Source organism: Trichosurus vulpecula, chromosome 7 (genome assembly GCF_011100635.1).
Source record: "Trichosurus vulpecula isolate mTriVul1 chromosome 7, mTriVul1.pri, whole genome shotgun sequence".
Classification (NCBI taxonomy): Eukaryota; Metazoa; Chordata; class Mammalia; order Diprotodontia; family Phalangeridae; genus Trichosurus; species Trichosurus vulpecula.
The window spans coordinates 94,103,413-94,391,770 of NC_050579.1; the positions used below are offsets into that span (position 1 = coordinate 94,103,413).

The following is a 288,358-nucleotide window of genomic DNA, read 5'->3' on the forward strand; positions in this document are numbered from 1 at the left end:
TCAAAGAAAACAACATGGAGAAAGGAGAAGAGGTGTTGATCCAAGGCTAGGGATTGACAAGGCACATTGATATCAAACCCTATCCATGAAACACCTGTTTCACGGCCAGTGGTGTACTTGGTGTTGGAAGTTTACAAATGATTCTTGTCTTAGAGGAGTTTAATGACCTACCTGGGAAGACAAATCTGAAAATCATGAAATAATAAGAAAACAATACAAAATACTTTGTAGAGAAACAGAGGGAACAGATCATTGTGCTGTGGGAGGTCAGTGTGGGCTGGAATTTCTAGGGAGGTGATGTGTCATGGATCATAAAAGAGGGAGCAATTTCCCTGAATCCTAAAAGGACTTGCAGACGTGTCAGAGGGAGGAGAATGTTGGAAGAAGGTATCAGAATGAGCATGACGTGTTTAGAGACTATGAAAAGGCTAGCCTACCTGGATATTGGGGATACAATGAAAATTAAGGTCTGGTGAGAGTTATCATGAGTAAAATGTAGTCAGATTGTATCGAGCCTTGAGTGCCAGGAAAAAAAAAATTGGTTGACTAGATCCCAACAGAGGCAGGTAGGTGGCTGTGTAGATTCCCTGTTGGACTGAGAGTCAGGAAGACTTGACTTCAAGTTCTGTCTTATTCACTTGCCTAGTTGTGATCCTTTTTTGTCACTTAACCTTTTTAGCCTCAGTTTCCTCATCTGTAAAATAGGTTTAATAGTGATCTCCACCTCCCAAAGTTATTGAAAGAATCAAATGAAATAATGTATGTAAAATGCTTTGCAAGCCTTATAGTTCTATACACATGCTAATTCTTATTTTTATTATTAATAATACTATTATTTTTATTATTGTTGAATAGAACTGGGAGAGCAGCAAGGGAGAGAGAAGCAAATGTTCTTAAATCAGAAACCCTGGAATTTGGATCAAGTGCATGATGAGCCCCAAGATAACATTTCTGCCTTTTGATTCTTTACTCCTCATGCCTTTGAGAGCACCCCTGTGTGCTCACCAGGGGACCAAGCTTCTCTGTTATTTGTGCAGCTGATTACCTGCAGTGTCAGCTGCTGTGAGGATGAGCTTGGATGACAACTTTCTATTTACTAAGCCATGCCTAATTATTTAATTTCATGTTTTCATTTCAGGTTTTGTGCTGGACCCAGACAGTGTCTGATGGGCAGCATGTAATTTGATTAATAATCCTCAGATGAAAGGCATGGTAAAAATGCACAGCAATAGCATTCCATTTTTGGTCCCGTTCCCCCCAGCGCCCCCCCCCCCCATTGTGAAGTCCTAAGGGAGAAAGAGATTCTTTTCATGTTTTGTTTAAGGTATGAGAATGTGCTATGGGGAAAATATTGACTGCTTTACAGTCTCTTTATTCTTCATAGTCTCCTGCATGTCTGAGATGAAAGAAGGTTCGATGAACTATTAGCAAATGAAAGGTAGCAAAGGGATGTGATAGAATGGATTCATACTTCAAGTAGGGGTTTAGTTCAGCAAATATTTATTAAATGTAGAGCACTGTCCTTGGTACTGAAGGGAGGAGAAGTTAAAGTTTAGATGAGACAGCCATTTTCCTTAGGAAACTAAGTCTAGAAAACCCAAAGTATCTACTTGACAAGATAAAGAGTACAAGAACCACGCAAGTGCATAGTGTTGTGAGATCAGAGTAGGATGAGTGAAGGTCATTCCTGACAGTGAAATCATGGAAGAGGTGGCTTTTGAGTGAGTTGGAGTAGTATGGGATGTGTATTCCAGACTTAGGGACAAGCATGAAGAAAGGCAGAGGTGGCTAATCTCAAAATGTGTAGAGCTAATAGTGAGCTGAATGGAGTGGATGCAGTGGTGTGGTGCAGTGGATAGAGTGCCTGACCTGGAGTCAGGAAAACCCAGGTTCAATTCTCACCTCAGATACTTACTAGTTGTGTGACCCTGGGCAAGTCACTTAACCCTTTTTGCCCCAGTTTCCTCATCTGTAAAATGAGTTTGAGAAGGAAACGATAAACTGATCCAGTGTCTCTGCCAAGAAAACCCCAGATGGGGTCATGAAGAGTTGGACATGACTGAAAATGACTGAACAATACTGAGCATTCTAGTTTGACTAGAATATATAGTCTGGTAAGAAGGAAGTAACCTGCCCAGGTAGGATGGCATCAGGTTGTGGAGCACCTTGAATCCTAGGTTACGGAGCTTGACCTTGACTTAGTAGGCAGTAGCAACTGCAAATTGTTTTTAACAGGTGAGTAACATCATCAACTTTAAATTGAAAATTAGTTGGGCAATGAGTATTGCATGGGCGAGAAGGAGGAGAGAGAGTAGTGGTGGTGAAAACCTGTTAGGAGAGGCTATTGCAATGATTCACGTTAGTATTACTGAAGATTTGATGGAAGTGAGAACAGATGGAGAGGAGCACAGATGTGAGACTCCATGGAGGAATCTGAATAGACTCGATGGATAGACTGGCTATTGGAGATAAGGAAGAGTCACAGATAACACAGGGTCTCGACAATGGGAGAATGCGTGGATTGGTGGTACTGACAAGTACTGGAGGAGGATCAAGTTTAGGGGAAAGTATAGTTCAGTTTTGGAGCTGTAGAGACTGAGGCATTAGTGGGGCATCCAGGTAGAGAGGTTCCATATGCATGTGAAGATAAATATTAAAGTTGGGAAGAGAGGCTAGACCTGGAGATGCAATATTGGGAATCACTGGTAAAGAAGGGATAGTGGAATTGAGCAGTATAGTTTCAGAAAAATCTGGGAAGACTTCAGTGAACTGATGCAAGATGAAATGAGCAGAACCAGGAGGACACCATACACAGTAACAGCACTATTGTAAAATCATCAACTGTTGTGACTTAGCTATTCTCAACAATACAGTGATCTAAGACAATTCTAAAGAATTCATGATAAAAGATGTTATCTACCTCCAGAGAAAGAACTGATGGAGTCTGAATGCAGATTGAAGCACACTTTTTAAATTTTGTTTCTTATCTTTTTTGTCTGTTTTCTTTTGTAACGTGGCTAATATGGAAGTATGTTTTGCATGACTGCACATGTATAATCTGTATCAAATTTCTTGCCTTCTCAGGGAGAGGGGAGGGAGAGAATTTGGAACTCAAAATTTAAAAAAAAATGTTCAAAAAATGTTTACATGTAATTGAGAAAAAAATTAGAAAAAAAGGAAGGGATAACTGAAGGTTTGAATAATACTGAGGGAATTAGATTGCCAAAGGAGAGAGAATGTAGAAAGAGAAAAGGTCTGAGAAGGGGGAGAAGAGACTATGTGAAAAGAGGGCAGTGGTCAACAGCAGATGTGGCATAGAGGCCAAGAATGATGAAGATTGAAAAATGATCATTAGGGGCATCTAGGTGGTGCAGTGAGTAGAGCACTGGTCCTGGAGTCAGGAGGACCTAAGTTCAAATATGGCCTCAGACACTTGACATACTTATTAACTGTGTGACCTTGGGCAAGTCACTTAACCCCAATTGCCCTGCCTCCCTCCCTCCAAAAAAAAAAAAAGAAAAATGATCATTAGTATGGTAGCACATACTGTAATCCCTCCTATCTGAAAGGCTGAAGGTAGCAAATATCTTTAGTTTAGGAATTTTAAGCTACAGTGGGCTAAACTAATTAGATTTTGCCCTGAGTCTAGCACTAAAATGGTGAATCCCCCAGCAGCAGTGGCCACCAGGCTGCCTGAGGAGAGTCACACTGGTCTAGCTGTCCGTCATTAGTGGGATCAGCCTATGAGTAGCAGCTCTACTTCCAGCCTGAGTGAAATAGGGAGATGCAGTCTTCGCTAAGGAACATAAGCAAACAAACACTGGATTTGGTGATTAGGAGGTCCTTGGTACAGTGAGAAAAGTTAGCAAAGAACTGAGAAACCTCCCTTTCTGTGCCCTAGGATGGGAGGAAAAAAAGGGTGGGATACAAAAAGGTGGCTTCTATAGGGCCTCCAATTTGAAGATTCTAGGGCTTTAAGATTCTGAGTTTTGTAGCCTGCTGTTATTTCATGTCACCCAAGAATTCTGACCATGAGACATTTTGGAGATTCAGACCTACATCTTTAATTGACTCGAGTTATTCAGGAGTTTATAGAGATGGAGAGATAGCAAAAGTCAGACATGCATGGAACAAAATGAGACCTAGGAGGAATAATGACTTCAGAGAGTCTTTTACAAAAGTAATCCACTGTGGTAGGTTTGGTGTATGATGTGTATGACGTGGGATTTTGGGCAGTAGCAGGATCCATAGGCAGATAAGTAGGGGAGAGGGGAGATCAGTATACAAGTCAGTCAGTCTGGGGGAAGAATATACTTTCTCTCCATAAAAGGATTGATTCTGTAGCCCTGTCCTGTAATTTAAATACTGGTTGGAAGAAAGAAACCATGGTGATGCAAGTCTGTTAGCTTATTCATCATTTCAAATCAGCGTGTTTGGGGAGGGGAGAGGGGAAAGTACAGTATAATAATGATGAGAAGCATAGTACGGAGATGAAGCCAGCATGATTATAGAGCATCAAGCTCAGCAGGGCTGAATTTTTTTCTTCCACTGTTGAGGTAATGAATTTCACTGCAGAGAATATGTATGCGTGGGTGGTTGTAGGCAGATTTCCCCATTCTCTCCTGGGTGCTGTGCTCAACTGAAATCCATTTGAGTCCCCCCCACCCCATATTTGAGAAGCTCTTGGCACTTAAGTCTAAACTTGAATAAAATGGCTTTTAAAATAAAACATGCAAGGCTTTTAGATGACAGAGAAAAATTTCCACAAAGCTATCTAGAATGGCAATCTAGTCTAATAATAATTTGGGAATTTTCCATGAAGACTGAAATATGTAAGGCTTGGGAAGCTGAATTAAGATATTCAGGAAATCTTCATGGACAGAATTTTTTTGTTGTTGTTAAAAACAGAATAGTTTTAGAAGCAGCTGGTGGCATAATGGCTAGTTTGGGGCTTGGAGTCAGGAAGACCTGAGTTCAAATCCTGCCTAGCTTTGTAAAACCTAGGAAAACCGTTTGACTTCTTAAGTCAACAAGTGCCTACCATGAACCAGGCAGGCAGCTAGGTTGTGCAGTGCATAGAGGGCCTGGCCTGAAGTCAGGAAAATCTGAGTTCTGATGCAGCCCCAGATACTAGGTGTTTGACCCTGAGCAAGTTGCTTAACCTTGTTTGCCTCAGTTTACTCGTTTGTAAAATGAATTAGAGAAGGAAATGGCAAATCACTTCAGTATCTTTGTCAAGAAGATCCTAAATGGGGGTCATAAAGAGTCAGATGCGACTGTACAACAACAAAATTTGAGGAGGGGAGTGTACTAGTAGCAAGATACATGACAACCCCAAAAGGGGTCCCCAAGAGTAGGACAGGACTGAAATGACTGAACAATGACAACATACCAGGTATTGTGCTGAGAGCTGGGAAAACCAAGAAAAGTAAAAGACAGTCCTTTCTCTCAAGGAGCTAATACTTTAATGGGGAAGACAAATGTAGACAACTATATACAAACAAGATATATACAGGCTAAATTGAAGTTAATCAGCAGAACGAAGATTCTAATTTGTATAATGTTTTGGAATCTGAAAATTCTGAGGGCTGCTTTCTTGTATGTTTTGTTTTTTTGTAACCCATTCACCTGTACTTGTCATTTGTTTTTTGGATGGGGGAAGGTAGGGCAATTGGGGCTAAGTGACTTGCCCAAGGTCTCACAGCTAGTAAGTGTGTCAGGTGTCTGAGGCCAGATTTGAAGTCAGGTCCTCCTGACTCTAGGGCCGGTGCTCCACTCACTGCACCACCTAGCTGCCCCTGTATCTGTCGGTTCAACTCCACTCCCTACCCCATCTAGAGTAGAGAGAGGAGACCCCACATCATTCTTCTCTTTTTGTCTGCTACCCTCACTTTCCTAGTGTAGGAAGCATACCACACTATTTGTGTAGGTGCTCAATAAATACTTGTCACTGGATTGATTTGCAATCAAAAGCTGCTGAAATATGGTGGTTGTGTTGAGTGATAGTAGAGGCCCCTGCTTCTCAGAAGTCTCCAGTTGCCCCTGGCAACTGCCTGTAGCTTCCAATATCACTCCTCAGGGAACCAGTTACTCTGGCTCAGCTGGGTAACTATTGTAAGATGGAGATGAAATGAAGTTTGTAAAAAATGGGTCCCTTGTACTTGTCTCTCTTGCCCCAGCCCCGCTTCCTGGGATTACTGTTTCAGTGGGGCCAGAGGCTCTGAGGGTAAGCACAGGCCAGGAAAATAGCAATGCTCTTCAGAATTCAGCAAGCAGCTCTCCCGGCTGTTCGTCACACATTCTGCAGATTGTGTGAGAGGGTGGAGGAGGTGTTGAAATCGGTATTAATTTTGGTGGAAACATTTATATGCCTCAATTAACTTCCAGGTGTCTCCAGTGCACATTGAGTACCAGCCCTTTGCCTGAGAAAAGGGACAGTTTGCACACTGTGAGCATTTGTTGAGCCATGTAATTAAATGCACAAGACCTAAGCAGTATAGTATGGAATGCTATCTAATCTAAATGACAGGTTTCCCCTCTCTAAACAGTCCTCTTAATAGCCAGATGCTCTAAATACAAAACACAGGGCCTTTTGCCAGAGTTCCTACTTGAAATCACCTGATAAAAGAAAGCTCAAGCTTTGGCACTATAGCATTTCAGAAAAATAGCACAAAAGGGCAATGCCATTGAGTAGTGACTCATTATTATTGTTTGTGAGCAAGTAGATGCAGTTATTTGCAAAGCAATATATCAGTGTCTCTCCAGAAGGACCTCCTCCAATAAAAAATACATCATAGATGAGATCATACATATATTGGAGAGCCCATCAATAAAGTCATCCAATAAGTCAAGAAGATTATTAAATGTTTGTGGAGTATGTGACATTCTACAAGGTGCCTTGGGACATGTGTAGACATAGCCTTGGCCTAAGGAACCTAGCTAGAATCAATCGAGATTGTACTCAAGGCTTGAGAGTAATACACATTGGGCTTAAAAACAAAGATAGGTCAGAAAAAACTAGGGTAGTTTGGGGAGAGAAGTGAGTTGGACATGACAGAGAGATAAAGGGGCTCCGAGAATGGGAAATTAATGCTAAGTTGAGAGTGTCACAGAAAACTCTTAAGTAGTTGTTGAAAGATGAGAATATGTTAGAAATAAAAAAAATATCTTACTCCATCCCTTCTATGGATCTCTTCCCATTACCAACTTTCATTTAGGGCCTTACTTTTCTCAGGGATGACCTGGAGTGGGGTTGCTAGTAAGAGCATAAAATGTTTACCTAAACTAAAGGATATGCACATAGAGGCATATAAATATAGATCTGTGTGCATTGGTTCACTAAGATAAGTGGTAAGGGCAAAAAAGCAAATGTATGTTCTAGTTTTAGTTTATAGATTTTTTTGTGAACAATTACTTGACTTTTAAATCTTGGGCCAATTCCATGTCATCTTGTGGAGATGACAGTAGGTTCTCGAAATCTGTCCTAGGGCTCTCCTTAAGGCTTCACAATCGGTAGAGGCTTTGAGTGTTGGCTCATTGGCTTATTCTGTTTGTGTGTTTTCTTAGGACAAACCTAGTTGAGTTCAGGCAGGGGTGATGAATTTTTTTTATTGCAGCCACTTGTTAAGACTGTCTGCTAAAGCATAGAATGGTTACTACCATCTGTACTAATGGAGAGAAACATACCACAGTAATCATATTTCCATAGAAGTATTTATTATATTTTAATTTTATTAATTTATTTTTTTTATTCTCACCACAAACATCAAAAGAAGCACAAGCATTTCCATATAGAAAGCAGAACATAAAAGAGGAGTGTTTAAGAAACTATGTTCTTCCATGCAGATTGCTTTTTAAAAAAGCATAATAAATTCAACATTTTACTTTCAAAGCTCTCCTGCTTGAGCATTCTTGTTGCCCAAAAACGAAGGGGGAAAGCATGAATGCTATCTCCTATCTCCTTTCAACTCTCTCCCACCAATTAAGAAAAGAAGGAGAAAAGCCCTTATAACAAATAGGTAAAGTCAAGCAAAACAAATCCACACAATGCTAAAAATATATTTCCATTTCTGTACCCTGAGTATATCATCTCTCTGTCAGGAGGTGGGTAACATGTTTCATTGGTCCTCTGCAATCATGGTTGGTTATTGCTTTGATCAGAATTCTTAAGTTTATTTTAAAAAAAAATAGCAACACTATCTTTCCATAAAATTTTTATGTTTTCTTTTGTCCTTACATGCTTTTTATTTCCAAATATGTCCCTCTACCCCTGCTATACTGAAAGAACCATTCATTTTAATAACAAATACAAAAGAAAGAAGAAGGGTAAAAGCAGTTCAGGAAAATTAATCAACATCACAACCAAATCTGATGATATTGAATTCCATACTCATAGCCTCCACCTACTTCAAAGAACAGGGTGGTGGGGGAGGGAGAGAGGTAAATCTTCTTGTTTCTTTTGGGATTAAGCTTGGTTATCCTAATAACATGTCCTTCAGTTCCTTTGTTTTGTTTTGAGTTTTTTGTTCCTTGTTTTTGTTTCGTTCTTGTCAATTACATGTCTGTGGTCAATCTTTTACCTATTTCTGTTGACTTCATTCTATATTTGTTTATCATTCCACCTCAGATCGGATAAATTCTCTGAATTCTTCCTCTTTGTTGCTTCTTTTGACTGAACTTATGTCTTAACTTTTAACATTTCACACGAAACTCTCTGATACTTCAAAAGATCTATTTCATTAACGTAGTTGCTTCTTCTCATTGATGTAGACTTGAAAAATTCCCCCTCCCATCCCACCCCAAGCTTCATTCCTGGTTTAGAACAGCTGTTCTTAAACTCTGGTCTGGGGAGTGACCCCTGAGGATCCTTGAGATACTTTCAGGGCATCTTTGAGGTCAGAACTATTTTCATAATAATACTAAGATGTTTTCATTTCCAGTGCAGCAAATATCAGTAGATATAACCCATAAAACCTAAAGCCCTTTGTGGTCCTTCAATGCTTTTTAAGGGTATAAAGGGGTCCTGACATCAAAAAGTTTGAGAAGATCATCCACATAAGTTTTTGAAGTCAAAAATATTCATCAAATACTCAAGCATTTATCAAGCACCTCCTGTGTGTGCTAGGTGCTATTAATGCAAATAATGTAACTATCCCTACTCACAAAGAAGCTTCCCTTGGTGATGATAGAACTCCCCTAACTTAGCTAGATTGTATACATATCCTGCACAAGGGCAGGCTTAGAATGATACCCACAATCCAGGATTCCTTAGCTCTGTTGCTTGCCAAAATGTTTCTGACATTGGACAGTTCCACTTAGGATGATGCACTCTTCTCTTTGGAGTGAAGTTACATTTCTTCTTAATCCAGGAGCTCTTAACATTTTTGTGTTGGGGGACCTTTCTGGTAGTTTAGGGAAACCTATGGACCCCTTCTCAGAGTCATGTTTTCAGCAATTGAAAAAAAAATGTTCTGTTTCAGTTAGAAGTTATGAAAATAAAGATAATTTTTCTGCCATCCAAATTCATAGACCTTCTTGTTCCTGGACCCCAGATTAAGAACTACTCTACCTTCAGCAAAAATAGAAATCCAAGGAAGTGAATATCTTTAATTACTTTCAGTATACCTATCTTTTTGAAGATTTCTTCACATTAAGGGCCTAAGTTCACAATGTAATGGTAAAATAGTTTTAGTTTAGTTGAGAACAGTTAACATCATTAGTACCCCGGCAGTAGCTTTAGGAAGCTAGAAAAAAATAAGACACTAAGGTGACTTCTTGGATGCTTTTTTCTCTGTCATACAGAACAGTCAAGCCCTTCCTACTGACACCACTTTCAGAATTATCTTTCATTTATTTACATGCTTAAAATTTGCTTGTGGTATCTAAGAACTCACCTGAGAGAAGAGTACTTAAGTTTATAGAAACTGAGAGTAGAGTACAACCTATAAGAAATCATGACAGTACTCCTCATGGGGGAAACAGTGAGGGCTTGTATTGGCAGCTGGGAGTCTACACTCTGTGAGTGTCACAGTCCATGTAGGAAAATTCAAGAGTTTGCTGAGCTAGTCTTTTGGAAACCCATCAAATTTACCAGTTATTTGGTTTCAGGTAGGTGAAACCTTCATATACTTAGAAATCTTGTTCTCTTACTGAATGCATTGACATAGATACATCTATAGTGATGTTTAGAGGCAGATGTATCTATACAAATGTGCATATTAATAGATGCATAGCATAATAATTTGTGGCTGAATGGTGACTTAGAGATTGGCTAATTAACCTATCCTTTTATTTAAAATGAAACTGAGGCCCACAAAGGTTGTACCCATAGAGTTCATTCATTCATTTTTTTTCCTTCCAGTATTTGAAAGTAACAAAAAGCAAGAAAAAAGATCTTTTTTTGCTTCTATTCAAGTCAGTGTCAACACTTTATTTATCTCATTTAATTGTTACAGTTTTTTGGTTTCAAGATAAATGCTTGTTTTTCACTCAACCTTCTTAAATATGCTCAGAAGAATTAACTTATGAAGGTACAACTTGGTATTTGACAACCATCCAATAAAGCCAGGAATTTTTTTGGCAAGATGCATGTGGGAAACTATGGTGTACTTGTGTTAATGATATAATCTGGTGGTTGAACCCATGGGGATTCTGTGTCATGCTGTGTGCTGGAGGAATTTTTAAACGTCATGTTGTTATTAATAAATTACAGTAAACCTGAAACGACTCTCCATATTCTTTGGATTCCCTAGAACTTTGCTATCCTGGGCACTGCTTGCAATTGGAGAGCCAAGAGTTGGGAATTTTGTTTGCATGGAAATTTGTCATGGTATTTCTTGGAAAAGTATTGCAACTTAATGGATATATTGAGGTTAAGATTCTCATAAACTGAGAATTCACCACCATTGACGAAGATTAAATAGTTGGGGTAGGCAAAGGATCCCTGTTTCTGTAGTTTGCCAGTGGATTCCCAAACTTTATAACAAATAGCCTTTTCTTTCTAGGGAGATATTCAGTATTCTATAGAGACTCTTGATGTTCCTTTTTTAAAAAAAAAATAATTTATTTGATATTTTAGTTTTCAACATTCACTTTTATAAGATTTTGAGTTCCAAAATTTTCCCCTTCCCTTTCCACCCCTCCCCCACCCTCCACCCCCCACCGATGGCATGCAGTCTGATATAAGCTATACATGTACAATATTATTAAACATATTTTCACAGTATTCATGTTGTTAAAGAAGAATCAGAACAAAAAGGAAAAACCATAAGAAGGAAAAAAGCACAACTAAAAAAGAGAAAATAGTCTGCTGCAATCTACATTCAGACTCCAAAATTCTTTCTCTGGATGTGGATAGCACTTTCCATCATGAGTCTTTTGTGGAATTGTCTTAGATTGCTGTGTTGCTGAGAAGAGCTAGAGACTCTCAATGTTCAATAGAATTACCTTTCATATGTGTAGCTACAATATTCAGATACTGATTTCATCTGGAGCATATCTTCTTCCTCCTAGTGATAATTGTAAGGAAAACTTTAATCAGGCACCAGATCGAAGTCCCTCTGTTGTTCTGGCAGCTGATTACTAAAGATTGTCCCATGTTTTAGCTCTCATTTGGGTTACTTGGACAGTCTATGGACAGCCACAGTCCAGACCCATACTGTCTCTTCTAGTCACAAAACAAAAACCTTCTAGAAAAACCCTTTTTGATTCTTCTTTGCCACCCGAAGTCTCTGGTTTCTTTCAAGACTCAACTCAAGTGCTACCATCTGCATGAGACCTTTAACAGTGCACCCACTGATAGTGTCTTCCCCCCAGGTTACATTATATCCGTTTTGTATACACTTCTTTATTTAATCCACCCTCCTGCTTGAAGACAGAGAATACTATGGTTTTTACTTTGTATCTCTAGTATCTTTTTCTCTTATGGCTTGGCCCAAAGTAGGTGATTAATAAGTGCTTGTTAATGGGAAGTGTGGTGTGTCTTTTTTCTTTAGGTTGTGGGTGTAATAGGAACTGACTGCTTCCAAATACTATCATTTTTGGCTGTGCTGCCTTTGTTCCTGCTACGTGCCAAACATGTACAATTAACTCATGGTCTTTGGGGTGTGTAGTTCCTTTGGAGATAGTAACAGTAATCACATATTAAATCCAGGAATGTTAGATAGGAATTCAGTGTCTGTAGTCAACTCTTAATCATCTACTTTTCTGACAGTATTTGTTATGGGACCTTTTCAATAGCTATCAATGCTGTATCCTTTGGGTTCAGTAGTATCTGTCTATCTGTCCTTCTGCCTATCCATCTATCATCTGATATCTATCATGTATCTATCCATTATCTGACATCTACCTATTTATTGATCTATATCCATTTTCTTTTGACATCTGTCAATTTATTTACCTGTCTCTCCATCTGTCATCTGACATCTATTGTGAATCCATCAGTCATCTGACATTTATGTATCTACTGTTCTATGTCTGTCTAGCTATATATCATCTGACATCTATCAGTTATCTTTCTCTGTCCCTCTATCATTTGATATTTATCTGTTTCTACATATTCACCTTTTTATTGTTGTTGTTCAGGTGTTTTTTAGTCATGTGTGACACTTTGTGACTCCATTTAGGGTTTTCTTGGTAGAGAGACTAGAGTGGTTTGCCATTTTCTTCTCCAGCTCATTTTTGCAGATATAAAAACTGAGACAAACAAGGTCAAGTCACTTGCCCAAGGTCACACTAGTAAAACATATCTGAGACCAGATTTGAACTTAGGTGCTTCTGACTCCAGGCCTGGTACTCTAGCCACTGTGCCACCTAGCTGCCCAATTATCTAACTCTATCCCAGCTATCATCTGATATTTGTCAGTTATCTCTCATCCATCTATCTACTGATCTATCCATATCTGTCAATCTATCTCTCTCCCTACCTAATATATCATTCTGAAAAAAGCACCAAGAACCTTAGGAAATTCTGTCAAGGAACAGTTTCTTGAGTTATTGAAATGTCAGGAGCAGTCAGAAATGTTAGAAATGTCTTCTACAGATCTCTTCACTCTGTCTCCCTATAAAAGTGTACTTTATAACCTAGTGATCATAAAAACTTCTCTTTGGAGGCAATGGAGTATATGGATTCTATATTCCTTTCTGCTTTTTAATAATGAAATAATCTTCATAGGTGGTGTAGAATTTTCAAAGTTATCATTGCTGAATTATCTACTTATAAATAAGTCTACTATGTAGGTTTCTGGCTCTGAATAGATTTCAGTCAACAAATATTCATCAGGCATTGAGTAGGTGGTCAAAAATGTTTGTGGACTGATAACTATTCACAATCAGAGCCCCCTATGCTAGCTGGATGTAGGGTATATAAAGACAAATGAAACAATCTTTGCCCTCAAGGAACTTACACTGTATCAGGGGACAGAAAAGTAGTTTTGAGTCATCACTTTGTGTGCATGTGGAAAGTTGTTATACCTCTTTGGCTTTTAGTTTCCTTATATAAATGAGGGTGTTGAATAGATGGTCTCTAATGTCCTTCCATCTTGAAATATAGAATCCCACAAGCAATTGTACATGGGGTCAGTCAGGAAAGGCTCCATGTAGAAAGTAGCAATTGACCTGAGTTTTTTTTTTTTTTAAGATGTAGCCAGAAGTTCCATGTTTTGTTTTGTTTTAAACCTCTGTGAGGGCCTCTGGATCATAGTTATCACAATAAAATTCTAATTAATTACTCTTCTACTTAAACAGGTACATTGTGATAAATACATCACTTCCTGTGGTCCTGATGCTTCCTGAAGTTTTGTGATTTCCTTGGTGTGGGTTGCCTTTATACCAATATATGTCATAAGCCTTAATAGAAGGTCTTCATGAGTTTCTAGTGATCCCCAACTACTAAAACTTGCTTGTCAGTTGTGGATTAAGGAACTCCAGATTTAGGGTGGTGTTCATCTAGTGCATCTAGCAGTCTCCTGTCATAGTCTGTGAGAATGCAGTATCTCTTCCCCAGCATAAGGAGACATCTGAGTAATATTTTAGGGAAGAACTCCTATTTTCTGTTTCTAAGTCATCTTGCCAACACCTTTGCTGTCTGTTTATGCTTCTCCTTCAAGTCTCATAAACAATGTGTATACCTTCTGACTCCTCTTCCATTTTGTTATTCCTAGCACTCTCAAGTGTTCTAATTGGCAAAGAAAAATAGAGTACTTAGTAGTTTTTGATGGAGTTTGTAAGCATCCCAATTAGCCATTTTCCAGGATGTAAAAAATGTCATGCATCATCTCGCCGCCTTCTTCTAGAGCACAAGAAACAAGAGACTACATACTATTGATGGAGCCAAGATTTCTGGTTTATTGTCTCTCCCCAGTTGCTTAATCAGAGAATGAGTGCTTATGTCTCAAAGGCTCCCTACCCACCTCCCTGGAGATGATTACACAGGTTCTGTCTTTTCTTTCTGCTTCTATGAAACCATTTTATAGCTAACCCTTGTACTTGAATGTTTCAAAATACAAGTTGGACCTGCCTGAGCCAAAGTGAATAGTTTTCCTTTAAAGTAGAACTGCAAAGCAAGGTGTCCAGTTCTACTCAGCAGTGTAAATGACTTTTAGTCACCAGAGATTCACTAAATGTCTTTATTTGTTGTGGTTTGTTCCAGAGTTGGTGATGCTGCTGGAATGGTGGTCAGGTACTCAGTGCACGCTCTACACCGAACCCAAGGATTATGGCAAGTACGGGAAGGAAAATGCCATCGTAATCCTTAACCACAACTTTGAAATCGACTTTCTCTGTGGTTGGAACTTTTGTGAGCGATTTGGGGTCTTAGGGGTGAGTCATATTTTGTCTTAGAGCAAATGAGATAATTTGCTCTTGTTCATTAATATAACTTGTTTTTTTCTCTCCAATTTGTTGAGAATTTCTGAAACTGACTATAATGGATCTACCTGGATGAAATATTTTTAACAAGCTTATATAGTAACCCCCGCTGGTACTTTGGCACATGGAGAAATGCGTTTTTATGGAAAAAAAGAAGTAGGAGGGAGGTTAGATCACTTGTACTGGGTCCTACAGGAGGGGCAGCTTGAACCTATCAATATCTACATGGTGATATTCTCTTTAAATTCAGAGGAAGTATTAGCTACCTTGCTTGCAATAAAACATAAAAGCCAAGAAAATGCAATGTCCCACCTTTGTCTCGAAGAAAAAAAAGTTTTAATTATTTTTGTCATAGATTGAGTTGCTGTGAAATGATCTCTCTTCCTCCTTTGTTCCCTTTCTTGTTTGGATGGTCAGTCATTGTGTCAAGTAATGTCTCCACAAGACAACCAAATCAAAATGAAACTGAGAGGTGTGATTCATTCCTGCCTCTCCCGTTCAGTCCAGAGTGAATCAAAACTTCCAGCACTCAAGATAGGCATGAAACCTAACCCTGAGTTTATTTCTCTTTTGAGCTTGAGGTGAAACTATTTTCACATTGTGAAAGTTTCCCTTCACATTGAAATGGCCTCATTGACCAGTTCAGTCAAACTTGGAACATTCAACCTGCCTAGGTGTAACTTGGGCTTGCTTGAGCACTGGGTCCTCAGAGTGTGCTTTTTGAGGGCCATCCACTTGGTATGCTCTTTACTCTGAGTGAATGAATGAATAAAAAAAATTTCTTAATGTGTTTCCTATGTACAAAGCCCTATTCTGAGTGCTGGGAGATACGAATAGAAAAGACCATCTCTTTTTTCAAGGAGCTCATGTGGTTTATAATATGATGGTAAGAATTGGAGCATTTTTCCTATCGGTGGTTCACAGGAAAAAAAAGATTAATTGATGACCACATCTGTAAAAATGTTCAGTTGTTTCTCTAAGGCTGTGTGACGTAATGGACAGAAGTCAGAACTTGTAGCTGTGGGTTCAGATCTCACCTTTTATCCCCTGAGTGATCGCTGGCAAGTTGGTTCCCCTTCAAGGCCTCAGGCAACTTGTTAGATTGGTTATAGATAGGTCATGATCTACATTAATCAAGGAAATTTCCACATTAGTACTATAACAGGTTTTGGCTTCATAGGGTATTTTTGTTTTTGCTTGTCTTTTTTAGTGTAGCAAATATAAACATTATTTCCAGTTCCATATTCTAGCCTCTTAAAGGAGAAGGGAAGGAATAGATCTGGGGAGAGTGGTGGGGGAAGTGTACAAGGGAGGGGCAGTCATAAGGAAGTTAACAGAGTCTAAAGAGTTAAATGCAGACATAAAGAGACCCAAAAATATGCAAAAAAGACAGAGGGAGCAACACAGAAAATTATAAGGAATAACAACTCCATTCTGTGATGTATAAAATACTTCTGTTAATGACCTTTAAAGCTATCTTGCCTTTTTTTTCAAGTATAGACACACATGGGAAAATTCTTTCTCAGTAATTGCCATGTAGCTGGATGACATTATGCCCAACAGCAATAGCTGACTTGTGGTGAAGGAGCTGCCCATGAATATCTTAGTGTCTTATTTAAATAACTAGGGGCATTTCATGAATTAAGACTCACTCCAATGTCTCGCTGATGCATGAAGGGACCCCTATCTTTTCAAAGGCTATCCAGGTAGAATGCTATAACAAGAATACTGTCATGGCAAGACAGCAATTTCCGTGAAAAAAGATTTGGGGTTTTGGTGGACTGCGAAGCATTAAAATGAGTCACTAGGGTGAAGGGCAGCCAGGAAAACTGACATAATCCTTGGCTACAGAAATAGAGGCACAGCCTCCAGAACAAGGTTTGTGACAGTCTTGTCCCACTGCACTGTGGCTTGGTCAGGCTCTTTCTAGTGTTGGTTTTTGGCTCAGACTATTATATTTCAGAAAGGATATTGAGAAACTAGAGTATATCTAGACTGCTCTAGTTCTTCAGAATCTTTGTGTCAAGGACCCTTGGTGAAGCCTATGGGCCCCTCTCAGAATAATGGTTTTAAGTACATTAAATAGAATATGTAGGATTGAAAAGGAAGCCAATTATATTGACACATAGTTATCAACAATCTTTTTAAAAAATATGTATCATTTATTTTTAAAATTCTTTTCTTTTTAAATTTTGAGTTTCAAATTCTCCCCCTTTGTCCCATACCTCTCTCCCACCCACTGAGAAAGCAAACAATATGATATCAGCTATACATGTGAAATCAAGTACAACATATCTCCACATTAGCCATATTTCAAAAAATATAAAGAAGACAAGAAAATCATACCTCAGGTTGTACTCAGAGTTCATCAGTTCCCTCTCTGGAGATGGATGACGTTTTTTCATCATGAGTTCCCTGAAATTGTCTTGGATTACCATATTGATCAGAATAGCCAAGTCTTTCCCAATTGATCATCGTACAGCACTATTGTTACTGTGCACAATGATCTCCCGAATCTTCTCACTTTACTTTGCATCAGTTTATACAGATCTTGCCATATTTTTCTGAAACCTCATTCCTTGTCATTTCCCACAGCATAATATTACTCCATCAGAATCACATGCCACAACTTGATCAGCTGTTCCCTGATTGATAAGCATCCCTTGGACTTCCAGTTATTTGCCTCCACAAAAAGAGCTGCTAGGACTATTTTTGTACATGTAGGTTTTCCTTTTTGTTTTGATCTCTTTGGGGTACAGACCTAGTAGTGGTATTGCTGGGTTAAAGGGCATGCACAGCTTTATAGCCCTTTGGGCGTACTTCCAAATTGTTTTCCAGGACAGTTGGACTAGTTCACAACTATACCAGTAGTTCATTAGTATACCAGTTTTTCCCTCATCCCTCCAGCATTTGTCATTTCTGATAGGTGTGAAGTGTTACCTCAGAATTGTTTTAATTTGCCTTTCTCTAATCCATAGTGATTTTAGAGCATTTTTTCAAATGATGATAACTTTGATTTCTTCTTCTAAAAACTAATTGTTCATATCCTTTGATCATTTATTGATTTGGGGATTGCTCCCATTTTTTAAAAATAAATTTCACTGAGTACTATATTCACTATATATTTGAGAAGTGAGGTCCCTATCAGAGAAACTTGCTGTAAAAATTCTTTGCTATTACTGTTCATTTTCTATGGTAACTTTTAGCAAAATTTAGTTTCCTTGATTATCTCTTTTAATTAAGTCTCTTGTTGCTTTTTGCTTTGTCTGAGATCACGGTTGCTGGGGTATAATAGATTCTGTAGCAGCCTTTTCTTTTAACTCTGTGTATGTCTTTGTTTCAAATATGTCTCTTATAAACAACATATTGTCAGATTCTGGTTTCTAATCCATTCTGCTATCTGCTTCCATTTTATGGATGAGTTCATTCTGTTCACATTCACAATTATGATTACTAACAGTGTTTCTCCCTTCATCCCATTTTCTTTGGTTTCTTTCTCTCTTTCTTTTTATCCTGTCCTACCTCAAAAGTTTATTTTATTTCTGACTACTGCCTGTTTTTATCTGCCCTCCTTTTTATCATCTGTCCCTTTCTTTTATCCCCTTATCCTTCTCTTTCCCTATGGATAAGTTATATTTCTATACATAACTGTGTGTATGTGCATGTGCGTGTGTGTGTGTGTGTGTGTGTATCCTTCTTTTGAACCAATTCTGATGAGAATGAGGTTCAAGCATTGCCTGCCACCTCCCATGTCCCCCTCCAATATAAAAGTTTTTCCTTGTGTGCCTCTTCTATGAGAGAAAATTTTCCCTATTCTGCCTCTCCCTTCCTCCTTCTCCCATTGCATACCATTTTCTTCCCCCTTCATTCTTTTTTTGGAGACCATTCTAACATAACTCAAACCCATGCCCTCTGTCTGTGTAAACTCCTTTTAACTGCCCTAAATATGATCAGCTTTAAGTTTCATGTGCCATCTTCCCATATAGGAATGTAAACTGTTTAACTTTATTGAGCCTCTTATGATTACTCTTTCGTGTTTACCTTTTTATGCTTCTTTTGAGTCTTCTGTTTAAATGTCACACTTTCTATTCAGCTCTGGTCTTTTCATCAGGAATGCTTAAAGGTCCTCTGTTTCATTAGAAATCCATTTTGTCCCCAGAAAGATTACACTCAGTTTTGATGGGTAGATGATTCTCGATTGTAATCTCAGCTCCTTTGCCTTCTGGAGTATGACATTCCAAGCCCCCTACTCCTTTAAGGTGGAAGCAGTTAACTTTTGTGTGATCCTGGCTATGAGTCCATGACAGTATTGAATTGTTTCTTTCTGGTTGCTTGAAGTATTTTCTCCTTGACCTGGGGGCTCTCCATTTTGGCTATAGTTGTCCTTGGTAGTTTTTATTTCAGGGTCTCTTTTAGTAGATGATCAGTGGATCCTTTAATTTCCATTTTACCCCCTGGATCTAAGATATTGGGGCAACTTTCCTTGATAATTTCTTGAAATATAATGTCCAGGCTGTTTTTGACCATGGCTTTCAGCTAGTTTAGTAATTCCTAAATTATCTCAACTCGATCTATTTTTCAAGTTAGTTGCTTTTCCAATGGGATATTTCATATTTTCTTCTATTTTTCCATTATTTTCATTTTGTTTTATTGTTGCTTGATGTCTTATGGAATCATTAGTTTCCATTTGCCCAATTCTACTTTTTAAAGGAATTATCTTCTTCAGTGAGTTTTTCTACCTTTTTTTTTTCTGTTTGGCCAGTTCTTGTCTTTGAGGAGTTCCTTTCTTCAGTAAGTTTTTCTATCTCCTTTTCCATTTGGCCAATTTTTATCCTGAAAGAGTTCTTTTCTTTAGTGAATTTTTATACCATTTTGCCATTAGAGCAATTCTGGTTTTTAAAGTATTTTTTTCCTTCAGAATTTTTTGTTCTTTCTTTACCAAGGTGTTAATTTTCATCTCATAATTTCCTTTATTACTCTCATTTCTTTTCCCTTTCTCACTCTCATTTCTTTCTTTAACTCAGGAATTATTGCTGGCTTTGGGTCCACTTAGCATTTTTCTTTGAGGCTTTGCTTGTAGCTATTTTTCACGTTGTTGAATTCTTCTGAGTTTGTGTCTTGGTCTTCTCTGCCACCATAGTAGTCTTTTAGGGTCAAGTTCTTTTTGTTGTTATTCTTGTTGTTGTTGTTGTTCGCTTATTTTCCCCACCTATTTCTTGACTTTGAACTTTATGTTAAAGTTGGACTCTGTTCATTTTGAGGTAGGTTGGAGCTGTGCCAAGCTCTAGGCTTTTTCATGTTGCTGCTTTCAGAGCTACTTTTGGGGGTCCGCAAGTTTTTGGTGCTTCCAACATGGTATGATCCTTGGAGAGGTGTGATCACTGCTCTCCTGATGTGTACGTGTGGTATCCAGAAAGGGCCCCTGGTCTCCTGCAGCTGCATGAAGTAGCACTCATGAGTCTTTGCTTTGGAACTGTGACCATGGCCCTTGTCCCCTTGTGACTGACCCGCAGGACTGCTCTCCACCCTGGAACTATGACCCAGAACTGCACATGCGTAATAGCCAGTCAGTGTCAATTGTACCCAGTGCCAATAAAGGGTCCCCTATGATCTCTTTCTGACCATTTGTCTGACACCCCACCTCCTCTGCCTCTACCTCTGGTCCAAGAGCTCCCTCAAGCTGCTGCTGCTGCTGCTACTGCTGCTTCAGTCACTGTTTCTGTAGCCGTATGTAGGCTCTGAACAAACCTCTACCAGACATCTACCCTAGTGTCATAGACTTCTGCTGACCTCTTAAGTTTTCTTAGCTTAGGAAAATACCGTACTACAACTCTTTGTTGTCTCTGCCGCTCCAAAATTTTATTTGAGCCATTATGTTTTTTGGAGGGAAAGGTTGGGAGAGTTCAGCTGTGTGGCTGCCTCTAGTCTGCCATCTTGGGTCTGCCATCAACAAAGTCATAAAAAATTCACAGGCCCCAGAATAAGAGCCCCTATGGATTCTAGAGGAAAAATGACTGGAATGATGGGCAAAATAGCAGTTATGCCAAATGAGGATTAATTGGATGGACCAGGACTGTTGGGCTTAGAGAAGAGGAGACTTGAGGATATAATAGCAGTCTTCAAGTACTTAAAGGTTTGTCATGTGGAGTAAGGCTTAAACTTGGTCTCCTTGTCTCCTGAGGATCAATGGGTGAAAGTTATAGTGAGGCAGACTTAGGTTGAAATATAAAGAAAAATTTCCCAACAGTTAGAGCTTTCCTAAAATGTTACAGATTGCCTGAGCAGGTAAGTGGGCTACTTGACATTGGAGGCCTTCAAGCAGAGCCTAAGTCAGGGTTGGGGAACCTGCTGCCTCAAGGCCACATGTGGCCTTCTAGGTCCTTGGGTGTGGCTTTTTAATTGAATCCAAGTTTTGCAGAACAAATTCCTTTATTAAGGGGATTTGTTCCATGAAGTTTGGATTCAGTCAAAGGGCTGCGCTTGAGGACCTAGAGGGACACATGTGGCCTTGAGGCAGATTAGATAATCACTGGACTAGATAATCACTTCTGGGTACTATTAACACTATGTATCTTCCAAGGTCTGTCTAACTTGGGTACCACACAGGACAGGCTTAGAGAGCCGGCCAAGTGATAGATTGTAGGCCTGTCATCCAAGTGCAGCCTTATTCTGTTCATTGATACTTATTATCAGAAAGTTAGCCATCAGGTGGTGATTTTTTTTGGTTATAGCAATTCAAAAAAGCTGTCTACTAATCTGTGATAACAGAGTATATAGCCACACTGATTAAATCACAGAAAGACTTTCTTAAAGTCAGGTCCAAGGCAATATAAATTTTGTGTCTCTATTTTGTTCCTAATGCACAATAAGACTTTAATAATATTTATTGAATTATATTGAATTGGTGTTTCATGAAAAGTAGCACTAGTCATATTAATTCTGCTAGGCATTTTTAAATAAGTTGGGTATAGTCTTTTTTGGGGATTTCTTGTCAAAACCAAGTGACTTGAAAGTTTGGGAACTATTAATCAATAGTTTTTTTTTTTTTAATTTGTATTTTATCTTTTTCCCCAATTACCAAGCATTACTATTTCCCTTCTAAACAAGCGTCCTCCCACTGGGAAAAAAAGCAACAAACAAAATCCTTGTAACAAAGACATCAGAACAAATGTGTCATCTGCATCTCTAGCCCATCTCTTCTTTTTGAGGTGGATGATAAAATGCTTTTCTATTGGTGATCCAAAATCGTAGTCGATCATTGCGTTATTCAGGGTTCTTCAGTCTTTGAAAGTGACATGGAAGTGTGGGAACCACTGCTCGATAGTATTCTCACATACTTCGGGATTTCTTGTTGAAGTGCTATTTCCTGATGTAATTTTTTTAAAAAGTTCCCTAAGTCACAGCTGTCTTTTTCAAATAGCCTTCAGCAACAGGGTGAATCATTTTCCTCTTTCTCCAGTAAAGGAAGAATATTCAAATATCTGATACTTTCATTGTTGTTGTTGAGTTACTTTTCAGTCATATACAACCCTCCATGACCCTATTTGGGGTTTCCTTGGCAAAGATACTGGTGCCATTTGCCATTTCCATCTCTAGCTCATTTTACAGATGAGAAATTGAGGCACAGAGGGTTAAGTGACTTGTCCAGGGTCAAACAGCTAGTAAGTGTCTGAGGCCAGATTTGAGTTCAGGAATATGAGTCTTTCTCACTCTAGGCCTGGGCCTCTATCTGCCGTACCACCCAGCTGCCCTGGTTGATACTTTGCCAGTTATAATTAAGTGAAGGGCATGTATAGAGCAAGCCTCAATCTGAAACAGTGTAAAGACCTGAAAAGATTAAAGGGAGAACAGTTGTAGCCTTTATTGGAAAATGGACCAGTTAGGATGGAAACCACTAGGCTTTTTTTCTGTCCCGAGGGAACTTGTAGATGTAGGAGGAAGCATTTTTGCCCAGTAATGGATTGATGCAAGGAAGAGTTGTGTGTCGATTACAGTATCAAATATCAGATATCTGGTAGTATTCCAAAGTGGTGGGTTTATTTTTGTGACCCTTAAAAGTAGTAGAAAACAGCATCATTGAATATTCATCATTTAGTAGATACCTTGTGTAAGCAAGAAAAATCTCATCAAGGACATGTGTGATTGGACAAGGAGGTGACCTGGTCCTACAAAGAGAGGGATAAGACATGGACAGCCTGGACGTGGTATTGGTGTCCAAAAAATATTTTAAAAACTAAAAGAAGACTTCTGCTGCAATTGGGTAGAGCATAGAATTGTAGATTTAGAACCAGAAAGTGCCTTAGGGGCTATCTAGGTCAACCTCCTCATTTTACAGAGGGAGAAACTGAGGCCCAGGAAGGTTAAATTACTAGCACAAAGTCACACAGGTGGTAAGCATCAGAGTGGCAGAATTTGAACACAGGTTCTTTAATTCTAGAGCTAGTATCCTTTCTACTATCCCCCACTGCCTTCTGTGGTAGAATTCTATGCCTGGGACTCCCGTCCTCTATCTCCACCTCCTGACTTTCAAGTTCTAGCTAAAATCTCACCTTCAACAGGAAAGATTTTGGGGGGAAAAATTTAAAACTTACGGAAGTAAGTGTTGAAAACCAAAAATAAATAAATTTTAAAAAACAGGAAGTATTTTTCTGATTTCCCTTAATACTAGTGCCTTCCATCTGCTGATTACCCCTCATTTATCCTGCATGTAGCTTGTTTGCGCATAGATGTTTGTCTTTTGTCTCTCCCATTGGACCATAAGCGTGAGCAAGAGAGATTGTTTTGTTTGTCTTTGTATCCCTGGCACTTTAAACTGTGCCTGGCATAGAATAGGCTCTTAATAAATGCAGAATATGCCTTTGATTACAAATGATTAGAACTGTTCCAAATTACCTTCCCCATTTTTGTGATGCTATAAAATTAATTTTCTTCTTCGATTTCCTCTGACTTCCTCCTAAGATGATAATTCATTGCACAATACATAATATATTGAACTGAATTACAGGTATTATTTATGACATCTACTATATTTATTTGATTTTGGAAAATAGAATACACAGAAATTTGGCACTGCGTGCACATCAACATTTTAGCATGGGAAGAGACCTCACATGTCACCTAATCCTCCCTATTTTATCACTTGGGAAACAAATGCCCGGTATAGTTAGTTGACTTACCTAAAGTCACACTAAAAGCTAGAATTTAAACCAGATTTAAACCATAGCCCGTGCTCTTTTCACTGCTTCTCCCCTTCCCTCATTCTCTCCTTCCTGTCCTCCCTCTCTATCATTCCCTCTCCCCCCCCCCCCCCCCGCCTCCGTCTCTCTCTCTCCCCGACCCACCTCTCTCAAAAATATGTTTTATAGGTACATTTGAGTGTTGGACACTGAGTTCTGACTTCTTGAAATTTTAGGGTTTTTTCCCTTGGTAGTTTTTTTTTCTCCTTGGTAAAATATGTAGGTGCTATCTAGCCCTCTCACTTAAAGAAGGGTTTATAATTTGACTGACAAATATATAGCCTGATTGAGGACCTTTTCTATGTATTTTTAAAGATGCAAGTTGATGGCACTAAGTCATAGGTGGTACTTCTTTTTTTTACTTGATGAAATATTGCATTAATTCAGTGACACATAGTCCATAAATACACCCGTTACTTAAATGAATTTTTTTTGTAACATTCTTACGGCAAGAAAACCTTCTTCTTTTTTCCACTGAGGGAACTATATTTTATGACATTTTCAACAATAAAAAGTTTTGCAGTGTGCATGAAGAAAAACTTCATGTTGTCATGGTCTGAAAACAAAGCTTATTTTTAAGAATTATAATAGAAAGTATATGAAGGGTTATTTAGAGGCACCCATCCATTCATTCATTTGATAGGTAATAATACTTAGACTGTGCAAAGTCCTATGCTACAAAGAAGTTTTTGCTGCCAAAGAACTTACAATCTAGGAGGGGAGATTATATGTATAAATACATTTATATAACAAGGCATTCTATGATACATCTTTATGAAAGTGGCATCTGAGGCATGTCTTGAAGGGCACTATCCCTACTGGCAGAAATGGGGCAGAAGGAAGAGTGGAGGGTTTTTTTGAGGGTATGAAAGATCAAAGAAATGGCCAAATTGTTTTTAAGCTGCAAGTAAAAGTACATTTTTGTTGGAGTAGAAATATATGGGGGGATGTTGTGGCAGACAAATCTGGCAAGGTAGATTATTAGAGCCAGATTGTGAAGAGACTTCAGTACTAGGTTAGGTAAGAGACGTTATGTTGACTGGGATAGTTGAAAAGTGTATGCTTTATTTGACCAACTTATCATGCTGAATGTAATATTTTATTGGCGTTTGAGAAATGCTTAGTCTTTTGTTTTAAAGCTCTTACCTCAGTGATTTTTGGATTATTGTGCTGAATCAAAATAACTGCTCTTAAAGTTTATTTGACTCAAATTCCATTAAAAAGGCCCCAATAGGGTATAAAAACACTAGACCTTGGAAATTTGCTCAAATGTTGAAATAGGAGCTCAGCTCAAATTGTTCATGGTCTGTATTAATTTTTACTAGAAATTTTCATCAGAGAAACATGCAGTATAGCCTTTCAGACAGTTAAAAAATATTTAAATTTTAAAAGTACCGTAAATAATTGTTGTTGCCAAATTACAACCAAAGTGTTTGTAGGGTATGTTACCGCACAGTGACTTAGGAAGACCTGAGTTCAAGATCCTGCCTCAGATGTGGAAAAAATATGGCAGAGTCTAGCCCATGACCCAGCTAAACTCTGTCAACATTCCCCCTCCAGATAGCTTTACAATAAGTGCCTCAAATCAAATTTGGGAGCAGCAGAATCAATCAAAGGTCAAAGAGACATTGTTCTAAACAGTGTTCTAAAACAACTTAGGAAGTAAGTAGGAGAGGTCTGTGATACTGGGGTAGATGAATGGCAGGATCACCAGTGGTGGGCCTTGGAGGTGGCAGTGATAGCATCAACAGAAGCAACATTTTGATAGCTCTCAGCTAAGAGATGTTCTGGATTGCAGTTCCAGGGCAGAAAGGAATACTTGTGGCCAGTCACAAGGGAACAGGGAACCTAGTCACAGTCAGAGCAAGGGCACTGGTCACAGTTCTAGAGGAAAGAGGAGTGCTAGCACTTGTGGCTACAGGGGAGCAAATACCCTTCTTGGGTAAAAACCAGAGCACAAACCAGGAGAGTGGTGACTACACCTATCCCCAGATCACACCATGTTGGAAGCACCAAAAACTTGTAAAACCTCAAAAAATATCTCTGAAAACATCAGCATGAAAAATCCTCAAGCTTCGTAGTGTCTCCCCATCTCTCCAGGTGAATAGAGCCCAACTTTAACTTAAAGTTCAGAGTTAAGAAATAGGCTGGGAAAATGAGCAAACAACAACAAAAAGAACTTGACCATAAAAATCTAGTATGATGGCAGGGAAGATCAAGACAAACTCTGAAGATTTCAATTGTGTGAAAACAGATACAAGCAAAGCCTCAAAGCAAAATGCTAATTGGATCCCAAATCAGCAAGAATTCCTGGAAGAGTTAAAGAAAGAGATAAGAGTGGGAGAGGAAAAATTGGGAAAAGATTTTATGAGGGTGATGTAAGAAAATTATGGGATGAGAATTAATGGCTTGGTAATGAGGCACAATAAAAAATTCTGAAGAAAATGATACCTTAAACAAAGTATTGGCCTAACGGGAAAAGAGGCATAAAAGTTCTCTCAAGAAAAGAACTTCTTAGAAATAAGAATTAACCAAATGGAAAAAGAGGTACAACAGCTCATTGGAGAAAATAATACCTTTAAAAATTAGAATTAGGCAAGTGGGAACTCATGACTCCATGAGACATCAAGAGACAATAAAACAATGTTAAAAGGATGAAAAAAAAAAACCAGAAGAAAATGTGAAGTGTCTCATTGGAAAAACAACGTATTTGAAAAATAGATCAAGGAGAGATAATTTAAGAATTATTGGACTACCTGACTGTTATCAAAAATAGCCTAGATATTATATTTCAAGACATTATCAAGGAAAACTTCCCCAATATCTTCGATCCAGAGGGTAAAATAGAAATTGAAAGAATTTACCTATCACCTCTGGAAAGAGAGCCCCAAAGGAAACCTACCCAGGGTTACTATAGCTAAATTTTAGAACTGGCAGGTCAAAGAGAAAATACCTCAAGCAATCAGAAAGAAACAATTCAAATATCATGGAGCCACAGCCAGGATCACGCAAGAGTTAGCTGCTTCCACCTTAAAGGAGTAGGAGGCTTGGAATATGATATTCCAGAAGGCAAAGGAGCTAAGATTATGACCAAGAATAACCTACCCAGAAAAACTGAGTGTAATCCTGCCAGAGACAAAATGTATATTTAATGAAATAGAGGACTTTCAAGCATTCTTGATAAAAAGACCATAGCCGAATAGAAAATGTGACATTCAAACAGAAGACTTAAAAGAAGCATAAAAAGGTAAACGTGAAAGAGTAATAATAAGAGACTCAATAAAGTTGAAATGTTTTCATCCCTATATGGGGAGATGTTACTCCTGATATCTTTATCCTCATTAGGGCAGTTAGAAGGAGTCGACATAGAGAGAGGGCATGGTGTGAGTCGATTATGTTGATGATCTCTTTAAAAAAAAAATGAAGGGAGGAGAAAGAGGTATGCAATGGGAGAAGGAGAAAAGGAAAGACAGAACAGGGAAATTTTTCTCACGTAAAAGAGGCACACAAAGAAGAGATTTTAAAATGAAGAGGAAAATGAGGGTTAGCATGCAGTGCTTGACCTTCTCTTATTGGAATTGGTTCAAACATGTGCCACGCGCATACACACACACACACACACACACACACAGAGTTGATTATAGGAATCTGTCTTACCAGACAAATGGAAAAGGAAGAGGATATGGGGGGGAGGGAGAGAGAAAAGGGAGGGCAGATTAAGGCACTCAGTGATCAGAAGTTAAAACAAACTTTTGAGGAGGGCCAGGATAAAAGAAAGAAGGATAAACAAAAGAAAACAAGATGGAGGGAAATAGTAATCATAATTGGAGGGCAGCTAGATGGCACAGTGGATAGACAGTGGATACATTCACAGTCCTATTTGGTGGTGGTGGTTCAGTTCTGCCCAATTCTTCATGATTCCGTTTGTGGATTTCTTGGCAAAAATACTGGAGTCGTTTGACATTTCCTTCTCCAGCTCATTTTACAGATATGAAATTGAGGCAAACAGGGTGAAGTGACTTGTCCAGGGTCACACAACTATTAAGTGTCTGAGGCCAGATTTGAACCCAGAAAGATGAGTCTTCCCAACTTCAGGCCTGGCACTCTATCCACTATCTATCCAATGTGCCACATTACTTGAACTTCACTCTTATTGGAATTGGTTCAAAGAGTAGAGGGTACACACACACACACACACACACACACACACACAATCACAAATTAACATTATCTGCATTTTGTTACATTTTTATTTATTTTGTCAAACATTTCCCTTATCTGATTTGGGACCCCCACCTAAGGTTGTTTCAGGGCCAAGTGTTTGATACCTCTTTTTCTGGAACTCCCATGTAGAAAACTCCTTCCCTGGCAGAAATTCAGTGCCTGCTCTGCAATTCTTAGTCCATTAAGTTGCCTGGGGCACTGATAGATAACTGAATGGTCCAAGGTTACACAGCCTGGTATTTTTCAGATGCAGGACTCCCAACCAGGGCTTCCTGACATCAGTGCCAGCTCTTTATTCACCAGGCTGTGCTACCTCTCAAGTGTACTTCTAGACACATATAGACATATATAATATGTAAACATGGGGCAGCAAGGCAGAGTAGGTAGAAAGCTGGTCTTGAAGCTAAGAGGACCTGGGTTTCAGTTCACCTCTGAAACATGCAAGCTGTAGGATCCTAAGCAAGTTACTTAATCATTAGATTGTAAATTACTTGAAGATAGGGACTGTATTTTGCTTCTTTTTGTATTCTTAGTACTTAGCACAGTGCCTGGCACATATTGGGCCCTTAATAAATGTTTATCAATTGTCCATCAATTGATTGATTTAAACTCTTAATGCCCAAGACTACTCTCTGAGACTACATGTTTTACAGCCAGTGCTGACCTGCATTGGTAGGAGACATTTCTGGTATAGATATCTATACTAATTAAATCACAAGTTATCACTCCCCACCTCCCTCAAGGGGATGTGTCTATGTGTGTGTTTGTGTGTGTACACATACACATATATATATGCAAACACACACACATACACACTGCTTTATATGGATGCTTATACCAGAGGTTTTTGCATTAGAAGTCCTTTGCCCAGAAGACTTAAGTAATAAAAGATGGAATTCCTGATAGCTACATCCTAAGTTGGGTAAACTTTAGAGGATTAAAATGGCTTCCTGAATCTTTTTGGGTCTGAAGCTGATGTTGGTTAGATATAAGTGTATCTGAGGATGGTAGAGAGGAAGCTGAGAAGGTCTGTTGCTAAGGTAAGTCACCCAAGAGCCCGGCGCAAAGGGTGAATAGCAGGGTATCAAGCTGAAGATGGTGTCCTCTGCTCTGCTCTAGCGTCGTTGGGTGGTCTCCCTTGTTTAGCACTTTTGGGCATGTCAGCCTCATTTGTTTTCACCCCCTCCTCCTCATCCTGGGTTCGTATACAAGTCAAACAGGCAGAGCCAGGACGGAAGAGAAAGGCACTTGTTATTAAGTGATACTGGAGTATTTCTGAGTGAGGGTCATGAGGAGGAAGTTCTGTGCTTGACTTTGGCACATGGTGTGGTTTGACCTGTGCCTTAGTATGGGAGCCTGGAAGCAGGGAGTTCTTAGAGAGCTATATTTCTTGATGTTTGTTTTCATCATGTCCCTTGTGGAAATGACTAATTGTGGAATGGTGTTCATTTTGCTTGGTAATCCCTTGGGATGTTTCCAGGAGCTTAATGATTTATGGTATTTTCTTTCTGACAACAGAGCTGGGAGAAGATAGAATACAGGGGTTCCGTGATAAAAACAATCGAATTAGGTCAGATGTGTACCGTCCTAGTTAGTACAAATGAAGTGGCCTTCTTTGATTTGTTGCTGTTAATTCACATACCAGCCTCATCTTAGAGAACTGTGGTGGAAGCAACACACTTGGCTTTGTGAGCAGAAGGCCTACTTGAGACGCCTAGAATTATTTGCTACTTACAGGCTTATGTGACTTAGGGTTTATCATTTTACCTTGGTGAGCTTTGGTTTCTTCATCTCTCAAAGAAAAAAATCTTTGTATTACTTATAGGATTTTACCAGGATTATATTTTTACATATTACATATGCATGTGTATGTATATATATGCCTATGTACATAGACATACATGTATCAATCACACACATAATCATATTACATATGTCTGTACATATGTATGCATGTATATATGTAAATGTACATATATATACATAAGAGTAAAGCACTGTATAAATGTGTTATCATCTTCATAATTAAATAATTAATCTTCCTAGTTTGTACAATTATTGAAAAGGGTTTTTGCTTTGGAAGAACTTAAATTTTAGTACTGCTTTATGTTACATTTAAATATAGTTGCAGGAATATGTAGTGGTAAGAAGGGTGGGACTTTTTTTTTTTTTTTTACTGTTTTCTCTTTTGGAATGCTAAGGTAATCAAATACCTTTGAGTCTTGCCTTTCAAATGTAATGGCAAGCAAAGTGCGACTTTTTGCTGTTTTTTGTTTGAGTGCTTCTCAGCAGTAAGGTAATCAAGTACCTTTGATGAGTCTTGCCTTTGTTTCTTTGGTTGAATCAAGAGTCTTTGATGACCTGCTAAAGTCACAAGAAAGCCTAGGTCACATGGGTTTCAGTTGTGAATGGTTGTGACACCCTCTGACCTTGAGAAGGGTATATAAGATCTGAGGTTGGTGTTTTTTGGTGGGGCTCTCACTCACTGGAAGAATGTCATGTGATTTGGCCAGACGACTTTGGGTAGCCGTCATACAGTTCCCTGGCTCTGAAAACCCAGATGTTGATGCTTCTCTCTCTGGTCACTGTATGTATTGCTATAGTTAGACGGTTAGAAGCCTGTCTACTGCTTTATGTTTATTTACTCTGTTTATATAATGTATGCTTCTAATTTCTATTTGTATACTTTCTGGAGTTCAGGGTGCTGGTTTTTTCCCTGAACTAAGTGAATGATATGTGTATTTTTAATTAAATTAAGATTGTAAACCCCTTAAAGTTGCTTTCCTTAGAAAAGCAGATCAAAGAACCTGTGCTAGCAGTCCTCTTGTGTGCTGGTATTGTTGGTCCATTGTTTTTACAGAATACGATAACATACCATCCTCACTATAGACACAGACTTCTAAAAGAACAGGGACATTTGATCGATTCTGTTGTACAGATTTTGTCTTGCAGCAGAATCCTTATAGCTGTGTCTTTCTTTCTGAGCCAAGATTATCTGGGTTTTCTCCCTACACAGGCCTTTCATAGTGAGGTTTCAGTTCGTTATTCAAGCCTTTATTCTACCTGGGTGTTGTGTTGCTCCAGGGCTAGTAGACTGGCTGTATCTCAGGACCTCATTGTTGGTGGTCTAACTTGCTATTTAATGTGAGCCGCTTGTGAATACAGATGTGACATTTTGGGAGGAAGGGGGGGCAGCATCCAAATTGCATAGCCATACTGAAAGTTCTTTCAACCTTTAATTGAGTCTGGAACAAGATAAGATATTGGTGTCACATCCTGTCTGCCAGCTGCCTAGAGGACATCCTGGAATCTCGTTTTCTGTCTTTTTCATTCAGGGTCGATTGCAGCCTCACTTTGTGGCTGCTAGGAACACTCCTTTGCTCTTGAAATCACAGATTTTTATGATGAACAAGTTGTTCTGTGCTATCAATTGCATTTAGACAAACCGGCTCACAGCCTTATGCTGACTTTGTAAAGAACTACATCATTTCTTTTTCATATTGTTTAGCCCTTTTATATAAGTCACAGGATGTGACTTATATAAAACTATTGCATGGAAACATTAGAAACCTGGTGAGATTTATAGGTTGTTGAATATAGTTTTCTGCAGAACAGAAAGCACACATCAGTAGCGGGTTCTAGATCCCTTGTCCTAGCCTTGATTTTATGAGTCTAGGACAGATTAACAGTCCTGCTTTGCTCCTGTGGGGACGTGAATTGGGTCAGGTAAAACTTCAATTCTAAAACAGTAAGGTGCACCAACAGCCTTAGACTATTATGGGATTTCTGTCATAGCAACAAAACATGTTTAATACCTGGTTCTCAGAACTAACAGTGAGAGATTGTTTTGCTTGTTGTTTCTGTGTTTTTGTTTTTTAAGGTTCATTGTAGGTGTGAAAATCCCTAACAATTATTCTCTGTTTTTGAAAGGTGGTGCCTGCAGGACTCTTTTGTGATGTAAAGATAGAGTGCCGGGCCTGGGACTCGGGAAGATTCATCTTCCTGAGTCCAGACCTGACCTCAGATACTTATTAGCTATGTGACCCTGGTCAGGTCACTGGACCTATTTGCCTCAGTTTCCTCATCTGCCAAATGAGCCAGAGAAGGAAATGGCAAACCACTCTAATACCTTTGCCACAAAAAGTCAGACACAACTAAAATGACTGAGCAACAACATGTAACCACACACACACACACACACACACACACAAGACTATGTTCATTATTTTAGCCTTTAGTCATTTAAAATCAACTTGTATGATAAAAGGAAAAAGATATATTATGTAGGCTGCTCTTTTTTATTTGAATTTGGTAATAGTACAACAGACATTGAGATATTGGATGCTATCTGAAAGCAAAGTCTGAAGAGTCAAGTTCCAAGGACTAAGAATATTTGGAAGAAATTTAAATGTGAAAGCCACCATTTTTAAATGATCAGATTTGGTGATAATCAGTAGAGATCCAAGCCTAGTTGCAGCCTAGCCACATGACCATTATCTTTGGGTTTGAATGTTCAGGTTATCCCAGTAAGTTGTTTTCTAGACAAAAATCTGTATTATTTCATAGTTTTGATCAATAAGTCAGGAAAACTAGATATCATTCCAAAAATCAGCGACACTTTAATATCATATTTTCCGAAATTATAATTCAAGAAACTTACAAACATAACACTAACATAAAAGCAACTCATAGACTTGAAACATCCTGCCAGTCTAGGAACATGAATATATTTGAACACATCTCCAAATCAGGTACATGTGAAAAAACATTCCATTTGTCTACTAATTCTGTTATTCTATCCTGGTTGCATATAGAAACTAACATGGAGTAGTTATCACTTTTGCTCTTACAGTTACAAAGGTGTAGCACCAACAGTTACCATTTGGGACATAGCTCAACCATACCACAAATAACAATTGTCTCCAATTACTTTATCAAATGTAATATGAATCCAAATTTTAACTTGATCAGTTTTAAAAGTTGCTCTATGGTTGTAGCTGCTTTTTCTTTTTCAAATTCAGGAATGGCATTACTTGTAAAATTAAGCTTGAGAATTTAACTCTAGGAAAACATTAATATCACATTCAATGTTTTAGGCTTGAGTCTTTGTGAAATAATTTTTATTTACTTTAACATTGATCTAATATCCAAGCCATTTTTAACTTAGAAAGAGATGTCCACATTGCATAATTTAATACTTAAAGACTTTTCCTTTGACACCTGTCAATGAAATAATCTAAGTCACCATTTAAGATTAAGAAAAAAAATATTACTTTAACCATGAAGTATGTGACCATCAAGGTCAAATGAAAGGCAAGGGAAGGTAAAAGTGTACTGAGGTCATAGAAAGGAGGAGCCAGGGGTGAAAGGACAATGTGGAATGCCTTTGGCAGAGTAGTATTTTGAAGTATTCTGAAGCCCTGAAACTGACTCTACCCATGCCCTTCCAGAGAATTTGGAAATAATTTTTCTTATGATACTTTTGTTCTGCCAGCTGAGATTGTATGGGTTCTAAGGGTGACCTGAGTTTATGACAGGCATTTCCTTCTCATTTTATAGCATTCAAAACCAGACTAATTATAGTAGCCATGAAATTTAGCCCATGGTTTATATGGTGACACCAGGACTGAAAAGAAAGAAGGCTGCAATAGATATCTAAGAATCTTAGTAAATAATGAACTTAGCACTGAATGTAAGACTTTCAATGTTTATTGTTATTACAAGGACATTGGCCGTGTCGAAGAAGGTGTGGCCCATTTTGCACCTCTCCTACTCCACTTTATTTCCAAAAAAGTGGGAGATAGGTTTCACTATTGGTCTTTTGAAGCCTTAATTACTTGTTTGGATCAGAGTTTTGTAGTTTCTACAGGTTGTTTGGCTTCACATTTTTATCGTGGTCACTGAATGAATTGTTCTCCTTCTGTTTTAGTTGATACAAATCTTCCAGTGCTTCTCTGAATCTATCATCTTTGTTGTTTGTTGTGGTAAATGAAGAGAAGAATATGAGTGCAAAAGGAAGCAGAAAGGGCAATTTTATTTCTACCTCATTAAATTAAATGTATACATCACTTACTCTTTGATGTAAGACTCCCCCTCAATGACATTGCATCAAAGGCTCTTCTTTCCAATATGACTTGTACATTTTCCCACAACCCTGATATAGTCATGAAGGAAGAGTTGGAGTTCTTCTTGGTCCCCACTACCACTTACAAACTCTTCCTTTATCTCCATGACTCATCAATTTCTCCTCCTTTGAAGTCCACTCAATCAAAATATTTCATCTAAACTCAGTCATTGAATACTATCCCCTACGTCCTTCTCCCTCTTTCCGGAGGAATTTGGCGCATGGATCACTTCCATTCTTCTCCAGCTCCTCCTTGTACTAGGGGACTTTAATATCCAGAATAATGCTTTCTCTAGCTCCCTGACCTCCAAATTCCTCAGCCTCCTTAATCTATGACTTACTCTTTCCTTCCATCTCAGCCACACTCAGGGATGATTACACACTGGATCTCTCTATTACCCACAGATATCCCATATCTTAATAAAAAATGCTGACATTCCTCTATCTAACTGTAATTTCTTCAGTCCAGCTCTCCCTTTGTCTAAACCTGCCTAAACCTATTATTTGCCCTTCTTGACTCCATTTGCCTCAGGCCATTACCCTATGATTTCACTTTCCTCCCTTTCCAGTCTTAACCCTGCAATTAGCCATTTGAACTGTACAGTGTCCTTTGCTCTCCATTTTCTTGCCCCCAATTGGATCCATCATCATTTCTTGCCAATCCTCAGCCCTGAAGTACTTCCACTAGCTATCTCCTCTGGTTTGTACTCACTGTTGCAGAACAGAATTGTTGGAAGTCTCAAAGGTACTGAGTATATTATAAATTCATATTATCCAACCTCAACTGGACTTTTGCTTTCACAAGGTAGCCCTTTTAGCTCTCTCTAATTGATTCCCTATCTCTCTTCCCACAAAAGCTTTTCCAAACCTTTTCTTCCCTCTTCAGGCCTCTCCCTCCTCCCTTTCAGCTAAGAACTTTGTCTCTGTACTGAAAAAATTGAGGCCATTTGATATGAATTCCATCATTTCTCTTCCTCTTCAAACTTCTTGACATCATACCTCATTCTCTTCTAATTATCACCAGTCTCTAACAAAGAAGTGGCCCTTCTCCTTGCCAAGGCCAATCCATCTGCATGGGTGATTGATCCATTCTCCTTCCACCCCCTCTCATCTCCTCTAGCAGATTGTAAACTAAATCATCCCCTCTATTCCTGGAGACTCTCTTCTCTCAGGGGTAGTCTCACTACTCTTTCCTTGTTCTCCTACCAGTCTGACCACTCCTCCTCAGCCTCTTTCGTTGGCTCATAGTCCATATCATGCCCCTTATTGTGGTTGCTCCCCCAAGATTCCGTACACTTCTTCTAAATTTTCACTGTTGGTGATCTCATTAATTCTCATGCATTTAACTCTTATCACTGTGCAGATGATTTAAATCTGTATATCCAGCCTTTCCCTGAGCATTTGTCCCTCTCACTAATTGCTTACCAGACATTTCAGATTGGATATTTACACACACACACACACACACACACACACACACACACACACGTGTGTGTGTGTGTGTGTGTGTGTGTGTATATGTAATCAAACTCAACATGTATAAAACTGAATATCTTTTGCCTCAAACCCTTGTCTCTTCCAAATTTTCTTATCTCTTTTGAAGGCATCACTATTTTTCCAGACTCTCAAGTTCATAATCTTGATGTTATCCTTGAGTCCTCTCTCTCTCCTCCTCCTCACACATCCGGTCATTTGCCAGATCTTGCCATTTTTACCTCCACAACTCTTGCATCTGTTCCCTTTCTCTCTGGTACATAGTAAGTTAATTAAGTTCAGGCCCTTATCACCTTTCACCCGGATTATTGCAATAGCTGCCTGGATGATCTTTCAGTCTCAAGTTTCTGCAGTTCAGCCTAAAAACCCTCAAAGTGATTTTCCTTGCATCAAACTCTGACCATTTGACTTCCCTATTTGGTCAGTTCTATTGGCTCCCTGGTACCTTTTAGGATACAATATAATTTTTTTTAAAAAAAGTTCTTAAAGCTCTTTATATGTTGGTCCTAACCTATCTTTCCAGCCTTATTGGCCATTAATCCCGTTCTTGCTCTCTCTCATCCCTCCCAATTGTCCTCTCTCTTCTGTATTCAAGGTCCTTCAACTAGTCTCTCTGGAATCCCAATGCCTAAAATGCACTCCCTCTGCCTCAGGGAATCTTTCTTCCTTTAAGGCACAGCTCAAGCATAGTCTTCTTCATGAAGGCTTTCCTGATCCCTCCATGCCCCAACTAACATCCTCCCTCCCAGACTACCTTGTTTTCAGCTACTTTATCTTTATATTTATTCCATTTATGTTTATTCTGTGTATAGTCTCATGTGATATATACACATGTATGTGTGTATATATATGTATGTATGTATTTATTGTTGTCTTTCCCATCTGAATATAAAGCCTTTAAAAAATAGGGATTATTTCATTCTTTGTATTCCTAGTGCCTGGCACAATGCTTGGCACATAGTAGGCATTTAATAAATGCTTACTGATTCGCTGATTATTAAACGATTGAAATCATGGAAGCTTTGTAGGGGACCCACAGAATAAAGGTTTAGATATAAGGAGGAAGTTAATGCTAGAGTAACCATTCTAACATGTTGGCTAACCCTTGTTTGTGCCTGGAATGTACTCACCCATACAACTCAAAGTCCAAGGTGTGGATGGCCCAGCATTGGAATCCATAGCTAAAATTCCAAGCCATTGTCCACTAGACTTATTCAGAACCAATGCTTCTCATTGTAGACTTGTCGATGAAATTCGCCCCTGGAGTGGTCTCAAAGTGAACTATTTATCTGCATTTTGTTCTGGCATGATTTACCCACATAAATAGTCTCTGCTCCTGTAAATCAAATGCAAATACACATGACCTTCTATCCCCCATCTTCATATTTGCACTGGCTGCTTCTGAGCTCTTGAATGCCTTCTTTTCTCACTGCTGCATCATAGATTCTCTGGCTTTCTTCCATACCCAGCTCAAAATGCCACCTTCTGAGGATAGCACTTCTTGGTCCTCTCATCCCCTAGTGCTCTTCTATCCAAAGCTATGTCGAGTCTGTTTTGTGTATTTCTTTTATAGTATTACATGTATACCTGTTGATTCCCCCCTGAAAATGTAAGCTATTGAGGGTAGGGACTTTCATTTTTGCCTTTATATGCCCGGTGCTTGGCATATAGTAGGCAAATAAATGGTTGTTGATTGGAAGCTTGGCTAATATTGAGCCTTGGCTAATATTCTCACCTCTCCTGTGGTCTGCCTCTCCCTCCTCTTCTGTGTTTCAGAGTTCCAAAGTTCTGGCTAAGAAGGAGCTTTCCTACGTCCCTGTAATTGGATGGATGTGGTATTTCCTGGAAATAGTATTCTGTTCCCGTAAGTGGGAGGAAGATCGTGAGACAGTCATCAGGGGTTTGCTAAATCTTCGGGACTATCCCGAGAACTTCTGGGTAAGTAACAGCTTTGAAACCGGGGTAACTACGAACCACTTCTATCCTGACAACCCCCAATTCTGCTCACTCACTACAAGTATCCTGAAATGTTGCAAGACTTTAAAAACTGATTAGGCCTCGAGGACTTACAGTTTCTCATGCTTTACTCTTTTTGTATTATTTTTTATTTTCATGATCATGGTTATGGGTTGAGAGTCATTTTTGTTTTTCTCATTCCTACTGTTTCCTAAATATTATTGTTGTTTAGTCATCTCAATAGTGTCCAACTCTTTTTGATCCCATTTGGAGTTTCTTGGCAAAGATACTAGACTGGTTTGCCACTTTCTTCTCCAGCTTATTTGACATATGTGGAAACTGAGGCAAACAGGGTTAAGTGACTTACCCAGGGTCACACAGCTAAGTGTCAGAGGCTGGATTTGATCTCAGGAAAATGAGTCTTTTTGAGTCCAGGCCTGGTACTCTGTCCACTGCACCAACCTGCTGCCCTTTCTAAATATGCCCAGTGCTAATACTTGATACAGCTAAAGATCAAAGAATCTGGAAGCGTTTTGAGAACAGTAAGCCTATCCTCAAACCCACCTCATAATCTGTTTTCTCACCAGTTCCATTTTTCCCCCAGTGGGAAAGCTGAGGTCCAGATAAGCTGGTGATTTCCTTCCTCATAAGAGTGTGTTAGTTGGACTCATGTCTAAGTAATGTAATCAGAGAATGTTATTCAGGAATTTGGATCGCTCAGCCCCATGAGACAGGCTGTACAGCTACTTCCTGAAAGACATGAGAAGTCTAGGAAAATGTGATGCTTTCATTCAGTCTCTTGCTTTTGCATGCAGACTTTTTCCATGGAGTGGTTTCTAATTTCTCTCCTCTGTTGTTTCCAGTTTCTGATTCATTGTGAGGGTACCAGATTCACCCAACAGAAGCACCAAATCAGTATGCAGGTAGCAGAATCTAAAGGCCTGCCGAAACTCAAATATCACCTGCTCCCGCGCACAAAGGGATTTGCTGTCACTGTGAAGTGTTTAAGAAATGTAGGTAAGGAAAGTCACTTGGTGCAAATTTTTTCTCTTCCCTTTCAATAAAGACAAAATAGACCACCAGTCTCCCCCACCCCCAAAGTGTAAAGCTTTCTTTCTCCAGCACTAGAATTTATGTGGGGACTCTTGGCTGACTGCACAAGAGACTGCTGAATTAGGACCTTTGGGCTAATTAGAAATAGAGGGGAGGAGAGTTTTACTTTGTTATAACATATCAACGATGTTAATAGCACAAATTTCTGCAGTAATTTAATGTTAACAAAATACAGCTACCATGTGAGGTAGGTAGTGCTAGCTTGCTGTAGTGTTCATAGGGTTTATTAGCATCCAGCTGGAAGGGACCTCATTTTATCAAGGAAGAAATTAAAGCCCAAAGGGAAGCGATTGGCCAGGATCACCACACAGGAAATGTCACATATCTGATTTGAACCCAGGTGTTCTGACTCAAGAGCCAGTGAGTGGTCTTTAAACCCAGTGCTGGAGTTGGAGTCAGAAAGAACCGGCTTTTTGCTGTGTGACTCTGGTCAAAATACTTGACTTTTCTTTCTTCGTCTATGAAATGGGCCTCATATCTAGAGTGCCTACATCGCAGAGTTGTTAGGAGTTTCAAATGAAATAACATATGTGAAATGCTATGTAAATATTAAAGAACTATAGAAATCATTGGGGTTTTCAATGTGGTTACTGCCACTAAATGGGCAGCTAGGTGGCTCAGTGGATAGAGCACCAGGCCTGGAGTCAAGAAGACCTGAGTTCAGATATGGCCTCAGACATAGATTAGCTGTGTGACCCTGGGCAAGTCACTTAACCCTATTTGCCTCAGTTTCCTCATCTGTCAAATGAGCTAGAGAAGGAAATGACAAGCCACTCCAGTATCTGTGCTAAGTAAACCCTAAATGGGGTCATATAGAATTGGACATGACCGAAAAGACTGAACAAGAACTACCACTAAAGCCACTACCACCATTTCATTTTGTGAAAGAGACATCTGAACCCCGGAGAGCTTAGGAGGTCCCACAGGTAGTAGATACCATTAAACAATGCTCTAAGTGGAAACTAATTGGCTTCCTCCTAGCTCAGGTCATTACATAGAACAGAAACTATGCCCTCTGCTGCTCAGCACAGATACTGTGAAGTTGTGGGTGATAACCAAGACCCTCCATTTTTCTTTCCCCTGCTGCCCCAACAACAATTGTAAGTCACAGTTGTCTGAGCCACCTATAGGTCTAATTCTCGTGGAAGTTTTGACCATGCTTTTCTGCCTCCTGACACCTTTTGGCAGGGTCTGCCTCGAAAGGATTTATTTATCTCAGGAACTGGCTGATATGCCTGTGTTGGTGAGCCAGAACCCTTGGGGTGGGAAAGAAATAACTGAACATATAAAAGCTTTCCTCTACTACTCTCCCTTCCCAAGTTTTACCTCTTTTCATTTCTCCTTTGTCTATTTAGTAGACCGAAGAGCAAATCTCAGCTAAAGTGGACATGGTCTTATAATTAAAGATTTTTAACATTTCCTGTTATCTTCTTTACCATCCACCCCCTTTGAAGCAATTCAAGTACTGTGTGCCAGACATTGTGCCAAGGGCAGAAAATAGAAAATAGAAAGAAAGGCAAAAGCAGTCCTTGTATCACAATCTAATAGGGGAAGAGAACACACAAGCAACTATGAAATAAGATACAGGCAGGATATTGAATATAATCTTAGAAATAAGGCACTTGCATTAAGAAATTTAGGGACAGACTTCTTACAGAAGGTGGGATTTTAGTTGAGATTTGAAGAAAGCAAGGAGGTGAAGATGAGAAGGGAGAGAATTCCAGGCATTGGGGATGGCTAGTCTCAGGACAGCAGGAAGGGGAGAGTCACTGAATCCCAGAGGAGGGAGAGGGGCAATAAGATATAAGAAGACTGGGAAGATAGAGAGGGGTCAGGTTGTGAAAGCCCAAAGGTTGTAAAAGCCAAACAGATGGTACTATATTTGATCCTGGAGACAAAGGGGGAACTACTGGAGTTTGTTGAATGTGCGGTATTGTAAGGATCACTTTGATAGTTTAATGGAGCATAAACAGGAGTGTGGAGAGACTTGAGGCAGGGAAATATAACATTGCATTCCAGGTAAAGTAGATGACAAGTGAATTAGGGCTTAGGGTTGTATATACAAAACAAGTCTTCTGGTTTGGAGTGTAGAGTACATGAAGGGGAAATAGTTTGAGTAAGTTTAGAGGAGCAGGTTAGAACAAGATTGTAGAGATTCTTGAATGCGGGGGGATGGGATATGGGGAAACCAGACAGGAAGCTGTTGCTATTTTTCAAGTGTGAAGTAATGAAGAGGTTAACCAGAGTCTACCTCTTCTCAGAGCCCTCAAGTCTCTATTCTGTGACTAAGCCCATCATGCTGAGCCACCTCCATCGCTACAGAACGTAGACCACGCTATTGATGGTAGTGAGGGATGTAAGAGCTCTTTTGGAGGATGATTTGTGAATATCTGCTACCTGACTGGATTTGTGGAAAGCAAGAGAGGAATTAAATGATCATAGAATCCTAGTGTTGAAAGAGACTTTTAAGTTCATCTGATCTAATTCTTTCTTGAACCACGTGCCTCCTCTATAGCATCTGCAAAAGAGAACTTGAGTGATATGGAGAACTTAGTACCTCTCAAGGCAGCTCACTACCTTTTTAGACAGAATTATTAGGAAGATTTTCCTCTTCTCCAAGTAAAAATCTGCCTCTTCATAACTTTGGAACTCCATCACTTCTGTGGCATTCTGCTCTGTGGGTGTAAACAGAAAAAAAAAATGTCATCCCTCTTCCACATGACAGCCTTTTTCTCATATTTGAAGACAACTGTCACATCCCATTAACTGGGCTACTTATGTGGAGACTCTGGGCAGCTGTAGTTAAGAGCCCTCCAGCTTGTAAACCCGGATGTTCGGACTTTGTTAAACTCTGGTAACCATGCATTGAGATTTGAATCAGACAAGGTCTGTCTGTTGATGTTTGTACTTTGTTTGTATTTGCTGTGAAGCTCAGGGTGCTGGCTTTTCCCCCTGAGCTGAGTGAATGATATTTGTATGGATTAAAGTAAGATCGTTAACCCCTTAATGTTGCTTTCCTTAGTAAAGCAGATCAAAAGAACCTGTGCTTGCAGCATTCTTATTGTTGGGCTCGTGTTGGTTTTTCACCCCCACAGCAGCTGCTAGCCAGATTGTTGCAACAGCGACTCCATTTGTAACTTTGAATTCAGTTTCTCATAGATACGATGTTATTATGAGAGTGATTGTATTAATAAAGTACTCTAGGCAGCTAGGTGGCACAGTGGCTAAGAATGATGGATTTTAGAGCTAGGAAAAACTTAGTTCAAATCCTTCCTCAGGAACTTACTAGCTTTGTGACCCTTGGTAAGTTACTTAATCTCTGTCCACCTCAGTTCCTCATCCATCAAGTGGGAATAATGACGGTACCTACTTCCCAGGGTTGTGATGGGGATGTGAGGATCCAATAAGATTCTATATGTACAGTGCTTTACAAACCTTTAAGTGCTAACTATTGCTAAAAGTCCATTCCTCATTGGGGCTGGAAGGTAGGGTAAGTGACGTTAGGTTTTCAAAGGCTGTGTCCATGCAGCAGAAGCTCTGACAGGCCTTACTTAGATAGAAAGTGTTCAAGAATGGGTCCAGTGTCTATTGCCAAGGAGCCGCATAATTACATTTGAACAGAGGGGTTTATTACCAGATTGGCCACTAGATAATTAGTTTTTTTTTTTGGCCACAATGAATATGAAGACTGAGATATAGAGAGGTTATGATGTATCAGTGGAGGGAGTATCTGTGCCAAAAGAGTTATGGACCCTGGGAATATTAAAATATTTTATGAGTGAAATAGGTTTAGCCTAGGAACTCAGCTATAACAGGGAATGTTGTTTCTGTTAGAAAATATGCTTCTAACTTCCAAACAACCAACTTATAAAATACTTTCAAGAACCCAACTTGTTCACAAATTAGGTTTTATTTCTTTAAATATGTATTTAATAGATGTCATGACAGATTCAGATATGACCTGGGTCAAAGGGAAACCAGTAGTGGATGGAAAGGTAGATTCAGAGTCAAGGAGACCCTAGTTCTTTGGTCCAGAGAAAAGTAGGCTCGAACTTTTCAATCATAAGTGACTAAGGGCTCCTAGAAGTCCTTTTCTCTATTTTGGGGCGCTCTCATCAAGTTCCCCTAGGGTATGCTAGTTACTTTAAGTAGAGTGGGGTGTTTGGTTGACTCAGTTGACACCCCTTCCCCCCCTTTTGGTAGAAGAAGCATTTAACTATTAGTCTAGAGAACTGGGTTCTGTTCCTACTTATGTTGCTGTCCCACTGAGGCAAAAATCAGTTCACTTTCTGACTCTTTTTCTCATCTTTAAAATAGAGCATTGGACTAGATAATTTCTCAGGGTTTGCTGTGTTCTGTGGTTCTAAGTCCTATACTTTGGTCAACCTGTACCCTTATTGAGTTATTGAGAATGACTTTTCCTCCTAATGTCAGAATACCAGACAAGAATGTAAACATCTTAGCCATTCTCCCAGTTCTCTTTGCCTAGGGTAGCTCATACCTTCAGGATTATGGTCAGTCACCCCAGGGCAGCGCTGGAGGGGCAGTGGGGAAGAAATAGAAGTAATTTTATTCTCTCTTCTGATATCTCCTAGGGCTATACAACAAACCAAGCAGTGGGGATCTCAATAGAGTTTAATTAAAAGCACTAGAGTGAATATTGGTCTTTACTACAAATTTCTCCAAGATATAGAATGTATGAGAAAAATGCAATGTGATGATTTCCTCCCTTTCTCTTTAGAAAATAATTCTTTTAAAAATGATTTCTTTTATTCTTATGCAACAATGTGACAAATTAAATTTGCCTTTTTACTAATTATTTCATTATGTCAAGGATCTGTGAAATTGATTTTGTCCACAGAGAGTTGTTTAAGACTCACATACCTAATAAGGGTCAGAGGTGGGGTTTGCACCTTGCTTTTCCTGACTCCAAGTCCGGCATTCTGTCCACTTCTCCATGCTACCTCTCCTTCAGCTGTTAATGTTTAATGAATTTCAGTGCATACAGTGTCACAGCTTTTCAATCACTCCCTCTAGGTTTCCATTAGGACTCTTCGTCCATCTGTTACTGTTCACCTTATCTCTTAAATGGTTGTACGGTTAGAGTATATTGTCTTTTTCTGTTCCCATTTTTCTTTATATGTACAAAACATATCTATCCCTCTCATTATCATCCCCTGTACCATTTTTCTTACTTGACATCCTGTATCATCTAGCAACTGGACAGGTTTTTTCCCCATTGTTTCCCTTCATTCTATTATAGTTTATTCATAATAAAATCATGTTTAAATTTTATTTTCAATTTATTGCAATTCTGTTGCTTTGGGTATTTCTAGCCAGTATTTTGTCTCAATTCTACCTGTGACTTGGAGAAATGTGCTAAAGACGATTTCCATTGCAGTAACTGAGAATGTGTTTTGAATTCATGGTGTGTTTTCTTTCTTTCTTTTTCTTATTATGAGTTTCTATTATATATCTGTTGACCAAGAAAATTGGAAATAACAATTGTTAGTGTAGTATCTGAGGACAATGCACTATTGAAATAAGTGCACTGAAGCTTATTCAAGAGCATGGCATTAATAACTCTGCTTTCTTCCCACAGTTGCTGCTGTGTATGACTCTACACTCAATTTCAGAAACAATGAAAATCCAACACTCCTAGGTGTCTTAAGTGGAAAGAAATATCATGCAGATTTATACGTAAGGCAAGTTATCTTCATTGCTCTAAAAATTCACATACATTGGCTCACAGTAGAATTATAGGTAATTAAGGAGTCTCCTTTTTGCTCCCAGTTACTGAAGTCTTCATTGATTTCCCTCTGGTATTTCCCAGTTTAAGAATAGTTTGTCAATATTTACTGATTTGTGCCATTGAGACACAACGCATTGGGCTTTCAAGTGAAGTTTCATATTGAATTGTAGTCTTCTAAGTGAAATTTCTTGAGTGACAGGGTTTTATTTTGTTTGTGTTACCCTAGTGAACACCTACCTCTGTCACATTAAGACAGTAAAATTCATGGGTTTATTAAATGGGAATTAGAAGATAATGGAAATCAAGGTCATGTAGTTACAAAGTCAGTGTCTCAAAAGTGTAAACAGTGCTTCGATTTGTTACCACTAGTTCACCAGAGTACTTCAGTGAAATGGTTGTAAATGACTGTTGATGAGATTTGTACAAGTATTTGTAGAAATATAATATTACATAGCATTGTGGCTGGAGACTACATGCTGGAATGGTTGGTATCCTCCAATCACACATAATATTGGAAAATGAATAGAAATTAAAAATGTTTGAGTGAGATGACTGAATTGTGTAATGTTTTTGGAACATTGGGAACAGTTAGGTGGCGCAGTGGATAGAGCACCACACCTGGAGTCAAGAAAACTCATCTTCATGAGTTCAAATGTGGCCTCAGATGCTAGCTGTGTGACCTGGGCAAATCACTTAACCCTGTTTGCCTCAGTTTCCTTGACTGCAAAATGAGTAGGAGAAAAGTGACAAACCACTCCAGTATTTTTGACCCAAATGGGGTGACGAAGAGTTGGATACAACTGAACAGCAACAAAAAATGTTTTTGGAAAATGGGAAATGTTAGTGAGGAATAAACATAGTGAAGGCAGTAATTTGAAACTGAACCACTGATCACAGCCATTTAAAGTCTCCATAAAGATTCAAGGTGAAATTATGTGGGTATTCATTTGTCTGAAGGGTAGGGCAGAAAAAGACTATACATGGCCAATCTGTTGTACGTTGATCTTAAAAGTATATAGAACATAAATGGCAAACATCTTGAACAGTCATTCCATCATATATGTTATGGTGCTATAATGCCTGCAAGTTTTGTGATTTCATTGGCCTCTTGACACTCTCTTCATGAATACACGTCACAAACCATCTTTGACTTGGGAGAAAAGTCAGAGGGAGTTGCTAGAAAGCATGTAAGGTCAAGTAACTTGTCCAGAGTGACCCGGCTGATGTCAGAAGTGAAATTGGATCCCACTTCCTGTCTCTCAGCCCAGCACTCTATCCACTCCACCAGGCTGCCTTATATCACAAATCATTACAACATTAATAACAAGCCTACATTGGCTAAAAACGTGTCTACATTTTGTTGACTGCTTCTTTGAGAATTTTTATAGACTATTTCTTTTCATCTATTTGCATATCTGCACATTTGAACACCCACATCCCTGACATGTTATAGTTCTGAGCAAAAGTCTTTGAGAAGCAAACTTGAAAGCTATTGTTAATGAGTCAAATATAAAAGCCAATCCTACATGCAAAAGTATTCTCTCATTCCTTGCTCACTGTGGGAATGAGGAAGGGAATGTTCTCCTGGACTGTTATCTGGTCAAATCCAAAGATCCGAAATGCCCATTGATTTAAAAAGTAGCCAAGACATCTAGCATTTTACTTTTTTCTTTTTAAAAAGTTGCTAAATACTATTTGCTCTCCTTACCTTTTGGAGTTTTTTTGTTTGTTTCTTCTTTCTCATGGTTCCTCCCATTAGTAGTTCTGCTTCTTTATATCATGACTAATGTGAAAATATGTTTATTATGAATGCATGATTAGAGTCTATATCAGATGATGTGACATCTTGGGGAGGGAGAAGAAAATTTGAAACTCAAAATCTTATGGAAGTGTATGTTGAAAATTAAAAATAAATAAATTTTTTTAAAAAGTCACCAGAATACAGCAGAGCACAGTTCAGTTCTTTGTAAATATGAACAAAAGTATATTCAAATAAATTGAGTTTCTTCTAAGTGTGAGCTGTTTGAGAAAGAAATTCAGATGGACAAATCCTGGAGAAATCCTAATGCCCTTCAGCCTGTATTGACCTCAAGGGATTGTGACTGATTCCCAAGTAGATTTATTCCGTAAGTGTGCTTTCCCTTTGCCCATCCCCTAGGATTTTCTTTTAAATCTAATAAAGATATATTTATATCCCCTCAAAGATAGATTATTCATCTTATAGTCTAGTAAAGGGAATATAGTCGTGTGTGTGTGTGTCTATACACACACACACACAAATATATCCCAGCATATAATCCAGTAAAGGAAAAAATACGATTATTTTGAAGTGAGAGTCTCTGTGTATAGTCAAGTGAAACAGATATTTTGATTAATTCTAGCCCTGACAGTGGGTTCCCAAATAGAGTGGGGAGATGAAGCACCATTTTTACTTGGGGGATCCCCCACTATACATGTATAATATGTATATCACTATATACATCCTATTATAGTGGATAGAGGGCTACACTTGGAGGCCTTACGGACCTGAGTTCAATTCGTACCATAGGCTGAGTGTAGTGGTGCACATTTGTAGTCCTTGGTATTGAGCAGACTGAGGTTGGTGGATCATTTGAGCTCTAGAGTTCTGAGCTTCAGTAGGCTAAGCCAATCAGGGATCCACAATAAGTCTAGTACAATATGGAGAGCCCCCAGAAGAGGAGGGCCTCCTTGGTGGCTTAAAGAGGGTCGAACCAGCTCGAGTCAGAAAAGTAGAGCGGGTTTCTCGCTTATAAAATGATTGCAGATTCCTATCTCATAGGGTTGTTTTGAGGATTAAATAAATTTATGTATGTAAAGTGCTTCACAAACCTCAAAGTGCTATGTTAATGTCAGCTGTCATCATTATTATTATTATGCAATTGTATGTCAAGTTCAGAAGGGGGCAGTTAGATGGTGCAGTGGATAGAGCCCTGGGCCTGGAGTCAGGAACACTCATTTTCCTGAGTTCAAATCCAGTTTCAGACACTTAGTAACTGTGGGACCCTGAGAAAGTCACTTAACTACATTTATCTCAGTTTCCTCAACTGTCAAATGAGCTAGAGAAGGAAATGGCAAACTGCTCCAATATCTCTGCCAAGAAAACCCCAAAATGGGGTCATGGAGACTCAGACACAACTGAATAACCACAATAAAAAGTCCAGAAGTCATTTCCATAAACTTCAAATGTCTGTAACATAGCTGAGAATCAAAACTTAAGCCAAAAAAAAAAAAAAAGCCTGTTAGTAGCCCAGAAAGGTATCAGAGTAAATTCACCAAGGCTCATTTGTTTTACACACAGGAGAGTCTCTCAGACTTCAGAGGCTATTTAATCATATTTTAGGAAGATACTATTCTAGAAAGCTTGTTTCTTTGACTTTCCAGCCCAAAGAAAATCGGAAACAACAAATTTGATGTGTGTATGTGTGTGTTTATGTCCATATATGTGTGCAAACTGTTAGTTAGACACAATGACAGCAATAAGATGAGATAGCTCTTAGTAAGAAGACAGACAAATCACAAATATCCTAGCCATAACAAAAAAAAGTGGTTTATGGCAGGGGTGGGGAAACCTGTAACCTCGAGGCCACATGTGGCCCTCTAGGTCCTCAAGTGTGGCCCTTTGACTGAATCTGAACTTCACAGAACAAATCCCTTTAATAAAAAGATTTGTTTGCAGAACTTGGACTCAGTCAAAAGGCCATACCTGAGGACCCAGAGGGCCACACGTGGCCTCAAGGCTACAGGTTCCCCACTCCTGGTTTAGGGTCATTCAGTGTATGACAAAGCCTTGTTACACTGCAGTGGCCCCTTTTATGGCCCAGTATAACAGTTGATGTCGGTAAGGATGTCCCTCAGTGATGACCATCAAAAGCATAACTTACATTGAATATGCTCTAAGAAGGCAGTAAAGTTTATCAAACGCTCATTCTGAAGCTTAGAATATTATCTCTGTGGCCTTTGGCATTTCCTGCCATCTCTCCTTGGGCCTCAGTCTTCCAGTCTGTCAAATGCAGGGCCTGGACCAGCTGACCTCTCTTGGCTCTGGAGCTGTGGGTCTGTGATCCATTCCAAATACGAGGGGAGAGGGAAAATGACCCATGATTTTAGTTCTTTCATTTGGAAAAATCATTTTACCTGGACCACCCTATTCCCAAACAGTGCCAAATAAATAAGACTGTCATTTGTATAAAATTGTTAGATTAGCAAGAAACTTGAAAACTAGGGAGATTGATTGGTCCTGATGACCAGCTTCTTGCCAGAACCATCCCTTTAAAGGGTATGAGGATTGTAGCAAATTGTACTACTGTGTAGTGGACTCGTATCTCTCATGTGTGTTTATGAGTGTGCAGTCAGGTTGAAATGAGCATCAGGGTAGCCTCAAAGAGGAAATAAATCCCAGAAGTCCAGTAATTGGAGGGATATGTGTGGAATCTTGACAGGCAGTCCCAGAGGCATGGCCTTGGTTAGGATAAGGTAGATTTATAAGCTAATTGTATGTATAATTGCTTCAAGTCTTCTATTAAAAATTTAATTTTAAAGTACCAGTAGGCTGAGCCCTACGGGCTGCATCTCTGCATCACAGTTCAGGCCCACATCATTGCTGCAGATTAGCGGTCCTCTAGAGCCCTCTGTCCAGGCCCACTGGGCTGCTTGTACCATAACATAGAAGCTCTTCTGCTTCCTATTCTGTCTGCTCCTTGTAGCCTCTTCCAGGCTGTGTACAAATGTGTCCAGAAACCTGTTCATTCAGCAGACGTTTATTAAGCACCTACTGTGTGTAGTACTATGCCAGTTACTACATGAAATACAAAGTTTGAAATAAGATATAGTCTCCATCGTGTGTGTGTGTATATGTATATATATAAAACATATGTGTGTGTGTGTGTATACATATGTACATACATACTTTAATAAGTGGATAAGATAAGCACATAGCTAGAATATACTATATTATATGATAAAAAAGACATTAAAGGACATTGGGAAGGGTGAAAGGTTGGGGGAGGGAAGAGCTGAGATCGACATTAACCTTGGTCAGTTGTGTCCAACTCTGTGGCCCCATTTGGGGTTTTCTTGGCAAAGATATTAGAATGGTTTGCCATTTCCTTCTCTAGCTCATTTGACAGATGATGAAACTGAGGCAAACAGGGTTAGATAACTTGCCCAGGGTCACAAAGATAGTAAGTGTCTGAGTCTGGATTTCAACTTAGGAAGATGAGTGCTCCTTACTCCTGGTCTTTGTGATTCTAGGCCCGGCACTCTATACACTAGCTGCCCTGGGATAGCTTTAAAAATATGAGTTAGGCTTTCAAAGGAACTTAGATATGAAGAGTATTGCCTCAGAAATGATCCATATTTGGGGAAGTATCAGTTTTAAAAGGAATCGGTCATTTTGGATTCTTGCCACTCGGTCAAGGCAGGGGATAGCAGGCAGAGTTAGAAATGCAGTTTGCCTCACTTTGGGAAAAGATGTGAATCTGTGTCACTGAATCAAGCATTTTAGGCATGCTTTAAAATCCCACACTTGTGTTTTGGTCCCACTCTCCCCAAATACATGTACTGAATTTGCCAATTCCTATTAATTTAATTTCCCATTTTGTTTTCAGAAATGGCTCCATTTGAACAACTTAAAAGCTGCAAGCACTTTTGTCTCTGAACCGTTAAATCTGGTGGGATATTATTTTGAGAGGCAGATCAAGTCTGACTGGAGCACTTAATCCATTGACAAAAGTCCCTGGGCAGACTTAGAGTCAAAACTTCCATGCTCCAACCTGGCTTTCACTTTTATTTAGAAATCTTATAATCCTTTTCATTGCCCAAGAGGGCAGTAGTTTCCCATCAACCATGTTTTCACCAAATGTGCCTACAGGATTTGGCTTTAGCTTTCAGTTTTTCAATTAAAAGAATGAGGTTGGAATTTAGAATTCAGAAGTGAGGCCTCTTTGAAAGACCTCGTAGAAATGGCGGCTGTTATCATAAGGAGCTTGCTCCTTCCGAACACTTGAGTAGCTCGGACCATCCTTATCTTTGCTTCCCTTTCTTTGCTTCTGCAGAAGGATTCCATTAGAAGAAGTCCCAGAAGATGAAGAGCAGTGTTCCAGATGGCTCCATAAGCTCTATCAAGAGAAGGTCAGTTGGCTGTTTTGGAAGCAGCCTGAGCTCTCATAGTGGTTTAGAAATCACTTAAATAATTAATTTCCCCCTGCAGCAGGAGACAGCTCTAGACGGGCTAGGAGTATCAGGTGGCTGAAATGTTGCTTTTCCCCTTGGCACATTCTCTTATACAGTCAACTCTCCATTATTCTAGGGCTAATCAGCCAATTTGTAGCCTGCTTTACCCTTTTGTTTCTGTTTTCCTTGTCTCCTGTGGCCTAATTTTTCCGCTATCTTCCTGTTAAAATTCATTAGCCCTTCCATCAAAGGATGGGGAAGGTAAGTGCAAATCAGTCAGAGTTAATTCTTGATAATATCAGTGGCTAAAGGAAAATTTGGTCCAGACATTGGAAATAATAGATAAACTATAAGCTTTTTTTTGTTCAGTCGACAAACATTTATTTATTTGTTATTTAAACCACATGCAAATTTATTATTTATTTTAAACATTCATTTTAAAAAAATTTTGAGTTCTGAATTCTCTCCCTTCCTCCAACACCTCTCCCACCCATTGAGAAGACCCGCAATGATATCAAACATACATGTGAAATCACTAAGCTGTAAGTTTGAGAAGCATCTATAGAACATACATAGTTATGCTTTCCAAGACTTCAACCACCAGGGAGAAACCAGGACTAACTCATTATTTGGGAGCTAATTTTTCCCATCACATTCCTCTTTTACCATCAACTATATGGACATTAATTTGTACACTGTAGAAATACTTTGTCCTTAAGATTTGGTGGGAAAGAAAAGAAAGCATGGTTGGTGCCTTTGAGAGCATGATGGTCTTTGTTTATTCAGCAAATGTTTATTTACTGGCCATCTAGGTCGTGAAGAGGAGAGAACACTGGACTTGGAGTCAAGAAGCCATGAGTTCACACCTGGCTGCAGTCATTTACTATTTGTGTGACCCTGGGCGAGTCACTGAATCACTGCTTGCCTCAGTTTCCTCATAGGTGAAATGGGAATAGTAATAATATCCACCTCCTAGTCTTGTTGTGAGGCTTAAGTGAGATAAATATTAGTAAAGCCCTTTACAATTACTAAAAGCAATTTATAAGTGCTAGCTGTTATGAGTGGTTATTATGAGCAAGGCACTGATGTAAACACTGAGGGGGATATAAAGATGAATAATGCATAGTCCGTGGCCTCAAGAAGTTTTCAGTCTTGCCAGGTTTTCAGTCTTGGGCAGAGCTGATGCAGAGACAGGAACCATCTATGCTTAGGGAGATGTGAAAAGCTTCATGAGAAAGTCACATATCAGCTGGTTCTTAAAGTGTCGGTAGAAGTTTGACAGGCAGACTGCAAGAACAGCATTCTAGGCAAGGGGAACAGAATAAGCAAAGGCACGAAGGTGAGAAAATACAAACATGTTTGTGTCACATCAGGGAGTCTAGTTCAGGTAGTGCACAGGCTATGTGGAAAGGAACAATTGTAACAACAGCTAACAAGTAGGTCGTACGTTAAGGGACAGTAGAATATAAGAGTATAAGATACATATACATACACCCATATATACGTATACACCCACACACACATATATATGTATATGTACATATATATATACTGTAGAATATAAAGCAAAGTACACTGGGGACAAGTAGTGAAGATACTTGCATGCCTTGTGAAAGAACATGTTGGATTCTGCTGGCACATCCCCTCTAAAATTGCTTTTGCAATAATGTCGTCATTACCTTATGACCAAACTCTTCTAAGAAGTAATGAAGCCTCAATATAATATCGTTGGATGAGTATCCATATATGAATATTATGCCTTAGTAATTACATGGCACACAGTAGGCACTTAATAAATGTTTATTGGTTGATTCATTTCTCCTCAAGCTACCACCGAATATAGCCAGATGATACTTGGCTGGAGAATGCCTGCTCACCATTAAAGGTTTTCAGCAGTCAACCTTAGAAAAGGAAGAGGGACGCTTGTTTCTCTGATACATAAGAAAATTTGGATAAAATGGACGGATGGGGAAAGTGGCAGCAAGGACGGGTAATGAAGGGTGAATGCCAAGGTCTGGCATGCCCCTGTGAGACTTGGGTTAGGATTACTAAAGCTCAGGATAAGCAGAGGTTGACAGACGAAGGGCAACCAAAAAGGCTGAGGATTTGCTGCTGTTGTTCATTAACCCTCCTGGAGAAACAGGAGAATCAAAAATAGATTTTAGATTGAGAGCTAAAAGGGAACTTAAAGGCTATAGAGTTGAGCCCTCTCATTTCACAGATGGGAAAACTGAGACACAGAAAGATTAAGTGGTGTGCCTAAAGTCATAGTGCTAGTGTCTGAGGCTGTTTTCAAACCCCTGTCTTCCTGATTCCATGTCCAGTATTCCACCCACTCTGGGGGAGCTGGATGGCTCTGTAGTGGATAGAGCTCTGTGCTTGGAGGCAGGAAGACTTATCTTCCAGAGTTCAAATCCAGCCTCAGACACTTACTGGCTTTGTGACCCTGGGCAAGTCACTTAACCCTGTTTATCTCAGTTTCCCCATCTGTCAAATGAGCTGGAGAAGGGAATGGCAAACCAATCCAGTATCTTTGCAAAGAAAACCCCAAATGGGGTCACGAAGAGTTGAACATGGCTGAAACGACTGAACAATATTCTACCCACTACGCCACCGAGCTGTAGATGGAATGCTATCCAGGGCTGAGACTACAATAGAAAGGGGTTCTTAACTTGGCGGTTTGTGAAATTATTTTTAAAAATATTTTGACAATTATACTTTATTCTAATTGGTTTCATTTGGAATATTTAATAATATCAATTAGTAATTCCTTTTGATAATAAAATTGCTAACTACTTTTGATAACTAATTTCAGTATCATTGGTTTCTTTTATGTTTTATTTTGTGCATTTAAAACCACATGTATGGGAGGGTACCAGAGGGGCACCAGAGTGCCAGTGGAGTACATTACTCACACACAAAAGTCTAAGAGCTTTGTTTGGGGACTCTGCCACACTCAGACCACCTCTCCAGACCTGGGTTCTTTTCTGGGCAGCACGTCTCAGGAAGGGATATTGATACATCCACAGAAGGGCCATCAGCATGGCGAAGGGGGTTTTGATCACTCCCGTATAGGAGCATAAGTTGGAGGCTTGGTGAGGTAGCTACGCAGTACAGCAGATAGAGTGTTGGACTTGAAGTCTGCAAGATCAGAGTTCAAATTCTGCCTCAGACACTTTATTAGCTGTATGACCCCAAGCAAGTCACTTAGTTTCCCTTAGCCTGAATTTCCTCATCTATAAAATGAGGATAGCATGCACACACCCACACACACACACCATAAAAAATAAAATCATAATATGATTTTGCTATTGTTCTTGAGGATCAGATAATATATGTAAAGTGCTTTGCAAACTTTAAAAAGGTTATTTAAAATGAGCTCCTATTGCCATTATCTGTAAGATGCAAAGGGTAAGTTAGATCTCTAAGTGGTGCAGTAGATAGAACATTGTACTTGGAGTTAAGGGTGCCTGAGTTCATATCTGGCCCAAGACCCTTACTACAGTTATCCCTTCCCCATTGCAACAACAGTTTTGATATATCACAGGTCAGCATAAGAAATTAAATGGGAATTTAGGGGGTTTTGCAGAAGCTACAGACGACATGCAAAGGCCAGCAGCCGATACAGAAAAAGTCTAGAAACTTAGAAATGAATAAGGTGTATGTATCGTATTGTATAATATCAACATATTTTATCTTTGAATACTATAATAATTCAGACTTCTTCTCTGTTGCGAAGGGAGGGCCCAAAATTTTTGCACAGATTTTTCCAGGTTGCCCCACCCCTAACCCCTGCCATGTGGGAGGCATAACTGTTGTTGTGTTGCCCTGCCTCCTTTTTTGTCATCTCTAAACTGGGAGTAACAGTGGCACCCACCTCCCAGGGTTGTTGTGAAGACAAAGTGAGATAATATTTGCCAAGCATTTTGCAAACCTTAAAGTGCCATTTAAATGCTAGCAGTTATAATGTTCCTTCTAGTTCTGGCAGTCAATTATCTTCAATATTTATCCACTTACATAGACCAATGAAGTCCTCCCTAGCCATCCAGTTTTCCTCCTATGGTCTCCATCTATAACCAGACACACTCAAAATATATGCACATGGAGTGAGGGAGGGAGAAAGCTAATATAAGAGAACAGAGAAAGTATATTGCATATCTAATTGATTTTAATCCAGCTCATTTGAATCGATGCCAGGCCAGGAGCCATACTTATTTTTTGGTGGTAAGTTTAAAGCCTATTTTTATATAACAAAAGCTGAGAGTTTATTTTCCTCTGTGTGGTGATTTATTTCTTGTTACCCAAAAAGCACCGACCACTCTGTTCAGCTTAGTTTCCAATCTCTTTGGATAAAGCTTGTGTCAGAGATAACTATCTGATCATGAGTTCTTCACAGCCTTGGTCATAATCTGACCAAAAGTTGCAGAATCACAAAGTTTGAAAGTTGAAAGTGACCTCTACAGTAGCCATCTTTTGTATTACATACATTACACTTTGTAATACATGACTTGAACTCAAAAGAAATTTCCAGTATACCATACCTGATGAAGGAGTCTTAAACGTCTACATGAAGACCTCCAACCAGGGGCCATCCATCACCTCTCAAAGCTCAAAGTGTTAGAGAGCTTTTCCTGAAATTGAGTCTAAAGTTACTTTTCTGCAGCTTCTGCTTGTGGCTCTGGGTACTGATCTCTAGAGCCAAGAGAGAGAAGGCTGGTCTTTCTTCTACATGACAGCCTTTCAAATACCTGAAGACAAAAATGAGAGCTTCCCTTCAGCTTCTCTTTTCAGACTGTGTATCTCCACTTCTTTCAGCTCATTTTCATATGATTCAAAGAGGGGAGGACCAGTAAATATTAATTAAGCACCTACTATGTGCCAGGCACCGTGCTAAGTGCTTCACAAATATTATCTCTCTCCTCCTCCCCCTCCCTTCTCTCCCTCTTCCCCTCTCCCTCTTTCCCTCTCTCCTCTCCCTCTCCTTCCCTCTCTCCTCTCCCTCTCTCCCTTTCCCTCTCTCTCCCTTTTGGAGGGAGGCAATTGAGGTTATGTGACTTGCCCAGGATCACACAGCTAGTAAGTGCCTGAGGCTGGATTCACACTCATGAACAACTCTGGGAAGCATCAAGACAGGATTCAGTAAACCATTTGTATCATGGCTTAATTGTTAATTTACCCCCAAGAAACCAATATGGAGGATTCTTAACATTTCCTATTCAGTCAAGTGGCTTGGAAGCGATTTATTTTTTTTTTTTAGCATAAATGAATCTTTTCATCATCAGAAGTTTTCTCTGCCTGCCCTCCTACCTTACATTTGCTTAGTGTTTTATGTTCACCCAACACTCTCATATACATGCCATAGTGAATGGAATGTTGGATTGGGAATGAGTAAAAACTGGGTTTGAATCCCATTTCTGACATTCGATAGCTTAGTTTTCTCTATGTTTCAATATCACCTGTAAAATGGAGATTGTAATGCCTTTAGTAATAGGGTTGTTGAGACGTTTAAAGGAATAGTGTATCTAAAATGCTTTTCAAATGTTAATTACTATTTTTTTCCATTCTTATCATATGATGGCACTCAGATAGAAATGGTATGATGACAAGTTCTTGTCTTGCTGTTATCCTGTAGCTAGTGGATAGATCTTTGGGCCTGGAGTCAGGAACACCTGATTTTAAATTCTGCCTGAAACATGTGACTCTGGGTAAGTCAATTAACCACTTGTCTGCCTCAGTTTTCTCATCTGTAAAATGGAGGTAGTAAAACCAGCTACATTGCAGGGTTGTTGTGAGGACCAAACAAGATATTTGTGAAGCTCTTAGTGCAGTGCCTGGCACGTATAAATATATGCTTTATAGGCTATATATAAATGTTTATTAATTTCCCTATTATCTTTTCTATTTAGTGTTCTCCTAGCTGTTGTACAGATGGATAAAATAATTGCATTTTGTAATTGAATAAGAATATTGGGATGCTAAGTTCAGTAACATATTCAGTGATGTATTTTTCAGTTCTATTCTCATGTAGCTTTTATTTCTTCCCCAGATCTCTATATTTTCCTAGTTTTTCAGTCCCTGGAAACAATGCATATTCAATATGGCAGCCTTTATTAAACACTGCCTTACGTTTTTATCAAAAAACATTGTGTTTGGGTACTTGCAGGCAACAGTTCTGTCTGTAACGATGCCTTAATCCCAGGAAAGTTTATTTGCTAAATACCGAAGGATATTTTGGTGATTTATATTTGTAATGTGGGGATTTGTCTTCTATTAACAGTTTAAATAGTAGAGAACTCCTGATGTATAATTTCAATAATAATGGCTAGTATTTGCATAATGCCTACTGTGTGCCAGGCACTCTGCTAAGGGCTTTTAAAAATATTATCTCCTTTGATGCTTACCACAATCTTGAAGGTAGGTGCTAATTTTATCCTTATTTGACAGTTGAGGAAACTGAAGCAGACAGGGGTTAAGTGACTTGTCCAAGGTCAGACTTGAGGCCAGATTTGAAAACACCAAGATGAGTCTTCCTGGTTCCAAACCTAGTGCAGTATCCACTGAGCTACTTAGCCGCCCTTGGGAATCAGAAAGACTGGAATTCAAATCCAGTTTCAGGCACTTACTAGCTGTGTGATCTTGGGCAAGTCACTTAACCTGTTTGCCGAGGCAGCAGCTAGGTGGCTCAATGGATAGAGTGCTGGACCTTGAGTCAGGAAGACCTGGGTTCAGATCCAGCCTCAGACACTTACGTAGCCGGTCAAATCGCTTAACCTGTGTTTGCCTTAATCTGCTGGAGAAGGACTAGCAAACCACTCCAGCAACTTTGAAGAAAACTCCACGGACAGCATGGTCTGTGAGGTCACGCAGTCAGACATGGCTGAACAGCAATAACACTGTATTTGGTTCCTTTTGTAATCCTATGTATTGTATGCACTTAAGAACACTGTTCTGAGAGGGAGTCTGTAGGCTTCACCAGTCTCTTCCAGAGGTCCAGAAGTTGAAGTCCCCTCCCCCCCGCACCTGCCCTAGACAGCTTGGTGTTCAGGACTGCCTCCAGTCCAGTGAGCTAAGCTGTTGGCACCCCTCCTCCCCCCGCCATGTGAGTCAACAGTTGTACCCCTTTGTCCTCCCAGGATGCCTTTCAGGAGGGATACTACAGGACAGGAACATATCCTGGTACCCCCATCGTGCCCCCTCGGCGACCCTGGACTCTCCTGAGTTGGCTTTTCTGGGCTCTGCTGCTTCTCTACCCCTTGTTCCAGCTGGTGGTTAACATGATCAGCAGCGGCTCATCACTGACACTGGCCAGCTTCGCCCTTGTCATCTTTGTGGGTAAGTGAGGCGGCTGATGCCTGGGCCAGGTGGGTAGGGGGTTGGAGCAAGCGAGCAGACTCAGCTAAGATGCTCCAGCGCTTTGTCTTAGACTTTAACAACCCGGAACTTCCGAAAAATGGAACCCAGGCTGGGGCTGGGAACGTTAGAATCGCTGGGGCCCTTGGTGGTCACCTAGTCCCAGACTGTGTTCTACCGAAGCCCTGGAGGCTTTCCAAGGAGTTGTAATGGAAGACAAGGCCTCAGAAGTCTGTCTCCATGTTGATCTCTGTGTTGGTCCACTCCAGCCACGTGTTGCTGCGGCTGGAGCCCTGGCCCCTGCGTGGGCAGTCATGACCCCATGTCTGCATGGGTCAGAGCTGCTGCTGAGGGGAGTTGCCAAGGCCTGAGGGAGGGGCTGAGCCCTGCAGGACAGAGTGGGTCCAGGATGGCAGCCGGATCAGCCTGGCCAGCTCCCCCTCAGCGCCTGGTCCTGAGCCCCAGAAATGACTTAAAACTTTGGCTAATGCAGCATTCATGGAGGGGAAGGAAAGGAAAGGAGAGAGAAGTCAGAGGAGAAGCCTCACCTGCCCTTTTGACATTAACCTAAATGCAGCCCTGCTATCAGGACCCTATATATTTGGGAGCGGGTTTCCAGTCATCTCTGGCAACTCCCCGTTTTCTCCTGTTGCCCTGGTTGGATTCCCCCTACTCTACTTTTCCCTGGATATTTTCCAAGTTCACATCTCTTTTCTTTGGTTTCCTTACCAGCCAGTCAATCATAAAACATATATTAAATGTCTACCATGTGCCAGGCACTGTGCTAAGTGCTGCGGCTACAAAGAGTCAAAAGATTTGGTATGGCTAGACCACCTTCCCTAGCATTTCTTTTCATTAATTCCCTTGATATTCTGGACATTTTGTTTTTCCAGATGAATTTTGATATTTTTTTTCAAGCTCTGTAAAATAATTTTTGGTAGTTTGATTGGTATGGCATTGAATAAGTAAATTAATTTAGGTAGAATTGTCGTTTTTATTATATTAGCTCGACTTCCCTACAAACTGATGTTTTTCCAGTTATTTAGATCTGACTTTATTTGTGTGAAAAGTATTTTGTGATTGTGTTCATATAGTCCCTGGGTTTGTTTTGGCAGGTAGATTCCCAGATTGCTCCATTGCTCCGGTGTCTCTGCCAAGAAAAACCCAAATGGGATCATAAAGTGTTGGATGTGATTGAAGTGACTGAACAACTTAGAAATATAGTAGTGGTGGTGGTAATAGCAGCAGTAATGGTAGGGGTGGTGGTTGTCACTCAAACAGCATTTATTACTGTATTAAGTGCAGAGCATACAAAGACAAAGTGTTCCTTACCCTCGTAAAACTTACATTCTTGGGTGGGTGGGTGGGCTGTGCAGATAAATAAAATGTAAAGAAATAACTCTATACTAAATGATACAAAATTGTTTAAGAAAGAGGCGGTACGGAGCAGGGGGATAGTCAGAAAAGGCCTTGTTTAGGTCTTTCTGGAGGTGGATCCATACCCACTGCCTTTGAAGGAAACTACAATTTTAAGAGGTTTCTGGAAGTGAGGCGTGCTTGCATCTTGGACAAGGGCTGCAGAGGAAGAAAAAGGAATGTCATGTGTGGGTAATAGGTGGCTAGCTATTTGGACTGGAAGAGTTGATGGAGTGAGGGGAGTAATATGAAATCGGCATGGCAAGGTAAATGGGGGCCGTGTCATGAGAGATTTCAATTGACAACATGCTGATTTGGAATCCAAAAAGTTGCCAGTAAAAATTTTTCAGTTGTGGATTGTTTTGGTCAGGTCTTTGTTTTAAAGGTAGCATCATGGTGGTTGTGTGTAGGATGAATTAGAGACAGAAGAGAGGAAAGGTTATTGCAATTATCTGGGAAAGAATTGATGAAGGTGGAAACCGAGGTAGAGGCTGCGAGTTGAAAAGAGAAAATAGATGCGAGAGATACAGAAGATGTAGTTGCGGACCCTTTAATGGTCCAAACTCTGCTACACAATGTGTGCCCGAAACTTTCTACATCAGTGCAGTTCTAAACAACCTCCTTCCTCCAGGCCTCCAAATCTTGTTTATTTACCCTAATAGGGAGTCCGCATGCAAACTTGGCTTTTAGCCAAAGAGTAGCTTTCTTTCCTTTGAGTTAGAGTGCTGGGCCTGGAGTCAGGAAGGCTCCTCTTTGTGAGTTCAAATCTGGCCTCAGACACTTACTAGCTATGTGACCCTGGGTAAGTCACTTCACCCTGTTTGCCTCAGTTCCCCATCTGTAAAATGAGCTGGAGAAGGAAATGGCCAACCACTCCAGTATCCTTGGCAAGAAAACCCCAAGTGGGGGTCATGAAGAGTTGGACATGACTGAAAAACAGCTCAACAACAGCAACGAAGGTGAATCATAACATTTTGTACAGGTCTGATGCATAGCATCACCCAGCATTTTTTTGTTTCCTTTTAACAATGATTTTCCTTATAATTAGAAATGAATCGGAAAAAATCAGAGTAGTTTTCTTAATTTTAAAAGTGCAGAGTATAGCGTTCTCAGGGGCTGCTAAAATCCTGATTCATCTCCTTAGAATCGGGATAGATTTTATTTTTGTTATTGTTTCTCCAAGTACCCAGAACAGTGCTTACCACACAGTAGATGGTTCACAAATACTTGGCACATCAATTTGAATTAAATTCATAGCAACTTCATGTCTTCATCCCAGCATCCTTGCCCAAGCGAGTTTTCTTTGGCCTTGTGCTCCTGAGTATTTTATCAGTGACCTAAATGAAGGCAGGGTACAAGGCTTCTCAAGTTCACCGATGATATAAAGCTTGGAGGAATAGCTAATATGAAGGACAGAGAAGGGATCCAAAAATACATTGGTGGACTAGATTATTAAGGCAGGTCTTCTAAGGTGTAATTTTGTAGGGACAAATGCAAAGTGCTATGCATTTGGTTAAAAAAAAAAAACCACCCAACTTTACAAAGGCAACATTGCCAAAAGCAGTGATTCATCTGAGAAAGACCTACAAATTTTGGTGGACTGCAGAGTCCTATGGCAGGAAAAAAAGCTACCTGTGATTTGGGACTTCATTGAGAGGCCGTGTTGAATACAGATTATAGTTGCACACTCATACAATTGCACTGGTTGGACCATAGTTGGAATATTATGTTCTGTCCGTGTGCCACATTTTAGGAAGGGCAAGTTGGAGAGAGTCCAGAAGAGGGGGTGAATAAGATCCTGAAGGGTCTCAGGATGCTGCTGCTGAAGGAATGAGGGCTTTTAATCCCAGAGAAGAGTCCTGGGAGCAGGCTTGCCAGGGAACATGATAGATTTAGTGTAAATATTTGAAAAGCTGTCATGTGTAAGAGGTTATTAAACTTGCTCTCTTTAGACTCAGTAGAACTAGGAGCAGTGAGTACAAATAAGCTATAAAGGTGGATTTAGACAGTGTAAGAAGTGGGGGTGATGTTGCTCTTCGCTCAGAGATCTTCAAGGGCAGGCTTTATGACCACTTGGTGGCAATATTGTAGAAGGGATTCTCAGTCAGTATGGGTTGCACTGGATGGCCTTCCATGTCCCCATGACTATGAGGTTCTGTGATTTTTAAGAATATTAACAGATCTTGTGAATTGGTAGCTTGCCCCCCCCCCCCCCCGCCAAAATTGTGAATTCTCAGCAGAATTAATTGAATCAAAATCCCAGGTAGGCTTGACCTCCCATGGGCTCTAAGCCTTTACACCCTAACTTCCTCCTGACTCTTGGCCTCTCTCTGTCCGCAGCATCTGTGGGTGTTCGGCGTATGATCGGTGTGACAGAAATCAACAAAGGTTCTACCTACGGAAACAATGACAGCAAGCAGAAGCAGAAGTGATTGGTTCAGGGACTGCTTTTCATCCAAAGGGAACTTCAGAAAACTCTTGATTCTCCTCACTTGGACAGAGTGATGAAGGTTGGATGAGAGACTACTGGGGATATATCTAAAGTCACTCTCCCTTTTTTGGGGGGGCTTGGTCTCAAAGCCAGATGGGGAAGAAGATGTATTCTTAAATCCCCTCTCCTAACATTTTTAAGCGGGTTTTCTTTCTTTTCGTGTGTGTGTGTGTGTGTGTGTGTGTGTGAGAGAGAGAGAGAGAGAGAGAGAGAGAGAGAGAGTGTGTGTGTGTGTGTGTGTGTGTGTGTGTATCTGTATGTATGAGCGTGCGCACCCATATATGCAGAAGGCCTATGTTTTATAATAATCCAAGACATACTTTGGGGGTGGGGTAGGGAATCCCTTTCATCCTTTGGTGCTGAGTTTTCTGTAACCCCTCTAAAAGGTTACCAGGGATGGAGCAGAGAGTGCTTTTACAAAGAGGATTAAATTATGCCTCCAAAAAATAATAATTAACCTGTATGTCTGGCACATCTGTGATATATGTTTACACAGGCCTCCTTCACTCTCTCCCCTTTTCCTCTTCCTGGCATGGCATTTTTGTGCTCTTTATTACAAAGTGATTTGGATACTGCTGAGGCAGAGAGCTGTCATGTCTGGAGACCATGAAGCCTTCTAAATGAGGTAGATGGACCACATATGTCAACTTCCTAGATAAAAGTATAATAGTCTAAGAGTCTGGACTAATAGACATCCATACCCAATAAGTAAGAATCTGCATATGTCTGGAAGGAGAATGAAATAGAAGATTTGGAAAAACTTCATGAAAGCTTTCGAATGGCAAAAAAAAAAAAAAAAGCCTTTCTTTTCTCCCGTTTGATTCCTGGGTTACATACCCATGGTGTTTTTGCTGCTGTGATTTCTCTGGCATCCATATTGTTTGTCTCCAAGTCAGCACCAGCATGCCTGTGCCCTTGTCACCCTCAAGACCAAATATAATACAATGACCTGGCAGATGAATACCTTTTGTGGGTGTTTCCTTGTCCATAACATCAGCTAATCGAAAAATGCAAAACTAAATACAAGCATGAGTTCATTGGCACAATCCAGAAATCCTATCTAATCATGGACTTTCACTTCATTAAAATACTGTTTAGTCTTTTCTTAGTTTTTTTTTTTTTTTGTAAACAGCTCATTGAGCTACTAAGGTTCTGTTTTTGTTCAGGGCAGTGGTCTTTCTTACATAACTCTTAATTTATTCTACCAAAAGATTCTGTCCATGAGACTTTGGGGCAGAATTTGGAGAGATGGCCAGTATGAAGGACCCCATGCTAACATCTGCTTGCTAGCCAACATAGCTAGAAAAAGCAATAATTTACCCAAAAGAGAACCATTTTATACAAGATAGGTTCCTTTAGGGACAATTGTACTTCAGGTAATGGCACCGTTGTTATACTGTTTGGTTTTTAAGTAACAGAGATATGGATGACTTTGACCATTTCTGGTTAGTTGTCTGGGAGTTTCTTTTTGTGGACAAAAAAGCCAATATCGAGTATTAATGTAGGTATTGATTCCTAGACAAATATGAGTTTAAAGGCTCATTCTGTTCAGACAGCTCTACTTTCAGACAACCTGTTTCTTATTCAGTTCATTAATATTTATTGAATGGGACTATGCTCTTTGGTGCAGAAGGCAGAGACCTTTCCATTTAAAGAGCTTTTGATCTATGAGGAAGGACAAAATATAAATGCAAGCAAGAAACAGGACCAATTATACTTTGGAATTGTGACTATCAATGAGGCCGATTTTGTATGAGGCTTGGGCAGTCATTTTCATCATTTTATGTCATACCTTTGTGTGTATATACGTGTACACTAAGGGCGAGGTGACTTAGGAAACAAACAAAATGCTTCTTCCTCATCATTTTCGAATGACTGGATTACAGTGTCATGAGACAAATCATGAGCTGTTTTTTAAACCTGCCTTTGAATGTTAACAAGACTAAGTATAAAGGGAGAAGGCGCTGGGATTTATCAGTGGTGGTCATTTCTAATATTGGATGTGATCTAAACCTTCCACCATGTTTTCTCATCCATCCTTTGTTCCTTGCTAACTTTAGAGAACAAAATATTGTCCTCATCTGTAGAAGTTTTTGTTTTCTTTAAAGAGATTCACTGGATTGTAAATTGTCTTTCATCATTCCAATTTGGCAGGGTCCTCTGACTTCTTACTGCTCCCACTTTGTGCTGGGTTTGACCCATTCAACAAAACAGTGTAAAAGACCCCAGGACAGTTGCTTGGCCAAGAATCAAAAACCCAAGAGGCCTGTTTAAATTGTTTCTTTTTAGAGTCAGGGAACTATCGATTAAGCCTCTCTCCCTCACTTCTTAGCATCTGTCTGTTTAACATGTTCATCTTGGGTAAACCCTCTCCAGAGCTTGCTCACAAAGCCAGTGATCATGAGGAGAAAAAAAAAATTAATCGTTTGTTAAAACCCAGTTACTCTCTATTAGCTGTAATATCTGAGTTCTTTTATAGTTGAAATATGGAACCGGGAATTTAAAACTTACATCTATATAATTAAATTGTATAACTAGGCAGATACGGTATCCTAGTGATCTAGCACCTGCCTAGTTAAGAGATGATTACCAATCTCTCCCTATAGCTAATCAGGGAACTTATTTGGAGACTAAACTAGGAAAGAAAGCTTATCCTAAAATTTCAGAAGATGACTTGTTTTGTGAGTGTTCCATATCCTTTAAAGATGAAACTGGGCAAAATACAACTTCACTCGGGCAACTGTTCAGTACAGCTTGCTTTCATTTTCAATATTGGCTTATCTCTTATAGTCACTGGCAAGTCTTCAAATGTTTCCAGTAGCCATGTCCATATCAATAAATGGAAAGCTGTTGCTCTGAAGAAAGACAGTTTGAACAGCAAATAAAAAAGCGTGTCCAAGGTTTAGAATCCTGCCATTATTTAGAAATTGGTGACGAGCCTGAACCCTTGTGATGGAGCTCACAGTAAACACCTGCTCATACTTATTGTAATGACAGGCACCAGGATGATGGAGAGTCCGACAAAGACACATATTTGACTATAGGATGTGCTTTTTTATTTATCATTAAATTCGAACATCCTGATGTTTTGAGGATTCATAACACTTCAGCAAGATAATGAAGCCACACTGTGAAGAATCTGCCTCAGGATCATAGGATCATAAATTTAGAAGCTGGAACAGACCTCGGAAGCCATTGAATCCAGTCCCTTTGTTTTAGAGATGAGGGAATTGAGGCCCAGTAAGAGCTGGAAAATTAATACAGATTGTTCTGCTCAAGTCCTTTTCCTCCCCCATTCTCTGCTAGAGATTTATCTCAGATAAAAGAAGTAGTAACCAGTCTGATTGATATATCACCTGTTCTCCAGGTTGGGATAGAGAATTAAGGACTTGTTGGGCTATCAGCCTACATAGGGAAGAAAAAAAGTCAACATGAGCTAGCAAATAGTATCATTAAAGGACTTTATCTCCTACGTTTTATTCATGTGAAACGGAATTTGAAAGTAAGATCTACCCGTAATCAGAGTTGACTCTATATTGTTACCCAGTCCTCCTTCTCCTAAAGCTTTTGGATGAAGTGTGTGTAATCCTGCCTGGAAAAGGTACTTGCCAAAATGTAATAAAAACTCTTTTGGTTTACTGTATTAAAAACCGTACATATTGTTGTCTTGTTAGGCATCAGTGTTTTTCCTCCATAAGCGACTGTGTTTTACAATTGCCTTAACAAAAGTAGTCTTAATTTTGTTTACACGGGAAAAAAATAAAAACAACTGAAGTACGAGTTTCTTGTTGTTGGCATTGTCTCATTGTTCACTTCCTGGAGTCTCACAGCCTTGATGCATGTAGGTGGGTAACACAGAGGTGGATTATGTGCAAGAATTCTGAAGCTGGAGAGCAGACTGCTCTATTAATGGCCTTTGAGAAAAAAAAAACAAAAAATCAGCTTTTATTTCTGTAAATGCTCTGGTCTGAACAGAATTCAAAAAGCACTTGATTTACTTGAGTGAAAAGTATAATTGCTTCAAATGAATAAATAATTTGACTTTGGGTTCCTAGCAGTACAGCTTTCAAGTAACAATTGAGCTATCTCATTTGCTTATTATTTTAAAAAAACTTCCATTAACACACAAATGTAATATCCAAACTTGGAAGCAAATGGAACACTTGAAATTTGGGATCATGCATGGAAATGTTTTGCATGACTTCACATATATAATTGATATTCCTTGCCATCTTGGTGGTTGAGGGATCAGCAAGATAGAATTTGGAATTCAAAATTTTAAAAAATGAATGTTGGAATTTGGGATTGTAGACCTTAGGATCTTTGCTTCATGCTAGGGAAAATGGTAGCTGCTTGGATTTAAGTTTTAAAATTCTTAAAATGTGACTATATTAGATGGACTGTGAGCTCTTTGAGGGTAGTGACTATTTTCTGAGGCACTTGGCACAGTACCCGGCACATAGTTGGCATAGTTGACATAGTTAAAGAAAAAAAAATGACCTTTAGTTGCCCTGTTCAATTAGTGAGGTGGCCTATGAACCAAAAGACAGGTTCTTTTCATTTAACTAATGGAGTGACTCTAGGCCAAGCCCTTCTCTTTCTACTTATCTTACCTCGACCTCCATTTATATGTGGAGTATTCGTGTGAATCAACAAGAAACTGGCCATGATCTATACAAATCAACAGTTTAATAGATGAAAGTTGACCTTCAAGAAAATGACTTAAAAGAGATTCAGTAGTCTTAGCAAACTTTGAGTAAGGTATGACAACTACTGCTGAGTTAAGGCTTGTTCAGACTTAGCAAAGATGGCATTACATGCTAAAAGCACACACTCAGTTAAAAAAAATACGAATGGTTCAATGCAATTATATATCAGGGAACAATTTGAGCAGGACACAGATCCAGCATTTGTTTTTGTGTAATCTCATCCACAAAGAATGAGAACATCCGAACCCAGTCGTACAAACCATAGAAGAGATGAGAGGGCAGATGAGCCAGTCATCCACTTCTGGTGTTGTAACTTTTCATCTGATTGCAGATAATTCTCCTTTCACCACTTCATAGTAACTCACAAGATGCAACTCTTACAAGGTCTACTTCCACAAGGAAACTTCTGATCTTTTTTCAAGGTAAGGCACCATATTTATTATATATATTTTTGGTGCAGTGGGAGCTGTGGGTGGAGGAGGGCTGGCTAGCACCAATGTACTCCACTCCGTGTTACCCCCACTTCCTTTCATGGCTAGGATCCCAGGGTTTTGGCTCACCAGAGCTTGCCTATAGCCATCAACCTTGCCAGCCTGGCCCTATGGGAACCTGACAGCAGACTGAACAGCAATCCAAAGCTGAGGACTCTGCCATTATTTGTTGTAGTATGTAGTAGTATATATTTCTTAATTAGTTAACATGTATAAAAAATGTACAACTGTTTTTATTAGGTTTCTTTTTTTTAAAATGTGTCACAAATGAGATTTTTGAGTGTTATCCATATCTCTAGCTTCCCCATAAACCCTTTGGCTTTAAGAAATTTTGCACAGCATGGTGATTTTTAGAAATGGATGTCAGTAATAGAACTGCTTCCAAAAGATGAATGAAATGACCCTAGGGAGTAGTGGCAATATCTGGGTGACCAGGAGCTTAATTGGCACAAAGTGACTAGGGGCTCCATTTGTATGAGATTTCTGAAGAAGTGATTGGATGGCTGCAGGCAGCAATGTAGGTTACTGAGTGACTAAGCACGATATTTCCTGCTAGGAATAAGGGAGTGACCTAGAGCTGAATTCAGGGTTTATTTTTTTTTCCAGGTGATTTGGAGGAGGAGGAAGAATGAATCAGGGATCTCATTTGCCTGAGAGTCCTAAAGGTTGATAGGATAGGTCCAGGGAGCGAAGATCACCAAATAACCAAGGATTTAGTTTGCATTAGGTTAAAACAAGACTGTTAGGGGAACGAGGTGGCAGAATGACCAAAGGTTTGTTTCGTCTAAGAGTTGAAAATGACAAAGGGGTCATTTCAGAGAGCAATCATCCCAAAAGGCATCCCTGAGACACCTCTGCATGAGGGTATCACAGTGGAGCGCTTCTGAGACTGATATAATACTTATTTGTATAATCTGAAAGGGGTTTCCAGGTCAATCTGTGCTAAGAGGTCAGGATGATATCATCAGGGGATAAGGGGAAGTAGCTAAATGTTAAAAATAACTGTTTTGAAATAGGCCCCATAAAAAAGTGATGAGATAATTGTGGCAGCAAGCAGGGAACTAGGTGAGTGACCAAGGGTTCCAAAAGCCTGATTTTAGAGTTCTATACAGGAACTCATGTAGAAAGGACCTGACAGAGCTTGGGTGTTCTGCTGGCCTAGTAAGTAAAAACCTAGGTCACCTTCATTAGAGACCTTTTCATTATGCCACACAAACCCCTGGTGGAGAAGAGGTATAGATTGTAAAAATCCGATGCCAATTAATGTATTTAGTGCCTTTTGCAATCCTTACTGTCCTTTATAAATGAGTTATTACCATTTAAATGGCTATGAGTGATAAAACGTTTCCTTCAACAGGTGTATATATGGAACAAAAGTATCATTACTTTTATGTGAACCAAAAGAATGCCATAAATCAAGAAATTTCACAGCAGTGCTGAAGGTATAGTATCTCTATATCTTAAAAAAATATGTTATTTTATGAAAATACCTGGATAATGTGATTAGCTTTAACAGCAAATTCTTAATAGACAAATCTTAGGGCCCTTAGTCACAACAGTACCAGAGTGAGGCCATCATGGTAAAGTGAAATGAGCCCTCAGAGGACATGGGTTTAAATCCCAATCCTGCCACTTAGGACCTCTGAGGTCCCTTCTAGCCCCAGATCGATGAGCCTTTGGTTGTGCTGATCAGTCACTTTCAAAAGCTGTTATATGGGAGGGCCAGTAGCCTCGTTCAGCTTGGCCAAAAAGGTAGAATTAGGACTAATGAGGTAATTGAGACTTGATGGCAGGAAAAACTTTCTAACCATTAAGGCTATCTGTTAAGTGTAATACTGGGCTTCTTGGAGAGATCTTCAAGCAGATGCTGGCATAGAAGAGATTCAGGGATGTGTGGGACTAGAGCCAACGTGAGAGCCTGTGATCGTGCCATTCCTTTCTTGTGATGGCACCAGAAGGGTAAAAGAGGCCTGGAGAGGTTGGTCCAGTGACCCTGGTTAGGTAAGTACCTCTAGCTTTCTGGAAAATTAGTTAAATCATGTAAATCAGCCACCTAGCTTCATTTTTCCTTTTAATTTTTATTCAAATAACTCTAGAGCAATAATAAGTGGCCTCCAAAGCTTACTTTAATGATCCTTTAGCTCCTTCTTTGCTTTTCAAGTATATCCTTTTGCTTGGTGAATACTTGAGTAAAAAGTACTGGCATAAAAAATAGAAAAAAACAGCTCAAGCAAAACTTCCTAAAATAAACCATTTATTGAGAGAAAAAAAAAACAAAAACAAAACTTTTTCCTTAATTTTCATTAATTAGATCTTGCATAACAAATCTGAAGCCGACCCCCCTCCCCCCCCAAAGGATAAAGGTTCACAGTCAGTGCACTCAAACAGGATATTAAAAAACAAGGTCCAGCACGCCTGGTAACACGACTTTTTTCGAGCTTAGAAAGGTCAAAAATACTACGTATTAATATGACAGTTCTCCATCATGTGAGGGATGGAGCAGACAAAGAAGGAAATGGTCCAGGTACAGTAGTAACGGCACTCTGACTTTCACACTCTGCAGACACGGTCGCACATGAGCATTACGTGCCACGTAAAACAGACGGGAGCAGCAGGAGAAGTGACGCTCGTCACCTGTGCAGTCTTCAGTCGCGGTAGATTAAAACGTCCGTAATGTTTCTCAACACAATCTTCATGTAAATATTACATACAGCAGTGATTAAGAGAATCTGTCCGAGTACACACACTACCAGGTCACATACTGAATAGCTTCATTCTTCATCTGTGCAAACCTGAAGAGAGAGGGAGAGAGAAGAACTGAAAGGTGGGAGCTGGGGAACATCACTAGTCCTTGCAGAGAAGTCAGCGTGATACTTTTGTGATAAAGCATTACTGGCAATAGTAATTCTGTTTTTATAATCCCAGGTCACTAGAAACTACTCATATTTTCTAGCAAAGGAAAATAAAATCTTTCAACATAAGCCTTGATTTTTGCATCCTTACTGCCAAATGAAATTCAAACCTGAACAAGATTCACTCAAGTACATGAGACTAATTTGGATTGATAATAAGTTCTGAACTGGCTTTTAAGTGTTTTGGATTAATGGCAGTAAATAATATTATTGCTTATATAATAAAACTGAGGTGTGTTCATTCCTGTCCCTCTCCCAAATCACCACAACAATCAGTCAAACCTTGACAAATGAATGGTCGAGGAGCTGGCTAGCTGTCCATCTCATCTTTGGATCACTTTCCAGGCAATGGGAAAGGAAATCTTTTCCTTCAGGGCTTATCCTTTCAGGGATGGGTGGCTTATGTCCCATTCCAACCTTATACATGATCTGAAAGTTGTGCTCGTATTCATGCCAAGGCCTCTATAAAAAGAGAAAATTCCATTTTTAGGCAACCTTCTCACACCAAATGTTCAGGTGCACTTTCTAGGCTATTTGATCAGTTATGCAAAGTTTCTGTGTTAATCGCGTCAGTGGTTTTTGCTATAGGATTTCCTATTACTCTACCAAAATCACATTTTTAGGCAACAATCTGAAGAAATAAATATCTAGGACTGCAATGTAGACATGGAAAAATTACTGGTAATCCATCAGATCACACCATTCTCTTATCTTGCTACTTGGATTTTTTAAGCAGATCACTCCTAAATATCATTAATGTAAATCTTGTTATTTATGATACTGGCCAACCGAAAGCATATTCTTCATTATAACTGTAAAAGATTACTTGGCAACTAGAGGAAAGGCCAATTAGTACGGTAAGCAGCTATGAAATGCAGACAGTAAGATGAGGGATGGGGTACGTTTGGTTCCTGGAAAACTAAGTTGAGGATTAATTTTAACAGTAAGATGCAGTTCTTCAGTAATAATTATAATAGCTAACGCTCATATGGGGTTCCTCACTACAACTATGGGAGGTAGGTGCAATCATTATCCCCATTTCACAGACAAGGAAGCTGAGGCAAATGGAGTGTAAGTGACCTGCCTCAGGGTGATGACAGCATCACAGGAGAGAAGGGGGAGAGGGAAAGATGTTCTATGTTAAAATTTTTATCAGACGATCAATATATGACTTATTTCCAATAGCATCCCTGGTATCATGATATAATCATATATGTAGCTATGATCTATGTGATACGGTTTGGTGTTTGAGCTAAAACTCAAAAATTAACAAGGTGATAAAGAAATGGGTGCTTGTTGCTGATGGCACAATTATAATCCTCACAACTGCCCTTTCAGGAAGGGAGTGCAGACATTTCTATACTACAGAAAAGGGAAGTGGCTTGCCCATGGAAACAAGAGAACAGAGCTTGGCTTCGAGTCCTTTGACTCTAAGATAAGAATATTCTCTCCATCTTATTGTTTAAAGGGGAGGCCATTCTTAGTATCTGACTGGTCTGGGGGGTTGAGACTTAAACTTGCTATGGTGCTCCATAGGCTTGATGGAATGCACACTGCAGTGAGACACCTCTCCAGGGGCTGCCACCATGATAGATATGGAAGCAGAGGGGAGCCTCATCTACCTGAATGAATGTTGTACCTTCTATATGATTACTGAGTACTTTATAGCCTGTAATTGTCTCAATTTACTCCCAAAGTGAGCCAGGAGCACTCAATCTGCCTGAGTTAGTCCTGCCCCAGAATTTTGGTTGTGTACATTTTGTTATCTAAACTCAACTGGGCCCTCACTGCTACCAGAGTAGCTATTCCAAACTTACTCTTCTCTCTTTAAGCTTCCCAAACTACTTCTCATTCTTTCCACCATAATTCCAGTCACCAAAATCATTATCACTGTCTCTCAACCCACACAAACAATGCACTGTCAGATCCTGTCCCGCCCATAATCCCCCCACAAAGCTGCCACTTCAGCTCGGGCACTTGTTCTCTCGCTGGGAGTATTCTCATAGCCTATTGGGTCTTCCTACCTCAAAGCCAAGATCTCCACACAAAGTAATTTTTCTAAGGTGTGGTCTGACTTATCCTATCCCTCCCATTCCTAGCATCAGAAAAACTCCTCTCTTTGGCATTAAAAACTCTTCACCATTTGATCTCAATTTACCCTTTCAAGCTTTATTACTCATTACTCTATTCCACACAATTATCCTCTGCCCTCTTAACCATTTTTGCTGCTCCTCACACTGCTCTCTCTCCTTCCCTCATGCCCAGAAGGAAGCACCACCTTGTGCATGAAGGCTGTTCTGCCCCTCCCCGCCCCCCAGCTGCTTGTGACTTCATATCCAAGGCTTCCTTCATCTACTTTCTCTATACATACACATTTGAGAGGCAAGGACTAGTTTTGTCTTTGTTCCAGTACAATTCCTGGCACATAGTAGCAATAAGAGCTTGAAAATCACACTATCATAGCGTTTCCTTAGAAGCCACTTAACTTAATTTTGATGCTGTTCACCTTGTGATGCCTGACAAAACTAGAACCCAAAAAAGGAAATGACAACTTCTCTTTATCCAAAGCAAACATGTGGTACTATATATGTAAGCTACCAAAAATGGGCCAGCAAACTTATTTATATCAGCTTTAGGTGTGTGGGAGATTAAATAAGAGCAAACATTTTTCTATTTTAATTATGGACACATTCAATCTTTTCTCTTTTACTTGACACAAGACGATATCTATTAAGGAGGCATAATTGTATTTATATCTAGCAAGAAACGGGGCTTAAAGAATAACCAATATTTGTACTAAATTGGTCACTGACATTTTTTCCTCAATGAGTAAATATATGCACAGTGCTTACCTTGCCAGTAACCATTTCTATCACAACACAACCCAAACTCCAGATGTCTGCTGCACGCCCGTGTCCTTCTCCTTTGGCTCGAGTAATGACTTCAGGCGCCATGTATGCTTTAAAACAATATACACAAGATCTAAATGTATAGAAAACTCAAAGGAGATCACAGTTTAGCCAGGATTGGATAGATAGCATATTCACTTTCCTTGTGCTCAGGATGACAGTCTACAGCATTGGGAGGTCCTGCATGGCTCTCAGGCCAGCCCTCTCCACCAGGCCAAGGTGCTTCTCTTTAAATATATAACTTTATACTTAGATCTAAGTTATTCACAGATTTAAAAAAAAAACCAGTCTTAGATATCTGTATAAAGACCAAAATATGAAAAAGGGAATGGAGGGTTAGGGCTACGACAAAATTTGAAAGTTAAGATATGCACATTAAAATATAAGCTCACTTGTAAGTAGGGATTGTTGTACTTGGCATATAATTGGCTAAATAATTATTTTGTCTACACTTACAGAAGATAGGATGCTGTAAGTGAGCAGACCTGTGCTTTCACCTCTACTGAGGGAGGTGAGCATTTTCTCTTAGAGTCTTAGAGACTTACTGGGTCGCTGAGAAGCTAATAACTTGCCTGAGATTACACATTTCAGTGTATGTCAGACACAGGACCTGAAAGCAAGTCTTCCTGGCCAGTTCTCTATGCACTATGCTATGCTATTTCTGTAAATAATTAAAATATACATTTATAATTATAGTTTTTGTTTTTCAAAAATTAAACCAGAATTTTAAGTGTGAAAAATTTTTTGAATGGAATGTTTAAAAGGAATTGTTGCTATTAAAGTATAAGTATTGTTAAGTAGTTAGGTTTTGTTGCTTTGCTTCTGCTTGCTTGTGCTCAAGTCTCAGCTTAGCATGGGGAAGAGGCAGCAGAACTAGCTGTTATTCTAAGTGTGAGGGGGGACAGAAAGACCTGGGTGGTAAAGTGGAAGGGAGAGGAATCTTGAAATAAAATGATCATAACCGCTTACAATTCTGGACAGATAAAGCAGTGCATGCTTCAGTTGGGTATGCACCCTAAAACTTGAAAGAGAGGACTTTAACAAGCTAAGAGAAAAGGTAGGCCTAATAGTCTAATCTCACGGAAGCTGATCAAAGAGAGACTTGGTGCTTTCAAGAATTCTGACACTACAACTGTAATGATTAAAAAAAAGGAAAGAACATGAAGAAAGCAACAATAAGTTTAGATTTTAAAGGAGCAAGAGTGTGACAGAGATGCAGGAAAACAATTTAAAAATATGTAAAAGCCAGGAGCAACTGAGGACAAATGCAAAAAAGAGTTTCATGTAAAAAGTTTCAGGAAGGCTAAAGCTTGAAATGGAATGAGACTTATAAAAAAATGATGCTAACAAAAATGGCCTCTTAAAGAAAGAATGCTCAGAGGAGATGGTAGTATGCAAAGAGATGCACAGAGAAGCACTTTGTTTTTATTTTGCTTTTGTTTTCTCTATGAAGGAGAACGCTCCTTGCAAGGTGAGGCACAGAAGTGGTTAAGAGTGAACTGAAAACCCAGCTAAGTGAGGGGGCTAAGCTGCCTTTCATGTGTTAAAAAACCACACGGCTTAGATGAATTATTTCCAAGGGCACAGAACTCGGTGGACTGTTATTGATTATTTTTGAAGACTTGTGGAGAACAGAAGAGATGCTACAAGAAAGACAAACACCGTCCCTGTTTCCAAAAAAAGAGGAAAAAATATGTATATTCCCAAGGTGAATTTTAGAAGGAAGAGTTAGTGAGTTAGGTTAGGTAGGAAAGCAGTGATCATTAAGAAGTGGTACAGACTCATTAAGTTCAGCCAACAGGTTCCCTGGAATAGCAAATCAAGGAAATGCTACTGCAGACGCTGTGCTTGGATTTTAACAAGATATTTGGCAAAACTCTCTCTGTGACACCTTTGTAGACTAAGTGGAAAAATGAAGACTCGTTGACATTTAGGTATATTTGGAACTGACTGAATGTCCAGATTCAAAGACTACTGAAAATTGTCATTAACCATCCAGGAGGTTCAGTGGCTTTTCAAAGGACTCTGCCCCGGGGGCCTGTACTTTTGTTTTTTTAATCAAAGACCTGAACACTTAATCTGCTGATGATATGAAACAGAAGAAAATATCACAAAAGAGAACAGAATCAGGATTTCCAAAGCTCTGGACAACTCAAAGATGGGCTGAATCCAGTAAAATGAAACTGAAAAGGGCAAACATAAAATCCTACAAGGTAACAACTTCAGAGTCCCTGAGATGTGGCAGTTTCTGAAAGACCTGGAGACTTTAGTTGGGGACTGAGGCTCTCCAGGAGCAAGCAGTCTGACAGAGTAACCAGGGAAGCTAATGAGGGCATGAGCTGAACTAACTATATGTGGTACTGAGAAGGCAATGGTCCTCACTGAACTCTCCAGGTCAGGCCAAACATGGAGCACTGGGATGAGTTTGGAATACCATATTTTACAAGGGCTGGAGCGCATCTAGTGGCAGATAATAAAAACAGTGTGAAAAGAACAGAAACCATGCCATGGAAGTGTGGATTAAAAGAAATGGCATTTTTAGACTGAGGAAAGAGAACACTGAGGAGGGGAACCACTGATATTTTCAAATAAAAAGGATTATTTTGTGGAAGAGGACTGCTCCTTCTGTTTGGTCCTACATGGTACAACTAGAACCATGAGGCAGGTTTTCGTTCAACATAAGGAAGAATGTCCTAACAATCAGAACTGTTCAGAAATACAATGGGCTACTTTAGAAGACGGAGGGTTTCCTGTCAAGCAGAGGCTAGATGACCACTTGTCAGGGATGTTGTAGAGAGAATGCATGTTTCAAGGACAGACTGGATGACATGACCGCTAAGGTCACCCTAAGAGTATGTGACTTAATGACTGTGTTTAGCATTTCCTTACCTGCAGTCCCTAGGGTACTGTTCACTTCTCCAGGCATGGTTTGTGCATTGTTTTTTAACTTGACTGAGCATCCAAAATCCCCCAGTTTAATTAGTCCAGATGAGGTAAGGAAGATATTGGCTCCTGAAAAAGAACCAACAGTATTTATATTACTACTACTATTACTCCTAATTTAGTCTGCTTACATATACCATGTAGACTTATGGCCAGTTCAAGATTTCACAAGCAACCACCACCTACCATAGCAGCCAAGGAGTTCACTTATGAGACATACCAGCTTTGAATAATATCATTCCAGCATGTTCAGTCCTACTTCCTAAGAACTAAGGCTCTACTACACTGATTAAATTTATGCTTCAATCAGTCAGTCAGTAAACACTTAAGTACTTATGTTCCAGGGACCTTGCTAAATACTAGGGATACAAAGAAAGGCAAAAGACAGTCCCTATCCTCAAGGAGTTTACAGTCAAATAAGGGGTATTTGTGACAGGTGAACTGAAATAACTGAGGAAATAAAGGTGCAAGCTTTTCATCATATCAATTTATTAATCAATGCATGCCACTTGCATAGCAAATTGGGACTAGGCCTCTTCAGATTAGCACTGGACCCTGAACACACGGGGAGAGAGATTTTATGCGTTAAAAGAAAACAATTAACAGGATATAAACCAGGATACAAGATTAAGTAATCTGATTTCTAACTGGAAAAAAAGATTAGGGAATTGCCAAGTTGGGAGGGGGGAGACTGAACAGGCGCAATTCCAAGACTTTTGGGTTGTCTGAGATAAAGAACTGTGTAAAAACTCCTTGCATCAATCTTTGGACCTGAATTTCTGGTCACCGTTACCTAGGTCCTTAATTAAGGGTCTCTGAGCAAAAGGCAGAGGTGGTACAGCTTCTCAGCCATGATGCAATTAATTTTCTCATAAGACAGAAATTGGACTAGGGAGACACTTGATGGATTCAATGTGGTTCACTCAATTCCCACAATTCCCTAAAATAATTATGATACAATCTATAATATAGTAAGTACATAGGAGAGGGGAAAACATAGCTGATATCCAAGCAAAGTATTTGAGATATTAACCTAACACATAATTAGTCAAGGCTTCATAGCAGAGTTGGTGCCAGGACAGAACCTTGAGAAAAAATAATGATCTTAAAAGGCAGAGAGATACAGGGAAATGCAATTCTAGATAATAGGCAGCTAGTGTAGGGTAGTGTAGCAAATAAAGTGCCAGGCCTGGGGTCAGGAAGACTCTATTTCCTAGCTCTGTGACCCTAGGCAAGTCACTTAACACTCTTTGCCTCAGTTCCTCATCAGTAAAATGAGCTGGAGAAGGAAATGGCAAACCACCCCCAGGATCTTTGCCAAGAAAACACCAAATGGGGTCAAGAAATATCGAGTACAACTGAAGTGACTGAACAACAGCAAATTCTTGAGATGTAAGGTACGTGCAAACACGTGGATGCAAAAGGTGAGACAAGATATACAAACAAGTTGTACAGCGTGGTTATAATGAAGCATTATTAGGCTTAAAATGTAGACTAGAAACAGACTGTGGATGTACCCTATAAGGAGTTTGCATGTTTTTGGATCATCAAAGATATCATCACCAAGACTTGGTAAGTGACCAAATGTGGTACGTAAATGAAAAGTAAAAGATTACTCTGATATGTCAAGTCTAAATGACTGGGAGAACTGTGATATCTTCAATAAAGATGATAGATGGAAGAACAGATTTAGGGAATGAGATGGGGTTTGGTTTTACATATTAAATTTGAAGTGCCAACAGGACATCTATGTAAAAAAATTCATTAGCAGGTAAAAAGAGATGTCAAGGGTATTTGATAGGTTTTAACTAGAGCACTGATAAGGAAGAAAAGGATAGGGCAAACTGATCAATCAACCTAGATGTTAAAGGTCTGATTTTCAAAATATAGAAGGATTCAATCAAAAAAAGAATGATAGCTATTCAAAAGATATGAACAGACAGAAACCAAGATATCCAAGCTATCAATAGCCATATATATATGTTAAAAATTGCTCCAAATCACTAATAATTAGGAAAATACAAATTCCACCTCATACCTATCAGATGGCAAACATTTCAAAAAAGGAAAATAATTGGTAGATCATGGAAGGATAAGCACATTAATGTATTGTTGATGGAACTGTTAATCAAATCCGGAAAAATGTGGAATATCACCCCCAAACTTACTAAAAGGTACTTCTCTTTAATCCAGTGATAACGATACTATGGCCTATGCTCTCAAAAAGATCAAAGAAAAAGGACAAGAACCCATACACAAAAAATGTTTACAGTAGTACTTTCTGTTGTAGCAAAAAACTAAAAATTAAGGCCATGCCTATCTATTGAGGAATGGTGAAAGACTTAATAGCAACAACAACATTGTAACAGAAGGAAAAAAAAAACACTTTGCATTGACCAGAGTTCTTATCAAGTCTTTCAATGACTGACCTTGAGGATTCATGATGAAGCATGCTACTCACCTTTTGATAGAAAGGTGAGAGCCTGAAGATCAGAATGATAGATACGTTTTTGGACATGGCAAACAGGTGGATTTGTTTTTGCTTAATTATGAGTATTTGTTACATCAATTGTGGTTTTGTTTTTTCATTTTAAAAGGCCGGATTGGGGTGGGTGGCGGGGAGGGGGAGGCTTTGAGGAAGAGAGATGAACTCTAGTGACAGTGTTGTCCTCCACCAAAAAGAAGAGTTACTGAGGCATTTTAAAAAATGCACAGAAGGTATGAGGAAACACAAATAAACAAGATGCTTTGAAAATAACATGTTAATTATGTTTTTGAAAAGTAAGCTCTGTGTAACAGAGATTTGTGGTTACACATATAATCCTCTTTGTTCCATTTTCTAGATGGAAATGTTCATTTCTGTGCAGCAAGGGGGTGTTTATTAAGGACAGTTAAAAAAAAATTAAAACTGTGTACAGGCGATAAAAGTATATGTAAGTGAAGATGAACACAAGAGTGACACAGTTCTACAATTACTCTATATCTATATACAAAGAAGAGCTATGCCAAGTCAATGCTAATAGATGGAGATGGCAGATTCTTAAGATTATTATTTTTTGCTACAAAGGAGAATAATCTTCATCTGCGGAAGGAAAATCAAGGGAATTAAAACTCTAATATATGAGATAGAAGAAGCCCTGTCCTGAAATGAGATCAAGACAGTAGGGATAAACATCCCAGGGGTAGTGAAAGAGATGATGTCTGAACCCTGCGTCGGGGTCAGTGATCTCTTAACAAAGAAACCAAAGAGAATGGAAGCGGGGTTGCAGGTCTGGAGGAGGGCTCATATGGTCAAGACTTTTAAAACTAAAATGCTATCTATAGTCTTCTAATTTTTGGATGACAAAACGATTCCTTACCAAATGAACATTATTAAAAGGATTTTTTTGAGCATTTTCCAAAAGAAGTGGTGATCACAAAAGGTCAGCATTGGGTTTGTCAAGAACAATTATGATAAGATGATTTTATAATAAATTACTTATAGTAACAGATCAGGGGATTCCAGTAGCAAGGCTTTTCAGAAAGTCTGTTGTGCTACCCTGTGAACAAGAAGTAGAGATGTGAACCACAAAAAAGTTGTGGATTTAGAAATGGCTGAATGATATAACCTAAGATGTAATGACTGATCATAGCCTGAATGGTGCAAATACTATTCAACATTATCACCAATGACTTATGTGAAGATGAAGAAGAATATTTATAAAATGTGCAGATGACTCAAAGACAGGAGGGATAGCTTTAAATGACAGATTAAACAAAAGAACTTTAATAACATGAAATCCACTACATGTCTACTTGCCCAGATGAAAGTTTGTGTGGAAATAGTGGACTAAAAAGTCAAGTCTAACATGGCAGCCAAAAAGACTGGTGTAGCTTTAGGTTGCAATCAAAGAGGCAGCGTACACGATGAAGTCTGTGATAGCATTTCCAGGTTGGGATAACAAATTTTAGGAAGATCACTAACTAGCTGTAGCACACAAAGGCAGCTCACTATTAGGTCACCACAAGATGATTTGAGACTTTGCTCTATAAGGGCCAGCGAAGGTTAACTGAGGAAGTCAATTTAGTCTGGAAAGCTGAAGAATCAGTAGGAACATAAGAACCATTTTGCAAGTGTTTCAAGGGCTGTTGTGTAGAAAAAAGATCAAATTTATTCTTCCTGGCTCCTAAGGGCAAAAGTATAAGCAATGAGTAGAGAGGCAGATTTCAGCTAAATGTAAGGAAAGCTTTCCCAAACAGAACTGTTCTAAAGTGGAACTTTAGGAAAGGGGCTTTGGGAGGTGGATGCTCCCTAGAAGATTCCTGTTCAGATCAAGGTTGGACTAGATCCACCGTGAGGACTCCTTAACTGTGATTCTGTAAATCGCTATTTACCAAGCTAGATAAAGAAGTTTTATATCTGCAAATACACCTACCTGCATATGCTCAGGATAACCAAACTGAATAGTAACAAACTACTTTAGCACCACTGTTCTAACACTGCTCAATGCCTAAAGAGTCACCTGACATACACCACTGGAGGATGACACATAGGTCTGACTGGTTAAGCCAGTCCTGCAACTAGATGTGGTATTTGTGGAAGGCATGGTACTATCATTTATTTGTATAACTGGCAGTTATGGAATTAGACAATGTGATGGCTTTGCAAAAGACATAATTCAACAAGTATCCAGAATGGCATATGACTATAATATGGCCAAGCTAAAATATGGCGATATGCTGGTCAACTCAGGATGACTCAGCCTTGAACTTTTAAAAACCTGGTATCTTCTTGGTGGCCAGTGCTAACCCGAAGGTTCGTAACAGAAAGATTTTGTCTAGTGCAGAACAGCCCCCAGAAGTGTGGTAAGAAGGCTAGATTTTAGCTTGGCTTTCTCTAAAATATTGGAACAAATACTTGATACACCTTATGGCTTCTAGATCCAAATGAAGCAGAAAAACATACAAGTCTTTATTTCCAAGATCTCTGCATTGTGGGATTATGGCAAAGCATACAGCTTGGCCCATGATGGATTTGAATTCTACAAGTTGGCTATCAAGAGAGCTAAAGAACAGGGTCACACCCTTTATGACAAGTATGAATTCCTTCTCTTTCTCCCTCTCCTCTCTAGTTAAAGAGCTTACCTTTGATGTCACGATGAACTATGCCATGCTCATGCAGCACATTAATAGCAATGGTGATCTGCTTCGAGTATAACCGAATAACATGTTCTTGAAGGCCCAGCCTTGACACTTCTTCCAGGGTGCCCTCATCACAGTATTCCATGAAAATATACATTTCTTCCTGGAGTGGAAACCAAGTTCAACACTATTATCTTCTTCAAATGTAAAGTAAATACAAATGTTCAATCTGGGCAACTTATAAACAAGTCCTAGGCAAATCTCCTTTCTAATGGTTTCATACTAATCTTATTTTCTGCATATTTTTAAAATGCTTGTTTCTAACTCTTCTATATGGACTTCTCCTGCCTGTCTCTGTCTGGAATTATATAACAATTTGGGTAACACCACCTCGGACAAAAGACATATAATAAGTTTCTGCCATCTTCCCAAATTCAGACTGCTTTATAATCTCAGACAGGGACCTGCAGGGACTTCCCACAGGATATATTATTAAGTACTGAAACACATCCTTTTCCAATTTGAAAATTATTTAGGAAAATAAAAAAAGGAACTGAATCCAACTTCCCCCAAAGTTCATGCTGAAATGAAGTAACCTAGCAGTTGGCCTCTTTCCCTCAATGTCTTTGCATCTACTGTCAAGGGGAAGAAGTTTCTTTGATGTTTTTAAAAGTGTATTTTACATCATCTCTCACTTCACAAATGTTTAATTTTAAGGAGAAGAAAAGTTTAACCAAGTCAAAGACACTTAACAGTCACTGGTTCAGGGAAAAAAAAGAACCCAAAGTAAATTCTTAGGAAAAAGGATACTTAGATGAATCTTCTGACTGGCAGGATGGGTTTCAGTGCTTTATAATGTCGGGTTAATGACTACAATCTACAACTTACATTTTAGGAAGAATTCCTCTAGTTTCAGAGAGAAGGCAGAAATGATGTAACTCATGGAGATTTCCTTATAATTAGGCAAAGTTACTGTGTTCTGAAATGAGAAGACCTGTGATGTAGAACAGGACTCCATTTGTACCCTTACTGATTCCTCACTCAGAATTGTGTGTGTGATTAATGTTGGCTTACTCTATGAAGCTCCACACCAAAATACCGAACCAGATTGGGATGCTTAATGCCTTCAAATATTTTCAGTTCATCTGCAGTCTCTTTGATAGTTTTGTGGTCATTTGGCTGAAATCGAATCTGCAAAATTGAAAATGTCGATTACTGTTGCTATCACCACAAACTAGAAAGCTGTAATGTGAAATAATAGGGTTGCAAAGCCATCTGTTGGCATATTCTGGTACTGCTGAAAAGAAAAAAAAAAGCAGTATGACTGGTTATTTGCATCAGTGACTGTGGGTTTTTTAAAGCCACAACTTAAGTCCAAATACAGATATTTTTATTAAGCACATTAACATCTACTTTTTAGTATTCAGCACAATACTTCCTGGTAGGCTAATTTTCATAACTGTAAATGTTATTATCAGCCATTAATATTTATTAAGCACACAGGGTACCAGGGGTACATCTTTAGGACATGCTTTTTGCCCTTAAGGTGCTTATAATTAAATTGAGAAGACAGGATGTACTTACAAAAAGATAAACATACTGGCTAGCACATGATGCTAGGTGCCAGATTAGTACCACAAATAAAGGTCCCAGGCACTAGAAAAAGGAAATTATTTACTATGGATTGGTATATGACAGGATTCGTGGGGGAGAGATTAACTGAATCTGAACATAAGCAAGAGTTTCCAAGGCAGATAGGATTGAGGTGAGTAGGAAAGAGAGGGAATGGTATGGAAGCAGAAATGTGGATAGTATATGGGATGCTCCATGAGGTAGCTAGAGTAGAATTTATATAGTGGAAGAGAAGGAAAAAAGCTTAGAGCAATAGGTTAGCTTCAGTCTAAGGAGTCTGGGCTTTATCCTGAAGGCAGCTCAGAATCACTAAAAGTTTCCTAGCAAGGTTATGCCACAAATAAAGGAAAGTGTGGGGAAGATTAGAGCAGTATATAGAATTGGCAGGAGGTGAGGAATAATTAAAAAGGAGACCACTAAGACACTATTGCCAAAATTGATGGGATGATAGCCTATATACTAGAAGAGATAAAAGAAAAAGTCCAAAATCCAAGAAATAGTAATGGGCCAGAAGGTCTTGTTATTCTATTAAACATTGACAGTAACTTGGCAATAAGAAAAAATTTACAGCAAAAGCAGAAATTCAATTCTTCTCTTGAAACATATTTTCCCTGATTTCCTAAATTTTAAAATGTCAATATAAGCAATAGCTCCCCTTTCTAAATTTTAATTGATTTTTCCATCTAAATTTCTTTGGAATAGTTGTTTCTTATATTTGGTTTTTATCCTAAAATTGCATTTCTGTAACTCTTAAGGAGATTAGATCATATTATTTCCACAATAAAGAGTGAAAGGTAATGTGAGAATTGCCTTTAATGTATTTTTTTACATAAACATACATTTATGTTGACAAAGAGCAATGAAGCTGTACATGATTTTTTATTACGTTAACGCAGGATCACTGGAATTCTAAGTATAAAAGACCATAGGGAAGCATCAGTGCCAACCCCTTCATTTTACAGATGAGAAAACTGAAGCCCACAAAGGGGATGTGAATGGGTATCATTATATCAGAGTTGTATTTTTTTTAAATTGGTTAAAGAAGAACAAGTCTACGCAATTTTCTTCAAGTGTCTCGGAAACACTATAAGTGGTTCCTTAGAAAATTTCTAACCAAAAATAGTGAAGGCATTAATCCTACCTCAACGTGTAAACCCTGCCAGGGAAGGTGGAATACTTACTTCCTTCATTGCCATCAATTCACCAGTATCAACGCTGATGCAAGTATAGACCTTTCCATACTGGCCTTCTCCTATAAACGAAAGAAAAAAACAACAACAAAAGAAATTTCTTATATTTTACAGAGTGTGAGCTGGAAGGGACTATATAGTCCAACCCTTTCATTTTAGAGATGGGGATAATAAAGCTCAGAAAAGGTGAAATGACTCCAATGGTACATAGTTTGTCAGTGGCAGAATCAAGAATTAGGAGCCAGACCTCCTGACTCATAAGTATAAGTGCTGTTTTTATTATATAATGCTGTTAGGGACATAGTTGAAGGCAAATGACTTTAGAAAACCATTATAAGGTCACCACAGAATTCACCAGCAAACCAGTATCAATCAACACTGTCAACACCACTCCTATCTGAGATGAAAACATAATGTCACTTTCAAAATGGCCTGGGGACTAGCCAAAAGGCACAAGACAGCATTCTCTAAAGAATTTTCATGCCAATATATTTAAACTCACCATGCTGCTTTAACATTAATAATTGCACAGTTATAGCTCTGCAATTTCAAAGAATCATTTTAACTATCCTTATTTCTGTGTCACTTAAATTTCTTTCATAATGTTACCTCGTTAGAAATATCTTGGATAACCCATGAATCTCCCATGAATGAAAAGGAATGTGTGACAGCCCAATTCTATGACTGAACTTTTGAACTTATATGGTGCAATGAAATGCACTGATCACTGATATATGCTTTAAATTATTCTTTAATATAAGCCAGCTGCTACTTGCAACTGTTATAGAAGAAAAATGCTATATAGGACTTAAAATTAGAAAGATTCCTAAATTTAGGTGAGCTTTATAGTCACATAATTCAATCTCCCATTATTAGATTTCAGAGTCTAGGGACAAATTAGAAAAGAGAGACTAAAAACTACGGATAGATGAAGTCTTCTTGATCAAACAAGGGATACAGAAATTCGGACAATTTTTATTACATAAAACTGAAATGCTTTGGGATAAACAAAATCAATGCAATTAAAATTAGGAGGAATACAATTTAACTTTAAAGAAAAAACTTTGCAACATATTTCGCTAAAAAACAAGGGCCATTCCCTAAGAGGTCAAAGAAGATGAACAAGCAGTTCTCAAAGCAAGCTATCAACAACCATACGAAAAATTCTCCAAATTACAAGCAATAAAAGAAACGTAAATTAAAACTATTAGGTTCTATCTTATAGCCATTCTATTGGAAAGCTGACAAAAAAGGAAAGAGAGAAATTCTGGAGGGCCTCGAGAAAAGCAAGGCAATGCATTGGTGGAGCTGTGAACTGGTCTAATCATTCTGGAAAGTGACTTGGAACTATCCTTCCAAACTCAGTTAACTGTATGATCTCAGACTTAGCAATATCTATACTATAGAGATCTGAGAATCTAAAAGGACTCATCATGTAAAAATATTCATAGCAGCAAAAGGTGCCCGCATTGTAGCAAAGAATGGGAAACTTAAAGAGGTGGCCATCAGTTGAGGAAGGCTGAAAATAGAATATTATGGTTCTATACGTAAGAAATGACATAGTTTCAGGGAAACCTTGGAAGACCTGGGAAGGGAATAATTTAAATATGAGAAACAAACAGCTATATAGGGGATATTATCCTTTCCCCATTGCGGTTTTGATATGTTGCATTTGGCATAAGAAATAAATGGGAATTTTGCGAGAGTTTGCAGAAGCCGGCTGCAGACAACACATGAAGGCCAGCAGATTACACAGAATAACTAAGAAATTCAGAATGCATAAAATATGTATAGTATTTTACTTAACCTTGACCCCATAAAAGAAAAAATTCAAACTTCTCCCCTCTAGTACGAAGGGAAGGCCAAAAAATTTTATGCTGATTTTTCACTAGCGGGGGCACCATGCCACTCCTGTACTTGATGTGGAACTATTCACATTCCTTGTTGTTCTAATACAACAACTACTCTAAGAAGAGACAAAAAAACCACTAGTTGCTTCTTACAACCCACTCCTTACCCATTCTCATTCTCCCTCCATCCCAATGAACATCGAAGAGTTTACTTTCATTTAGATCTAACTAGGAACTTTGAAAAGTTCTGGAAAACACTCTGATTTAATTTTTGTGAAATTAAAAATCTAAAATAAAATAAAGTTTCTATTTCACAAGAAAATAAAAATAAACAAAATGCAATCATGAAATTTCTCCCTACAGAACATCACATTGCTATGGAATAACAAGTTCAAACACCTGTATAAATCACCAGGAAATAATTTAATCATGGCAATCAGGAGGATTTTACTTCATTTGTTCCTCAATTATATCCAGTCTTTTATCCATTCTCATTGAAATACATACATGATATATAGCACTAATGTCTTGGTAAATATAGCATTTACTCTCCTCTAAAATACCATAAAGGAGAATTTTTTAATTAAAACGAGTCAATTCATTATCTATATTAAATATTTGTTTCTAAGCTTTACTGTTCATTATTTATAAAGAAATTCATAAAGAAGGAAACAACATGCACATTATTTTCCAAATACAGATGAATGGGAGGAAGGACCCCAACTATTTGGCTACAGAGGGTGGTGGATTTGCATAGATAAGGGAATCTAACTTTTATTCTAGTAATTAGGGTGGAGAATGGATCTAAAAAAAAATACCCAGCACATCTATGGACACAGTTAAGCCAAGATGGATCAAATATAAACACTAAGTTTTGACATTTAACAAGTAAATATGCAAAACATTATTTGCTTCTCCATCCCCCCATCCCCTTACCAATTTTGTTTCCTCTTTGCCATTTGAAGGTCACCTTCCGTAATCCAACGTGCATGACATTATCATAGGATTTGGGGGTGTCACAAACTTGACCAATGATATTCTTCCTCCTCATTTCTCGATAACGCTTTTCTTCAAATAATCGAACTGACTTCTGAACGGCTTCTATGGGTCCTTGTTTAGAAGCAGTATCTGGGAGAAAACATCTAAATCCATTAGTTCCAAACTCCTAATATATACATAGACATACTGGTATAATACTGCAAGTCAATTTCTTTTTTTTATTTTTATTTTTTTGAGGTGGGAAGGTAGGACAGTTGGGGTTAAGTGACTTGCCCAAGGTCACACAGCTAGTAAGTATGTCAAGTGTCTGAGGCTGGATTTGAACTCAGATCTTCCTGACTCCAGGGCCGGTGTTCTACTCCCTGCACCACCTAGCTGCCCCTGCAAGTCAATTTCTAACAAAAACATTTTAAAGGAGTTTGACATATAGGATTCTATATAAGCTGCTATAACAACACTCGAAATGCAAATTCAGACTAAAGACACAAAGGCATTGTAATTAGCCTAAAAGGATGGTTTAACCAGTTCAACACTATACTGTCTTTACCCACTGCTCCTACTGCTGGTCAGTACTACCGGAAGGCATTTAATCATGCTCACTGAGTCTATTACAAATGAGGCATTCGCTGCAGCAAGGTGGTTCTTTATTCCTCCCTAACTGATTCTAGGATACCCCATGGCGGCTGTCCCAAATTTCCTTGTCTGTCTTCAAGCCTGCCTCTTTCCCCAATTTCTTAGCTAAGATCTTTATCTCATATGTTACTGCAACTGTCAATCAGGCACTTAACAAGAATTTATCGGGGCCAATTGTGTGTCTTGCATTGTGCTTGGCAGTGTGGATACAAGTACACAATATAATAAAACCCCTACTTGTAAGGATAAAGCTTTATATTCTAATGGGGGAGACAAGTACATATTAAAAACACATACAGCATAACAAATACAAAAATTACACAAAGCAGTTCAATACAAGGTGGTTTGGGAGGGAGGCCATTTGAAATGTGCTGGTAAAGAAAAGCTTGAAGCAGAAGATGATACTTGAGCTACACCTTAAAGGAAAGTGCAGACTCTCAGAGCCAAAGGACAGGAGGTACATTATAGGCATGTGAGGCCAACGCTTAGGTATTGAGACAGTGTACTGTGAGAGGGACAGAGAGAAGGAGAGTTTGACTAGATAGCTGAGGATATAGGAAGAGAATGAGGTTAAATAAGGCCATAATATGAAGGGTTTTAAAACTAAGCAGGCAAGTTTACACTTGACCCAAGGCAATGGAAACCAATGAAGTTGGTTCACGAAGGGAGTCATATGGCCAGAGCAGTGCTTAAGGAAAATTTGGCAGCCATGCCAGCCAGTCAACCAGCATTTAGGAAGAGTGTTATGACCTTGGAATAGAACAAAAGGAGCTCACAGTCTAAGGAAGGAAACAATGTGCACATAACTGTGGTCAAACAAGATATATTCACAAATCGCTCTGTTTTTTAAGTAACAAACTCTGTGTAGCAAGTTGTCTTTTTGTGTAGTCTGAGGTTTCTACGCTGCCCAGTGTGGGGCCCTTTTCCACCATGAAGCTGAACAGAGCCATAAGACCAAACTTGATTCCATGTATCTGAGTGGGAATCAGTGACTGAAAGACAAAACCTCATACTACATTTAAATCTTCCAATGGAAATTATCATATACATACTAGGAAGTAAAAGGAAAATCTCTAGGGAAAATTAGTTTTTCATAATAACAGCCACCATCATATGATAACCACCTTCATAAGGAGACATCTTAGGTCATATGTATGTATGTATATATAAACAAACACATAGATATGTGTATATATGGACAGATACGTATGTATGGCATCTGCTTAGAGATGACTGTTAAACCCATGGAAAATGAGGTTACTTTCAGAACTTCTCTTGAGTTTTCCTGACACAATTATCTGCTTGCTTGCCTAGCCAATTTTCCTCCATCTTTTTTTGGTGGCTCATTACCCATATCACACCCCTTAATTGTAGATATGTAGAAGTGTATTTAGGAGGTGACCATGGTTAGGAATATCAAATCCAACAGTCAGATAGAAGAGGCTAAAGATTAAGAGAAGACCAATATACCTGGCAATGGTAACTTTGTAGAAAGTAGTTTCAATTGAATAATGATGCTAGAAGAAGGGTTCAAGTATAAGTGAGGAGAAGTATGGGGAGGAAATTGAGACTTTTTTAAGGAATGTGGCTGGGAAAGGAAGGAACAATAAAGTACATTAATTTGAAGGAACGGTACACTGCAGAATAGAGGATACTTGGGAATGTTTGAAGGCAAAGAGAAGAAACCATGTGATAGGAAGATGTTAAAGACTCCAGAGAGTGGGGTATGACTGAGGATGCAATCTTCTGAAGGAAAGTGGATGAGATCGAGAGTACATATGGAGAAATTGGCCTTAGCAAGAAGAACCACCTTTTTGTCAGTGACCTGGGGAAAGGAGAAAATGGGAAGTGATGTCAAGGAGTTTTGAAATGGTTTCCAGCCTAATACCCACAAGCCATCACTGAGGGAGGAAATCAGGGTGGACAAGAGGCCCACTTTCTTCAGTAGCAGCGGCAACAATTGCTGACTAATTGCAACCAACAGGCATGTGGATGTAGGAGCCCTGAAGTGGCAGTACCCCGCCCCACCCAGATCACCAGTCCTGCCTCCAATTCAACCCTCCTTTGATGAAGTAACTCCTGTGAACAACTGCCAACAGACAAGCCAGCCTAGCTGAAGCAGCAAGGGATCCCTGACAGAAAGATAAGAGGTAGTGTGTACCAAAGCAAGTTAAATCACTACCAACTTGACCACCATCTTCCTTCAGAACCTGATGGAAAGAGCGTAAGACCCTGAAGCCAAGAACCTTAAGAAAGGCAAAGCTTCCAGCCTAAAGCCCTCAGTCACCATCCTGGGAAGCAACCCTTGTGAAGATGCTCCTCCTGCGGTTGCTACAGTCACCACTACCAAAGACCCCCCCCCCCCCCACAAAAAAGTTCCTGCCACCAAAGTTACCTGTTGAAATGTTCAACATCAAAAACAATACGATTTTATCTGCTTTGCCATCATGCCCTAAGGACCATGAGACTGTTCCATTTAACTCTGAGATAAAAACTCCTATAGTGTTGTCTCTTCCATTAGAATGTGAGCTTCTTGAGAGTGGGGACTAACTTACTTTAATATGTGTATGCCCAGGACTTGGCACAGTGTTTTGCACACAGTAAGCATTTAATAAATGATTCATTCATTCAAATGGCATTATTTTTTTTCAATAACAAGATTATTATTAATTAATTATTATTATTAATAAACAAGATTTAAAGTTATTAATTCAGAGGAAGGGAAGAATGGGGATGCTTAAGGAAGGGTTAGAATGCGTCCGGGGGTGGGGGGAGGGAGGTGGCGGACAGGACAGGGGAGAAGTGAGACAGGGAATAAATTAGGGAGATATAAAAAGACTGCCTTGCTACAATGAGGATCCAGGTGATGTTGGATAACATGAATTTGTAATGTACTCAAGTCAGCAGTAGACATCTAGCTCATTTGGCTGCTTGTGAAAGCAGATGAAGTAGAAGGTGAGAGTTATCCGAGGCTGAGATGGAACAAAAGAAAAGTGCTATGAAAAAGGAAATTCAAGAACTGAGGGTAGTACAGAGTTGCAATGGCTAACTACTGGGCTGAGGCTGGATGGAGAACCTCCAAGCTTATGACCCTACATAAATTGACAACTCATCTCAACACATCTAGTTCTTTTTTCCCATACTGCAGGGTATATTCTTGTCTCTGTGCTTTGTTTATGCTATTCCTTTACTTAGAAGGCCAGATGGTCCTTAATCTTCTATTTAGAACCTTTCTGATACTTTGGTAACTATTCTGTAATTACAAAATGCCTGACAGACAGCCCCACTGGGATATTCCATTAGTTTCTCAACATGTCCAAAGTAGAACTCCCTATCTTCCCCATCTCTAAAAGTTATCTTTTATAGGTACCACCATCCTCTTAGTCATTCAGATTCACAACCTCAGAGTCACCCCTGACTCTCCTTTTTCCTCACTTAAATCCCATATCCTGTTAAGTCTATCTCTACAACATCTCTTCTCTCCTTCTCGACCCTCAAACATGACCATCACACCAGCATAGGCCCTAATCTCCTCTAAGTCTACAGTAACCACTTTAATTTATTTCCTGAAACTCTAGCTCATTGATCTCAAATTTTCTTAGAACTAGTCTGTATCTCTTCTTTGCCTCATCACATTATACATATTTCTTATCCCTGTACCCCATCCCCCGATTATAAGTGACATGAGGATAGGGATTATCATTTTTTATCTTTGTTTCCTTAATACCTAGCATAGCAATTTACGCAGAAAGCTGTTAAGTGTTTAGCCAATTTGTTTAATTTTTTAATTGCATTTCCACTTATCTAAGTAAGTCTTATCCTTTTTCAAGGCCCACTGATTCCAATGAAATCATGCCCCAATACCATATCTTTTGACAATCATTCCATTTCTTGAACTCCTTACTGCCTTTTCAAGCATCATCTGGTTCATATAAAAAAAGATAATGAGATAGTCGATAAGTGTTTTGTGTCATCATCTACACTGGATGCCTGAGAGTATGAATGAAAAGCAGTTTATATTTCTCCTTATCCCTTAGATTAGCTAATACAACATACTGAGTCTACCAGGCATTCTAAAACAGTGTTTATATCTTTTTATAATTCATGAAAGAAATAAGCAAAAATCCTTCTTCCTATTCCTTGTATTGAATTCTGTCCTCATTTTACTCATTTAGAACTATGTCCTAAAGTTAGTGTTTTAAAAAGTCGTCTTTTAAAAAATTTTATTATGGCTAAAAATGATGAATTATAGATGTAAAAAAAAGGTTCAGAAGCAAAAGGTACACTTTAGGTCAATCACTTTTTCTCACACTTAAAGATTATGATGAGAGAATTTGAAATGCAGTATTCCTTCTTACCTTTATTTTGGCTTATTAGAGTCCGAAGTTCCCAACTTCTTCGTGTTGGCCCACTTGAATCTCCTTTTGGATATGCAGGTTCTGAAAGAAATATTTTTGACTTAAATTCTAATGTATGAGTAACCATCAAAATCTAGTAGGGCTACCATGACAGTAATTTTGGAACCTTGAATGGCACTGGTTAATGGACATTACTCCTCCAAAATGGTTCTAAGCTTTGAGAAAGTTTGACTTAAAAATGACAAAATTCTCTCTAAAATCAATACTACAAAAAAAATCATCAAACTAATGAAGTCAGTAGGTTATAGAATTTGAAATACAATGAACACAAAACTACAGTTAGCATTATCACACAAACCATAAAGCACAAGAGTTCAAAATTAAATCCACCTTTGGCCCCTGACCAAGAATGGTTTCTTCCATAAGTCCCAGTAATGCTGTACTGCTATTTCACATATAACCTGGCTTTTTTTAACCTTTCCTTGAATAATTTTATAGTAGAGTTTTAATATATTACCAAAGATCTAGATGTCACTTTAACTTTATAAAACTATAACAAAAACTCAGTAATTGAAAAAAACAGACTTCAAAAAGTATGCTTATAAAATATGCATATAATCAGTAAAAACAATCTTATGCACTTTTATTCTTGGAAAAATAGCACTTCATATTGCTTTATCTTCTCAATTTTCCCCTCGCTGACAACTACCTTCCCCAAACACCTTTTATTAGGAGGTAACAAGAAATGGAATGTTGAAATGGACTACTGGAATCATCTGAATCTGAAAATGGCGTAACAAATACTTGAATACTCACCTTCTCGCTCCTCAGTGGGGCTTGAATGTCGACTCAATGATCTGAATTGCAATTCAGCAGCTATGGAGGCCAAACGGTCATTTTCTGGAACACTGGACCCCCTGTTTCAACATTTTAAACATTGAGCTAGATCACTTCAGCGGTACTGATACTTAAATAAGCTCTGAGAAGCTTTCATGAAAAAGTGAAGAGAACCAAATAACCTCCTCTGAAACTGTCCATTTCTTTTGTGTCACCTAACAATTCCTGATGGAGTCCTCTGTACAGTGTGTGTGTAAAATAACTGCCATTGACTAATTTTAGCAACTCTTCAGAGTCTAAACTCCAGGAATGAAAATACATACAACTGCCTTGACCTCAGGTACACTTAAATATGCTACCACACCACCCACATCATTTTTGTTAATTTTTTTAGATTATCAGTCACAGGAAGACTTAACGGATGAACTCAGGACAAGGAAAGCATATGAAAAATACTAAAAATTGTAGCAAAGCAGAAGTGCGAGAGGGCAATCTAATCTATTATTGTTTAGAATAAAATCAACTACTCTTCAAGTGCACAAAGCAACTGCTTCAAGAGAAGTTAAATCAGTATTTATGAAGATAAATGTTAATATAAGAATTTAAATCAAAAATAACAAAACGAGATAGCTTACATCAGAATCTGAGTGTATAGAAGCCATTGAGAGTGTGGTAGCTGTGTTATGCTGACAGAGGAATTTAATGAAGTATGGTAGCATTTGTGCTCTTATTTCATATGGCAGGCAGGTTTAAGGGAATGTCATTTATACTGGTGATTTTCAAAAATTCGGATGCCTCAGAATCCTTCTCATTATTTTTCATTTCTCAGAACCTCAACATACAGTACAAATGTCTGATACAGACTTGTGAGCAGACGTAAATCAAATATTTCCAAATTCCTGAGATTTTTTTCAAGAGATTGCTACAGCTGTTTTGTGGAAAATGGGAGTTAACTCTACTTGTACAACCTACTTTACTGGGCTTTTGGAAAGAACTTTGTAAAATGTAAATGCCACATAATATTACTGTCATTACTCCATGAACCCAGGTTGAAACCACTAGTATAAAGGAAAAAATGCTAAATAGACCGACATGAGGTCTAGTCCTAAGCAATGAAACTAAATAAGAAAATTCCTTAGCCTCTCTGCTTCATATGATTTCTTATATGCCATCTCCATATACAGGGATGCCACAGGGTCAAATAAATGAAAATATATAAAAGTACTACATAAGACGTTATATAAACTGTCAAATAAAAATGTTATCATAAGCTTTTTTTTAATTCAATGCCTACCTAACTCTGTATAAGTTTCCCATATGTTTTCACTATAATAGGAAGTCTCTATGGTCCATGATATATTTAAAAGTTTAATATCATATGAATCATGTTTGAAATAATGGTTAAAAGAATAGGCCTAATGATGTTTTAAAGTGCTAAATCCACAGAGAGAAAATAAATCTCTTTATTACTTGGAATTTCACTGCATGGAGATTTTATCTTAAAACCACTATGTCCAAAACTGGAGAAGGGATTTAGCCACTGTCACCAATGTTATCCACATATAGAAAAAAAATATACATAAAATATTAAATTGTATGCATAACTGTCAAGCTATCTTTTGGGGGAGCTTTTATGTTTACGAAAAATCATAAGCCTTTTCAACATTTAAGGAGTTTACTGATTTTCTACTTCAAAAGAGCTATCATCTGATTTGATAGAAATATTAGACTAGGAAAAAAGTATACACAAGTTTTAGCTTTGCATTTTGGGGGTTTTTCACTATACTTTTATTTGTTCCATCATTTATAAAACAGCTGTTTTATTTTCTCCTATACACTGTATAGAGATATTATGAGAACAAATAAGGAAACAGTTTCTGTGGGATGCCTTGAATATTGAAATAAATGGGAAAAATTTCAGAGCCTCACAAAGTTATCTTTTTTTTAGTACACAATTTATAATCTGTACCAAATTTTTATTATTTAGCTTCAGAAATTTAATGCTGTTGAAATTTCTGTGATATTTAACTTGAATCAAAAGCTACAAATATTTGTGGCAAAATTGGATGTGAATTTCATAAAGCATGTGCTAATTCTTTAGCCCATTTTAAATTCTGAGGTCATCTACTATGCCTTAAAAATATCAAAATATTATGTCTAGAGGTGGAGGAATACACAAAGGGTTTTTACCCCCAAACCAAGTGTTGCTAGGGCACCAATACATCACAGTATTTGTTAGAAGAAAGGGTTGCTTCTGAGACAGTGAGTTCATTTCCCAACAATGAAGATTTTTTAGCCAAAATTAGATGACTGCTTAGGGAGAGGTTGTTATATAAGGGTTGTTCAAAATGGCCTTTCAGATTCCTTCCAGGGCTAAGATCCCCCATCCAAGATGCCTGAGGATGTGGCTAAATCAACTGACTGATCAATTACCCTTTCTACTCTATGTGGATGTGAACATAAGTGGTGAGATCTGCATTAAAATTCTGTGATAAAAAATGTGACAAAATAACTGCTAAAGACATAAACTTGAGGCTTTATTTTTAATTATTTTTAAATTTTTTAAATTTAATTTTTCATTTTGATGTGCTTTATTTTTACTTGTTTATTCAGGTGACCTATATATTTTTCTGAAACTTGCTGATTCTGATAACTAAATAAGAAATGCATCCCAACTCAACACAAGAAAGGGAAAAAATAAACTATATTTTAATTTTATTTGTGATTTGCTAGCTAGTAGATTCTATTCTTTACCAATAATTAAATTCAAAGGGGAACATATTTTACTTTCTGAGATAAGAAGGTTTAAAGGAAACTAATTAACAATATCTTTAGAATGCTTCTAAAAAGAAACACACATTACTCAGCAGGAAACTCTTTGGGTATTCCAAAGCACTTTCCACTGTGAAAAATATTCTTTGTCCTTTGGTGCTATCTCTAATAGCAGATAATTTAGTGTATTTTGGTTCACATCAAACCCTGCCAGAAACAAAAATGGCCATATTACTTAACTATCCTGGCAGAAAAAAAGAACTGTGCTGTCCCCAGGAGCAGGGAGGGCATTAGTGACCCGCATCCAGAAGTTCAGATACCATGTCTGAGGCAAGCCCTACTTTCAAACACCTTATGTCAACTAAAAGCTGACTGCATCTGGGATGGCAACAGACCTGTTATCATTTGTACTGCTGACAGGTTTGGGCGGAGTGGAGTCGCTGCCGGCGGGGGCGGGGCGACTGGCAGCAGCACTGCAGGGGTTCCGCAGGTCAGAAGGCACACTCCGAGTGCTGTGATAAGAAGGAAAACTTCAGGAAATACAATTGGAAAAAGGCCTGGATTGTCACTTGTTTTTTAATTTGAAATTAAATAAGGTGAGTAAATGAAAAAGAATGAAAAATTAAAAAATAGATGATTTCCCTTTGAGATTCAGTTTCACTGGCTGTCTAAAACAAATTTCCTAAATTGTTTTGTAATTCACCAAAAGGGTTTCAAAACAAAACAAAAACAAAAAAGCACTGTGCTTCTAAAAGCAGTCTTTGAAGATCTCATCTCAAAAGATGCAGAAATGCCACCACATTCAAGGATCATATCTTTCATGTGCTGTATTTTCTAACTTCACACTTTGATCTAGAAGTGTGTCATGGAACATACATGGAAATCAGAACCAGAAAAGAGACTTCCATTTTTAAATTAAATTCTACTTTTAAATGTTTACTATGCCAAACAAACTCTACTTTGCTTTCTTAAAGAAAGAAAAAGGAAAGATCGCTGAAAGGCCAGAAAGCACACGCACAGTAGCCATTTCTATACAAGGTGATGGAGCAACACTGCATAGAGGATCAAGAGCCTGGGCTTGGAGCCAGTGAGCCATGGACTCAAATCCCACCTCAAACACTTACTAGCTAATCATTTCATCTCTGGGCACCTCAGGCAGCTTTCTTGGATGAAGTCAAAGAATGTTCCCAATCATTACTTAGAGTTGCCCACACTGACAAAACCACAGATTCTTTGAGTATTTGCATACCGGCAGACTAATGCTACATTATCTTGAAAAACTCTCGCCTATGCTCAAATTTCAACACTTTTTGGTATAGCTACAGAACTGCAAGTATACCATCAAGAAAATGGAAGTAACAGCTTTCTAAAATACATGAAAAAGAACAGTAGGAAAAAATACTTCAGATTTCATAGGCAAGCACCCGACAATCTCATTGGTTTTAACAAACTGTTCTGCAAAGGAGAGTTTATGATGTGAATGACTGGTGAAGCAACAAATACCTGAATCCGTCAGGAGTTGGAATAATAAGATGTGGGTTGGGAGGGTCACTGTGACATCGGGGCACCTTCACAGGACGGGGGCTGTTCCGATGTATAGCTGCTAGAGTGAAAAAAGACAACAAATGGAAACTGAAGGCATTCAACAGTAAAAAGCCTAGTAAATTAAAAATAATTCTTATTAGTGTTAACAAAATTAAACTACACATATAAACATATGCATATAGACTTGGAACAGCTATAGAGCTAGAAGAGACATGGGAAGCCATCCAGTTCAATCCCTTTATTTTAAAGATGAGGAAACTCCAGGCCCAGGGGAGGCTGCAACTTGCCAAAGTCACATAGATGATGAGACGTGAAGCCAGAGCTGAGATCAGAAGGTCAGAAATAAGCTTCGAAATTAGGGCTTCCTAACTCCAAGTATTCCATTCTATGTCCATCACACTGTCTTTCCTAGGTACTCAAAAGGTACTAAAATATTTGCTCATTTAAATTTGCAATGAGTAATAACATTTTGTAAATGGAAAGTCATAATACATTAAAACATTAGATTTCTGTGACATATCAGAGATTTCTGATCTAGAATGAACTTTGGTTTTGTTTTTGCAGGGGGGAAGGCAGGGCAATTGGGGTTAAGTGACTTGCCCAAGGTCACACAGCTAGTAATGTGTCAAGTGTCTGAGGTTGGATTTGAACTCAGGTCCTCCTGACTCCAGGGCCAGTGCTCTACTCACTGCACCACGTAGCTGCCCCCTGAACTTTGTTTTTTAGTTCAACATCTACAGATTTTACAAAGTAGCAGTACCTACCCAGGTTATAAGACCACAGATTTGGGGGCTTAAAGGGTAACTTTAGGGTGTTATCTAATCCAGCCTCCTTATTCTTTAAATGAGGAATCTGAGGCCTATAAAGTCAGGGTAAAATTTTAATTTGTTCAATGTCACAAAACTCTATATGTAGCAGAGTCAAAATTCAAACACAAGAACTCTGATTCCCAACCTAATGTTCACTCCTCTATAACAGGGCAGTATTCACTAAATAAGAAAACACCAGCAACCTATCTCTTTCATTTCCAAAGTGAGGGATAGGGCTTCTTGGGGGGTATGGCTGGACCCCAGAAGGTGTGTGATCAACCAAGCAGTTGGCAGGCAGGAAGGTAACTCAAGCCACCTCATTTGAACTCAGGTCCTCCCCAGTGCTCTATCCACAGCTCCACCAAGCTGCCCCTTTTATTTATTTGTTTGTAGATTAATTTATTTATTTAAATCCTCTTTCAAATCCCATCTGGGCCCCTTAGGGTCATTACCTAACCCCAGGAAAACTGAACTTCACCTTATCACTTAGTATGTTGTGGGGGTAGGCTGAGAACATTTGGAGACTAATGAGCTAGAGTATAGGAAAGGAGCCAGCCAATGGGATAAATGTTTACAATTGTTTGTAAAGCTGCAAAGTGAGAATTACAAATAATTAACATTAGCGTAACACATCCAATTTTGTATAACAATGTTCTTATCAATGAGTAGTGGTAGGTAGAACAGGGGACTAAGTATAGGGAAAGAATTCTGAGAGAAAAGGCAGAGCACTTTTTGAACAGGCAGGAAAGGAAAATAGTCTTGTTGGCTCCTAGGTGGCCACAGCCACAAGAGCAGAGATGCTCCCTCTTTGATAAGGAGAGGGTTCATTCTGTACCTCTCCTCCCACAGGCACGATGTATGCTGAGAAACAGATTAAAAGAAAAGGATTCAAAGGCCTGTGTCCTCCGTAGGAAGCTGGGACAGGGATATTCCTGAAGCTCAGGTCTCACTGTGCTACTCTCCAGCTTGGTAAGCTCCAGTGGCTCCCTACCACTTCTAGGATCAAACACAAACTCATCTGATTAGCATTAACAGCCTTCCCAACCTGGCTCCAACCCCCCTTTCCAAACTTTACAGGCCTGCCTCACTGGCAGACTCAATGCTTCCTTAGGACAACACTCCACCTTGTTCCCATGATTGAAGAAGTACCACAAAGGCACCTTCCCCTCATATATGCCTCTAAAACTCCCACCTTCTTTCAGTTATTACTTCCTATCTACTGCCTTTCCTGATCCCCTTGTTGCTCCTGTCTCTCCTCAGAAATAATCTCCTAGTCACTTTATGCAGATTTGTATGTGCACATGTGGATGCTTCTGAGAGAACTGAAGCTCCTGAGGGGCTGTTTCATGTTTGTACCTGAATCATACCTGGGCCTCTTCTAGATCTGAGTAACTGGCATGTGGACTGAATTGTGGTGTGACTGAAAGAGCCCCAGCTTTGGAATCAGGAGACCTTGGTTCAAGTTCTGGTTCTACCATTTATTAGAACTTTAGGTCTGTCTCATTTTAGGTAATTTTCAGTGTGAAAGGTGAGAATAAGCACTTACATTTCTATACTGCATTAAGGTTTACAAAGCAACTTGCACCCATTATCTTGTGGCTCTTCACAGCAATACTGTTGTAAGAGATGGGGGGGAAGGGTTTTGTGGGCATGATTAAATGAGCCATTTGAGGACAGCATTAGCATGACATAGGCAGTCAGGCAGCTGTATCTGGCCAATGAAGAGCCTGGCAAGAGAAGTCAATAAAAGGACTGGCATCCATGAGTCCTTTGTACTCTCCTGTATTCTGTTCAGGGGACGTGCCCATTTATTCAGACCGAATAAATGTAAAACATAATTATTAAGAACACCCGCTCTGGTAGCGTCCTTTCTCATGAGAAAGCAATAAAATTCCTTTCTACTGTCTACCTTGAGAAGCCTCTGAATTAAATTTGGGGAAGGGCTGCTGTCCCACACACTGTGCTACAAGTGTCTTTATCACCATTTTACAGATGAGGAACCAAAGGCTCTAAGAACTTAGGTGACTGGTCCCAAACACCTAATATGTGAGGGAAGATTCCAACCCAGCTCTTTCTTGACTTGATGTCCAGGGCTCTTTCACTTCCCCAGAGTGATAATCACATCACTCATATCAAAGGGTTGTTGTTAGAAACAAATAAGGTAATGGATATAGAGTGCTTTTTAAAACTTAATATTAAAAAAAGCTCAGCCATTAAAGCACTCTATAAATGTTAGCTGTTGCTGCTATTATTTATTCTATTGAGTATAGGACAGCTAGGTGGCATAGTCCATAGAGCACCTGGCCTGAAGTCTTCCTGAGTTCAAATCTGGCCTCAGACACTTAGCTGTGTGACCCTGGGCAAGTCATTTCAGCCAGTATGCCTCAGTTTACTCATGTGTCAAATGAGCTGGAGAAGGAAACGGCAAACCATTTTAGTATTTCTGCCAAGAAAAGCCCAAATGGGGTCACAGAGTCAAATGTGACTGAAAAAAGTACTAAAGTGAGAACATTACATTGATATTACCCCTGAACTCTCTTTATGTTAATATTTCTAATAAAATAATCCAAAAAATAGAAGGGTCTTTGGAGACCATCAGTCTAAATGTCATACTACATTTAAGGTACCTTTATAACATGTTTCAGAAGTGATTCTTCTAGTCTTGATTTGTATTCCTCCAACTCTCTAATTGCTAGAAAGTGTTTTCTTATACAAGACCAAAATTTACCTCTTTTCAACTTCTACCCACTGGTTCTACTTCTAATTTCATGACTTTAACAAAATATGTATCTTCCTTCTCCCACAGGAGAAAGCCCTTCAGATATCTGAAGACAGGATCATGTAATTCCACGATAATCCCTTATCATGCTAAATATCTCCAGTTCCTTCAATCGATCCTCATATAGAATAGTTTCCAGTCCTAGCACTTGTCTGGATGACCTCTAGATTGTCAATGTCTCTGAACATGGGGCATCCAGAACTGAAAACTATGGCCCAGATAAGGTCCAGACCACCTAAGAACCAAGCATAATAAGATTATTAGTACCTTTATTCTGACCACCATGCTGGTAGTAATAAATGAATGCATGATGCAGTCTAAAATTAGCCTTTTGGGCAACCATGTCATACTTTGGACTTAAGGTTGAGCTTACGGTGTACTAAAATCCTTTAAGTTTGTTCACACTAACTACTGATACAACTATCTTTGCAGTTAAGTCCACGTTTACTGAAATTTTTCATGACCAATTTATTCTTATATATTAAAGATGAAACTGAATATACTCTGTGAATGACAGAACAGAGAAGATAAATTATCTTACCAAATCACTCAAGTTAGACTGTCTCTAAAGAACTGCTGCTAACTGCTATATCTTACCAAGGTACAAACCTGTAACAGGACTGTGAGGTTTTCCTATCACATGACCAATGCATTCATTCATCAAAGCTTGTAAACTCTAAAAACCAAAGCAAAGGAAAAGAGAGAAAATGTGTTATTTTCAATGTAAGTGCCATAAAATAATCTGTTTTTGTCAGTGATGTTCAAAAAATAATCGCATCTAATTCTGAATAAAGTGTATTGTCTATACTTGTATTTTTAATGTCTTTGTTTTAATTTTAAAGGAACGATACAATAACATGTAATATCTAGTGAGAAGTTAAGCATTGATATCAAATGTAGCATACCAAATTTTGTCTTCTTCATTAAAGCAGCCAATAAATACCATGTGTCTCTACAGTTGGAGTATTAAGAGATACTGGCAACCTGATGTTTTAAAAGGGATCTACATATAGCACAACACTAATCCAATCGGTGGTACAAAAATGGCATAAAAGGAGAAAAGACAAATACTGTATACGTATGAAGTTCACTGTTATAAAACAGTGAGCAATTATATTTAATTAGGTAGAAAAATGGTAAGACATCACCAGACACAAAGCTGCTCCCCCCCCCCAAAACTGCGGTATATTCAAAGAACACTTAACTTCTACACTAATTTAAAAATTATGTAAACAGTAATTCCATACCAAGAAGTCATCTTCAGGAAGTGCTGAAATGAAGCCTGGTTCAATGGCTTGCAGAAAATCAAAACCTTGAGTTGCCCACCTGTTAAAAGAATTCAATAACTACAAATAAACAGCTAGGAAATACAAAGTAATTCTAATTTATTTATGGAAATATTAACTTGACAAAAATAATCTTATTAGATTCTGACAATATTTCCAAGGGAAGATATGAAAATCCTTATTCTTAATCCAGTTTAAAATAAATACATTTTAAAATAATTTCAACATGAAATCTTTAAGCAAACAAAAACTATCTTCATTATCTATATATCAGCATTGTATCTACAGCATCTGTAGACAATTTTCATTTAATATTTAAGAACTGGGCAATAAGCTTATTTGATTCACAAACAAAAGAAATCCACTTGGGCATTACCTGGGCCTGGTGCCTCGACCACTCTCACATTTAGTTAGCACATAATTCATCCACTTTCTGGCAAAGCTAATATATTTATCTCCAATCTTCTGTCTAAATGTTCCAGACATCAGACGAACAACTTCTTTATGATACTGAAAGTTAAATTATACTAAAAATCAATAGGATTTCAACAACTATAATAGAATTATAACATTGCTTGTAACCTGAATGTTGTAGACTATTATCAATCTCCTTGAAGATAAATAATTTTTTTCAATACAAGAAAGGTAATAATAGCTGTTATATAGTATCTGAAATATTAGAAGAAACAGTAGGAATTACACACATATACATGAAATTGTATGTGTGTATACACATACCTGGTATACACATTATATTGCTTTCAGGTTTACAAAAAACATTCCTCACAAAAACTGTGTGAAGTCCATAGTACAAAATAAATATCCTTCTTTTACAGATATGGAAACAGGTTCAGAGAGATTCGGTTACTTGTGAAAGGACATCCTTTCACAATAAGTTGCAGAGCTCGGACTTATATATCAGACAACTTCAAGTCCACCTCTCCTTCCTCATACAACACTGGTTTTATTTAAAATGAAGAGTAATCCTATTTCCCAAATCTATTAACTCCATTTTAATACTGTGTATATGAAAATGAATGATGTAAGAAAGTTCCATAATCCCTTCACTGGATGCAGACAAGGCAAGTGATTTGTCCATGTCCACACAGCTATTAAGTGTCACAGGCAGGATTTGAAACCACTTCCTGACTCCAAGTCCAACATGTTCCATCAGGTCCTGGGCTCAAAGGCCACATGTGCTACTTACTGGCTATGTGAACTGGGGGTTTCAACTAACCTCCCTGGGCATCAGTTTCTTCCTCTATTAAATGAGGGAATGATGATAGATAGAATTTGTTCAGTACTTTGAAGTTTACCGAGCACTTTTATATGTTATCTCATTTGACTATATCATTATTAAGGTAGCTTCTAAATCTACAAACCAAAGCTCCTCAATAATTTCTGTATTTTAAAACACAAGACAGTCTTAAGAGTACTATACTTTAGAGAGAGACTAACAAATTACAAATTATTTCTTCATGAAATAATAAACAAAAAAGCATTTTTAAAAATAAGAAATAAAGAGAATTTCTGGGAAAGGGTATCCATAAAGAGGTTAGAAAGAATTATGATGACTATGGATAAGTACTAGACCTCTTATTTAATTGATTTAGGACACTCCCTCTACCTATGGCATCTTATCTGCAAATCAGAGAATTGCTTGAAGCACTAAGTGGTCATGCCTGGGGTCACAGAGACAGTTTATGTCTCAGGTAGGGATTAAATCTAGGTCTTCTTGGCTCCAAGACCAACTTTCTTATCCATTATACCCTGAATCTGCTATAATGAATAATGACCTCAAAAGTTGCATTAATGAATTATCTGTGTCACTTATAGGTAAAAATTATTCAACTAAGATAATATTTTTACCACATCACATAAACATCTGCCAGAGTATTCTATAACCTAAAAATGTAAATAGCATGAATTTTAGTTATATGAATTATGAGTAAGTTATATAAAATGTTCAAACTAAGTGAATGTAATTAAAAGATTATTCTGTACATCTAGGCTAGTTTGTTCAGTGGATCACCTTCATAGAAAATTCAGGTATTTCCTCAAGACATAAAATATTTTTGGCAAAGAAATCTTTCCCCTCTTCCTTCCCAACCCCTGCCCTTATATGAAAAGAAGAGAAAAAGTCAAGGACTCAAAGGTTTCAGTTATTTACTCAAAGCAAGTGAGAACTTAAAACCAAGTTTCAGGTTGACCATGAATTAAATTTCAGCATATTTTCAGCTACAATCAGTTACGGGCTTTTTCAAGCACAAGTCTTATTTTCCTGCGTTTACCTCAAAACCAAAATTGTAGCCCTGAATCATGGCTTCACGATAGTACTGCTGCAAGGTGGCAGACTCTGACTCATCAACTTCAGTATCAAATTCTGATGTGAATATGTGGTCCACTTGGTCAATGGCATCACTTATTTTGTTGCAGAGCTGCAATGCATCATCCTAAAAAAAAACCCAAATGGAGAATGATTCTAAGTTGAGGTGACCCACGCAATACTAATTTAACCTTAAGATACAATTTTCTTCGTTTTCATGGAGACACTCACTCGTGTTATTATTCAAAACAAGGTGGTAACCGGGGAAAATTAAGGTTAGAAAAAATTGATTATTCTCTTCTTATTAAAAATGCAAATCAAGAAACAGGAAATATTTCTTAACTAGAGACAGTTTGTATTCACCTTAGACCTACAAGACCTACTCTAGATAATAACTTAGTTACACTTGCCAGAATTAGCTCATTTTCATTATTCTTAGTTAAAACTTTAGGTTTTCCTAGTCTGTTTTTTAAAAAGTGAACCACATTATAGAGGACTATGATGATTTGTAGGAACCTAGATTTTATTCCTTAGGCAGAAGAGAGTCAATGAAAGGTCTTTAAAAAAAAACAACTGGCTATATGTTTAGGCCTAGTGTGCTGAAAAAGGGATTCAAAATGGAATAGTTGAGATAGGAAAGCTTCTGGGAAAGAAGAAGCCCTTGATATGACTGGAAGAAAGAGAATTATGTGCTATTCTACACTGGAAAAGTCTTTCAAGTAGGAGGTGCTCTACACCAAGTAACATGGATATAGAATGGAAAGCTGAAGTTAATGGGAGATAAATACTGGTAATGGATGGAGAAGGAAGGGACACAAGACCTGGCAGAGGCACTTGGTTAAGACACTGAAGATATTTTCTAAAATAAATCTGAAATAATCACAGCAATGCCTCACATTTAACACCCTTCTTAAAAAGGGCACATTTAATCTCTTTATCTACTATAAAAAGCCAACATCTGATATCCTGTAGTAGATCTTTTACCTGCAATTCTGGACCAAATGACAGGTGGAGTGGAAGAAGCAACATACAGATTGGCTTCTACTCTATAACTTTCAACTCTCAACTGCTGTAATGAGTATGTGTACAGTTTTAACAGTCAGCAAGTATAGTTTCTTTGCTTTATTATTAAACTTTTAGAATGGAAAATGAATGTTTTAGAAACCAAAATGCTATGTTTATCCTTTTGTACACATTATCCCACTGAAAAACATTCCTTGTAATAGAGAAATATATAGGAGAATTTCTATGTATTCATGGTACCTGATGTTAAAGTATGGAAACCATCGGTTGATGAGTTTAAATGAGAAGAGATTCGTGTTTTAATAGTGATGCACTCTCCAGGCTTCCTCGATTAGCAATGTAGGAGGGAGGGAGGCATCAGCACCTGCTAGGTGCCAGGCACTGTGCTAAGCCCTTCTCAAATGTCTTATGTGAGCCTCACAACGATCCTATAAAGTAGGTACTACGAATATTCCCATTTTACAGTTAAGGAAACTGAGGCAGACTGTGGTTAAGGGACTTGCCTAGGAGCACACAGTTAATTTTTCTGAAGTCAAACTGAGGTCTCCCCAACTCCCGGGCTAGCTCTTTATCCAATGAGCCATCTAGCTGCCTCAAGTGTGACGCTGGACAGTCCCCATCAGTCCTCTGAGACTCAGCTTTTTTAATCTATGAGATGAGGGGGCTGGACAAGACTATCTCTAACATCTCTTCCATCTCTAGCCATGAAAATTAATGAATCTAAATTCTGAGGAGGAGCTAATTTCTCCAAAGCTATCTTGATCAGTCAACTGGTCAGTCAATAATTATATATTAATGGTATACTATGTGCTAAGTGCTAGAGATAAAAAGAAAAAAGAAAAACAAAAAACCCAGTCCCTGCCCTTAAAGAGATCGCATTCTACTGGTGGAGATAACGTGCAAACATTCAGGCAGACAGAAGAGAAAGTAGATGGAATGTTGGCTCAGGAGTCAAAAGACTTGAGTTCCAATCTGACTTCAGACGCTTACTAGAGCTGAGTGACCCTGAGTAAGTTTCTAAGAAGCTGTCCTCCTCAGTTTCCTTAACTGTAAAATGGGAGAATAATAGCACCTCCCTCCCAGGTATTGTGAAGATAAAGTGAGAAAATGTTTATAAAGTACTTTACAAACTTGTAAGTACTACATAAGTATTAGCTATCATTGTTATATATAATAAGAGTTTAGAGGAGATGCAAGGAAATCTTAGAAGGAAAGAACTAGCCTGGGGCACAGGTACACAGAGTGTGAGAAAGGCCTCCTGCAACATGTAGGATTCGAGCTGAGTCAGGAAGCAATCCTGGGCAGCCAGGAGGTAGAGGTGAGATGTGAGACCCCACCAGGCATGGGGACAGCCAGTGAAAAGGCCAAGGACTGAGATGGAGTGTCTCGTGTGAAGAGCAGCAAGAAGGCAGGTGCTGCTGGATGATAAAGTGAATAGAGGGGAATAGAGCATACAAGAAGACTGAAATGAGAGCAAGGGACTAGGCTGTGAGAGACTTTCAATGACAGGCCGCATTTCACCTTAGACCCTGGAGTAACAGGGGTAGTGGTGGTAATATGGCCAGACTGGTAAACATACAGGTGCAGGATAGTGGAAGTAATAAAAGGGGGAACAGGGAGGGGCTGACAGAAAGCCACCCCCAGAGTAAAACTGATTTCTAATGGAAAGCAAAATAGGTAACAATAAGCCCTTGGGTTACACCAGAAAAGAAACTAGCAGGCAAGGGGATGCTATTCTGGTCCGCCCAACCCCACAGATTTGGCATCCCCCATTCACCTGTCCTTGGAGTTTGAGGTAGGTAACCGTGGGCAATTAATATGATGTAAGCCAGCCAGAAGATGACCAAAGGCAGACCCACGACTCATGGCTTGAGAAAGAAGAAAACATTGATCTGGTTCTAGCAAAGGATAAATAAAGAATAAGTCTGAAGAGCAGAAGCAGGAAAAGAGATGTCAGATCTCTCTCACTTTTCCCAGGCTCCAAGCAGAGCCAAGAAAAGGTTCCCGCAGAAGGACACTGCCTCCCCTGAAGTATGGAACACCAAGGGAATATTCTGGATTCTACCCGCCTATCCAGAACCCATAACAAGCAGTGACATTTATTTATTACTTTAATGGACGCAGAGCCTCGTCACATCCCTGTGGGGCAGGTACTAGGAAGGAGTTTTATCCTCATTTTGCAGATAAAGAAAGGAAGCTCAGAGTGGGAGTGTGTCCTGCCCATAGTGACACGCTGAACCTGGGACTTTTTAACTTTGGAGTCCAGTACTTTAGGTATATTATTTGACTTCTCACCTCTGAAACCAAGGGATGCCTATATTTAAATACACTGTGTGTAAGCATGTGTATATAAAACACAAAATTGTTAAAGCAATGAATAAATGATTATCAAGGAAATGATTCTGTGGTTCCTCTAGCAAACAATATATTAGTGCACATTGGGGATTTTGGATTGGGACACCTGGCTTCTCGTCTCAGTCCCCCTGTCAAGGCCTGTTCTGCTTGTGGCATCTATGGCAATGCTGGCACCCTCTCTGGCATCCAGAGCTGGCCAGAGTCAGCTTGGCAGTCATCCCAGAATCCTCTAATTCCATGTTAATTCCTGTGTCACTGGCCTCTTCGCACAGGACATGCCATCTCCTGACTCCCCGGACTCCCTTTCCCTCCTCATCTTCACCTCCTGGCTTCCTTCAAGTCTCTCTGCCTTCTACAAGAAGTCTTTCCCGGTCCTACTGAATCTTAGAGCGATCACACTGAGAGAAACCCCAATTTATCTCGTCTCTATCTTGTCTGTTGGCACTTCCATTACATTGTGCACTCTTGGTGGGACCTGGCTTTTTGTTTGTTTGTTGATTTGTTTTTCCTTTTCTTTGTGTCCCCAGTGCTTAGCACAGTGCCAGTACTTAGTAAGTGCTAGCTGACTAACTAGCTGTGTTGTTAATATCGGGCAATCAATTTAGCCTTTTTGGGTGTTGTGCTCCACATCTGTAAATGTGGATGTACTAAATAATTTCTAAGGTTTCTTACACTACTAAAATTTTATAATTCTATGGTAATGTAAGCACCTTGAGAGTAGGAATTTTGTTTCATCTTTTGTATTAGTAAACTATATGCGTACACAGGTTGTAAAAATTTAGTGAGACCCACAGGAAAAAAAATCATGACAGATGGCCATATCCAGGTGGTTCTGAGCACCGTACTTCATCATTTTTCTGCCATGCTTTTTGTTGCACACAGCGCCCCCAACACACACTTGTTTTCGTCAGCCCCAACTTTTCACCTCTTGCTCTGGAACACTATTGCTTCCAAAAAACTTTCTCTAACCACGACTCCTTTATATCTATAGTCTCTTCTGATAAGAGTGCACAGGCAGGGACTGTCTCTCTCATATCTGCCGGTACTTGGCATAAAGTTAATACTTGATAATTTTTTTTAAATTCATGAATTCATTCATTCAATGCTACTACAAACCTCTAAACCAGGGGTGGAGAACCTGCAGCCTTGAGGCCACATGTGGCCCTCTAGGTCCTTGGGTGCAGCCTTTTGACTGAGTCAAGTTCTACAGAACAAATCCTTTTATTAAGGGGATTTGTTCTGTGAAGTTTGGATTCAGTCAAAGGGCTGCACCTGAGAACCACCTAGAGGGCCACATGTAGCCTCATGGCCACAGGTTCCCCATCCCTGTTCTAAACCATATCAACTCTCCCATAACATTTCAAGAATTAGGGATGTCAGATAAGAGAAAGGTAGAAGTACCTTTAGCTGCTGCAAAGCTTTGGCGATGACTGGCTGACTAGAGGTTTGTTCTTGGTGCAAAGTCACAAACCCTTCAATGGACTGCTGGAAAGCTTTTCTCTGGCTCACAAGATGGGCAGACTGCATGACTACTAAGAGAAGATTTTCAACCTAGGAATATAAAATCAAACCTAGTACATGAGAAGACACTGACAAATTGCTCACTTCCAAAATTCTAATGCAAACCATTACTACCAGAGCGAAAAAAAATAACATGTGTACATCTACATAAATTAATGAACTGAATTAGCACGGTGCTTCACAGTTCTACAAAGTATTTTTCTTACAACACTGCAAGGTAAGTAACATGGGAATGGATATACAATCTCATGGATTTTGACATTCTCTCCAGGGAAATAGATTGCAATCTATCTATGCCTGCCCATCCTGTGAGACTCTTGCCCATAAGTTCCCCATCTGACATGGGGGTTCACCCAATCTGCTGGAGGTCTTCCTTATTTTCTCCTGATTTCACAAGGGTACCATCTCATCTTCCTATGATACAATGCCTTGATAACCTTTTATTCGTATTCTTCTTCACAACTCCTTATTAGTTATATGTTGAAACCCATTCATACCTACCATATGAATTTAATTTTATAGAGGAGGAAACTGATATTTAGGTTAAGTGAACTGACCAAAAGACAGTAAATAGCAGAGGTGGGATTCTAACTCAGTCTCTGGATATCAAGTGTTTTTTCACTACATCATGGTACTTCTTCAATAACTACTATTTCAATTTCCATCTTACACACATTTTATCTAGGCATAATTAACAAAATAATTCCCTTTCTCACTAATATTCCCACAATGCAAGTGATAATCACAAACAAAAGCCTTTAGGCTCTTCAACACAACCCAAAGTTCCCATTCCAAGGGGCATTTCCAAGGGAAAGTCAGAGAGATGCATAGATGTTGTCTACGATCTCCAAGTCACTCTCCTTCTTGCTTTAACGTTTGGCGCATGGCTCAAAATTTTCCTCTCCTTCCCAGATCCTGTCCTCATACTAGGGGACTTCAACATACATACTGACTCCCCATCAAACATGTTAACCACTCAGCACCCCAAACAACTCATTTCCCTTGACCTACTCTTCCACCCCACTTCAGCCACACACCAAAGAGGCTATACCTTCCGATGGCATCTTCAGTTTCTATTAGTTCCTTCCTTTTTATCAGTAAACATACTCAGGTCTTCCCTATCCTTAAAAAACAAATTCTTCAACTCCCTCCAAAAAACCCAAAACAAAACAAAAGAACCTGTTTGACTTTGCAATTCTGTCAAGTTATTATCCCTTCTCTCTCTTTTCCTTACTTACCAAATTTCTACAAATAGTTTAAACTCATTACCTCCACTTCCTCACCATCTATTATTTTCCTCAATGTCCTTCCATGGTCAACTATCTATTTAAATCTCTAACCTTTTAATGACCAAATCTACTGCCCTCTTCTTGGTTTTTTATTTCCTTTGACCTCTCTGCTATGTTTGGCATAGCTGGATATACCCCTCTACTACCCTGGCTTTTATGTCACTGTTCATTCCTACTTCCCCTGTCTTCCTTATCCTTCTCAGTCTATTTCCTTATTTATTCTTCTTTCTCCTACTTCCTAAGCCAGATCATCCCCCTAAGACTTTCTCAATCCTCTTCTCTTACCTCTCAGTACTCACCTATGGGCAACTCATGACCATGCCTTATTGTCTCTCTATCTTCTTTCTTTACCTCTAACCTCTGCACAGCATATGACTGAGCTTTCTACGTCTCCAATAGCCTGCTAGACATTTTTGTCTTTGTTAAACCAAATCCTCAAATAAAGCCCAAAATGGAACTTTTGACTTTACTCCAAAACTAGCCTCTTTTCCTAATTTCCCATTTCTTTTGATGGTATAGCTAGACTCCCAGTTACCCGGGGTTGAAACCCAAGTGAGTGTCACCTTTGACTCTTTCTGCTTTTCTACATTGAACAAGCTTGTCGACTCTATGTCAAAAACACCTCTTGCTTCCATCCCTTCTTTTCCATTTCTACTACCACCATCTTAGGTCAAGATTTTATTATATCTTGCTTAAGTTATAGCAACAGCCACCTTACTGTTTTCCCTGCTTCCACTCTTAACCTTCAATAATTGATCTTTCATACTCCTGCCAAAGTATTTATTCCAGTGCATCTGTCTAACCACATAATTCCTTTTCAGAAACTATGAGTGATTTCCCACTATTAAATGAAATATGAACCAATTCGCCTAGTAATCAAGCGCCACCAAATGTGACTCCAACCTACTTCTTTGTGCTTAATTTCTCGCTATTCCCTGTCACATATACTACAATTTTGCACAACAAAAATCAAGATATATTTTCAGAAATTATACCATGAAGATTGTCATACCTGCATACTTTTAAGTGTGTCAACTGTTTCCACCTGAGGCACTATTTTTACAGGTGGCCCTTCCCATGTGCTCCAGTGGTCATCTGAGTCATGATCTCGATCACCATGCTTGGTCATGAGTAAATAAGCGTCAATCAACACATCATCTGAATATTTTGAACAGTCCTTTCCTGCAGCTGCATTTAGTAGTTGCAAAATAACACATTTCTCCCCAGCAAGAGTATGTGGAACAAATACTTGCAAATTTTCCAATCCAGGAATTTGTACCTGGAAAGCAAATAAATTTGAATTTTTAATAAAAAAACATAATGTATGTAATACCCAGTTTGCAGGAGCATATATTGCAAATGAAAACAGGTTAGATTTTATAAAAAAAAAGTCTCCAAAGAGTCCTCCTAAGGATAATTACTAGGGAAATTAGAATAAATTCTAATAGCTTCTGAGTTGCCTTGTTTTCTGAAAAGCAGCTATTTGGAACATAGTTCATATTCCAAGGACAGTAATTCAAATCATTCTTCTTTAAAGCCTTTAAATTTTTTGTCACAAAAAAGTGCAAATTGTACATGTAATAATTATATGTAATAACTGCTTACTACCTGACCAACAATGACAAAAGTCACATTACTCCAATGTTATTAAAAGACAAAATTAAAAATGATGCCATTGTAAAACTAAAGTATGCTTAAATTTAAATCACATTAATAATTGCTATGCACATAAAAGGTTAAAAGGTCAACGTAATTTAAAATCAGTTACTATCTGTTTACCCATATATTTAACCGCATGTATTTTTAGAATTTTTTGTGATAACATCAAGTTTTACTTTTTGCAGCAACAACAGAACTTTTCTGTATTTACATCAAGGCATTGTATTGATGAACTATGTAATGAAGCTAGTCATAATGAAAATGACCACTCCCCAAGTACAGAACACAATGACTCTACCCAGGTTTGAGCTGGAATCAGTTGCTATTGTTAAATTGACAGTGTGAGCGTAATTTACATCTTAGAAATGGGCAAATGCTACAAATCAGGGCTTGACTTACTGTTTTGTTTGACTGTCTACAATTAAGAAAGTGATGGACAAAGTGTTAATAATACAGATTAAATGTAAAGTGTGTCCTGGCTACATTTTTTTTAAAAAAGAGTCAGTTGTTAAACGTTTACCAGCACATGGAAAACTCTACCACTACATTTAAGGTAGTACTAGTAAGGTAATAAGGTACTGAGCAAATTATTAAGTACAAAAAAAAGAAGTACCACAGAAATTTCATCATTTCACATAAGTTATAAGCGTGTGCATTTTTGAACAAACCCCAAAACATTTTTTGCTGACTCAGTTCTTTAAAGAAGTAATTACCATTTAATTAGACACAACCTTAAATTAGTGAATTTTAGAACTGTAATGTCAAGACTTTATATAGCACAGTATTCTCTATCCATACAGATTTTTCCTGGGTAAACACATTTTGATTACATGTAATAAATACATGCTTACACGTATATGTGTACACAGATGTACATTCACACATGTGCTTTTGATCTGCCTTCATTCCCTAACAGTTACACTTTACCTACCTATCTCTTCTTCTTTATGAACAACCTTTTGGTTTTCAAGTTGGATACGCTTATTATCAGACTGGTTCTCTAAGCATTTATATGACTTTAGAGCTCTTCTGTTTTAAGGACAGTAAAACCTCAGCCTTCTAGAATGGACCATTTTTAGAACTTTGACACTTATAGAATGACTCTGGATTTAGAAATCATCAGACCAATAACTCCAGAACCTCTCTGGTGGGGAAGATGCTTCTGAATACCCAGGAAAAAATACATATGCCAAGAAGAGATGCAACCCTGAGCATTATGGCTGCTCTGTTATGTCAGGTCAGCTCCAACATGTGGAAGGAAAAGAAACTTCCTAAGTGAATGGAGTGGTCTACAAAAAGACTGACCTTTTCTCCCCTACAACTAGGAAAAAAGTGCAGGGAGCGGGGAGAGTGAAAGGAGGCATAAGAGACAAAAATGAAGAAAAGGCACCACAATACAGAGGACTAACAGCAGCAAGAGGAAAGAACAGACATGCTGATGCCAGCCAACGATGACGACAGAATCCATAATAGCTCTGGAAAACTTGGCTAACCAGAACTACTCATATGCCCAAGGGTTCTGAATAGCCAAGATTTTACTACATAAACTTAATTCTGTAAATAGCCCATAATTTCTTCTAATTCTGCCTATAAATATAAGTCACAGACAAAGCTTAATTCTATCCTCACTTACCTGCAAGAAATAAAGTGCTAATATATCGGTCCTTTCAGGCTAAGTATAAATGCAGGCTCAGCTCAGTAGTAACTGAGTATCATATGCACAGATGTATGTTTTCTTTTTGAAATGTAAGCCAGCACTAATTTTTATTTTCCTAAATCTCCAATGATGTACTTTGATCAGAGACTGACGAAGTATAGCCAAGTGAAATTTACAGATGATCCCCAAACTTTATTTTAACCAATAATCTCTCCTGAAAAGACATATATTGTTCATCCAGCAAATAGTGTTGGATGTATAATGTGTAAGGTACTCAATGACTGTGTAATAGAGAATTTGACCAATGTACAATTCTCTTCTACAGAATGGAACAGTCAAAAGTTAAAAGTGCAAAGCAGACTAAGAGAAAAATGTGGAATTTGCATAAACCATACAATCATCTTATAGGCTAATCAAGAGCTAACTGGATTTAATTATAATTTTTACAGTTACCATAAAGACAAAAGTACCAAAAAGGGAAAATAAAACTACAGTGTTGGAACTACTTTATTATCATGAATACAACTGTTTCATTTTAAATACTATTATTACATAACTCCCTGAGCTTACATAGTCCTCAAATCAAAGTGTGCTAATAAATTTTACACAACAGACTAAAGAATTAATAATAACAGCCAGCATTTACAGAAAGAAGTTTTAAGGTTTCTAAAGCACTTACATAATAAGAAGTCTTCAGTGTCTAATTAGCAAAATGCTTTATACATAATAGCAATAACTATTCAATGAATTTAAAAGTTATTTTAAAACAGTATTAATACAAATGAAAAGGGGAAATAAATGTTGGTGGCAAAAAGCTTTAAGAAAGATAGGTCTCTCTCATCATAAAAGTTTGCTGTATTTTTAAAAAGACCCGTACAGAAAGGCAGGGAATGGTAGATAAGTATGGTATAGTCTTTGAAGAACATCTGCCAGGGCTGGTAAAGCCCAGAAGCTGAGGCTGACAAGGAAAGACATGGCTCTGTCACACCAACCTTGTGTATACTCCCTCTAGTGATACTGAGATCAGCCTGCAACTACCTGCTCAACAGGTATTTACATCCCCACATAAATCTTCAACAGAAGGAGCAGCCACGTGGTACAAGGGGTAGAGCACTGAGTCTGGAGTCAGAGAACCCTGAGTTCAAATCTGACCTCAGACACTTCCTGTGTGACCCTGGGCTAGTCACTTAACATGTCTGCCTCAGTTTCCCCATCTTTACAATAGTAAAAGTAATATCACCTACCTCCCAGGGTTGTTGCAGGGATCAAATAAAATAACATCTCTAAAGCACTTAGCATAGTGCCTGGCACATAGGAAGTGCTATACGAATGTTAGCTGCTATTATTATTAGTAATATAGAACCATAGAATCACAGATTTAGCGCTGGAAAAGTCCTCATGGGTCACATAATCCAACACTCTTATTATTTTAGAGATGAGGAAAGAGAACCAAAAATCACTGAAGTAATAATGAGTAGTGTTGGGATTTGATCTCTAGACCCCCTGATTTCAAATCCAGTATATTTCCCATTCTGCCATGGACAGGACTGAAACAACTTAACAAGAACAACAAAAATGCTATTTCTACTCTTGTAGGTTCGCTGGGGTGTGGCCACCACACATGCTACAGGTTCTTGGAGCCACAGGTGAGATTGGGTGGCAGGTGGACACCAAAGATGGATAAGTAGCCTTGAAAAGGGCTCAGCAAGCCCTCCCACTAGAGATGCTAATCTTCCCTGATACCCAAACACTCCAGTGTGTGTATGTCTGTGTGTGTCTGTGTCTTTTGAGGGGGAGGGGGAAGGAAGAATACAGGTAATCAGGGCATGGAAGGGTAACTCATGCCTTTGATGCTGTAGGATCAGTGATGTTTTCTAATAATAGCATCACACTGATCTAGTTGAGCCTGGATTACTCATGCTGAAATTCTATTTTATTGCACATAAAATCCATAGCCTCTGGCTCACATAAAATCCTTGAACTCTCTTGTCAAGGGAAGAGCAGGTACTAGTTTGCTTTTTAAGATCTACTGGCTTTTTCCAGATCTTTTAGGAAAGACAGGTAGATACTGTTCCTTGAACACCAGCAAGAAGCCCATCTCAGGTACTCCTATCTTGTTCCTTCACAGTACAATGAGGGCTTGCTTGGAGTGAGCCCAGATCTCCTAACATTGAGCCACACTGTTTCTGAGAGGAGATAGCTTGTGTTCTCCCACCACATGAGTGGGAGTAGCCTCCTTCAATTGGCTGTACACCAGGAACAAGCGTCCAGGAAAGAAAACAAGTCTGTCCCAGAGTGGCAGTTGGATACTGAGGCCTCCTGAGATTCTCAGCCCCAGGTTTCTTTATAAGCAAGATTAAGATCCTCCCAGCTACGTGATACCTTCAAGCTTAGTCTTTTCTTTGGATTCTTCTTCCTGGTCAAGGGCCTTTGGTCCTGTCTTCAGAGACCTTGCCACAATTTATGTGGATTATTCATTTTTCCCCCAGTAATTTTAATCTCTGAAGACTATCAACCGATTAATGGTTATTTGTCCAATGATTACCAAATAGCTTGGAGTTTGGAGTTCTCAAATATTCAAATCCTTTGTCTCTTCCTTTTTCCCATATAAATGACTGGGTGAGGAAAAGGCACTAGAGACAACCACAGGGACAAGCTCTTTGTCCCTTTAAATTGTTCAATCAGCATTCTTGGCCCCTTCCTGGGTAGTTTCAACCAATCTCCAAACCTCAGAGGGGCTTTGAGGTGCACACACTCTTTCTGAATGACCCAATTTGTCTCCCTAACCCCCTCCAAGAATTGAGAAAAATCAATCGCCTTCCCTTTACTGTAGAAGTGGAGGGATGAAAGTTTGGAACAGCCAATAAATATACCGTCATACGTGGTTACTGGTCTAATTAGTTTTGATTGTTTACTTTTTTTCTTCTTCTTAAATCTTTGTTACCAAGAGTGGTTGACTAAACAGGGGAAGGATATATTCAGAAATAAGGTGATACAAAAGACAAAAGGAACAAACATCTCTACAGTGTCCATTAAGTGCTAGGCACTTTACCAAGAGCTTTATAAAAAGATAATTAAAAAACTAAAGCAGAACAGTTCCTTTGAAAAGAATATAACTTATGTTTGTAAACATAAACATCTAAATAAAGAAATATCAAGAGACTACTTAGCGAAAAATAAATTTTTTTTTTGCCTTTTAATTGTTTAGCATTATATTGTAAGTGAGTTAACCTATGTTTTGACAATCAACAGAGATAGAGAAGAAATAAGCATAGATATGCATGCATGTAGGAATAAATAGGAGTACAACCATGATGCTGACCTGATATAGATGGTGCCTTAGAGATATTCAGTAAAACCTTGAATCTTTCTCCCAAGGTGGAAAAAGATTTCACACATAAACATTTGCTGAAAGCTTCTGGCAGGAAAACAAACACCATGTAGAGAACTATGCTAATAATATCTCTATGAATCAGATATGCTCCCTTTCTTTACAAACATTTGAAAAGTGACCACCTTCCCAGAGCAAGTGAGCCAGAATTACACTCTTCTGTGTGTGTGTGTAGGTATATATATGTAGGCATATATATGTATGTATGTATGTATATGATCTATCTATCTATACATTACCTCTGAAAGAAGTGGCTGATATAAAAGATCATAGATCATAGATTTAGATATATAAGGACAACTTAGAGATAGGTCATCCAGTCTAATCTTTTAATTCTACAGATGAAAACAACTGAGACCCAGAGGGCTTAAGTGAATCATCCACAATCACAAAGGTGGTAAAAGGCAGAACTATAATCTGAATACAGGTCTTCCAACCCTAAATTCAACACCTTGCATTTCTTCTACAGCTATTTGGTACTTTAGATTTTATTTTGTTCTGGCATGTCTGGATTTATTTGCTAAAACTTCTCTTGCTCCTGAAGTGAGAATATATTGTAACATATTTAAACCAAGGTCTGTATATAAATGATCATCTGTTAGCTTAGTTGTGTCAAACTCAAATAGGAACAGATTCCTGTGGGCACATATTGACTTAGAAAACCACAAGTTAACATTACATATGTTGTAATGCATTTTTATTTATTTTGTTAAACATTTCTAATTACATTTTAATTTGGTTTGAAGCACTTAGGAGTTTTGCAGGCTCCATTTGCCTGCAGCCTGAGTTTGATACTTCTCAGAATACAATGCGATACGTCTACATTTCACCAATGCTATTTTAAATAATTTTACCTTAACATAATGTTTTGACTTCAGTATATCCAGAAGGTCTTGCACTGGTGCTGATACTATGAATTCTGCTGCTATTTCCAGATCCTAGAGCCGTAGTTGAAAAAAATATTTTTACTGAGTTGAATGTTTCTTTAAAGATACATAAAAATATAAGCAATGAAAACCAAACTTGATTACCATCATCCGCTCACCTTTCTTAACATTTTAGCAAAGCCAAGTGCTTTGGAAGCCCTTTCTCTAGCTTCATGAAAGAGCTCCTTCAGGGCTCTGCTGGTCTCTATAACAGATCTCCTGTAAAGTTGATTGAAATCCTGTTACTATGAATTAATATATGCCCCAGGGACTAAAAAAAGAAATATATATATATATATATAAACAAATGCTACTTCCATCAAAATAAATTTAGGTTGCTCATAAAAAGCAGCAGATTATCAGATATGTTATGAAACTTGCTTATTGTTTTCTTTTTTAAAAAATTGTATTTTCTCACACAAGTTAGTAAACATCAGTGAAAACCATTACCTTCTAAATACTTTTGTTTAAGATCAGACCTCTGAAAGTTTTAGGAACCACATGGGACCTTTATTTAACTCCAGTCAACCTATAAACATTAAGAATCAAAAGACCAAAAGCTTTTTTCATATTTTATACGGCAACAGCTTTTTCTCTTCCCTTAGGAAAATATATGAACAGAATTAGTTCTATCTACCTTTAACTTTTCAGTCCTATTCTTTTCTAATTGTATCTTTAAACTAAAAGATATCTACTTTCAGTTAATACATTCCCAGTTCACCTACATATAAAATATCTTCTAAAACCACAAAGAAGAAAACATGAGAAAGGCAAAATTCAGTAAGTTGTTGTTTTTGGTGGTTTTTTTGGTAAACGTATAACACCTCCTTGAGGGTCCTAGGACCAGGAACCTAGAGTAGGAAGGGACATCAGAGGTCATCTAGCCTAATCCCGTCACTTTTACAGATTAGCAAACTGAGGTCCAGGGAAATTAAGTCACAAAGGTAAGATATGAGTTGATAGTAACTTTTAGCTTCTACATAAATGGAAAACTTTGGAAAACTAGAAAATGCTAGAAAATAAAAAGTTGATTTATAATTGTAATTTATCCCATGTTCTTATTCTCATTGAATTAGTATATGCTTAACAGATTTTATGCTCATGAAGGACAGACAAAACACAAAAGAGGGAACATAATTTGAAAAAAGAAGACAGATAGTAGCTTGACCTGATTTCATCTGAAGCCGTGCTATCATCAGCACTAGTCCAGAACTCAGCACAGCTTTCCTGCAGGCCACAATCTAAAAATCCTCCAGTAGATTTCAACAGCATTCCTGCAATGTCACTGAAAGAACATAACAGAAAAAAAACAAAACTAAGGAGAAAAATTATCTTTACTTATTTGCCAATCCCTATGAAAACATTAACTTCCACATAAAAATTGAGTTCAGTATTGAACTTTAGGGGTAAAAGTTACTAAGAATTATGCTCAATTCTCCCCTTTGCCTGAGTAACAAGTATTTACCCTGTTAGAAAAGGAATAAAGGTCACCTTCAGACGCTCTCCCAATCCTCTCTCCTTATTCAATACTTTTATGGAGCTACAGTGCAAAGAGAAGAATTCATTTCTAAGCAGAAAACCTAAATAGCGTCATTTCCTCAGATAATGGAAACAGAGTACAGCCAGCCCAGGTTATATACTGTCATGAGAAAATCTAGTAATGCACACATTATCTTAAGACTCTACTTCCCATATAACCTTTGTAGCCCAATTTCTCTGGTTTCCATCAGCCTTCCCATTTAGGGAACTGGCCTCAACAATTATGATTTCAACTGAACTAAAATCTGAAACTTTATAGAAAGCAAGCACTTCAAATCAAACTGATAATATAAGATTAAGAAAACTATTAATGTTACATGCAAAACAACAGTAAATCCTACCAAAACAATTTTCCAGCCTGTGCTTCTCCTCCTCTTATGTAATGAGTTATTTCTTTGGTGAAATTCCATTCTTCTTCTAAGAGATTTTTTAAACTATGAGATGCTTGAGGTAACTGCTGTAACATTTTGATCCAACTTCTCATGTAATCAAAATACACCTTTAAATATAAGCATAAAAGAGAAATACATAAGCTTTCAACTGAATAAGTATAAAAACGTCAAATTAAAAGTAGGCAGAGACACTGACAGCAGCAATTATAAGTTAATGAGGGAGAACACCAAGAAGTAAAAATTAAGATAGAAACGGTAATGACAACAATGAAAACTCCAGTCTCAAGCCATTTAGAACTAGGAGGAAAAAAACTTTTTATACCCCTCAACAGGCCCTGAAAGTACCATGGTACTGTTTATTTAGCACAATGCAATAACTGACATTTATGATTACAATAAATCCTCTAAAACAATTAAATTGTATTTAGCATCCTATGGAAGAAGGCATAGATGTGCACAATTCATTTAAGTTAGTTTTGCATGAAACAGGGTTAAAAGAATTTATGAAAAATCTTTATATCTGATGGAAACCTAAAATGTGCTACATACTTCCCTGCCTTCTTAACTGGAATACATTTTTAACCATATTTGAAGGAAAATTTTAACTGCCAAAACCAAAAGGTTAAATCTTTAATCACTGATCAAATTCACTTGTTATGGATAATAACTCTAATGAATCATAAAGACAACAATGAAGAAATAAGAAATTCAAATCAACTAAATTCAAAAAATATTTATTAAACATCTACTATGCGTCAGGCTCTTTGCTAGGTACTGGGGATACAAACACAAAAAATGAAATAAAAGACATCATTTATCACAACCTGCTTACTACCAATCCCTGCCAGAAACCAAAAAAAGTAATTACTAAGATTGAGCAAATCTCAAGAAACCTGAGAATTAGGGAGGAGAAATCCATAGAACTAGTATTGTCATAGCATATAAATCCTTATATAGAAAAGGTCAACTAGAAAATATCAAGAACTATCATATACACACACATACATATATTCCCATCTCTGAAAAATTTCATAACAGCCATATATAGGGCATATTTAATGAAGGTTTGGAAAGTAAAGACTCAGACGTTTTCAAACAATACTCTAAAGGCATCTGCCTTTTTTTGCTTCTAAAATAAACTTTATTGATGCCTTTTATATGTAATTGCACAAAGAGCCTCAGCTTGAACTTTTTGCGGCAAAAAAGGAAATTAAACAAAAATTTACAATCTTTTATATATCTGAAAACATATGGAATATTCTAGTCTATATGCCTTTATTTCTCTGCTATGACCGAGGAGATGGGTTTAATTGTCTGCTCTCTGGGACATTCGTTGGTATTTCAATCGCTTAGAGTTTGACTTCCCAAACCTACTTTCCTTCCTTAGCTATAATCTGGAATAACCTGTATCTATTAGAAATCTCAAATTCAACATGTCCAAAACAGAACTCATTATCTTTCCCCCTAAACCCTCTCCTCTTCTGTTCTTCACTCTTACTATTGAGGGCATTACAATCTCCATCCTCCTAGTCACCTAAGTTTGAAACATCAGTGTTATCCTCAACTCCTCACTTGTCCCACATATCCAACCTGGTAACAAATCTTGCACCTCTACCTTGGTATCTTTTATGAGACCTCCTCATCTCTACTCACACCTGCACTAACTACTTCAGACTCTCATCACCCCAGAACTACTGCAATGGCCTTCTCACTTCAATCAATCTTCCACTTAGCTGCCAGCAATTTTCCTAAAACACAGGTGTAATCATGTTTCCCTCCACTACCCCCATCTCACCCAGACTCCATAAACTCCAACAACTCCCTATTACTTCAAGACTCATATAAAGAATCCTCTGTACAGTATGTAAAGCACTTTCAAATTGGCCCCTTCCTAGTCTTCACACTCTTCACCCCTCTTTGCACTCTAAAATCCAGGCATTCTGGCCTGCTTGCTGGCCAGACATGACACTCCACTTCCCAACTCCATACCAATGTGTTGGCACTCTGCCATGCTTGCAATACTCTCCCTCTTCACCTCTGGCTCTCAAGAATTTATGGCTTCCATCTACATCCAGAGAAAGAAATATGGAGCCTGAATGCAGATCGAAGCAGACTATTTTCTTTTTCAGTTTTGTTTTTTTCTTTCTCATGGCTCCTCCCATTCATTCTAATTCTTCTATACAAAATGACTAATGTGAAAATATGTTTAATAGGAATGTATATGTTGAGCCCACATCAGATTGCTTGCTATCTTGAGGAGGGGAAGAAAATTTAAAACTTGTGGAAGTGAATGCTAAAAACTAAAAATAAACTTTTTTTTTTTATTTTGGAGCGGGGAAGGCAGGGCAATTGAGGTCAAGTGACCTGCCCAAGGTCACACGGCTACTAAGTGTGTCAAGTATCTGAGGTCAAATTTGAACTCAGGTCCTCCTGACTCCAGGGCCGGTGCTCTATTCACTGCGCCACCTAGTTGCCCCCTAAACTTACTATTAAAAAAAAAAATTCATGGCTTCCTCTCAGACTTGACTCAAATGCCACCATCAGCAGGTGGCTAAGGTTGCCTTCAATCTACTTCCTATATTTTTCACATACTATTTCTTTCCATGTTGCTTTCCCATTAGAACGTAAGCTTCTTGAAGTTTTTTTGTCCTTTTTAGTACTCCAAGCACTTGGCACAGTGCCAATTTGTAGACAGCCTGATTTCCATTAGTTCTTTTAAAAATTCATGTTAGTGTAATCATCGTTTTCACCATCCTCTTGGCTCTGCTGACCTTGTATCCCTTCATACGTCACTTCCTATGAGTCTCTGAATTCCTCATATTCATCCTAATTAATAATAATATTAAATTATGTTTACACAGCACACTTTTTTCAGCCATTCTCCCAATTGACAAAGTTTAAGCTAAACTGCCCAGTCATGTAGCTGATAACTGGCAGAGTCAAGATTTTAACCTGTTTTCCTACTCTATGTTCAACTGCCTCTCTTTAAAATCCCTTCTTTGAAGGAGGAAGAAGATAAAAAAGGGGGGATGATAGAAGGGAGGGCAGACGGGGGGAGGAGGTAATCAAAAACAAACATTTTCGAAAAGGGACAGGGTCAAGGGAGAAAATTCAATAAAGGGGGATAGGTTAGGAAGGAGCAAAACATAGTTAATCTTTCACAACATGAGTATTGTGGAAGGGTTTTACACAATGATACGCATGTGGCCTATGTTGAATTGCTTGCCTTCTTAGGGAGGGTGGGTGGGGAGGGAAGAGGGGAGACAATTTGGAACTCAAAGTTTTAAAAACAGACGTTCAAAAACAATAACAACAAAAAAAAGTTTTTTCATGCAACTAGGAAATAAGATACACAGGCAATGGGGCATAGAAATTTATCTTGCCCTACAAGAGAAGAAGGGAAAGGGGGATGGGAGGGGAGTGGGGTGACAGATGGGAGGGCTGACTGGGGAATGGGGCAACCAGAATATACGCCATCTTGGAGTGGGGGGAGGGTAGAAATGGGGAAAAAATTTGTAATTCAAACTTTTGTGAAAATCAATTCTGAAAACTAAATGTATTAAATAAATTAAAAAAAAATAAAATCCCTTCTTTGCCTCACAAATTCTTTTGTTGTAGTCATATTATTCTCCACTGAACAAAAGCTGGAAGAAAATCATATATCTAAAGAATCGGTGGATTCCTTACACTTTTGTGAAATAAAAAACTTTAGACAAAGGAATTAGGTGGCACAGTGGATACTGAGCTGGACCTGGAGACAAAGCACAAGCTCTATGACCCCTGGCAAGTCACTTTACTTCTGCCTTAGTTTCCTTGTGTGTAAAATGGGGAAATTAACACCTGCTTCTCAGGGTTGTTATGAGGATCAAATGAGATGAAAATGACAAAGTGATATATAAATGCTAGCTATTAATATTAAAACTTTTAGTAAGACAATGAGTGTGATGAATAACAATGTTTCTTTTTATATACTAGTTTAATCTTAGCTTCGAAAAAGAAACTTATTGAATAATGTATTCATTTTTATAACTTTGTAAAGTCAAAGATTTTTTACATATTTGGAATTAGCTATATGTTACAAGAACATCCAGAACAGCTTGAATTTTAAAGACTATAAGTGATTTAAATTAAAAAAAGAGAGAGCACTGCGGACCATTAGAGATAGCTTGCTTCCTCTAGATGGAGTAGGATGTGAACTGAGGAATCAAGGTAAGATTTAGCTAGATAAGTAAATGGAGAGAAGAGTATTCTCTAAGTTAGGCAGGAGTAGCATAAGCTATAGCACTAGAAAAGATCAAAGTTAGGATGGAAGAGGTTATATATAGGGGGCAAGGAGACTAACACAATGGCAATGGAAACAAGGTTACAGAGGCAAGGTGGGCCTAATCATCATGGCCCTAGGTTATTTTGCCCCCAAATGCATTATGCAACATTTAGACTGATGTAAGATTTCCTGTTACAAAAAATGAGGGGCAGGCGCGCACAACACGCATACCCAAAAAAGGATCGCCTCTACAACATACCTAACAAATAGCCATCTAGCCTTTGCTTGAAGAGCACAAAGTAAAGTGGAGTCCATGTCCTCCTGGGTATAACTAACTGTTAGGAAGATATTCCTTATATAAAGCCTAAATTGGCTTCACAGCAACCTCCACTCGTTCAGTTATTTCTACCGTCCAGGGGAAAACAACATAAGTCTGATACCTCTTCTATAAGACAAAAAAACCAAACTAATTGTCACAGGTTTATCATATAGAACAAACAAAACAAAATTATAATAATTACTTTTCTCATCATTGATCCTTACCATCAACATTTTATGCAAGTCCTCTTCAAAAGAGTCTATATTGCAGTCAACCTTTTCCAAATCATCTAATACTTCATGAAGCATGAATTGGTAATATTGCTTCATTAATAGACCACCCTTCAGGACCTCTTTACACTCTCTTACCAGCTATAAGAAAAGAAAAACATGTTAGAGTTATAATCTATCATTTAATCTCTTCTTACTGAATCCTTCAGCAGTTCAATTAATTCAACAAGCATTTAACATAACCCTATGTGCCAGGCACTATACCATATACCAGGAATACAAAAACAAAACTCAAAACAGTCTTTGTTCTGAATTTCTTTAAGTTCTTCTGGTGTAAAACAGCATATACATAGAAAGCAAATACAAAATAACTTCTAGGGCAGCAGAAGTGGTCAAAATGGGGAGATCACAAAAGACCTCATGCTGGAGGTGGCACTCAGCTGAGCCTTGAATAGAGTAAGGTATTCTAAGAGTGGGGATGGGGAGAGGGAGTATTAATGGCATGAGTACAGTATGTGCAAAGAAAGACAGAGGTCACAGATAATATACTGTATGTAACCTATTTTTATTGGTATTTAGCCCCCACAAACGACCAGAGAACCTTGACTTCAGAAAGCTTTACATTAATTCAAACTGAGTCAATTTATGATTATGTATAAAATATCTTAGCAGGTTCAAACTCAATGCCTTCCCAATTTACGAAGTTTGTTGCTGCTTTCCAGTTTCAAATGCCCCAGTACTCAGACATTGCAACACAGCAGTTGCCATCACCCTTACTATCACCATCACTCACTCCCAGAGGAAAAAGTCAGGAAATTGTGCTAGATCTGGTCTCATACAAACTCACACTATTTAATCTCTACTGGGCCCTCACTGCTACAAGTCCTTTTAGCTCAAATCTGAAGGACCTACAGGACACTACCCACAACTGTCCCCAGCTGATTTCCACAATCATAAATCCCCAAGGGACACCCCAACACCCTGAATCTAAGCAGGAGAAACTGCTGCCTACCTTACTGAGTAGAGACCAGTCAACTATCAGCAGGGGGGTCAATTATCAAATGTATGGATGGGGTGTGCATGTGCGTACGCGTGTGTGGCAGTAAAACAAGCAAAACAGCTCAAAATGGCTATTTGTATAGCTAGAAGCCAAGGAGAATAAACCACTCTGAAGATCTCTGAATTCAGTAACTTCTTCACTTTGATCCTTCTTCTCTGTCTTTTTGGCTGGATTTCCACTTTCCTACTAGCATTTTGATAGTCAGTAAATCACCTTCTCAACTCAGAAAGCTACTGGTTTAGCCCCTTGAATTTTTAATTTCCTTTTTCTACAACACAGCCCATCACTTCCATTCATCCACTTAACAAATGTTTATAAAAGGTCTGTATTAGGCCTATGAAAGACAGTATGCTACGTTCTGGGGACACGAGAGTGCGCACGCGCGCACACACACACACACACACACACACACAAATGATCCCTGACTCAAAGAGCTTACGTTCTTCCAGAGGACACAAGGAAATAAAATTTGAGGAGGGAGAGAGTAATAAAAACTAGGAGAATCAGGAAAGTAACAATGGAGGCAACTAAAGAAAGAAGTTAATGATTCTGAGTTAGAAGTCGAGCAGGTGTGATTCAAAAAATCACACAATTTCAGCAATGGAAGTGAATCTCAATGGCTTCCTAGCACAGTTGACACCTCAAAAAGAACTGTTATCCAGTCTTTGACTTAAAGCTTCTGATGAGAAAGAGCTCACTGTCTTTTGGAACACTGACTGTTAGCCAAGTCTACCCTCACATCTGACTCTTTGCAACTTCTACATAATACTGCTCGTTCTAACCTCCTAGGGTCAAAGAAAACTATTTAAATAAATCCTCTTCTGCAAGATGGACCTTCAAACATTTGAAATCAGCTCTTATGAACCCCATCTGCCTCCAAGGATTCTCTTCCCCAGCATAACCAACTCCAGTGTCTTTAACCAATCCTTAAAAGGAATAAATGCAAGGCCTTTCATCTGTATAAAGACCTTAATTTTCTGCAGGCAGATCTCTTGCAACGCATCACAATACACGAAACAGTAAACAAAAGTACTGCAGTGAACCAGTTAATGTGTAATGTGCCCACTGTACAAAAAGTATGTTTTAGTGCCTAGAGACCCATTTAGAGTTAAATCAGAAACTCAAGAGATAAACTTTGATAACTTCTTATGTGCTCTCAACCACCAAGGTCATGAAAAGTAGGATCCTCTCTCTCCTAGAAAAGGCTCAAAGCAAGCCATAGGACGAGCTAAATTCTTGAATCCACTCTCCTTTATCCCTTGTTTGCTCCCCTCAAACAACAAAAATGACCAAAAATCCAAAAAACATAGCTCTAGATGCTTCACCACCATTTACCACTCTGGAGCACTCCAAAAGTGAGGTAGCATCCCTCTCATCTTCAGCTGCCTTTAATATTCTTTAATATATCTAATTTGGACACAAGTACTGTGGTGGGCTTTCTCCTTTTTCCCCTCTCCAGCTGGGATGCTCACACCATATACCTGCCTTTGCTTCAACCTTCTGTATATATATATTTTTAAAAAATCTAAGTTGGTTGATGCATTAACATTGGTCTTGTGTTTGGCTATTGGCCAGTAAATGAACTGAAACAAGAATGAGAAGCTTGCTAAGTCCCATCATTTTTAAATATTCAGAACTCAGACAAGTAGTCCTGATTCAAACTGCTACAATGAGCGGCCCCAATTTACCATCCTGCTACCTGCCCCTAAGCAGAGTGATTCTTAACTTTTGGGGGTGTCATGGATGCTTCTAGCAGTCTGATGAAACCAGTGTCTTTAAATGAGTAAGACAAAAGGCATAAGTTTACAAAGGAAAACTATTATTGAAATATATTTCTCAAAATAAAAAATATATATTCTTCAAATTCCAAGTTAAGAATCCCTGCCCTAAATGTTCTCCAGCTTATGAAAGTCCTTCCTAAAATGTGGTATACAGAACTAAACGTAATACTCCAGATGTGATCTCTCTCCAGATGTAGAGTACAAAGGGACTATCACCACATTATGCTTGGGAGATATGTTTCTCTTAACATTGCCCAGTATTCCATTAGATCTTTTGGCTGCCATGTCATCCTGCTGACTTATATTGAGTTTGCAGCCCATAAAAAGCCTCATATCTTTTTCAGAAAAATGCAGTCACACTATGTCTGCTCTATTCAGCACTTCTCAAACTGTGGGGGTCGCAACCCACAGTTTAAGAAGTGCTGAGGGGGTTGCAAGTGGAAAAAGTTTAAGAAGTTCTCCTTTATATTATACTTGTGAAACTAATGGTTTTGAGCCTGTGTTAGACTTCTATTTATCTCTATTAACTGATTTTAAGTAATTATGCTCCAATCCTGTCAAGATCTGGTCATCCCATGTGTTAACTATCCCTCCCAGCTTTGTGTCATCTAAAAATTTGATAAACCTAATATCTAAGTTACTGACTGGTCCTTAACATAGTGTCTAGCACATAGCATGCACCTAATAAATATTTACTGATTGACTGACCACAGTGTTAAACAGTACCCTACAGAGAAAAGATTATTGAAATACCTCATGGTCTCCTTCCAAATGGACATCAAACCATTAATGATTTTTCTCTTGTCTGGCAGATAAACTAATTCATAATCTACTTTTTATATTATGGTTTAGCCCACCCATCTCCTTTTCCATTAGAATAGCATGGAGGCAAACCATTTACAGCATTTCCCTGGTCTGCTAGTGAAGCAACTGCCAAACTATTTCTTGATAAAGCGATGCTGGCTCTCTGTAATTAGTTTCCTCTTCTACGTGTTCATTAACCATCTCTTTAATCTAGAATTTTGCCAGGAATCAAAGTGTATTATCTATAGTTTGCAAATTCCATTATCTTCTCTATTGAAAATTGAGACATTTGCCCTTCTCCTATCTTCCTTCTCTATAGTCTTTTGAAAATTAGTGAGAGAAATCAGGAGTTACATTTCCCAGCTCTTTCAAGGATCTAATGACAGTTCATCTGACTTGAACTCTCCAGGGGCAGCTAGGTGCTTTCTTATTACATAGTCATTTTTCTCAGGTTATTATTTTTATTGTCTCAACTGTCTATACTGTCCAATCATTTTCTTTAGTAGAGAAAACAGAAACAAAATGAGAATTCGACAGTTTCAACTCTTCTTGTGTGCTATCACCATCCTACCCATCCCACTGGAGTCATCTATTTTCTTTGAGATGCTTCATTCCCCAATTTAACAAAAATGCAAAACAAAATCATTTTTATCGTGCTTGATTTTCCTCACCAAACTCAGTTTTACCAGAGCTTCAGCATTCCTGACCCATTTCTCGCACTACCAAGCCATACTTCTGATTCTCTGTCCTACCTAATCTTCCATCCTCTGAATATATTTGTTAAAAATCTAAGTTGATTGGTGAACTCCCTGCACATCATTATCAGTCTTCTTAGATAGCCTCTCCTTTTATTACTGTAATCAACTCTGTGGCCAAAATTTCTTTCTTCAGAGTGTTCTTTTCCTGTTGGGTCAATTTCCTCTATATAATTTTAATTGACTGGATCCTATCCATTCTTTCTCTGAATTCTTTGAAATATCCCCCCCCAATTTAGTGTCCATGATATATTAAGGTTACCTTTTATCTTTCCCCTTTGAATCTACCATAAACACTAAGATATACTGGTAGTTTCCTCCAAATATTTCCTATCATTTCTATTTTAATAACTAGCTTCTCCCTTTGGGTTAGAATCAGTCTGAGAATCAGTTTCCCATCAGTACACTATCTAACTTTTGAAGAAATTATTATTAAGGCAAATAAAACTTTCATTAGATACTTTATTCTTAGCATATAACTGACTATATATAAGATTCATCAACACTAAACATTTCTATATGGTTTGTGATCTGTTTTTCTAAGCTCGTTATTTATGTCTGCCTTCTAACCAAATGTTTTACAGTATACCAAAATCACAAAATCCCTTCTCTTCCTCCCTCCATTGATCATCACACAAACATTTTTCACTCCTCTCACCATCCAGCTCAAGGAATTCCTCACAAATATCTTCATATTTTACAATGTCACTCTATTATGCTTGTTATTTAATCTGTTCCTCTTGAATAAGCTATACCTTTCCATACTCCACTCACGATTTATGTATCATGATATGTCTTTATGATATTTAAGAGGTTGAATTTGCCTCTTTGCATTCAAGTCTCTAGTTTACCTTATTACCCACAGTGTGAGCTTTTTTCAGTCAGTTGAGGTCTATTTCCTCAAAGTGTGTTTTACTATCATCACTCTTCTTGAATTGTGCTTCTCTGTATAACGGATTCTCATCATAATATCTGTCTTTCCATAACACTCATGCTATTTTCTATGGTATCCAGCTTGGTTGACTTAAATGGGGCCAGTTTTTTTCCACTTCCCTTTATTTTCATTTTAATAATGGCTAATATTTACATAGACTTTAAGGTTTGCAAAGTGTTTTGCAAATATTATCTCATTTGATCCTCAAAACAACCCTAGAAGTAGGAGCTACTATTATTCTCCTTTTACAATAGTAGAAACTAAAGCTGAGAACTTTAGCGACTTCACCAGGGTCATACTACAATTAAGTGTATGAGGCAGGATTTAAAATCAAGTCTTCCTGACTGCAGGTCTATTACTCTACCCAACTATTTCACTTAGCTGCCTCTAAAAAACTGCCATCTAGTTTAGATCAGCAAATCCACGGGCAAATGTGTTTTCACTGAACCTTGCTGGTCATCCTTATATCTTAAACTGAGAAATCTGAATTTTGCTCTCTGACACCATCATCTTGATCAGCTTATTCACTTCTTATAGTCACCTTTCTTTTCTGAAACCTACCTTCAAGCAGAGTAGCAATGAAACCTATGTCTCTAGGTTTCACATGAATCATCAAAAGTGGGCAATAAGATTGAACAAGACTGAGGAGACTACCATGATGCAGGGCCATGTCTCAGAAGGACTGCATACACCTCAGTAACTCTAAGCAAGAGAGTCACCAAGCAGCATAACTTAACACTTCTTCCCTCTGATTAGTAGTGAGTGGCCATTCTCAGGTGGTATCTAGGGATTCTTATCATCATTCTGTGGTGTAGGAAATGCTGTCTCTTCTTCAGAGGCTCCAGCTCCCACGCTCTGTGGGAAATGTTTCAAACTTATTACGTAGCTCCAAAGGTTCATAGTCCATCTTTCCTTTCTTTTCTGAGCCCCATTCTCCTTGCCTTCTAGACCACCAGATTGTCTCATAACATTTTTTCCTTTGTTTTCTTTTTCAAGTATTTCTTTATTCTTTCCTTTTACCTTTGAGCCACCAAACTTTCTCTGTCCCCCCGTCACTACCAAATTTCTTCAAATTCCTGTCATTTAAAATTCCATCACTAATCTCTTCAAAGCCCCTTCAAATATCACCTCTACCATAGCATTTTCCAAAATCCCTCCAGTTTGAAGTCATTTAATCATCCTCAGGTCTCTCTAGGAAGGCCTTGGGTTCAAGTCTCATCTCTGACACATCCTGACTATATGACCCTGGGCAACTACCTAACACTGTAAGTTGCAGAGAAGGTCCCAACCTATACTGGGGTGGGGAGGAAGAGTTCCTTGTACCAGTGAAGTCACACATCAAATCCCTATTCTTCATCCAGATCTCTCAGAGCACTTTATTTGTATTTCTTCACACTTACATTCTTCCTTCTGTTAGAGTATTTGTATGCATATTTTATCTCACCTACTACATTGTAACCCCTTAGAGGGAGAACCGTTATATTATTCTAGTACCATCCACATGCTTTAAGCACAGCATGAACTCAAGTAAGATTAAATTGAATCATATAGTTCCACATTTTGTTTTACAGAAGAAGAAACTCAGGTTCAGAGGGGTGTGCTTATCAAAGATCCCTAGCTAAGAAGGAGGTTTTTTTTTCTAATTTTCAAAGCTTCTTCACTTATATGTTATTATACATAACAAAATTTTGTAGGCTTTGCAAATATGTTGTATTGGCTTTGGTGCACTGGTTTTTAATAAAAAGAGCTTTTCCCAAGGTTTAGTAGTCTGACACCCAATTCATATGTTGTATAAACCAGGAAGCAAAAGTGAAGGTAGTAAAAATGAAAAGCAGTAGATGGTAAAGAAAAGCTTTATGAACAGGCTCTGAGTTTTAGCCTAGTGATGAGCAGATAAAAAAGGGGAAGGGAGTATAAAAATACGGGAGATCCAAGCATGGAGTACAGAGTAATGAAAACCTAACACAGATCTACATTTTTACTTCTTGTCCAGTTTTCTTCACCACCTTATCATTCAATCCACAGGTGGAAACTCTTCAGACCCTAAGGAAAGTACTTTATACTAAACAAAGACACAAGATATTTTTCACAAACCTATCAAATTTTATTAAGACTATCTCATGCTATACTAAAATATGATTTATCATAAAGCATAAACATTTATTTATATCAATTACCCTTACAGTTCAACAATTAAAACAATTAAAGATTTGGCTTCACAAAAAGTTCATAACTGTACAAAATGACATGCTAATTGCTTTAAAAATTGTTAGTTTTAAATGCAAACCTGCTTAATACTCAAGAGAGATGGTTCCCCAGCAGGTCTCTGTTCCAATCTTAATTTGAGACACTCATGGATAACGTTAAGAAGCACTCGACAAAGGACCAAAAATGCAGGTTCAAATGAGGGTAAATCCATAGATTTCAGCTCTTCCCACGACACAGCGCTGCACTTTTGTTCTGATGAAGGTGTTGTATTTGACAATTGTATATAATCTGAACACAACATGGGATCTGGGAACTCAGAAAACTGTAACAGAAGTAAAATTAAACAAGATTAAGATTGTCCATAAGAAATTACCAAACTGTGTTAGGAGATGAATAGAAAATATCACCCCTTGGAATATACTGATAAATTTACACTGCCACTCTGATTTCACAGGGGAAATAATACTCGATAGGAAAGAGAGGTTTTGAGCTATTGCATTTTGGTTAAAGATCTATGAAACTAAAATGAAATAGGACTCAGCATTTTTTTTTCCTTCAAGAAAAGGCACTGTACAGAAAAAGAAAGAATCACAAGCTCTGCCCATTAGGAGAAAAGATATAGAGACTTGGTGGCTGGAAGCCCAGTCACTGAGGCCTTGTCCCTACTAGCAGGAAGATCTAGCTCCCAGGCTGCAAAGAGAGAATAACTTAGAAATAACTACCTCAAACTTCTGGGACATTTTTGCAGACGGGTGGTTGTTATGATGATGAAATGGATTGTATTTTAGGCATGAAACTAGAAACAAGTTCAAAACAGACGATATACCTGGGCCAGGAGATGCAGAAATTCACTAACTAAATTCAACAAATTGTCTACTAAGTACAGGGAGCTCTGATAGAAACTAGATATAAAAAAGTTAAAAACAAAAAAGAACAAGTATCTCTGCCCTCAAGGTGCTTACATTCTAACAATGACAAATGACATTTATACAGCACTTTTAAAGATTGAAAAGCACTTTATATTCATTATTGCATTTGGACTTCAGAACAACCCTGCAAAATAGGTGCTCTGAGGATTATCATCCCTATTTTACAGATGAAGAAACATCAAGTTATTTGCCCAAGTTCTCAGTATAAACAGAAGGATTTGAACTCTGGTCCTGACTTAAATTCTCTCTATTAAAAAATGCTACCTGTAAAAGAAATACAATGGTTTTGAATACTTTCTTGGAAAAATAAGCATCTGCAAATATTAATGATGACAAAACCAATCATCAAGTTATAACATGTATAAATCTACTATATATTTCTTCACAATGTAAGGATGATACCGTTAAAGTCATGTACATGTCCCATAAAATGAATATTTTCTGTAACATTACCTTTACTAAAAATTTTGGATACTGTATCCACAGAAAAGCTAAGACATATTTTGAATACATTCATTGACTATTAAAATAATTTCTTACCAATCAAAGAAATCTTAAAACTTCTCCCCAAATTCACCAGTACACTTAAAGTGGCTGAGTCAGAGTGGTGTTTCTTCATACTTTTATGTTGTAGAAAAAGTTAACATTTATATTGTGTTTTATAGTTTATAAAGCTTGTTGAATACATTGGCTCATTTGGCCATAATACTAACTGTGTGAATTAGAGAATGTATGTTATATTACTCCCTTTTTATTCCTGAGCAAACAGCCTTACAGACATGAAGTACTGATGATGAGGAGGATGACAGAATCTCACATTCATAAAGGCTGTACAGTTTACAAAGTTCTTTGCTCACAATAAATTCATAGTACCATCAATACAGACTTGAAAGGAATCTCTAAGAGTCATCTTGTCCAAACCCTTCATTTTACATGGAAGTCCAAAGAAGTTAAATATCTTGCCCAAGGACACAAAGGCAGTAAATGGTCAAAAAAGGATTTGAATACAGGTTTTCTGATTTCAAATCCAGTCCTCTGTCAACTGTCCTCATTCCTTTTCATCCTAGATCTGCTAGTAAAGGTGAAGTCAGGATTTGGAACCAGGGTTGGGGTTTTTTTTGGACACAGTTATGCCACAGTAGTCACTCATTGGGGATAGCAATGTAGTGTAGTTCAGGCCAACAGTCAGGAAAACCTGGGTTCAAAGCCCATCTCTTCCACTTAATAGCCATGTGGCCTTAGATAAGTCAATTCTCTCTTCTGAGCTTCAGTTTCACCTATAAAATACAGTTACTAAAACCTGTTACACCTAATTGTCACAAGGGTCAACTGAGATCAGGAAATGTAAGATGTTTTACCAACTTTTAATGCTTTACCAATGTTCATTATAATTAAAGTACTCTGTACTTTACTATATTACTCAAATTTATCTAATTTAATTATGCTTCAAGTAAAAATTAATATGTAATTCCTCCTTTGTGCATACATAGCACACCAGGGATCTCTGTAATGAATACACTGGATCAAATGTATATAATCTCTCACTTCAACTAAAAGAAGATGAACAAACCCATATACACCCCTTTACTATGGCCTTAGGCACCTATATACATTTAGAAAACTGTACATGCATAATATAAACTCATTTTAAATCAACTTATCTGTTATACAGATTTATCTTAGAGGTTCATCACCAAATTGACATGTACTACAAAAACAATCCTACTTACATAATAATGGAAGTGAAAGGGCCTCAGAGATCTATCTATGTTCCTAAAATATCTATGAACATTAGGACATACAGCTGTCAATACTTTTTAAGATTTCCAGGAGTGTGATTTAACAGTATCTCTTGTCAGTTCATTCCAGTTCTATCATCCTAACTGTAAAGAAGTTCTTAGGTATTAAAACATCAAGCCAAAGTAATTCCTATTTTGACTTAAGATTATTTCATCACTTAATTTTTAATCTGAAAATAGTAATAAAATACAGTAGAAAAGTTTATAGCAGATCTAGTATTTTATACTTCAGACTGGTGATATCTGTAATGTTAGTGAATTAGAAATTTTGGGTTCCTATTCTGACTACACCATTTCTGTGTGCATACACAGGTGGTGGTATTGGTATCACTGGTATCAGTACCGCCACCACCAAAACCACACGAATACACTGTGTTTATGATATGTAGTATACGTGGTTAGAAATGTCAACCCTTGCTCCTGTTCAAAGATAAAGATGTCTGCCTTTCCCCACAGGACCTCCTTTCCAACTCCAATTCCTCCTTCTAGTTTCATGTAGACCATATAGGAGGTATTATTTACAGCATCTTGTATGCTATCCTCATTTTAATTTATCTCAACAGCATGTTAGCCAGCAGTCAAGGGAAGGACAGGAGATCCTGAGTCAGAACACCTGAGTTTCAACCCAAGCTCTCCCTCTTCCTGAATGTGTCACTCTAGACAAGTCACTTAACCGCTTTTGGTCTCACTTTCCTTATTTGCAAAATGGAGGGTAGAGACTTGGTGACCTCTAAGGTACTCTCTACTTTAAATCTATGAGCCCTGCCTCCGCCAGCAGCAGCAATGTAATGTTAGATCAAAGTGAGTTTTCTGTTAACTATGAAACCTCCACTCACGCTCATCTCTTTTCATTTTGTCCTCATTTCATCTGTCCTTCTTTAGGCTACTTCTGAATTGCTGGATTTTTCCCCACTAAGTATACCTTTCACTTTGTTTAGTGTCCTTCTTGTAGATCAATTTGTACCAGACATCTTGAATTGTTTTCTATTATATATCATGTAGACTATTTTTTACCCTACAAAATGTTTTAAGATTTTTATTCCATTAATTTTTACTGAACAAAAATAGGGTATTTAAATTTTATTTAAATTATTCACTTAAAATGTAGAACTTTTAAGCTACAAAGTAAGATAACTAACAATTATTTATGGAAAATGTGAAAAAATATACCACTATGAAGAGATAAATACTAAATTAATAAAACATACATTTTAACCAACAAGAAACATGAAATCATGAAAACTACAACCTTTTTAGTGTCAATCAGAAACCTACCTCCAATGGATGATCACTCTTAACCAGTGCTATACGGGCCCTTTGTAAAGAACCATCCATTAGCTTGTGAAGTCTTAAAATTAATTTCCTCAAACCCATCTGTTTGAGTGCTTTGTCTACAAATGGTCTATATATAGAAGTCAAACAGTATCTACTATAGCCTGCTTCAGCACTGTACTCAGACACTCCCCAGCCAACCGATTCATCTTCAGATTCAATTCTGTCAAACTTCTTTGAAAAATGGTCCTGTGGCTGAAGGTCAAAACTGCTCTCCACAGCCTGCCTGAAGTCCTTTACATTCTCATCCAGGACATGTTCTTCTTCACTTTCATCGGTGGTAGTTTCCAATTCCTTCACTTCTCCTTCTGTGTCACTTCCCTCCTCCTCTGGTTCATTGCCTTTGGATGGTCGAGGAGATGGTATTTCAAACACTGGCCAGCCAATGTCAGATAAATTCTTGATGCCCAAAACAGTTCCCATAATCCTTAGTTTCTGATTTAAGTCTTTCGTAATGTTTAGCCACAGACAGAGTGCCTGCACCCTGTCTTGGAAATCTTTTGCAGCATATTTTTCATAGTCCTTTTGAAGAGCCTGCAAAGAGGGATAAAGTGCTTCTATGTATTCAAGCAGCTCCATTATCCGCTTTACCTGCTCAAATGAGACTCGCTGGCGTTGGAGATGTTCATGATAATTTGAATAACCCATAGCAGTGGCTCCATGGGGTGCTCTGCACTGCCCTTCCACTGAAGTACCATTAAAACTAGCTCCATTTCTCACACAGGCAAAATTCCCATAATCTACTTTGAATGTGAGGATTTCATTGATAATATCTGGGATGGCTTGGCGGGCAGTATACAAAAAAAGGTCCTGATCATTAATGGTCCGTCCTGCATGCCAGGCTTGTAACTCAAGCCAAATGAGTTCATTGGATCGGTTAAACCAGAAAGCAGATGTGTTTTCCTGTCCTCTCTGCTCCCTGTCTTTTTTCTTTGAGACTGAGGTAAGCTTTAGTAGAAGTCGTAAAGTTTCAAAGAATTTTAAGCGTTCCAAAGGACAATCAGTCCTAGAAGTCTGGCGTGCAGTTCTGGCTATAGGTATAGGCATAGAAACCGGAAGCTTAGCATTGCTACAGCCAAGGCTGAGGTAAGGCTTATTGAGATCAACATCCGGAATTGATTTTTTTGGCAAAGATCCACCCACTGAGTCTAACATGAATGAGCACTGTACATTTTTTTTATGATCCCGTTCTGTTGTTCTAAGAGTGGCTCGGATCTTTTTCTCTTGCTTATAGCTGTGTTCTTCCACATTCTCTACTGTTTTGCCAATATCTTTGTGAGGAAGCTGATTTGGTGCATTCATTTTTTCTATTAAAAAAGAAAAACAGAACAAAACAACATTAACTCTAAAAGTATAAATACCAATATAAATGAGGTAGGCAAGTGAAAACGTGGACTTGGAGTCAGGAAGATCTAAATCCAAAGCCTGCCTTAGACATTCAGTAACTATATAGCTCAGGGCAAATAAATTAACCTCACTCAACCTCAGTGTCCCCTCTGTAAAATGGGGATAATAGCCCTTCCTCACAGGATTGTTGTAAGGATCAAAAGAGATTAAACATGTAAAGAGTGCTGCAAACATTAAAGTGCTATACATATATTAGCTATAATTATTATATAAACTATATTATTACACTATATTCAAGATAATAAACCTAAAGTCATAACTGGTCATCAATATTTCTAGACCAACAAATATTTTTAAATAATCCTGATACTTTTACAATTTCCTATCCTTTTATGTATTACTCCAAACTTCTAGATTCTGAAAATTAGGTGGAAATTTATGAGTTGTCAAAAATTTCCAAATTGTCAGCTTTTATAAGACTTTGATTAATCTTTTATAAAGCATGATAAATGCTTTTTATGCTTTCTTTCTATATTAATGGTGATTTCAAGCTAACTTCCCTCTTCTATATCCCAAATTACAGATGTCATACGCTAAAGCAAGAAAATATAGGCATGCAAACCAACAGACACAGATTCACCAACATTTCACTAATTTTTGCAAAACTTAAAAAAAACAAGTGACAAGAAAGATATGTTCAACTTATTTTGATTCATTTAAGTACTTTTTAAAGCACTGACAAGTACACAGGTGCTAGTAACTTGCCTGAATGTAATAGTATAACATTCATAAGCAGCATCTTTCTGCATCCTACTTTTATATTGAGTATTTAAAGGCATAGTTCAATACTGAAAGGATGCAAGATCTTGAATTGATACAATGCTGCTTACCTTGCTGCCCCTGCTGATTGATCTGTTCACAATGAAATAAGAGCTCTGGGGGAAATAAGTGGAAGAAGAATAAATAGCTTAGAAGAGAAAGTGGTAAACCTTACCTAAGTAATGGACTCCCTGAAAACTAGAACAGATGAAACAGAAATCAATTATTCCATGAGACAATAGGAAATATTAGAACAAAAGACTGAAAAAATAAAATTTAAGATATCTGATATGTAAAAAAAAAAAAACCAAATGACCTGGACAGCAGGTCAAAGGGAAAACAATTTAAGAACTGGATTTCTTGAAAAACTATGACTTAAAAAAAAAAGCCTGAACATTGTTTCAAGAAATCTTAAATTAAAACTGACCAGATCTATTGGAATTAAAGAGCAAATGAAGATAAAAAGAAATCTACTTATCACCTCCTGAGAGAAACCACAAAAGGAAAAAAGTCCAAGGAATGTTGTAGTAAAAATTAAGAGTTCCCACAACAAAGAAAAAAAACACTGCAAGCATCCAGAATATCTGAATATCAAGGGACTGCTGCCAGACTCACCTGGCAGCTTCTAAATGAGGGGAGATTCTGGAATATGCTATTTCAAAGGCAAAAGACACTGACTTACAACTAAGAACAATTTACCTGCAAAGCTGAGCATCTTTTTGCATATGTTTGTATTTATCCTGTGTATGTTTTTATATGTATTTATTGTCTCTCCCATTGGAATGTAATTTCCATACCAACAGAGATGGTTTCATTCTTTGCACTTGTTTCCCCAATACTTAACACAATGCTTTGGAATAAAGGAGAGGCTTTATAAACATTTGCTGATTTTAAAAATCAGCAAATTAATAATCCCCTAACATACCCTAAAAGTGGGAATTTTGGAAATCAAAAGACAGAACAAAATAAAATTAATATTTAGATGATAAGATAAACAACGCAGAACTGATTTTTAACAAAGTATTTCTGATGAAAAAATCATAGCTGAATAGGGTTTTTGAACTACAAACAAAAGCATTAAGAGAAATGAAACCTAGAAAGGTAAATTTATTTGAAGAAATAAAAAGGATATAGTGTTAATATTTTAATAAAGGGAAACTAAACAAGTGTCCCTTCAGAATCCTAATGTCCTTTAGGGGTGGGAGAACTGAGGGAGTGCCAGTCTTTGACTGACACTGCTGACCATCCCTCCTCCCCTTGATACTTTCCTCTTTCTAGTATTTAGCACACTACTCTATCCTGATTTTCCTCCTACTTATCTGGCTGCTTCCCTCTGTCTCTTTTGCTGGATCTTCATTTGGGTCAAGCCATGGGTGTTCCACAGGGCTATGTCCTAGGCCCTCTTCTCTACTCCCTCTATATTATTCCACTTGGTGATCTCACTACCTCCCTTGGATTCAATTATCACCTCTATTTTGATGATTCTCAAATCTCCTTATCCAGCCCTAACCTCTCGGATGACCTTGCTCTTGTATCTCCAATTGCCCCTTAGATATATCTCAAATTAGACATCTAACACACATCTTAAACTCAATATGTCCAAAATTGAACTCCTTATCTTTTTTCCCAAAACCTCCCCCAGCTTTCCAAACTTCCCTATTACTATTGAGAGTAGCACCACCAACATCCCAGTCTCTCCTGTTTGAAACCCAGGAATTATTCTCAACTCCCAACTATCTCTCACCTTCCAAATCTGATCTCTTCCCAAGGCTAGTCAATTTCATCTTTGCAACATCTCTCCAAAATGCTCCCTTCTTTCCTCTGACACTGCCACCACTCTAGCACAGGCCCTCATTCCCTCAAAGTGTGGATTATTGCAATAGCCTGTCGGTGGGTGTGCCTGCCTCAACTCTCCCCACTCCATTCGTCCACCAAAGTGATTTTCCTAAATTGCAAGCCCAGCCATGTCACCACCTCCACCTCAAATCAGTAACTCCAGTAACTCCCTATCACCTCCAAAATCAAATACGAAATCTTCTGTTTGGCATTAAAATATAACTGGCATAATTGGCATCCTTATAACTTAGCCCCTCTGCCATTTCCAATCTTCCTTCACCTTTTAGCCCCCCACATATTCTGATGCAGTGAAATTGGCCTTGTGGTTCTTTCAACAAGACAGTTTGTCTCTAGGCTCCAGGCATTTTCACTCACTGTCCCCCCATGCCTAGAATACTTATGCCCCTCACTTCCAACTACTGCCTTCTCTGATTTTATTCAAGTCCCAGATAAAATCTCATCCTCTACAGGAAGGCTTTACAGGAAGCCTTTCCCAATCCCTATGATTCCCAACATCTTCCCTCAGTTGATTATTTTTTATTTATCTTGCATATAGCTTGTCTGCACATATTTGTTTCCATGTTATTTGTCCATCAAATTATAAGCACTCTGAGAGCAGGGATTGTCTTTTGTCTTTCTTTGAATCCCGAGTGCCACTTGGCACAAAGAGTAGTAGGGGCTTAATAAAAATTGAATGACTAAGAAAAACAGAGGTCCTGGGGGTAGACTGCTCATATTGTGAGAGTATGAATTATGAAAAAGAGGAGAGGTAAAAGAAATTCTCTGGTATAGAAAGGATGGAACTGAGTATTTCATAAGAAGAGTTGTACAAATGGAGAGGGGGAGAGAGAGGAAAGGAGGGAGGAAGGGGGGGGGAGAGAGAGAGAGAGAGAGAGAGAGAGAGAGAGAGAGAGAGAGAGAGAGAGAGTGAGTTTAGTCTAAAAATACATAAATTCAGTAGGGAAATAAGCAAGGATGATGGTAGAGGATAAGGGGAGGAAAATACCAGGGAGGATAAAATCCCAAGGAAAACATTCTTCCAGACACTGAAGGACAGAATAAAAGGGGGGAATAGAAGGAAAACAAACCTAAAATGTAAGGGGGTATCCATCAATTGAGGAATGGCTAAACATACTATGTTACTATATGCTAAGAAACTATGAAAAAGATAATGTCAAAGAATCCTGAGTAAAATAAATTGATGGAGAGTGAACAGAACCAGAATAATCCTTAAAGGACAACATTATAAACAACTTAAAAAGACTTAAGAAACTTTGGAAATGATCACTACATCTCCAGAGGATCTGATGAATTTGTGACAGAGCACTCAAAGTATAGAAAAAAGTGACGTACATTTTTGGATATGGCCACACTTGACTATGCTTATATGTTATAAGAGTTTTCAATTTTTTTTCTGTTATTTTCTTGGTTTTTAATTGGGGACAGGCATAGTTTTGAAAGTGATAGATGAGATTACATACTTTAAAAAACAAGCAGTAGGAAATAAGAGATCCAAAGTTTCATACACAATACTCTTAATTGTGTTCCATTACATATATGGAAATGCCCTTTTTTGGAGCTTAAGTTGAGAATTTTAAAAAATGTTAAAGAGAGAGTAGAGATGGATTAGAATGGAGAGACTTAAGTCAGAAGACCAATTTAGAGGCTGTTGAAATAATCTAGAGAGAAGTGGGAGAGCCTGGACTAAGGTGGTACCTCTGTTAGTACAAAGAACTGATCAATGCAAGAAATGTGATCACTGATTCAATATACAAGGTGAGGAAAAGTGAGGAGTTAAGGATAACAACAACTTTAAAACCTGATCAAACTGGAAAAAGTGGTGATAGAAAGAACAAAGTAAAAAAAAGTAATTTATCAAAAAACTAAGTAAATTTTTATTTACTAAATTTAATTGGAATGGTTATCATTGGTAATCTCTTGCTTTTAGGTTATTTTATTTATTTAGATATTTGAGGTATTGTTTTAAGATATCTACGCAGCCCTTGTGGAAAATATATTTCTTCTTTTGAGTCTTTCCTTGGACTTTTTAGAGTTACTATCTCCTCTTTTTTTTCTTATATTAATAATATTTAATAAGGCTTTACTTTCTTAAGCTTCTCTCCAATATGATTTGGTTTTCAGCCTGAAGGCCTTCACAACTTAATTATATCTCCAATGTGAATTCTCAGATGTCCATTAAGTCCTATTCTTTGGCTAAAACCTTTTCTGCATTCATTACATTCATAAGGCTTCTTACCAGTATGAACAGTCTAGTGTTGAGTAAGGTGTGCTTTCTGGCCAAAGGCCTTCCCACATTTCTTTCATTTATAAGGCTTCTCTCCAGTGTCAATTTTATGATGTCTGTTAAGCTGTGTGCACTTGGTGAAGGCCTTCCTATATTCATATAGTTTCTTCCCAGTGTGAATTCTCTGATGTTCAGTAAGTCCTGTGATCAGAGGGAAGGCCTTCCCACATTCATTGCATGCATATGCTTTCTCTCCTGTATGAATTCTCTGATGTCCAATAAGTCCTACGCTTTGCCTAAAAGCTTTTCCACGTTCATTACATTCATACAGCTTCTCTCCGGTATGAACTGTCTGATATTGTATAAGGTGAGCTCTCTGACGAAAGGTCTTCCCACATTCATTGTATCCACATGGTTTCTCTTCATTATGAAGTCTCCGATGTCTATTAAGTCTCTAGCTGAAAGCCTTCCCACATTCCTTACATTCATATAGTTTCTCTCCAGTATGAATTCACTGATGTCCTGCAAGACCAGCGATTAGGCAGAAGGCCTTCCCACATTCATTACATTCAAAAGGTTTTTCACCAGTATGAATTCGCTGATGTTCAGCAAGTCCTGTGATCAGACAAAACGCCTTTCCACATTCATTACAACCAAAAAGTTTCTCCCCAGTATGAATTCTATTATGTTGTTTAAGATCTGCCCTATGACTGAAGGCTTTCCTACATTCATTAAGTTTCTCTCCTGTACAAATTCTCTGATATTCAGGAAGTCCTGTTCTCTGACGGAAAGATATCCCACATTGATTACATTCAAAAAGTTTCTCTCCAGTATGCATTCAGTTAAGTTGTTTTGGATCTGCCCTCTGAGTGAAGGCATTTCTACATTCATTGCATTCATAAGGTTTATCTCCAGTATGAATTTTCTTTTCTCATGTTCAGTAAGTTGTGAGCTCTGGCAGAAAGTCTTCCCACACTGATTACATTTATAAGGTTTTTCTCTACTACGAATTTGCTGATGCTGAGTAAGTCCTGCTCTCTGGCAGAAGGCCTTATCATACTCATAAGCTCTCTCTCCAGTATGAATTCTCTGATGTCAAGTAAGCTGAGAACTTTAGCAAAAGGTCTTTCTACATTCCTTACATTCAAAAGTTTTCTCTCCACTATGAATTCGCTGATGCTAAGTCCTGTTTTTTGGCAAAAGGCCTTCCCATAGTCATTACATTCATAAGCTCTTTCTTCAGTATGAATTCTCTTATGTCGAGTAAGTTGTATGCTCTGACAGTAGGCCTTGCCACATTTATTTGGCTCATAAGGTTTCTCTCTAGTATGAATTCTCTGATGTTGAATAATCTGTGTGCTAAGGCAGAACAGCTTCCCACATTCATTGCATTCATAAGGTTTCTCTCCAGTATGAACTGTGTGATATTGAGTAAGCTGTGAATTTTGGCAGAAGGCCTTCCCACATACATTACATTCATATCTCCCCTCTATGAATTACCTGATGTTCAGCAAGCTGTGAACACCATCAAAAGGCCTTCCTGCACTCATGACATTCATATGGCTTCTTTGCAGCATGAAATGTATGATACTCAGTAAAGTCAAATTTATAACCAAAGGGTTTCCAAAGTTCATCATACTTGCCCTTTTTAAGTATGTCCAATTTATGGAGACCCTTCTCTTCACCATCCTGCTGTTTCTCTAAAATGGAATCAAGTTTCCAGGCTTCTCCCATCTTGGAGACATAGGGATCATGCCCTGTTAGTCCTTCCTGAAATGATTCTTCAATAGCAAAGCCCAGTTTTAGCAGTGGCTCCTTGTTTTTGTGTGTAGTTTCCCAATCTGCATAGCTACTTCCTGGGATTCTCCCCTGCGCATCTAAGGTCCTTTCCCTCTCTCCGGTTGGCAGATGATGTCTGGACTGGAAACGGCAAACCCCAGGCAGACCTGGTTTCCATAGTTCTCCAGCATCACCTCCCAGTACAGCTCCTTCTGGTCAAAGCCCAGGTGGCCCCACTCCTCCCAGGCAAAATCCATGGCCACATCCTTGAAGGGCACTGACCCCTGGTGGGCCCCAGTGGGGAGGCACTCTGAGGCCATCCAGTGCTTCCTGACCTCCCTGGGGAAACAGGCCAGGATAATAACACAAACCCTAGCCCCCAGGACATTAGCCAGAGCAACCCCCGCTGGGCAGGACTGCTCCCAGGGGCCCCCAAGCACCAGCCCCAGACTAAGCTACTATCTCCTTCTTTCAGACAATCTCTAGATCTATAGTAATTTTAATCTAATTTAACAAAGGTGTGGTATTTAAAAATTTCTTCTCTCTCCAACTTTAATTCTGAATTGGGGGTTTGTGCCAGGGGCCAGGTTACACCTTCTCCTATATTTTTGCATTGGCTGGTTGGCCCTACTCAGTTCCCTGAATTCTTGAGCTATACTCAACCTCCTAGGATCTCTGAGGTACAGAGCACTAGATCTTTAGGGTCCTTTATGGTATCACAGGGTAAAGGGCTAGAGACCTGGAAGCTCCTGAACACTTGAACAGTTAAAAACAAGGTAGTTTGGGAAGAAGGCCACTAAGGAATGGAAGAACGGGAATGGGAGTGAGATCAGGAAAGACCTCATATATAAGATAGTGTCTGAGTTGCATCTTAATGGACTTTATGAGTTATAGATAAAGAGGGAGTACATTCCAGACATGTGGACAGCCAATGTAACTAATATGGTAATGTCTGAGTAGAAATAAAAGAGATCAGATGCAAAAGATGTGATCATTGATTTGATAGGAAGAGCAAGAAGCCAATGCAAAGACACAGAGGTGGGAGAGTATCCTATGCCCTCTTTTCCTAAGAGAGGCCAGCTTGGTAAAAAGCAGAGGATTGTCCAATGAGGTTTTAAAAAGCTAAACAGAGGAGTTTATATTTGATACTAGAAGCAATTGGAAGCCACTGGAGTTGACTGACAGCAGACATCTGGTCAGATCAAACCTTAGCAAAAATTACTTTGACAGCAATGTATAGCCTTGATGGACCAATACTTGATGGACAAGTTGCTTAATGGTAAGAAACTTGAGACAGGAAGAGCAATTTGCAAGCTACTGCAATAATCCAGGCAAGAACTAATAAGGTCTGAACGAAGGGGGTAGCTATATTGGGAGAAGGGATTGTATGCATAAAATGTTATAAAAGGGAAAAACAAGAAGATTTAGCAACTGATTGGATCCTGTAGAGTGAGAGAGAAATGAGGATTACATAATAATCCGAAGTTTATGAACCTAGGAGATTGGAAGGATAGTGACACTTTCAAGAGAAATACGGAAGTTTATCTGAGGGAATAGTTTTAGACATAGTGCATGTAAGATATCTCCAAACTTCCCATCTGAAATGTCAAATATGCAATTAATGATGTGAAAGTTCAAGAGAGGATAGGGTTGGACATGTACATATTCATGTATTTATCTATATATAGATATGTCATCTGCATAGAAATAATAGTGAAAACCATGGAAGAGAATGAGGTTTCCAAATGAGAGAATGCAGAGGGAGGTAAGAATGACTGAAAAAAAACCTTGGGGAACAGTCAATTTAAGGGAATGACTTAGATGACAAGCCAGCAAAGAAGACTGAGAAAGAAAAGCGAGACAAGTAGGAGGCATATAGGAGAAAACAGTGTTATGAAAATCCAGAGGAGAGTATCCAGGAGGACAAGGTGTTGTCAACAGTGTCAAATGTAGTAGACAGGTCAAGAAGGTTGAAGAATAAGAAAAGATGACCAGACTTGGCAATTAAGAAATCACTAATTCTGAAGACAGCAGTTTCGGTTGACTAATGAGACTGGAAGCCATATTGCACAGGGTTGAGGAGTGCAGAGAACATATAGGTAGAGAGTGTAGATAGTTTTTTCAAGGAGTTTGGCTAAGAAAGGGAAGAAAGAAAGTAAGAGGAATGTTTGAGTAGATGGTATGGTCTAGTGAAGGTTTTTGCTGTTGTTGAGAGAGAAACAGGCAAGTTTAAAGTTAGTAAAGAAGTAACCAGCTGAAGAGAGATCACTGAAGATTCAAGAACAAAAAGGATGACTGAGAATGCAACCTGGAGAAGGTGGGATCAAGGGCACATGAGGAAGCCAGGCAAGGAGTCTGGGGAAAACAAGGCAAGAGTAGGAGTTTGTTTTTATAAGCTAAATTCATTAGAACTTGCATTACTTTCTTTTGTTAAAATAAATGTCCAGTGACATAAATTTTCCCAAGGACTCTGTTAGCCATAATGAATAAATCCTGTTTCACTACTAATATTTTCTTCAATAAAATTTTTTATTGATTCCATGATTTGGTTTTTAATCCATTAATTAAGATAATATTATTTAATTTTCATTTAGTCTTTCATTTTTATTTCACTTATTTTACAAGTAATTAGAATGTTTTCTATTATGATTTATAAAAGATGTTTATTATTGAACAATTTTCATAAAGCATATGAACGAGGCTGAAAAAATAAGTATATTCCTTAAGATTCCCATTATATCTAGTTTTTAAAACATTCTGTTGTAATTCCTAATTTCTTGTTTATGTGCTAGATTTACCTGAGTCTGACACAGACCCATAGTCAAATGGCCAATGTTAGGGGACGAGATTTAAACCCAGGTTTCTTCTGACTACAATCCCATCATTCTTTGCATTATACTATATTGTTTCAGTGACTATGGAATGTTTTATTTTGGTATTATCAGACTGCCACAATGATATTAGTAGGGAGTTGGTCTCAGAGTCAAAGCCAGTTTAAAGGCCTCAGATAAAAGCCAATTGGCTATAAGCCACTTAAATTTCTCACTGCCTCAGGCAACTCTAAAACTCTAAATTGCTGAGCATGTGCTAAACTGCTTTAGTAGAGGATATTTCCTTAATGAGAATCCCCTAAACCAATGAAATAGAAATATCAGGGGAATAAATCACCAGATTAGTATTTCTGACTTAGTAAATGTTTAATAAATATTTAGTGAATCACTGATTTTTTTATAAAGTCAAGTAACGTCAATAAGCATTTAAGTACTTCCTAGCACTATGCTTAGCTCTGTGAATACAAAGAAAGGCAAAAATATTCCCTTGCCCTCAAAAAGCATGTATTTTAATAAGGGAGAAAAACCTGTAAATAACTGGAGTACATTAGACTGTAAGCTCCTTGAGGTCTGGGACTGTCTTTTGATTCTTTTTGTATCCTCAGTGCTTAGTACCTGGCACATAGCAGGCATGTAATAAATGTTTTTTAATTGACTGAATGGAGATAAACAATATATGGAAGATAATCACAAGCAGTAAGGAGGACTGTGTGGCATTTTACCTGAGTCTTGAAGGAAGCCAGAGAAGCAAAGGTGGAGTTGAGGAAGGAAAACACTTCAAGCCTTAAGAATGGCTAGTACAAAAGAATGGAGACCTCAGAGGGCATGTCACTAAGAACAGTATAAAGGTCAACGTAGCCGAACTGTATGGTTTGTGCAGGGAAGTAAATTTTACCAAAGCTGGAAAGGCAGGAAAGGTAAAAGAGAGATGCTTGAATTGGCCAAATGGGGGCGGGGGAAGTATCAATGTCAAACACACCTTGGAAGTATCACCTTGGCAGCTAAGCGAGAGATAGACTGGAGTGGAGAGACTTTAGGCAAGAACAGCTGGAAGGCTATTGCAGTATTTCAGATACAAGGTAATGAGGACCAGACCTAGTATTCTGACTAAGTAAGGAGATGAATGAGAGATATTATGAAGGTGGAAACCATAAGATCTGGCACTAGACTAGAGATGCAGAGTAAGTGGGAGGGAAGAGCTGAGAACGAAAATGAGCTTGAAAACCTGGGTGACATAGAGGATGGGGATGGTGGTACCCTCGACCATAATAAGAATGAACAAGGAGAGGAACTGGGAGATAATGAGTTCTGTATATGGAAGCTGAATTTCAAATGCCTGATAGGCAGTTGGTGATTCAGGACCAGAGCTAAGGAGAGAAAGTAGGACTGAATATATAGGCCTAGGAAGTCAAACTCTGAGTAACTGGGAAAAAAAAAAAAACAATAAATGTTCTACAAACGATAATTAAATATATTTTCTCCCTCGCTGTAGAGAATAAGTGGAAAGTTAGAAAAATAGGAAGGCAGGTGGGGGGTGGGGAGGTGGGGGGAGGTGAGTTCAGTTTTGGAAATTTTGAGTTTGAGAAGCCTCTGTGACATCCAATTCAAGATGACCAAAAAGCAAAACTATAGCATATGAGAGACTGACGTAGGACACAGAGACACAACAATCATCACCGTAGAGATAAATGAATCCAGCAGAGCTAATGAGCTCTTAAATAATATAGCATAGGTAAAAGATAAGAAGGCCCAGGACAGACTTGGGGGAAACCCAGGATAAATGAGTGTGACATATATGAAGAGCCAGCAAAGGAGAATGAGAAGCCACTAGACATGAAGAGATTGAAGACAAGAGAGTGGGGATGATAGAGGTTATCTACTCAAGAATATGAGAGAGGAGGAGCTCAAAGTTGCTTGGAGAGGAACTGGCCTGGGCTAGAAAAAGGGCCATCTTCTTGTGAAAAAAACAAACAGCAAAGAGATGTTTGGTGTCAGATAGGAAGAAGTTCACTACAAATGGCCCCAACTTTTTTGGTGAATATCAATTAATCAACCAATTAATATTTATTATCTACTATGTGTCAAGCACTATGCTGAGCCCAGGTGATACAAAAAGAGGCAAAAACCAGTCCATTTTAAAAGCAGGAAGGCATTAGAAGTAAGACAGGTTAGCAAAGGCCTAGTAAAAGATGGGATTTTAGCTGGGACCTGCAGGAAGCCACAGAAGCCAGGAGGCAGAGATGAGAAGGGAAAGCATTCCAGGCATGGGCGCAGACAGAGAAAATGTCTGGAGCCTAAGTTGTTCATGAACAGCCAGGAAGCCAGTGTCACTGGATAAAAGAACACATATTGGGGAATAAAGTATAAGAAGACTGGAAAGGTAGGAGGAGGCTATGTTATAAAGGGCTCTGAATGCCAAACAGAGCGTTTTGTATTTGCTCCTGGAGGCAACAGGGAGCCCCTGGAGTTTATTGTGTAGGGGGTGACATGATTGGACCTGCATTTTAGGAAAATCACTTTTGGTGGCTGGAGAATGGATTGGAGTAGGGAGAGATTTAAGGCAGGCCGACCTACCATCAGGCTATTGCAATAGTCCATCTGTGAGGTGATGATGGCCTGAACTGAGGTAGTGGCAGTGGCAGTGTCAGGAGAGAAGGGGGGTGTAACTGAGAGATGTTCTGAAGGTGAAATTGACAAGCCTTGGCAAGAGACTGGATGGGGGGGCGTGGGGGTGGGGGTGGTAAGAAATAGTGACTCCTAGAGGTTTTGAGCCAAAGAAGAATGTTGGAAGGAGGAGGAAGGTTTAGAAAGAAAGACTATGAATTACATTTTAGACATGTTGAGTATAAAGTGTCTACTAGATATCTAGTTCACGATGTCTGGAAGGCAGTTGAGGATGCAAAACTGGAGGATCGGCAGAAAGGCTGGGGCAGGATAGGCAAATTTCAGAATTATCAACATAGACATGATAATTGAATCCATGGGAAGTGATGAGATCTCCAAGTAATGCAGTATAGAAAGAGAAAAGAGGGTCCAGGACAAAACCCTGAGGGACACGTATGGTTAGATAGGGAGAAGGATCCAACAAAGGAGCAGTTCAGATAGAAAACAGGAGAACCAGGAGAGAGGAGAGTTCCTAGTATGAGGCAAAGTTCTGTTTGGAATAGCCAGTGTCGTGAGTGGGGCATAATTAAGGAAGAGAATGACCCTGATCCTCCCAGCTGCTAGTGCCCTTTTCCCAAACCATCTTGTATTTATTTTTTATTTTGTATGTATATATATACACACATACAAAGTACATCCATACATATGTAAATACATCTATCCACACATAAGTACATCCATTCACACAGTATAAGTACATCCGTACATATGTAAGCGCATGTGTGCGCGTGCACACACACATACACACCCTCCTCCTTTCTCACCTGGCTATACAACTTTGTGACTTCTCCAACTCCACCATGCCTCAGGAAGCTTATTATTGGGAGAATCTTATTATGCAGCAAGATCCCTTTGGTCTTGGTACTCTACCTCATCACCAGCCTTTGCTGTTCTGAGAGGAAAACTGGGTGAGGGGAGGTATGAGCAAACCCTCCATTTTAGGAGGGAGCTTAGTTCAGAGCATCTCCCTATTTCTTACCTGGCTGAACTATTTTATGATTTCTCTGACTTCTAGCCACCTTCTTCCCTCTCAACCTCTTTACTACTCACTTTTATATGTTGTCTTCCCTCATTATATATAACCCAAGCTCCTTAAGGGCAAATATAAATTTTGAAAAAGATAAGCTAAATTACCCAAGTCTTAGAACTGAGATGTATAGAATGCCTTGCATGACAAGTCCCAATCACAGCACCACCAAGTTCATAACAACTTAAGTATGACTAAGGAAGAGCTGATCACTCAAATTGTTAATAAACATAAATTACAGTTAAAAAAATAAATGATAGTTACTTTAACAACTTTCCCAAATACCCTTAATAAATGTCAAAAATGAATGTGTAAAAAAACCCTATAAAATGAAACAAAATAACTAGTTACAAGGAATATAGTTGATTATTTTAAGACAAATCTGAAATTAGTCAACTCCTATAGTACCCCACCCCCACACCTTCATGCTCTTCTTTTTCCCATGTGCCATTTTGATGGGTTTCGTCAGTGTGAGTATTCCTCTCCCACCAGATCACAACTCCTCTAGGACTTTTCTTCTTATTTGATTCTTGTCCACAAGAGTTTCTCCACAAATCCTCCTTAAAGGACACAGTCAGCGTGAGACTATTTAATTCTTATAATGTTACAGAGGAAACAAGGGTCCCTTTGTCAGTAAGAATTCTTACTACACAATTAGTCTGCCTACCTCCTCATAGGGTCATAAAGAATTAGGGAATCCTAGAGTTGGAAGGTACCTCAGCGAGGACTAGCCCATTTCAGGACAAGAACAGAACAGCATTGACAAAACACATAACCAGATGTGATCAACCAGATGTTGCTTTACGATCTCCAATAAGAGCACTGAATTCCACTCCTTACACAGCCCATTCTACTCTAGGATACCTCTAATTGTTAAGAAGTTTTTCCATACTTCAAGACTAAATTTGCCTCCCTGCAACTTCTACCTGTTCTTCCTAGTTTTTCCCACTGGGGCCAAATAAGTCTAAGTCCCCTTGCTTTCCCCACCCCCAATCCACCAAAATTCAGAGCTATTTTGTTTTCCCTTTTCCTGCCTCAAAGTGGCTACTGGAACAGAAGAATGACAGGGTACACCCCTTAGTTTAGTAGGGAGACAGTCAGCAAGTACAATTCTTTGTACTTTGATATAGAGTATTATCACATCTTGCCATTTGCCCTACCACTTCATCCTAAGGTCCTCCAGGCCTTACCATCTCTGCCCTGCCCTGCCTCTCTGCTTTTCAGACCCCCACAGCACTACCATCTGCCTTGCTGATGTAACCTAACAGCTCCTGGGCCTTACCTGCTGTTGAACTCTGTAAATAAACATGTTCTTGAGCATGTTAACATCCTTCCTGTTCCACCCAGATCTGAACAACATAATACTTTGGACATGTCTGACCAGGGTAAAGTATCATAGCACTATCACTTATCTATTCTAGGATGTTATATTTCTCTTAATATAGTTTAAGATCACATACAACTTTTCCTAGCTACCAAATCACAATTTGGCCATGTAATGAGCTTAATCACCTTAATCAAAATTATTTGGCCTTAAACTGTCAACCCCAAAATAGGTGGTAAGCCACCTAAAATCTTACAAAGATGAGATTAGGAATTCATTCAAGAATAAAAACAACTAAAATTTTCTCATGTGAGGCATACAGTTCTTCAATTGGGATAATACTTTAGTTCTGATCTTAGTAGCTGGAATCTTCAGAAGTACCCTCCACCAAAAACTAATATACAGAAATTTAATTCTTTCTATTAAGACGGTCTTTACCAGCAAGTTCATCAAAATATTAAACCAGTCTAGTGATACAACAACAACAGTTATTCTGTTAAGTAACTAGGTTCCAAATTTTTAAATCAAATAATGCCAAGTCACTTTCCACTACTTCCAAATCATGACTACCAACTCATTCATATATAAATGTGGAACACTGATGGCGGATACAACTGATTTAAAAAAAAAAAAGGACATTTCCATTAAGTAAAACTTGATTTTGGAATCTTTGGAGGCAAACTTAGGCTGCTCTTTCCCACAAAAAATTTATCTTTAAGAAAACCTGACAGCCATTACTCGGAATTTTCAATATGCTGTATTTATTTTTTCTTTCAAAAATGTTACTTCAAAGGAATTTCATAGGTATAACCTATGTTTAATGTAATCTGATTTTGGAGCAATATGACATTTTGATTTTTTTTTCCTCCTAGAAACTTAATTGCTCCACATGACACAAAGCACTGAGATTTAAAAAAAAATAATGGCTAAATTTCATCAAGAATTACTCAATTTGAAGATATAAAACAAATTCAAATTAACATAACATATAGGTCAATTGATTTGTAGCTACCCTATAGGCCATGATTTTAGTTAGAAATTTATATTTCTTTAGTTTCTCTTGTTACAAAGTTTCTAATCTTTCTAATCATGTATTTTAACTTACTTGTCTCAATCAGGTAGATGCCATTATATGTAAATTCCATTCTATTTTCCAGAAACTCTTAATTTTTTTTTTTTAATTCACAAGGGTTTGAAATGAAAGAATACTTACGGAACAAAGGCACAATTTAAACAACAGAGCTTAGGTCAAGCAATTTTATTGTTAAGACTTTTTCTATTGCATGCTAAGAATTTTTGATAACCGAAATTTCTAAGTTCCCCTAAAAAATAAGTTATGTATGAGCTGTATCATCTTTCAATATAAAGTCGTATGACTCAAAATTCTCCTTTATTCTACAAGTAAATGAAATATTAAGTTCTTCATAGTCAGCCTAAAAACAAGTTAAAAAGCCACAAGCAGGGGCGGAGCCAAGATGGTGGCTGGAAAGCAGGGATTGGCCTAAATATCTCCCCCAGGACCCTCCAAACACCTATAAAAAATGGCTCTGAACAAATTCTAGAAGTGCAGAACCCACGAAATAGTAGAGGGAAGCAGGGCTCCAGCTCAGGACAGCCTGGATGGTCCTGGGGTAAGGTCTCTCACACAGAGCTAGGAGTGCAGTGGAGCAGAGCCCAGCATGGGCTGTGCCTGGACAAACCAGAGCAGGAGCCGGGTGGAACAGGCCCTAGCACCCCGAATCAGTGAGCCGTGGCAGTTACCAGACTTCTCAACCCACAAACACCAAAGACAACAGAGAAGGTTAGTGGGAAAAACTGCGGGGACAGAGTGAAGAGTTCGCGGTTGGGCCACTGCCCCAGCAGGGGAGGTGGTGCAGCGCTGAGGAACTATAGCTGCAGTTGCTTCAGGCCCCAGGTCCACCTGGTGGGAGGAATTAAGTGGAGGATCCCAGCAGGAGTGCAGAGCCTGCTCAGATCTGAATCGCAGTCTGGGCTGGCAGTTCTTGGGAGAGGAGGAGCGCTGGTGTGGCAGAGCTTGCTGCATAGAAAAAGCTCTGAAAACAACAGAGCTGCCCCTACAAGTAGTCATACCCCGACAAAAAACTCAAGGGTAAAGTAGTTGGCTGGGAACATGGTCAGGCAGCGGAAACGGACTCAGATTCAGACTCAGACTTAGGAATCTTTCTTTGGTGACAAAGAAGACCAAAACATACAGCCAGAAGAAGTCAACAAAGTCAAACAGCCTACATCAAAAGTCTCCAAGAAAAACATGAACTGGTCTCAGGCCATGGAAGAGCTCAAAAAGGATTTGGAAAAGCAAGTTAGAGAAGTAGAGGAAAAATTGGGAAGAGAAATGAGTGATGCAAGAAAACCATGAAAAATAAGTCAATAACTTGCTAAAGGAGACCGAAAAAAACACTGAAGAAAATAACACCTTAAAAATAGACTAACTCAAATGCCAAAGAACTCCAAAAAGCCAATGAGGAAAAGAATGCCTTGAAAGGCAGAATTAGCCAAATGGAAAAGGAGGTCCAAAAGACCACTGAAGAAAATACCACCTTAAAAATTAGATTGGAGCAACTGGAAGCTAGTGACTTTATGAGAAATCAAGATATTATAAAACAGAACCAAAGGAATGAAAAAATGGAAGACAATGTGAACTCTCTCACTGGAAAAATCACTGACCTGGAAAACAGATCCAGGAGAGAGAATTTAAAAATTAACGGATTACCTGAAAGCTATGATCAAAAAAAGAGCCTAGATATCATCTTTCAAGAAATTATCAAGGAGAACTGCCCTGATATTCTAGAGCCAGAGGGTAAAATAGAAATTGAAAGAATCCACCGATCGCCTCCTCAAAAAGATCCCAAAAAGAAAACTCCTAGGAATACTGTCGCCAAATTCCAGAGCTCCCACATCAAGGAGAAAATACTGCAAGCAGCCAGAAAGAAACAATTTGAGTATTGTTGAAACACAAACAGGATACAGGATAACACAAGATCTAGCAGCTTCTACATTAAGGAATTGAAGGGCCTGGATATTCCAGAGGTCAATTGGAGCTAGGATTAAAACCAACAATTACCTACCCAGCAAAACTGAGTATAATGCTCCAAGGCAAAACATGGATTTTCAATAAAATAGAGGACTTTCAAGCTTTCTCAGTGAAAAGACCAGAGCTGAATAGAAAATTTGACTTTCAAATACAAGAACCAAGAGAAACATGAAAAGGTAAACAAGAAAGAGAAATCATAAGGGACTTACTAAAGTTGAACTGTTTTGTTTACATTCCTACAAGGAAAGATGATGTGTGTAATTCTTGACACCTCAGTATTAGGGTAGCTGAAGGGAATGTATGTGCGTGTGTGTGTGTGTTTATATATATAGACAGAGGGCACAGGGTGAGTTGAATATGAAGGAATGATATCTAAAAAAATAAAATCAAATTAAGGGATGAAAGAGGAATATATTGAGAGAGGGAGAGAGGGAGAAAGGGAGAGATAGAATGGGGTAAATTATCTTGCAAAAAAGTGACAAGAAAAAGCAGTTCTGTAGGAAGGGAAGAGGGGGCAGGTGATGGGGAATGAGTGAATCTTGCTCTCATCAGATTTGACCTGAGGAGGGAATACCATACACACTCAATTGGGTATCTTACCCTGTAGGAAAGAAGGAGGAAGGAGATAAAAAAGGGGGGACAATAGAAGGGAGGGCAGATAGGAGAAGGAAGTAATCAAAAACAAACACTTTCGAAAAGGGACAGGGTCAACTGAGAAAACTGAACAAAGGGGGATAGGATAGGAAGGAGCAACATATAGTTAGTCTTTCACAACATGAGTATTGTGGAAGGGTTTTACATAATGATACACACATGGCCTATGTTGAATTGCTTGCCTTTTTAGGGAGGGTGGGTGGGGAGGGAAGAGGGGAGAGAATTTGGAACTCAAAGTTTTAAAAGCAGATGTTCAAAAAAAAAGTTTTTGCATGCAACTAGGAAATAAGATATACAGGCAATGGGGCACAGAAATCTATCTTGCCCTACAAGAAAGTAAGGGAAAAGGGGATGGGGAGAGCGGGGTGACAGAAGGGAGGGCTGACTGGGGAACAGGGCAATCAGAATATACGCCGTCTTGGAGTGGTGGGGAGGGTAGAAAGGGGGAGAAAATTTGTAATTCAAACTCTTGTGAAAATCAATGCTGAAAACTAAAAACATTTTCAAAAATAAAGAGAAATATATTACACAAAAAAATAAAATAAAAAGCCACAAGCAACAGATAATACAATTAGAGTGTAAAAGGACTTTGTACGTGAATCACTGAATCAACCTACAATTTGAGAAATGAAGAAACTAAAGATCAGGTGTTATCTGACTTACCCAAAGTCACATGGCTAGTAAATGTTAAGAGCCAGAATTAGAATGCAGGTCTTCTGACTAATAGCCCAATGATCTTTCCAGTAGGCTGTGCTTTTAAAGTCTGACTGGTTTAAAAGGAAGTGGAATCATAACAATCTTGTGACATAATACTCTTGCTAAAGATGATGCAAAATCAAATTCACATATATGGTATGTTAATTGAACTCTGATGAGCACTGTTACACTCAGTGTACAGGTGAGTGAAGATTCATGGAACCTTGTGCTCTGAACATCAACAAAACCAGCCTCAGTCAGGCCAAGATCAAATCAAGTTCGAAATGTGTAAACATATTTGAACATACAAAGAGATAAAGAAATACAAGACAACTTGGGGGAGAATTGGAAAGGCCTAGCTGCCTCCTAGGCACACAGAGAATATGTGAAACTGCTGTGGAAAATAAAAAGCATTACTGAAACATGTTAGTATCATAGTTATCATAACTATAGTTTATGCCGAGAGCTGCTAGCTCTTGGTTTACATAGAATGGCTTCAGTCTTGGAGGATATCTCACAAAGTATTTTCTTTCACTTTGTTGCTATCAGTATTTTTTTCCTGGGATTTCAGAATAAAGTTTTGTGTCTTAGTTTTCTGCTCCAAACAGTGCTTCTATTTCTTACTATTTCTGGACTTCCAGTTCACTTGGTCTAAGAACTATTACTAGTCAGTTGTAAGTCTAGGATAATAAAGATGGAAGAGACCTTTTAGGTCAACTAACCCAACCTTCATAAATAAACAGAGGGCAAGTGAAGTTAAGTAACTAGGTAAAGGTCAAATAGTAATCATTAATATTTATAGTGTTTTAAAAATTATAGATATGTGTTTGTGCATATAAAAATTTTTATATCATGCATATGTATGTATGTTTAACTGAATCTCATAGTAACACTGTCATGTACCAGTGATATATTACTATCATGATTTTACACATGAATAACTTGAACCCAGGTCTTTAGGACTCTATCCATATAGAGTATATAGAGCACATAGTCTGCTAGTAAATGTACTGACAAAATCAAAACTGAAAATAGCAGAAGAATCATGAGGTCCCAATGTCTTGCTGGTATAAGTACGTGTATATGGGGGAATAATACAGGAATTGATACTATGATGTTTAAGAGTGAAGGTGGCAATCTCTATACTGCTGATTTAAAATATTTTTAAAAACTTTTTTCTTTTTTGGGGGGGGGGCGGAGTAATAAGGGTGGCTAGAGGGGGGAAATCTAAGAATTTATTGGCACTGGGAACTCTCAGTGAGGAACTTTTGCTACCAACCCTGATCTTGTGAGCTATACAACTTAGTCTTAAAGAGCTGCATGAAACACTAATGGGTTATGACTTGCCTGGTTTAAAACATCTTCCATAAAAGGATTAGTTGATCATTAATGATTATACAAACAAACACAACAGGGAAGGGGAGAGTGAGATGAAAAGAGGGGAAAGAGGGGAGAAATGAGAAAGAAGAATGGAGAAGAAAGGTGATGGGGAGAGAGGCAGGGGGCAGAAGGGGACAGAAAAGGGCAAAAGAGGAGAGGGGGAAAGGGTGAAGAGAGGGCAAGAGAAAGGAAGGGAAGAGAAGGGAAGAGAGATGACTTCTTTATCAAAAGAAACTGCCATTGAGGAAATTCCTTCAATCAATTCAGAATGGCTATACCTTGCCAAGTTTGGCTCTCCAGCCACTTAACCACAAGATCAAGTGATCTATTGGAGATACTAAAAGAAAATACTAGGATGTTGGGCCTTCTTCTCTTCTTCACTTGGTGATCTCATCAACTCCCATGGATTCAATTATCATCTCTATGCTGATAATTTTCAATCCTACCTAATCTTGCCCTAACTTCTCTGCTGACCTCCAATCTCACATCTCCAGCTGCCTTTCAGACACTTGAAAATGGATGCTCAGTAGACATCTTCGTATTCAACACACCAGAAACAAAACTCATCATCTATCACTCTACTACTCCCCCATGCTCCCTCCCCCACCTTCTCTATTACTGTAGAAAGCAAGACCATCCTCTTACTCTCCTGGGCTCACAACCTTAGGTGATATCCTCAACTCTTCACTAAGCTCTCACCCACCCATATCCAATCTGTTGAAAGGGATAGTTGATTTTATCTTTGTAACACCTCTGAAATACACCTCCTTACTCTCTATCACTACCACTCAGTGTAGGACCCCCTCACCTCATGCCTTGATTACTGCAATAGCTAGTTGGTGTGCCTGTCTCAGTTCTCTCCCCACTCTAGTCCATTCTCCATTCAGCCACCACAGTGATTTTTCTAAAGCTCACATCTGACCACGTTACACCCCTATACTCAATAAACTCCAATTACTCCCTATCACCTATCTCCAGGATCAAACACAAAATCCTGTTTGGCATTCAAAGCCCTTCATAACCTAGACTCCTCCCATCTTTCCAGCCTTCCTACACCTTACTCCCTGTCACATACTCTTTGATCTAGTGACCCTGGTGTCCTTGATATTCCTCAAATAAGACACTCCATCTCTAGGTTCCAGGTATTTTCTGTTTTATATCCGTGGAATGCTCTCTCCTCATTTCTGTTTATTGCCTCCACTGGCTTCCTTCAAGTCCCAAATAAAATCTATCTTCTACAGAAGTCTGTTTTAACCCCTCTTAATTCTAGTGCGTTCTCTCATTTTATCATTTCCTTTTTATCCTATATGTATAGCTCATTTGTGCAAATTTGTTTACTTGTGTCCCCTTAGATTGTGAGCTCCTTGAGAGCAGAGACTGTCTCTGATCATCAATGCTTAGCACAGTGCCTGGCACATAGGAGGTACTTAATAAATGTTTACTGGTTATTGACTGACTTTCATTTATATTTATTTTTTCACTTTTAAAAAATTAAGTTTTACTAAGATTCTTACACACACACACATTTAATATACAGATGAACACTGGAGTCCTCACTTAGTTTATATCACATACAGTACTCAAGGTATGCTAAGGTAAAAGTGGGAATTCTACAACTAGAAGAGACTGAACAGTGGCGTTCACTGTCCACTTTTAGTTTACCTCTGCCCAGTTAAGTGATTTACAGATATTATCTAGTGTTAACTAGACTAATCTTTAAGAAACAGACAACTGTCCTAAAAAGATTCCTGCAAAGAAACCTCAGATTTAAGAGAATATTAATAATGTGAGCAAAAATGGGCAAGAAAATTGAAGAATAATTCTCCTAAATATTATGAGTGCTTTATCAGCTACATTACAGAGTAAAAACAATCTAATCCAGGGGCCTTATACTGGAGTCCACAGACCCCTTGAGGATCTGCTGGGACAGATTTCAAGTGGCCTGTGAATACGAATGTGGAAAAAAATTATGTATTTTCACTAACCTTTGGTTTCCTCTGAAATCCTACATATTTTAAAAAGCATTATTCTAAGAAAGATTCCAGAGGCTTCAACACACTATCAAAAGGATCCATGAAGCAAAAAAGAATATAAGATCTGAGATCTGACAAGAAATCAGACAAAAAGAAACTGAAATTATAAAAATAATCTGAAATACTGATTTATATACACTTGGTTAATGTTAAACCTCAACTAAAATGTATATATACTGTTCCCTGAGATATTAGCTATATTATAAAGCCATCATGATTGGCAAGACATGGCCCTTAAGACCACCCTGCTAGAAGGGCAGAAAATGACACTCCTTAGAGGGAGCTTTAAATATGACTACTAAAATATGAGATTGACAAAAAAGCAATGGACGGCCAGCCTATGGGGTGCTAGTAAAACTGTACCGAGAAATTAATTACCAGAAGTACTAGGGGCTTTTCAGCCCTAACAAAACCTAAAGCATCCCTGAAGTCTCTATCCCACTTGCATCATTCAAGAAAAGTTACAGAAGGAAGAACAAAGAAGGAATGGAGTTCATGAGTTCTTGGGAATTTGTACAGGACCACTGGACGATCTCTATGCAAAGACAAATCAAAATCGTTGGAGTTGCCCAAACCTTATACTATGTAGTTAACACAACAATGGACCCCCAGGAGGATAAAAGGTATTTCTTTTCTAATGGATTTTCTAGACGAAGAGGAAAGGAAGCTATTATCCATTATACCAACTCCCTTAGAACAACCCTGTGTAGCCTATTAAGAAGGTAGATGGCACTTGGTACAGTGAACAGTGAACAAAGAGAACTGAACAGAATTGTTATGCTCATTCCCAAACTTGTCTATGCTGTAGAGACAAAGCAATCCAGGTCCATGGTGAATGGTATGAGATTACTGATGCTTTCTTTTGTGAGACTACTAGATGGTACTGTGGATAGAGCACTGGACCTGGCATCAGAAAGATCTGAGTTCAAATCTGTCCTCAGATGCTAGCTGCTTGAACTAGGACAAGTCACTTGCCCCATCTGCCTCATTTTCTGCGTCTATAAAAATGGGGATAATAATGGCATGTACTCCTCAGGGTTCGTGTGTGGATAAAATAGTATGTATAAAGTTTTCTGTAAACCTTAAAGCACTATATAAAAGCTATGATTGTTGTCACTATTTCTGTTCCTGTAGATGAGATTAGACAAGAGCAGTTTGCTTCCACCTGGGCAGAAGTCCAGTTGGCTTTTATTGTCCTTCCTCAGGATTACCTATAAAAGACCTCCCTTTTGGGGGACACAAATACAACACTACATTAATGATACAATATTGACCAGGCCAGGTCAGGCCATGGTGCCTCAAGTCCTACATTAGATGAGGAACAAAGAGGAGGAAATCAAAACTAAGAAAATGCAAGAATCAGCCTGCTTGGTCAAGTTTTGGGGAATAGGTAGAGAAAACCCAGAAAATTCTAGATACACTCCAAAATAAGGTACTTATATGCCCCCTTTCCTATTACCTAGAAGGAAACCCAGAGACTCATTGAATATTTCAGGCTGCAGTGAGCCCACATTCCCATCAGGATTGACCCAGGTATTTGATGGTCCATGTTTACCAAGTTCAACTATTAAATGGGGCCAAGAGAATGCTACAGCCCTGGGATGTGCAATGTAGGCCGTCTCTCCTTGGGGCTTTATGATCCTCAGGGACTGTATTTTGGGGAGTTTTTATCCAGAAAGAACAGGCTGAGTGGACTTTTTGGAAGTTACAAGTTCCCCAAAGCAGCCAGTGACAACTGTACTTTGGAAAATTTGGAAGTTACAAGTTCCCCAAAGCAGGCAGTCACAACTGCACTTTGGAAAAGCAGCTGCTCACCTGTTACTAAAGTCCTAATAGCTACTGAATAGATAACACAGAGATCACCCTTTGTTTAGAGTTGCCTGTGAGTTGAGTGATGCAAGGTGACTACTCTAAAAATATTACTTAAGGCTCAGGAGATTTGTACTAATAAATGAAAACAGTACATTCAAAATCGTGTTTGCCTGGATCCCTCTAACATTAGTGCTCTCCACAGTCTGTGCCCATGCCAGAACTTAGGTGTCCAGATTAGGTCCTGGAATCCTGCTGCCTCCATTAATCCAATGAGACTCCACTGATAAAATGATTTTTCCTTCCAGTATGAGAGAAGAGTACGCAAAATGTGCTTCAGTAGCCACTAAACCGGTAAGAGGGGATACATCCTCTAAGGAATAGGGGTTCTGGCAAGTGCTCACAGTGGGCTGAACTCCAGGATGCATGGCTGGCATGTGAGAGAAGTTTAAAGGGATAAGGTAGAAGATCTTCTGATTCCTAGGCAGTGGCTTGCCAAGTGGTCTAGGGCCTGCAGTGAAAAGGACTAGACCAATCAGATCCTCCCTTTTGGGATTAGGACCACTGGAAGAATTTTGCAAATGCTTCCCACTGCATAAAGTTGTTTGAGGATCATGTTAGCATCCATCAGAAACATCATATGCTCTCCACTGAATTTAATCAACATACCAAAGCCATCACAAGAATAACAGAGGTTAAAGAGTGGGTCAACTGCCAATCCAGTGGTAATTCTGAGTGCCTGGTGAAGGTATGGGCAATTCCTTATTTAGCTCCTCTGGAAGAAAGGGGCAGATCCTTCTATGGGGGCAAAGATTTGGTGTCATCCCCTTGATGAGGATCTCATGGAGGAAAGGTTTTGGTAGATGAGCCAGGAAAACACTGAGTGGGTGGCAGTATCAGTATCAACTGAGATCCTGGGACAGGTTGCATACAAGAGACTTATGACCTTTTAGCCACTTTACTACAGATGCATGATAAGTTGTTGACTATGCTGAAAGTGTCATCATCTGTGCTGTGGCCCTGATATTTCTGGTACTGTTCCAGCTTTACCACCACCTTGCATCAGATCTATTGTGAAGTACAAAGATTTGGTATGACTTACTAAATGAACTAGACTGAGACCTGAGATTTGGGCTTTCTAAAGTGGGGCAGAAAAGACTAAGTTTCTGGCTTCTGCTCTCTTCTTTTTTTTCTTTCTACTAAAAACTTCCCCCTTTAGTGTTGTATATGTGTAAATGGTGAAAGGTCTTCTAAAATATCTATTGCTACCAATGTAGTGATACTCAGGACACGGTCTGAGCCTATCCATTATTGTTGCTCATGCTACATAATTAGCCATTGTTTTCTACATATACATCTTCTAAATCATAATTTTGTGACATTTCTTACACAGAAATTATTGCTGGCAGAATACCGTGTATACTATTTATGCTCACGTTCTACCCAAACAATGAATGGAAGGAAAAAGGGAATCAACATTCATCACTATCCCAACAGTCCACAGGTTATCCAGATCCCATGGGATGGCTCAATGGAATGTACGCCATGGAAATATCTTCATACCATTTGGATGATCTGGCAGCCACCAACTACAAGCATTCCAATGAGATGGAAGACCATCAGGACTTAGCATCTGTCCTTTCATTGTATCCTAAAGTCCTCAAAGTCTTGCCATCTGTCCTGCTGCTACACTTTCCATACTCCTGTGCACTGTCATCTGACCTGCTGCTGTACTATTAGGAATTCTTGGTCTTTTGACTTATCCTACCTTATAGCTCAAGTCTTATGCACTGTCTCCACCAATTTAATTCTTAGCTTCTTGAGAGCAGAGAATTTTTTTTCTTGTCTGTATCCCCTGCACTAAGCACACTGAAAGCACTTACTAAATGCTTTTTCTATCACTGATCCATCCATTCTATTAGATGTAACTCCAAAGAATCATCTATGCCTACATTATTTTCCTTTTGAAAATTTTCAAATAAAAAAATTACAGGGCTTAAAAAGAAACAGCTGGCTGAATGGCTCAGTTTCTTTCACTGTGGTATACTTGGTGCCAGAGTACAGCTGTCTTCCCCCTTAAACCTTTCTCTTAGTCAGCTGCCCTGCATTACTCTAAAATTTTACATTAGTTATAACAGACAATTTTTATATTAACTATTACAAGGACATTATACAATCTCTCTGGTAATGTGAACCAGGACCTCCCAAGTTGATTTTAAAAATCAAGTCATATAACAAAGGTGAAAACACACCAGATATCTAAAAGCAAGAAGCAATTTTTATTCCTGCTTTACTACGACAATCTCTTTCGACAATACACAATCTATAACTGGTAAGTAAAAAATGAACTATTTCCTTTGTCACTTCAGACAAAAAGCAGGAGAGTCAAATTTGTGTTCTAAAACTTGTAATCCTATGCAGACAACCCAGGTAGTTTAAGGGAGAAAACTAAATTAAGATGATTTGTTAAATGGTGTAATATGTTGGGCTGACTGAGAAAGATGAATCTGTTCAGAAAGCAGACACTACATATGCCTATTTTGAGATGATCAAAAACTATTAGTAATAATTGAATAAATATTAGGCTTAAAAGGAAAAAACACAACTCTCAAATGAATAATGAAGTTAATCTCTAATTATTTGTCTCCCCTTACATCTGTAAAAATTTTTTTTATTTAATATGTATACATTTAAGTTCCCAACTGTTTTTAGTTAATTCCCAAATAATTTATAGTTTTATAGTTATTTTGTAGGAAACTCTCTATCATTTCACCTATGAATATGATGGAACATCATTGTGCTATTACGGACAACAAATATAAGGATTTCAGAGATAGAGAAATGCAAATGCAAAAGTACAAAGTAGAACCAAAAGAGTATACGATGACTATGACAATTTAAGTAAGGTGGTACTAAAGACCACTACCAATCGAACTGCATAATGATCAATACTGGTTCTAGGTCACTAACAATGGACTTAATTTGCCTCTACTTGGTAGAGAGGTGACGAGCTACAGGTGAGAATAGGGCACACCTGCTGGGGGATGCACGGCAAGATTTTACTTAATAGTTTTATTGGTTTTAGCAGAGGAGAGTCCTATAGGAAGACTACTGGAAAGTGACTGGGGCATAAACAACCAAATGCATTACTAAAACACCTTTTAGAAAAGGAAAAAGGATAATGAAACAAATAGTATATACTCATACAATCTTTTAAAATGTTTCAAAATGCTTTCCCATATTATTTTATGTTCTTTTCATAATGACTCAATAAGGTATATGGGGAAAGAATCATCACTTCATTTGACAGAGAAGAAAAATCTCTTGCCTCTTCTTTAAACAAATTTCTGTTTTTCAGGCCAGAAATATATGGAGTTTTAACTCTGGAAGGGGTAAAAATTTAGGAGCCATAAACTCTTTCTAATATGACCTCATAACCACTTACCTTCTAAGTGAAACTATGCTTATATGATCCTAGAGAGATATCTAAAAGAAGCAGAGACAGGCTAGGATCAGTTCACACATTATCTTTCTAGAAACCTGCCACACTCAGCATTACTCAGTAAAGGTGAATATAATTTCCAAAAGAATATTCTGAGAAGAAAAAATAATGTCCTCTATTAATATAATACTTTGTTCCAAAGATGTCAAAGTGTGTGTGTATAAAAAAAATTTAATTTCCTCCCCTAATAGTCCTACAAGTTGGAGAGAGGCAAGTTTATTATTATTCCTATTTGTAAGAAAGAAACTGAGACATGGAATCATTAAATGACTTGCCAAATGTGTCAGTGAGCAAACTAGTACTTACTAGAATCTCAGTCTCCCAACTCCCAATGCTCTCTCCAGTGAGCACAATACTGTCTTTTTCATATTATTTTAAAATTAACCTATTTGCACATTTTATTACTTATAGAGGAATAGCAAGTCATTAAACTGAGACAAGGCAGATTTTATTTAAAATAAACATAAAATATGACTTTCAAAAATCCTACTTGGGCTAAAAACTTTTTAAATTTTAAATTTTTAAAAATGCATTGTTGAAAATTAAGAGCAGCCTTATATAAAACCTCAAGAAAAACTATGTAAAAGCCAAACTACTTGGTAAAATATATCACTTCACTATAACCACTTTTAAAAAAATACTATAAGGCTACTTTGGTGTGAGTCCAATGATATATCTCATAACTAGTACTCACTATACCTCTTATGAAGGGTTGTGATTGAAAAAATTTATCCACTATTGGCCTTGTTCACCTTAGTCAGGCTAGTCCCACGACAACAGAGGGACAATTTGTCAATGCGGCTATCCTCAAAAACTTGAAGTGTGGTAAGACTTGACAGGGCCTGTACTCCTCCTCTGTTAACACAATTGTCAAAAACAACTGTGAAGCAATGACCCTCATTTAATCTCCCCGGGCTTCGGTCCCTCAGCTACAAAAGTAAGAGAATAGGACTTGAGCATGTGAGATCCCTTCCAATCCTGAAATCTATGATGCTAGATGATCCTAGTACTTTCTAAACATTTAACTTATAAGAATAGTTAAAATGAAGTACACAAATATTTTAAAATCTTTTAAGTGACTTCCTATTAAACAATAAATTCAAGAAAACAAATGGCAATACATAGTACAATATGCAATCGGAAAATTGTTGAGAAACTGTTTTGTCATTCAATTTTTAGGCACAAGAAGGATGACTTTAAACAAAGAAGTATCTCAGAACTAATACCTAACACAAAATACCAGCCAAGCCAATCTAAGAGAAATATAACAACATTCACTTTTTCCTTTGAAGTATTTATAAGGCAGAATATAAAGTACCTTATATATGAATTAAAACAGTGAAAGAAGAGAGAATATTTAATGCTTAATGGTACTTACCTATCCATTGAGAGAACTATTGGAGGTCCATTCTGAAGTCCACTTAACCCAACTAAGCACGCAAGATACCCGTTCAGTTTTATACCAGAAACAAGTTGGCCTCATGTAGCCTGATAAATCTGCTACCTTGCCAGATAAGCAAGGAACCTTTGTGGTATTGTATTCTATCATGAAACAATCAAGCTAAATTGGTAAGGAGCTACTTGGCCCTGCCCTACCCTTGGTCTCATTTCTAACTGGTTACTGGAAATAGCCTCGGGCACTATTGCAAAAGGGCAGAGACAGAGAACCTCGGCATTTAGAAAAAGCAAGTAAGGGAGGTGGAAGGGCAGTTCCCAAAGACTGAAAGATAAAGCATCGTGAGAGTGTGTTTTTGTTGGAAAGGAAGAGAGCTCTGGCATTTTGCCTTGGGGTTTTGTTTTTAAAAAAAGAACTGTCATAATCAAATTAGCAGACAGGTAAGTTAGTAGGCTCTCGATTCTTAATTTTTGGGGTCCTACATGGTAGCATAACAAATTCTGCGATGCTATATGGTTGAATAGGGTACTGAAACCAAACAGTCACATTTTATAATTAGTTAACCTCTTCTGAGAAGTCAAATTTCTCAAAAATAAAAATTTCTCTAAGTACATAAAATTCATAAGTATTCTGATTCTCAGAGAAAATGTAACATCTCACTATGGGACTATTTCATTAATAATCACGTCATCATGACAGCAATAATAGTTACACTGTTAAATTTTACCTGCATATTGACCCAAGTCTAGTTTGCCTTCTACCCGCCTATGTTGAAGGAAAAAGCAGAAGTGGGACTCTACCTGAACATTAGGATACCGTGCTAGTAAAGGGACAATAACAGAACTGTTTCCCACAGGAGCCAGCTAACGTCACAAAACCAAAACTGTTAGTCTGTATTTATTAATTCATGTATTAATTCCACAAATGTCTGAATGCTTACACTATGGCAAATACAGATATAAATATTTCAGGCCAATTATATTTCAATCCCCCTTACACATAATACATTCTGGACAAAGTAGTGTCCTAGCATCTTCCAGCTCCATGCCTTTACCCAAGGTATTAGCTGCGCTTAAGTGTTCATCTTCACCACATAGGGCTGTTAAAGGTGTGTGTCCTCCAGGGCTCTGTCTTGGGCCCTCTTCTCTTCTCCCTCCAGACATTTTCACTTAGTGATCTCATGTGCTCCCATAGTTTCACTTATCATCTCTATTCTGATAATTCTGACATCTACTTACTCAGCCCAACCTTCTGCCTGACCTCTAGACTCTCATCAGCTAGACATCTCAAACTAGATATCTTGAACTCAACATATCCAAAACTAAACTCATTATCTTTCCCTCCAAACCCTCCCCACTTCCAAAGATATCTTTTAAGTGTCATTCAGAGAAAGACTGCCACAGAGAGCAGTGTGGGCTCAGTTGATTAAACAGCATAAACATGTTGTGGATCTATTCAGCTCACCTGTCTGACTTCCTGCAACAGGACTAGAAGAGGAGGAAAAGGGCAGCGTTTGAGATCACTCAGGATTAGGGTTTGATCAAATATTAATAGTGAAAGAAGAAAGTAAGCAAGGCAAAGTCAATGAGGACCAGAAAACTGGAAAGGGATGCTGAGTAACTAGAAGTCACAAAGAGAGTTAAGTAGAGTTGTTAAGAGCGATGTAGCAGTACAGAAGGAGATAGGATAGTATGATTTGAGAGATCTGGATCATGGCAGTCAATTAGGAATGGATAATGGTTGATTCAAAGGTATGATCATCCTTACGTGTGGAACAAAGGCAGAAACCATGGGAATTGAAGAGGTATGTATGATAAAGGATGTATTTATTAAGATTTTCCATTTAACTGAGTTTTCCCTACAAAAACTTTCTTTTTTATAGTAATAAATAGCTGGTTCATTTTAAAAGCTGGTTTAGCCCAGGTGGGAAAAGCTCATTCTTCTCATAATTCCCATTTCAAAACTATGAAAACAGTCAGTTCTAAAAGAATTTCCTATAGTCTCAAAACATGCCAGGTCTTCTGACTGTGCACCAAAGGAAGGACAGCTTTTCAGACAGTTCTGACTTGCCAACAGATTATTCGGTTACAAATGATGACTGAGTAATCCTTCACAGATGAGAAGGATTTTTCCATGACTTACAAGTTTTAAATTGTTGAGGTCAAACTGGGATAAGCAGGTTTTGCCACAATTAGGAAAGATGCTTCCAGATACAGAAATTGGATTTGGAGATTCAGTTGGCTCTTTTTCATCATTTCATTTTGGCCATGGAGGTTCTCAAACTATCATACATATTTTCCTCCACTAAAGTTCTACTCATATTTTTAAATGCAGAACATACTGTCCTGACTTCCTAAGTATGGAAAGTCGTCTCCAGGAATTTGAAAAAGAGGTGAAAAATTTTGGGAGGCCACAACAACTCATGAAACGATCTATTAAAGTAAGGAACCTATAGGGTCTTCATTGTTGGAGGGAATATGTACATTTGATGAAATAAAAAATCCTGGAATATTAAAGTTTACAGGATCATAGATTTAGAGTTGGAAGAGTTCTTAGAGCTCACTTTGTCTAGTCAAACCCTTTATTCTACAGATTAGTAACCTGAAATGCAAAGTGATTAGGCCTGAATGTAAACCGGTTTTAAGTAGCAAAGATAGAATATGAACCAGAAATAAATGTCTCCATTTCATCAGTATGACATCCCTGTAAAGAACAGAATCTCAGTTTATTTGGCCTGCCTTCTAGATAGCATTTCCTCTGGGAGTCCCAGGACACAACACCAAAACAGATCCCCCTTGTGCTTGCTTCCAGAGCCCCCAGGATATAGCAACACTTCCTGCTTTAAGGCTGGGCTTCCAAACAGCAAGCTCCAACAACTTAGCTTCCAGATACCAAAGGGGGCCACCAGTAAAACAAAAACCTTTTAATCATTTGCTTCTGCCAGCAGAGCTTCCACCATTTACTGAAACTCCTACTGGAATTCATTCTCAGTGATTAGCATGGTCCCTCTTACTCTCCCAATCCTAGCTATACTCCCAAAGGCCAATAAGCAAAACCCCCTTCCAAACTCCTGTCTCATTTTATGGTCTCATTTTATCTACTTTTACTCTAATTCCCCAATTGTCCATACACTCACAGCTGCCATTGTGCCCTCTAGAACTTCCACTCCATAACTAACAAACTTCCTTTTATTTTAGACTTCCTTCTCTCCTACACTTTTCATCTTCTGACACAGAGAACTGGATGTCTCCCGATAATACTTCATCACTGGCCATCCTTCTCAATACCAATTTTATCTTTTCTCATACCCAAAGATTCTTTGGTCCCAACAGTGGAGACAGAATACTCCTTGCTCTCCACTGATACTTCTATATCCTCCTACTCCTTCATTCATCAACCTCTTCTCCTTCAAGGTTCTTAATACCTAAATGTATCCATTAATCCATATTTGATAGTTAGCCTCCCTAGCTGCTATTGCCTCTTCTTCTAAGGTTTCCTTATACCTACTTTGTATGTATCTTGTATATACTTATATACATACAATATATCGCACCCATTACAATGTAAGATCCTAAAGGACAGAAACTATTTTCACTTTTTTTGTGTCCCCAGAACTTAGCACAGTTCCTAGAACCTAACAAGGTCTTAATAAACAAATTGTTGACTGAGTAACTGAAATGCTGTCCAGAAACTACTAAGTTTCTTGGAATTGTAAAAAGAATTTCATTTGAATCGATTCAACAAACATTTCTCAAGCACCTACAGCATGGTACTATCAGGCCAGAGTTACAAAAAGATCACCTAGAACCGATTCTCTGTGGCTTACAATTTAAGAGAAGAAGAGGAGATGAACAGAAATAACTCTGATATAAAGGAGTTTGAGAAATGTCAAGTAGTGTGAGAAAGAGGAGAAGCAACAATTTCCTTCTGGGTGTTAGAGAGGGTAGCAGGGAAATGCTTTGTAGCAAAGGAAAAACCTTGGTTGGGCCTTAGATAAAGGACTATCCATTTCAACAGACAGAGACTGCGAGACAGGGAGAGAGGAAAGGGAGTCATTTTCAGTTGAAAGCAGTTTATAAATTGTCAATCTCAATTATTTTTTCTCTGCCCACCCCCTACCCACCTACCTCGGCCACCAGCCACGCTATACTTTGTTGGTGATCTGATCATATCCCATAACTCAATGATCATTTCTATGAAGATGACTGCCTCCTGAATCTACATGTCCAGCAATCACCTCTCTCCTGGGCTCCAGCACTGTCTCATCATTTAGCAGCCTATTGGACAAAATACCTGCACATCCCAAGCGGGCATCTCCAACTAAACATGGCTAAAACTGTCCCCTCAAATTCATCCCTCTTCCTAACATCCCTATTTTTGTCATGGGCACCACTATCTTTCATCACTCAAACTTATAATTGCAACTCCAGTCTTTCCCAACACATCTAAATAATTGTTAAATGGTTTTTTTTCACATCTTTCCCCTTCTCTCTACTTACCTGACTAAAGATCTAATCCCCCTCGACAAGACTCCTTTAATGCTTCCTAATTAGTGTCACTGCCTTAAGCCTATCCTTTCTCCAACCATTCCTCCACAAATTACCAAACTATTTCTTTTTTAAAAATTCTCCTTCATGAGGGATGTCAGACTGAGAGGGGAAAGGGTACATTAGAAAATTTAGGTGATGTAAGACAAAAGATAACAATAATTTTTTTAAGTGTCAATCAGAAAAAGATCGCCATAAAGAAGTGTGGGCCTAGTTGATTATGCAACATAAGTTTGTTGTGGCACAGTCCTTGGCACATAGTAAGCACTTAAAAAACACCCATTAATATGGGGGTAAGAGTGAAAAGTGGTAGATGATATCTAGGTTTCTAACTATGGTGATTAGGATGATGAAGGGGGGAAGGGAATAAGCATTTATATAGCACCTACTTGTGCCTAGCACTGTGTTAAACAAATATCTCATTTGATCCTCAACAACAACCCTTCGAGGTCAGAGCTACTGTGATCTCCACTATAAAGTTGAAAAAACCGAAGCAAACAGAAGTTAAGTGACTTGCCCAGGGCCACACAGTAATTATGTAAGGTCACATTTGAACTTGGGTCTGTCTCCCTGACATCAGGCTCATCATTCCATCCAATGCGCCACCAGCTGCCTGTGAAGGTGGTACCCTCCACAGTGATAGGGAAGTTAGGAAGATGTAGAATAGGGAGAAATAATGAGTTCAGTTTTGAACATGCTGAACTTCAGATGTATATGGGAAATGCATCTTGAGAAGTACAATACACTGGAGAGGAGAGAATAAAATTAGGAGAGAGGTTAGGTCTGAATAAGTAGATCAATCAACAAACATTTATAGATCTAAGAATCAAGTGCATAGCAATGATAGTTGAATCCATGGGGGCTAATGAGATCACTAAGTGAAAAAGCATAGAGAGACAAAAGAACATGGCCAGGATAGCGCTTCAAGGGGCACCCAGTTATCAGGCATGGGCAGGCTGCAGATCCAACAAAGGCTACTGAGAAGGAACAGTCATATAGGCAGGAGAAGCAAGAGAGAGCAGTGTCACAAAAACCTAAAGAGAAGAGAGAATGAAGGAGAAAAGGACGATCAACCACGTCAAAGAACGCAGACAGGTAAGGAGGCTGAGGACTAAGAAAAGGCCATTTGGCAACTGAAAACATTAGTAACTGTGGAGAGATTAGTTTCACTTGAATGATGAAGCCAAATTGTAGAGCAAGAAAAGTAAATGAAGGCACTGATCATAGATAGCCTCCCCAAGGAGTTAATCATGAACGGGGAGGAAAGACTAAGGATATTAGCTAAGGAGATGGATAGATCAAGTGAAGGTTTTTAGAGGACAGCAACGACAGGAACATTTTTAGGCAGTAAGAAAGCAGCTAGTACACAGGAAGGGACAGTTGAGTAGAGTGGGGATAACAGAAGGGACAATCAGCTGGAGAAGATGAGATAGAATAAGAACACCTGAGCAAGGGCTCTGCCTTGGAAAGAACAACAGCATCTCTTCATTTGAGATAGGGGTGAAGGAGAAAATAAGTATATTAGCTATCAAAGTTTTCTTTACATTGAGTTTAAATCTGCCTCTCTATTGGCCTTAGACTTTCCCTGAAGAGAACAAATTAATGAAATTAAGCAAAAGGAGACACTTCCCCCAACTACTGAAGCAATAGTCTGTCCCTGGAGTAGTTACTGCAGGCTACACAGAATCAACACACCTCCTTTGCCATGTGGCAGAACCACAGTAAAATATACTCTAGGAATATATATATATATATATATACTGTCCCAGAGCAACATCATGAAAGAGTAGGCCCTTGGAGATCAATTGAGAAAAAAAAAACAAAACAGGAAATAATCACTTAGACTCTGGATGACTCAAGAACCTAGAGGAAACTTCCTAATGGAAATTTTAAATATTATTTCCCACAAACATTTCAGCTTTAACATGTCCAAAATAGAAATTTCTTTTGCCCCAAACCCACCTTTCTTAATTCCACTTTCCCTCATACCACATACCCAATGAGTTGCAAAAGCTTAACCTTTCTATGTCCACAACAACTCTCACATGTGACCCCTTCTCATTTACCACAGACACCACTTCCTTCGTTCAGGTCCTCATTACGTGTACCACTGACTATTACAATGGCCTCCTAATTAGTCACCTTGCCTCAGGTATCTCCCCACTCTAATACATCTTCTATTGCCCAAGTGATTTTTCTAAAGTTCAGATCTGACCATATCATTCCCCTAACTCCATAAAACTCTGGAGCTTCTAGGAAAAGAATATAAACTTCTGTGAATCTTTTACAGCCTTTCATAATGTAGTTAGCCAACAAGCTTTTATAAAGCATCTACTATGTATCAGGCACTACACTAAGCACAGAGGATACAAAGAAAGGCAAAAAGACAATCCACACCCTCAAGGAATTCACAATCTAATGGGGGAGACAACAAGCAAATATATACAAACAAGTCACAAGTTATAGACAAGATGAACAGGAAATAATTAAAAAGCAGGAATGAGGAGAGGTGGGGAAAGGTTTCTTATAGAAGATGAGATTTTATCTGAGACTTGATGAAAGCCAGAGAAGACAGTGGTCAGAGATGAGGAGGGAGAGGCAGTCCAAGGATGGGGGGCAGCCAGAGATGAATGAAGCCAAAAGACCAAGTGTCTTGTTTGAGGAACCGCAAGGAGGCCAGTGTCACTGGATAGAAGAGTGTGTGGGGTGTGGGGGGGGAGGTAGTGTAAAGTGCAAAACTGGAAAGGGGAGGGGTGGCTTGAACCCTGAATGCCATCCAAGGACTTCTGTTTGATACTGGAGACAATAGGGAAGCACTGGTAATGGCAGACATGGCTGAACCTACACTTTAGGAAAATCACTTTGGTGGCTAAATGGAGGATGGACTGGAGTGGGGAGAGACTTGCAGCAAACACACCAACCAGCTAGCTTGTGCAATAGCCTAGGTATGAGGTGATGATGGTCTGCAGCAGAGCAGGAGCTGTGTCAGAAAAAAGGAGGCATGTTCCAGAGATGCTGAAAGTGGAACTGACAGGTCTTGGCAATGGAATGGATGGGGGGGAAGGGAAGGGGTGGTGGTGGTAATGAAGAGTAGAGGATAAAGTCTAGGTTGTGAGCCTGAGGGACTAAGAAGACTGTGATGTTCTAGACAGTAACAGGGAGGTTTTGAAGGAAGAAGGGTTTGGGGGGAAAGGCAATGAGTTCAGTTTTGGATGTGTTGAATTTAAGATATTTATGGAACATCCAGTTTGAGATGTCTGAAGAGCAGTTGAAGATTCAAGGGTGGAGGTCAACAGAAAGGTAAAGGTTGGATAAGTAGACTTGAGAATCATGAGCGTATAGATACTAACTAAATCAATGGGAGCTGACGAGATCACCAAGTGAAGTGGTACAGAGGGAGAAGAGAAGTGGGTCCAGGATGAAAGTCATAGTTAGTGGGCATGACCTGAATGAAGATCCAGAAAAGGAGACAGAGAAGGAATGGTGTATGGGCAATCAAGATGGGCTCTTAGCACTTGTTCAACCAAGTGCCCTTGAAGAGTTTGGCCTTTACATCCCTTGATTAAATTAGGAATCCTTGATGACCTCCTTGCCTCAAGGGAAAGCCTAGTTTACATGGGTTTGAGTGACATGTTTGTGACATCAGAGGCTTTTAGACCACATGGGTTTTAAGTCACATTTTTCTGATGCTTTTAGGTCACGTGGGTGAGTCACATGTGTGACTCACCTTCACCTTTGACCCTAAACAAGATATATAAACCCAGAGGTTGGCTTTCTCCCTTGTAGCTCTGAGCCACAGTAGGAGTGACTCGTGTCTCTGGGCCAGCTGTCGTTGAGCTCCTGGCTGAACTCAGAAGTTGATGGTTCCTTGGTAACTATGAATTGTATTTGGTCTGTTTATAAATGTATGTTTGTAATCTGTATTTGCTGTGAAGTTTAGGATGCTGGCTTTTTCCCCTGAACTAAGAGAATGATATTTATATGTTCGATTAAATTGAGATTGTTAACTCCTTAACATTACTTTACTTAGTAAAGCAGATCAAAAGAACCTGTGTTGGCAGCTTTCTGTGTGCTGGCTGTTGGTGGGTCTCACACCCCTACAGCAGTTGCAGCCAGTCTGTTGCAACAAATGGCCAGATAGGTAGAAGGGGAACCATGAGACAACAGTGTCCCAAAAACCGAAAAAGAAGAAAGTATCAAGGAGAAGAGGTCAAGAAGGATGAGCATTAACAAGAGGTCATTAGATGTGTGGCAATTAAGACATCACTGGTAACTATAAAGAGAGCAGATTTGGTGAAATAATGAAGTCAGAAACCAGACTCTGAAATATTAAATGGACAGTGAGAGGAAAGGAAGTGGAGGTACTCACTGTAGAAAGCCTTCTCAAGTAGTTCAGTCACAAGGAGTTGAAGAGTACAATCATTATCCGAGATGGTGAGATGAAGGGAGACTTTTTTTGAGGATGGGATAGACGTGGGCATGTTTTAAGGGAATATGGGGGAGCAGCCAAAAGACAAGGAGAGATTGAAGATAACTGACAGATTGGAATGACAGTCAGTCTGGGGAAGGAGAGAGGATACAATGAGATCACTTGGATCTGACTTGGAAAGAAGCAAGGCAGCCTATTGAAGTAAGAAGACAGGTGTGAAAGAGGAAAGTGATATGAGATGAGGAGGAGGGAAGAAGACAGAGTTCTTGGCAAATGGCCTCAATTTTCAGTAAAATAGGAGGCAAAGTTCTCAGTTGAGAAGGCAGGGAGCCGGGAAGCCAAGGGTGTTTGAGGAGGCATAAAAAGGTCTGGAAGAGCCACTATGGAGAGTGGGATACTGAATTGATGAGGGAGGTACAGAAGGATTGCCTAATAGCAGTAAGCCCAGTCAAGGTTACATAACACCAATTTGTAGTGGACCCAGTTAGAACTATGTTATGATTTTCTCCACCTACTTCCAGCAGCACATGTGTAGGAGCAAAAGCAGCAGATGGTGGAAGTTATCAAAGGCTGAAGCCTGGCAGGGCACAACTGGTGATATCATAAGGGAGCCAGGGATTCAAGAGAAAAGGACAGTGTAGAGTTGAACTGGTTCACCAAGGGGTCAAGTGGAGAAAGAAGAAAAAGGTAATGCAGGGGTGATGGCCTGGGAGAAAAATGAGGGACCAAGTCATGGTGAGGATGAAGAGTAGGGTTTGGCAAGAGAAAGCAAAGGAAAATGCAAAGCCAATAAACTGATTATTTCACAGAATTTAAGAGTTCTTCAACAGAGAGGTGGATGCATTCCTGTGTGATGGCAAGGTCAAGGGTGTCACCTCTGTAGAGCTGAAGTAGGAGGAGACGAGTAAGTCATGGAAAATGAGCAGGCTGATAAATTAGGAGATTAAGGTGTTTAGGGGAGTAACAATAGGTATGTTAAAGTGCACTAATATGAGGGCAACAGATGTAGAGGAAAGATTACAAGCCAGGTACTCAACCCTTTAGAAGGAAGTATTCTGGAGGTCAACAGCTACCAGGCATTTGACTGGGTGGAAGATATGGACCTCAAAAGAGGAGAGGTTATCGAATGAAGGAGGTAAAAGGAGAAGTTGGGAGTGGCAATGGAGAGCAAGGAGTATTCTCACTGCATCCCCTTAACCAGTAAGCTGAGAAGAATGAATGAAAATGCAGCCAGTGCTAGAAAGGGTGGGCAGAGAGGCTGTATCATCACAGAGGAGCCAAGTCTCAGTGATAGTCAGAAGATGGAAGGAGTGGAAAAAGAAAAGATTTAAGATGAGAACAAGTTTGTTGCCTATGGAACAGGCATTCTAGAAGGCAAAGCTGAAGAAATGGGCAGCATTTTGATGGGGGGGACAACTTTGGCATGAGTGGGTTGAGGAGAAAAAGAATAAGTAATCAAATAATGGGGGACAGGGAACAGGGTTTAGATGATGACTTACAGGGGATATGCTAGCAAATGATCAGGTGTGAATTTCTTAATCATTAAGTGAAAGAAGTCTCTCCTCTTCCCAGCAGAGGCTGGAAATCAGGCCGGCAACATGAGCAGCATGAGACAAAATACATCTCATTCCTCCTCTTCCCTCTAGAGGTGCTTACCCCTACTGGAGACTGGAGATCAGGCAAAAGATGGAAAGCCTCTCCTCGTCTCAGAGACACATCTAGCATGAAACGAAAGGCACACAGACAGAGAAGCTACTGGACTACACCTGGTCAGTGGAAGGCCCCATCTTACCTCTCCTCTTCCCTCAAGATGCTAGAGATCAGGTGGGAAATGATGGTGTAGCAGCAGAGTTCCAACCTATCTTTCTAACCTCATCTCTCTAACCCTTCCCAAGCTCTACTGTCCAGCTAAATCAGCTTTCTCTTTGTTCCCCAAAGATGGCATTCTATAATCTACCTTTGTGCCTTTGCACTCTCCATCCCATATCCCTGCCATACAGTATGTGCTTAAAAAATGTTTATTGATTGAATGTATTCCCTCTTCACCTCTGCCTCAGAGAATCTTTTACTTCTTCCAAGAAGTGAATACATGCTAATAACCAGTGTCCTATTCCCCTTCTCCTATTTGTTTATATAGGGCCATATTCACAGACTTGGCGGGGGGAGCCGGGAAGAGATCTAGATGGTTTTTTGTCCTTCAAAACATAATTTCTTACTAAATGATTTGCTCAGCTGAAGCACTACCTTCCATGTGAAACCTCTTCTGATGTTCTGAATTATTTGTGTCCTTCCCCACTAAATACTCTGTATTTTTAATTATGCTACATTTATTCTGTGTGTACTTATACTATAGGTATACATTTATATACCTTTAAGAGAATCTAAATTTCTTAATAGCAGGGATTGTCTCAGTTTTGGTCTTTGTATTCCCTGTACCTTACACAGTGCCTGACATTTAAAAAGCATTTAATAATGTGCATTGAGCTGCTGGACTCCCCTAATGAGAGGCCAACAAGGAATTTGGATTCCTACTTTAAAACACAATGTTTACTCTGTAGAATTAAAAGAGCTCTTCAATCCTGAGGGTATGCTGAATTACACTACCAGGTCCTGAGCTGGTAGAATTTAGGAAGGAAAATGGTACAAAAGGATGGTTTATAACTCTCCTGTGGGTGCACAGACGGAAATACGATGCCACACTTATCAGAGATCCTACAAGCCTCCTTTCTATCCCAGAAGAAACAAGAATAGATGCCAGGGAAAGAAAGCCATTTAAAGAACCCATCACCCGACAACATGACAATTTGATGCAATGGCCAAGGGAACAGGAATCCTTTTTCCGCCTAGCTGGAAGACAGAAAAAGCCGGGGCAACATCAGAATTATGTGTTCTATATAAAGAATCAACCAATTAATGTTTTGTAGAGATTATGTATTGGTAAGCTCTACATCCTTTGGAATATCTCCTTTCAAGTAAAAGACACACCTTTTAAACTGGAGCGGCTAGAAGGTCTCCCTATATTATTCCTCTGGTGCTTTGTTGACATACGTTTCATCTGTCGAGGTGTGCTGGGAGGAGAGGTGCCATAAAGGTTTTCAGTATTTGTTTCATCTGAAAACTCCTCTGGATCAGATTCAGAGTTTTTGCAAGCAACATCTCCCAACTTGCCATCCTGCCTAAGAAAGAAATGGAAAAAGAGTAATGTAAAATTTTAATCAAAAAATGATGTTAATTTACAATTTTCAAATACTCTTCCATTCCTAGTCTCAACCTTTTTTATGGTTTTTTTTGGGGGGGGGCAGGGCAATTGGGGTTAAGTGACTTGCCCAAGGTCACACAGCCAGTCCATGTGTCAAGTGTCTGAGGGTGCATTTGAACTCAGGTCCTCCTGACTCCAGGGCTGGTACTCTACTCAATGCACCACCTCGCTGCCCTGCTCAACCGTTCTTAAACAGTCTCCTTTCATTTGTCATATTTCTTTCACAACACTTTTCAACACCAAGAAGTAGAGTCAAAAGTTCAACTTCCTGCTGTTCTTAGCAAAGAACAAATAGCAAATATCTGTCAGGCACATAAACAGAGAGGATTCTGCAGAAGGCTCATACACCAAAAGTTTTAAAACACTTTCATCAAATATTTTAAAAACGTTTTTTAAAAGAGTGCTTATGCTACATAATATAAATTAAAACCTAAAATGTACTGTCAGTGAACTAGTGTCAAACTTAAGTAATGAGACAAGTACAGTCCTGTCTGGCATTTCAAAGGTACTTCTTACTTTTCCTGAAAAACAAATCCAGAGCTGAAATTAAAGGACTTTACTAAGCCCAACATACTAGATATTAGCAAAAAAAAAAACACAAAAAAACAAAACACATGCTCATAACCAATGTCCTATTTCCCCTCTTCCATGTGCTCAGATAGGAATGTATTAAAACCCCAGGTTTTTTGTTTTTCAAAATAATTTCATATTAAAGACTTGCTCAAGGTGTCCTTACTAACGCTGTGCTCAAGGTCACATAGTAAGTGACACAGCTAGAGAAAGGATTCAAAACAAAGCCCTCCGATTCCAATTCCAAGGCTCTCTCCATTGCTCCATTAAGTCTTCTCTTTCCTGGAACATGGATTTTTAAACTGTTTTTTTGGAGTCACACATGTACTCTGACCCCCTTTCGAAACAATGTTTTTAGATGCATAAAATTAAGTTCACAAATTCGAGGTTAAGACTCCTGATCTAGAAACAAATTTTGTTAATACATGACTTCTTAGGCACCCCTATTTCTGAGCTACTGTAACAAATTTGGTCATATTTCAAGGTCTTTATATAATTAAGGGGAAAAATTTATAATATAAAACTGATGCCAATATATAGCATAACATATTGGTAACTTTTCTCAAAATCATATGTAAGTAAGCTCAAATTAATTTCAATTTTGATTTTTCAAGTATAATATGAAATCCCAGAAATGCAAAGAATTTGAAAAGCCATCAAATCTAACTTTTACCTAAAACATGAATTCCCTTTACAATATCTCCGGCCATTTAGGTCTAACCCTTTTTTGACAAGAAAGTACACAAGAAGATAAAAAAACAACTTCCCAGAAGATATGGGAGTAGACAGCAGGAAAAGAACTCTTCTGTGCAGCAGTCTATATCATTTTTTTTCCCTATGTAAAGGAAAGAGCAATACTACGAAATTTTATTTTACCAGTGCATTCCCATCAGGAAGTCATGAAGACTCATCCTCATGAGCTCAAATCTTGCCTCAGATACTTCCTAGCTTAGCTGTATGACCCTGGACAAGCACTTAATCCTGTTTGCCTCATTTTCTTCATCTATAAAACGAACTGGAAAGGGAAATGGCAAACCACTCCAATATCTCTGACAAGAAAACCCCAAATAGAGTCAAAAGATTTGAACACGAACGAAACAAAGAACAGTACAGCCCCCATGCGTAGAATGTTCTCCCTCCTCATCTCCGGCTCCTGGCTTCCCAAACTTGCTTTAGGTCTCAGCTAAAATCCCATCATCTACAAAATTTCTAGAACAGAACAGCTTAGATAGACCATTCAGAAATAGGGATAGGGCCTGGACATGTCATTTCACTGGCATAGGAAGCCTCCCAAGGTAAGTCAGCACTTCCTCTACAACTAGTAGCCTTAGCACTGAGAAATTAAGTGGCTTGCTCTGGATCACAGGCAATAAATGTCAAAGGCAGAACTTGAACACAAGTTCCTGGGTTCAAGACCAGCTCTCTATCCCAGAGTATGGCAAGCTTATTCTGTAAAGGACCAGAAAGTAAATACGTGAAGCTTTATGAGTAAAAAGGCAAAAACCAACACTATTATGTTGGTCCTTATATAACTACAGGAAAAACATTTCTAGAAATTTTTGGACATAATAATAATAACTGAGCACAATATTTTTGTAATACAGGTCTACCTGTAAGAAAAATGGAATTTTGGGGTAGGATAACATTTTGCTTTGTTAGAGTTCAAAGTTAGCATTTCTCATCATCAAAACTAAATGTAAATGTTCATTTGTTAAAACCAATTTGAAATGAGATTTTACATGTTTTGAAAATGTCTTCACATATGATTTTAATTCCAACATACTGGTAACTTAAAAGGCATTTGGAGAATTATATTACACTCTTCTCTCGGTATTTGTCTTTCATCATAGCCTTACACTGCGCATTCATCACATTCAATTGAAGGTTAAGTGGCAGTGCCTCAATTGCAGTTAAATGAATTTTAAAATATGGTAATTTCTTTTGCACGTACACTGAGATCCAAAAAACCACAGCTATGTGAGATTAGAAATTCTATTCGCACAACTGTGTGGAAATGGAGATTTCACTTCTTTTCTTAACTTCTAACAGCACAGAAATATATAGAGCTGCATATTTCTTGTTAGTCAAACAACCTGAGTTTTCATCAAAGTGAATTTTTGTGGCACAAGTTTTGCATATCAATATTGTTTTGCCTTGTAATTTTAGTCTGAATTCATTAAGAAACATTATGAAGTCTGAAGCAAAAGATAATTTCCAAAGTACCGTATTTGGAATTAGTAGTACTGTGATTATTCATAAACCACCAAATTATCCAGATTTTATTAACACACTTAAAATATATGTACTGGGGTTTACTAAATGCTGCCTTGTTGACTGAAAACTTATGAGTTGTCCATATAACTAAATAACAGTATAAAAGAGTCGTAGATACATTTACAAAAAGTGTTAATAAAGCCAGAATAATTGGTGGTTTATGAAAAATGCTGGACAAAGACTTTATAAGCTACGTTTGGCACAGGAAATAATCACAGTACTACAGACTGAAGGCTGGAAGGGACCTCAGGTCCAGTAGCCTAATCTCATCATTTCACAAATGAGGAAAGTGGCTTAGAGCCTCTGGCTCCAAAATTGGTGTTATTTCCACCAAATGAGTAAAATGGTAAGAAAGAATGTGAATTTTAAGAACTCATCATCTCTTATGCAATCTATATGTCAAGCTAATTTGGTCAAGAGTCCAATACTATATAAACTGGTGGAGTTTAAGAGTTAAAGTTCTGGACACAAAGATGCATCTTACTGTTGTTCTGTTTGAATGCCTCTCTACTTTGAAGATAAGTTGCCTAGGTATAGAATTTCTGCTAAGCACTTTGTTCCCACATATAAACAAAAAGATAAATCAATCTAATCATTCTGTTAAAACTCAACTTTGGCATCTACTTCAGGAAAAGAACAGTCTTTTTTCTAAAGCTCCACAATGTTTAAGAAATGCAGACTAATAGCCCTATCCAAGATGTTTCCAAATTATTTTGATTCTTTTAATGGCATATAAAATCAACATATCAAAATGGATCAAAACTGTCACAAGTTATATGAAGGAAACTATATAATCATCTTGACTCATCAGGAATCACAGGTTATCAAGGAAGTAAAAATATCATGCAATACTATGATTTGATTCACAATATAAAGGTAATTTTATGATATGCATTGTACGTACATTTATAAAGCTAAAGCTATGTGTTTAATGTCTTTCTTCGGCCAAAAGGTAACATTCACATTGATTTGAAATGTGGTTGGTTCATAATCAATCATTAATAAAGTAACAGCATGTCAAATCAATTTTACTACATGTGAAAACGCTTTAGTGCCCAAACTAAAGGAGGTTCTAACTTATTTTAAAATGTGGATTATCCAATTTTAATTGCTAAATAGTGAATTCTTCCAGAAGTTTGTAAAAACCTCAATGATAACTGAATAAGAAAATAGAAAATAAGGGAAGGGAACAATCATTTATTAGGCACCTACTATGTGTCAAGGCACTGTGCTAAGCATTTTATAAATATTATTTCATTTGTTCTTCACAGCAACCCTGAGGGAGGTGTATTATAATCCCCATTTTACAGCTGAAGAAACTGAGGCAGGCAGAAGTTAAGCAACTTGCCCAAGGCCACAGTTATTAAATGTCTAAGGCTGAATTTGCCCTCAGATCCATGTTAACTCCAGTCACAGTTTAACTGTGTCACCTAACTGCCTCCAGTCGCTCTACTGTTTAATTTATAAAAACAAATATATTTCCTAAATATAAGGATTCCTTTGTAACCTAACAGAAAATTCAATTGTATCTTCTTATTGCGGGGATGGGGGGGTGGGTGGGAGAGAGAAAGTCTATTGGTTTTCTGTGACTTAGACCAAATAGAAACCACGAGACCATAAAGATCCGTACAGGATGCATGTTAACTTAGAAAACCACATATTAACATTATGTTCTAATATATTTTTTTAATTTTAAAAAATATTTCCCAATTACATTTAAATCTAGTTCAGTCACAAGTGTTACCACGCAATCTTGTTTGATACCTCTAACTTAGACTATAAACTACTTTTTAATAACATTTAATAGCACCATTACTTTAGAGATTCATGATCATCTATCAATATATATATTTAAAAACAGCATGAATCTATATAATACTCTTTTGAAGTATTACATTCTCTTCTCTGACCTAAGCTAATACTGACATATCGTATATACACCATGTATACGTATAGATATCTCTTGCCTATAGGTCTGCCAACAGTACTGTAAAACGCTTGAGGACATGAAGCTTATACGATTAGGGATAAAGAGTTATCCTTCAGTTGTTGTTATTGTTTCAGTTGTGTCCAACTCCCGATTTGGGGTTTTCTTGGCAAAGATACTGGAATGGTTTGCCAGTTCCTTCTCAAGCTCATTTTTTACAGATGAGCACCTGAGGCAAACAAGGTTAAATGATTTACCCAGGATCACACTCTATTAAGTGTCTGAGGTCAAATTTGAACTTAGGAAGATGAATGAGTCTTCCTGACTCCTGGCCTGGCATTCTATCCACTATGCCACCTGGCTGCCCTTAGAGATCACCTGGGCCCTTAGAGATCATCTAACTCAATCTACTTATTTCACAGAAAAGGAAACAGAGGCCCAAAGAGGCTGAGTGAATTGGCCAAGGTCATACAAAGTAGAAGAGGAAGGAAATCAATTAAACTACCAAAAATTATTTTATCAAAATAGAAAAATATGACAAAATTCACTTGGAAGAACAAAAGACATGAACTCATTACTTGGTAAAAATTGTAAGGAAAGCTGGAAAGCAATATGGCAGAAATTGGGCATAGACCAAAATCTTACACCACTTATCAAGATAAGGTTAAAATGGATACATGACCTAGGTATAAAAGGAGATATTAAAAGAAAATTTGAATAGCATGGAACATATTACCTATCAGACTTATGGAAAGGTTTATGAACAAGAGATAGCATTGTGAGATGTAAAATGGCTAATTTTGATTACATTAAATTAAAAAGGTTTTGTACAAATAAAACAAATGTAGCCAAGATCAGAATGGAAGTAGAAAAATGGGGAGAGGGAGGGAATTTTGTAGACAGTTCCTCAGATAAAGGTCTCATATCTCAAATATAAAAAATTTCGTCAAATTTATAAGGATATGAGTCATCCCCCCAATTGATAAATGGTCAATGGATGCTAAAATAGTCTTCTGATGAAGAAATTGAAATAATTTACAGTCATATGAAAAAATAATCTAAATCATTATTGATTAGAGAAATGCAAACTAAAACAACCTATCAGATTGGCTAAAATGATAGAAAGGAAAAGTGACAAATGTTGGAAAGGATATGGAAAAATTGAGACCTTAATCCATTGCTGGTGGATCTATGAGCTGATCCAAATAGTTCAGAGAGCAATCTGGAATTGTGCCCATAGAGTTATTAAACTGCCTATACTCTTTGACTGAACAATACAACTATTAGGTCTGCTTCCCAAGATGATTGAGGAAAAAGGAAAAGAGCCTTTATGTTCTAAAATATTTATAGCAGCTCTCTTTGTGGTGGCAAAGTATTGTAAATTGCAGGGATGTCTGTCAATTGGGGTATGGCTAAACAAATTGTGGTATATGTTCATGATAGAATACTACTCTGCTTTAAGAAAGGGTGAGCTCGATGATTTTAGAGAAACATGGAAAGACTTGCACAAAATAATGAAGGGTGAAATGAGCAAAACCAAGAGAACATTGTATACAGTGACAGCAATATTATTTTAAGAAGAAGTTTGAGCATCCAAGTCATTCTATTATAAATACCTAAACTAACTGCAAATCCCATGAAGATACTGTTTGCATCCAGAGAAAGAACTGATACATATGTACATATTTGTGTCTAATGGTAGCCATCGCTACGGTAGGGAGGATGCGGGGGGGGGGGGGGGAACTTACATAATAACTTTGTTGTATATTTAAAAGAAATAGCAAGTTATACATAATAGATATGCAGTTTCAGGCATAATCCTCTTTTTTTCTATTCCACTTTATTATGGAAATGCTTGTTTTAACTCTTAAGTTCAGAATAAAAAAATTTTTTTTAATTTTAAAAAGAGGCAGGAAATAAACGCTAATCTTTATCCAAGCACAGCACCTTGGATACCGATGATAATCAATTAATTTTTACTGATTATGATAATAATCTTCACCAAAAGGAAAACCAACTAAAATCTTAGAGAATTATGGAATATTTCAAGAAATTCCATCTAGCTGCAAATACAAGTCAACAAACATTTATTAAGCACCTACTATGCCAGGATAAGCACTGGGTATACCAAAAAGGTAAAAACTAGTACATGCTCTCAAGGAGCTCACAGTTTAATGGGAAACAACATGCTAACAACTATGTACAAACATGATATATATTTATGTCCATATATGTAGAAAGAGATAAGATATATACACATATATAGGATATACACATATGTATACACACACACATACACACACATATATCAAATATATACATAGGATATGTATGTGTGTATATACACACCCATACACCCGTACCCACGCACTTTTAGGATAAACTGGATATAACCTCAGAGGGAAGGCACTAAGATTAACAAAGACTGAGAAAGCCTTCTTGTAGAATGTGAGACTTTGGCAGACTTGAAGGAAGCCAGCAAAGTTAGGAGGCAGAGATAAGGAGGGAGAGCATTCCAGGCATAGGCAACACTCAATGAAAATGTCTACAACTGGGAGATGGGATGTCTTGTTCAAGGAACTGTTAGGGGGCCGGTGTCAACGGAACACACAGGGAGCAAGGTATAAGAAGACTGGAAATATATGAAGAGGCCAGGTTGTAAAGGGCTTTAAGAGTCAAACTGAAGAGCTTGTATCTAATTCTTTAAGGTAAGGAGCCATTGGAGGAAACATTTTCTGAAACAGGGAAAATGAAATGATCAGAGCTGTGCTTTAGGAAGACCACTGTCAGTGGAGGATGGATTGGGCTGATGTAATAGTTTATGTGTGAGGTGATTAGGGACTGAACCAGTGTGGTGGCAGTGTAAGAGGAAAGCAAAGGGCATTTGGCAACTGATTGGACATGGGCAACTTAGAGTGAGGAGTCAAAGATGACCACTAGGTTATAAGCTTGGGTGATTGGAAAGATGGTGGTACCTTCAACAGTAAAGGCTAGTTAGATGAGAGGTTTAAATGAGTTCAGTTTTGGACACCTTGAGTTTAAGATGTCTCTTTTTTTATAAATTCTGGAAAGACTCCTGTAAAGATATGACTGATTAATAAATAAGGATTTTAAAAAGATCCCATAAGGAAATAGTGAAAAGAGGAATGAAAAACAGTGTAGTTATAGGTATTGGTAAATCTTCAAATGCACCGAAAATATGTAACATCAAGAAGCATTTATCAAATGCCTAGAACATTCTAGGTGCAAAAGTACAAAGACAAAAACGAAAACTCCTTCCCTGAAGGAGTCTGCATCCACTCCATTAAAAGAGATAATATAGTGTTGCAACAATCTGCTAGCAGCTGCTGAAGGGTTGTAAGACCCACCAACAACCAGCACGCAGAAAGCTGCCAACACAGGTTCTTTTGATCAGCTTTACTAAGGAAGTAGCATTAAGGAGTTAACAATCTCAATTTAATCGAACAAACAAATACTCACTTAGTTCAGGGGAAAAATCCAGTACCCTGAACTTCAGAGCAAACACAAACAAATTACAAACATCAACAGACAGATCTTGTCTGATTCAAATCTAGATTCATAGTTACCAGAGTTTAACAAAGTCTGAACATCCAGATTTACACTGGAGGGCTCGTAACTACAGCTGCCCAGAGTCTCCACATCAGCACTGTGCCAAGAGTGAGAGCCCTTGCAAATAGCTCTGTTCTAGCTTTTTATACCCTCTTTAGTCATCATCAAATGTCATCTGAGTGATCAGAACTTAGGCTCCTACTATTGGCTCTGGTCTTACCAACTGCCCTTAGGACCCTGAGGGCTTCATGCCCACACAGGCTTAAGCAAGAAGGCCTGCTTCTCTAGTTTACAGAGAATCATCACCTTTTTATCACAGACTAGAATAAGAGAGAAGAGTATGGGGGATAATGAATAGCAGGGGAGAAGACTGAACTCGTGAATTGCCTCTATTTTCTCAGTAAAATGCAAAGGTTCTTTGCTGAGCATGAAGATTGTCTTGTTTGATTGAATAATATGTTGGTGCAGTTCCAGTGTCTTCTGCAGAAATAAATAAGGATGTTAAAAATAGCTGAAGAGACTCATAAGTTGTATAAAATCAGACAAACTGCATTTGTATGTTTGTCACCACAAATAAAGTATTTCCATATAATTGATATAGACCAAGCACTATATTTTTTAAATTCAAAATATTTGGTATGCATGTAAACATTCTGAAGTAAGCAATTTACCACATTAGCTCTTTTCACAGGAACTCTAGGATGTTTTTGGGCTGATTGGATGAGATGATGTAATTAGTTCTGAACTTTATATTTCTTTTCCTAGATATATTCCCCATAAATGTCTTCACTATATAAAACAGATTTTATAAACTCACCTTTTAGAGCATGCGTAATATTTATACAATAGCTCACTTAAGGTTGTCAAATGTCCTAAAGAAATCTATACTGATTTATTCTGGATAAGGAATAGCAACTTGTATACAGCAACCACCCAATGAAGTTAGAACTTCTACCTCCAGCAACAATGTTTTAATGTTTCTAACTTCCTATACTCCCCTCCAACACTGACTTTACATAGTTTTGGTATTTTATACCAAAGATAAGGAGTTTGGGTAAAGGGTATGAGGTAAACTTCAGGGTTTATTTTAATTTGAATTTCTCTATTGGTGATTTGCAGCATGTTTCAAAATGGTCGTTTATGGCTCTCACTTTTTGAAAATTACTCATATTTTGTAACAGTTTATCTCATCGGGAATGAATTTTGCTGATATGTGTGTGTATTTCTGTCAGTTTCCTACAGACTTTTATCAATGATATTTGATGCAAAAATGTTCCCCATACTGCTATTTCTCTTCTAATTCTATATTGATTTTATTTTGCAATGCTTTTGCAAAACCCTCCAATCGGGATCAACCACTATCACAGGCCACCATCCCCTGCCCAGCCCAGCCCGCCAGCAGGACATCTAACCATGTATCATCAGCAACACCTGTCACCAATGAGGAGAGCAAAAGACTTTTCCTTTTCCACCCCCAATCCTCACTGCCCAGTTCCCCCCAGAAGCAGGATGTCTGTCTACTGTCAGCTGGATGCTGACACCTGAATCTCCAACTCTTTAGGGGTAGATTCCAAGTCTAACATTTTTCTAAGATACCATACTAGTTAAAGGTTAAAATCTATCATACTTCTAATAACTTACTAAAATATGTATAATTTAGTTGGAAAAAAGACAGGCAACAGTATGATGTACTAGAATGAGCTTTCTACATGGAGTCAAAGATCTGGATTCAAATTCTGGGTCTGGCAACTTAATATCTATATGATTTGGGACAAGTTTTATCCCTTTTCTTGGTCTCAGTTTCATCATTTGTAAAATGATGAGTTTAAACTAGATGCTGAGATTCCTTCTAACTTGAGATTCTCTGATCTAAATGTAGAAGAAAATAAAAGAAATGCCAGATCTACAAAGTCCTTGTAAATCAACTGACTTCTACCATTTGGGGCAAGACTCCCCACCCAACAGGTATATCTCAATGCTTTATCCAATTGTAAAGACAAAGTGGTATAACACAACAAAGAACACTCCACAAATATTCAGAAGAGTCTGTATCTGAACCCCATTTATTGCTAACACTATGATATTGAACAAGCCACTTTATTCTCTGGGCCTCAATTTATTCACCTGTAAAATGGAAAGAATCTTTAAAGTTAAAAGAATCTTTTAATCTTCCAAATCTAAGTATCATGAAACTCTAAGCCGACTAGGTCCTTTCAATAGAGTCCATTATTTCTTCACTGTCACTCCATTTAGACTAAAAGTGGTTACTGAAAGCTTAATAATGTATGAAATCACCAAGATTATCTATCACATCAATTTTTAAAATCCAGCCAATGTGTTATATTAAAAAGGACTCGAGGTTCAATGTTTAAAAAATGGTTATGCTTTTCCTTTGACACTGTTGTAACAGAACAATTGTATCTCACATAACAACACTGGATTTCACTTTAAGAATTTTACATATAGGATAAACTGAAGATAATCTCAGAGAGAAGGGACTGGAGTAAGGGGGATCAGGAAAGCCTTGTTGCAGAAAGAAGGGAGGACCTGAGCTGTGAGATCCTAGAAAACAGGAATTGTTGTTGCCTTTCATTCTGTCTTCAGGGCTCCTCAACACAGAGCTCTGAAACACAGAAAGCACTTAATAAATGCTTACTGTTGCTGACTTTAGGGAAGCTAGCAGATGGAGGTGAATCAATGGAAGCTTCTAGACAACTGCTATGTCAAATAAAAGTATTTATCACTTGCAAAGTGGAGATGATAGTAATGATACCTGTAAAACCTATTTCTCTAAGGATTATTTGGAGTCAATCAAAACATTATAAATTGTACTTTCAAACTTTACATATGCATTGTCTTATTTCCAAATCTGTGATACTGTTCCTACTGCCAAAATAGCACCAGGAATATACTAAAACACCACTATATTGCACGTGTAAAGGACAAAAAAAAAATCACTGTTTAAAATGGACTTTCCAAGTTCTATGGCAGACGTACTACACACAACATTAGATACTAGACTTTGAGAACAACCAAAGCCAGAACAAAAAAGTGCTTTATACCATGGATTCTGCTCACAAAGGAACAAGGTGTGGGTAACCATGTTTAAAAGCGAATAATAAGAATGCAATTAGAACTAAAGAATTTTAGAACTTAAAGGGAGTTTAGAAATAACATCCTCGTTGGACAAGCTATAAATGGGACAGGTTAGATGATTTGCTCAAGGAATTAAATTATTCTCTTTTTAAAATGCTTTTATTCTACTTTAGCAATATCCTCAAATACAAACAAGCAGACTATAGAATTAGTTCCCAAATAACCCCCTCTCTTCCAAGCTAACTAACCATTTACAAAATTCTGGGCTGGTAAAATAACAATAAAAATTTAAACAAAATAATAATACTGTATTTGTTCTTTTTCCCTTCTAATTTTCCACACTTAATTTTTTTTTTATTTCCTGTGTTGTTTTTTCCCTTTTCTTTTAAAATGGTCACAAAGTATGCATTGTGTGGAATTCTTCAAGGAAAAATTTCAAAGTTATACAATTTGCAATAAAACAGACAAAACTGCTAAAACTGTAAGGGGACAACAGAGACAACAGATGGTACTAGAAGACCAAATAAATAATATCCTCGAACACTTTTGGCAGTTCTTCATGTTCTCTTTGTAGAACTATTTCTATCTACAGCTGGAAAAATGATCATCAGAAATGTGTTACCTAATATTTTTTATTTGATTAACCATCCAAAAATTCTGGCCTTTACTGGTTCTGCATCATCTTATTAAAGAATTAGGATATATTTAATATCATACACATTATCCATACACTATGAAATTGAATTTGAAGGAATGCTTCTAAATCTTTCGTTGGAACATTCATCACAGATCTACAACTGGAAGGGATCTCAGAGGTCCTCTAGTTCATTTTACACAAGAGGAAACTGAGGCCCAAGGAGGCTAAATGACTTGGTCTTTTAGTGTCACAGAGAGCTAGTGTTTCAGAAATGTGCATCAGTACATATCAGAGAGACTCCACTCCTCCTCTGAACTGGGAAGGCCTAAGAGCTTAAGCACTGCCCCCATACACACTGATGGTGTGAGAAGAGGGAAACTGCTTAACTACTCAGAGCTGTACTAGGCAATGCTCTAAGATAGTAAGTTTCAGAGAAAGGGGCAGACCTATTTTAGTGGAAAGAGTTCCCTTACCTGGACCTCCATGGATTTCCCCTGGCTAATCTTCATGCCTGGAATGCTCTCCCTCCACATGGTCTCCTCTGGGGTTCCCTGACTTCCTTCAGGTCATCACTAAAATCCCACCTTCTGCAAGGGGCCTTTCCTAATTCTTCCTTAATGCTAGGACTTCCCTCTATGATTATCTCCCACTTAACTTGTCTATATCTTGTTTGTACAGAGCTGTTTGCATGCTCTTTCCCTATTAAACTGTGAGCTCCTTCAGAGCAGGGGCTGGTTTTTGCTCTTTTTTTGTATCCCCAGTGCTTAGCACAGTGTCTGGGTGATAGAAGCTCAACAAATGCTTGTTGACTTGGGAGATCGCTATATCAATAATACTACAAGTCTATCTCTAATTCTTTAACCCTAAAATTAAAAAAGCTAGTGTTCTTTCCACTGTACTACGCTGCCTTCCTAACACTATAATCTTTTTCCAGTGGACATTTTTCCTCAACAATTCCCTTAATCTATTATATAAGAATATCCCTACTTTGTACAAATTATGTTTTAGAGGCAGTATTATAGTGGAAGAGCATTTGACTTAGGCTGAAAGTCTCTCTTCTACCATTTTTTAGCTTGTAAGCCTGGACCTCAGTTTCTCAATTTCCTTATCTATAAAAGGGGTATGATATCTGCGCTACCTACCTTACAAGGTTGTTGTACTTTACAAAGATTGAAGCACTGTATAAATGTCAGTTGCTACTATTAACAAAGAAGATAATAATAATCAACCAACAAACATTTAAAAGTCCCTGCTATGAACCAAGCACCATGCTAGGCACTGGAAATACTGATATAAAACTGAGTCAGTCCCTTCCTATAAAGAATTTTCACAAGGGCCTAAACAGAATTTTTGAAAATTTAGATACGGTACATCTCTGGCAATTCTGGAAAGGAAACATAAAGGGTGTGGGGTGTGTGTGTGTGTGACATGTGCATGCATACGCACATGCACACACACACAAACACACACACATATGTATTCTTTAATTGTGCATAGTACTACATAATACCTTTACAAGAACTGACAATATACTTGGACATAAAAACCTCACAAAAAAATGAAGGAAAGCAGTACTATTAAATACAGACTTTACTGACAACAATGCAGTAAAATTTATATTACAGGGCCACTGAACAGGATTAAAAATCATTTTTAGAGACTAACTTAATCCTAAAGAACTGGCAGGTCCAAGAACAAATCACAGAAACAATAAATCATTTCATTTATAATAATGATAAAAATGAGACCACACTCTGAAATATATAGGATATAATGAAAGCAATCCTTAGAAGAAAATTCTTACATCTAAACACTTTCAATAACAAATGTAAGAAAGAACAAGTTAATGAATTCCACTAATTGTGCCTTCTGGGTGTTATTTTGCCTTATTTGGCATCCAACAGACTGTCTTGGAAATAGACATAAGCCAAACACTGATGCTGTATGCCTAACAATTGAAGACAATTGTATTTCCAAATACCAAAGATTTATAATCTATAAGACTTAGGAATAGAGATAGGATCTGAATGTATGATTTCGATGATATAAGAAACTCTCTCTCTCAGAGCAAGCTAGCACCTTCTCTGTAACCCACTTTTGTAGAGCACTAAGAGTTTAAATGATTTGCTCAGTTATAGTTGGTAGGTGTCAAAGGTGGGACTTGAACCCAGTTCCTCTAGCTCTGAAAACAGCTCTCTATTCACTATGTTAAGCTGTCTCTATAGTTGTAATACAAAATTATTCTACTGTTGCTATTGTGTACAACCATTATTACTAAGCTAAATGTTTTCATGCATACTTCTAATCTCAACATAAATTTCTTGAAATCAGGTACTTCTTTGCTTCTAATGGAGTAACACAAAAAATATTCAATAAGAACTGGCTGAATGTAACATAGTTAGATCTTAACTAAGCTACCTGTAGACAAGGACTGTCTTTTGTCTCTTTTTGCATCTCCAAAACTTAGCACAGCATCAGAGTAGGCATTTAAAAAATGTTTATTGACTGACTGACTATGCCACTGCCCAAGAAGTGTGGTCAACTGCTAAGATAACAAGCAAAACATAATTTCTCTAAAAAATGAATCATCTGATTATCACATATATGTTAAGATTATATATATATATATGAATAACCAAGAAAAGTAAGCAGATGTCAGAAAATGAACAGCTTAACTATAAGCATAATGTTTTTTCTCCTGACTATCCATCTCTGATGGCCAAACCAAAGGATTGTGATCAGTAGCCCACAGATATCCAAGACTAGAAAAACAGACATTTTATACAGCTTTCTATAAGGTATTAAGTTTTTTTTAAAAAATCTAATTTTTAACAAAATGAATTCTACAACTGGGGCTCTAGAAGGAAAAAAAAAGAGCTTTTCTTATGTTCTTATTACAGCATTAGCTAAAAATCTCATCTTTCCTATATGCTTTTATCATTCCACCAGTGCTAACAAAATATTAAAAAAAAATTAGTGGAACTACATTCACTTTATGTTTGACAATAGCAAATACAGAGTGAAACTAAAGTATTTAGGAGAAAATCAAGTTAACTCATTTCTCCTGTTAACCAAAAACAATATCACAAGTTCATGAGACATGCATTGTAGCTGCATTTATTACAAGAAAGGCACATGCATGTGAGAACTCATAATAAGGAGCCCAGCACTGCAGGGAAAGCCTTGGTATTTAAGTTATGGGAAAAGGGGAAGTCATGGGGAGGGGAAACGGACTAATCCCCTCCTGAAGGGGAGGAGAAAGGCAATGGCAAATGCAGCATTCTTTTCCCTTGGGAACTGCTAGACATGAAGACCATGAAGATGTTTATCTACAAGGATCCTAGCTACATATCAGGGCCTCCTGAATATTCCAGGTCCAGTGTGTCTGGAAAATATGGCAACTCAAGAAGACAAGTTCAGGGGCCCCTTAACATTCCTAAACACAAGAAAATTGGATCAAAATTCATTAATACATAAGTTCAAGACACTTTCATTTTCCAAAGCAAAATACTATTCCAAATTTATCAATATAAATTTTTATTTTTAAAAAAATGAGCCTAAATAGTATTACCCAGAAAGCACTAATTGTTCCTTGAAGTTTAATTTAATTGCATATACATACATAGGACAACTAGGTGACACAGCGTATAATTAAAGTGCCAGTTCTGGAATTAGGAAGATCCAAGTTCAAATCTGCGCTCAGATACTTACTAAATATGTGACCCTGGGCAAGTCACTTTACCCTGTTTGCCTCAGTTACCTCATCTGTTAAATGAGCTGGAGAAGGAAATAGCAAACCACTAGTATTTTTGCCAAGAAAACCCCAAATGGGGTCACAAAGAGTTGGACATGACTGAACAACAACAAAAATATACATACATGTAGAGAAGCACATAAACTAACGAGATTTTTTTTGTTCCCCATAACTAGCTCAAAAGCAGATCTTAATGTAAAAATAAAAGGGGATAAAGTTTAAATTTCTTTGAAAAAAGGCTTCCACTTTAAAGCAGCCAGTTTCAATTACACCTATAGATTACCTTATCTATTTATAGTCTTCAAGGAGAAACAAGATGCCAAAGCCATCTGAATTCATGTTTGAACTTTGTCAATTTTACAAGAATGTGGATAATCTTTTCTTCTAAATTTAGTAAACTGGCATTACATAAAAACAATCCCATAACAAGAAAACAAACCCTGAAAGAAAAGTAAAGCATATCCAACTGCCCTTCCTTCTCCCTCCCCAAAAGCAATCAATCATTTGCCAAGTCCTGCTGATTCTATCCCCAACAGTATCTCTCATGTCTTCCCTTCACTAACATGAAACCATCCAGGTTTTGGAGCCTCATCATCTCCCACCAAGACTGTCACTGTGCCTCTAGCCTCTCCCCTTTCCAAATCATTTTCCACTTAACTGTTAAACAGACATATTCCCGAAGTACAGGTGCTGCCTCCACCTCTGCTCAAGGAACTACAATGAATCCCAATTACCTCTAAGATAAAATACAATCTCTGTTACTTATTTTTAAATTCCTCCATAATCAGACCCTAAACTAGAGGCTTAACTGCACATTACTCTCTTTCATATCATCTAAGTTTTATCCAAATTGGCTTACTTGTGGTTCCCTGTACATTGATCCTTATCTTCATACATTATACAGGCTGTTTGTCTGTCATGCTTAGAGTGTACCTTTTCCTCACTTCTCCTTCCTAAAATCCCTAACTTCTTTCAAGGTCAAGTCCAGTTAAGTCAACAAGTGTTTATTAAGTGTTCTACTATTTATGTTCCACACACTATTCTAAGTATTGAAGATACAAAGAAAGGCAAAAGAAAAATAAATAAATAAACCTATCCTGGATCAGAATCTAAGGTTGGCAACAACAGAAAAACCGTATGTACAAATAGGATATATACAAGATAACTTGGTAGTTCTTTACTTGAAGCCAGGAGGCAGAGATGAGCAGCAGAGTTCTAACCATGAGAAGGAGCCACTGAGTATGCCCACACTTGGGATGCCTTTGTCTTCTTAAGCAAGGAACAGCAAGAAGGCTAGTGCCACTGCAAAGAATATAGGGAGGAGAGCAAAGTGTACAAAGACTGGAACGGTATGAAGGGGCCAGGTTATGGAGGACTAAAAGCCTAAGAGATGAGTTTATATTCGACTCTGGAGGTAATAAGGAGCCACTACAGTTTACTGAATAGAAGGGATGACACGGTAAGGCTTTAGGAAGATTACTTTGGCAGCTGAGTGGAAGATGGACTGGAGTGGGAAGAGAACTGAGGCAGGGAGACCACCCAGATATTTTAACAGTTCAGATGTGAGGAGATGAAGGCATGTAGTAGGCAAGTGGGAGGTCAGAAGAAAGAGTGTTACAAATATAGGAATGCCAGGACTTGGCAATTGAACTGGATATGGATAGAATAATCAAGAATAATACCTAAGTTGTAAGCCTGGATGCCTGGGGGGGTTGCAGGTACCCTCAAGAATAATAGGGAGGATAGGAAAAGGGAGGAGTTTTGGGGAAAAGATAATGAATTCAGTTTTTGACATGTTGAATTTAAGATGTTTATGGGGACATCTAGTTCGGTATGTCTAAGAGACAGCTGGAGATGGAAGAATGGAGATCTGGTGAGAAGTTTAGGCAGACTCTGCATCTGTATATCAATTATCATCTACACAGAGATGATACTTGAATCCATGGGAACTGCTGAGATTATCCAATGAAACAGAAGAGAGGAAGACGAGAAGAGGGCCTAGACAGTCTTGAGGGACAAATATTGCTATTAGGCATGATCAAGATGATCAGCATGAAGATCCAGCACAGGAGAATTGAGAAGGAATAGTCAGATACGTAGAAGGAAAACCAGGAGAGATCAATGTCACAAAAAACTAGAAAAAGAGAATAGCAAAGAGAAGAGGGTGATGGACAGTCATGTTGCTTCTCTGATCTAAAATCTTCAATGGCTGCCCATTGCCTACCAAGTTAAGTCCTACACTTGACAGTCTACCACTCAAGACTCTGCAAAATCTGGGCCCTAAAGACCGTGGCATTTAAGCTAGAAAGGATAATTACAAGTCATCTAGCACAACATCTTTGTTTTTTAGAAATGAAAAAAAAAATTGAGTCCAGAGAGCAAAATCTTATGTATATGTGTATGAGCATGTCAAGGGCTGTAGACAGGTCAAAAAAAATGAAGACTGAGAAAAGCTCATCAGATTTGGAAATTAAGAGATCATTCAATTTTGGTGAGATTAGCTTCAGTTAGGGCAGCTGGGAGGTACAGTGGATAGAGTGTGGGGCCTGGAGTCAGGAAGACCTGAGTTCAAATCTGCCATCTGACACTTTTCTAGCTGAGCCTGGACAAGTCACTTATCCTATTTGCCTCAGTTTCCTCATCTATAAAATATGCATAATAATAGCACCTACCTTCCAGGGTCGTTGTGAGCATCAAATGAGATAATTATAAAGCACTCAACACAGTGCCTGGCACATAGTACGTGCTAGATAAATGTTTATTATTACTAAATGACAAAATCTGAAGTCAAATTGCAGAGAGTTATGAAGAGAATGAGGAGTAAGTGGAGACACCAATTGCAGATGGTTTTCTCAATGAGTGTAGCTACAAAATGTTAGATGTAGAACCATATCTAGAGGAGATGAAGAGAGTGAGTGTTTTTTTGAGGATGCCAATTTGTAGGCAGTAAGGAAGCAGCCAGTAAACCGAGATTAAGGATTAGTGAGAGAGTAGGGATGACAGAGGAAATACATTTTATTTTTTTTGAGGGGGGTAAAGGCAGGGCAATTGGGGTTAAGTGACTTGCCCAAGGTCACATGGCTAGTAAGCATGTCAAGTTTCTGGGGCCGCATTTGAACTCAGGTCCTCCTGACTCCAGGGCCGATGCTCTTCTCACTGTGCCACCTAGCTGCCCCAGGAAATACATTTTAAAGAATAAGATGGAATATAATCGCTTTTAAGGGCTTCTCCTTCACATGAGGCAGGAATGAAAAGAAGAAGATGGAGGAAGGCACCTAAGTGATGTGAGATTAGAAAATGGGAGAAGAGAGAACTCCTGTGATTGGCCTCACTTTCTGCAGTGAAATATGAGGCAAGGTTCTCAGCTGAGAGGGTGGGGGTAGGGTGAAATACGGAAGATTTGAGGGATGAAAAAGGGTGGAAAAGCCAATGTTGAGAAGTGGGAGGGTGAACCAATTAAGGTGGTGTAAATGGACCACCTTGGTATCGTTAGGGTTCAGCTGGGATCGTGTAACACAAATTTGTAGTGGACCCAGGCAGCACACTTTCATTCTTTTCTCTAACTTCATTAAATAGCATCTGAGTAGGAGGAAAGGCAGCAGATGGTTGGAGTAATGCAAGGGTGACATTTGGCAGGGTAAGATCTGCATCAGAATAAACGTGCCAGTGACTCCAGAGAAGAGGACAGAGCAGGGTGGAAGGGGTCCCCCAAGGAATCAAGAAGAGCAAGGAAAAAAGTACACTTGGTGCAGGATTCCTGGCTCAGGAAAAAACTGAGGAGGAGAGAAACTGAAGGTCATGAAGAATGAAAGGCAAATTTAGGGTTAGAGGATGCAAATCAGAGGGCAAAGTAGAAAGACAAGTGATTGTAATCTGACAAAAGCATTTCAGAGTTCATGAAGTGAAATTCTTGTGGGTGACAGCAAGATCAGTGACACTATCTCTGAATGTAGTTGAAATGGGGTGGAGGAATAGGTTATAGGAAATGAGTAAATTGAGTAATTAGAAGATAATGGTGTTTGAGGGGATATTGATATTTATGTTGAAATAACCTAATATGAGGGAAAGAATTGGAGAGGAAAAAAAGACTGTGAGCCAGGCAGAGACCTCACTGAAGCAAGAAAAAGTTCCTGGAGGTCTGAAGACAATAGCCACCAGAACCTAAATTGGGTAATCAATAAGGAATGAATAAATCTCAAAGGAGGAGAGATTACTGACTAATGGTGGTAAAGGGAAAGCCTAGGTGTGACAATGGGGAGCAAGGTCAGGAAGTGGTAACAAGTAGCAAGCAATATGCCAAGTCCTCCACCATGATAGGGGCATGAGTAAAAGTGCAACCACTGCTAAAAAGGATGGCCAGAAAGCAGTGTTGTCAGAAAAGAGCCAGGTCTCAAGGAGTATAAGAAGGTGGAAATAATGAGAAATGAAACAAGATAAAAGCTAGTTTGTTACTTATAGAGCAGGCATTCCAGAGCGCACAGTGGGAAGAGCAGGACATTGGTAGGGTTGGGTTGAGAAAAAGGGGAATAAGGGAATAGTCAGTGGGAAATGGAAAATGGGCTCTGAACAGGAAGTTCATGATCACCAAGGAGAGAGAATGACAGGGTAGGGGGTATATTAATCATTGAGGAATGAATGAGGGTAGGACATTAATGTCCACAGGGGTGTGGTAAAGCTGTCCCAAAGTATCAAGAAGCTGTGCATGGCTGGAAAGGGGGAGAGTTAGGACAGGTGGAGGTCTGTGGAATGAATACTCAGTTTTCCATTCCTAGGAAGCTCCCCTACTTCCCTGTCAGGTTCAGCTCAACTACAATCTCTTTCAAGAGATAGATCCCCTCAGTTACTAGTGCCACACCCCTTTTGCAAACTACTTTGTGTTTAAGTTTTATATTTCTGTTAAAGTTGTTTATTTACAATAAAAAACAGAGCAGAGACTTTCATTTTTGTCTTTGTATCCCTATCACTGGCACAAAGTAGATACTTTAAAATTTTTTTTAATTAAATTAAATATTTAAATAACTTTACAGGAAAACCTGATCTGAATCTATAGCTGGATTCAACAAATCCAAGACTCTAGGTTGCCACGGCACTTAGAATTTCTTCATTAAGCCTAGTATTTTTAACATAAATTTATTCAAAATTATATAAAAGCACTTCAGCCTTCCAACTTATGTGCTTTTACTTTTTATTGGAGTTAACCTAAAAAGAAGTCAAAAGCAACATTCCACGTAAGTAATGAAGCCCCTCAGGCTCCAGTCCAGATCTTGGTTTCATTCACTGTGCTCACATAAGGGGAGGGCAGCAGGGCTGAAAGTAGGAAAAGGAAAGGAAATACTGATCACCAGGATCCCCTGCCCTAAATGTATATGCCAGTTAGGCTCTGCAATCTCTTTGAGCCTTCAAACCCTCCCCCCTTTTATTTTTCTTTCCAAAAAACCTTAAAAAAAAAAACACTTGGCTCCTAAATCTAAGGTTGGGCTCCTAGATCCTAAGAAATTTGCCACGCTCTTATAGTAAACACTGTTAACTCAGATATATAGATTTTTTTAAGCAGGTACTCATTGTAAATTAAGCCAGCAATTTGGTACAAATTTCTTAAGTATTCTACTTTATTTACCAAGGCTAATTAGGGCAGAGAAATGCTTATCAAGTCTTTGGGAAGGGATTTAATTCCAATTCAATGGATGGTTATTGTATACATAGGTTGCAGTTTTCTATCAATATAACAATCACCACTATATACAAGTAATTAATTAAAATAAGCTCATTGTGACTAGGTAACAATCACAGAATGTTTTTCATTAAAGAAGCATATCTTTCACATATAAAATATCTTGGTCATAAGTGGGAAGTGAGAGAGGCTGCTTTTCTGTTTACAATCCAGTCCAGTATGTATTTATTAAGCACCTATTTTTGTGAGGCAGTTAGGTGTCATGATGGGCAGAGAGCTGGATTTGGAGTCAGGAATACCTTAGCTAGAATCCTGCCTCACATACTTCCTAGCTATGTGATTCCAGGCAAGTCACTTAGCCTCTCTGGGCCTCAGTTTCCTCATCGGTAGAAAAGAGGGGAATGGACTCAAAAGCAACTAAGATCCTTTTTGGTTCTAAATCTATGATCCTATGTACAAGACACAATACTGGATGCTGGGGATTCAAAGACAAAATGAAAAATAGTCTCTGCATTCAAAGAAATTCTTGTTGTACCTGGAGGATATGATATTCAGAGGACAGATAAACATGTATATAATAATTTAAGGAGAAGAAAGAGAACACAAACAGTGGAATCAAGAAAGGATTCCAAATAGACTACTTCAGTAAGGTCACTATGCCAATTTAACATAGTAAGTCATGTGTTTAACATAGTTTTAATTTTCTTTTTTCTTGTTCATTTACTACATAGAAATGAAAAAGCTGACCATCCTGGCACACACAAATCTCTCCTCTGAACTTTTAGATCACTTACTGTATAAACTGTAATTCATTTTACACAACTGTTTACTGCCTTTTATTATCATGTAATAGTTTATGCATGGCCAAGTTCTACTGCTGATCAAATTCCTTAAAGGCAGAAGCTAAACCCTCATACAACCTAATACTGTGCAAAGTAAATGATAAATAAGTATTAGCTGAATGAATGTGGTTTTCCAGACTAGGGAGGAGATAGTGCCATTATCTTTTGGCCTCCTCAGACTACGTTCAGAGTGCTATGTTCATCTCTGGTGATACTTTAGGAAGGCTGTTGATAAACTGAAGATTATCCAGAGGAGAGCAACCAGGATGGTCGAAGAGCCTCAAGTTCAGCTCAAAGAACAAAGAATATTTATTCGGTCACAAATTTAGACAACTTGATGGTGAGGGAGTAGAGGAAAAGAACAAGATAGTTATCTTCAAATATCTGAAAGGCTCTTAAGTAGAAGAATGAAAACTGTTCAGCTTGTTGCCAAAGGGCAGAATTAAGAGCAATGGGGAAAAGTTTCAGAGGCAAATTTAGACTGCAGGTAAAGTAACACTACTGAACAGTTAGAGCTCCCCAAAAATGGTTGTCTCAATCACTCAACAAGCATTACTTAAGCACCAGGATTTGCTGGTGTTGGGGATACAAAGACAAAAAAAGAAAAAACTCCTCTCAAGGAGCATACACTCTATCAGGACAGAAAACATGTTGTATTGTTAATGTGCTGTTTGATACAATTTGAAGATCTTCCCATCCATTAATAGGCCCATGTGACCTGTCTGAGTCACATGAGTTTGAGTCACACAGAAGCCTGAGTAGCATGAGCCTGCAGTGGGAGGAGCGTGTTGAATGGATGGAACAGGAAGGGTAAAGCAGAGCTGAAAGGAAGTGAGACAGAGCAGTCAGACCTGGGAGAGAGGGAGACAGAGAGACAGACAGAGACAGACAGACAGATAGATACACACACACACACACACACACACACACACACACACACACACACACACACACACAGCAGCAGCAGCAGCAGCAGCAGCAGCTAGCATGAGTGAGAGCCAGGGGGTGATTTTGCTTGAGGGTGTTTGTTTGTGGGAAGACCCTAACAGAGGAAAGGCTCAGGGATGTTGGTGCCCCCTGCACTGCTAATGTGTATAGATTTCTTTGTTGCTATGATGGATTTGGCTTTCTGATGCTGGGATCTGGCTTTCTGGTGTTTGGCTAAATGCTTTCGTTCTGCCTTCAATGAAGAGACTCTTTTTTTATGATTCAGAACTACGCCAGCATATTCATAGCTGCCATAGGTGCTGTATCGCATTGGTGCTATATTCATGTACATAAAAACATATACACTAAATAAATATAAATATATGGAATAAATACAAAATAGGCACTAACAGTTGAGGATATCAGGAAAGGCTAAAAGGAGGTACCCGAAATAAGCCTCGAAAGAAACTGGGCATTTTAAGAAGGGGTAGAAATAGTAGGTTCCCATTCACTGTTGGTCTTCAAGCAAAAGCTGGACAAATGCTGAATATGCTGTAGAGGGGATTCTTTTCAAGTACAGCTTGAACTAGTTGTCTCTAAGGTCCCTTGAAACTGACACACTGTGATTCCATAAATGAATGAAACATCTAATCCAGGCTGTTATCACTAAATTCCATACATATACCACACTCGTTTGCAGCCCCACAATTCTGCTTATACTGTTTACCTCCACCATCACTAAGAAAATCCCCTCTGCCCATCATAATGCTCCTTTCTTGAATTTAATTCTTAAACTCAAGATTTATCTCCTCTGTCCAGGCTTCTCAAATTTCCTAAGATTTATCATCCTAGGATTTAAAGTTGGAAGTCTTTGAAATCAACTTCTATGGGAAGCATTTCCTGATCCCCAAAGTTTCCTGATCCTGATTCTGGTCTCCTTCCTTAAATTATATTGTATTTACTTACATGTGTACATTATCATATCCTTCAGTTGAACATAAGCATTCTGAACTTGGGGGCAATTTTGTTTTGCCTTTGTATCCCCAGCACCCTAAACAAATAACAAGCAATCAGCAAACATTTATTAAGCACTCATTATGTGTCAAGCACTAAGGATACCAAGGGGGCGGGGGTGGGGAGGGAAGGCTAGCAGTCCCCCTGCCCTCTTCTGAGAGCGACAACATCTATAAATCAATATATACAACATAAACATAGAGTAGACGGAATGTGGTGTTGTTCAGTCTTATCCAACTCTTCGTGATTCCATGGACATGGGCATGCTAGATGTCCTTCTATCCTTCATTATCTCTTGAAGTCTGTCCAAGTTCATGTTCATTGTTTCCATGACCAACCATCTATCCATCTCATCCTCCATCATCTCCTTTTCCTTCTGCTTTCAATCTTTCCCAACATCAGAGTCTTTTGCAATTGAGTCCTATCTTCACATTATGTGGCCTAAGTATTTAAATTTCCGCTTCAATATTTGGTCATCCAGTGAACAGCCTGAATTAATTTATTTACATATTGACTGAGTTAATCTCCTTGTTGTCCAAGGGATTCTCAAAAGTCTTCTCTGGTGTCACAATTTGAAAGTGTGGCTTCTGCAGTACTTTAGTTTTCCAACTTTCACAGCCATACCTTGCTACTAGAAAAACTACATATTTGACTATAAGGATCTTTATTGACAAGGTAATGTCTCTGCTTTTTAGTATGCTGTCCAGATTTGCTATACCTTTCCTTCCAAGGAACAAGCATCTTTTAACATCATGGCTGAAGTCACAGTCTGCAATGATCTTTGAGCTCAAGAATACAAACTCTAACACTAATTTCATTTCTTCTCCCTTTATTTGCCAAGAAGTGATAAGACCAGTAGCCAAGATCTTAGGTTTTTTATTACGTTAAGTGTCAAGTCACCTTTTACACTTTCTTCTTTGACCCTATCAAGAGGCTTCTTAATTCACCTTCACTCTCTGCCATCAAAGTGGTATCATCTGCATGTCTGAGATTATTGATATTTCTCCCAGCAACCTTAATTCTGGCTTTTGATTAATCCAGCCCAGCATTTTGCAGGATGTACTCTGCATATAAGTTAAATAAATAAGGTGACAATTTTCAGCCTTGTGTCTTAGACCAATCAGTTGTTCCATGTTCTAGTGGTTCTAACTGTTGTTTCTTGGCCCACATACAGGTTCCTCAGAAGACAAGATGATCTGGTACTCCCATATCTTTGAGGATTTGACACATTTTGTTGTGATCCACACAGTCAAAGACTTTCATATTGTAAATGAAACAGACATGTTTTTTTTTCTGGAACTCCCTTGCTTTCTCCATAATCCAGAAAATGTTGGCAATTTGGTCTCTAGTTCCTTTGCCTCTTTGAAAACCAGCCTCTTCTAGGAATTTTCAGTTTCCATATTGCTGAAGACTAGCTTGCAGAATTATGCCAGCATGTGAAATGCGCTCAATTGTTCAGTAATTTGAACATTACTTAACATTGCCCTTTGAGGTAAACTGATCTTTTCCAATCCAGTGGCCACTGCTATGTTTTCCAAATTTGCTGGCATACTGAGTGTAGCACTTGTAACCACATTATCTTTTAGGATTTTAAATAGCTGAACTGAAATTCTATCACCTGCACTAGCCTTACTGTTAGCAATGCTTCATAAGACCCACTTGACCTTATTCTCCAGGCTTTCTGGCTTCTGAGTCATTTTATGCAAGGTCGCAGAAGCACAAAATACTCCAATTTCAGTATTCTTTCTACATATACTTCTTATTCTACCAGTATAGCAATTACAATCTTTACAATGCAATTTAGTGTTACTCACATAAGCATTCTCTTACTTAAAAACATCAGACTTACACACATTAGTTATAATCTGCAACATGTATTAAGTGACCAGTATGTGCAAAGACAAACGTGAAAACAGCCCCTGCCCTAAAAGAGCTGATAATCTAGACCTGAGAAACAGGTATATACAAAATAGATACAAAGTGATTTGAGAATAGGGTACTAACTAGATGTTAGCAGAAAAAGCTGGAATGCTATGTGTGAGAACAAGGTGAGTTTGGCACATTATGTCTGAAGTGGAGCAATATGTAATGAATAAGGCTTAAGATGGGCTGGGACCCAGTTCTAAAGGGTTTTAAAAAGCAAGTAAGAGTAGATTATATTTGCTCCTGGAGTTAACTAGGAGCCACTAGAATTTACTGAAGGGGACTGACAGTTATACATGAACTTTAGGGAGAAAATATCACTATGTCGGCTGTGTGAAAAATAAATTGGAGTGGAGAAACTTGAGGAAAGATCACTTAAGAAGTTATTACTAATTGTGTGTTTCTCCTACATATAAAATATTTTATATACTGCACTTTATAGTTTTTTTGTTTAGAGTTGTTGGTTTGTACTAAGTGACTTGCCCAGGATCACAGTTAGTAAATGTCTGAGACCAACTCTGAACTCAGGTCTTCCTGAGTCCAGGGCCAATACTCTATCCACTGAGCCACCTAGCTGCCCCTTGAACTTTATAGTTTTAAAAATACTTTTTACGAATATCTCTTTTTACATTTAAAACAACCCTCTGGGGTAAACATGACTAGTCACATGTCACACATATCCACCCCCACACTCAATAAATTCCAGAGGCTCCCTATTACCTCCAGGATCAAACACAAAATCCTTTGTTTGGCATTGGAAGCCCTTCCTAACCCAACTCTTCTCACTTCCTGCCTTTCCAACCTTCTTACACTTAACTCCTTAACCATGTACTCTTAGATCAGCAACACTTATCTCCTTCGATCAACAACACTCTATCTCTCTGCTCTGGGCATTTTCTCTCCCCCATGCCTGGAATGCTCTCTCTCTCCTCATTTCTGCCTACTGCCTTCGCTGGCTTCCTTTAAGTCCTAAATGATATCCAATCTTCCACAGGAAGTCTTTCCCAACTCCTCTTAATTCTAGTGCCTTTGCTATTTTAATTATTTCTTATTTCTCCTGTATATAACTTGTTTGTACATACTTGTTTGCCCCAACTAGACTCAGAGCTCTTTGAAGGCAAGAACTGTGTTTTTGCCTCTTTTTGTATCCCCAGTGCTTAGCAGTATCTGGCACATGTTGTTAAAAAACTGACTGAGGCAGCTAGGCGGTACAGCGGACCTGAGTCCAAATCTGGCCTCAGATATCAGCTGTGTGACCTTTAACTGTGTTTTTGCCTCAATTTCCTCATCTGTAAAATGAGATGGAGAAGGAAATGCATCTTTGCCAAGAAAACCCCAAATGGGGTCATGAAAAGTTGAACACAACTGAATGACTGAACAACAAAAATAACTAACTGATTCTCCCTTCAGAAACATCATACACACAAGATATCCTTCACTTCTCTTCCATCTTTCACCCCTTGTTGGTTGTTATTCAGTTGTTCTTAGTCCTGTCCTAGTCTTAGTGACTCCACTAGAGTTTTCTTGGCAAAGATACTGGGGTGGTTTGCTATTTCCCCTTATAACTCAACTAATCTTCTGTTTGGCAAACAAGATTATTTTACAAATATTTTTATGCCCCTTTTTTCTTTCCTTTTCCTTTCCATTTTTTTTCATTTTCCTCTTCTCTTTGTTATAGTTTGTGAATTTAAAAAATGACCTTAACTTGGCTAATGTATACTATAACTTTTGATGTGAGGCTAAATGAAACCCATTATGCTACAGGCCTTCAACCATATCTCTGGATATTAAGTGGGTACCAACAGAACCTCACAAGCAAACCATAGTAGGCTCTCCCTTGCTCTCACTTTAAAATCAGACTCCCTCTCTCCCTTTCTCCTGTTCTGTATCTTAATAATACGCTGTTTATGCCCACCATCATCCAACACCTAGTTTCTCTGAGGAAAAACTGTGATAGTTGTCTTCAAGTAATTGAAAAGCTGGTACAATGAAGAGGGATTAGACTTGTTCTGCTTGGCCCAGTAGGGTTTTCCTGATACTTACTGGTTTCCTTTACTGGATCTTCATAAACATCTTACTCACAATGGTGGTCAGAAAAAGCAACACAAGGATACTCTCGAGGTCTCTCTTAAGAACTTTGGAACTGATTGCATGACATGGGAGACACTGGCACAAGACCACTCAGCACTGTATGCCCATATCAGAGAAGTAAGTTACTGGCTCTATGAGAAAAGCAGAATTGAAGTAGCTTGAAAGAAACATGAAATGAGCAAATTTAGAGAATCCACTCCAAATGTTCACAAGGATTATTTGTGCCTGACCTGTGGCAGAGCATTCCAAGCTTATATTGGCCTGATCAGCCACAACTGGACACATTGTAACTTGACTCTAACATAATGATATCATTTTGGTCAACAAGCAACCCAATCCGTTAATTATTGATGCCTTTGAAAGACTCTGACCTGGCCCTCTTCTCTTTTCCTTCTATATGATATCACCTGGTAATTTCCTTGGTTTAACAGTCTCCATGCTAATGATTCCCAGATCTCTATGAACTCCAGTCCTACATCATCAAGTGCCTTTTGGACATCCTGAATTGAACGTCCCATAGGCATCTCAAACTCATCATGTTCAAAACAGAACTCATTACCTTCCCCCCAAACCCCTTCCTCTTCACAACTTCTCTGTTACTATCCAAGACACTACTATCCTCCTGGTCACCCAAGCTAACAAGTTCAGCCAACTTCAACTACTCATTCTTTGTCACCCCACATATCCAATCAGATGTGAAGAGCTTGTCATTTCCACCTTCATATCTCTTCTCTACGTCCCTTTTTCTCTACTCACACAGCTACCATTAAATAGTGCAACCTAGACTAGTGCAACAGTATTCTAATTGGTCTCCCTACCTCAAGTCTGTCCCCACTCAGATGCCTGTGATTTTCTTATAACTCATGTCACAGCCCCCCATTCCCACTCAAAAAACTCCAGCAGTTCCCTACTATCTTGAAAATCAAATATAAAGTCCTCCTCTTCGCATTTAGAGATCTGAGCTAACCCATTCCTATGTTTCCAATATTCTTAAAGCTTCATTCTCCTTCACGCATTATCCCATCCAGCTACACTGGCCCACTTGTTATTCCTTGCACAGCGAGATCCACTTTTCTCATCTCTACACTCACTATTTCCCCCATACCTGAATTCCTTCCCTCCTCACCTCCACCTCTGATTTCCATTGGCTTTTCCTTCAAGAATCAGTACAACATGTTCTGCAAGAAGTCTTTTACACTTCCACTCAATTTCTGTTGCCTTCTCCTTAGAGGCTGCGTTTTATCTACTGTGTGTATGTGTATGTATTATGCATATATTTACTTATTTACATGTTAATTATTTATACTCTCACCGGAATGTGAGTTCCTTGAGGGCAGGAACCATTTTTTGTCTTTCTTTGTATCCTCAGCACTTCACATTGTGTCTGCCACTTAATAAACATTTAATAAATGTTTATTGACTAAAGTTCTCTATGCAAACAATTCCCAGATCTAGAGATCCAGCCCTAGTCATTCTCTTGAGAACACACAGGTGTCTCAAACTCCACATGCCCAAACCAGACCTATTCTTTCATCTCCAAACCCATCCCTCTTCTGAATTTTTCTTATTTCTGTTAAAAATACAACCATCCTTCTAGGCAGCTACATTCTCAGCCTCAGCACTATCTGCCACCCCAATTGTCATTCACCTTATTTATCCAGGCAGTTCCAAAGTACGTCATTCTTACTGTTACAACATCTCTCAAATTCTGGCCCGTTATCTCCACTCACACAGCCACTATCCTATTTCAGGCCTTCATCACCTTTCTCCTAGACTACTGAAACAGTTTCCTTTTCTTATAATGTATTTTTATTTATTTCATTAAATATTTCCCAATTATATGCAAAAAAACTAACATTCATTTTTTAAATTCTGAGTTCCAAAATTATCTCCCTCTCCTACTGTTCCTCTGCCCATAGAGAAGACAATCAATAGGATATCAATTTCCATATTAGCCACACAAAAGCTTCACAATTAGTCCTCTTGCCTCAAGTTTCTCCCTACTCCAATCCATCTTCCACACAGCAGCCAAAGTGATTTTCCAAAAGAGTATGCCTGACCATGTTCTCCCCTTCTTGAATAAACTCAAACCGTTTTCTTTTACCTCTAGGATCAAACATAAATTCCTCCGGCATTTTAAATCCTTCACAGTACATGTCCCCAATGAATTTTTCTGGTGTTATTATATATTATTCCCCTTTACACATTCTATGTTAGCAGAACTGTCCTTCTTACTATTCTTCCCATATGTCACTCCATCTCTCTACCCTTTCCATGACTTTAAGTTGGCTAGGAGCCATGCCTGGAATCCACTCACTCTTTTGACCAGTGCCTTTTAGAATCCTAGTTTCCTTCAAAATGCATCTCAAATGCCATCCTCTGAAGCCTTTCCCGATCTACAAACAACCTGTGCCCAACTGTATCTTGTATATACCAATATGTACACAATAGGGCATACCATATTTTTTGCTTATTTGTTCTTTGCAATGCAGAACAGGGGTACGATAAACATTTAAGTTAAATTAAAGTTCATAGCAATCAACCCTCTAAATCCATTACCTGGGCCTAGTGATTCTTTTTCCTTTATGTCCTTCTCAGCAATTCCTTTCTTTACCCAAGTTGTGCATGAGAGAAGGCATGAGAAGACGTGGTTTCATGCCTCCTTGAAGATTTGCTACTGTGAACAAAGGGTAAATTGAAGCTAGAAGCAGGAGCTGGAGAATTGTAGGCATGGGAGGAATTTCAAGGCATATGTGCCATGGTATACCAGTGGTTACTAGTGTACAGACAATCTTCCTAAACAGAGCAGAAGCTCCTCCAGAGCAGAGATTTTCACTTGTATCACCAAACCTAAGTGTCTAGAAGATAGTTGGCACTTAAATTCTTCTTGACTGACAGCTGATTAAATTGCTGAGGCGAATTCAAACCAGAGATAAGGAAAAACGTCCTAACAATTAGAGCTATCTAAAAAGTGGAATAGGTTGTCTCAGGAGACAGTGGATGATCATTTACCAGGTATGTTCACCTAAGACTTTCCACATTTCATTAAATTCTTCACATTCATTGTTTCTTATTGCATAGTAATACGCCATCAATTTATTTGGCAACTCCCTAATCACTGGACATGTACTTTGTTTACAACCACCAAAAAGGAACAGGAAAGAAAGAAAGGTATGGCATTTGCTCATCATTCAATTTCAGGTCTTTTTCAATCAACTATGGAGAAATATACCCAGCACTGTGTTGGTTGATACAAAAAAAAAATGGGTACAGCTTTGCAAGTTTCATTCCAAGAAGAGAGAAGGGAATGAGATTACAATCTTTGTCTTTATAATTAAAGGAAAAAAGCAGTAGCTAGTTTTTTCTCCCCCAGTAAGCTCAATGAGAACTTTCCTCTAAGCATAAAGACTTCCTGTAATTCTTTTTTAAAGCCTTGAAGAACATATTAGTAATCCACACACTAGCATATCCTCCTTTAAAATTAGGGTTTGAAGAAAAGGTAACAAAAAACCCATTGAGAGAAGCTCCTTTGAGGGCAGTGGCTTTTCATTTTATTCTTGTACCCCAGACACCTGGCACAGAGACTGAATGATTGGAGAGATTCTGGTTCAAATATTCATTAGACTAAAGTTCAGTCTAACCTAAGGGCAGCAGAAGCATGACTTAGGGCTCTTTCTACTATGTCATGCTCCCACCACCCTTATATGTGGCACATCTAAGAAATAAAAACATATTTTGAGTCTGGCCATGACATGAAATAGCCAAGTGACCTTTTCCAAGTCATGTTAACTTTTCTAAGTCTCAGTTTTCTCACTGGTAAAAGTGAATATGATAATTGTACAACTTACTTCATAGAACTGTGATACTGGAAGCAATTTTGTAAACTGGGAAATACTATATAAATGATTATTTCATCCATAAAATGAAATATTAGCTGACACTTATAAAGTACTTTTACATATATATTCTCTCTTACAACAAACCTAAGATTATCAATGCGTTGTTTCATCATTTTCAGTCTTGTCTGACTCTTTGTGACCCCTTTTGGGGTTTTCTTGGCAAAGATACCAGAGTGGTTTGTCATATCCTTCTCCAGCTCATTTTACAGATGCAGAAAGTGAGGCAAACAGAGTTAAGGGCAAGCTAGCATTTATTAAGGGTTGTGCTAGGCATAAGGCTTATATGACAGATCAAAAATAAAACAGTTCCTGCCCTGGAGGCGCTTATATCCTTTCCCCATTTTACAGATGAGGTAACAGAGAGAGAGTCACTTTCCCACAGTAATACAACTACTAAGGGTCAGAGGTCAAATAGTCCAAGCTCCATTGACTCCAAGGCCAGCAGGCTCTCTCATTATACCATATGTGGCAATAGATTATTTTGGAATAATAAAGCCAACTGACAGAAATATTACTTCAAAATTAAACATCTTCTAAAGAAATTAATAAAATAAAATAATAAATAAGTGATAGTCTTCTGTTTCCTAATCTGTATTTTATACTGTATTCTACAAAATCCTGTGGTTCTAGCAAAAAAGTCCAAGAAGTTTCATGAAGAAAAAAGTTGCATTTATGGCCAAGCATATATAGCAAACCCATTTGTTTTGCTGTCTTAGTTCCATACAATCAATGCATGTATTCATCTGATAAAGAACAAAAAATGTTAGATAACAATCGCAAGAACAAAAATTTGGCTTTCCACTCTAGAAACAATCACCAAACACATCTAATGAGGAATAACAAAGAACTCCTCAAATGCATTTTAAGTAAGTGTTCATTTAGATCCTTTGTTTAAGGAGGTTTAAAAAAACCAAAACTTTATTTTATCCAGCCCATTGTTTAGCCATAAAATCACAAAGTTTAAGCGTCAAAAGTGTTAATAACCCAGGTCCTGGCAACATAACAAACACCCGCAAACGCCCCTTCCACCCATTCTACAGTCTTGACATAACTGCCTGCTTCCTCCCATAGGAAACTCCACCTGCCATTCCCATGTGTCTGCCCTGGCTGCCCCACCCCCACTTGAAACCCTCTCCCTCTTCGCATCCATCTCTTAGAATCTCTTTCTTCCTTCAAAATTTGACTGAAACGTCACCTTCTATAACATGCCTTTCCAGTCACTCCCCCTCTCCCCAGAGGCTAGTGCCTTCCTCTCTACAATTCCCTTCCATCTACTCTGTATGTATTTTGTATGTTCAGCCTGTCCCTCTATTTAGAATAGAAACTCCTTTAGGTCAGGGAACTTTCTTATTTATTCTCTGTATTTCCAGTGCTGGAGCAGTGGCTGAGCACATAGTAAGTGGTTTTATTTCCGGTGATCCGAAGGTATAGTATGTTAGCTTGTAAATTAAAAAAAAAAAAGTTCTACAATTGTAACAAAATTTAAACTGCATCTAAAAAGCAGCATATGTAAAAACAAAAATTCTTAAGAGGTTTCAATGCAAAATGGTGCTGAACTAAAGTCATAACCCAAAAAATTCGTTTTAAATAAATCGATAATGAAAACTGTTACAAAGCAAACTTCAGCATGCACTCTCACATACAATCCTGTTTCCAATTACAAAATTACTGATAGCAAACAACCACATCCTCCTTATCACGATATAATGACAATCTAGCTTGTAATGCTAGTTATTCAGAAGAAAACACGTGAAAATTTTTTGGTTTAGACCTGGAACTTCAATGGTGATGTAAACTCTCACTGAGGAAATTTCCTTTACCAAAGCAAACTAGCACCACCTTTACAATCAACAGTCTTAAAAGAGTTGCCAAAAAACACTATTTTTAAAAATCAGTCTACATTATTTGGTGGCAACAGTAATAGTCACTTATAACATTATTACTACAGCTACATCACAAGTATGGAATTAAAAACAACCTATATTTCACATTTAAATACTTAAAAATAGGTACTACGTGAAAGTTATTACCAAAGACTATTAACAAAAAACCTAATACCAACACATACAAATTTCCTCTCTCCCTCACCCATTTATCTTGCAAAAAAAATTTTTTTGGTGTTTTCATGTGGGACCATCAAGGAAGGGGAGTGGTATGGAGTTCCTAGGAGAATTAGTGGTTGATTAACAGGTGTGAGTTTCCAGAGACTTGAGTCAACAAAACCAGACAAGATAGGGAAGGTGTGGGCTGAAAATGAAAAAAGCCCAATCCACAATTCAAAAAACACAACCAATAACACAGTCCAAAGATCAAAGCCCCAAATCTGTCAGAAGACAAAGACTACCTATAGTGGTTAGAACTAAGCAAGTAAATACGGTTTGAGTATAAGGACAAGAGGTCCAAAGACAAGAGTCAGGGGAATATTATGGAAGAAGTGCAGTACTTCCGATAATGACCACTTGCTTCACTAAAGTGAGTCATTTTATGACAAGGCAGGGCCACTACCATAAACAAGCACTTATGAAGCACCTACCACAGACAAATTCAGCTGAATGAAATGCAGCTGTAGGTTCAGCCAAGACTTTTCACACTATTAGCTAACTACTCACTACATCTTACAAATAATAATGATGACAGCTAACATTTATATAGAGCTTACTATGTGCCAGACACTGTGCTAAGCAGTTTACATCTGTTATCTCAGTCAATCCTCACTGCAACCCTATTTTACAGATAAGGAAACTGAGGCAGAGGTTATGTGACTTGACCAGCGTCACACAGCTAGTAAGTATCTGAGGCCAAATTTAAACTCAGGTCTTCCTGACTCCAGGGCCAGGGGCTCTATCTACCTGCCCAAGATAAATGCTGAACAATGATATTTTATTAATTTTCTTATCATATAGAACAGAAAGAAAAGTAAAGAATTTATAGTTATTCTCAAATGTGACTATAAGGGGAAAAGGAATCTATCAACAAATATTCATTAAGTTCCTATTATGTTCTAGGCCCAAAGACAGAGTCTGTGAATGAAAAGACAAAATGTTTACAAAGTAAATACAAGACGATTTGAGAGGTGCAATAGTAGCAGCTAGAGAGATTAGAAAAGATTTCATGTAGAGGGTATACTACAGATTCTAAGAACTAAAGGTAACAAATGATTACAATTCCACTGCAGAGGGGAGATGTATAAGACACACCCTTTTGCGAAAAATTTGGGGTCTAAAAATTGGGTGCGTCTTATACAGTGGTTGCAGATTTTTTTCCTTGCATTTCCAGATTTTTCATCGCTTGTTCTCTTTGTGCTTCATTGTTTCACATCTGTTACGGGTACGTTAGGTTACGTTTTGCCACATTCTGCCCAGAAATGGCTCAGAAAAGATTTTCCCACAGTGCTGAATTCAGGTTAAAAGTGATCCAGTTTGCAAAAGTGAATGGAAATCGTGCTGCTGAACCTAAGTTTGGTCCTCCTCCAATTGAGGAAATAATCGGAGACTGGCTACGGGAAGAAGAAACCCTACTGAAAACGCCATGGCAGAAGAAGGCCATGAGAGGCAAGTCAGCAAAATGACCTGATTTAGGGAGGGAACTGAAGATATGGATTGAAGAGCAAAGGGCAATTGGAATTCCTGTGTCCACAAAGATGGTTCAGCATGAGGCAAGAAGAATTGCTGATGAAAAAGAAGTTACTGATTTCAAGGGAGGACACAATTGGTACTTCAGGTTCATGAAACGGAATGGACTAAGCATGCGTACATACACCAGACTTGCCCAAAAGATGCCTGAAAACTATGAGCAGAAGAATAAAACTTGAGTTCAATATCTTTATGTAATACATTTTTTTCAAATTTTGGGCCCCAAAATTAAGGTGTGTCTTATACATTGGAGCATCTTATACATGGGGAAATACAGTACATCCTTTATGAGCCACAAGGAGGTACTGGAAGAAATCCAGTTTGGTTGGACTAAACAGTGGTGAGTTGGGGCAAGATTCTATGAAAGACTTTAAATAACAAACAGGAATTCATATTTTACCCTAGAGGTAATACTTGAGTTTGCGTAAGGGAATAATATGGTCCCCTCAGTACTTTAGGAAAATCACCTTGGCAGCTTGTTGAAGGATGGACTGGAAATAGGGGAGAATTGAGGCAATTTTAATCAGATACTTAAAAAATTAAATGTTTCAAATATTAAGCATTCATTTTTCCCCCTTCCCATCTCCCTCCACTTATGGGGGGTGGGGAGGAGGAGGAGAGAAAAGGAGAAATACAGACAGAAACCTTGTAGCACATAAACACCATCAAGCAAAATGAACAAAAATGCATTTCGTATTCTGCATATTATTCCATTATCTCTCGTCCTGAGATGGGCAATATTTTTTTAATCAGTCCTCTGGAATTATGATTGATAATTTAGCTGATCAAAGCTCTTAAGTCTTTAAAAACTTCATTTTTAAAATATTGATGCTAATAGTATAAACTGCCCTTCTGGTTCTGCTCATTTCACTCTGGTCAGTTCCTACATGTCATTCAATGACTCTTTGAAGCTGTCTTTTTTCTCATTTCTTACAGCACAACAGTATTCCATAACATGCATAGCCATTCCCTGATTGATAAGGCATCCCCCTCATTTCTAGTTTTTTGTTTTTGTTTTTTTGTGGTTGTGTACCACCACCTCCTGGCTTCCTACAAGTCTCAACTTTCAATATCCTCTGCAGTAAGACTTTCCAATCCCCCTTAACACTAGTACCTTCCTTCTGTGATTATCTGCAATTCACCCTGTATATACTGTTTGCACACAGTTGTTTGTATGTGGTCTGCCCCAATCTACTGAGAGGTTTTTTAGAGTTTCTGCCTTTCCACGTATCTACTAGGTGCTGGGCAGTGTTTAATAAATGTCAGATGACCAACGGAAACACTGTCTTCTCCAGGAAACTGTCCCTGATCCACCCCTCTCTCTCAGTAGTCAATTAGTCAACAAACATTTATTAAGAGCTTACTATGGTGCTAGGTACTATATTAAGTGCTGGAAATACAAAGAAAGGCAAGAGACACTGCTCTCATGTGGCTCACAGTCTAATGGGAGAGACAATTTGCCAAAAAAAAAAAAAAACTACGTACAAACTACACACAGGAAAAATAGGACACAGAAGGAAGACACTAGGATTAAGAGGGATTGGGAAAGGCTTATTGTAGAAAGGTGGGATTTTAGCGGAACTTGAAGGAAGCCAGAGAAGCCAATAGGCAGAGATGAGGAAGGAGAGCATTCCACATGTGGGAGATAGCCAGTGAAAATGCCTGGAGCTGGGAGATGTGATGTCTTGTTCAAGGAACAGCAAGGAGACCAGTGTCACTGATCTTCCCCCTCATACCTCAAATAGTATATTTTCATAACTCTAAAGCCCTTATCATTCAATATTATGTATTAAAGCTGTATTTCTGTGTATAACAGATTATAAATGCCTTGACAGTAGAGACTGTATCTCATCTAAGCACTGTGTCTTCACCCAATGACCAGCATAGACAGCAAAAGACAGATTCATGGCCTTCTTTACTTTAGGGCTGCTTGTTAACTTTTGCTTTATAAGTTGATCACAACATTCTCATCCTCTAGACTCTGTCTTGAAGGGTTAGGAGTGAATGAATAGATAATGACAGTTGTAGCCATTCATTCTTGTCAATATTGGGAAAAAAGATCACAGTGGAAAAGAGCGTTAAGTTTAGAGTCAAAGGCCTTGGGTTCAAATTTTAGATCAAAACTAGCTGAATGCCTCTGGGCAATTTACTCACAACTTCTTAGGGCCTCAGCTGCCTCACAAAATGACATGACTGAATAAATCTAATCTCTAAAGTCCCCTCCCAGTTATCAACCCTACAACATACTGACTGACTTACTCAAAAAGCTAAGGGCAGAGATGCAAGAGAAATGGTCTAAGAGTGGGAAAAAAGCACCTGGCTTCTAGAGCTATGACATTAAAACATAGTTCATGGCAAAAATCTGTAGCTTTAGGTTGCTTTCTTCCTATTTTTTCTTCTGCTCCCTTTCTGACTGCTTTGTGTCTCTTTGATAAAGTCTAGAATGTTAACAACTTTCTTTGTCTCACTACAGCACCAATTATTTGTTTTTTTCAACTTTTCCCCTCTTTTTCAAACTAGGAAAAACCTTTCAAATTCAGGAGCTATCCCCATTTATAATAAACATTTTAAACATGTTAAAGTAAACTCAATTAACATAATTTTATATTCAATAAATTCTGATATAATAGTCAATAAGACACCTGCTTGTTCCTTAACCAGGATTACAAAGGTGTTCCACTGTATTTAGATTTGAATAATTTGGGATGCAGTTAAGTGTGGGTAATGGCTGAAAAGTTATAGTGATGAAATGGAATGATCACTGGACCTGGAGTCTGGAGACATGGGCTCTAGTTATGTTCCTACTACTGATTAGCTCATTTAGGATGTCTCAACCCCTCCATATTTCCCTTTCTTTCATCTGAAAAATTGGGAGTTTGGACTAGTCAAACATTAAGATCCCTTCCAACTCTGAAATTCTATGATTCTATAAATTAAATTAGTGAATTTGTAATTATTTTATTAACATAAAATAAACTCATAAATTTTAATATACTCAACATTAAAATTTTATTAGCAAACCAAGTAATAGATTTTCATTCCTAAACTAACAAAATGTCTATAAGACATGCAAATGTCTTCCAAAATTTCCTTCTTAAAAGTTTTTCTTCCCCCTTAGTCCCAAAATTTTTGTCATAACATAATTTTCAATACACTTTATGTTTCCAGGTTAGTGATCTTTTAATATGCCCAATTCATAAACCTATAAAGGTCAAGGGTGTCATATGTCAAAGTGTAATTAAAAATTTAAAATCTGACAAACTGGAAAGCTTAAAACATTAACTTTTCACATTCATCTCAAATATTTGATTCTAAAATAGCAAACCCACTGGTGGTATAGTTTAATCATCTTTGCTAGTGTTTTATAAACACTTGACATTCAAATAATATGCCAAACTTGATGCTACTCGTGCAAAAGCATGACAAATGGATAGGTTTTTATAAAGTAACAAAAATGAATTACTTTTCATCTTTTTTATCTAAAAGTAATTCCTTAAGAGTAACTGAATAAATACAAGCTACATTCTGTCCTAGACGTGAATGAGAGATCTTACAGAAGTAGATACCTATGCCCATCAAATTTTGTGTCAAACATATATCATTCACATTGAAGTTCCTATTAAAATTATAGCAGATTCACACATGCCTATTTAATAAAAAGAGCATTTTTAACACAAAGGTATCAATGTAGGTTATAAGGAATATATTTGTAGCAAATATAAGCAAATACCACATATTAAGCCCTTTAAAATAATTAAATCCATAAAGTTTTGGATATACCAGATTAAACTAGTTTCAGACTAAATGAGATCAACTTAGCTTATACATAAGTTTCCACATGATCAATAAGATCTTTGTGTAAACTGTGAAATTATAGCTGCAATTTTAATAGCAATTAGATCTAAATCAAATTTCACCTAAATTTGGCTTAAATCTAGAAGAACAATGTACATAAACTGACTTATCCTTTCCCCTTGTCACCTTCTCAAAACAAAGTTAACTTGAAACAGAAAAACAATTTGTGAAAATATCTATACTTGACTTACTCCCCATACCTTTTTTTAAAGCACATGCATAGATTCTGTTGTCCTAATGGCAAATGTGAAAAATGTTTGTGTTTTTTAAGTAAGCCATGTCTTCTGGTCAGATGAGAAGACCATATAAAAATAATACTATTTGTAATAATAATCACTGAGAAATAACTGACGTTCTTATAGTTCATCAAGGTTTATAAAGCATTTCAACCCTATCTCATTTAAGCTTCACAACAACTCTATGAGGTAGTTGTGATAACTCATCCCCATTCACAGCTGAAGAAACTAAACTTAGAATATCAAACTGCCCATGGTCATACACTAGAACCAGATTCAAATTCAAGTCTGCTGATTCCAAGTACAGAGCACTCATCCCACTACATACCACTTTTCCTCAACAGAAAAGGAGAGAAATTGGAAACATTCCAGTCTAAAGTTACTAAATCTCTGTCCTTCAAAGAGTCCAGAAAGAACTTTACATGTAAGAAGCAAGAAACAAGGTATCTTTCCAGGTCTGACCCTGTGCATTGTCAGCTAAAGAAATGACTGGCAATACGAAATTCAAGGAGTACCTCAAAACTCTTCAATCAAGTCCTCCTTATAAAGGGGTGGAATGTCTAGTCACTAGACAAAGATCTCTTTTGTTCTCACTGTGGTCACCAGCCTAGGCAGCCTACTGCCAACAATGCCTAAACCATATCCCAAACAGAACTTCACAGCTCACATAATATTCCATGTTCCACCTCCGTGACTTTCCACTGGCTCTTCCCCATTCTCAACCTCCTCAACTCTAACTTCCATCTTCTTTCAAAACTCATTTCAAATCCCACCTCCTGCCTCATTGTGGCAGCTAAATGGCTCAATGAAGAGTTAGAGACCGGGAATCAGAAAGACCAGTGGTGTTTGGAGCCTCAGACACTGCCTAGCAGACTGACCCTGGAAAAGTCATTTAACCTTTCTTTGCCTCAGTTTACTCAAATTTAAAAAGGGATAATAGCAGGACCTAACTCAAAGGTAGTAAGGCTCAAATGAGATAATATCTGTAAAGAGTTTAGCACATAGCAGTCACTATGTGCCTAATAAAGGTTTGTACGCTCTCCCTCTTCCCTCCGCACCATTACTAGTGTTTTCCCTCAGTCTTTACCTCCAATTTACATTGTATATATCTGACATGTACATTAATTGTTTGCAAGCTGTTCTCCATTAACACTTGAGCTCCTTGAGGGCAGGGATCCTGTCTTTGCCTTTCTTAGCGTCTCCAGTGCTTAGTACAGTGCCTGATACAAAGGAAACATTTGTTTCCGGACTAAAACCACAATCCACCTAATTCAGAACCTGATTCCTGAAGCTTCAACCAACAATTTGAATTGTACAGGGAGGGGAGCATGTGACCTCAAGCACTGGATGCGATTAATTATCCCTGCTGATTACCAATAGTAATATTTTGCCCAAATCAGCCTTAAGAGTTGTTAACAGTGAGTAGAGCACTGGCCCCGGAGTCAGGAGAACCTGAGTTCAAATCCGGCCTCAGACACTTGACTGTGTGACCTTGGGCAAATCACTTAACTCCAACTGCCCTGCCTTCCCCCCTCAAAAAAAAAAAAAGTTGTTAAGAGCGGTGTAAAACATCTAAGGGGACTAACTCCAAATTTGTGGAATAACATTTTACAAAGTTATTTTCTTCTATAAAATCAAATAGAAGGTTGCTTTGAATAATTTTACTAAGAACCCTCTGACTAAATAAGACACAAATATGTAAAGCACTCAGAAAACTTTTTTAAAAGCACTACTTTCCTATTATTATCTATATTTTAGTCTTGTAAGGAAAATTGACATCTCCCTGAAAATAAAATCAACATTTTTTTTCTTTTGCCATCAGAGAATTAAATCACCTCAAAGGCATTGCCATGTACAGAGCTCCTTGCCCTTTCTCCCTTGAAAATATTTTAACGTTCACTCTTTTCAGAGTGTAACTTGATTATTATTCATGAAATCAATAATTTTTTTTAGCCATCAGGTACTGCATTAGCTATTTCCTAGTTTTGCAATGATCATGTTTTTCAAAAGCCCCATTAAAACAGATAAAAATTACTCAAAAACTAGAGCCACGAACTTATCTTGAAACTTTTAAAAGTTAACCAGATTCAAAAGGAATAAAATCTGGTTTTTTTTCTACCCATCTTCATTCCCACACTGCCCTATTATTTCTCAGAGAAATTTTTCCTTAGTTTACTAAAGTGTATTGAAGAGATGAAATGGAATAGCGACCCACTCAAACTCATCTTTGTCCACTGAGTCACAGTATCAATGACATACAAATGTCATAGTTGAGGCAGCCGGGTTGTGCAACAGAAAAAGTGTTGGACCTGGAGTCAGGAAGTCAAATCAAGCCCCAACACACTGTGACGCCTGACAAGCCACTAATCTTTTATAAAATGGAAAGAACAACCGTACCAACCTACTTGGGGTTTTTGTGGAGATCCATTGAGATACTTGTAAAGCGTTTTGCAAACTTTACAATACCATAGGAATGCTAGCAATGATCAGTTCTTTAAGGTATGCAGAATAGTAAGTTTCACAAGAGGCGGGATTATAAATGCAGACCCTGATTTCAAGTACAGCATTAACTTTATTTCTAACTGAAGTTGGTTTTCCCCCCTTTATTTTTATTTTTTGAGTCAGAAATAAAAAAAAAAAGGGATATTGTTATCTAACTGCTCCTGCTCCGCTATGTTAATTAATCATTCTAAAGCTCAGATCAGACAAAGTCATCCCTTCCCTCAATAGAATAAACTCCTGGGGCTCCCTATCACCTCTAGACTCTTTTAGGCATTCAAAGCCCTACAAAACTTTTCCTTACCCCCAGCATAATCTGCAATCCACACTCCCTGCTGTTCCTCCCACAGAGCACTACATCTCAAGGCTCTGGGCATTTTTAATGGCTGTTCCCCATGCCCAGAATACCTTCCTGTTCATCTCCTCCTCCTACCTTCCCTGGCTTCTTTCAAGAAGCAGCTAAAATATTATATTTTACAAGAGGTCTTTCCTGATCCTCTGTTATCTTAGTGCCTTTCCTCTATTAATTACCTCCAAATCGTTTTTTATCTCGTTTGTTCCTAGTCGTTTTCATACCGTCTCTCCATTAAATCAAGATCTCCCTGAGGGGCAGAGAGGTAGCTTTTGCCATTTCTTTGTATCCCCAGCACTTAGCATAGCGCCTAAAACATAGAAAGCCCTAAAAAATATGTTTCCTGACTTGAAATAACAACCACGACAAAAAGATGCACAGAATAGGTGGCGGAAGACAGGGGGCAGTACTTGGAAAATTCAATCAGCAGCAGAGCAAAAGGAGGATACTCTAATATGCGAGCTTAGGTACAAAAGGAAAAGAAAACAGTTTTTTCTTATTACGGAATTCCGAGTTTAAGTTCCTCTACTAGTCCTATTCCAAGGCTTCATCGTGGCCTGGAGATGACCCTGAGCTCCAGCTCAGAGCAAGCTCCGGCAAGTCCCACTTCAGCACAGCCTCCCAAAGGGCCGGCCTAGCGAAGTTCGAGACAATCATCCCATAAAGCTGGCCACCAGGTGATGAACTTCTCTGGAAATGCATGCATTGAGGGGTTAAGCGCCTAGTCGCGTTGAGAGGGCACCCAAAATATTTTTTTTAAAGAACCTTTTGAGGCACCAAACAGTTCAATCGTCACCGTCACTACTGAATGCAAGGGAGTAGTAGATTGCACATTCACTCGTTGGGTACCCAAGTTTGGCTTAGGTGTTCATGCCCAGACATAAAACTTGCGTGACATTACTCAAACGTGCCCACCAGTTCGTTTGCACAGTCGGCCTATGATGGCACAAAAGGCTAAATGCTGACTGCAGGATACCCAAGAGGGTAAGAAAAGAAGGTGGACGACTGGTTGCTCCGCGGACTGCAGGCTGCAGGGGGGGAGGCAAGCAGGGTGCGCCCAAAGTAATTCAAAAAGTGAAGCGAGGAAGAATAGGCTCCATATTCCCTTCCAGACACATCTGCTCCCTCTAAAAGAGGGGGAGGGGGCGAGGAGGGGCGCCGCGGGGGCGAGGTCTTTATGCCTTTTGTAAAAGAGAGGAGAAATCCACTTTTCAGAAGTGCCTGAGGAAAGAGAAAGCGTTTTTCCCCTCCCCACCTCTCCAGTCCCAGTCTCCTGGCCCAGGACCAGTAGCCAGCACGCCCGCTCCCCCAATGAATGCGAGACGAATGGGCTGCACTTTCGGAAGGGAGCCCCGTTAAGGTGCAGCACCTGAGCGGGGCGACCCCCCCCAGAAACCCCGCTGGGAGGCCGGGGGGAGCCCCCACCCCCCCCCCCCCCCGGTTACCTGGCGGGAAGCACCAGCTGCAGCTGCCCCCGCCCCCGTATCCTCCAGCCAGAAACCAGGCTGGGGCTGGAGGCGCCGCAGCAGTCCTCCAGCCGCAGTCCTTACCTCGCCGCCTGGCAGCCCTCCAGCTCCAGCTGCAGCGGCAGCTCCGGCGGCGGCGGCGGCTCCTCCATGGCGGTGACGGCAGCGGCGGCGGCTCCGGTGGGAGGGGGGACCAGCTCGGCGGCGGCCACTGCCTCTCTCATCCGTGCACCGAGCCCGGCATGGCGGCGGCGAAAGTGAGGCTGCAGCTGGGCTGAGACTGGAGGAAGCACGGCGGCCAAGAGGCTCGCTGGACGCCGTCTCCTCCTTTATCCGGCGGCGGGAGCCCTTCGGCCCGGGAGCGTCCGCGCCGCGGCCATCTTGGAAACGGCGACCAGCGGAGAGAGAGCCCGGCTACGGCGGGCGTCGAGGGACAAGCCTCCCGAGGGCGGCGACGCGGGCGGCTGCTGCGGGCTCTGGAATTCCACGGGGCGGAGAAGACGACCGGGGAAGGGAGGGGTAAAGGGGAGGAGGCACGCGGCGGGGGGCGAAGGGGGGGGAGTTGGGAGACAATTCAGGGCGGGAGGAGGGCCTGGGCTTGCCCAGTCTCCAGCCCCGGGGCCAACACCCGCTGCGAAGGATGCTAGGAGAGCGTGCCAGGTGTCACTGGGAGCTCGGATCCGGGTGGCCAGGCTTTCCCGGGCCCCTGCTGTGCAATCCTGGTCCCTTTTCTGTAATCTACAAGAGTGTAGGAGGTGATGCAAGCCTGGATGCAGCGGTGTATTTATTTAGACTTCTGATTGCCCAGATCAGGTCATTCTGTCTCAGGAATGGTGGAATGCCATCAAAGGGGAGTTCGTCCGCAATATTATTACCACATTTGCTAAATAAGATATTATTGTTGAGGCAAACACTTGAAGGAAAGTAAGGGTCGACCTTGCCGCGGTAGTTAAGTAATGCCTGTGCCTTGAGAAGTTTCAAGGCTTTGCAGATTTTAGCAATTTAATCCTCATCACACCTACAGATGGCAGATTCCCCCCAATTTACAGGCAGGGAAAGTGAAGTCTACATCACCCAGGCGCCCCCAGCTGGGTGTGAGGCCAGCAAGGGTGGAGCTGGTTCGGCTGAAGTCATCGGTACACATCTGCTCAAAAGTGGGGTTTTTGAGAAACAATTTTAAACTGATACCCGGGGGAATTAAAAATGCGTGCCACCACCCGACACCATTAAGTGAATCAATCAAGTAAAGGGCCCAATTAAAGAACACTGTTACGGGATCAGTTAATGAGCTATACAAACAGTGCGATCCAGAGCAGAAAAATAAGATTGCCCAGAATGGTTTCATAGCATTTTGCAGAAACTTTGCATTTAAGGCATTTTTTTAATCGCCCCGCTAATCGTTTTTTAAAACAAATTCTTAACTATGACATTTTCTCAGTTTCTGGTTTGTGAAAATTAACTGCACTTTTGAAAAATTTTTTTTATTTCTTTTGTTTTAACATACGCTAAATTCCTCCGCCACTCAGGTTTTTTTTAAGAAAAGAGGAAAAATTCAGCAAAATCCATCAACATTTTTTTAAAAATCTAATTCTATGTATAGTTACATGGAACAGTGTATGTGTGTATATATACATACATATACATACATGTGTGCATATACATGCATTAGTCAACTGAATACACACACTCACATATACACGCAATGTTCTACACCTTGGATCTCTGCAAAAGTGTGTGGGGAAGATATCTTCTTTTTTTTTAACCTTTTTTTTTTAATTAACAAATATATTTTCTCTCCCTCCCACACCCCACCCTACTGGAAAAAAAAAAAATCCTTTGTAACAAATATGCATAGTCAAGCAAAACTCCTTGGCAGTGTTCAAAAAAGCATGTCTCGGTCTGTACACTGAATCCATCACCTCTCTGTTAAGGAGGTAGATAACTTACTGCATTAAGACTCAAGTGTATTTATTCCTACAAAATTCTTACAGAAGCTTCAGGACACACATTTTGAGCAAGTCTCATTAAGAAAATTCTTGTGATTGAATATAATGAGATTAGATTTGAACCATCAGCATTTTCCTGGATGTGCAATTAACTGTTCAACATTCAAAGTCTAAGATACTTTTCCCTGTAGTTAGAGAATATGCTTTTCTATTTCCTGCCTTGATTTATTAGTCAAACTATTTTCCTGAAATGTCATTTACAAAATTTAGACACATGAATTCATTTTTATTAAGAATCATTGTTAATCTATGATTCCGTATGGAAAAGAAAAAGATCTTGTAAAAAGCATGAAGATTAAAAAATTAACTAAAAGTGTAATTTATTTCCATTCCAGAATAATGCAAAAATGTATTTTGTAATAATGATTTTTCTGGTCTGTGCAAGGGCCACTAAATTATTTTTAAAATTCCATTATAATAATAATAACTCATTTATACTTCCTTTTAAGGTTTCCAGTTTCAACAACTTTGTGAGGTAGGTAGAACCCAAAGTACTCTACTGTTCTCATTTTATAGATGAGAAATTAAATGACTTGCTTATGACTGATAAAATAAAAAGTACCAGAGCTAGGACTGAAACCTGAGGGACCTTTACTCTTTCTACCTTACCACCCTGCTGTAGCAATGGGTTGTTTTCCCTTATGGTTTTTTTTTTTTTACCAAGATCAAATGTCACAATATTCCATAAAGTTTTCCTAAATAATTTTAGTAAATAAAGCCATGTGTGCCTTTACTTTTTTGTTTATCGCACCAAAGCTAGGAAAAATAAAACTTTTTCTTCTTTGAATGGATGGATTGTCAAGACTGTTCTATAATGTACAATAATTCAAGTGTTTGTTGTATTGCTTTTTTTCAAATTAATAATTCCTGAAGTCATTCAGTTTTCTCTTCCCTGGCTCTATAATAAAAAAAAGATATGTATGATGCTCAATATGATACTTTTAAAATAATTATTATAATTAACATCAATTCATCAAACATTTATTAGGGGACCACTCTTTGCAAGGAGTTTATACAGAATTATGATCATTTAACCCTTTGAATCCTAAATTGAATTAATCGAATATTTTAATGTTTGAGGGATGAGATAAAGACCAATAAAGGATTAAACATAGGATTTAGAGCCTTAGAGTGAGCAGACAGGCCCAGAAGGTTATGTAACTGCCTGTAGTCAAAAAGACAATAACAATATTCTGCTTCCTTGACATATCCCATATACTGTGTTCCCATGACCAGTAATTACAGCTCCCTTTTATCTAGCGCTTGAAGGATTTTCCTCACAACCCTCTGAGGTAAGTTTTATCTATGTTATTATTCACATTTTATAGGTGAATGGTTAAATGACTTGGCCACTGTCATTCAGCTGGAATCAATGTCGTTAAACCCACTATCTGACCTTAGATACTGTTTTGTCACCACTGTATTGTACTTCCTATCTAAATTCTTTTCTGACACTCAAATAAGGAGGCATTTAGGTGGCTCAGTGAACAGAGCATTAGGCCTACAATCAGGAAGACCTGAGTTGAAATTCAGTCTCAGATACTCACTTGTTATGTAATTCCGGACAAGTCACTTAACCTCTGCCTTAATCCACTGGAGAAGAAAATAGCAAACCATTCACTGCAGTATCTTTTCCAAGAAAACCCCACAGACAGTCTGGTCCAACTGTCTATGGGTCCCAGAGTCAGATACACAACTGAACATCTACCTTTATTAACTTTATTAAGTCCATACATCTACTCAAGGGGGTAAAATCTATAAAATGAGCTGGAGAAGGAAATGGCAAACCACTCCAGTATCTTTGCCAAGAAAACCCCTGATGGGGTCTCAAAGAGTCCATCACAATTAAAAAAGTACTGAACAACAATGAAAATATACCCAAGGGAACCTAGTAATGGACAATCTTTATTTTATCCTCAATTAAATATGATTACTGAATACATGGCACTATTAAAAGATCAATCTACCATTTTCAGTTCAATCTCTTCCCATCACTCTGTCCCCAAAATAGGGAGTGATGTGGCTTTAATTCATGTGATTCCTGATGCATGTAGTACAATGGGAAGGCCATTGGTCTAACATCAGTACACCTAAGGTGTAGTCCTGGCTCTCCCATTTGCTGGCTATGTGACACTGAGCAAGTTAATCTTTTTTAGGGTTTTGGGGTTTTTTTTGGCAGGGCAATTGGGGTTAAGTGACTTGCCCAAGGTCACACAGCTAGTAAGTGTGTCAAGTGTCTGAGGCCGGATTTGAACTCAGGTCCTCCTGACTCCAGGGCTGGTGCTCTACTCACTTTGCCACCTATTTATTATTTAATCTTTCTGAACCTTAGTGTCTTCACCTATAAAATGGGGGTGGGGAAATATTAACTAATCTCATAAATTCTGTCATTCTAATAAAGATGCTTCACACTGAAATGAGTTATAAAGACTGGATTAAGATGCTACAATATTAAGAATCCATTTCAGGTTTCTTAGTATTCTTTTCTCAATGATTCCAGGCTATGAAAGTCTCATTTTTGTGTTCATGTATTCAGTTAGTCATGTTTACCACACTAAACTCTTCCTGTTTTCCTAGAAAGCCGCAGAAATCTTGAACAGATAGCCTCCCATTGTTATGAGGTCATCCAGCAACAGTCTATTTTTATGTAAAGCAGGGGCTTTTAATCTAGAAGCCTATAGACCAGGAAATCTGTGAACTTGGATAGGAAAAAAAAAATTACATCTTTATTTTCACAAACCTATACTTGAAATTTCACATTTCAATCAATCATTAAGTTATTAATTAAAATTAACTATAAAGGACACATGAAGAAAGATGCTATCAGCATCCAGAGAAAGAACTGATAAATAGAAGTATATATAGAATAATTTTACATATATATGCCTATTTGTGTCTAATGGTAGCTATCTCTAGGGTGGGGCAGGGAGGAAGAAAAAAGAAAAAAAAAAGAAATTTACATGATAACTTTTTTATATATTTTAAAGGAATAACAAGTTGTACATAACTGATTTATGGTCTCATGTTCAATCATCTTTTTTATTATGCAACATTATGGAATTGCTTGTTTTATTCCATATATTAAAAATAAATTTTTAAAAATTTTAAAGAAAAAATTATTAATTAGAATTAATCAATTAATTTAAAATATTGCCCCAAGAAGGGGTCCATGGACTTCAGTCTGCCAAAAGGGTACTTGACACAAAAGTTTTTAAGGACCCCTGATAAAGCATAAGATAAATATGCTGGATTGGACAGGGTACTGGATTTAGAGTCTGAAAGCTGCAGGATCAAATCCTACCCATTCACTTACTAAGTAAATTACTTATCACCTCAGTAAAATGGGGGTGACAGTTATGCTTTACGAACTTCCCAGAGTTGTGAGGAAAATGCTTTGTAAACATTAAAGCATTACATAAAAGGGAATTATTAATGTCTACCACCATAGCACTTGAACAAGGCTGGCATTTTGACAGAATGTAAAAAATATGCCCCCAAAACTCAGCCTAACCCCGAAATAAAATGACCCACTGCCCGTAACATGATAAATTGTGATGGACCTTGTTTTCTTTTTCTTAGAGGCTTCCCCAGCCACAGATGCTGAGGAGTTTGGGGACCTGTTTTCCCATCCTTTCACTTAATGAACATGGTGGAGTATTTGACTTAAATTTGTTTTCTCGCCTTTCTCTGTGTTTTTCATGGCCTTTGCCATCCATCTCCAGATCTGTGCATGTTTGCTAAGGGACAAAGACTTCACAAGACAGGGCCGTTCTTCTCTCCAGCTGGCTGCTTTGCTGCTCCGCCCAGCTCTGCAAAAAGTAGAAAGAGTGAGTCCAAACATCCCAATCTGCTCACGGCCAGAGGGTGTTTGATTCATTTTCACTCCAGCACACACAAAGAAGGACAGAGCAAACACAATAGAAAAGAATAGTTAAAACAACAACAACAACAACCCTCCAGGACTGGGGAGACAGACCCAGATTGAGTACCTCTTTTTAAAAAAAAAATTCACGTTGCATACAGGAAAGCTCTTTCTTGTGAAATAAAATGAAATCCTGGAACAGCAAATGAGTTACCACACCTAATTAATCCACACTAGAACATTTAGGTTCAATTCTTGTTATGTAGTCAGAATTTTTATCTGAGCCAGTTTCTCTAACTAGTCTTTCCTGTATTGTCTCTGTCCCATCTATTCTCACTCCACATCAGGAAACAGATTGCCCCTTTCAGGCATCCTACCATATTGCACAGTGAAGGGTACAAATAAAAGCTTCAGCGAACAGCAGGAGACCTTGAGACATTACAAAGAAGAAAAGCTTTTTTTTTTAATGTTAAAAATAGTGTGCCCGAACAAAAAGGGGTGAAACTAAATTTAAGAGGAAAGGAAGTGGTCTATTTTCAAATCAAAAACTCTCAAGGGAGATGGGGGCGGGGAGATGGCTTAGCGACGGCCCCTAAGATGGTAGAGGGGCACGCTTGCCCCTTTGCTTCTAAACATACAGAGTACAAAGCAGATAGGCTGAAATTTCTCATCTTCTTCCCTGACTCCTTACAGGGCATTGGCTCACAGTTATCCGGGGCAACATGTGGCTACAAAAAATGGAATCCTTGTACAGGGCAATATTTTACCTTAACCTATACTTTGAAGATCCTTTCCCAATGAAAATTATATCATAATGTCAACGAGACTATCTTTTCTTTCCCCTTCAAATTCTCTAACAGAATGTTCAATAACAATACATTTCTTTAAATCCTCCATCAGAAGTTTGTTTTATTTAAATAGGAGAATGTCCAAAAGGCCAGTGCATAGACTACCTGGGTAGCTGTAAACTATAGTGCTTATACTGTGGTTGATAGAACTAAGAAGGAAGGGAGGAAGCAAGCATTTATTAATTGCCTGTTCTGTGTCAAGCACTGTGCCGGGCACTTTACAAATATTGTCTCCTTTGATCCTCACAACAACTCTGTGAGGCAGGTGCTGTTATACACATTTTACAGCTGAGCAAGCTGAGACAGATGCAGTGACTTGCCCAGGGTCACATGGCTAATAAGTATCTGAGGCTTCCTATCTCCCCGACTCCAGACCCAGTGCTCTATCTACAAGTGATGAAAGAAATACAGACATTTTGTCTCAAAAATAGAGTCATACCTTGCCGGGCTTCTCCTTATATGTGGAGTTTGATCAGGAGGAAAAGAGAAGGAACAGGAGCCAGGGGAAAGAAAAAAAAAACAACTTTCCTCATTTAAGTGTAGGTGGTATGTCTAAACAATCTTTCTAATCCTATTTGGACATGATCTGTTTGTGCCCATAGGTGCTAAAATATGAAGAATAGAAATCTACAAAAATCATTCTGTCAGGAGGAAGAACCAAGGAGAAATGTATATGTTATTGAAATAATTAAGAAGTCTTATTGAAGTCCTGTTCTAATGCCTTATCCCAACAAAGAGATGATTTTAGTCGTTTGAAAGTTATGCCAGTAGATGCACTGATTTTAACATAGAATCATAGAATCTTAGGAGCTGGCACCTAATCCAACCTGTACCTGAACCAAATGCTTTTTCTTTTTTTTTTTTTTTTTGGAGGGGGGACAGCAGGGCAATTGGGGTTAAGTGACTTGCCCAAGGTCACACAGCTAGTGTGTCAGGTCTCTGAGGCTGCATTTGAACTCAGGTCCTGCTGACTCCAGGGCTGGTGCTCTACTTACTGCACCACCTAGCTGCCCCTGAACCAAATCCTTTCTATATCATACCCAATAAATGGCAATCCAGCCTTTGCTGGAGGGCCTCTAGTGAGAGAGAACCCATCACCTCCCAAGCTAACTCATTCTGCTTTTGGTCAGTCCTAATTGTTCAGAAGTTTTTCTGTTGTGTTGTTCTATTCTACTTTGTGTGTGCTAGAGAGAAGATGTATCTAATTCCCTCTGGTCACTAGCAGATTGGGATCTATGTACTCTAGGTCTTTCTGTCTCTGCAGAATTGGGTGGAGCAGTGAAGAAACCAGATGTAGAGAATATTGGCCCTGTCTCATGGCCATCAAGTTTAAATTTGCCTCTCTGAACTTCCTGCCTTTGCTCCTACTTCGCCTTTTGGAGACAAGCAGAATGTCTACGCTCCCTTTTGCATGACAATCCCTTCAAAAATTTGAAGATGAGTCTGTCCTAACCCTCCCTCCCCCCAACTCTTCTCTTCTCCCCGGCTAAACGTCCTCAGATGCTTCAACCAGTCCTCACATGACATAATCCTGGTTGCCTTCCTCAGAATATTCTAAAGCTAATTGTTGTCCTACCTAAAATGTGGTATCAGAACTGAACACAATATCCCAGATATGCTCTGACAAAGGCAGATTACAGTGGAACCATCTCCTCTCTAATCCTGGACACTCAGCCTCTCTTAGTGTCGCTCCAGATTAGGTTAGCATTCCTGACTACCATGTCCTTCTACAGACTCATGATGAGCACTAAAATCCTCAGTTCTCTTTCAGATAGACTTCTGTATAACCATGCCTACCACATCTTGCACTTGGGAAGTTGATTTTTTGAACCCAAGTGGAAATCTTTATATAAATCCCTATTAAATGATATCTTTTTAGATTCAGCCTAATGGTCTAGCTTGGGTGTATGGGATATTCAAGGAGGACTAGCACTCCTGGTGTGAGGGTTTTCTGAGCCCTTTTCAGGGCTGCTCATCCACCTTTGGTCTCCACCTGGCACTCAGCTCTCATTTGTGGCTCCAAGAAGCTGTAGCATTTGAAGTGGTCACACCCCCACAAACTGTCTCAGCAGACAGGCTAAACCAGGTTGAGGGTAACTGATGGGCTCAAACCAGTCAGTGAGTTGGGGGGTATCCAGCCCAAGCACGTGAAGACTTCCTCCAGTGGAATTGACAGATAAGAACAATTTGTTCCAACTGTCATGAAGGTTGTTGAAGCAGGCACCGTGGAGTGCTTAGAGCTTGGTCAGGCATTAAAGACACCAACATCATCCACTGCATCCCAGGGTCACTGCTAGTCATCTTGACTTTTATCTTTCCATTGAACTTTGATAACTCTGGAAGAGAGAGTGAGCCTGATTACCTTGTGCAACTTTGCCTCACTTTAATCCAATTCACTAGCAAGTTAAGACATTACCCCATGATGTCATTTGTCCTCTTTGAAAAGAAGGACAAGCAACAAACAAATAACAATATTCTAGCCTGTCAAAATCTTTGGGGAGCATCACTTTTTCTTCTCGTATGTTAACTATCCCTTTCAGGTTTATGTCATCTGTAAATTTAATAGACATTCCATTTATGCCCTTATATGAGTTATTGATAAAAATCTTAAACGACAGGGTACAGTTCAGATCACTGGGGAATTCCACCGGAGCTCTCCTTCCAAGTTTATATCAGATTATTAGTGACTTATTCTTTTGTTCCAGCTGTTCTACTGATTTCAAATCCACCTAAGTATACTATTGTCTAGCTTGAATCTATCATTTCCACAAGAATAGTATTACTCTGTTAGATGCTTTGCTAAAACATAACTGTAAATATGAGCAAGTAGATGGTATAGTGCATATAGCACTAGGCTTGTAATCAGGAACACTTATCTTCATAAGTTCAAATCTGGCACTTACTAGTTGTGTGACCCTGGGCAAGTCACTTAACCCTGTTTGCCTCAGTTTACTCTCCCAATACCCTTGTCGAGAAAATCCCAAATAGGGTTCATGACTGAACAACAACAACAATGTATATATGTATATGGATGTCTGTGTACATACGTATCTCTTATAAGATCTCTTATATAACATCTCTTTTGTTGCAAAAGGGGGGAATGACTATTAAAAATGAACAAACCATGATATACATGCACATATGTGAATGTGCACATGTATATATATTCATGCATACATACATATACATATATGTGTGTATAAATATACATATATACACATATATATACATATATATGATTCCTTTTACTCTTTCTTTGATCTTTTTGCTTTATAGGCAAGAGTTTGCTGGTAAATATTTAACAATCAGCTCTCGGGGGGGAATGTACATGACTCACTATTAGTCTGCACCATGAGCATTTTCTTTATCACATTCTTATGTCTAGACAATCAACAAAATAATAAATTAAGTCCTCATCTGTAGTTTATTGATTTCTGAGGTGTAAATGCTCATACTGAAAATTTAGCAATCTGCTTCACATTGACTGCATCCCGGTTTTAAGCCTAGGAGTGGCACCATTTTCAATGGGTATTTACAGGTTAGTGACTTTTGGAGTACAGTTCCAAATTGTTCTCCAGAATAACTAGACCAATTCATAGATCCACCAATAGTACATGAATGCGCTGTCTTCCTATAGCCCTTCTACCATCACCTTACTTTTTTGGGGGGAAGGGCCATCTTTTTCATTCTGATGGGTATAAGGTCTGGAATTCACCCAAGTCCTTACTACTACAGGCAGAATTCTGTACTGGTTATTGATGGAAAGATTGCTCTGTATTATTGTTGAGTAATTTCTCTGTGACCCCATTTGGAGTTTTCTTGGCAAAGATCCTGGAGTGGTTTGCCATTTTCTTCTTCAGTTCATTTTACAGATGAAGAAATGAGGCAAACAGGGTTAAGTGACTTACCCAGGGTCCTACAGCTAAGTGTCAGAGGCCAGCTTTGAACTGAGGTCTTCCCGACTCCAGGCCCAGGACTCTATCCATTTTGCCACTTACCTGCCCCAAATAATCTAAATAGACTAATTAAGTAATAATGTGACATAAGATATGACTCAGGGCCAAAATGAATGGCAAAACTAAGTGTTCTGCTTCTCTAAAACCTACCTGCAAAATTCAGTTCACTTTCTAACTCCTACATGGATTTCCCCTCACTATTCTAGCTTCCCTACATCTGTCTTATTTCTGAATGTCTACTGTTTTTACCACTCACTTGGTCACTTCGTTATATACTACTTCACACCCTTATTGTTCCACGGGTGTTAGTTTTGTTTTCCTAAGTAAATTAGAAGTTCTTAGAGTTTAGGGATCCAGTCTTCTGTTTCTTTTCTATTCTAGCGCCTTGCACAGTGCTCTGGGTATAAACTTGAGAGTGCTATTTTTGGGTCGAATGGGAAACACAGTTTAGTGATTTCTGGAGTACAGCTCCAAATGTTCTCCAGAATAACTAGATCAATTCAGCTACTCTTATTCATAGTAAGTAGGTACTCAATAAATACTGGAGGATGAACGAACCACTGACCTTTAGACCGCAAGATTTCCTATTCCTGCAGAACAAAGTGGGGTTGTGCTGGCTGAAGGACTTAGCGGATCATTAGCTGCTCCTGAGTATCAGAGGAATGGACTTAAGAATGAGAGATGCCAGGCTGCACAGGAAGATACACATTGGAACAAAGATGGTCGTTCACAAGCAAAAGATCCCAAAGGCAACAGCATGCTGGATGCCCATTTCTGCTTTGGTAATCCTTGACAGAAGTCAGCTGATTCCATTCTTAATTTCGGTTGCACAGTCACTAAATGACCAGCTGTAACTTTTTTGGTGGGGCTGACTTGTGCAATAGTAAATTCCCCATTGCTAGAAGTATTTAAGCAAGAATCAGATTACATATGTCTGGGAATTACAATGATGACTTAAGATCTCTTCACTTTAAGACCTTATTAATTTAGAAATAAGTCAGCTAGATGGCTCAGTGGATAGAGTGCCAGGCCTGGAGTCAGGAAGACCTGAGTTCAAATCCAGCCTCAGATACTTATTAGCTATATGACCCTGGGCAAGTCACTTAACCCTGTTCACCTCAGTTTCCTCATCAGTAAAATGAAGTAGAGAAGGAAATGGCAAACTTTTGCCAAGAAAATCCCAAATGGAGTCACAAGTCAGACATAACTGAACAACAAAAAAATTTTTAGCAGACTCCCCTTACCTCTAGGTTAAGTGGACCAAGATTAGACAAAGTCTAAGAAATTATTTGTAACTTGGTATTTTCCATCATAAGGGGCATCTAGATGGCCCAGTGGAGAGAGTGCCAGACCTCGAGTCAGGAAAACTCATTTTCCTAAGTTCAAATCTGACCTCAGATATTTACTAGCTATGTGACCCTGGGTAAGTCACCTAACCCTGTTTACCTTAGTTTCCTCATCTATAAAATGACCTGGAAAAGGAAACGGCAAGCCACTCCAGTATCTCTGCCAAGAAAACCCCAAATGGGGTCACAAAAGATTCAGACATGACTGAGAAAACAACTGAACAACATTTTCTCTCATTCTTCTTGGTATTCAATTGTGTGGTTTGTCCTTCGTTCTCCAAGAAGACCATGACATCAGGGAGAAAATGACATGATTTGCAACTGTATTTGATTTGAATGAGGGAGGGCTGTGCAAAGTCACCAGCCTCACTTTCTCCTCCAGAGACATCTGGGTCTAGTGGCCAGATGTCAATATGTTCAAGTAAAATTCTGAGTAGTTTCATGCTCTGATGTTGACAATACACAACTGTTAAAAATCAACTTCCCCAACCACGAATCAAATGATGTCACATTTGTCATAGTAATATCACAAAGGTTCCATATAGGTAAGCTAAATTTCTAGAAAATCTATACTCATAGATTTGACCAAGCTCCTACACACCCAAGAGTTTAGAGTTGATATTAGTGTCAGTAGCAGCTCTTTATGATTTTAGATACAGTAGTTTTTCAAGATCGCTCCATTCTGCATCTGTTGCTCTGCCTGGATTCAACTCCTTGGAACCAGATATCCCTCCCAGGTTAAGCTCATCACTTCTAATCTCATCACTATGCAGCTAATTCGAGCCTTGACTGACATACCTACCCCTCCCTCACTTAGGCCACTAGCTAGCGCCTGGAATGTATCATCTCTTTGACAGAAGGTAGGTAATGTGTTTCTTCACAGGCCCTTTGGCGACATGGTTGGCACTACATTGATCAGAGATCTTAAGTCTTTCAAAGTTGCTTTTTCTTTACATCGTTGTCATTGCATCAGTTTTTCTCCTAGTTCTGCTCACTTCACTCCTTATTAGTTCTTACTTCCCAGGATTCTCTGAAATCATCTCTTTTTGTGATTCCTTAGCACACAATAATATTCCATTACATTCATATACCGCAATTTATTCTGCCATTCCTTAATTGATGGACACTCCCTTAGTTTATAGGATTTTTCTTCTCTTTTTTTCATCCTTTCAATCCCCCTTAGGGTTTAGGAAGTTTATCTTACTTGGATTCTAAGAGCAGACTATTTGATTAGAATAGAGAGTATGAAGGAATATGGAGTAAAAACGGATAGCAAAGTACATTGGAGCCATGCTGGATTGAAAGGCTTCAAATGCCAGGGCAAGGAGTTTATATTTTATCTTATTAGCACTGGGTAGCCATGGAATATTTTGAACTAGAATGATATGATCAAACCTATGCATCAGTGAGGTTATTTAGTTTCCAGCTTTTGGCTTCAATGGAATCTTCCTGTGAGGTGTTATCTCTTCTGCATGAGAAGAAGAGTGGGCTCTCTACCATCTCTAAATATAGAGCTCAAAGTTTGAAGTTTCCGTTATTCCAAAGTGGCAAGCCCTTCACGGGGGCAGCTAGGTGATGCAATGGATAGTGTCAGGCCTTGGAGTCAGGAAGACTCATCTTCCTGAGTTCAATCCGGCCTTAGACACTTACTAGCAGTGTGACCCTGGGCAAACCTTAACTCTGTTTCTTCATTTGTAAAATGGCCTGGAGAAGGAAATGGCAAACCAGTATTTTTGCCAAGAAAACCAAAATGTAGTCATGGAGTGTCAGACATGACCAAACAACAAAGGGCCCTTCTCAAAAACTTTCAGTGACATTTTCTCCTCATAATGAGAAGAGCTCTCTCGGTACCTAAGGCCTATTTCCCTCCCAAAGGGAAGAGTATTCAAGCTTCTTTGAAATACAAAACAGTCAACCAGGTAAGTAAAACCCCTAGACATTTAGTTTGTCTTTGAACCTTGCTCTCCTGTTGGAAGTCTCTATCTGACTTAGTGTTCAAAATTATTTTTAATTCCTGCTTAATTCCCTAATGGATATTCTGAGCCCCAAATCCGTCTCTGGGAGAGTGCTTGGCCCACCAAAATCTAAAGTTATGTGAGTCTCAGGTGCTGAAGTTTCTCAACTCCAATGTCTTCTGTTTTCTCATGCAAATGAAAGAGGAGAGGCAAGAGAGAAAGCCTGCTAGTGGAAACTTCCACCTCTATACTTTATTCTTAATTCCTGCCTTCACTAGTTATTCATAACTTGTAACAGGCCTCCCTCCACTCCAGTGTTTTGAAAAGCTCCCATAAGCATGAGTTTTCCATGCTTATCTTTTAAATAATAGATTTAAAGGCTTTGAAAGTATGCCCACAGTTCATTTATTCTCTCCATCTACCTTTTGGCAGGGCCTTATCTGAGCCATCCAAAAGAGATCAAAGTCTATTTTATTCTAAGGAATTCCAGAGGGATATTCTTCAGTTTCCTTTGGTAATCGATTCCAAAGCTTTACAATCATGTCAGAAAATTTTTCCTAGCATTAAAACTTAAATCTTTCATATTACAGTTTAAGATCAGTCATGTTGCACGATGTCCTCAGTGGAGGTGGAGAACGGCTATACACCATTTGCAATTTTTTTTCAAGTACTCAAAGCCTTTATTAACTCCCCCTTCTTTTTTCCAAGTAACATCAGTTCCTTATATCTGTTCCTCATTGGACTCACATTTCATGCCTTTAATCTTTATATCTCTTCTTTGAATCCTCTCCAAGTTCTCCACATTCTCTCAAAAATTGTGGATCCAAAAATATGATGATTTCTTGGCTTTTCTTAGTAAAACTCCTGTCTAAAAAGACTCTTCTCTTCATTGTATACAATGAAATCTCGAACTTTATCTGCCTAAATTTCCCAATTTCTTTCCTCTGGTCCACTTGGCCACTGGGAAATAAGGGTTCCAACTAATTTCTTCTCTCTCTCCCCAACACTTCTTGTAGATGTGTCATTGCTGATATTGTTATAAAACACTATGCCATGTTTGACCACATCATATGAATCTGTCCAAAAAATTACTAGTTGTCACCAAATGGTAATAATTCTTCCTTCACTTGGTAACACTCAATATCCCTTGTCAGTAATAAGACTGGACAATGATGGGGTGTTATGGAGAATACCATTTGGCCTTAAAGAATTTGTCATTTAGCTCTCTTGAACCCTCATATTATTTCACGTATAACTTTTCCCTTCAGGTTCAAAAGCATTCCCAGAGATATCAGACATCAATTACTCAAATTTCTAAATCACCCATTCTGAGTATTACATTAATTGTATTACAAAGAAATAAACTATAAGCAATCTGAGAGAAGCAGGATGCTCTCATGACACACCTATTTTATGCTTAGAATTGTGTTTAGATGTTGTAAGGAATACAAAAGAAGTAATAGGCATGGCATTATAAACTATATTGGATTGCTTACCATCTCAGGCAGGGGGGAGGGGAGAGAGGGAGGAATAGTATTTGGAATTCAAAACTGTTTAAAATGTTAAAAATGTTTTAACATATAATAGGGGGGAAAATAAAATATTATAAAAAATTTTTAAAAAGTAATAAGCATGGTATTTTCCTTGGGATGGGAGTAGAGATGCTAGAATGGAAGTGGTAATACCAGAACTTAATGAGCTAAAATTTCTTTTGGGGCATAGGTGCCCAGACAGTCCCAGCATGAAATATGTATGTGCCAGGAGTGGGTGCCTTGTTTTCTAGAGAAACCTGAAGAAGCATATTCAACCTAGGGCTGGCAGAAGATCCTGATTCCAAGCTTAAGAATGACAAGCTTGAAAGCCTGCCTCCCCCCATGTCTGCACCCTGGGGCAAAACCCCCTTTATTCTGTAATAATCATAGCTCTAGGAGAGACCTAGGTTGAATTCTTTGTCTTGACATGATTCCATATTTCATGCTACCAATTATTTAATGGCTTTCTCCAAATGTAGCATGAGAATAGTTATGACTGGCTTGGCAGATCCCTGCCAGGGAAGTCAGTTTTCTGTGTTCCCTTCCCTAGTCTTCAAAGTCTGAATATGATGTTTATAGGCTACCACATTGGCTTTTAGAGTCCAGCGATCTATCCCATACCCTCTGGCTGCTCCATTGCCATCAATACCTCCTTCCTTCATTTTCTTCTTCTTTCTCTCTTTCCCTTGAGTTCATGCTTCCTAATGCAACCCTTGCACTTAGATTCTGATCTCATGGAATTCTGATATCCTTCAGCTTCCTGCAATGGGTGGCAGTTCCCTCATCTCAGCTATAATGACAATGAAGCTGGATAGGAGTCAGCCATTCCTATTATACTTCAGTAGAGGGGGAAGGAAGGGACAGGATGAAAGGAAAATACCCCAGCAGTTGCCTTAAGGGTAATTACTATTCCTTAATGGGAACACATTTTGTTTAAATTGAAGACTAACTCTCTAACTCTCTAACTCTACAAAAGTTATAAGAAAAGACGTACAATGTCTACTTTGCCATATCCCTGCTTTCACCAATGTGGATGTTTTTCTTTATTGATACTGGTTGCATCCACACCTTTCTATCCTATAATGTGCTTGTCTACATTTTCCCATTAATTACCCACAGAGGAATGACCTAACATTCCTTATATTGTTATATCCCAAAGGTAACAACTCAGGCTGGCCATAACAGTCTCACTATATTATCAGCCACATTTCTCTCTCTCTCAACATATGTATACATACATATAAATATATATATATATATATACACATATACATACATATATCCTCAAAATTGCCTTTTGTTCAAAAATATTTGCTAATATTATCAAAGATATTTTGTGTAAAATACAAACAAAAAAATTAACAATGAGTCAAATACTCTGATTTGTAGATGACATCATACTAATTATGTTGAACAATAGAACACTGTAAGTCCTCCTCAGTTGAAACCCAGAATTATATGAAAGAAATCAGTCTAACCATCTACCTTTGAAAAACCAAAGTGGCTGAAGAAGAGATGTTACCTAGTTTATGATACAACCAAATAGGCATCCCACTGAATTAGTCTCTTCTGTCTCTCTCTCTCTCTCTCTCTCTCTCACACACACACACACACACACATGTATGTATTATATATGCATATATAATATATACATACATATACAAGCATATATTTATATATAATTACACACATTTATGTAAATACGTATTGTATAGTTATTGTGTATATACACACACATATACTCTAGCTGAAGATTGCCTCTTGAAGACAGTATTTTGTTCAGTTGAGTCAAATGTTTCCCTAAAATTAATAAATAATAAACAAATTTGAATATTATATTCTCAGCACCTTCTAGTAAGTTATGTGATTATAAAAGCACAAAATAGCCTGTGAAAGCCTTCCTATTCCCTTCTCTAATTTTGTAAAGGTGAACTACAAGTCCCTTTCGGGTTTTGTTGGCCATGTATACCTAAGACAGATGGGGCTGGACCTGTGATCTAGTATATTTACTGGTATGGGGACCTCCTGGATGAGGAAACTCTCTCTACCAGCACAGGTCAGCCCTTATCCTGCAACTTAAGAGTCTTAGGGAGTTGCCTAGAACACTGAGAGGTTAAGGGAACAGAACACATCAAAGACAAGACTTGAACCCAGGCCTTTCTAGCATTGAGGCTAGCTCTCTATCCACTGTACTTCACTGCCTCTCTACATATGATAGACCAAGAATATGGCAAGGTAGGTAAGAGAGACAATGACCTTTCTCCTTCACTTTCTCTTTGTCACTTTAGCTATGTCCTGGAAAATGTTTAACAACTGGCTCTTTGAGGGGGGGGGGGAATGTACTTAGGATATATCTTTAAATTTAATCTTCTTTATTAGCATTTTCTCCATCATTTACTTAAGTCTAGACCATCAGCAAAACAATCAATCAAGTCCTGATTCATAGCATTTTCAAGATGTAAATGCTCACACTGAAAATTTAACAATCAGCTCCTTTTGAACTGGCTCCAGCTCACTCTTGCTCTCTCTGTCTTTCCCCTGCCCACTCATCTACATAGAAAAGTAGAAGTGGCTTGGAGTTGAGAGAAGGGGCTCAGAACCACAGTGCCCTAGCATTTACTGGGTGAGTACTCCTTGTGGGAATGAAGACCAGGAGTAGTCTTGCCCTTGAAACAGATTAAAATTGGGAGGTATCTGGAAACCTTGAATGAGCTTGCCCATAGAAATCCGCCTCTCTACCCAAACCCAATGACTGAGAAATTCAATTTAAAAAGATAGATGTGAGCCTGAATAAATTAGCTACTTAAAAGTATTTCTGCTCTCTCTCTCTCCCTCTCTCTCTCTCTATCTCTTTCTCCCTCTCTTTTTTCCTAAAAGAACTTAGAACCTGGGGTCTAGGGCCAAGATTTTCCTACTGGAGATAAGAAGCCACATAGTCAATTCTTTCAAGGTGGCAAGACAAGTAATTCCATAAAGAAAAAAAAAAGCCAAGGAAGTGTTCCCACTCCATCCCCCACCCCCAATAGGAAAAGTTTCTGACCCATGGCTAGACTGGCTCCTTTTCTGAAAAAGCTACACAAAAAGCTTTTGGCTTTGAACTAAAAGAGCATGGCCAGTTGATCAGAGTCTGTTCTTCTCATAGACTGATAACCAATGATTTCAGCTGAAGTCAGAAGCTAAAAAAGCTCCATAGCCACATGCCCAGTGTTGCTGTGTCTGCCAGTATTAGAAGTATGAATTGCCACTCCGTATGTGTGACTTGGCGACACACATTCCCCACATGTGTGCCTCTCCGTATGTGATCCCTGCATGTGTTCACACTTCCCACTGCTGTTACATATATCTGTGGGAGAGTGTGTATCAAGTCTATAGATTACATGTTTTATTGATTCTTTTCCTACTATCTTATGTTATTAAATTCCTTTGCTTTAAGTTATTAGTGTCCTCTGGCTGACTAGTAAAGGTGAACACCTCAGTGGAGGCTCATGAGCTATGTTTTTAGTGGCTACAGAACCTAGGGTAGCCTTCTTTGGAGGTTCATCCCTGTGAGTTGTTGGTCCTCTACCCATCCATTTCCTCTGCCCTCACCTGAGTTTGTACTGGCCCAAGATTTTCCAGTTACTGTTATGTGTAGACTGATGCAAACTTTTTGAGGAGTAGTAAGTCACACTCAAAATTGATCATGTCCTTTGACTCAAGTGATTCTATTACTAAGACTTCATCCTGAAAGGATAAAGAGGGGGAAGAAAATGGGATCCATCTGTATCAAAGTATATATAACTACATTAGCAAAAATATGGAAACAGTGGATATATCCAGTGATTACAGAGTGGTTAAATTGTGCATGAAGGGAATATGTATATATATATTTATATGGAAAGTTTAATATTAAGCCATGCAAAGTTAGATTGACAAAACCAGAACAGCATAACTGTTACCAACAATGAAATAAAAAGGAAAAGAAAGCCTAAACCAATAGATCTGTAGGCAGATCCAAGAGGGGTCATGGGGAAAATAGTTTTTGGGTTGTTGGGTTTTTTGTTTATTTGTTAATTTCCTTGATTCCATTTTGTTGAACTGTACAGTACAATATGTATGTTTTTATTCTTTATGTTATAAATGCATTTGATTACTTTTTTGTGTTGATCATTATTGGCTTTACAATTATTACATTTTCAAAAGAGTCAGAGTTTTGGGGCATTTTCTGGTTCCTCCCACTGCTATTGCCTTTCTGCTGAGATTACACAGGCTTGTGCATGAGCGCACGCGCACACACACATGCACACACATCTTGTGTGTACTTAGGCATACACACACAAAACATATCTTGTGTATACTTAGTTATTTGCATGTTGTCTCTCCTATTAGAAGAGATCTTCTTGAGGGCAGGGTTCATGTTTTTGCCTTTCAATGTTCAACTATGAATGTTCAATGAGTTGTCGCATTACTGGAGGAATTGAACCATTAAAATATATGGAATTGAACCATATCCATATTGACATTCTGACTATAAATAAAACAAGATTTTTTAAAGTTATAGCTAAGAGAAAGCACAGCTCACTAGCTGGCAGGGTTGATTTTATTGTGCACCCAAAGGCAGCACATGCACAAGTCATATTAAAATGCCCTTTACACCCTCTATGCAATTGAAGCTGCTTCCCATTAATTATCCAAAGGGCAAAATGCCCAGCAGAAAAGACTCCTCACATAGTCTGTCTCAGCATAAATTGATACTCTGCACCATCAGCTAAATTGCTGTGAATTCTTAGGGGGTTCACAGGATAGGACTCCACTTTCTTTGGTGTCTGGCAGAGCCTACTGAATACATTCCAACAGGCTTGACACACTCAAGCTAATTGTAAACGCATGAACAAAACAGGGGCTCTGATGTAGAGTGGTTCTATAATTTTAGCTTACTCTCTAATGCAGCTGACTTTGACATGAATTTTGATGCCATCCTTGTATTTGAAAATCAATGTGACACAAAATTACCATGCTTTTTATTCATCAGACATCTTTTAGCTCTGGCTTTCAAAACGTGTAAAACTCAACTTAGGATGTAATATTGTTTCCATTTTCTTGACTTAACAAATAGAGAGTAGAAAAATAGTTTTGGTAAAGATCACAGTACGGTGCATTGTTGCCTGCAATCTGATTCACGAATCTCCCTACTGAAATGAGAAACCTTTCTACAAACATCCCAGTTTTAAGCCTAACATCCACATATCACCTGATAAGTTACTCTATATATTCTTTAATTATCCCTCCAAAGGTAAATTAATTTGAAAGCATTCCTGTGTAGAAAAACTTAGGGACTTATGAGTCATGAGATGCTTAGAAAAGTAGAAACATGGGACACGTAAGCCAAGTAGGCAAAAATAAGTCAGGGACCAGTAGGGACTAGAAAGACAGGCTTGGAGTCAAGATGACTAGCATTAAAGTCTCTCCACTGACACATCTGAGCTCTGTGATTCTGGGCAAGTCATTTAATCTCATGAAGTCCCAAGCAACTCTCTAAGCCTATAAATTGCTGGTCTGAATTGATTGAGGGAGCTTCCTCACCAGGAATGTCCTAAACCAATGAAATTATAGGTCCAAACAAACAAAAAAAGGCAACTATAAGATCATACATGTGTCGTTTTATTACTACATACCCAGGAATTTGGCAGGAGGGTATAAAGTTATTCTGTGACTGAACCACGGAAGAGAGGAGAACACAGCAAATATGTCTATGAAACCCAGGGAAGGATTATTTAAGACCGGGTGAGGGGACACAATAAGGAAAAAGAAGAGTATATGTTTTATTAAGGATGTAGGCAATATGTTTTTTGCTGTATCTCCATAAGAATTTGGTCAATTCAGGCACTGAGTCATAAAGATTCCCAATTCATGTAGCATTGAAGCAGGAGGGTGCTGGAGCCTAGAGCTCTCCAGGGAGAGCTGGTTGTTAAATTTTCAGTGAATACTTATACCTCAAATATTGCAAGCATTACAAATTTGGTCTTGATTTATTGTTTTGCTGACTGTTTGGACTTAAGAGAGTGATAGAGAAAATGTTAATAATGCAGATCAAACTTACTTAAAAGTGGGTTTTTTGGGGGGAGATCTGGTTGTTAAACATATACCAGCACACCTTTGGATCTATGCTGTCTATTAACTAGTAGATTCTCAGTCTACATTAGGATTATGCACTCCTTCTTCCCTTTTATCTTCTCACTTTCCTGGCTTCCTCCAAGACTCATCTCAAAGCCTATGTCCTACTAGGGGCTTTTCCTGGTCCCATCTCTCTCTCTTCTCTCTCTCTCTCTCCCCCCTCTCCATATATACATATATACAAGCATACATATACATACATATATGTACATATGTGTGTAAACATATACATATCTTAAATGTGATTAGTTATTTGCATGTTATCTCTCCTATTAGAAGTAAGCTTCTTAAGGGCAGGGACCATGTTTTTGCCTTTCAATTTGTATAGTAATATTTAGCACAGTGGGGCAGCTAGGTGATACAGTGGATAGAGTGCCAGGCCTGAAGTCATGTAGACTCATCTTCGTGAGTTCAAATCTGGCCTCAGACACTTACTAGCTGTGTGACCCTGGGTAAGTCACTTAACCCTGTTTGCCTCAGTTTCCTCATCTATAAAATGAGCTGGAGAAGGAAATGACAAAGCACTCCAGTATCTTTGCCAAGAAAACCCCAATAGGGTCATGAAGAATTGGACGTGACTGAAAAATGACTGAGTGACAACTTAGTACAATCCCTGGCACATAGTAAGCTATTATTCAAAATTCGTTAACTGACTGACTTGCCCAGAGATTGAATTTAGCACTTTTGGACCTGAAAGGCATTGCATCTTAGCACAATTGTGAAATGTTGCAAGACTGTGAATTCTTTCAACTCTGACTCTTAAGTATTGAAACTGCAGCTGTGAGGATGCCTGCAGCTGCTGCTTCTCTGCAAAGAAGAGGGAAGGCATCTTGTCAGTAATGGCAGGATTTAGACACAGCTCAGAGGCAGCTCTTTGGATCTGCGTGCATTTTATTCTTCTCTCTCTTGCAGCAACTCTTTCAAATCTTCCTTTGTCCAATCTTTCTTGTGACTTGTAACTTCCTACCAGGCACACAGCAAATGCTTTTTTTCCAACTAGACTCTATGGCATATATATTGGGTAAGCATCGCCACCTGTTGCATGCCGCATAGTCTTATGGAGGATAAAGTTCCCAAAGGGAACATTTTCAATATACCAATTCATCTAAAGACACATACATGCATGCAAAATAACTTCCTAATTATACTGACTGGTACCTGGCAATATTATTTGTAACCCAGACTGATCTGGGCATGCTCAATTTGGGTAACATGGAGGCCTATCCCCCAAATCGTGGTAGGGGACACAAATCTTCACATTACCCAAACTGGGAGTGCCCAGACCAGTCTGAGGAACATATGTAATCATTTATAGGACAAATCTGGTTCATATAAATATGGTTATTTATTATTCAGAAAAAACCACAACCTGAAGGCTCTAGTTCATTGCAATTATTCAGGCAAAAACAAAGTTTTATCATTTCCAACATGAGTCCCAATTTCATCTGATGACTTTTTCTGTCAGCTTTCTAAAATAAACTTTTTGTGCCCTAAGTTACCATTAAGGCTCAGAAAAAAAGCACTCATTCAATTAAGTAACTATGAGTCTATATAAAATGCTTTACCTGTAGGATCATAGAATTTAAAGATAGGAGGGACCTTAAAGATCATCTAATCCAACCTCTCCATTTTACAGATGGAAGAAACATTTCCTGGATGACAGGATGATTCTGTAAAATGAAGTTGCTCTAAGTGATCTCTAAGGTCCTTTCTAGCTCAAAATTCTAAATCGACAATGAAAACCACCTTTGTTTTCAGTTGCCTCAATCTCTCTGCTGATTAGCATAACTTTTTAAAAATAACTTTTTATTGCTATCACTTTTTTTTAAGAGGTTGGTAGTATAACATTTATTAAAATAGTGCTACGGGTTAATAGAAACAGCAAAGAACCAAGAAATTAAAATGCAAGCTATGTAAAATCCTAACTAGAACCTGAATGTGTCTAATATTTATTCAGTAGCTAACTAAAAGCCCAAGAAAGACAACACTCTCAATATAATAAAGTACTGCAAAACAATTGGCAATTTTCAGTTATAAAAATTGTGGGTTTTGCAATTTGTATCTTTTTCTCAATCAGGAAAAAAGTTTTGAATGTTATATAATATACGTATTAAAAAGATAGGAAAACACATTATAAGCTGGTAACAATGGCTGTAAAAACATTATCTTACATGTTTCTCAATGGCAATAGGTTGGTTATGTTACATACATAGCATGAAACTACTAAGATACTAAAGAATAGACAAAATACATGTCAGCTGTACAGTGGCATACAAGCGACACTCCCATCTACTCACTCTAAAAAAATTACATAATACTGTCAGAAAAAAGTCTTTAAAGCTACATATTTTAATAAGAAATAAATTCAAAAAAGAATGATAATATTGAGAACCAAGGTATTCAGAGTTTTCAAAGTCGTGCTTTTTTTGTTGTTGTTGATCCAAAATTTTGTCAACTAAGTTTTCAAAAGTTAGTTTAGAGCAAAACACATGCATTTTATGCACTTGCTTTCTTCCCAATAAAACACCTTTGATAAACATCTAAAATGTCCAGGTTTATCATAATTGAGATGAAACTGGAACAAATACTGGTATCATTTTAGCAAATCTCTCCCCAAATGTTTTGAGTGTTGCGAGTTTATTCAACCAACCAAAATAAAAATAAAACACTGCATATATTGTAAGGAAATCAAAATATTGCATATGTAACAGGAAGACAAAATGGTGGCATATTAAACAAAAGCTAGCTGAATATAAAGGAATCAGTGTCTATTGCACAGTAAATAAACTGAAAATCATTTCCAAGTGAGACAAGGTAATAGATGAGGTCACCATGCAGGTGCTTACTGAGCTTTACTGCTGACCTTTGACTTCAAAGCTGTGAAGGTATGTAAGAGGGAATGAGTTGATAAGTTGGGGAACACAATGTCACTTGATAATTTGCTATGTCTGGTACTGAGTTGTTAAAAAATGAATAATCATGCAAGTATTTAGAAATCAGCTTTGTTTATTGCTATTTCTTATTTTTTTATATCACTAAAATTTTTCCTCATGTCCTTTCCCCTTTCCCCTTTTCCTCATAGAACTCCATCCCATATAACAAATAATGTTTGAAAGAAAAGAAAAAAAAGAAGAAAAAAAATCAGCAAAACTGTTCAATACATTGAAAAAGTCTGAAAAGATGTGTGATGTACTGCACCCCTGGGCCTCCTACCTCTTCAAAGGAATTTGGGTGGGAGAGTCTTCTAATATCTTTTCTTTGGAGCCATGCTTGTTCTTTATAATTTTGCAACATTCACTTTTGATTGTTTTGTGATTGTTAGTTTGCATAACTTTTCATGGAAATACAAGTTAAATCAAATCATATCAACTAATATTTACTTTGTGCTTACCATGTCCTGTTTAAGACATGTTACCAAACTGTTTAAGACAGATCATGGCCTTAAGGAGTTTAAGATTAAATTAAACTGTGTTTAAAGAAAAATACCCATGACTACTCCTCTGAAAGGCTTTTTCACAAAAAAAAAACATTCTTTAGGGAATGGTGAATAAGAGACTATTGCTGACAGGGGCTTATCTTCCCTATAAAGGTAACTTAGTGTGGCCAAAGACATCTAAGATCATGTCAAGGTTCTATTGCTTTTGCCCAAAGGCTAATTCAAAACTTAACAGAGCAAGAAGTAGGTATAAAGTAATCTTGAAAATGGATGATAAAGGTCAAAGCAGAACAAAGTTGAAAAGAATTTAAATGAAGAATGGAGAACATTTGAGAGCTATTTTCATAAAAGGCATAATCAGATCTACATATCAGCATTTTGTTCTAACTTTGGCTTTTAAGATAGTGCTAACTCTAATTTTGAAAGCAGCTAGTACAAAAAAGAGGGCCTACTATTTAACTACTGGACAGGTACCCTGTGGTAAATGACATACTATTGGGGGAGGGGTATTGTTTTGGAGAAGATAGGTCAATTCAACAAACATTTATTAAACATGTATACTAAGTAATAAGGTGCTGAGCTAGCTAAAATTAGCTCATTGTTGAGTCTTTTTTTCAGTTCTGTCCAATTTTGTGACCCTCTTTGGGGTTTTCTTGGCAGATACCAGAGTGGTTTGCTGTTTCCTTCTCCAGCTCATTTTACAGATGAGGAAACTGAGGCAAACAGGGTGAAGTGACTTGCCTAGGGTCATACAGATAGTAAGTGTCTGAGACCAGATTTTAATTCAGGAAGGGGAGTCTTCCTGACTCCAGGCCTGGTGCTCTGTCCACTGTGCCACCTAGATCTGTGAATTCACTGACATAGGGAAGTACTGTCAAACTGAAAAAGAAGTGGATCCCCTGTAGTTACATATTGACTTAGAAAACCACAAATTAACATATCTATGTTGTGTTATATATGTATATCATATATATGATATGATTATATATGATATACACACACACATATATATATAATATATATATATACATATTTGATTTTGTTAAACATTTCCCAATTACGTTTTAATCTCCTGCATGAGAGTTTCAGAGCCCACACCACTCCTAATCTGGAGTTTGATACCTCTGGTAGAGGGAACTCCCTGTGTGAGAAAACTCCCTCTATTAATGAAGGCTGGCACCCTCTCTGCAACTTTCGAGTCTTAGGGAATTTCCTGGGGAACACCTAGAGGTTAAATACCTTGCCAATGGTTACACAACTATTATATATCATTGGCCAGCTCTCTCCACTGTTCTAGGCTGCCTTTCAATTTAAACTAGTAAGGTAGTGTTGTGGGTTTTTTTTCCTGTATTAGTTTGAGGTTTTTATACTTCGAATTCTATTTGTATTATTTCCAAAAGTATTAGTTTATTCTAGATCAATTCATTATAATATGGCTGACTTTTCTTTGTAATGCGTTTGAGTTTCTCACCTATAGTCATCCTAGGACGGATGCTCCAGTCAAGTTTTTTTTTTTAAAGACTACCTGTGATTTCATTAATAGTGGGATTTTCCAAAGAGGAAATTCCCTTTACCAAGGCAGGTCAACACTTGCCCAGTAGTGTATAGTCTTACAGGGGGCCATCTCTAGTCATCCTGATCTATATCTTGCCCCTGGACCCAGAGGGCTCTGGAGGAGAGAGTAAGGCTAGTGACTTTGCACAGCTCTGCCTCACTTATATCCAATTTGATTGCAAGTCATGACATCACTTTCCTGATGCCATGGTCCTCCTCAAGAAGAAAGGACAAACAATAATAGTCTTACAGAATTGCCTAGGGTTCCTGAGAATTAAGTGACTTACTAAGTGTTACAAAACCAATAATATAACCTGGACTTGAATCCAGGTTATTCTAACTCTAAAGCTGGCTCTCTGTCTACCATCACTTTGTTTCTCCAATTGGGTATATATATACTCAGAAATAAATTCTTGTTCTAGATTAACCAGAATCCCCTTGCTCTATAGCTCAGTGTTCAATTGAACAGATCCTGGGTATCCCAATATGCTTCTAAAAATTATTACTATAGATTCACATTTACTGGGCTCTAACAAATGTACAAGTATGTATTCAGCATAATGAAAATACATAGACTTTTGGACCAACAGTTGGCATCCTGGAAATGACAGGTTTCTTAGGAGAGAAAGAAGAGATTAGTTAAGGTTCTTTGGCCATTTTGTGGTTTCGAGATAGTTTTTTTTTTAAAAAAAGACCTCTGAATTTAAAAACAAGAACTACTTTTCTTTTGTTATTGGGATCCCTGGGGACTGAACTTTTATATTTCCAACTTGGCTTGTTAAGTCACTTGAGCATATGCTCTTTATTATGAAAAAAAAAAGGGTTTGGGAAATACCTTTTGGGCAATACACAGATTTAAGAGAGGTTTGAAGAAGTGTTCAGCAAGGTTTATTTAAAAAAAATATTTACATAGGTGTCCTCTGTGTGGCTCAACAGACGTTTAATGTTACTTTTCAGAAAGGAGCGCCAAAATGCATTTGTTAACTATGAGGCATGACTAGCCTCACTCTGAAGTTCACTGTGCCTGGGAGGCAAAGCCAAGATGGCATAGTAATAGGAAACAGTGCAGCCAGTTCCTCCAATCCTAGACTCCTTCAAGGAGACCCAGAAAATACCCCAGATGGAATCCTGATGGAGAAATCCAAGAAAAAGTCACAGTGACTCATTTTTCCAGCCACGGTTGGCGTGGGGAGACAGACAGAGAAGTCTGTGGACACAGGGGGTGGGATCTGGCAAGGAGCATGCTTTGTGTAGAATACTCTAATGCCCAGGGAAAAGCTGTATGACAAGACAAGACCCATATTGGGGCTCTCTCAGAACTATACAGGGTATTGTGATGGGGTCAGGTGTTAACTGGCAAGTTTGTCTCTCACCACCCAGCTCTAGATCACAGATCAAGGATGGACTGAAAAGGGATTCTCTGAGTGTCTCTGAGTCTCCCTTCCCCCACTGTTCTCAGGCCCTAGGCAATGTACTAAGAGAAGAGCAAGTTCAGAAACAAGCAGCAACCATGAGGCTGAGAGCACAGTTCTGCCTTCTAGCCCAGTTTGAAGTCTGAAGAAGAATAACCAGGCCAGAAATCACAGACTTCAAGGGAACCTGCAATTCTGTCACTGAACCAGTCCAGCTTCCCTTCTGTCTGGTGGTGGCTGAGTCCAGGAACCTGTTCCTGTTGCTTAGATACAAACCCAGAATTTGCAGAGCTCAGACCACAAGAACAGCATTAAGACTTGTGCCAGATCAGACCACTTTGGTAGCATGAAAAATGTGCATGAGATATCCCTGAAACCCTGGAACAGCAAAATACTTGATTCTCCAAGAAAGCAGTAACAGGGCTAGCCTAGATTTTCTTGCCAGAACTACAAAGAGTCCAACTCTAATATCAAGTCTCAAGTCAGGAAACAGGCTGGGAAAATGAGCAAAAAAAAAGGAAAAAAGAACTCCATTATGAAAAGCCTTTCTGGTGACAGGAATACTCAAGATATAACAACTAAAGAAAAAAAATATGTATATATATGTAAAACCTCAAAGGAAAATACAACTTGGATACAAATTCAACTTAATTTTTTTAAGAGATGAAGCAAGAGTTAAACTCAAAGGAAAACACAACTTGGACACAAATTCAACTTAATTTTTTTAAGAGATGACGCAAGAGTTAAAAAAAATTAGAATGCACCAAGTGGAAGTCAAAATGAGACAACAAAAATATTCAAAGTCAAAAGACTGAAAAAAATAGAAGAAAATCTAAGGCATCTCATAGCATAAACAACTGACCTGGCAAATAGATCTAGGAGAAGAAAATTCGAGTCATCAAGAACTACCAGAATGATGGTTTTAGGTAGATGCTACTTATAATTTTAAGGAAGACTCACATTTATTCCTATGCTCTCTAGTGTTTTTAATAGGAATGAGTGCTGTATTTTGTCAAAAGCTTTTTCTGCATCTATTGAGATAATCATATGATTTCTGTTAGTTTTGTTGTTGATACGATTATATTCCAGAAGACTTAAACAAAAACTGCCCAGATCTCTTAGAATCAGAAGGCACAGTGGAAATAAAAAGAATTTACCAGTCAAAAAACCCCAAATAGAGGGAGTCTAATTAGACAGAGGAGCTGGAAGTGGTTCTGGTTTATCTTGATGATCTTAATAGAAGAACAGAAAGAGAGCTGAAGAATATTCTGGTGGGGGTGGGAGGGGAGAAAGAGAAAGGAAAGTTAGGGGAAATTATCTCACATAATCTATACCTCAGAGGAAGGGGAGGAAAACATAGCTGACTCTTGAAACTGATTCTCATCTGAACTGGTCCAAGGAGGGAAGAATACACATGCACAGAGTTGGGTACAAAAATACGCTTCACTCAACAGGGAAATAGGAGGGTTAGGGAGAAAGGAGAAGGGGGAATTAGAGGAAGGGTAGATTAAAGGAGAGATTAGTGCTCAGCAAAAGCAGCTCCAACCAAGGACATACAAAAGTATTTATAGCTCTTTTAGAGGTGGTAAAGAATGAGAACCTGAAAGGGTGCCCATTTCACAGATCATCGTCATCACAATGATCATAACTAACATTTATATATAGCACCTACTATATGCCAGGCACTGTGCTAGGTGCAATACAAATATTATCTCATTTGAGCCTCATTACAACCCTGGGAGATAAGTGCTATTACTGTTCCCAGTTTACACATACTACTACCACTGCTGCTGCTGCTCCTGCTGCTGCTAAACTAACATTTATTTAGTGCTTATGATGAGCCGGGCATTGTGCTAAGTGGTTTGTGATTTACAAATATTCTCTCATTTGATCCTCACAACCCCGGGAGGTAGAGGTTATCATTATCTCTGTTTGACAGATGAGGAAACTGAGGCTTAAGTGACTTGACCAGCGTTGCATAGCTAGTGAGAGTCTGAGCCTAGATTTGAACCCAGGTCTTTCTGACTAGTACTCTATCCAGAACCACTTAACTGCATGTATTGTCTATTACGTTACAGGTACTATGCTAGGCGCCAGAAGTCTGACCATGTGTTGCCGTGTAGGACAAAGTGCAAGCTCTGGCCCATCATTTAAATCCCTCTGCATGTGGGCCCAAACCTTCATTTCCAAAATTACTTCATATCACTCCCTGTTACCCACTCTCTACCTCAGTCAAACTGTAGTATAATATTCTCTCCATTCCCTTATTAATGTCTCTCACCTCTAAGCAGTCCCTGCTCATCTCTGCCTGTAAAGGCTCAACTTAATTGCCTCTTTCTCCATTATATTTTCTCCGATTGGCCAGCTTGAAAGTGTCTTCTCTCTCTATCAATTTTCCAAAACCATTTTATTGCGGATCTCTCCCTTGTCCCATCCCTCTGCCTTCCTATTCCACTTGTTCATTTCTCATGCCCCTCTAACAAATGGCAAAGTCCTTGAGAAGAGAGACTATCACATTAAACATTTTTGTATACCCAGCAATTAGCCTAGCATCATATAATAGGCAGTTAATAAATTCTAATTAATAAATTCTAAATAAATGTTAAATTCAATTGAATTAAATTACCCTTCAGCCATTTATGTGTGCTGTGAGGCTATGTAATTCCTATTATGGCAGGAACCTGTCAGACGAAAATATAGATTTAGATCTGAAAGGGGCCTAGAGGCAGCTAGATGGTCCAGTGTAGTCAGGAAGACCTGAGTTCAAATCCAACTATAGGCACTTACTAGCTATGTGACACTGGGCAAGTCACTTAAGCACTATCTGCCTCAGTTTCCTCCACTGTAAAATGGGGATAATAATAGCACCTGCCTCACAGGGTCGTTGGGAGGATCCGATGAGACGGTATTTGTTGTTGTTGTTTGCTCTTTTTTGAGGAGGACCAACGACATCACAGGGCGATGTCTTGTTTCCAGAGTGGATTAGATTTCAGTGAGGCAGAGTTGCATAGCACTCACTGTCTCTGCCAGCGTTATCAAAGTTTAGTGCTGAGACAAAGGTCAAGATGACTGGAAAGGGCCTGGGATGCAGTGGATAACCTCAGTGTCTTTGAGTCTAACCAAGCTTCAGCCACTTTCACGGCATGGGAAGACTTTCCTTGGCTGAATAGGCAGATGAGAACAATTTGTTCCAACAGCCACGACAATATTTGTAAAGTGTACCTAGAACAAAATAGGTGCTTAATAAATGCTGGCTTCCTTCCCCCCTTCCCCAAAGGTGGTCAAACCCAACCCCCCCTCATTTTATAAAGAAACTGAGGCGTTGAAAAATTAAGTGACTTGCCCACAATCACACAGCACCTAACTGTCTGAGGCAGGATCTGAACTCAGATCTTCCTAACTCCAAGTTCAGTACTCTCTCTCCGCTGTACTATACTGCTTCTCACTTTGGCCTGATCATAACTATTTAGAATTGTAAAAGAACTAATCCCGCGCCTCATTTTACAGTTGAGGAAACAGAAGTTGGGAGAGAGGTTTCTTTGTCCAAGATTTTTTACGTCCATTTTGCGCAAGATCACACAAGTAACAAGCAGTAGTAAGGTTAAGTGACTTACTCAGGATCACATAACTAATAAATGTCTCAGATCTTCAGGTCGAATGTCACCTAGCTGCCCCTGCCAGTTTTCAAATAATCTTATATTGACTCACTTGTCTACAGATTCGATCTCCCGGTAGAATGTAAGCTCCTTGAGGATACAACATGAAGGCAGAATTCATGATTTCAAAGAAAATCATAAATATGCCTGAATGGTTTAGAATTGCAGGATATAAGAAATTCTCTAAGTAGAAGGCAGAGGAATTGAAGCATTTATTCAGGCTCCAAAGTAGCAGACCCACAGACCAGTGTCCCCAGTTCCATATCCTGGCCCAAACCTTCCAGGCCCAATAAGTCCGCCTCACAATAGTAACCAGGAGGTTACAGAAAAACATTATAACAGTAAGCCAAATCATATTCATGCTCTTCCCCTGCCCCCTCCCTCCCCCCCCTCCAATGCTAGGGCTCTCCAGTAAGAAGATTACCCACTGGCCTCAAGCCTTTGCTCAGCATTCTCTGGTCTGCACACAGGTCAGTCCTGCTCTCAGTAGCGCCTGCTACTTCAACTTCTTCTGCTTCGGCTTCCACTGCTGCTGCTTCCGCCACTCCTCCTTCTCCTGCCTCCATCATGTCTCAATCTCCAAGCTGTGTTCTCTCTTTTTATACAGTTGTTAGATGTCATCCAATCGACTAGAACGTCATCTGAGAGATCAGAATTTAGGCACCTACTATTGGCTCTGGTCTTAGCAACTCCCCTTAGGACCCTAGGGGCTTCACACCCACATTGGCTTAGCACCAATAGATAGGGGTTTTGGGCCTACTTGAGAGTGAAGATATAATCAGACCTCCCTTCACTGGCCCCACCTGAGGCCTTATCTGAAGCCTGTTGAAATGGGAATTCAAATGGGGGGGGGAGGTGAAGATCTTCTTATTTACTGATTGCCTTAACAGAAGACAGTCACTGTTTTTCATAGATTATAGGTTCAGAATGGGCCAAACCCTCAGAGTCCGACCTCCTTATTCTATGGATGAGGGAACTGAGGCCTCCTCATGGGAGGCCAAATCAATGTCACTCAGGCAGGAAGCAGCAGAGGTGGCTTCTGGGTTCTGACCCTACAGTCTCCAACTCCAATGCTCTTTTCTACTACATTTTATTTAATTTTTTTTTTTTTAAGCTGACAAGCATTGGGACAGAATTAGGATCCAAAAACTACTCCCAGCAGAAAATCTCTATGTACTTTGTTCTCATGGTAGTTTTCTAGCTAGGAGAATGACTGAAACATCAGCTAAAATATTGTCTAAAGGGATTTTTTTCCTTTGTTAGGAACAATATCATACAGCCCATCATCATTATTCTTATTGTTGGCTATAGCGCCTAGTGCTGTTAATGAGTGTGCCTGTATTGGCTATTTGCAAAAATTTGCACTTGTAGGGAATACATTTCACTGTACATTCCAAGGCAGCCAGCAGAGGGGAAAAATGCAGGATTTGGAATGCAAAGAACTTGTCCATAAAATGAAGGCGTTGGTTTAGACAATCTCCAAATTCCCTTCCAGTTCAAAATCCTATGATCCTATAGTAAAAACCAACTAGTTTCTTACAGCCAGCATTGGCACTTGGCCAGAGGAATACATGCTTTCTTCACCAGTCAATTTTTTTTTTTTTAACAATGTGCTGTTCAGAAGTCCCAATGAACTGGACCATGGAAAAAAAAAATGTGCAAAAAGTTCCCATTTGAGGCAAACGCACGCATCCATTAGAAAAGAGGTCACAGTAATTTTAATGCTATAAAAGTTCAAGGAATTTGCCTTCAAAGTTTTCTTCTTACAAAGGCTCCTCTGAGCTCAGATTCTTTCCTATGCAACAGAATGCTGCTTTGCAAAGAGGAGGAAATCATTTAACAGCAGAATCAATGTAGGGTTTCTTGGAGACTGAAAGGCATTTGCAGCAAAGGAGAGTTTGCATTATGCATTGAGTTGCTTTTGGTGAAATACACGCACATGCTGACATGCAATGTATGTTCAGTTCTGAATGCTCATTTATTTCTTGTTCATTTATTGCAATTGTAAAACTTTATGGCAATGGAAATACAGAGTACAAATACTGCAGATACAATGCTTGGGTCAAATTTCTTTGCTTGGCCAAGCCCAATAAAAAACCGAGAAGGCTGAAGGGATGGCAAAAGGTTAAAATGCAAACGTGTTCCTTAGCTATTTGGGACAATGTTCTTGTATTTATTTGTGGAAACAATTTTAATCCAAAGCCATCTTTTTCTCTTCTGAACAATCTTCTTAAATCTGTTCTGCTTCTGTTTGCTACTGGGATCTGGAAAGAATATTGAATTAGGGCTTTCATAAACAAAAAAAAAAACCCAATTCTCTGATAAAGATATAATGAGAATAAGAAGTATTTATTAAGCACCTAGTGTGTGCAAGGCATTTTGCTAGATGCTAGGGATTAAAAAACAAAAACAAAAATAGTGTCTAATTCAAGGACCTGGCATTCTAGGTGAGGGGGTGGAGGTGGGGTTGGGTGGTATACAACATTTAGACACATCAGTACAAGATAATTTAAGGAGGGAGAGAGTGAAATAGATTGTGTATTTTGTAAGGTCATTTTATGATCACTATAGATGATGCATGAAATTGATAATCTCTCTCTAGATGGATAGGGAACTGGCCTTGGAATCGGGAAGAAATGATTTTGACTCTTGCTTTGAACATTTTATTTTGAGGCAGCTAGATGGTGCAGTGGATAGAGTATCAGGCCTGGAGTCAGGAAGACTACCCTTGCTGAGTTCAAATCTGGCCTTAGACACTTACTAGCTGTGTGACCCTGGGCAAGTCACTTCACCCTGTTTGCCTCAGTTTCCTCATCTGTGAAATGAGCTGCAGAAGGAAATAGCAAACCACTCCAGCTGTCTGACTTTTGTTGGATGCTGAGGAGGAATGTTCCTTCCATAGGTGACATATGGCAGGAAATCACCAGTAGCTACATTTTAGGTGAGTTAAAAACTTTGTTTCATTAAAAAAATACATTTTTAATTGTTTGTTATTTTTATGAAAATAGTTGGTGATAGAATCTGAAGCCATTTTTTAAATCAGCATGAAAGTGATAAACAGTTTGCCTCTTCTTGTGATTATGACAGAGACAAAGTTGTTGTTGTTGTTTTAACGTTGTCATCCAGCACAATCAATTGTTAAGGAAGAGCTCTTGGAAGTTGCTGATTGTGGCTAGTTGTAGTTCGGTCATATCTGACTCTTCATGACCCCCTATGGAATTTTCTTGGCAAAGATACTGGAGTGGTTTGCCATTTCTTTCTCCAGGGGATTAAGGCAAACAAAGGTTAAGTGACTTGCCCAGGGTCACACAGCAAACAAGCATTGTTCTTGTTCATTTATTTCAATTGTGTTCAACTCTTTGTGACCCTATTTGAAGTTTTCTTGGCAAAGATACTGGAGTGATTTGCTATTAATGTCTCTAGAAAGGGGTGATTGATTTGAACTCAGGTCTTCCCACTTCCGGGCTCAGCACTCTATCCACTGAACCACATACCTATTTCTGACTATTTTTAAAACATGAAGTTTACCATTATTAAAAAAATAAAATTAATACATGCTTTGGTAAAGTTTATATTTTTTGTTTGTTTTTCAGTTATTGCTTAGCAAACTATTTAAAGAATTGCCTTTGGTAGATTGTTCCTCTGAAAATCCAAGCTAACCAGTTCTACTATTTACTCTTCTCCTTCCATGAGTCCTTTAGAATCTCATGTTGTTGCCCTTCATGAAGTCTGGATTCAGTCAAAGGGCCACACTTGAGGACCTAGAGGGCCACATGTGTCCTCGAGGCTGCAGGTTCCTCACTCCTGTCTGGGTTATCACAACCATATTCCTTTCCTGCTTGCAGGCTTCTCAATACCTCCAGAGGAAGTCACACATTGGTTCTGAGTCAACTACAAATTTATTTTAACCAATCTCAACTGGGCCTCATTGCTACACAGCAATTCTTTTATTCTTTCCTGATTGACTCCCAAGCGCTAATTTGCTGATCCAAACCTGTACTAATCTCTTTAAGCCACCCCTTTCCAACTCCCTCTCAAAAGCAGAACTTGCTTCCTCATACTTTACTGGAAAAAAAAAATAAAGAGCATGAGTCACAAACTCCCTTTTCTATACTTCAGAATCCTTCTACATTGTCTCATATTTTCTCCCCCTTTTCTCTAGTCACTTAGGAAGAGGTGGCCCTTCTCCTCACTAATGGCAATCCCTCCACTTATATCATCTCTACCATCTTCTCCAGTACAGTGTCCCCTTGGTAATCACCCCTCTCTTCATTCAGGCATTTATTTTTTTTTAATTTATTTTTACTAATTTATTTTGAACTTAAATACTAAAACTTAAATATACAATAAGAAAAGAAAAAGAAACATTATAAACTTAAATACAAAATAAGAAAAGAAAAAAATATCACCATATACACAGCAGAACCTAAGAGAGGAGTAAAAATATACAGTAATACATTTCCTTTTCTAGAAAGTTTTTATGATAAATACTACACCTTGTGTTCAGAGCTGTCCCTCTTTTCTTTGCTTCTTTGTAAGTTTACTCTTGTTCTTTGCTGTGTACTTTTTTACTTTTTACTTTGGTCTCCTAAGGAGGCTACAATTAAACACAGATACACACATACACATACATGCACATATACACTCACGCATGCACACATGCACATACATTTGCATACACATACACACCTATATATACATATATACAAATACACACAAACATATATAAAAATACGTACACACATATACTTAGATATCTATAATTGTAATCATATATAGACATATACATTCATATGAATCTATGTAAGATTGTCCCATACTTGTTTGTCCTCTGTTTCTCTGAGGGTGGATAATATCTTCCTTCATAAGTTCAAATCTTTCCATTTTCTTTCCAAGTCCACCAACACATCATTTTGTATACCACAGAAGAAAGATTCCCACCTTATACTGTCTAATTATTTTAAATAGTCTAAAACAATATTGATTAATATGGCTGACATATAGTATAGGTTCCCTATTTTTCTTTTTTGGCTAAATCTATTTTAGCTTTGTCTGAAATCATGATTACTACTCTCCCTTTTTTTTTTCTTAATAAATTCTACTTCTGATCATTCAGGGATTTATTAAGCACTTACTATGTTCTAGGCACTGCGCTAGTGCCTGGGAGTCAAAAACCCCAGTCCCTGCCCTCACGGAGCTTATATTCTACTGGGGGAAAACAGGATGTACACAGATAAATAAATTTAAAATATATGATGAGAATAATTTTGGCGGGGCAGGGGGGAGAAGAGGAGAGCACTGACTAGGGAAGGGAGAAGCAGAGATCAGTTTAGGACTCATGTGGGAGGGAGCACCTGAACTGATCCTTTAAGGAAGCCGAGACCATGATGAGGGAAGGAGACAGCATTCCAGGTATGTGGGACAGCTTTTGTAAAGGCCCAGAAATGGGAGCTGGAATGTTGTGTCCAGGAAATAGGAAGCAGGCCAGCATGACTGCATCAAAGAGCCTGTGAAGGGGAGCAATGTATAATAAGTCTGGAAAAGTAGCTTAGAGCCAGACTGGGAAGGGCTTTAAATGCCAAACAGAGGAGTCTGTATTGGATCCTACAAGTAAGAAAGAGTCATTGCAGTTTTCTGAATGAGGGAATAACATGGTTAAAACTGTGCTTTATCAATGTAGCAGTTATGTGGAGGGTGGATTGGAAATGGAAGAGACCTTTTTTGCCAATGTATTTTTATTTATTTAGTTAAATGTTTCCCATTATAAAATATAAGATTGTTGTTTATTATATTACAAATACATAAACAAAATAACAAATAATTAATTTTATAAAATATAAAAATATTTTTAACATTCATTTAAAAAAATTTAGTTCCAAATTCTCTCCCTCCCTTTCACCTCTCCCCCCTTGAGAAGGCAAGCAATTTGATATCATTATATATGTGAAGTCACGCAAAAACATTTCCATATTAGCCATGTTGCAGAAGAAAACATAGACTAAAAAACAGACAAAAACTCAAACAAAACCAAAAAACATAGACAAAGAAAACATAGGCAAAAAAAACCCCAAGAAAAATAAAGTTTGAAAAGTATTCTTCAATCTGCATTGAGTTCATCAGTTCTCTCTCTGGAGGCAGATATCATTTTTCATCATGGGTTCTTTGGAATTGTCTTGGATCATTGTCTTGATCAGAGTAGCTAAGTCTTTCATAGTTCATTTCAATATTGCTATTACTGTATACAATGTTCTGCTCACTCCAGTCCGGATCAGTTCACATAAGTCTTCTCAGGTTTTTCTGAAAGCAATCTGCTCATTATTTCTTGTAGTACAATAGTACAAGGTGGAAGATGGGCAGCTACGTGGCACAGGGGAGAGAATGCCAGGCCTGGAGTCAGGAAGATTCCTCTTCAAATCCATTCTCAGACACTTATGAGCTATGTGACCCTAAGCAAATCATTTACCCCTTTTACCTCAGTTTCCTCATCTTTAAAATGAGCTGGAGAAAGAAAAGGCAAACCACTCCAGTATCTTGGCCAAGAAGACCTCAAATGGGGTCGCAAAGAGTTGGACATGACTGAAATGACTCAACAGCAACAAAATGAGATGGAAGAGACTTAAGGCAGGGAGATTCATTAGGAGGCTATTGCAGGAGTCCCAGTGAGAGGTAATGAGGACCTGAACTAGAGTAGTGGGTATGTGGGGATGGATGGGAAAGACGGAGTGGAGATAGAATGAATAAGGGGGAGAGAAAAGTCAAGGATAACTTCAAGATTGTGAATCTAGCTGATTAGGAAGGTGGTAGTGTCCTCAGCAGAATAAAGATCTTCAATCTCTGTTCATTTCTTGGCTCATTCATTGCTGCCTATAAACATAATTAGTTCTCCCCTTTTCTTAAAACAAAACAAAACCCTTTTACTTGACTCTTCTTTTCCCCTTTAGTGGTATATTGGAAAAAGCATCCACTCTGGATTGGGAAGACCTACATTCACATCTTGTCTCTGACACTTGAGTATTCAAGTCACTTAATCTTCTTGTAATTCAGTTTCCTCTGTAAAATGAAAGAATTGAAATTGACAGCCTCTGAGGTCCTTTCCAGCAACAGATTTCTGAGTCTATATCTTCCCTCGCTGTCACAGACAAATTCGAAAAGATGCCATTGGTAATTAATTTCCTCTATCTTCTTTTTGTCACATTTCAATAATCTGGCTTTTGTTTCTATTGCTCTTTCCAATCAGCGATCTCACCATTTCTAGATCTGATGTCCTTTTTCAATCTCTATCTTCCGTAATTTCTCTGAAGCTTTTGGCACAGATGAACATCTCCTTCTGTGGTTCCTGACTTCTGGTTCTCCTCATATCTCTCTGACTGACCATCTTTTTTGCTGGATCTTCATCCAGGTCCCAGTTTCTAATTGTGGGTACCCCCAAGACTCAATCCTGATCTCTCTTTTCTTCTCTCAAAATCCCCTTTCTCAATAATCTCAGAAGCTCACGTGGATTCAATAATTCAGCCCTAATTTCTCCATTGACCTCTAATCCTTCATCACTAGTTGCCTCATGGACATCTGGGTCTGGATGCTCCATAGGTATTTCAAAATCTACCTGTACAGGAAAGAATTCCTTCTTTTCTATGCTGAATCTGCCCCTCCTAAATGTCTCTTTCCATTGAAGGTATCACCATCCTTCCTGTCACCCACATGCACAATCTCAGAGTTACAGTTGACTCTTCATTCTTTTTTGCTCCCATCCATATCCAACCAGTTGCCAAATCTTGTCACTTCTGACTCTATCCTTCTCCCAAATGATCCCTGTGTGTGTGTGTGTGTGTGTGTGTGTGTGTGTATGTGTGGTCTTTGTATCCCCAATGCTTAGCACAGTGCTTGTGAGCAATTTTTTGGACCAGTCCTGTGAGGCAGCTCCTATTAAGGAATTGCTAGAAATGCAGGCCGGCATCTTCTCTACAACTTATCATCTTAGAGAATTTCCTGTGTGTACTGAGAGGTTAAATAACTTGGCAAGCATCATATAACTAATATCAATCAACCAATAAGCATTTATTAAGCACCTACAACACTCCAGATACTATGCTAAGCGCTGGGGATACAGAAAGAGACAAAAGACAGTCCTTGCCTTAATATGTGTCAGAGGTGAGGCTTGAACCCTTCCTGACTTAGAAGCCAGCTTTCCACCCACAACCTTGATTTTTGCTTTTGGACAGAGTAGGCATTTGCTAAACTAGCTGAGTTGAATCAGACCACTTAAATTTCTTAATTCGGTCACCATGTTTCTCTTCCATTAGAACAGTGGATTCTTGAGGATCCTTATACTTGCTTTTGGTTATGTTTATTTAAAATATGGGTGGGAAGTAAAATGTCACATCACCACACTCTGGTAGTTATTATACTAAAATGTGGACCTTTCCTTTCTACTGAGCTCTATTTCTAGCTCTACATTTAACACCAAATAAAAAGTGTATCTTGTCAAATTATGACAAATAGTTATTTGAATTGCAAAGGACATGCTAGCTATAAGTAATTCCAGCCTTCCAGTTTAACCTTTGTGCAGCAGAATGAATTTGCTTCTTGTACTTCTGCAGCCTTAAAAGAAGTCTCAGCAAAAACAGCTGGATTAGTCCCAAGGAGGCCCTAATACATTTTTTATTTTAAAATGAACTATTACTCTTTCCTTAAAAAAGTATAACTTCATGCAGTTGGGTACAGAAGTCATCTAAAAATAATATGGTTTGGGTGAATAAAATCTTTCTACTAACAACATTAAAACAGTAAAGTCAGTGTTTGGGTATATATTCATGTGTATGCATGTGATCACGTGTATGTTTTACTTTATGGTCAGAAAATTATAACTTTAACTTTAAAGAAAGAAAAGAATTTTAAAAGATGCCTGTGGTAAAATGCATTCCCTATTTGTATAATTCAACTGAAATTCCTACTAAAATGCATATGGGCTTAAAATGCAGGTATCATAAGATTTAGAGCTCTAAAAGATCCATGAAGTCCAGTCCTCTCAAGTTACAGAAGAGGAAATTTGGGTAGGAAAGAGGTTTAATGACTTGCCCAAGTTTATACAGGTAGTAAGGCGATTAGAATCTCTGACTTCTGATCTTGCATCCACTGCTGATTCTACTACGCCATCCTGCCTTTGTCAGAAACTCTACAATGAGTAGGCCATGATTTAGGTTTTTTTTAGAAATTGTCTCATATTGTATGCCCTGCACAAAGTAAAAATAGCTTTAAACTGCACAAAGATTTTTGGGACACTCTGAATTTCTATTTTGCCATTTAATGGTTTAGGAATTTAAGATTACAGTTTCCATTTACATGCTTTCTCTCCAATGCCATTTAGATCCTTTCTATGCCTTGTAAGGACTGTCTTTGACCTGTTTTTGCTTAGCTACAGTTTTAACTTCTGTGGTTTGTTCAAAGAGCCCTCTGTATGTAAGGCACTCTGCTGGGCACTGGGTGGTGGTATGGATTGCTGAAAGGGAAAATAAAGAACGAGTACCTAAGTATAGTATTGATGTGTAGAGGAGGAGGAGGGATTTTCTCTTTGCCAGTTTTATCTGCAACTCAGTTTTCCACCTGTCACTTTTTCTAAGATTACTAAAACATGAAATTAAATGTTGGAGAAATGTTCTAGAGTCCTTTTAAAAATGCTAACCAGTGAAAGTGCCCAAGAATCCAGTCTTTAATTATATTTTCTATTAAGGAACAGAAGATTTTTAAAAGCTTGACACTTTAAAATCCTGAGCTTGTGGACATGTTGTGGGATTAATCAAAACGAGCTTGAAGCTTCAGTTGTAAGTTTATCTCAAGGAAGGTACCACAAACCACATATATACTTCTGTCCTTTATAAAAAAACATGTGCTTAATGGCACAAATGGAGGTCTGTATTATTTGCATTGGTAGACAAATAAATCTGGCTTATTTAGTTTCCTCACCTTGCAAATATTTTCTGCCCAATGTTAAGATGACACTGCACAATCGTGTAACTGACTTGAAGAATATAGGATGATTTTCAAATCAATCAGCTACGGGTTTCAACTAGCCATTTCCCCGCTACATCAGGTATGAAAATTGCTTTTTCCTCTTTGAACCATTGACTGTTAGTGCTGGAAGGAAGCTTAGATCATCTACCTAGTTCAGGGGTGGAGAACCTTCGGCCTCAAGGCCACATGTGGCCCTCTAGGTCCTCAAGTGTGGCCCTTTGACTGAATGCAAACTTCACAGATTAAAGGATCTGTTCTGTAAAGCTTAGACTCAGTTAAAAGGATGTACCTATTCTGCTAATTTTCTCTTTGCCAGTTTTATCCACAACTCACTTTTCTACATAAGATTACTAAAACACGAAATTAAATGTTATAGAGATATGCTAGAATCTTTTTTAGAAGGCTTTCATACCGTATGATCAATCTTAGAATGATTCTGCATATTAAGACAGTTACGATGATAATGTGAAAGGTTGCAGAGAAGCCCAGATCTCCTGCATAAACTAACAAATATCTGAAAAAGACCCAGGAGAACTAGTGATAAGAAAAACTAAAAAATGGAAATAAGCTTTTCCATCCCATCCAAAATCACACAGAAATATAGAAGCAGGTAAAGGTATTACAGAATGCAGTATTAGTGAAGGTGAATGTGAAGGTCTGAAGAAGTAGGGAGTGTACACCAGGGAACTCAGCATGAACTCAGTCTAATGGCTAGAAACCAGTGGAACAGGGGAGAGAAGTAGTGTCAGGGCAGCTGGAACTAGCTCACCCAAATGGAGCTAGTTATGTCCCCAAAGTCATGCAATGGTGTAAATTACCCAGTGATACCCTATTAGGTTTAGTCCCCAAAGAGATCAAAGAAAGAAAAGGACTGATACACATGAAAATAGTCCTATAAAAATGACAATGTTTCCAAAATTAATTTACTTTACTCCTGAACCAACCTACCAAAGGAGTATTGAATAGAGCTAGAAAAAATAATAATGAAATTTTAATGAAAGAACAAAAGGCTAAGAATTTCAATAGTGAAAATTTTAAATATTAGGAAGGGTGGAGAATGTCTATCAGTACCAGATCTCAAGCTGTATTACAAAGCAGTAATCATTAAGACAACTTAATATTAGTTTAAAAATAGAGATCAATTAGTAGAACAGATTAGTTATACAACATACAGTAGCACAATGTTTGATAAGCTCAAAGACTGCTCTTACTGTGGGAAGGATTCATTATTTAACAAAAACTTCCGGAAAAACAATGGAGTAGTCTGGAAGAAACTGGGCTTAAATCAACACTTCACATCATATACTAAAATATGCTCAAAATGGATACATAGCCTAGCTGGTGACCCATGTTACAACATAAACAAATTAGAGGGGCAAGGAAGAAATTCCCTTTTAGATCTATGGATAGAGGAAGAGTTCTTGAGTAAAGAAGTGATAGAGAGGATCTCACAAGGTAAAATGAGCAATTTTGGTTATATAAAATTAAAAAGTTTTTGCACAATTCTACAAACGTACATTAGATTATCCCAAATCTAATGTAGTTAAAATTAGAAGGGAGATAGCTAAATGTAAAAAAAAAAACAAAACAATCTTTGTAGCAATTTCTCAGATAATGGTCTCATATCCAAGACAGATAAGGTACTGATTCAAATGTATAAAACTAAGAGCTATTCCCTAGTAGATAAATGATTATGGAATATGGACAAGCAGTTTTCAAAGGAAGAAATCTAAACTATTAGCAATTATACATAAAAATGTTTTAAATCAATGAGAGAACTAGAGAGCACAACTCAAGCAATGTAATTTAAAGCAAGTGTAAGGTTCTGCCTCTCACCCACCAGACTGGCAAAGATGGCAAAAGAGGAAAATAACAAATGTTGGTAAGGACTAGGAAAACAGGCACACTAGTGTATTGTTGGAAGAGCTGTGAAATGGCCCAGCCACTCTGGAAAGCAGTTTGGAACTGTACCCAAAATATTACTAAACTGCACATACTCTTTGATCTAGCCACTAGGCCTTATACCCCAAAGAGATCAAACAAAGTAAGAGGAAAGGACCTATGATGTAAAAAAATATTTACAGCAGCTCTTTTTATAAAAGCCAAAAATTGGAAACTAGGAGACCTATTTTCTTATTGGGGGATAGCTAAATAAACTTTGCTTTATGAATGTAAGAGAGTATCATTTTGCCACAAGAAATTAGGTTCAGAGGAAATGGGAAGACTTCTGTGAGCTCATGTAGAACGAAGTGAGCAGAACAAAGAGAAGAATTTATACAATATTATAGAGAAAAGCAATTTTGAAAGACTTTACAGCTCTGATAAACAATGATAAAGTATGAGTCTAGAAGATCAAAGATGAAATTCATCATTTACCTCCTGACACAGAAGTGATTAACTTAAAATGAAGAGAAAGAGACATACATTTTGGATCATGGTCAATGTAGGAATTTGTTTTGCTGGATTATACATGTTTATGTGGGGTTTTAGTTTTAGATTTTTTTTTTGGCAGGGAGAATGTTATTTGTGGATGGGGCAGTAGGAAGGAACCATTACAAAAATGTAAAATAAATAAATATTTATTTGAAAACATTTCCATTTGTACATATTAAATAATTTTCAAGTGTGCAAAAATATATTTTCAAGTTCTCAAACCCAGATATATTCAGGAGGTTTGGCCACCAGATGATGCTATTAGTAGGTATGTGAAATCCCTAGAAGTCAATATAATTAGAAGATTCTATATCCTAAGTGGCTTCTTATATGAGATAAGGTCCTAGAAGGGGAAATAACTTTGAAACTATGAACGTGTATCTGATTTCATAATATGAAATATCTGAATGGAAAATCAAAATAATCTGCCTATTTGATCTACAAAATCTAAATATTTGGAAATGTGGTTAAGGAAACATTTTACTTATCAGAAATCACAGCTCCTGTTAATCTTTGAAGGTTTTTGGTTCAAATAAACTAAGACACAAGTTGAGTTTAGATTGAGACAAGAAAAACCAATTTCTTTTTTGAAAAAATGTTTTTGAGAAATCTGGTAGTCTTAATTAATTTCTAGTAGCTAGATGGCATAGTGGATACAGTACTCAACCTGCAGACATAAAGACCTGAGTTTAAATTTGACTACATATAATTCCTAGGCAAGTCACTTAACCTCTGCCTGCCTCAGTTTCTTCAACTGTAAAACAAGGCAAAAATAGCATCCACTTCCTCAGGTTATTTTCAGGATCAAATGAGATTATATTTGTAAAGTGCTTCAAAAAACTTTGAGTCCTATAAATGCTAGCTACAGTAGCTGTTCATACAGAAAACTTCATTTTCAAAACAGGTAACAGGTTGCCATAAGTTTTTCTTTTGGTTTTCTTTTTGTATTATGAACTTAACAGACTTCAACAAATATGAACAATTCAGTACACAAAGATGAAGGGAAAAAAGACGATTATAGATGAACCGTCATGTAGAATTATTCAAAACAATTAAATTTAACATGATTCTAACACAAATGCCCTGCTTGTCTCCTTGCCATTCTGAATTTCCTTTTGCTTTATTCTGTGAATTTTTTGAATGCTTTCAATAATGCTTCTTTTTTTTCTTCTTTCTTTCATTCCTCCTTTCTTTCTTTCCCCTCCTTCCTTTCTTCCTTCCTTTCTTTCTTTTTCTTTTTCTCTTTTCTTTTCCTTCTTCCTTTCTTCCTTCCTTCCTTCCTTCCTTCCTTCTCCTTCCTCTTCCTTCTTTCTTTCTTTCTTTCTTTCTTTCTTCTTCTTTCTTTCTTTCTTTCTTTCTTTCTTTTCTTCTCTTTCTCTCTTCTCTTTCTTTGTTCTCTTTCTCTCTTCCTCTTTCTTTCTTTCTTTCTTTCTTTCTTTCTTTCCTTCTTTCTTAGCATCTCTGGGACTAATAATCAACTAGCCCACAAAGAGAAGCTCTCTTTGGTAATAAACAAGCAGAATCAAGCAAAACATTTTGCCACAATCATTCAAAGTGGTTTATTAATACGTTAGTAATGTCTTTGAATCCAAACTATGAATTCTCTTAAATTCAAAATATATGTTCAGATACAAACATCTACAAAATTCAAATATCTACTACTTAGAAGCCACTACAACATTTGTTAGGGATACAATTTGGAAAAAAAAAAATAACACAATCCCTGCCCTCAAGAAGTTTAAATCTTAATAGAAGGGGATAAGACATGTATATAAATATCTAGCTTGTTCTATGATATTTCCTTTTATCTCAATTTGAGGTACTTGTGGGTCAAGTCGTATCAGAATTTATTTAGCATCTACTACATGCTTGGCTGTCTCAGTACTGGGAATAAGAAAAGAAGAAAAGGAAAAGAAACAGCTCCTGTTCTGAAGAACCTTATAGGCATGGAGGAGAGAGCATGCAAACAGCTATGTATAAATATGATAAATGCAGGATAAATGAGGGTAGTCTCAAGGGAATGATGCTCTGCTTGAGGAGGACAAGGAAAGCCATCTTACAGAAAGTGGCTCTTTAGCTGATATCTGAAGTAAATCAAGGAATCTCAGAGTCAGAGATGAAGAGGGTAAGTGTTCTAGGCATAGGGAACAGCCAGTGAAAATGTTTTGAGTTAGGAAATGGAGTATCATGTGTATGAAAAAATTAGGAGGCCAGTGTCACTGGAAGAGAATAAGGCATAGGAAAAATGGAAAGGTAGGAAGGGGCCAAGCTATGAAGTGCTTTAAAAGTCAAACAGAGTACCATCTTAGGGAGGGGGGAGGGAGAAGAGAGAAAGTTTAGAACTCAACATTTATATAAAAAATGAATGTTAAAAAGTCTTTACATGTAATTGGAAAAAATCAAATATTATTTAAAAGGGAAAAAAAGCCAAATAGAGGAATTTATATTTGATTCCCTTTGCCTGAAGGTAACAGGGAGCCATGGGAGTTTATTGAAAAAGGGGAAGATACTGTCACAATCATGCGTTAGACACATCAATCAATTTGATAGCTCAATGGAAGATGGATTGGAGTGGAGAAAGACTTGAGGCAAGGAAACCAACCAAAAGGCTACTTCATTAGTCCAGGTGTGAGGTGACGAGAGCCTGCACCATGGTGGTGGCAATGTCAGGGGAGAGCATAGGGTAAATATGAGAGTTGCAAAGGCAGAAACTATAGCACTTGACAACAGATTGGAAATGGGGGTGGGAGTGGAGAGAGAGCAAAGAACTGAAGATGACACCTGGGTTGCAAATCTGGGTAATTGGGAAGATGGAAGACGGTGGTCACCTCAACAGTAACAGGAAATTTTGGAAAAGAGGAAGGTTACGTGGAAAAGATAATGAGCTCTGTTTTGAACATGTGGAGTTTACGATGTTTATGGAACATCCATGTCTAATAAACAGAATGTAATAATGTCTACTTGAGGATACAGGATCAGAAATGTTGAGCTGGAAAGGACCTTCAAAACCATCTAATGTGAGCTCTTTTTTTAACAGAGGAGGAAAATGAGACCCAAAGAAGAACTTTACCCAAAGTTGCACAGGTTGTGAGTCGCAGTGTTGAGATTTGAACAGGCCTTCTGACTACAGACCTAGAGCTTTGTCCACTTCCAGGAAAACCTGAAGACTGAGATGTAGAGATCTCATCTTACAATGCCTAGAACTGCCTGAGACTCTCCAGAAAACAAGGAACAAGTTGTTGTGTAGTCAGTGATTCTCAGTAAAAGTGACAAAAGGGAATACCCTCAGCAAAGTGTCCGGGGCTGGACCTGGAATTAGTAAGATCGGAGTGCTAATCCTGCTCCAGATACGATCTCTGTGACCTTGGTCAATTCACCTAACTCCTCTCAGTCTTGGTTTCTTTATCTGTAAAACAGGGATAATAATATCACCTACCTCACAGGGTGGTCGTAAGGACCAAATGAGCTAATGTGCCCAAATCTTTGCAAACTATAAGGCAGTAGATAAATGTAAGCCATTATCTTCGTGTTGTTATTATTTGTTACTATTATTATTTTGATGATGAAATGTATTATGCATGGGGCAGCTAGGTAGGGAAGTAAATAGAGCATTGGCCCTGCAGTCAGGAAGACTTGAGTTCAAACTCACCTCAGACACTTGACACTTACTAGCAGTGTGACCCTAGGCAGGTCACTTAACCCCAACTGCCTCACCAAAAAAAAAAAAAAAAGAAAAGAAAAAGAAAAAAGAAAGAAATAGATGATGCATTATAGAGAGAACTGTATACTGCACTTAGACACTCCTAAGAACTATGGGTTTCTTCTCGTGGTGAGGAAGATCACACCCAACAACAGATAAAAGATTTGCCTTGGTATAGGGGTTTTTTATTGTTTGTCTGCTTGTTTTGCCTTGCTTGGCCAAAAGATGGCTATGAATGTAAGTGGAAGAGATTCACCGCTGAGAAAAGCAGGGAATTTCTTAAGGAGCCCTACTACTGGAACTATCAAAGAGAACAGCAGGTCAACAGCCTAGAGAAAAAAGCCAAATGCATCTGCAGTGATCTTTCAGTCAGTCAACAGGTATTGAGTGCCTACTATGTCCAAGGCTTTCTGCATAGATGCCCAGCTGAAAGCCTAGCCTGGGGACAGGCACAGGATTGAGGTTTGGCCAGTCTGTAGTTGGCTAGCTATCATTACTAGGAGCTAGAGGACTCCTGTGTCTAGAGAAGCTTTATCTAGGTCACTGCTATCCAGTTGTCTGGGCTCCTGGCCTTGCTCATGCACTACCCCTGGGGATTTGGAAAATGTCTTCCTGGTAGATTCCATTCTCTATGGAACTCAACAGCTGATTGCCAAGCAATAGAGACAACTCAATTCCATAACCATATTTTAAGCATCTATATATCTACTATACTAAGCACAGTGAGTCAGGGTCAGGAAAGGAAAAGACAAAATTTAGATAATACGCAATTACTGTCCTAATGGAACTTACAGTCTGGTAGGAGAAGAAGGCAATGGGTAGTTATAATATATGGTAATCCGTGATTAGTTATGTGTGTATTATAAAACCCTCACCTCTGACTCAGAGCACTATTTAAATTAGACCTTGATCTTTGTCAAAGCAAAAAGAAATAAAGTTCAGTCTCCATATCCAAAGATTTTCCTGCATTGGACTTTCTTACTGGACTGGCTAAACTTCTGTCCATTGTATTTTTTTTTCCTCACGTGCCTAGTCACTTATTGCCTCCTGACAAACACCGCCATCCAAGGGAAGGAGAAAATCTTAACTGAAGTGGTGGCATAAGGGATATAGAAATAGAGGCATATGTTGAATACACATTGAAAGATAGATCTTGGCAGAATGACTGAACCAGCACAACAACAAAAGATGTGGAAAAGTGGTCCAGTGGATATCAAACAGACAAAATGGCATCCTAATTAAGGGATAAAAGAAAAACTCCAAGGAAAAATGGTATGATAATAGAGACAAAACAAAGGCCTGAAGAGCAAAAGGGCTTGGGGAGGTTTAGGTGCCAGAAGAACAATTGCTTATAAGGGATTTGCAAGAAAAATAATAAATAGTTGTAAAGGCAATCAGTGAATGGGAAGATCTTTCCCGCCCCTTTGAGTGGGCTTCAGGGGCAGGGCTCTCAGGGTCCTGGGGGGAGTGGCTAGGACTGGAGCAAATGGTAGGCGCATGAGTTCTGGTCCACGTGATGATATGAAGCCTGTGGTGGGAGGAGCTTGCTGAATGGGACGGTTGGAGCAGAGCTAAGAGGCAGTTAGTGAGAGCAGTTAAGAGCTGAAGGAGAGAAGAAGCAGTCAGCTAGCTGGAACACAGCTTGGAAATTGCGGTGGAAGTGGTGGAAGCAGTGTCGACAGTGGCAGGTGCTACAAAAAAGCAGGACTGACCCTCATGGAGACCGGAGAGTGCTCAGCAGGGGTTTGAGGCCAGTGGGTGGTCTTCTTGCTCTAGGGCCTTGGCATTGGGGTTGGAGGAAGCACCAGTATGTCTTGGCTTGCTGCCATAACATTTTTCTGTGGCCTCCTGGTCACTATTATGAGATGGGCATACTGGTTTTGGAAGGTTCTTGCCAGGATGTCGAATTGGGGACACTGGTCCGTGGGTCTGCTACTTCTGAGTTTCCATAAATGCTTTAACTCCTCTGCCTTCTACTTAGAGAATTCCTCATATCCTGTGATTCTGGACCGTTCAGGCATATTCATGGTTATCTTTGAAGTCATGAATTCTGCCTTAATGATATAATAGCAAAAGGATCATCTGAGGAAGAAATATGAGAAGAAAAAACAAATACTTATAAGTTGCTAAGCACTGCTTTCTGAAAAGAAGTTTCTTTAAATTATATTTTTAGGAGAAAATGTTCATTAGATGGAAATATAGAAGATGATAGGGGTAGGAATGGGGAGGAAAGGATCGGTCACATGTAGAAAAATACTGTTTTTAGAGATAAGGATTTTGCTTATAAGTTCTTCCTAAAGGCTTTGAGATTCTAACACATTTATTTATAGGTGTTTGGCTATTGAGAAGTAAGGTGGTATTAGAATGGTTCCTATATATTAGGGAACAAACAATGAATGACAGTATTCTGAATCTCAGTTTATATGGCATGATTTTTTGGATCGATCATTCTTGGTTGATCCAATCCTTGGTGAAGGGTTGGCCCAGGTTGGCCCTTAAATCAATGGCACAGAAGGCAAGAAGTACCCAAACTTTAAGTTGGCTTTGTTTCAAAACTTCATTTATATAGATTTTTAAAAATATATGTAATTCAGTGCACTTCTCCATAGAAATAGTATGATAAGGTTGACTTCCCACCTATCTGACTGTTCCTTCTCAGTTTCCCTTGCTGGATCTTTACCCAGGTCATGCCCACTAAAGGTGGATGGCTTGATCTTGGCCCTTTTCTCCTCTATTAGTGGTCTCAACTGCTCCCATGATTTCAATTTTCTTTTCTGCTAATGATTTTCAAATCTGCTTACTGAACTCCTCTGCTGACCTCCAGTCTCATATCGTCAATTGCCTATTGGATATCTGTAACTGGATGTCCTTTAGACATCTTAAAATCAACATGTCCAAGATTGAAATCGTATTTCCCCCAAAACTATCCCCTCTTTCTAACTTTCCTATTACTGTTAAGGGTACTATCATCCTCCATCCCTCAGGCTCACAACCTAGCTAGTTATCCTCGACTCCTCATTCTCACCTCCCATGTCTAATCTGATGGAAAATTCTGGTTTTTACTTTCATAACATCTCTTCCATATGCCCCCATTTCTCCTCTGACACTTACACTACCCTGGTGCAGGATCTTATCACTTCATACCTGAACTATTTCAATAGCCTGATGGTTGATCTCTTTGCCTTAGGTCTCTCCCATTCCAATAGATCCTTCACTCAGCTGTCATTGATCTTTCTAAAGTGTGTATCTAATAATTTCACTTCTTTAGTCAATAAACTCCAATGACTCCCCATCAATTCCAGGATCACAAATAAACTCCTTTGTTGGCATTCAAAGCCCTTTATAATCTACTCCTCCCACCATCCCCCCAACCACTGCCTCTCCAGTCTTCTTAACCTTATACCCTCCCTTCCCCTGTATATTCTGTTCCTCAAACAAGACATTCCATCTCTGTTCTCCAGGCATTTTCACTGGTTTCCCCCACTGCTGGATCGTTCTCCTTCCTCATGTATACCCCTTGACTCCTCTGGCTTCTTTTAAGATACAAAGTCTTACCTTCTACAGGAAGCCTCTTCCATTTTTTCTTAATCTTAGTGCCTTTCCTTTGCTGATTATTTCAAACTTATCTCATATATAAGCTTATTGTATAGAGTTGCTTGCATGCTATCTCTCCATTATACTGTGAGCTCCATGAGAACAGGGACCTTCTTTGTACCCTCAATGTTTAACATAGGCACCTGGCATATAGTAGATGCTTAATACGTGTTTATTGACTGACTGACAAATTAAAGGTGGTTACTTTCCCAGGCTGCTTAGTGGAAAGGTTATTGGCTCAATTAAGCATTTATGAAGTGCTTACATGTGCTAGGTATGAGTTAAGTACTGGGATATTAAAACAAAATTGAGACAATGCCTTCTTTCAAGGACTTCACATTCTACAGGGGAGCATAAAATGTTCATAGATAAATAAATACAGGATATATACAAAATAAATACAATGTGACTTCTTTCTGAAGAGCACTAACACCTGGGGAAATGGGGGAAGACCTTTAAAAGGTACTTCAGCTGAACCATGAAGGGAGCCAGCGGTTCCAAGAGACCCAGGTGAGGAGAGAGAGTGTTCTGGGCATAGCCTCAGAGGCAGGACTTGGAACGTCATGCATGGGGAACAGGACATGGAATATCCTATAGGGGAGATAGCAAGAAGGCCAGTTTTATTGGAGTAAAGAATGCATGAGGGGGAGTAATACCATGAGGAATTGACCTTTTTTAAAAAATTCTTTTTCAATATGACTATAACAATCATGAGTAAACAAACATTTTAATATACAAAGAGGAACAAGGAAGAGGATTGAATTGGAATTGAATAGGAATTGAGCCTTACAGTGCTTAGAGAAAAGAAATGGATAAAATGCTAGATTTGGAATTAGGAATACTGGAGTTTGAATCCCACCTCAGACACGTACTAGCCGTGTGACCCGGAGCAAATTGCTTAACCTCTTTCCATCTCAGTTTCTGTATCTGTAAAATGGGGACAATAATAAGACCTACTTCATAGGGTTGTCATGAGTTGTAAAGTGCTCAGCAAGCCTTAAAGCACTCTATAAATATTAGCTATTATTATTACTATGATGATGGTGATTATTTTCCAACAGGAAGCTCTTCTTTTCCATTATACCATATGCCCAAGTTGATCCATTAGGAAAGGTCAAGGCTGTGTCTTAAATACTAGCTTGTACTGAGCCAAGAAAAGCTAGTGTTTGCTCAAAGATTGGTAGAAATAGGGTTGGAGGCTCATGAAAGAGTGTGATTGAAGCCATGTGTGGGACTGGAAGGGTATTTCATACTTCTATAAATGGGACTATCATACCACCATGCTACCCTGACACTCACAGCTTACAATTCATGCAGCTGTTCCCTGAGCCTGTCAGCAACTTGAAATTAGACAGGAGGAGCGGTGTCCGTGCTTTCTTGTTGCATTATGGTACTGCTACATCTGGAGCTCTCAAATACTCCCTGAGATTGATGGACAAAGTCCATACACTCAATGCTGTCTCAGAAAGCTATCATCATAGACTTACTTAAACCGGAAGACTGGCTCTAAGCTTCTGGGGAGGTTGCCAAGCATAGATACAGCGTATAAAAAACCCAAGAAGAAGGTAAAATGCAGATCTCACTGTTTCTAGCTGTAAAATGCAGCTCCCCTGGCTGTCTTCACATGGGTCAGCGTATCTGGAGAGATGTACCCCATCAAGGAAAGTCTCTCAGGAGTCTCAAGTATCGCAGCTGGGCCTTTTCCTGGCACCATGTTTACTTGGGCCAGATCTGCTCCAAATTGCTTCACAATTATGACCAACCTAATTAACTATTAGCAACAGGTACTGTTCCTCTTCCTCCTTAAATCTTTCAACTAAACACTACACCCACACACTCATAATGATGAAACAATGAAGCTTAACTAATGGCTGGCTCTGCTGCATTCCTTAGCCATAGTGTTGACTGAGTTAGCTGCTTATGGGCTGCACGTCTCACTCTAGCCATGGTCCTGAGAAGACTTGAAAAGTCTCAAGGCATTTCTAGAGTCCTTTCTTTGCAGGTCCCACTGCCATATACACCATACCATAGTGGCCTAAACAATGGGATTCTCAAGCACCTAACCTAGGAAATGATTCACAGATGGGGAAAATAGACTTTTCTTTATCTGTAAAATGGGCGAGTTAATTTATGCTTGCAATTCACCTTGAACTCTTGGGGCTCTAGGGAGGGAGATAGGTGGTACAGGGTCAGAAGCTATGACATAGGTGCCAAATATCTGGATAAGAGCGAAAAGATTCAGTCAATCACCAAACAATTTAGATGTATGACATTAACCATCTCTGTGTTCCTAAATATGTAAATGTTGGGCATCATGTGAATATTCATGCTGCAGTAAGCAGGAACAAAAATAGAATCTGATTTATTCTAGAGGTATCATGGCATCATAAAAATTTCACTGGACTGGGAATTAGGAGACTTGTGTTTGAGTTGTGACTTGCTACTCGCTAGTTATGTGACCTTGACTTTGGCAAGACACTTTACTCCTGTAAAATTTTCCCTCATCTATAGAATAATAGAACTGAACTTGATGGCATCTCAGGTCCTTTCCAGTCCCAAATCTTATGTTTACAAATATTCTTGAGTGAATAAGAAAAAAAATCATAGCATCCAACCCCCACCCCAAATAACTGAAGAGTTAAAAAATAAATTGGTGCTTATGCATTATTCTGTCATCAGATAGGGGTAATTTCCTCTTGGCAATTGTGCCAAATGAACAAGGTTGAAAGCCCATCTCACTTATGTACAATATTTCCTTCTGAGTGGAAGCCAACACTCTTGCCAACACTCAGTGCTCTCTTGGCTTATTGATCAGTCACTGGCATTTCCTCTCTGTAGTTGCATAACCTTAATGCACCACTTTCTTTGAATTCACTGGAAGAAGTGAGATCTCCGTTTTAGCTCAGATCTAGGACATTTTGTATTTCTTCTGCTTTTGTTCCACAACACCTTTCAATGGAGTGAATAATTAGGGGCAAATTTGAGCACTATTAAAGAATATCAAGATAGATGTTAAGTTTGATTCATAGCTCATTAAGTTATCCAAAGGGGAAAAAAGACAAAAACCTCTTTTAAAAGTGTTATAAATAAAATATTCAGCATTTTCCCAGTACATTTCTGAACACTATTTTAAAATGGAGACAGGCTGACACAGTGGGTAGAGCTTGGAGTCAGGATAGACTTGGATTCTAATATGGCGCCTACATTTATTACTTGTGTAATTTTGAGCAAATCACTTAACCTCTAAGTGTCTCAGGCAATTTAATCATAGCTGGTTATAATCTGTTCTGCTAGTTGGAGTTTTCACACTGGAATTCCACACGACAGCAAAATCGCAGACCCTTTGGGCATTTTAAAATTAAGATAATTGAAGGACCAACTGCTGTTTTCCCCCAAAAAAAACATAAGCTTTTTGAAAGCAGACACTGTTTTGTCTTTTTGTTTCTGTATCTCCAGGGCCTTACACAATCTAGCTTCATGGTACTGTAGGTGCTTAATGTTGTTGACAGCATGGGGTGATGTCTTACTTTCATGTGAATTGGATTTAAGTGAAGCAGAGTTGCAGTTAGACTCTCTCTTCTAGAGTCATCTACGTCCATGGTGAGACATAAGTCAGGACAACTGACAATGGCCTGGAAGCAGTGTCTGACCTTGGCATCTTCAGTGTCTGACCAAGCTCTAAGCACTCCACGATGCCTCCTTCAGCTGCCTTCATGTCCACTGGAACAAATTGTTCTCATCTTCCCATTCCATGGGGTGAGGGTAGAGGGGGATGTCTATCACATGCTTGGGTTAGACATCTCCCTAACCCACCAATGGGTTTGAGGCCAGTTAGTTATCCTCAACCTGGGTTAGCCCATCTGCTGAGATGGTTTTACTGGGGTGTGGCCCCCTGCTACAGCTTCTGGGAGCCACAGGTGAGAGCTGAATGACAGGTGGACACCAAAGGTGGATAAGCAACCACGAAAAGGGCTTGGCAAACCCTCACACCAGAGGGCTAGTCCTCTCTGAACACTCCATACACCTCAGGAGTGTATGAGATGCTTAATATATTTTGGAAGAATGAATAAAATGAATTCTCATGGTAATTGCTTGATAGATTGCAATACTGTGTTTTACTTTGAGCATGACTATTCTGAATGCTATCTACAATTCACAAAAACTACCATTTGGGATAGGTTTCAGAATGAGGTAGATCTTTGGAAAATGATTAATTTTTTTCATCTTTCTCACTCCCATTTTCTCTTTTTCAGCTATCAACCCACTTGTCACCTTTACCACTATCACTAGCCTCCCTAATTTAGTTATTTTTCCAATTACTTTCCTTTTCAGAACCTTTGGTACTGTCTGTTAGCAAGGTTCCTACTAATTCTTTAACTATGGATTCCAGGGCTTTGGGGTCCCTAGTACTGGTACATTCTATTTTGTCACAAGACAATGCATTTTGAAAATGGCTTTAATGTTGAAGGGTACAGTCTATGACCACAAGATACAGCACAACTAACTGGATCAAGTAAGCCATAACCTTGGCCTCCATTGGTCACTACTTCCTAATCGACTGAGTGGTCTGTTAAGGCTACAAAGAGCATTATGCAAATATGTGCAAAAGGTGACAATTTGGTTAAAAGCAGTTTACAACATGCTATCACATTTTTTACTTTGGTGTACTTCTTCATATCTACATAGTTTAAAGTGAAGATATATCTTGCTTTATGGAATAGATATTTGTCTCAAAATACAGGTTGTCCTAAAAATCTTAGTGCAGGTCTATTATCTAATGCTACAAAACTGTACTAAGACTGAGGATACCCTATACATGTGCATATTTTCATAAATTGTATAATATGTTCAGAGTTCTAGAATAAAGGGTTCTTTATCTTTTTGTGTCATGGATTCCTCTGTCAAACTGATGAAGTCTATAGACTTTTTGAGAATGATGTTTTAAGTGCATAATATAAACTGCACAGGATTACAAAGGAAACCAATTATATTGAAATGCAAAATAGTTTTTAAAAAAAACAAGCTCCTAGTCCCTGGTGGCTAAGTTAGAGGAGCACTATGGTAGCTCCAAATCTCTGCAATGTAAATTGAGCTTCATATTGTGCTTCATGACTATATGCTTTCTTATACGGATTTTCTTAAAGTATTACAAAGGCGCTCGCTTAATAATTCTTCATTGTTCCTCCTTTAAGACGTATTAATGGTCTATCACTACAAAGTAATCCTACAGTTAAAACAACATAAACAAAAAAGTGCTCAATTACCATTAGTGATTTTAAAATAACCCCAAATAAATTTATGCCAGCCCTAGAAGGTGGAGAGAAAAAAAAACACCTATATCCACATTTGTTACAAAAACAAATACCAGATACAAATTTAAGTCAAAAGCATTAGAAAGAAGATTATTGTTGAATAAAAGTAAAATACATATACATATATATATATATATATATATAGATATCTCTAAACATGGTTCACAGATTTCTTTTTGGATTCATCTTTCTCATTTTATGTTCATTACAGGCACCCAGGATTGTAACTCGAATAGAAAAAAGCAGGTCTTTAACCAGGGTGGAAAAATTTAGTATTAGTTGTTTGGCAGGGTAGAAACAACTAAGCTTAACAAGAACATTTCATTGAAGTAGGAAACTACCAGATTTGTATGTTCTCCCCCTTGACTCTCCTCCCACCAAGTGAATTCTTCCCCAGCCAGACCATGCCCTGCTCTGTGCCACGCACCCTTAGTGCCACGCATCCAAGTACCTCTTTCCCTTGCTGCAAAAATGGCTAACTGTGCCTGTCTATACACCCCATCAAAATGAAGGAGACAATTCCATTTGGCAGTTGCAACTAGCTGCCAAAGCTTCAGTACCTTAAAATTTCACAAAGACTTTTGGGATACCCTGTATTAGTTTGTATTTACCTATGCTTTTTAAAAAGGGGGATTCTTCTGTCTTTTCTCTCTATTTTGGTCCTGTCCCTCCCATTTCCTCTTAAAGCTGCAATAAAAAGTATCAGAAGTAAAGTGGGAGGAAAAATAGATAGTGAGACATTTTGTAAAGAAAGGCAATATATCACAATTGTTTAATTCCAGGCCATGTGTTGATTTAAAATTAAAAACAAAAGATGGCCAATGTAAAAAAAGGGGATTTGATACCTTTCAGCTCTATAAGGCCCCTACACATTTTCCTACTTTAATGGCTCACCATGACATATCAAGGACATGGCCCTGAATTCTTGAAGGCCATGTGTGTCAGCAAAGGCCAAACTTGGCAAGTCCTAACAAACCTGGAAAGGCTCTGAGTACCAGCCAAGTGACAAACTGTTATCCTAGCTAAGTTCAGAGAGGCTCATCACCGGAAGATTTGTTATTTTTGGCTAAAGTGACTCATGAAGCCATCTACTATGGTGTCAAGGGATTTGCCATCCATATTAATTCAGAGAGGATCCACACTGGTAAAAATCACAGATCTTTAAAAGTACAAAAATGAACAGGTCTATTATTGCTGCATATTCCTCTTTTGACAATGTTTACTGGTTTCATTTTTACTTTAGGATAGTGATGGTATCTGTGGGTAAGAAATTTTACACAAATGGAGTGTTCAGTGCAAGAATAAAGTGATCTTATCATGATGTACAGGAAACCCGCTGGATTTGGAGTCAGAAACCTGGTTTCAAATCCTGGCTCTGTTCTTTACTACACGTAATAATTTGGGTACATCATATAACATCTCCAGGTCTCAGTTCATTTATCTGTAAAAATAGAGGGTTGAATTAGATAACCTTGGGATCCTTTCCAGCTCTAAATCTCTGATAATATTTTCCTGTAAGTAAATGGAGGAGAACGCAAGAAGAAATAGGAAGATCTGGTGGCTTATACAGTAAAGAACTAAGTTGGCTAGCTATGAAAGGGGTATACAGTTAATCAGTGTGTAGCATGACAGGACTATGGTCCTAGAGTCAACTAAAATCCTTTCCTTCTTATTAGTTCTCCATTGATAGTACAGAGCTCTTTTGAACATTAGTCAAAAGCCAATCTTTTTCATGGGTGTGCCTTACTTTAAACAAACTGAATATATGAATAGCCAGAGTTAAGCATTTATTACTTAGTAATAAAAAGTTTTTCTAGGATTCTTTTATATAATCCTAGTGGATTGTAACTATCTTTCATTTACAAATTTGTTGTACTTACAGCTTCTCAGGGAAATCTGAAGTACAGGGGTGAGGAACCTGCAGCCTAGAGGCCACATGTGGTCCTCTTGGTCCTCAAGTGCGGTCCTTTGACCAAATCCAAACTTCACAGGAACAAATACCCTTAATACAGGAATTTGTTCTGTAATACTTGGGCTTAGTCAAGCCCACTCCCAAGGACCTAGATGGCCACATATGGCCTCGAGGCTGCAGGTTCCCCACCTCTGCGTCTGGTACATAAACAAATGGGCATGTCACAACTTCTATGAATCTCACCTGTAAAATGGGTATGATATCTACTCTCATGGGTTCATTGTAAGGCTCAAAAGATCTAATGAATGTAAACACTTTGCAGACCTTAAAGCACTATATAAAGATCAGCTATCATTATCATCACAAATTTCAATTTGCCTGAATTTAATTAAGCAAAAGCAATTAAATCGAATCTTCCTATTAATAATGGATACAGAGCTATTTTTGGAGCCAGGAAGACTTGAATTCACATTCAGCTTCTGACACATACTAGCTATGTGACTCTAAGGAGTCATTTAACCTCTCAATACTCTAGGCCAGATGTCAAACACAGGGACCACAAGGGACCTACAACACTCCCTTGCAGCCTGACCCAGATGAAAATGTAATTGGGAAATGTTTAACAAATAAATAAAACAACCTAGGAGATGTTAATTTGTGTTTTCTATGTTCCTATACAACCGCCAGGGATCTATCTCCATCAAGTTTGCTGCCATAGCATAGGTAATAATTCTCTGATTTTCAGAGAAGGGGTTGACCTGCATTGACAGAGGGAGTTTCTTGTGCCAATGAAATCACAGATCCATTTCCTGTCTTTATTCTCCTGGCCTGTTAATCACCATCTGCTGCAGCTCTAATAAGGCTCCATGTAGAACTTATCAGAAAAGATGTCAGTGTTCTGTACTGGTATGATATATGAGAGGGAAAAAAGCCATAGAGATGTCTTCTGGGGTGAATACACAGCCCTCCAAAATATAACTACCTTGCCATTCAGCAACTTACTAATACATTATTGGTACCACCAAACTTGTCTCTATCATCAACCTTGAGGGCCATCTTTAGTCATTCTGAAATATATCTTGCCACTGGACCCAGATTGCTGTGGAGGAGAAAATGAGGCTGGTGACTTTGCACAGCCCTCCCTCACTTAAAACCAATTCACTTGCAAGTCATGGCATCATCTTCCTGATGTCACAGTCCCTTCAAGAATGAAGGACAAACACAACAGCAAACATCAACACTACCAACAGAAAGGTGAAAAATCAATCATGCAGTCACCTAGTTTACCTACAAATGCCCAAATAAGTTCTTCCTCTTCTTCCTTCCTCCTCGCAATTGAATAATCTGTTTGGCTGAATGAGCCAGCTGGTTTAACTAATTTAGACACAGATTGAGACGCTTTATCCATCAAGTGCACATTTAGGCAAATGTTAACAGTTACTCTGTAATGTAATCAAAGAGGAAGAAAGATAAATAGAGAATAAGCAAGAAGCATGCAGCCATCTCGTTGAACACAGGACAGAGTGGTCCCCAGCGTGGGAGCCTAGCAACAGCAGGGAAGCATCTTCCCTACCTTGGGCTCCTTCTCCTGTCTCTTTCTTTACATTTTTCTCCAGGGCAGGGTGGGAGGATTCCCAGGGAAGGACAGAGAAGGCCAGCCCAAGAACACTCAAGGCCCTGACTTCCACATCAGGAAACCAAGGGAAGTATTAGGTTCGGTGGCTTGTGCTCTGACTGAAAGGTCGTCGGAGAGTTCCTGTGACTTTGCAGGAATGCAGGCAGCTGCTCCCTTGGCCTGAATTACCCATTTTTCCAGAGGAGCTTCCGCCTCTCTGTCAAAACCGAATTTTAAATAGCAGCTGGCAACTTGCCCCAGTGGCCAGTCCCCACCCAGCCCTTCCTAATTGTTTTGGTGGTTATTTTCTTGGCTTTGTTTGCTTCTTTGTTTTGGATTTTGGGGAAAGCTAACCAACCTGCTTACAGAAGCCAGGCAAGATAAACTGTGGCAGGTCTGAACAGTTATGGAAAGGCAGGACTGCCGTAAGTTACACAGACACACAAGGCCTAGCTTCAGAAGAGGGGTGACTTGCTGCCCCCTTTTGGACCTCATTGGTATGACCTCTCGTGTAAAGAGTTGCACTTATGTTTAGGAATGGTTTTCTTTATCAAAGCCCTGGAATGTGGGGTTCATCTTAATTCTTTTTGCACTTGAGAGAGACTATTGCCTGAATGCGCAAGTGTTCTACACAGACAGAACAACTGTCAATCAGAAGGGACCACAGAGTCAAAATCCCTTATTTTACAGATGTAGAAACTGAGGCCCAGAAAACTTAAATAACTTGCCCAGCGTTACACAGGCAACAAGTGAGAGAGTGAGGATCTGACCCTCATTCTTTTTCACTTCAAATCAACACTCTTTGCTCCACTCTGGGTTTGGGCAATTCTCTCTCATTAAATAACAACCAGATTTGGGTCTTTCCTCTCTTCTTCCTTTCCCTTTCTCTCTTCTTCTCCTTCTCTCTTTTCCTCTTCTTTTCTCTCTCCATCTCCTACTCCCATTCCTCTCCAACTCCCTTTCTCTCTCCCTCTCTTTCTCTTATTCCCTCTCTATCTCCCTGTCTCCTTTCTCTCCTCCCTTCTCCTCCCTCCCCTCCCCCCCTTCCTCTCCCTTCCTCTCTCTCTTCTTCTGCCCTCCCCTCCCCTCCTTTCCCTTCCCCCCTCCTCTCCTCCCTTTCTGTCCCCTCCTCTCCTCTCTCCCCTCCCCTCCCCACCCCTCCCCTTTTCTCCCCCTCCTCTTCTTTCCTCTCCTTCCTTTTTCATTATTTACAAGCCTTGGGAAGGGAAAGGGATTCATACTATTCTTTCTGTGCATAATAAGTCTGTGAAAACACATTCAAATGAGAATAAAACATTGCAACTAGGCAATTCTTACTAGATTTTTTTTTACCTTTGTATTTAAACATGGTATTTAATGCACAACATGTGAATGTGGCTGAAAAAATGATAGAGCACCTACTATGATTAATCCTATAACTAGACAATGGGGTGATATGTAGGGAAAAATTACATGCTGTAGATCCTGTTCTCAGAGGGCTTACAGCCAATCTACTTGGGGCTTATCTCCATTGTCTCTAGGAGGAAATTTAAAAACTCTTCAACCTCACATTTAAAGCCTTCAATAATATGGCTCCTAGGTAACTTTACAGCCTATTTCCTATTACTCCCTTTATGCATTTTCTAGTCCAGTTAAACTAGCCTGCTAGTTGTTTCCTAGATACAATGCTGATCTCTTGCCTCTATACCTTTGCATAGTCCATCCCCAGCGCCTGGGATGCACTTCCTGCCGTCTTTGCTTCTGGGCCTCTGGTTTCCTTTGAGGCTCAGGTCAGGTTCCAAGAGAAGCCTTTCCCAACCCACAGAGGTATTAGAGCTCTTTCCCTCTTATAACATGTATACTTCATAGCTACATTATACTTTTACTCATCATTGTACGTGTTGTATCCTCCAGGCAGAATGTAAGGTCTATGAAGGTAGGAACAGCTTCAGAGCCTTGTACGTAGTAGGCACTTAGTAAATTTTCAAATTCAAACAATCGACAGATATTTTTTAAGTACCTACTATACGTTGTATTAGATGCTGGGGATACAAGTACAAAGAATGAAACAATCCCTACTTGCAAGAGCTTATATTCTTGAATTGAACAATAAAAGATACCATGTAGAATCATAGAATCAAAACTTTAGTGCTGTAAGAGACCTTAGAGGCTGCTGAGTCCACATCTCTCATTTTTCAGATGAGAAACTGAAGAAACATAGAAGGGAAATGACTTGCCAGTCACCTAACTAGCAAGTGTCTGGGTTGGAATTTCAGCTGAGATCTTCCTAACTCCAAGTCCAGCAGGGTTTACCGTGCTGTCTCCACATGTGCCATAAAACAGCGTTGGCAAAACCCATCCATGGAGCCTGCCTCCAGTCAGTAGCTGGAGTTCTGTTGATAGCTCCGAAATCTCTTTGCTCTGTGACAATGACTCTTCCTTTTAGAGACTGTCCCCAAGATTTTGTGGAAGGAAAATGTCCATTTCCTCTTTGACTGTCGCATGCCGGGCTGGTCTGACCAACACTCTTCCCAGAATCCCACAGTTATGTCTGGTGGTCTTGGTCATGTCTTCTGCCTGTTCTGTTTGACAAACTGCACCTCCTTACCTACATCCTGCTGTTATCTGTCTTCCACGAATGTCCAGAGAACCTGGGATACAGCAGATATAGATTTTATGCTGTCCTCCTGGCTTTTAGGACTGGATTAGTTAATCATCAAGCATTCAATGGTTTTAAATTTCCATAGGGAGTGCTGAGGATATTGCTCAAGAAGGCTTTTGTGTGCCTGGTGTCTGGGCAAGTCCAAGTCTCAAGGCCACCAAGTAGAAACATAACCCTTGTTCTGTAAATCTTTAGTTTGGTTAGGCTATGGTGGTAGATGGTTGGGTGAATATCACTGTTCCATTGGCTGGACAAATTACTGCACTGGGTTTCCAGGAACAGAAACATGGAAAGTGATCTGCATAGGGTGATGAAGATTATAGGCCATTGCTGTTGTTTTTCAGTCATTTCAGTTGTATCTGATCCTTCATGACTCAATTTGGAGTTTCCTTGGCAAAGATACTGTTATGGTTTGCTATTTCTTTCTCCAATTCCTTTTACAGATTAGGAAACTGAGGCAAACAGGGTTAAGTGACCTGCCTAGAGTCACAGAGCTATTAAGGGTCTGAGGCCAAATTTGAACTCAGGTCTTCCTGACTCCATGACTGGTGTTCTCTCCACTGCTCCACCTAGCTGATTTTAGGCCATTACTCTGCTCCTTTCTTAAGGGAAGGTGCAAAAAGTACAGATCAGAAATCATTCAGTTCCAATGCTATGCTCTTCTTCTCAGCATCCCAAAGAACTGATGGCTTTCTTGGTTCTGTTTTTTGTTTCTCTGCTTGTTAGCACATCATTTTTTTTTCAGTGATTTGCTAAAGTATCAACTTTAGTTTGTTTTTTGAATTTTTTATTTTATTAAATGTGAGAGGCAGTGCAATAGAATGGATAGAAAGCTGACCTTAAAGACAATTAGAACTGGGTTCGAGAAGTGCTTCTGACACTGCTGGCTGTGTGACCCTGGACAACTAACTTAACCTCTCAATGCTCTCGAAGCTCTCTAAGAATATCAGCTGCAGAGGAAGTGTGGATCTGCATTGGTAGAATGAGTTTTCTCATTGAGGAAATTCCCTATACCAAGTAGTCCCTACCCCTATCCTCAGTTATAAACAAATCAAATATTCCAGTATTCCAATATTCCAAACAGAAAAGAGGATTGCATGTGAAACCATGAATTTTTGCTTACATACAGGTCATATTTAAATAGATATCTATATCTATGTCAAATTTAACAGAATAGGTAGAGAGGAGGGGCATGCATTTATTTAGCACTATGTCTCAAGCACTTTACAAATATCTCGTTTGATCTCTCAAAAACCCTGTGAGGTAAGAGCTGTCATTAACCCCATTTTACAGTTGAGGAAACTGAGGAATACAGAAATTAAATAATTTGCCCAAGGTTGCATGGCTAGTAAGTGTCTGAAGCTAGATGTGAATTCAGGTCTTCCTGATTCCAGGCCCAGAGGTCTACCCACTGTGCACCTCTGTCCTGTTTGTGTCTTCTTATGAACTTTTTTGCTTTGTTTGCTTTTATTTCCTCGAACTGTTTTTAGATTTCTTTCCTTGATATCTTTGAGGCTTTGGTAAAACTAATTCTATTATCCTATAGCACCCAATAAAACTTCAGATCGATCTTTGATTCACCATACAGCAAATATTTAAGTTCTCACTGCATATGCTAACGCTATGGTAAGACAAGCCATAAGTCAAAGACTATTAATGATACTTACAGCCTGGGAAAATGCATAGTTTCTCAGAAATCTGGAGGTATAATCTTGTTTTAGCTTTAGGGTTCTTGAGAACAGGGCTTTGTAAAGTAGTCAAGCAACACTGGACTTGTTACGTAGTTTTGCTTTTCTTTTTTGATGGTATGAGTGTCTGAGAAGAAGGATCAGACTATCCAAGGAGAAGAGTCAAATCAAGACATCGATTAGTTCTGAGTAAAGTCTAAATCAGTAGCCTATCCTTTGCTTCCTTCCTTATTCGTCTTTTTCAGAAATATTATACTCTAGGTTCAATTAGCTATTGGGATGATTTTTTTCGCTCCCATTTTAAACTCAGGCTTTTGGGATAGCTGATCTAAGGAGAAAATTCCTAAAAATTTAAGGGACACCTTTTTCTCACTCTGCCTAAGAAATATTGCAA

At 38.5% G+C, this 288,358-nt stretch overlaps 2 protein-coding genes across 10 annotated transcripts; one reads left to right on the top strand and one right to left on the bottom strand.

The window, feature by feature from the left end:
• Nucleotides 1–14,652: 14,652 nt before the first annotated feature.
• On the top strand, nucleotides 14,653–65,985 carry AGPAT4 (1-acylglycerol-3-phosphate O-acyltransferase 4). Its single transcript, XM_036769443.1, has 7 exons — nucleotides 14,653–14,817; nucleotides 37,720–37,881; nucleotides 38,763–38,916; nucleotides 44,615–44,717; nucleotides 50,839–50,914; nucleotides 58,090–58,288; nucleotides 62,063–65,985. Exons 1-7 carry the CDS (start codon nucleotides 14,656–14,658, stop codon nucleotides 62,152–62,154), a joined length of 948 nt encoding a protein of 315 aa, XP_036625338.1. The 5' UTR covers nucleotides 14,653–14,655; the 3' UTR covers nucleotides 62,155–65,985.
• Nucleotides 65,986–69,654: 3,669 nt separating this feature from the next.
• MAP3K4 (mitogen-activated protein kinase kinase kinase 4) lies at nucleotides 69,655–224,135 on the bottom strand. 9 transcript variants are annotated; one of them, XR_005010879.1, is made up of 28 exons: nucleotides 223,430–224,135; nucleotides 178,837–179,027; nucleotides 136,425–137,788; nucleotides 132,501–132,743; nucleotides 124,874–125,020; nucleotides 120,016–120,173; nucleotides 119,304–119,420; nucleotides 118,255–118,354; nucleotides 118,064–118,147; nucleotides 111,515–111,781; nucleotides 109,094–109,243; nucleotides 104,280–104,441; nucleotides 102,365–102,498; nucleotides 101,950–102,028; nucleotides 101,300–101,378; nucleotides 97,073–97,172; nucleotides 95,965–96,081; nucleotides 92,777–92,877; nucleotides 91,961–92,041; nucleotides 86,907–87,098; nucleotides 84,112–84,182; nucleotides 82,373–82,489; nucleotides 82,187–82,277; nucleotides 81,302–81,461; nucleotides 76,124–76,246; nucleotides 73,178–73,284; nucleotides 70,608–70,787; nucleotides 69,655–70,205 (listed from the first exon to the last, which is right to left on the bottom strand). XR_005010879.1 is itself a non-coding variant. In XM_036767177.1 (27 exons), the coding sequence occupies exons 1-27, from the start codon at nucleotides 223,567–223,569 to the stop codon at nucleotides 70,185–70,187; spliced, it is 4,770 nt and encodes a 1,589-aa protein (XP_036623072.1). In that variant the 5' UTR covers nucleotides 223,570–224,135; the 3' UTR covers nucleotides 69,655–70,184. The 9 variants fall into 9 exon arrangements, 8 of the variants coding, with proteins under 8 accessions (XP_036623072.1, XP_036623071.1, XP_036623070.1 ...); XM_036767177.1 differs by lacking the exon at nucleotides 82,187–82,277 and having other exon boundaries at nucleotides 97,073–97,169; nucleotides 101,312–101,378; XM_036767176.1 differs by lacking the exon at nucleotides 82,187–82,277 and having other exon boundaries at nucleotides 101,312–101,378.
• Nucleotides 224,136–288,358: the final 64,223 nt, after the last annotated feature.

Excerpts from the sequence above, each read along its gene's own strand:
- AGPAT4 (XM_036769443.1), top strand. The coding sequence starts at position 14,656 with ATGCTGCTGGAATGGTGGTCAGGTACTCAGTGCACGCTCTACACCGAA. Across the intron at positions 44,718-50,838 it reads CATGCAGATTTATACGTAAG|AAGGATTCCATTAGAAGAAG; the intron begins GCAAGTTATCTT and ends TTGCTTCTGCAG. Across the intron at positions 58,289-62,062 it reads CGCCCTTGTCATCTTTGTGG|CATCTGTGGGTGTTCGGCGT; the intron begins GTAAGTGAGGCG and ends CTCTGTCCGCAG.
- MAP3K4 (XM_036767174.1), bottom strand. The coding sequence starts at position 223,569 with ATGAGAGAGGCAGTGGCCGCCGCCGAGCTGGTCCCCCCTCCCACCGGA. Across the intron at positions 118,148-118,254 it reads TTGCTAAAATGTTAAGAAAG|GATCTGGAAATAGCAGCAGA; the intron begins GTGAGCGGATGA and ends CTACGGCTCTAG. Across the intron at positions 76,247-81,301 it reads AGTTCATCGTGACATCAAAG|GAGCCAATATCTTCCTTACC; the intron begins GTAAGCTCTTTA and ends GTTCTTTTTCAG.